This window comes from Diplotaxodon limnothrissa, linkage group LG19, assembly GCF_057381915.1.
Source record: "Diplotaxodon limnothrissa isolate DT_005_m linkage group LG19, D_limnothrissa_male_GT1.1, whole genome shotgun sequence".
Classification (NCBI taxonomy): Eukaryota; Metazoa; Chordata; class Actinopteri; order Cichliformes; family Cichlidae; genus Diplotaxodon; species Diplotaxodon limnothrissa.
Genome location: NC_140614.1, coordinates 10952821 through 11241178, shown reverse-complemented (window position 1 = coordinate 11241178; position 288358 = coordinate 10952821). Strand labels below are relative to the sequence as shown.

Sequence of the window (288358 nt, the reverse complement as noted above, 5' to 3'; positions counted from 1 at the left end):
TCCTCCTGTTTCTCCCTCCACAGCCTGTCTCCTGCTCCTCTTATTATTATTATTTTTGCCGCGCTCCTCTCCTCCCTCCTCCTTCGATCCGGTGCCCAGATGCAGAGACGGCAGCTGTGTTGTGTTTTAAAGTGTGCCCGGTTGAAACCGCTGCGCCTGGCATCTGCTGTTGGCAGAAAATAATAATAACCAACCCCCACTATAGGCATCCGTCTCTCTCTCTCTGCTCTCGCTGCCTTTTAATCCTCTGAAACGAGATGAAACACAGCGGCCGTGCTTTTGGGGATGAAAGGGTTAACCTGCTGCAGAGCTCCTCTTCCAGCAAGCTTACTAATAACCACCAATTACTGAGCTGTACACGAGAAAAGAAAAAACAAAAAGGGCCCTCTATGTTAGTCAGGGCTTGTTAGCCTCTGGGCATGTGGCTAGCTAGCTAGCTAACTAGTCTCTCTCCTGGAGTAGCCTAAATGAGCTCCCTGCAGATTTCTAATTCCAATGTTTGTTAGACATGATGCATAGGAGCCTCCTGATCAAGCTAACAAGCTAAACGTGCCGGGTGGCAGTCTGGCAGCGCTTCTCATAGCTGTCAACAAAGAGACTGACAACGTCGTCAGCTAGCTAGGGATCTCATTTAAGCCGGCTAATCAGACACAGCCGTGCTTCGCGCTAAGGTGGCGTCCTCCTGAGAGCAAAGCTTCGGAGACGAGGGGAGCGCGTCATCCAGCTCTGACACCCAAACACAGGGGCCGATGGAGAAGCGGGCGGGTGGGCTGCGTTAGCCGGCTGGGGCTGTAATTAGGTGCCCAGAGCTCAACGCCCACACGCCTCAAATGAGACGCCATCTCTCCATCCCCTCCCTCCCTCAGCCTCTGCAAACAGGCTCCCGGGCGCCTGGAAGCTGCTGCACACACACACACACACACACACACACACACACACACACACACACACACACACACACACACACACACCTATATATATTTTCCATGTGCAGCATATACATGTATCATCAAGCTACCAACAGGAGACGAGCTCGCCCACACAGATTTATGCAAAAACACATAAAGACATGAAAGCAGACAACGAGGGAACATATAAATACAAATACTCTTTTGTACACTTTTTATAGAGATCATGAAGAGTTAGAGCTCAACAAGTCCCTCAAAACTACACCTGCTTACACCTAAAGCAGCCTGTCCTCGTCTCCGGGGCATCAATTAGAGCCAAAGCCACTGATGTGGTTCGTTTACACACGAGGCGTCCTCTGGCTCCGAGCGGCCGAGGACATGTTGAGGTTTACTGCAGTGAAGACCTCACCTCAGACTCGTTTCCACCTAAACCTGACCGATGTGGCAAAAGCAGTATGCAGTGGATGGCTGAAGAACTGCAGGTTTCAGTGTTATCGTAATGTTTCAGCTCTGGAGGCTCTTATTGGTTTGAGCTTCTACCGTTTTAACACAACGATTCAGACTCAGAGTTCGTACGTATTCTGCAAACAGAAGACGATTTTCCCGTGAACGCTTTTACCGTTTATGTGATTCTGTCTAACGGTGGGACCATGTGAAGAGTGCCACATTTGAAAGTCAACTGCAGCGACATGTAGTACAGTGATATACTGACTCACACACATCGCAAAGGTAAAACATGCAGTTCAGCTGTATGTGAATCAGTAATCAGGCTCAGGTGAGCCTCTAAATGTGCTTTGCTGTTGTATCTTTAAGAAGTGCACCAAATATATTCCAATTCGGCCGAGGACAAAAATAGAAGCCAAATCAGTCCGAGGCACGGTATGGGAAAAACGCGAGCTAGCAATCTCCACTGCAGTCTGTCTCCTCATCTCCCCTGGTCCGTGAGAGCAGAACACACTGGTGCACTGGCTTTTGACCACGGCAATTTTAATCAGTCTTTTTCACACTTCATTGGGAATTCATCGCCGCCTTCCCCCTTCAAACATTGTTTGGGAGAGTTATCAGTGGCAGGCAGCATATCCGGTAATTATACATGCAAGGTATCGCTGGGAGCGGGCTGAATATTTCAGCCAAATGCATGTGCTGCTGAGAGGCACTGGAGGGTACAGCTGCTTCACAAAGCTGGGTCTGCAGCGAGCGGCCGCCATTGAAGAACGCCGTCTGAGCGTCACATCCAGAGAGCGGTCCTCAGCTCGGCTGAAAGTTTACCGCAACACAGTTTGCATCACAACGAGGCGGCGCGTCACGCGTGTTGTTCTTTAACGTAAATGATGAATTAAAGCAGATTGCGGCGCCACAGAGCCGAGGAGCAGATGGGAGTGTGAGAGCTTCGGCACGTTGCAGAGTCGCGGCACTACGAGAGACTAGATGGCGAAAAATTTTCGATGGTGATTGTTTACTGTGTGAGTAAGAGGCCAGCTGTTAATAAGCCCTAAACACACAGCCAGAGAAACACACACACACACACACACACACACAGAAACCACCAGTCAGACACTAGAGGGTCCTCTGGGGAACATAGCAGCAGAGGCACAACAGTGACTCATCCAAACGGTCACGGCACACACACACACACACACATCCTCGTGGCGGCCGGGCTGTCAGATAGCATCAGCAGCCAGCCTATGGAGCGCTGCTGACAGGTGTGGCCCGCGAGTCACGCACGCACACACGAGCCAGCCTCGTCCTCCAACCCCTCGCCTGACAGGGAACCTCATGCGATAATGTACCCCATTCTGTGACAAAGGGAGCGTGTGCGCCCTGTCGCGTGTGTGTTCGTGGCTTTATCTGCGTGCATACAGTAGGCTGAAGCACGCCAAGGCCAATCGGTGCAACGCTAACGCGCCGCCATGCTACTGCAGCTGAATTGAGAGCGGAGAGGCATGGAGACGGCTCGGATCGATCGAGTAACACACAGCCTAGCTAATTCTCTGTATCGTGTGTGTGCTTTTCACAGTGGGGATGGGCTTTCTGACAATGATCTCGCTACATGTGTGTACCAACGGTGTGAAGCACGTCCGTGCAGGAGGGAACAGATCAGCCCGAGTGCGTTTGCAGCTTAATGTGTCACGGCTACACAAATGTAGCATTATTAGGGTAAAGGCTGCAGGTTTGGAGCTCGAGCCAGAACCACGACCTGTTTCCTGAGCAGTTTGGAGCCTCGAACACCGAGGAACTAAAAACTGATTGAAAATAGAATTAAGTAGAAACATCCAAAAATAATAACAATAATAACAATAACAATGATCCCTCAGGAGACTACAACCTCCCTCTCCCAGGTACGTCCCAGTCATGCTACTGGCACCACCTCCACCTCCCAAAACAGACTCTGTGGCTTTTGTCAAAGGCTGTGCAGTAAAGGTGTCATTTTAGCCTCACTGCTGCTGCTATCCTCAGCGCGTGCAGCCACAAGTGACTGTATGAGAGCGTCACGCAGATGCACATACCTGCTAACTAGTGCTCAGTAACATCCACATCAAATCAGCAGCGATATTATTGGTCAGTAATTACATTACTTAAAATGCTCTGAAACAGCACAAACACGTCCAGAGGTCCAGCTAGCAGCCACAGCCGCCTGTGTCGTCATCCGCCTGTCGGTCACAGAGGCCACGCCCCTAACAATGCAAACTCAAACAGCTGTTATGAAGGTCAAAAAATAGTTTTTGCATCAGGCTTCAAACACGTTTATTTTAACTGGAGCCCCTGCTGGACGTCAGAGGAATTGCAGCTTCATTTTTGCGCTCTGAAGGTTGATGCTAACTTTTTCTTCTGTTTGCAAAGTAAAAAAAAAAATGCTCCACAGCCTCGCTTCAGTTACACTTTTACAGGTAACATGAGTGTTAAAGATGTGGAGGTGAGATGGTGCATTATGCAGAAAGTCTGCCGCAGGTACGAAGCAGCCTCGCACAGCCTTCAGCACATAACACAGACACCTGTGTGCAGTACTACCTGTATCACTGCTCATTGCTCACTCCTAATTAGAGGCCATATGTTTGCAGCGTGAAACAATCTTATTCTTACTCGATGAGTACGTGAACGCACTCAGAAGCACGCGCGCCGCATTCAAAAACACGGCAACAGATGGACCGCAAAACACACGCAAACAATAGCCACCCACACCCGGGCACATTAATGCACGTCAGTCACTGCACACACACACACACACACACACACACACACACACACACACACACACACACACACACACACGCAGACGTATACAGCCCACTCTGTTGCCTCTGAGCGGTCTAGGCAGATCAAATAATCATGCTTTCCATCTGTTTCCATTTCTCTACATTAGCTTTGTGAAGGCGCCCTACAGACCCTGTTAAGAAGCGCCGCAGCCATGGGTAAAATAATGATTCCTCTCTCAGCCCCCCCACTCCTCATTATCTCCATCCAAAGCCGATTCAATGACAGCGAGGAGATACGGCCCTGCTGCATGTTATACTGCTCCGTAATGCCACCGTGCTGTGATATTACGCCGGGTTTGCGGCGCAGAGAGCTTTTAATAGCGTCTGAATGGTTATTTTGATGAGACATAGCGCGGGTCACAGAATCAGCTGTGCCTGAAATATGTCCTCCCGACGCTTGTAGCACGGCGCTCCATATCCTGGACTAAACCTGCACCGCGTCTCTAAATAATGTGATGGGCCGAATCGGGCCTACAGTCAGGACATAAAGCACAAACACTGGGATGAATAAGTGAAAATGATAATATCACCATCATCCTCATGCACTGAAGTGGGAAGCTGAGATGCAGCCTGTGAGAGAGTGTGCCATCTCGCCACTGAGCCCGGAAAGGAGGGAGGGAGGGTGAGGGGATGTTTGGTCTCTGTTATGCAAGATGGAAATGAGTTTGCCACGCTTTGCTGTAGCCAAGCTATTTTGGAATGGCTCACATCGGAAAACGCTGGGCCGAGCAGGAAAATTAGGTCACTTACACGAGCGGGGCAGCGGCTTCTCGTGCGGCGGTGGCAAGGGGTTAAGACTAAAGGAGTGATGCACCTAGCGGTATTTATCCAGGGCGGGGGGACGCAGGAGCTTGACAGAGGCAAAGCGAACGGGAGCGTTTTAGCCGAGACCCGGCAACGACCCGAACGCGCCGCGGCTTCACATTCCTCCTGCGTTTGTAGCAGATCACACTACACACCGTGACTCCTGTCTGCATGCAGAGGCCGGCGCCTGCACACATGCTCTGATTTATTATGCATGGGACTGTGGGGCGCACTCGGTGAGGGAGAATGAGAAACGATGGCATTCCCCTTGTTAGCAGTAAATATGTGATCCATCCCCCTCGTTAACCACTGAACTGAGATGAAGAAATGAAGGCAAAACTCCCCCCCCCCCACACCCCTTCACAGTTATATTTGAACTAATCATCCGGCAGGACGGAGAAAATCCTGTTACAGAGACCGATAACAATGAGCAGAGATGCAGTGCAGCCAGAGGAGCGGAGAGACGGGAGAGGGAGAGATAAAGGGAATGACAGAAGGAGCAGAGGAAGGACATGAGGAGGAACTCTGTGTGTGTCTGTGTGTGTGTGTGTCTGTGTGTGTCAGGAGGAAGGCCCAGCGGTGCCTCGTCAGCGGTTTCAGGGGGTTGTGTCTGGGGAAGCCTGCAGGTGGCTGGTGGATATGCCATAGTTTAGTTTGAGCAGCACCTCGTCTGCTAACACACTGATTCACTCACAGCCTGTATATAAAAGATGGCAGACACTACCGCAAACCCCTTTGACCACCTGATTTTGGCGTGTGGTGTCTGTGGAGCCAGAAGCGAGCGGGGTCATAATGCGTGGCCAAAGATGCCACAGACTCCAACTGACGACATCGTTCACCACTACAAGTCTCGTATAGTATTTCGTAAAATTCATAAAATTACTTTTACGAAATATTATATCGTAGTGAGCGTGTGTCTCACGAACACTTTGTTTTATGGGGACATTCAGAGTTCGACTCCCGGCTTGTAGTTTGAAAGACAGACACAGGTACCTGCTAATTAGTGCTCAATAACATCCAATTAAAATCCTCAAATCTCACTCAGCAAACTGGAGCTCCGCCTTCTTGGGTGGTTTGTTAGTACAGTAACCTCACAGCAGCCGTGGTATCGGTCAGATGATGTCATTAAAAATGCTCCAGAGGTCCAGCTCAGGTGAAGCTAGCAAACAGCTAGCAGCTACAACCGCCTGTGTCTGCACCTGTCAAAGAGGCCACACCCCTAATAACGTAGACTTTAAGCCTTAATTCAGTGTAAACAGCTGTTATGAAAGGGGAAATGATATATAGCGATCATTTTCTGTATCAGGCTGTTAACGTGTTTATTGCAACACGGGGACTGACGCTCTGCTGGACATTAGAGGAACTGCAGGTTTCAGTTGAGGCTTATTCTGATCTTTTCTCTTATTCTCCTGAAACAGTGAAATTAAATATAACATATGTGAGTTTAGTTACAGCAGTAGAGGCAGACTAACTGTTCTTACCCCGATGTCTCGGTCCTGAGATTGCTCTGCGTTTCTGTGTGATTCATATATTGATAACCGAGCCTCTGTGACAACATGTCACAAAAACCAGCAACAAAAACACAATTTCAGGACTCCAAACGAGGCGATTGATTCAGCTCAAAGGCGCGCGACACAAACCCAGATTAGCCCGACGAGTTCGGAGCTCTGTTTGTTTGCCTGACACAATCCCGTCTGCGTCGGAGTTTGATTTTCGGAGCGAGGCGTGAGTGCTAAGTGGTCACAACTGAAGCCAAATCATTGTTTCCCCAAACAAAAGCTGCATGTTCATGAAACACAGCTATTGATCTGCGCCGTGTTGCCCGGACTCAACCACACCGTCAATATTTATGCACCCGTGTCTGTTTATGTTCCAACTGTTGCATATTTGCATGTGTGTGTGTGCACGCGTGCCCCTCCCCCGCCGCCGGTCTGCACATTCAGTCCTCATGCGAGCACTTGTGCGCGTCAGACGGGCCGTCAGTCCTAAAGAGGGCCGCGGCGCTGTCACGCCATGACACCTCTCATTTGCTGCTGCTCCTGTGAAGCGGAGCTGAAGGCAGAGGTCAGGCCACCCTCGCAGAGACGCGCCACTCAGAGCACATCATGTCCGCCCGCCGCGCTGCAGCACCAGGGCATCAGCACGCACGAATCAATCACAAAGACATTTGCATATACACACACACACACACACACACACACACACACACACACACTAAACATTTATCTGTGCAACAAAATAGCATCATGCTTCCTTCATGCTTCCTTCTCTCCTTCCTCTTTCATGCATCCATCCTCCCTTCCTCCTTCCTGCATATTTAATTCCTTCCTTCCCTTAATGCATACTTCTTCCTTCCTTTCCTTCTTCCTCTCTGTATACTTCACATCATTAGTTCCTTCCCTCCTTCTTTCTGTTCTTCCTTCATCTTGTATGTCTTCTGCTGTCCATCCTTCTATTCTTCCTAACATTATGCATACATGCTTCCTTTCTCCTGAATCCTTAATAATACCTTCCTTCCTTGCAGACTTTTGTTCTTCCTTCCTACAAGCTTCTCTTCTTTCTTTGATTGCTTATTTCTTTGCTCAGTGATTATTTCCTTTCTTCCAGGATCTCCTTTACTTCCTGTATATTTCCTTTCTTCTTCCACACTTCCTGTCTTGCTTCCCTCCTTCCACAATTCCTTCCTACCTGAAAGCCTTTTATATTTCCTTCTTTCCTCTCTGTATCTATCCTTCCTATGCTGTATCCTTCCATTTCCCTGTCTGTTTACTTCTTTACATCTTCTTTTGCATGCTTCCTTCCCAGTTTCTCTATACTTCCTTCCTTTCTGTAAACATCCATCATTCCTGAATGTATCCTTTCTTCCTTCTTTCCCCTGATGCTTCCCTCTTCACTTCCTTCCTTCCTTAATCAGTCACAGATGTATTTCCTTTCCTCCGCCTGCCTCCACAGATCACTTATCCTCAGTTAAGACAACATCGTGCCTCAAATGTAGAAAACAAAGTGAGGATGATGAAGACGGGCTGTCTGTGACCTGCGCTGGATGCTGATTGGTTATTGGTCTGTAGTTGCACATGTGCTGATTTACATTAACACTTAAAAAAGGAGGAAGCAGGAGCACAGCGGCGTGTGAACCCGAATTATTCCTGCAAAGCTACTCAGAGCAATCAGCTCCTCTCCCGACACCTCCTCCTCCTCGCTCCTGCAGGCCGTCCATTCGTCTCGACCGGTGTCACATGCCGTCATCAATTACCCATTAGACAGTGTAATATTCACCCAATATTGCCCGCGTGTGACTGGGAGATTTTAGAGTGATCAAAACCGACAAATCTGATTTACAGCGCTGGCATAAATAAGGAGCGCGTGCCCGCCCTGATTGCCCTGCTGAATAATGGATGCCTGTTTGGTAATCATTTTCCAATATCTCGCCACGTTCCCATGTACTGCCCTGACACTTCCTTTTTTAGCTTCTCCTCCTTCCTTTCTTCCTTTTTTCAATTCCTGCCTCCTTTTACTTCTGTATGTCCTTTCTCTGTACATCCTTCCTTCCTTATTTTCTGCCTTCCTCATTTCCTTCTTTTTTCCAGATTTTTCTCTATGTATCCTTAATTCATTCCTTCCTGTATCCATTCATTTTTTGTTTGTATACTTTAAACCTTTAATGTCCTTCAATATCCATATTTTCTTTCTTCCCTAGTTATGTATTTCCTTCCTTTGTTATTGTATCATACATCCTTCCTTCCCTTCGTTCTTTATTTATGTATGCTTTCTTCTTTCCTTTCCTTAAGCTTATCTCTCCTTCTTTGTATATGTTCTTCCTTCATAATTCCTATTTCCTTGTTTCCTTCCTATATGTCTCGTTTCCTGCCTTCATGTGCACTTCCTTCCTTCCATTCTGGTTTGTGTGCTTTTGGTCTCCTTCCTTCCTTGGTTCCTTCCACCCTCCCCTGACATGCGGCCTCCCTCGCAGCAGTGATGTAACCGCTCTGACCCGAAGACTCTGGCGTCTTGCTTGACTTTTCGGTAATGACGCAGCAGCGTCATTAGCGAGGAGGCAGGTGTTGCTGTGATTGAAACGTTTCCTTTAATGATTCATCGTTTCATTGTTTAGAGAGAAACTAAATGTCAACAGGTGCCAGCGTGGCCGCTGATTAGACTGGAAAAGATCTGCAAACTAAGCCGGAGCTGAAATAAATGCGTTTCCACGGCGAGGCGGGTAAAACGGGCAGATAGACACACAAACCGAGTGGCATCAACTTTGAACTGCAGCCGCGCACACAGAAATTCAATTACTCCCCCCGCCCTCCGTCCCGTCCTATCGCTGACGCTAAACGTGGTGCTAAAGCTAATTGTAATTGCATGACAAAGACTCCAGCAGTCTGGAGGTCAGCGCTTTGATGATATCATAGCAGCGCTCTAAACAGCTGCTCCTCACCTCTTTGTAATATTCTTCAAGGCACCGTCGTGGCTCTAATGGGAAAAGGCCAAAGCAGGTTATGAAAATCCTTATTTACAGCTCGCTGCCGGGCTGTGTGAAGTAGGTCACAGCGGCTCCTGAAATGGAACCAGCTCGGCTCACGCCGTTTAATACTTTCCTTTTGAATGCTCGCTGCCGTGCAACGGCACAAACACGGTGTTTGCGCTGGGTAAGAGCGTCCCGACCCCCCGTTAGCGTGTCTGCAGCCTGTGGGAAAGTCCGGTTCTGACCCACCGGAGCAACGAAAACACTGGAAGTGATTCCAGCTGCTCATCGTGCTCGCATCGAGCACTGGAAGGCTCACGTTATTATAACTAATACGTGAGAAATGCACGTTTAACACAAGCAGCGCGTCCTCTGATGTGTGAACACGGAAACAAGCAGCTGTAGCCGTGACGCCGCCGCGGCGGCCTGCTGATCAGGCAGGTTAACGCGGAGCTCCCGCAGCCTCATCAGGCACGCCGTCGCACGCTCGCACATCTCTTACAGCGCGTCAGCCGGTCGGGATAGGTGTGGGGCCAGCGTCGTCCCCCGAGGTGATGGATGCCTGTGGCAGGCTGTTATGCCACAAGGTGAAAATGTCCATTAATCAGCCGCACTTCCTTCACTGCCTCGGCTTTCCCATTACCAGCGCACTCCAAGCAGCCTGATTGGTTTTTAATTGGCCTGCCCGCCAGGAGATAGATCGCGTTTTCCCCGAGGAAAGGCACGAAGGTGTGTGTGTCTCTCTGGAGGGATACCCACACTGAAACTCCCTGTACTCTGTTTTCTGTGGACCTTTTTCACACGGGGGGACGGACGACCACATCCAGGTGGTAACCGCCACGTGTAATACAATTTTCTATCCACTAACAAGCGGTTTAACCTTTTGCTGTCGGACTTCAGTCCTGACACGACAGCTAACAGTTACACGAGTGCTTCTACCTGATATTCTAATTACACATCCAAAACCTCCCATTTCCTCATTTCCTCCTTTACCAAAACATGCCTTCTTCCCGTTTTCTGCACGCCTCCTTACTTCCTGTCCAGTATCCTTCCCTACCTCCCATTTTCTTTGTTTATGTGTCCTTTCTTCCTAACTTCCTGTATACTTTCCTACCTTACTTCTTATAAGCTTTCTTCCATCTTGTATGCTTTTCCTTCCCATGTTCTTCCTGTATGCCGTACCTCCTTCCTGCTCTACAGCATTCTTCCTTCTTTCCTTCCTCTTTCTCCTCCCTTTATATCATTGTTCCCTGCATGCTTCCTTTCTTCGCTTCCCTGATATATCCTTTTTTCCTCACTTTCTGTGTTACTTCCTTCTTTTTCAGTCTTCTGTAACCTTCCTGTGTACTTCCTCTTTCCCTCGGTGTTCTTCCTGTTTAGTTCTCTGTATGTCTCCTTGTTTCATTCATTCTTTCCTGTATAACTGTAGATTCTTTGGATATGCACACAGTTCGATTTGCATGTAAACAATGGGGCAGAGGAGGGAATGAAAGGATCCCAGGTGTTGGAGCAGCGACTTTGTGATCATAATAACCTTCGATATGAATTGTTGTTGGCCCGTGTCACCTCGTCCCGTCACCATCACATTGAATACAGCAGCCTGGAAATGCTGCTGATATTTTACAGTATCTGCTACAACTCGTGCTCTGACTGATGAGCAGCATAATTAATCAGCCGCCGCAGGAGTGCGTGTGCGAAGGACGCGCGAGCGGCCACATCCTACACCGAGTAGATGTCGGCATCGACGACGTGTCGGCTCGAATCGATCGATCTCCCCTCTGCCCGAGCCCGTCACGGAGACTGATTGGAAGACCGCATTGATTCCCACAAAGACACGCACAGCGAGCTCGGAATGACCCGAATGAGACCAAAAATCCACATCGTGATTAAATGTTTGAGCCGAGATCGGCCGCTGCCGAACCTGCGACTCATCCCGAGGAACGAGAGCCCCGGCGGTGCAGACCAGGGTCACCTGATTTGTCCACACGCTCTTTCATCAGTAAACTCATACACATGCACGGTCGACATCATCGTTTCCACTCCCAGATTTTTCCCAGAGTGTGGACGCAGACGTTCCATAATTTCATCGTTTGCACATAAAAATTTCAATTATGAAGAAACAAACACATCACATGAACTCTGGAGAATGTGAGGTAAGAACAAAGGACGCTGAGGACGCCGATACGCAGCTACTACAGCACCGCAAACACCTGTAACAACAATACTGATGATGATGATGATGATGATGATGATGATGATGATGAAGATGAGAGCACTCCCGATCAGCTTCAGGATGAAGTAAATCATAAATTCGACATTTGAATAAGAAATAAATCAGCTGTTTCGTTTTTCACGGTAAGCTGAATTTAAAAAACTGATTTTTTAACTGTTAACTTTACAAACAGGAGTGTGTGTGGGAGTCCACAGGTCCACAGTGAGTGGAACACTGACCGCTGTGCCGTCACAGTGATTATTTTCTTCTACAGGAATCATTTATTTATTAATCCTTTATTTATCCAGGTAAAAAATCTCATTGAGATTAAAAATCTCATTTCCAAGAGAGACCTGGCATCATTCTGTCATCTTTAGCATGTGTTGCATAATCAGGTTCATGTTAAAGGAACAGATGTGCTGCTGACGTGCGACGTGAAACTGCGTCTCCCAGAAATGATACTTTAGTTTTCCAAACTTCGCCTCGGGGAGCAAATATTTTTTCATTTTTAACTTCGGACGCCGTTTCCCGCTCTCGCTCACAGCAGCCCGTGCTGCAGTCGCCTCGTACGGAGCGCTTCACATTCCCACAGCCGTCAGCTGACCCTCGCCGCTGATCCATCTCTGCCTTTAAATACACTTTACGTCGTTTTATAATTTGAAACAATAAAAGCATCAAACACAGAAACGCTGCCTCATTGTGAGTCGTTCATCAAACTTTCACTTTGTTTATTCTGCGATTTCGTTTGAGCATAGAAACAGTGCGAGATGATAACAGAGAGATTATCTGCGTCGTTAACGTGTCACTGTTTCATTTTTTCTTGCTTCCTGTATGAGAAAAACTTTATTTATCTCAGTAGGACATGCCTGCAGAAACATGCGCGTCACAGATGAACCGACAAATTTTAAAAAACAGCTGACGTGAAACTTCAACCACAGAGTGTGTTTCGTTTGAATCCATCGATCGCGCCCGCCAATAATCGGGTTTTAACCCTCCCTTTAACGAGCGGCTCTGATTGAGGGTTTACTGTCCACAGGGGGCGCTCTGACATCAGTGAGCAGGAGTGAATACGAATGGTTTTTCACTACAATAGAAACCTGCAAGACATCTGCAAATAGAATCTTTTCTACTGTCTCGAGCTCTCCTGTCAACAATGTCCAAACAGTGAGCTCGAGAGCGCCCCCTGTGGAACAGAAAGTGAGCAGAGCTTTGATTGTACTAGAGGTTTTGTGGCTTTAATTCCCGCCTCACTCCCCTCGAAAGAGGCGCCGCCTCCTAGTGGTGAGTGGTGGTATAACATGCTGAAAGCAACAGGTTTTTAAAAATTGTTAATATTTTCCAAACGCCTAAGGAGGGCGAGTCGAGCACGTCCTCACTCGTGTCATTAAATGCACGTCAGCGTGCGACCACACGGGCAGTCCAGCCTCAGCGCACAGTCATGCTCTGTGTTACCGCACGCCGCAGTTCTGCTAAGCCTGATTCGTGTGGGATCCAGCCATTCAACATGGAAGCTAATATTAGCACGCAGCTGCCCCCACACCCCCACCCTGGCGGCTGCATGAAGGGGATCCCCGGGAGGCTTTTTCCTGCTCGTTCATTAGGCTGCCGAGCAGTAAAGACTCCCACCCGTGTCTTCGTCGATGCCGTGACTCGTTACACTGAGTCCACGTTCAGCATCAACACCTGACTTTCTCTCTGACGAGCCTCCCCGGGTTCTTTCACTTTCACACCACACAGAGGAGGAGATGGGAGAGGGGGAGGAGGAGGGGGTTCCCACAGCGTTGGTCTCAGTCAGACCAGGTAGCATGCTTTCCCTCTATAATTTAATCACATTCAGCTGTCTCGTTGTCCTCGGCTCGCTCTGCAAAGCACATCAGCCACGCGCTCTCTCTCTAACAAGCACGCCGTCTCCTTCCTGCCGCCGTTTCAGGAACATCCCGGAGAACACGGCTTCACCTCAGCTCGCCGAGCGGCTCGGCTCAGAGATGCACTTCTTACTGTAACTGTAGGAGCGTCAGTGAGAGCAGTTTCACAGGTTTGAGATGACTTCACACTAAAGTCAGGACTGAGAGACTGCTCTGGGCTTTTATTGATTTGTTATGCTTTTATTCCATTTTGTGCAGAAAACAAAGAAAGAAATCTTCACTGAACTCATTTAGAGTCTCTCAGGTTTGCATCACTTTATCTCTGAATCACAGATTTACTCAACTAAATCTCAGATTTGAGGAACACAAAGGTTAAACCTGCTGAACTACTGACACCGGCCGATAAATGAATTCATCCCAGCCTGCACACACTTTCACTTTGAAAACACCGATGTGTCAGACGACGCAGGGTCAGTCTGGACTCCTCTCCAGATGTGTCCGAGCGACGCCTCCATCCTGCGCTCACAAACACTCACTGTGGAAGCAGCAAAGCTTTGCTTGTCATGACAGAATGAAACGTGTTACAGTGCATCTGTGTGAGTGCATGCAGACACACACGCACAACATCTGCATCAGGAGGAAGAGCAGACCGAAGGGACAGCATGTGCTTGAAGTTTGAGCTGAACTTCAGATTGCCTCGCTCAGCCTCGTCCATGAAGACATCAGAGTGACAGCACATGTGCGTGCAAATCAAAGCGCTCGAGAACACAAACATGGAGGAAATCTTGCAATAATCCAGCATTCAGCAGCATAACGATGAGACACGTTTCCAGCAAACACAGCGCGAATGTGCAGAGCAGCACTCAGCACCAAACTTCCACAACAAACTTGTGAACCATGCAAGTTTCTTCACGATACCTGACGCAACAACAGCCCGCCCGACTGCAGCAACATGACAGAAACAAAGCCCGACGATACGACACCGGAGCGACCGCGAGGCTCCGATTCAGCCGAAACGCTCACTGAGCCGGGCAGCCGATCAACATCACACCGTCACGTCTACGGGCACGGCAGAAACACGAGAAGCCGTTAACGGGCAGGAGTTACCTTCCAGCTGCAGTCTTCTCAGTAAACTTTTCCTCCTGCTCTTCCGGTTTCAGCCTCTCCTTTATTTTTCTCACTGCAAAGTTGCGCTCTCCTCCTGCATGCAAATCATTTTTACGACTTGAGAGATGTGACCGGCAATGAGGGAAGGAGGTGGAGAGAGCGCGGAGAGCGAGAAAGGATGACAGAGGGGTGGAGGAGTGGAGATAATGGTTGGAAGGCAGACGACCAATGGGGCCCAGAGCCTGATGGAAAAAAGGAATCAGGACACACCAATGAGGAGAGAGAGAGAGAGAGAGAAGCAGGTATGGCAAGAGCGCGGTCGGGAGGAAACGGCGTAACCCAGACCGAGAGAGACACTGAGGGAGAGAGAGAGCGAGCAGAGCAATAAGAGAGAGAGAGGGAGGGCGGGAGAGGGAGAGGAGGTGGAGAGAGGCGAGGATCCCAGGCGAGATGGAGAGAAACGCTCAAAAAAACCATGGAAGGAAGAGGCTGACTTACCCGGGCGCTGCTAGTGGTATCCTTCACACGCCGCCTTGCAGACTCACACACACACACACACACACACACACAGAAGCGGCGATAGAGGCGCACGCTGCTCCGCCGTCGCCGAGACCAACCAACAGAAAAACAACAAAGGAGAGAGAGGACTTCCAGAGCGGCTGGTGTACCCTGAAGGAGTGTGTGTGTGTGTGCGTGTGCATGCGTGTGTGTGCGTGTGAGGAAGCTCGGAGGAGATGCAGGGACCACTGAAGGAAGCTGAAAGCTCGTCTCTCTGCATGTATGTCCTCCAACACTCTCTCTGCCCCCCCCCACATACATTTATTCAGGGCTGCAGACGGTCTGCTCCCAGAGCGAGTGCTTCCCACGGGCCCTGCACGGGCACACATGAAGGGAGGGGGAGGGGGAGGAGGAGGAGGAGGGGAGGGGGAGCACAGATACACGTTTGTGCCCTAAAATCGCTGGAATGAGCTCCACTCGTGGTTCAGTGCTCGTCTGACTGGAGACACAAACAGGAAGCAAACTTAAAGGAAGTCTCTGCCTCATCGCTGGCTTGCCGTTAATTAATCCTCCTCTTCCGCCTCCTCCTCCACCCATCACAGGCTCCGAGGCTGGCTGAGCAGCAGAATTAAGAGAGGAGAAGAAGATGAATGAGCGTGGAAGCGGGCGAGCTGCAGCCGTGTGGAGTGCACAATAACCGGGGTGACATTCATGTGTGGGAATAACAACACACTGATTTCCATATTTACACAGATATGCAAACACACACAATGTTAATTTGATCCCTGAGACATCGTCATAATTAGAGTATAAATTAGCTTCGTTTCTTACTGGATAAGAGGTGCTAATTCATTCGCTCGGCCCGCTGGGGCGGCTGAATCGGGCCTCTCGCTGCACACGAGCAATAACGTTTCCAAATACATTCGTGTTTGCACATAAATATTCAGAGCATATATGAAGCTCCAACAGTAAACACATCAGAAGCATCCAGCAGCATTTTACTCAACCAACAAGCTCTCTGCCTGCAGCAGCGCAGCAGGGCACCATAAGTACTCAGGGGGGCTGGGACCGCCGCTGCCCCCGGGGTGCTCCATATTACCTATGCTAATGCCAATCAGGCACAATTACTCCAGCAATCAGGCAGACCGACGCGCTGACCCAGCAGCCCTGCATCGCTGCGCTGTGATGTTTGAATCCTGCCGTGAATCTGCTGCTCACGGAGCCTCGGCACCGAGGATCGCTTCACTCAAACAAGAAATCCGCTGAACCGGAGAGAAGACGGCGAGTCTCACCCAGAACGTCCCTCCATAAACCAACAAACATGCGAAACAAATCCCAACAGGGACGCCATAAGAGAAGGAAAGCAGGAGACGGAAACAGGAAGCAGTGACGGGATACGTTTCCCTTTTAGGTTTTGACTGGATTGTAATTTGTTGGTAATTATTCCATAACGAGGGATAACTCAGCCACGGGGTCAGTGACAGGTTAGCAGTGAATCTTCACGGGATCTTTGAATCTTAAACATCTGCAAACCAGATGTTGGTTCAGATTCAGTGTCAGGTAATAAAGATGGAGAGCCAGCCTGACTGTGATGACATCATGAATCAGACAGGTACAGGAAGGAAGACGGGTATCCTGTTTTCCTTCTCTCACCCCAACCAATCACAGCAGATGGCCCCGCCCCTCCCTGAGTCTGGTTCTGTAGGAGGTTTCTTCCTGTTAAAAGGGAGTTTTTCCTTCCCACTGTCGCCAAAGTGCTTGCTCATAGGGGGTCACATGACTGTTGGGTGTTTCTCTGTGTGTATTATTGTAGGGTCGACCTTACAGTATAAAGCACCTTGAGGCGACTGTTGTTGTGATTTGGCGCTGTATAAATAAAATTGAATAAAGAACATTTTCAAAATCTTCAAATCAGTTTAAATTACATGTAAATATATTCTACATACATTTTTAGTGACTGTTTCATATAAAATATTTGTAATCCATGTTAAACTCATTTCAGTGCCAGTTTGTTAGTCTTATAATTCAGGTCCTGCTCTCAGGAAACATCAGCACAAACAGCTGAAACTGTTCTTACAAAAAGTTCAACTTTATTTTATTTTTTGACTCTTTTTGCATGAAAATGACTGAAACTCATAATTAACGACGTGAACACTTCAGAATGTGTCGAAGACACTTGAAGGCCATCCACGCCAGACCGACTGAGACACCAAACAACGCACACACTGAACACAAACGACTGACTTCTGTTCAACTTCATCACATTAGAGACGATCATACAAACGGCTGCCCCGAAGGCCCCGCATTAAAAACTCCTTGTGTATCCTGATGTTAACCTAAACCTGCTTTTTTTGGCCTACATGTTGCTAACTGTTTCATATGCACTGATGAAACAGACTGTATGATGTCATAAATATGGATTGAAGACAGACGCACTAAACCAGCAATCCTTCCCACAAACACCAGGGGGCGATGTCTGTGGACGCGTGTGAGGAGGACACAGTCCCGATGACTGTATGAGCTCGGCCTCTTGTTTCAGCTCATGCTGAATAAAACATGGAGTTTGGCCACGCCAAGGCTCAGATAGGACGCACTCATTGGTTCCTGACCTGTGATTGACAAGTCATTAACCAATAGGTGAGCGCTTTCTGTTTGAGTGCCTCTGACGGCCCAAACCAACCACAGCTCACATTTATTATTGGGGGTCTAATAATGAAGTGGCGTGCTTCACTGGAAGGACAGAGACGCTGCTGAAGCAAAGCAGACACAGGACAGATGTTTGTGATAGGAAAGGCTTAGTGGGATGTCCACAGTCCACTGCTAACATTTGCTCGTGCAAAGAAGCTGCAGGTACACAAACTGTAAAATCCACCAAATCAGAGCGTGTTTGTTTTCAGCTGTTTAATGAGCCGCTCTCGTCGCTCTCAAAGCTCATTCCCTCGTCACTGATTTAATTCAGACCGTAATGCCTCAGAGCAAAGGTTTATGGGAAAAATGTGCACCCTGAGTAATTCATGTTTGTGTCTTTACTTTCATAAATCTCTTTGTCACTGGACATCAGCATAACTGATGCTCACTGACTGTCACTTTAATGAGCTCTCGCGGGAACACTCTGGCTCCCAGGTTGACTTTTCTGCACCTCATCATATCTAATATTGTCACAAATGAGAGTTATTATGACAAGGTTGTGTTTAAAGACATGCGACAGCACAGTTTCAGCTCCCAGCTCGTCACACGTCCACACGCCAGACGAGCGTCATTCATCAGTGTGGAGAGCGATTTGGACTCAAACCACAACCGCTGGTGAAACCTCACCAAGTGTCTTTCAGAGCAGTAAAGCAGCCACATGCTAGTTTGTAGCAGGACCCTTAGACTGAGCCTTTCAGTGCACAAACCTAACCAAGTAAATCTAAGAACATCAACCTCACCACTTCTGCATCCCTGCATAACACTTACCGAGTGCTCCTCAGTCCTTCAGTCCAACCACATCGCCTTCATTCATGGACTGTCAGGAAGCATCGCACAATGATGCTCAATGACATCCAATCAAAATCCCAGAATTTCACTGTGCACCAAAACTGGAGGTCAGCCTTCTAGTACGATAACCTCCCGGCCAGAGCAGCAGACAGCTAACAGCTACAGCTGCCTGTGCCACCACGCACCTGCCAATCAAACAGGCCACACCCCTACAAATGCATTTAAACAGGTGAGTCCTGACTCACTGCTGGAGCTTCAGCTATGCGGCTGATTTTCTGTCAGCTGATGATGAATTTAATACGAGGCTCAACAGAAATGCCTTGAAAAGCAGAAGTGAAGGTTAATAATCACACTCATCATGTTGAAAATCATTTTTCAAGTTCAAGGTTTTCTTCTCAGACGTGGAAGAAAATGAAGAAGAGTCTACTTAACATAAATACCGTCTTAAATTCATCTCCTCACCTGAAATGAAAAGCGCTTGAACTATTTAGAGGCCATTTTTTAAAATCACTTATTCACCGACTGCAGCGCATATACATCTGTAAATTTTAAAGAAAAAAACTTCCCGAGTGAAAGAAAACGAAGGGAACCCCGGCACCGCAGCAGGGATGGAGGGAGGCTGCTGAGGTTAGAGGTGCAGCTGCTGCAGAGTGGAAGCAAGTGAGCGCCAGGCAGCCAAAGGAGGGGGAGGAAGACAATCTGTGTGTTTGGGGACTTGAGATGATAGCGTGGGAGAAGGTGAAGGCTTGTTGTTCGCTGGGACCGAGGGAGAGGAGCGGGTGGGGTTGGGGGGGAGGTGAAGAGGAGGAGGAAGAAGAAAAGAATGAGCCGAGAGAGAGAAATGTATAAGGGAGGAGAGGTTGTATTGGTGGTGTACTGGGAGTAAGAAAGAGGAGGAATAACAAGCTTCAGCCTACTTATGTACAGTACAGAGAGTGTGTGTGTGTGTGTGTGTGTGTGTGTGTGTGTGTGTGTGTGTGTGAGATACTCGGGTCTTTGGAACAGGATGACAAATGTGCCAGACATGAAAGACCAGAGCACACACAAACCCACAGGGAGCCTCTTTACCTGCGCGCGCACGCACACACACACACACACACACACACACACACACACACACACACACACAGTGTGTATTGCTGTGTTTGTAAGACTAGATTCGGCTCCTCATTGTTAAACCAGCACAGGGTTTTAAAATCACACCTCCCCTCGTTACTCCCCACAGTCATAGACAAAAATCTGCTAATCAATATTTCCTCAAACCGAAATCAGATTCATACCTGTGAGGTGACGCGTGCTGCTCACCGAGACAAATCCATGGAGATGTGTCACCTGATTCAGCAGGAAGTCCCCTCAGCTTAGGGGGGATTTTTTCATATTTACGATAAAAAGTTGTCAGTAAAATCGACACAAACACTGCACATTTACACTTTTACAATTAAATATAAAAATATGATATCCTGTAAGAATGTCTGTTGCACCTTATATTTCAGCTCAGTAAATATGCGATGGGTAATAATTTGGATACACAGTATTGTATTGCACATTTTTCATCACTAAATGTGTTACATCTTACTTTTGTGTTACTTAATTGCTAGCTGGACAAAGTCCTTCGTTACATTACTCGTTACATTACTTTCTCGGTAAAATGTCCTGAAACTTATTGTCTCTTAATCACCATTGAATGATATAAGCTGAGCCTACAGACCAGTGTTGCCAACTTAGCGACTTTATCGCTATATTTAGCGAGTTTTCAGACCCCCTTAGCGACTTTTTTTCTAAAAAGCGACTAGCGACAAATCTGGCGACTTTTTCTGGTATTATTGGAGACTTATTTACTGTATGACGACTTTTTGACGTGAAAACACGTATGGCTCTTACTCTCAACAGGCAGCGGTGCTGCCTTGGGCACCTCACCGGTGCCAAAGCACTCCTAGGCGGAGGATAGTCCTCCCCCAGCTGCTATCAGGGCATGAGACGTTCACACCAAACGGCAAATGAATCGCGCATGACTGTAACGCAGTCAGTTCTTTTGCTGTTATGCTGTTTCGTGGATCACAAGGTTTAAAACTACTTATAAACAAACACTCTCACACACAAAGTAACTCCACCAGAGTGCCAATTTCGGGTTACTTTTGCCGGTCCAGGCCCGGATAAAGGAGCAGGATTGGAATTGTGACATTAAAAAAACAATAATTGCTAAAAGAAATTTAATTTGTAGTTCTAAATAAATTCTAACTGCATTTAGGACGTTTTTTACTCACTTTATGTGTCTTCCATGATAGGTTACAATTACATTAGCATGACCAATTATGCAAATTAGACGATGACGTCATTTGGCGACTTCTAGCGACTTTTAGGACAGCCAATCCGATTATTAAGTGATGACGTGAGGAATCCTACTTCCGGGCCTAAAGTAGTCTGCGTTTAATATGGCTTTTGTGTTGTTAACATGTTTAATGCTTTGAATTTTCTTCTATTTAATCTGAAAAAGCTCCTAAAAAAAAGTCAGTGATTACCGTTGACCATTTATTTAAGCTCAGTTTTTAAAACCTTAGGATGTAGCTACAGCCCAGCCCATGCAGCAGTATATGAATGACTAACCTCGTATTGTGGATGGATTATCTCAGTTGTTCTCCTGGCTGAAGTTTGGTCCTTTTACAGCATCCTGCCATGCGATTACATTTGTTCCTGACCACCGAGAACACTCACATTAACTTTTATCGAGTGGAAAAAAAGTTAGCTTGTTTATATTATGCTAACATTGCTGTGTCGCTAGCGGTCACGTAGCACATCATTAAATACCAGCTAGCCAAACTTCAGTAACCCTACAAACGTCACTGCTGTTTAGTTTTCTGTCTTCATTTATGTTGGAAGTGATAGCAGAGCTGTACGTTTGAATTTGTTTCGAAAACCCCGCAGTCAGGACATGCTATATTGTATTTAGATAGAAGCTAGCGAGCTAACTTCTAAGTCTGTTAAATGTCATAAATTCCGTTTTCATGGATGCCTGGATGTTAAACTCAATTGTTACACCTGGTAGAGAAGAACGCTGATCATTTTATTAAAGATGAAGGACTTTAGACAGTGTTTTAACTCTCAGTAATGCCATAGTGACCGTTTGATATATGGAGCTGCAGCGGAGTTTAGGCCCAGACACGGCTAGTGACGTCAGACTGAACAATCAGATAGCGATTTTCCTTACTGAGGAGTTGGCAACACTGCTACAGACCCACACACCGCACACATCCCCACCCTAACGAGGACACAGGTGATCCTTCTCTTAGCATTTAGGTGTGAACACAAAGAAAAGATGAAACCAGCACAAAGATGCCTCAAAGGCAGAATCATGGTGATTCTGCTGTAGCAGTCTGTTACCTGTTGACGTGCATGCTCTGGCTGCGGGGCTGTAGTCTGCGTATGCTCAGCTTTGACGTCACTCTGGGCTCTTAGCTAGTTAGCTACTTAGCGTTAGCATGCTGTGCATACAATGAGCCCACATTATCTTAGCAGCTGGGCTGCAGAGAACCAACGCTAGCAAGGACATAAGGTGTACAGCCTCACTCCAAAAATGAGTCCCCGAGAAACACGAAGCAATAAGTCTGAATAATAATAAATAATGTTAATAATAAAATGTTCACTGAAATATATGAAATCAAAGGTTTATTTATAGAAAAAATTAATCATCAAGTATAACCAGACTGGATTAAATGTAATGTTTTATTACATTTACAGACCAACGCAGAAACATTTCACGGAGAATTCATTTTTTTCAGTGCATAAAATATCACATAATTATCGAAGAAACAACCAAGTAACAATATCAGCCAGGGTTTTTAGCAGATGAAGTGATATTGATAAATGCTACAAACTATAGAATCAAAACATCAGTAACATGACAATTATATGTCTTTTTACATTACACCATTGTTCCCATGTTTGACCAAACTGTAAGATAAAGCGATGCTCACAGTGGGTATATTTTAATGGAAAAAAAAACCAGATGATAATATTCAGTCTTTCCTCTACACTCATCTAGGCAGGACACTCAGGTACAGTATATTTACAGCTAAACTATATTTGGTTATTCATTTTAGCTTTTCTCTGTTTTATTTTTTATTTGTTCAACACAGTCATCCTGTACTGGACAATCCCTGACTCTTATTTTGAAAGTTTACCCACTGAGAATCCCTTCAGTGTTTTCACACAGGCACGTGGACCAGGGCCACTCTGACTCTTACTGCTCCACGAGCCTCCCTGTTGAGACAGCTTTGCATAGAGCTGTGGTGTCTGGGGAAAAGCTCCTGACTGAGTCCTGCGAGACAAACTGGTCCAAGGAGAGGGGGCCGGACTGAGAGCAATCGGACAAGTCAGAGCTGGGAAACCTCAACAAAAAGCTGGAAGTTTCTGTCGCTCCTGTAGCCGGACCTGGGTGTGGATCTCCTGGGAGCAGAGCCTGAGACAGATCCAGAACTCGCTGGAGAGAATACATCTAATCTGATCCAGGATGGCCTCAAGACTCCCCCGGAAGAGCTGGACGAGGTGTCTGAGGAGGAGGAGGTCTGGAATACCTTCCGAGTGTACTGAAACCACAACCTCAGATAGGAAAAAAAGGATGGACGCGTGGATTGCAGATCCGGTATGTTAGAACGGCAGCGATGCTGTTCCTCGTGTTCCTCTTATTCGTGCAGTGCAAACAGGCCTTTACTCTGAGATCTGAAACCCAAAATACCAACAGATCCCACAAACACACACCCACACCTACGAAAACACACACTCACACGAGCAGTTTGCAAACAAAGTGACTACACGCAGCCATGACGACGGGTACGTACACAAACATGCTCAGAGGCACGTGCTGATGGAAATTCAAAAGCATCGGCGTGAGAACAAAAGCGTGGCAAGAGGGCATACATAAACATTACATGTGCATGCATTATGCAGACACATGCACACATCCCAGCACAAACACACAGCCCATTTACCTCACTCGCAGAGGTAAGAGCACGCATCATTTCACCCCCTCACTCCCTCTCTCCAGTCCCCAAATCTGTGGCATATGACCTTCTGTGGGACAGATAAAGAATGTGCTTATCAGTCATGCAAATGAGGCTGAATTCATTTTCCACAACAGATGGCCCCATAGATAATGATGATGGAGGAGAGAAAATTAAATGTCTCTCGCTCGGTGACCATGGCAACCGTGCCTCTGCGGCGTAATATCAATAATAAGTGTGCCGCATAATAAGGTTGTCAGTCCTGTGAATCAAAACCTCCCATGATGGGATAGGCTACAGGGGGTACGGTGGGGGGGGGGGGTGAAGTGTCTTAGAAAGTTTGGCTGACTCCATAGGGCGCAGCGGGGGGCCGGGCTGAACCGCCGCCATGCTCACGTTAAAAGGAACCCCGACTATATCAGCTTGTTGGCTTTTGCTCGTATGTTAAAAATGCAAGATGCACACATCCTTAATCTCGCTGTGTGCAGTGCACTCTGGGTACATAAACTGGTTTCATACCAGTGCTACTGTTTCTAGCAGGCCTGAAACATGGCGTGCTTCCCGTGGACACGAGGAGGAGTAAGGAGCGAGACCTCCCGCAGCCTCTCCATAAGAGCCGCGGCTCTTTTGTGAGCCCTCTCCCTGATGATGGAGATGGAGCAGCATTTGTAAAGCTTTAAACACTTTAGCTCACATCCATGACCAGTTGAGAACCAGTTTGTTTAGTGTTGGGAGATGATGATGGGTTGAATTCAGACGCAGCCTTTTACAGCCGCTGCTCAACCCTGGCTCACTGCGGTCCTTCCCATAGTTTCTGTTTCCTTTGATGGTTGGTTGTCATAGTTTCATTCTGGCTGGACTCAGATTAAAGGTTCATTTATAAAGTGAACAGGCGGCTGTTTAACCATCAAGCAGCTAAGATGTTGCAGAGAGCGTGCAAACGTTAGCGCTGCTGGCATCATGATGTTTGAGTCACGTCCTGCTTGTGTCTTTGCCACACTGTCGGTGTTTCCTGTTGTTCCCGGACGTTTATGCTTTATTTGTGTGTTGACGTATTTTTGGATCATTCTCCTTACAGACACGATTGTTCCTGCAACTCCAGGCCTCGAGTGCCGGTGTCCTGGAGGTTTTAGATGTGTCCATGATCCATCACAGCTGATCTAAAGGGCTAAATGACTCCTCAGCATTTCTTGTAGTTCTCCAGAGGCCTGGTAATGAACTAATCATTTGATTCAGGTGTGTTAACCCAGGGTGCGATCTAAAACCTGCAGGACACCGGTACTCGAGGCCTGCAGTTGCCTACCCCTGTCGTAGTCTAAGGAGCTTGGAAAGAAAAGCGTCTGGACTTCTTTAAACTGCTTGGTGTCGTAAGCTTTGAACAAGGGTGGTGGCTTATGACACCAACTTTAGAGGAGTTTGCTGTCGTGTTTTTGCTCTGGAGCTGCTGTAACTCAGATCCTCTGCTGTGTTATATTTGAGCTTTATTGAACTTAAACATGACGAGTCTGAGCCACTTATAATTACTAATGATAATTCACAGGCCTGGCTGTAACTTGTGACTTTATTTTGGTGGTTTAAACCACATTGCCGTCACCGTGTGTCTGATTCTTTCATTTCTGAGCTCTCTAACATTCCAGCAACACGTGTGCAGCATCTCTGTGGTTCACACATGTAATAAGCCGTTATTATTCACTCATTTTTGGTGACGTGAGCGTCGCTTTCTTACTGAAAGCTCATGAGTTCTCGAGTCTGTGCAGCCAGCAGGTCCTCAGATTAGCGTAGCTTAGCATAATGACTTGAAACAAAGGGAAACTGCTAGCCAGGCTGTGCTTCAAATCCAAACAAAGCACCTGTTTCAGCAGGCGTTACCTTTGCTTTTAGAGCTCCTCGAGTGCTCGTAAACTTTCGCCTGACTGCACAGACGTGCCATCTTCCTGCATCACAAAGTCTATGAACACTGCCTGTGATTGGCAGAGGTGGCCGTCGGTGTGTTGTCTGTTGCGATTCGAGCGTAAACTAGCAGCTCTGCTTGTGACATACACTCAACAAAAATATAAACGCAACACCTTTGTTACTGCTCCCATTCCCCATGGGATGGACGTAGAGACCTAAAATTCATTCCAGATACACAATATAACCATCCCTCCCAAACAGTGGTCACAAATCAGTCCAAATGTGTGGTAGTGGGCACATCTGCTATATTGAGATAATCCATCCCACCTCACAGGTGTGCCACATCAGGATGCTGATCTGACATCATGAGTAGTGCACAGGTGTACCTCAGACTGCCCACAACAAAAGGCCACCCTGGAATGTGCAGTTTTTTGCGCTATTGGGGGTCTGGGGACCCAGAACCGGTCAGTATCTGGTGTGACCACCATTTGCCTCATGCAGTGCAACACATCGTCGCATGGAGTCTATCAGATTGTCAATTGTGGCCTGTGGAATGTTGGTCCACTCCACTTCAATGGCTGTGCGAGGTTGTTGGATATTCGTGGGAACTGGTACACGCTGTCGTATACGCCGGTCAAGCACATCCCGAACATGCTCAATGGGTGACATGTCCGGTGAGTATGCTGGCCATGCAAGAACTGGGACATTCTCAGCTGCCATCTGCCCTGAACAATGTGAACCATGATTCATCCGTGAAGCGCACACCTCTCCAACGTGCCAGACGCCATCGAATGTGAGCATTTGCCCACACAAGTCTGTTACGGCGACGAGCTGGAGTCAGGTCAAGACCCCGATGAGGACGACGGGCATGCAGTTGAGCGTCCCTGAGACGGTTTCTGACAGTTTGTGCAGAAATTGTTTGGTTGTGCAAACCAATTGTTCCAGCAGCTGTCTGGGTGGCTGGTCTCAGACGATCTTGGAGGTGAACCTGCTGGATGTGGAGGTCCTGGGCTGGTGTGGTTACACGAGGTCTGCGGTTGTGAGGCCGGTTGGATGTGCTGCCATATTCTCTGAAACGCCTGTGGAGACGGCTTATGGTTGAGAAATGAACATTCAATGCACGGGCGACAGATCTGGTTGACATTCCTGCTGTCAGCATGCCAGTTGCACGCTCCCTCATTGCTTGTGGCATCTGTGGCATTTTGCTGTGAGACAAAACTGCACATTCCAGGGTGGCCTTTTGTTGTGGGCAGTCTGAGGTACACCTGTGCATTACTCATGATGTCAGATCAGCATCCTGATGTGGCACACCTGTGAGGTGGGATGGATTATCTCAATATAGCAGATGTGCCCACTACCACACATTTGGACTGATTTGTGACCACTGTTTGGGAGGGATGGTTATATTGTGTATCTGGAATGAATTTTAGGTCTCTACATCCATCCCATGGGGAATGGGAGCAGTAACAAAGGTGTTGCGTTTATATTTTTGTTGAGTGTATATCAGCTGAAATTAGAACGACAGAGATTGGGCCTTGGACTTTTATAGTAAATGTCTGAAATATGAATTGATCCCAGCTCTCATTACTAAACTTAATAGCTACACACTCGTGTGAAAATTGAAAAATCTGAGCGATAAGGCTCTCAGATCAGCGTTTATCCTTTAGAGCAGATCAGATCCTCTTCTAGTATTCTGCATTTCTGTGCTCCGTGCTTCACTTTGCAGCTTTGTGCTCCACTTTTTAATTGAAACGCAGGTTTGACAGAGCCAGCGCTTATTTAACTTTAAACGTATGGAATTCAGACTAATGCTGCTGTTTCTGTGCCGTTGAGCAGGAGCAGAGATCTCGTGAAGAACGGCATTAAATCTGTGAAAAGCATCTCATTTTGCAGCACGTACGTTTGCAGAGAGACGTGGCGCTCGGCTCTCGTTTGCATCGCAGCTCGCCTAATTACAGATCTGATTTATTTGCTCCATTATTAAAACTCGAGCCTGAGCGTTCCCGATGAAAACAGAGATTATGGCTGAGTGTGGGACTGGATCTGGGATGGAAATGTCATTCCTGAGAAGTGGGAAAGACGGGAATTGTTCAAAACTGGTGCAGGGATCTTCAGAAACGATGTGATTCTGAATTTCCATGAAGTGACCTTGGGGGCTGCTTCCTACATCATCTTTCTTTATTGACCAGTTGCTCAATCACATATGGTTGAGTACTCCTGCTCCCCCTCGCTTCAGCAAACACCTGCTCGAAGCACAAATACCACACGCCTGCTCCACTGCACACGAGTGTGCCTCACACACAGCCAATGACCCACCGCTGCAGGACTGCTCCTCCTGGATGTCTCCATTCGACGTCTAACGTCTAAGACGGCGCATCAGGGAGCAAAACCCCCACAAACGCTCAAATTCACAAGAGAAAACGTCAGATTTTAAAGAAATAAACTCTGTGTTTTGTTGTTTAACAGTCTGGTTAGAAGATGATGTTCTTATAAGTTGAGCACTTCCGACCTAACTGTGAAAAGTAACATTACTCGTATTAAACTGCTGCCTTTTTGTGGTAAATGAGTTTTACTTCACAAACATCACTTCATCTGTTGCTTCACTGTTTTTCTCTCATACATTTTTTCATGTAAAGCTCTCAGTTTTTTCCTTCTGAATTTAACATTTTTATATTTATTCAAACTTTTAAATGTTAATCTGTGAAATTTAGAAATGCTTTTTCTCCCTAGAATCTCACCCCGCCTTACCCACTCCCTCGTCTCCTTTTTAACGCTCGTTGGTGAACAGCACGCTGCTGTGGGGTCAGTTTCCTGTGCTGATGTCACTCTGCAGTCTGAACTCTGAGGAATTTTTCAGTCGAAGAAAAAAAGCCTGCAGCTCTTAGAAGGGTGAAGGAGGTGGAAATGTGACTCTGTGAAGCCTGAAGGATGTTTAGATCTGCTGACCAGTGTTGGTCAAGTTACTTGAAAAAAGTAATCAGTAACTAATTACTGATTACTTCCCCCAAAAAGTAATCCCGTTACTTTACTGATTACTTATTTAATTAATTACTTATTTACTTAATTAAGTAATTAATTACTTAGCTACTTAGTTACTTTTTAAAAACATGATTTACAACCTGAAGAGGTGATAAAGTGATAGATCTTTCAGCCCAAGTCTATTTTTTCTACATAATCCATCATACACAATGTAATCAAATGGAAAATTCTCTTTTTTTTAAACTTGTTTTATCAGTTTTAATCTTTTAACTTTATGCATCAAGCAAAAATTTAATTATATGCAACATTCTCTGAGTTGAATAAATTAGTTTAACATTTAAACCTATTTTCTGCACATTCCAGCACATAAAATAAAATATTTTTTGTGTTTACACTCAGTCTTTCAAATAGATGCAAGTAAAACACAGCAGAAAATAAATAAAGTCAAAGACTCAGCGGTCCTGTTGCTCTATTTTCATCTGTAAAGCAGGACTGCTGTAGGCGGAGGTTTGCCCTGATGCAGGTGTGCCGCGGTCAGTTGAAGAATCCGCGAGTTTTTCTGTGAGTTTCCCATTACGTCGTAGCGCACTCGGTGCCTGCTTGGAAGTTTAGGGGTTTTTTCGCTGTAAAAAGAAGTTTTCTTCCCACGCACGATGGACGCTAACATTTTTGTCACTTTTTATGGAATCAAACTCAAAGTAAGGTCAGTACTTCCACGCTTTAAACGCTGCACGCTCATACTCTCTCCCACAATCGATATATGATCCACTGTTGATCTGCACACAGCTGTTGTCACTAACGGCGCACTCGCTTACGTCACTGTCGTGAGACATTCTCGCAAAAAAAAATCACAGTTTTAGTAACGCAGTAACGTAGCGTTCCTACGGGAAAGTAACGGTAATCTAATTACCGTTTTTGCAATAGTAATCCCTTACTTTACTCGTTACTTGAAAAAAGTAATCAGATTACAGATTGCAGTAACGCGTTACAAGTAACGCATTACTGCCCATCTCTGCTGCTGACCATCATGGAAGCCAGGTACAAGCTCATCACCATCACCATCATCATCCTGTAACGCTCATGTTTATCAAGCAGTGCATGAGCTCCTCTTTGTAATAAAACCACCAAACAACAAGTGTGATTCAGACCAGCATCATCTGTCTGATTAATCTGAACCCAGCCTCTGCTGTGCTGCCGGAGAAATTATTATTTAACCTTTATTTAACGAGGAAAACGACTCTTGAGATTAAAAATCTAATTTACAAGACTGTCCTGGCCGAGATATGCAGCGGTTCAATCAGCACTGGTCACAACGACACGAACATACACTGAGTAAGTGACAGAGCCACAACGACAAGAGCCGGAAAACATCTGGATTTTGATTCAAAGCTCGGGAGACTCAGAGTAGGTGAGCGCAGCCTGCAGGTCAAAGTGACGCTAGATTCATTCGGTGACAGAAACTAAAGGTTTGATGTGTTTTTCAGAGGATTCCCAGCTGATGATGGAAGGACACATCAGAGTAAAGGACCGAAAACAAAGACTGGAAAACAGAGGCAGAAGCAGAACAATTCAGTGGAGGGTAAGAGCGATAAGATTACTGATGAATGTCAGCGGTCCAGGGTGGACGGTAACAGGACAAACATCCAACATGTTCATAAAAGGTCTGTTTGTAGTTTGGTCTCAACTTTTTACCTCCTGCTGCTCAGTGTGAGGGTTTAAGAGCCCAAACATTTGAGCCTTTAGCTTTCCTGATGCAGGCGAGAGGGTCGGAGATTCTGATTGTGCACCTGCGAGCATCATCAGTTTACTTTTGTCGTTTGCAATCACACAGGTTACACAGGGGGCCGAGAGCCGGGACAGGAGCTGCACCAGCTCAGCCTCTGCTGTAGCACCACACCTGTCCTGGAGCACAGGTAATGTGCACGTCCCCCTTCTCTGGTTAAAGTACAGCTGTTGGTCTGAGACCCAGAACAACCAGCAGATATGCAGCTGTTTCATCCATGCGTTCATTGTTCGTGAATGCAGATGCATTTAAAACGGTCATCAAGGATGGATCTCCATCCCAACAGCCTGCAGTCTGACTGCAAACAGGAGCCAGACAGTCCTTCCTGCAGATTCTTTACATTCATATACAGATTTGTGTTTACACAGATTACCGAGTGAAACTGAGCTGTGTGCAGGAAGCCTTTAAACAAATGCACATTACACCATTTAGTGGCCTCACTGCTGCCCTAAACTACACCCACCGTGATCTAAAGCTTAAGCCTTGTGCTCGTGCTGAGGCCCAGCAGTGCTTTCAGACTCTTTACGACCTTATAAAGGTGATAATACAGATTTTATTGTAGAGTTTTCAAAGATGTCTAAAGGTTCTGGTCTGGTCCAGTTCCCAGTCTGAGAGTTTGGTTTTGCACGTCCTCGTTTTTTCATCTTCCAGCTGTTGTAAGAGTTTGGCTGAAGAATCCGAGAGTCCGGCTGGTGGTCCTACAACTTTTGCTGGCAGATAAACAAAGAGCGTTGGGGACATTTTGATCTGTGACTGTCGTATGAAACACTCAGTCTTCGGCTCTCTGTCGGGACTTTGGTCTCCTCTGGCTTTTGTTTGAGTTCGCAGATGTTCAGGAGAGCTCAGCAATAAGAGAAAAATGAAAGGAGAACTGGATTTGCTGCAATAGGACGAAGCCGGTTTTGTAATATGGCCTCAGTTGTATTCTGCCTGTGGCGAGGAGCGCTTGCAGTAATCAAACACAAACTTTCCAGCTAATGATTCACTTCAGCTGCTGCCATTACACACCCACCTCCATCTTTAATACATACTCGGAGCTGGAGGCTTCTTTTTGTCTTCCTCCAAATATAAACCCAAGGATGGAGGGGAAAGACGGCATGACTCATCAGATGATTGTCTTTGCTCGGGGCTGCAGGTCTTCAGCTGGTTACACATCTCAGTGGTAGGACTTCAGACAGAAGCAGGAGTCAGAAAGCTAAGGCAGGAAACTGAAAGTGATACCAGCACGCCTGCAATGATCCGGAAATTTGAGTCCTTTCAACCTGAGTTAGTGTTGCTTTCTGTTCCTCTTCACGTCGGTGTAAACTATGGCTGCGTCCTGCTTCAGCTCTGGCAGTGTAGTAGGGTGGGAACGTCACTGCAAACACGACATTTGAAACTCTGAAACTATAAAATGCATTTAAATGTGGGAACTCATCTATGAACATTTATTTATATGTAATAAAACCTCACTACAGCTTTAAGTAATTGAGCAATCTACCAATGTAATTATTATAATTTTGAAAATGTTATACAGTAAAATCATAGTAGTTACTTTGTGTCGTATCCTAACTGATGGATAATACAGTAAAGTTTGTAACAAAGAAAGAGCCAATTTTTAATAGACCACATTATTAGCATTTAATTTCTTCATTCATCTTCTGTTGCTTAGTCAGTGCTCACCCATCCATCCATTCATTAGCCTACTCCAGCTACCACATGCTGGAGAGGTCGCCATCCTGTTGCACTCACATTCACACCTATCGGCAATTTAGGATCACATCACTGAGTCTTTATGTCTTTAAGACATTCCTGCAGTTTAACTAATTGGTGTGTGTTATCTGGCTTCATGGACAGATAGAGCTGGGTGTCATCTGCATAGCAGTGTAAATGTATGCTATGTCTTCTAATGATGCTGCCTAAGGGAAGCATGTATAATGTAAACAGAATTGGTCCTAGCACTGAACCCTGTGGAACTCCATAATTAACCTCAGTGTGTGAAGAGGACTCTCCATTTACATGCACAAACTGGAGTCTATTAGATAGATATGATACAAACCACTGCAGTGCAGTACCTGTAATACCTACAGCATGTTCTAATCGCTCTAATAGGATATTATGGTCGACAGTATCGAACGCTGCACTGAGGTCTAGCAGGACAAGCACAGAGATGAGTCCACTGTCAGAGGCCATAAGAAGATCATTTGTAACCTTCACTAAAGCTGTTTCTGTGCTGTGATGAGCTCTGAAACCTGACTGAAACTCTTCAATAAGCCATTCCTCTGCAGATGATCTGTTAGCTGTTTGTTTTAAAAATGTTTGAAATGAGTCTATAATGAGGTCAAACAGCTGGATCAAGTATGAGGCCAGGAACACAGACCAAGCAGTAGATTATCAGCCACTGTGATTGGTTGAAACACTGTCACTGACTTCAACAGACCAATCAACTTGCTGATCAAGATGCGTCTCACAAACCCACACGTATACGTTTATAGCGTGCCTAATGAAACGGCCGGCTCTGTGGCGGATCAGAGAACCTTTCTGGACTATTAAAGCAAAACAAGTTAAAGATGATGAAATGTTCCTCTGAGGTGATCAGAGCTGCAGAGTCAGATACCTGATTCAGGTTAAATGTAGTCATATTAAATCAATAGCTGCGATGCTGATATGCAGATATCGATTTGCGCCACTTTGAGCAGCCATTGATTCCCCTGAGCGTTTAATTTCTCTTATGTGGTGGCATTTGGCCACATTTAGATTATTTCTCCTCTTTTCATTGTCTCGGATTGATCAGAAAACGTTTTATTGCGCCAGATGTAAAAGGCATTGATCGGTCGCATGTATGCATGTATGTTTGAGCTCCATTATCTAACCCGCTTTCTATCTTGGTCGCGCCTGCCCTCCATCCCTCTCTCCTCTGGCTTCATCGTGCACTCTCGCCCCCTCTTTTCCTCTGTGTCTACCAGCCAGACGCTCTCAATATAGCTCTGCTCATAAACACAGAGACAAAGAGAGAGAGAGAAAGGCTCCTGTGGCAGTCATAAAAATGAGTGAGGGGCAGGGGAGAGGGGGAGACTGGGGTGAATGAGTGGGAGGAGAGAAGGAGGGAGGAGAGGACATACTCATGTAGAGCAGCAGGAACAGAGTGTGTGTGATGGAGAGAGCGAGGGGCAGAAGGAGATGAATCAAGCAAAGCAGAAAGATAAGTCAATGAGCGAGACAGTGGGGGTGAGGAGAGGGGGGAGGGAGGGAGGCAAGAAATGATGCAAGATAGCAGCAGAGAGAAAACGAGAGAGGAGAAAACAGGAAGGGGGAGACAGACGAGGAGATACCAGAGCTGATCGGTCAGTTTAGGCAGTCATGTAAGCAATAAATCCACAGCCTGGGGACCACACACACACACACACACACGCTAACATCACCTGACAGCACAATTACAAACACAGAACGCACTGCGATGCAGCGGACAGGTCATAAACCGAGCTGTGATTAATCCAAGATTCATGCGCCTCCAAGACCGCCTCATCAATATTTCCCACATCAACAATGAGACGAGGCGGCTGCGATAACGAAGCCGAGGAGGTTCATTCAGGCTTCGAGTCGGAGCAGATTTCATTAAAAAAAGCTGAAACTGTTTTTACAGAGAGACCAACACAGAGATGAAAGCTGGAGGACTTTTTCGTGCAATCGGCTGAAAGCACCAGCGGCTGCAGTACCTCTAACGTCCACTGTGCGTCGTGAGAGCAGGCACGTCGAGACATGTCGTCTCTCCAGCGTGTCCCGGGTCTGTCCCAGGGCCTCCGCCTCCTCTAAGGACGTACAGGAACACCTCACCCAACAGGTACCTGGGAGGCATCCTTTCCACCTGCCCAAACCAACTCAGCTACCTCCTTTCGATGTGGAGCAGCAGCAGCTCTGCATGCTTCACCGGAGCCTATCCCACCCTGACAGGGCCGACGCAGTATGGTCACAAACCCAAAACAACATGGCAGCAGCCACAAAGCCAAAGTCTGTGACTCAAAACTTCAGGAACAAATGCAGCTACTTCCACCTTTGACATGCAGCTTTTGTTCCCTCATTGTTGCCTCATTAACTCGCTTAATTATCTCATTACTACTAATATAACAACTTATTGATCTTGAAGCGTGCATTTTTCTCACCTACGTCACCCGACGGGGGCCACTGAGATGGTTTCTCCCAAACACTGTAAGAAACATCAGGCTCTTCAGCTGTAAAAGGCAGCAGTGACGATGAATGACACCTTCATCGTGCAGTACAGGAAAGGTTACGGCCAGTCGCATTGACCAATGAATAAAAGCCAGAGTCTGAAAAAGTTGGAATACTTTTTTATTAATGCGCATTTGTTGCAGGTACCTGTAGAGTCAGATCATCGCTTTTCTCCAGGTGTTACCATAAAGTTTAACATCCGTGAAAAACAGAGTTTATGAGGCTGCGTTAGATGTAGCAGGAAGTTATCAGCTTCCATTGAAAGACTCACACCACGTTCTGACTGCAGGACCAAGAATGATGAGTGAGCTGAAGCCTCAGAGCAGAAACTTGCTTTTTTAACATGTATAACCAAAAACACAAAGAGGCATGTGACAGTCTGAAATCAAGTGTCCTGAATGTCTTTATTTAGCCTTCCCTTGCATTAACCTTGAGCACACGGGCATGTAAAGCAGGAAGGTGTGAATGGCTGCGAGCCTGAGAGCGAGAGAGGGAACACAACGTTGTAATTACCGGCTACACGCTGGCTGGCAATCATAGCCTCTCTGCTCCTCGCCTGTGCTTCCTCCCTCCATCCTCCTCTCATGCAGACCTCCGACATCTCTTCCTGCCTCTCTCTCTAACTGTCGCGCTCACAGGAGGGGTCCGAGCGGGCCGGTGCAGGTGGGGTGCAGCTCCAGCACGGCGGCCTGCTGGGCAGCTATCAAGGTAGATATTCACTTTAGCCATCAGACGTCTACTTACTGCTCTGGTGCATAAAATTGCAGACACTGAGGACGGCAGAGACTGAATAATTAGTATGCACATCTGTGCAGAGCTGCCCTCTGCAGGCCTGTGCATCATGTGAAGGTCCGTTCTGCACGTTTTATGTCTGCGACGGAGAAAAGGTGCAATATAAGAGACAAGGGGTTTTTGTATCGACCCGCAAAAAGTTTGCAGTCTATGTGAACTGACTCGCTGCTGGAGCCCCTGCTGGACGGTAGAGGAACTGCAGATTTTGGTGATAGCTTCATGTTTTAGGCCCGATTGGTCCCAAATCTCCTGTACGGGTTCAGCTGCAGAGAGACAACCTCCATCACAACAAAGGTAAGCACGCCCCTCACATTATAGAGCCACTGCATCTCCTCACTGTAAAGGTCAAGGGTTAATTTCTCCTTTGGTTTGCATGATTGGTCAACATTTTATACACAGTCTGTCATGTTGTCTATCATATTACATCCTCTACCAGAGTCCTCCTGTCAGGTAGCTCCTACAGGGGCTGCGTGGCATGGTTCAGCGAGTGTGGAGACGTATGTGTGCAGCTGCTCTGTGATGCTCACTCCGTCCTGCAGACAAAGCAGCGTGTTAGTGTGAGCAAGTCAAAGAAAGCAGTGCAGGGATGAGTCGGTGCAATCAGAATCGCACATTGGAGCTCACTACATGCTGAATGCTTCAGGTGGTGTGTTTAGTTGTAGTTGTAGCTACGCCTCACACACAGACACACCAAACCTTCAGCTCTGCAGCTCTTTACACACTCTCAAAATATTAATTACAGCCACTGCTGCGTTTAATGTCCGCACAGCAGCTCGAGTGAAGAATGAAAATACTCACAGCTGATCTGAGTTAACGTCCACGGAAACAAAATACACCGTCTATAAGGTGTCCATCATTTATATACAGTGTATGGTCATTTGGATGTTGCCTCCGTCGTCTGTTTTCTGCCCTTTGTCCAGGTCGGACTCTCGGGGGCGGGGGGACCACCTCCTGCATGCACATGAACACCAATCAGCTCAAAGAACAGATAAAGATTTAAATACAGAAACACAAACATGCTACTTCACACGCAACGGTGCGACTGCGTGGACATGGCTAGGGACAGAGGCGGGTTGCGTCCATCCTTGCCCACGCGGCGCAGGAGCTCTGACTCAACCTGAACTCTTCTTACTTTCATGAACCTGTGTGCTGAAGCTCGGGCTGCGCTCAGGTGTGAGCATGTTTGAGGTGCATTGTGAGGCCGTGCTGCAGCAAACAGAAGTGAAGGCAGACCCGCAGCTCGGCCTCATACAGGAGCTACTCAGCTATTCATTAGCAGAGCAGCCTCCTGTTCCCCCTCACCAAGAGCGTAAGCTGAGACAGAAGGCTGGCGGGAGGAGGGTCGGACGCCGCTGCGCTTTCTGCTGCAGAGTTTGAAGGAAACGAAGGGCAAGTTTCCTCTTTGCAGCTGCGACGGAGGTTAGAGACGTCAGGTCTCTGTGTGGCGTTGGACACGATGAGCAGCGGGGATTTCTCCGAGGACAGATCAGGGGATCTGCAGCCCAGCGTGGGCGCGCACAGCAAACTGAGACTGCTAATGAGTTTATTGAACGTGGCCGTGTGTGAGCTCGCGGTGCTGAGAGCTCTGTGGAAAGTTGGGGATTAAACTGTATTTTTTATGAAGCTGGGGGTCAGTGTGACCTGTGAGGGATGAGACGGGGTCCAGGTGAAGCACCTGGGCCCCGCTGATCCATTTATCGATTGAGGTTTTAATCCATTGAGTTATTGGATCGGTCCCAACTGCAAGGTCAAAGATGCTCAAGAGCACGAGTACGTACCAAACTTAAACCCAAGCATCGATATTTCACCTGGACACAATGCGCGCAGCACGTCACGTACACATCACGTACGCATTTGTGATATCACGAAAAAACCCCAAAATGCAGAGCAGGATTTCATCCACAGGCAGCGAAGAAGCAAGGAAGGGTTTCTGTCTCTGTTTGTTTACAAGCTGACTCTTTGTTCAGCCACCCAACGGCCATCTTTTATTTACAGCTGTAACGTGTGTCACCTCTCTGCGTGTGTGTGTCTGTGTGTGTTTGTGTGTGTGTGTGTCTGGGCCACAGACACGAGAGCCGATTGGCCAACTGTCCCCAGACATCTGACGAGGCATTCTGTCTGAGCGCGCTCACACACAGCGGGTCACCTCATTTCCATCGACACGTACACACAGAAATGAGAACACGCCAGCACATGTGGTCAAACACACACACACAGACACGCACACACACACGCGTGCGGTAGAACATAAATCAGTGTCAGAGCTGCAGTTTTTCAGCTGCTCTGTAAATGGAAGCTTGTTGTTATTTACATCTCTGGGCTTGTTTATCTCTGCCATCGATCTCGGCTCTGCTGACTCGCAGCACATTCGGCACTTCACTCAGCGCCGCGTCCTCCAGCACGCTAACGTACAAGTAAAGCTGTTTTTTCAAGGAGCCGAACGTTTTGGGAAACAGAGAGGATCCAGATGTTCATTTTACAGCTGCTAACGTCCTCCTGAAGCCCACAAACACACGTGCTACAGGACTGTTCCACTTTACCTTTGCATGTTGGAGTGTCAGGTGAAGGTAGGCCGAGGAGCAGATGTGGGCGGGGCATTGGCGGTCACCTCAGTGGAAACACCTCAGAGCATCTCAGGACCTCCTCTCTGCTCGTTGCAGATCATGTTGCCCTCTGGCTTCATCAGTCGGTGACCTCCAGCTGCGGGGCATTAGCACCTGCAGCTCTGAGGCCATGGTTGGAAAAGGGTGGAGCACCAACTTAGAGCTGCAGTTATCTGGATAAAGGATGGAAGTACTGGTTGGTCTGTTGAAGAGACAGAAGCTGTCGTCTTACTGGTAAAGTTGCACTTCTGCTCTGGGTGAGGAAGGAGCAGGAAGGAGCTTCCTCTGAAGGTGGAGGACACACGGGGAGGAGATCAGAGATCCGGTCATTCAGCTTCAGCTGCCCTCAACAGCATCATTTAGCTCCTCCTCCATGTCTGACTGGAGATTTGGAGTTTTTGTGCAAACCTGAAGAATTTACCTGAACGAACACAGACGCAGCTGGATGAACTGATGTGTTTGCACCAGCACCGTAACCATCGATGCTTCACTTCTTCTGGTTATTTGTTCCGTGAATTGCTTTGAATTATGGCGTGGAGTGAAATTCTTACCCGTCACAAAGTGTCTGCTCTGCTCAGAGAGGTGAGAAGGAGGCACAGGAGCACATTTCTGCAATATTTAAAGAAGCGATCGAGCTCTCACTGTGTCCAGAAACAAGAGAAGCTCTCTTCCTTTGCAGATTGGAGAAACTTGTAAACTTTATCACAGCTTCGTTACAGCTGGAAGTGCAGACGTTGTTGTTTTCTGTTCACTGTAAATCCAAATCGAAGACTTTACGGAATTTTCTCGTTTAACGACGGAATAATTAGGAATAATTTTGTGTCTGTGACGGTTTGGGGCGGGGCTTCAAACTGCAATATGTGCATGCTGGGAGATGTGGTGGGCTTGTATTAAAAAGTCAAGTGTGCGTGTGTGGGATGGCACCTCCGGCTCTGTGGTGTTGATTTTTAGGGGAAACTTTAGATTTTAGTTGCTGAGTTGTGTGTGTGTGTGGGTGGTGGACTTATTCAGCTTTTGTTTAGTTTTATGACTTTTTAGGTTTGAGGAGTGAAGCCGTGAGTAGGCAGTGGAGTCAGGGAAGGTTTCTGGTCTTCGAGCTGATTTTTGCTCGTGCGTACAGATCACACCGTCACTTCTGTCAGCTCTCTTGGCGTTCCTCAATTTGATCGTTTCAGCCCAACCAGGTACGAGCACGCACTCTCTCAGCCAATCGTCATCATGCTACTACAGGACGCCACAGGAAGTCCTGCTCCAGGTCAAATCCATCTCGCTCCACAGATGGAGATCAGTTCCAGGGAAAAATGTCTTTGCACAGTGCGACTGCAGGGTCATGTGAGGTCACTGCCAAACAATGATGAATGCTCAGCGTGGAAGCAGGAGCTCAAAGGACTCAGGGAGTTAACATTAACAATAATTATCTCACTGTTCATTCTTCTTACAGCATCTTCAGACTGAAATGGAAAAGGAAAAAAACGAGAAAGTGAGAACACAACAACACACACTGCACTGTGTGGCAGGAAAACCCAATTCACCAACAACATGCAAAAGCAACAGGGACGGCTGGGGAGGACTCAGGGACAGAGAGATGACAACCATGTGGACGTGGACACCAGGGAGAGGGGAAATAAGACACAGGTGAACCCAATACAACAGCAACAGAGAGGAAAAGGAAAGAACAGAGACACAGGTGAAAGCAACATGAGGAAATCACGGGATGGTAACACACAGGTGAACCAATCAGAACGATAACAATGGTGGTAAAGGAAGAGAGGAAAACAAGACACGTGGAAATAAAGGGTTAATAATCCCAAGTTAACACCATAAGAAGGAATAGAGGAGGAAAACGAGATGATGAAAATAAGAGTAAATAAATCAATATTAGGGTTCAGGTAGAGTCAGTCAACACCACCAGGTACAAGATACAGAAACACAAAGAGTACATAACAAGTTAAGATCACAGAAACATTGCACACTGAAGTGTGTTAAACGACATTTAAACACAATGAGACAAAGGCAGGAAATGGAAGAGAGGAAGTTAAAAAATGAAGTATTGACGTATAATGCTGTCGGTAACGGAACGATCCACAGGTAGACTCTTTGGCGTGTGTTGATGCGCTCAGCAACACTGAGGCCACGAGAAGTCAAAAATGAGGCATTGGGAGGATGCTCGTCAGGAAACTCTGGTCTGTGCACAGACAGCTTCGTGCTTTTCGCTTCACTGTGTTCAGTTTTCCCATGAAAAGCTGCCGAAGTTACTACGTGACAGGAGATCCTGAACAGCGCTGCGCTGTGACGAGCCGCGAGCGAGACTCGTTATTGTGAATCAAAGAAGAGATGCTAAACGGATGGGTGGCGCTCCGGCTCCGGTATCCGCCACCCTGTGAAAGAGAACGCGCTGGATTACAGCACACGGTCCGATGTTTACAAGAGATAAAAGGCCTGATGGGACATCTGCAGCTGCTCGTGTTACCGAGGACTGCTGTGTTCAGACTGACTGCAGAGCGGCAGCGTGAGACGCTCTGACTCAGCCGCTTCACGGGACCTTTAGGATATTATCACGCTCTGAGTGCGTGATGAATTCTCAGCTCCGATCAGCTGGTCTCCTCAGATCTGTTAAAACCGCCCGTCTCATGTTGAATACCATCCAGACAGGTCTGACAAACCGAAGCAGGCCAGTGGGAGCGCCTCCAACTCTGATCCTGAGTTTCAGCAGGTCGTGCCTGTGTGTGGGGACAAGTTCTCCTTTTTATCTTCATCATGATGATGGCATTAACATTGTGATGCACCGAGTAACAGCAACAGCCAGAGGAATCTGCCACTCCCAGCTCATTACGTCTGCACCTCACCTTTGCCCCACATGTAAATGTACTGAATGTTGTGAAAGGACAGAAAGTTTTCTTAAATATAAACAAGTAGTTAACTTACATTTTAAATAAACCTAAAATGTAAGTTAAAATGACGCTCAATAGCTTCAGCTTCCTTAAAAATACATCATACTAACAGTGAGAAATAAAAGCAAAGTAAATTTAGCCTGGATAGATAAATATATGTACATATACACACATCGGTATCAGAAGAAGGCTTCATGACTGGAGAGTGTAGAGCAGCACCATCCTGAGACCTCATTGGACAGAAAGTTCCCAGCAGGATGATTCACGTCTTTGTCAACCACTCCAGCCTCCAAGTCCATTTTCTCCCCTCACTTTCTGTCCACTGAAATCAATCAGACAATAAATCCTGTCCCACGTCCAACTGTCCCCCCGCTGTGCAGACACCTCCATACCTGGTCAGCACCTGCTGGCCGATCAGTTTATTGGTGGCGTCTCAGGTTCTGTTTTGAATAGATCTGCAGATTAGCTCCTGTAATGTTTCCAGTGTTTGCTGCGATATTATGCATGCAGCGAGTTTCACTGTGCGCAGCGAACTGCTCCCCCACAGGTCAGGTGGCATTCTGCATTTGTTTGAATTATTTATGTTCTGCTTTATCGTTCTAAACGGCAAAATGTACAATTTCTGGGGGAGGACCGCTGGACTCCAGATGTAAATGGTCCGCCCCCAGAAAGCATGAATCACGATGCACATCAGCAGCGTTTCAGCACCTTATTTGTCTGCGTAGGTGTGCACGTCTGATTGACAGCGGGTGCGTGGAGATTCATCTTTCAGCCCAACACAGAAATAGGTTGGACTGTATGTTGGTGTGGAAACAGACGTATGTATCCATGCACACACACACACACACACACACACACACACACACACACACCAGTATCTTGGCAACAGCAGTGGTCAGGTCATTGGCAGGGGTGCTAGACGGCTGCAGGGACTGACACACACACACACACACACACACACACACACACACACACACACTTGGCTGATTGTATAGCAGGGTCAGTTTTATAATGTGTGCACATGTATGTACATAGGAAGAGGGAGGGTGAGCGAGGTTGCATGAGGATAAAGTCATAAAGATTCCAGACACATACATGCAGAAGAAACAAGAAGCAGTGGAGTCAAAATAGAGTCAAATACAGTAAAACAGAGTCAAAATAGAGTAAAATGAACTCAAATAGACATTATTTAAGTCTCTAAATTCAATTAGAGTAAAAAACAAACAGTAGAGTCAAAATGGAATAAAAATACAGTAAAATTGGGTCAAAATAGAGTAAAATTCAGTAAAACAGATTCAAAATAGAATAACATTCATCAAAACAGAGTCAAATAGAGTAAGATAGAGTCGAAATAGAGTCAAATATAGTAAAACAGTAAAATAGAGTCAGATACAGTAAAATAGAATACAGTAAAGTTGGATTAAAAAAAAGAGTAAAATTCATCAAAATAGAGTCAAATACAGTAAAATAGAGTCAAATATAGTAAAACAGTAAAATAGAGTCAGATACAGTAAAATAGAATACAGTAAAGTTGGGTTAAAAAAAGAGTAAAATTCATCAAAATAGAGTCAAATTCAGTAAAACAGATTCAAATAGAATACAATCAAATCGAGTCAAATAGAGGAATATCTAGTCAACTAGAGTAAAATAGAGTCAAAATATAGTTAAAATGCAGTAAAATAGAGCAAAATAAAGTCAAATAGAATTTATTTAACTCTGTAAATTCAAATAGGGTAAAATAGAGTAAAATAGAGTCAAAATAGAGTCACATAGGGTAAAATAGAGTCAAACAGAGTCCAAACAGACTCAAATAAAGTCAAATAGAATTTATTTAAGTCTCTAAAGTCAAATAGAGTAAAATGCAGTAAAATAGAGCCCAAATAGAATACAGTAAAATAGAGTCAAATAAAGTAAAATAGAGTAAAATACACTAGAGTCAAAATAAAGTTAAAATACAGTCAAATAGAGTCAAAGTGTGACATGGACACAGTGCACAGGAGTGTCCATCTTTGCCGTGATATCACGTTGCTGTGATTGTTGGAGATTAATTGAAAGTAGTTGCAAAGACCACCTGGTCAATCGGAGGTTGGACACGCAACACCGTCAACCTCTGGAAGACGCTTTCAATCACAGGAAGATTACGCCGGTCACCTGGTGGGAGGAACACGTCTCCAAACGGTCTGACTCAGACTGCAGCTGTTTGGAGACAGGTTTCCTCCCACCAGGTGATCGGTGCAGTCACCAGGTGATGGAAAGTGACCACCCAGAGGTCAAAGATGTTACATTTGAATCTCTGGGTAACCATCTGATTGCAGCTGTTTGCAATCAGTCTGAGACAGCAAAGCGAATCAACACAATCACAGATGTTTGCCGTTTGACTCGAGCTCTGTTCCCATCATCTTAAGTTCTAACTTTGGGCTCTTAACTGCACTTTTCAGCCTAGCAGCTGGTTCTTCCAGCAAACAGGAAGCGATGTAGAAAATTTGAATGAATTCATTCAAATTCATTAACAGAAAAAATATTGGCAGTTTGTTCAAACTTGAACTTCAGCTCGTTGAACTTATTTCACAGTCTTGGTATAATCTGCTCAGCAGAAACCAGCTGACTCCGACCTCGCTCCCTCGCTCAGATGATGCTGTGAGTTCGGGATTAGGAGCCGATCCGGCGCGCACGCTTACTGTAAACATCTCAGAAGTGATCTGTCACAGCGTTTATTTCATATCCAGCTCTCAACCACCACATCCTCTCAGGCGCTCAGTGGTTTACCGGCCCTCCAGAGTGGGCTGCAAACAGAGACTCCAGCACTTCGTCTAGAGGCTTTGAGATTAGCACAATACGGCGGTGACGCTGAGAAATGGCAAACGTGTCGAGGATTAGAGGAGATTTCAGTTTCACTGCCGCTCCTCAGGAGAGACGCACAGCAACAGAAGTCAAATATGAAGTTTTGAATGGTGGAAATTTGGACAAATAACTGACATTTTCACGTGTGTGTGTGTGTGTGTGTGTGCGTGTGTGTGTGTGTGTGTGTGTGTGTTGTGCAGGGGAGAATTGTTGGTTGTGTGTGTTTGGTTGCGGCAGAAACACAGGTGCAAACATGCAAACCCCGTAATTTACAGTTTTCTTTCTGTCTCACTGTTTGCAGAGCACACACACTCACAGACTCACACACTCTCACAGACTCACAAACACACACACAGACTCACACACAAACAGCTCGACAAACACTCATTCCTAATTATGCGCACACACACTCATTTCTTGAAGGACAGCCAAACCACACAGAGAGGCTGCACAGTGGCAACTAGATCAGGGCTATACTCTGTGTGTGTGTGTGTGTGTGTGTGTGTGTGTGTGTGTGTGTGTGTGTGTGTGTGTGTGTGTGTGTGTTTTAAAGGGTGCCAGCTACCAAACCAGGGCAAAGCTATTTATATTTGGCTGATGCTGATGGCGTCTTCTCTAGCACCCCCCTCCTCTCCTCACACACACCCCGTTATCCACGCACACACTTCACACATTAACAGTGCGAGTTCCCCCCTTTAACCACGTGTCAGGGCTTCTCAGCCACAGCAGCAGCAGCGGCAGGTTTGGGCGGTGTCCAGAACGGAAAGATGTGAGTGTCTGTCGGGGGACGAGGCGGATTCTAACTGCTCGCTAATTAAGCGAGCGGCACTGTTTGCAGGGCTGATCGCAGGTGATATGTTACACTGAATATAGTTTGTAGCACCTCCGGGTGTCAGTGACAGAGCGCGAGCATCCCTGATGGGTGTAAAGGTCCACGTGTGGCTAGGAGAAAGGTTCAGAGGAAGCCTCCAGAAGCTTCCCAGCCCCTTCTGATGACGTCCCTCAGTCCACAGCAGAAGCTCACTTTAGAGGAAAACAGCATTCTTCCAAACTTTACTTGCCGTCTCTGGTATTTTAATAATGACTGCGACATGTTCCTCCACAGAATATATTTGGTCTCCAACGTTCTCTATTCAAACCAGAAGCTGGCAGGGTCTTTTATTTTGAAAATCTATCCAGACATTTTCCATTCCTTGTCATTCCCAAACGAGCTGAGAGACATAATCCCTGCAGCGTGTCCCAGGACTCGCTGTGCCTGAAACACGTCACCGAGAAGGCACCAGCTCTACTCCGAGCGAGGAGATATCCATACGTAGTCGCACAAAAGCCCCGCCCTCTTGTGGTTTACACTGTATGAGGGGCAGCCAATCAGAAGAAGGTTGGCTTAAAAGCAGGAGGAGGGGCTTGTTTCAGTGAGAGTTTGAAGTGAGGGGCTGCACCGAGGCTCAGTATGAGACAAAGGATTATTATGAACTGTGAATCATGCAAAGCTGTTCTAGAAGAGTCAAAGAATAAAAATGTAAACCACAGAAATAATGAAGTCACCATAAAACACCAGTTTTCCTTTCATTTGTCGCCCGTCTGTAGTTCGTGTCGTGTGATCGTGATGCTGAATCTACATTATGGGATGTCAGTTGTTAACATTTGCACTAATTGGTGATGACAGTTCGTCAGGGAGGCCGATCGACCGGCCGTGTCTGCTGGAGCGCGGCGTGGCGGTGATGGATGCGTGCGCGATGGGGGATGGCCATGTTGAATTTGTTTAAAAATCCATGGATTGACGCCGTCGCCCGTTTGAACAGCTGTTACTTTAGGGACGGAGAGCAGTGGAAGGCTCGATGTTTGCAGGCAGCAGGTCGAGCTGCCCTCACCTTCAGCTTCGCTGCCCCACTTGGATGGTGCTGGTGGGTAGAGGGTGGGGAGAGTAGATAAATGGCCTCTCCTCCCTCTGCTAGCTCTACCTCTTTCCAGAAGGTCAGCGAGTCGGAGGGAGGGGGGAGCACTCTCCTCTCCCACTTTGTCCTAAATAAGGTGTCCTGCTTAGTGCACTGCAGAGAGAGCACTACAGCGGAGACCTGAGCACCACCTCGCACAATAACACAACACACCGCTCGACAACCGAGTGCGCTTAAAGGATGATCAGTGTTATTTTCCAGCCTGGCTCTTTGTTTTTGTAGCTGGTGCAGATATGACATCAATGTTTCATCACTTACCTCACTGCACAGAGAGCATCACAACGAGCTCTGTCAGGACTCGTCCAGCTAATTAAACCGTCTGATGCCTTTTCTATCTACGAATCTCTACTGATAGGCAGGAGACTGTACATAAAAGATGGAAATTGAGCCAGCACCCGGGAGAATCGAGTGTTGTGTCGATTATTCCATCGATTAATCAAGTAATCAGATTACTAAAAAATATTTTTAATAATTTTTAAATTTAAAAAATGTTAAATTTAAAAAATATTTTTAATATTTTTTATTAATGAGCAAAAAAATAATCCAAAGTATGTCAAATAAAAGAGGCCACGCCCCTATAAGTACAAACACAAAGCCTTAATACAATTGAACCAGATGAGGCGTACAGCTTACTGACTCACTGCTGGCACCTCTGTTGGACATAAGAGGAACTGCAGGCTTGGATGTTAGGAAGTAAAAGTAAAGAACAATGAAACAAAAATACTGGGAAATATAGAATTTGAATCCTTTCTTGCTTTTGCTCTGAGGCGCGGGGGTAAAAATATCGACAAGTCGATGAATATCATCTACAGATATATTCGGTAAATGCAAAGGACATCCATAGAAATGTAAGTGGCCACTTGATTCGTCCATTTGGTTGACTTCTTTTGGAAAACCCGACTGTAAACAAGGAGCGAATATCACACCGTAAACAAAGCCCTACAGGAGTTTCCCCACCGGAAGTAGCACATGCTAAGGTGCCCATAGTCTATAATGAATATACACTTTTCCAAGGGTTAACATCCTGCAAATGTTTCAAAATAAAAGTCCTGTTTTAAGGAGTGAAGGGAACATCTCAAATGGCATTCTGTAGAGCTTTTAATTTGAAACATACACAGGAAATGTTGAGGTTATATTAACAACACACCTTAGCATTACTTTAAATGTTCTTATCAAACAGAAGGAATGAAAAATGTACCTTCAGTAGGAGATAAAGGTCAAAGGTCACTGATCATGGGGGTGTCATTATGGCGCACCTGGGATGGTAAGTTTCTAACGTCAGCAGGGTGATGCTGTGTTTTTCCTATCCGAAGAGGAACGAGCGCACACACACACACACACACACACACACACACACAGTCCTCAGCTTGAGTCGTGAGGCGGCGCGTGCAGCTGGCTCGCCTTCCTCCTGACAGAAGCAGAGGAAGGCTAATTTCAGCCTGTCTCCAGTCTGCAGTGCAGCCACTGAGCCACAACACCAGCACGCCGCAGACACCACCTCACAGCAGCACGCCACCCCTCTCTCTGTGCGAGCCGGTCAACTCCAGCTCCACAACCATCATTAAAGCGTTCTGGCTGATCACACGCTTTAATTGGACCGTACCAGCCGCACGGGCAAAATGGCGCCTTGTTAGCTCAGCTGCAGAGCGCAGCGATCGCACAAACAAACAGGCAAACAAATGAGGATATAAACAAACCCAGCGGAAGCTCACTTGGAACGCCGAGCATGTTAGGAAGCACGCACGAGGCTGACCTGCAAATACACGAGCTGACGAGTAGACGTGTAGTAAAACAGCGTCGGAGGATCAGGGGCTTTCCTCAACGCTGCTTTTATTTTGACGGGTTTCTCCTGGCACTGTGGAGCAATGCTCCCCGAGCAGTTTGTTTAAGAGAAGCCCCCGATATACACGATATGCTCGGCATTCAGAGGAAAATTAGCATCCAATAAGTAGCAGGCATTCATTAGCAGCACTGATGGCCCTGAGGGATTTCTAATGTGGGCAATAAAGCTGCGCTTTACCCACCGAAGGGATGTTTTCTTATTCCTAACGTTTCAGACATACAGCTTCCTCTAAGTATTCCACAGTTGTCCTCCTCCTCCTCCTCCTCGCGGCATTTAATTTGGAGGTGGAAGTGTGTGCATTGTAATATTTTCCCATTTAGCGCTGAGGGACTGGGAGAATTCGGCGGGTCGTTTCGCTTTCACGCTTCGCTGAAGAAAAAGCGAGGACCATCTGACAATAGTTGCTACGAGTCACCTTGGCGCTGCTTTTATCCCGACGTGGTGGCAGATAATTCAAGGTTGTTAATGCCACACAGGCGCCGCTAAATCAGGAGCTGGAGGGGCAGCGCGGCTCCTCTAATCACTGACGGCAGCGTGTTGCTGTTGTTGCTTCGCTGATTAAAACCATTACAGTGCTCGCAGTTTCTCCCTCGCATTACCGCACACGCCCATCTGCCCATGGGGCAAAGGTCATCGCAGAGGTATTAATGTGAAATCCTGACGGCCAACTTCCACAATTCTGCCCTTCATGAGACGCTTTTACACACGAAGGCATAGAAACAAGATCGGATCGTTTAACCCTACTGTAATCACTACTGTATGCTACAGTCACAGCGGGGAAAGCTGTGGTTGGAGGCCGCAGCACGGACAAAATTACTGCAACTGGGGGCAATAACCTGGCAATCTTGTTGCCTTTGAAATGGTTGCTCCGGGGACAGGGAGCAGCTCTGCAACCGCTCACAGTCCGCTGCTGTCTGTGAAACAGCTGTGACTGATGCCATCAGAGGTCTGACTCAGGTCAAACTGGCTCCTCCCACTAGGTGACCTGTGGCTGGTTGTGATTGAGACTGAGGCTGTTGCACGTGCAACCTCTGGAGTGCCGGTCGGTCACCTCAGCAACTCACAGTCCGCCTCACGCAGCATTCATTCATCGCAACCAGCGGCCGAGTGAGAACATCTGAGACAGAAACATCTTAGCAATGATTGCTTGTTTGTTACAATCAGACAGAAAAAAAAGAAACATTTTAAAAGTTCATTTTTATTTATGTGCAGTCCCTCCTGAATGTAAAATTCAACCTGTGTATGCAAAAGATTTATAATAATAAAATTATAAAGCTGCAGTCATTGGCTAACGACCTGTCACTCGCAAGCTGTTAGCCAATGAGCACAGATCCTCCTCTCGGAGAGGCCCGTCCTCGCTGCAGACGTTCACATCGACCACGTCATTTCACAGGATTCTTTTTTTTCAGCTCGATTTTTCTGTTTGTTCACATGCGGATAAACAGATCTGACCAATCAGACGGTTGCATTTGGCAACAAGCGCAGTGATCCTGAACGACCTGCGTCCCTCAGACTCACAGCTGTCTGCTGCTCCCTGATATGATTCCTCCGCCTCAGATGTGGAGCTCCGACCGTCCCGCTGACATCATGAAGTACGAGCGAACGCGTCGACTCTGGAATCAACCAGGAAACTTTCCTGTCTCCGTCTTTCTTCTCACAGCTCATCGTCTCTTCACGTCCACTCTGTTTTTTAACAGTGTGTTCTTACGTTAAACCACAAACTCACATCTAAACTTTGTATTGTGCTGTTCGCTGTGTGACGGCTCCATTTGTTCAACTCCAAATGAGGAGACCAGCACGGTGCTTGCAGAGGTCAGGGCCGTGGTGTCATGAGGTAAAGGAAAGAAAATGATTTGGATCCAGAAGCTTCGGTTTGTAAAAGTGTTTGTCTGAAAACATGACTGTACGAGGACTGACAATGAAATGGTTAAAAAGCACAATATTTGGGCCCACCTCGTGTACTTAGTGCAAGAACATTCACAGCATGAAGGTAACATTTTGATTTTTGGAGCGACATTTCTGAGAAAACGTCTCTTTTCACAGCGAAGGTTGCCGAGCCCTGCCGCGGGGCTTTGATACAGGTAATCGCTCCTCCTGTTTGCAGTCGTGGCAGAGCTGCCGCTGTAATCCACAGCCTCTGCTCTCTGCAAACACACATTCACAGGTTTTCCCTTCCCATCCCTCGCCAGTTTTCCAGGAAAACACAAAGCGACGTCTGCTCTGCAGAAGCCTCGTTATCTTCACATAAACCCTGAAATGTGTTTCTGCACAGATTTTGTCAACATCTCATACGGAGGAACCCACGCTGTGAAATTTGGTCAAATTACACGTAGCGACGTCCTCTGAGATGAAGCTGACTGTTAGTCTGTGACATGTGAAAAGCTGCCAGCCAATCATGTGACGGCAGAGCGATTTAAAAAGTTTAAAAGATTCAAATTCATCAGATCACGTCGCGGCTGCTCACCCACAGCATGAGCGCTGCATTATGAAATGCCCTCACATACACGTGCCATCTGAAGCTACAGTGTGTGTGTGTGTGTGTGTGTGTGTGTGTGTGTGTGTGCGTGTGTGTGTGTGGCATTCGACCCCTGGCTCTCAGCAGATGCCAGCGTCTGTTGTGGAGCCCTCTAATGGACGCCCAGCTGGAGTCAGGCACATACAAGGGCAGCCAAGGTCACAGCCACGGCCTCTCAGGACCCCTCATTTGGCAGAGCCATGCAGCCTGTGTGTGTGTGTGTGTGTGTGTGTGTGTGTGTGTGTGTCCGCTTGGGTATGACGGGTGTTCTTGTGTGTGTTTGATTCGATTTTCTCGTGTTTGAGACGACGTAACAAAAGGGGCCGTCTCAGGTCGAGAGCCGCTCGCTCATCCTCTCACCTCTGAGCACGTGTGAGTTTATCGTCGCTCAAAGAGGAAACATCCCGAACGTTCTGCAGATCGTCTTTAATCCGTGTCCACACACTCGGTTTGCCGCGAGAAGTCAGTGCTGAGAGCTTGAGGGGAAGCTGATATATGCCGACCTGGTGGGTGTAGTGGGAGCCGTGGTTTTGATCAGCCGTGCGGGCTGCAGGAGTTGAAGGGCGGAGCATCAAACATAATGCCACAGACGGGCCCAGCTCCTCAGCGAGGGTTGAGCGTGGCGCTCAGAGCAGACCTGCTGATTTCTGTAGGTCAAACTTTCAGTTGCAGGATTTTGGGTTTCAACTAAAGACTAAAAGGAAACTCGTTCTTCACGTTTAGTTTAACGTCCGACTTCAGATTGGTGGATGCTGCCACTGCTCCTCCAGCCCAGAACATCACAGTGACCATGCAGCACGGTCCTCAAAACAGCACAACCTGCTGCACGGACATCGCCTGCAGCCTGGTTCAGAAACGTGTCCTCGTTATTCTACGGAAAAGTTTACATTCACTGAATCTGCATTTCCAGGATTTACCGTCACATTTAGTCAGAGTACCGACAGCCGCGGGAGCCGTCTGTCATTATTAAAGGTCAGACAGTAATAACTGCACCAGCTGACTGGATGGCAGTGGCTGCTGCACCAAAAACCTCTCAGTGATTACTAGGGGTGCAACGATATTCGTATCGATATTGAACCGTTCGATACAGTGCTTTCGGTTCGGTACGCATATGTATCGAACAATACAACATTTGTAATTTATTTTATCAACTTTCCTTCTGACGATGCTGTCTGTGTCGACCGCTCAGTGAATCTGCGTTCGACTACTCCGCCTAGGCTGCACTGTCGAGCGCAGATCCGCTGAGCGCTCAACACAGACAGCATAGTCAGAAGGAAGAGCGCAGGGCAAGCTAGCGAGACAGAAGTTAAGCTCTCCTTGCAACATGGCAAATTGAACCTCCCCCACCCTCATTCAGATCTGGTGTTTGGAATTATTTTGGTTTTCATGTGACGTATGACCCTGAAGGTAAGCGAGTCATGGACTAAAGTAAAACAGTATGTTGGATGTGCCACGCAATGCTTAATTACATGGGTGGGAACTAGTGTGTTAGCGCAGTTAGCTCGTTAACGTGTTGGCCGTCTAGCCCCATGCACTGGGCGATCAGGGGTAGCTCGTTAACGGAGATTTGCCGTGTTGTGGCGTTAAGGTCATTTCAACGAGATTAGCCTGAAAGCACTAGTGGGAACACAACGAATATGACTGCACATTTACACCGACATCATCCTAGTGCAAAGACAAGTGGAAGCAGACAAAAACAACAAGCATGCATGCTACAAACTTTACCCGAGTCATTTAGACAGCCGTTAGCGCATGATCCTCCTTATGGGGACCTGATATGTTTAATATGCTGCTGAGAATATAGCCCAGAAGAAGCGGATAGTATAGCTTTTTATTTTGGAAAGAGACATTTCTCTGTAATAAACTCTCTTTTCCAAAGATGAGTGATTCCTCAATCAGATACAGGGCTCGCAATATCGCTAGCCCGACGTCCCGGGGCTAGCGATTTTTCCAGTCGGGCTACCAAAATCTATCTCTTCCCTGCCCGTCGGGCTATTGTAGGAAGGAAAAATATATGTCAATGCTTTTGCATTCTTTCAGAAATGTAGCTGGGTAATTATGTCATTGGCATCGGTGAGCCACTGTCAATATGTGACATATTGCAATCGCGTTTGAATTTGCGCTTGTTTTTTGCTTTCACTTTGCAATCGCGCGAACTGTGTATAGAGAGCGACAGTACTGATTGGTGAGTGATGATAATTTGCGCACCAATTCCTCTGACATCGTCTTATCAATCGTTAGCTTACTATGCAAACACGACGAGTGAAATCTCCCGCAGCAAGCTTAAACATGTAAGAGGATGCAGAGAATCGCTGAGCTTATGTGAGTGTGTGTGTAAAAGCAGCAGGATATATATTTTAGTTCTGCTGAGCCAAATAAGACAGGTCAGGGTGAAGAAGTGACAGCCAAAGAAAAGCTTACCACAAAACATAAAAGTTATGACAAATCAGACTATAAGGCAAAAAGAAAGTGCAGCTTTATGGTTTCATGGACAAAATAATTTCTGTGGCTGCAATATGATGAGCTATATAACCGGGGCTGCACATAAGTGGTCCGCATTCGCTGTCAAAATAAAAAACACGCAAAGGGTTAGGGTTAAATTTAAAAACTTTAACTTTTGAGTTAAAATATATATTTATAATTTTAATAAATGACAAATTAAAAAGACATGAACATTTTTTTTGTATCGAAAAAATATCGAACCGTGACACCAAAGTATCGAACCGAACCGAACCGTGAATTTTGTGTATCGTTGCACCCCTAGTGATTACGTTGGTTACTAGTTGCTTTTAGTTTTCCCTGTTGTCTGCAAACACTGCTAGCTACTATCCTAGCTGGGGTAAAACTCGAGAAAGAGCGACAAAAATCAGAAATGTAGAAGGTTCGCCTTCAAAGTAAAAGTTGTGAAGCAAGTAAAGCCTGAAATAATCAAACGCAATGATTCCCAAAGTGTACGCTGGGGTCCCCTTGTGGGCGATGAAGGTACTGCAGGGGTGCTGCAGTAATAACAGAAAATGTAGTTTGTGTACATGTACAGCTACAGACTTATTTAAATAAAAAGTTAATGTAAAACTAGTAACAGGAGATGTTCAGTTTGTGATATTCAACAGTCTGTGCTGTTCATGGTTTTTGCGTAAATTTGACAAAGAAATGCGTCACTCTCTTTGATTAGAGTGAAAATTTGGGAGGGATTTTCTGTTTTGAGTTTGAGTTTCTTTCATGAAAGAAATCAAGAAACGTTTTTACAAATACAGAAATTTGACAAGTACTTTCTGCAAACTCAAAGTGCTGCACAGATGTTTCTGTCATTACTGTTCTCATTTCCTCAACAGAAGATGATTTGTCTTTGAACGGACTATTAGCATAAATAAAATCAGTCTGCTGGATATCACCAGATTAGAAGAGACTCCATTTTTGAGCTAGCGTTAGCTTATCACTAAAAACCAAATGTCATACAGACTCGACCACAAACTACAAATATGTACAGGGCTCTCAAAATTTCAAAATCCCTGGTAGCCCTTCGGGCAGGGACTCTTCAGTTTTTGGTAGCCCAAAATAAATGTAAGTAGCCCGAATAAAAAAAGAGAGCAATTTTTTGATTGATGTTTTGTTTCCTTTACAATATTATACATTAAAGTATAATATTGTAAAGGAAACAAAACATTAATCAAAAAATTGTTGAAAAACAAATTACAACATTGTATAAAAATTACAATCATCAACTCAAATACTTGGTTCTAATTGAACAGAAATTTCTATGAACTTGTAAGAACTGTGTAGGACATGAATCCGTCTGTGTCAGATCCTGAATTTGAAATTTCCACCGAAGTCACGGGTAAGAGACAAGTGGAACCAAGATCTAGGCCATTTGCTTTTTGAAGTTTGCAAAGACTGCTAAATTGTGCCAGTGGTAGTTCACTCTTTGCAACATAGTACGCTGTTCTAAACAGATTTTTCAGGTTTATTTTTAGTATGTTATTTGCAATTGGTGTTTGTTCTGGGAAAGATATTGCAGACTGAGCAATAATGCATTTCTTGCATTTCTCATGGGTTCTAATGGGGGCCTTTCTTAAAATGACTGGTCCCAGTAACAAAGGCGCTTGTCGACTCAGAAATCGAGAGAAAACCAACAACACACCCGGCAGAACATTATGTTATTTACACGGGTGCACATAAGTGGTCCGCATGTGCGCATTCGCTGTCAAAATAAAAGACGCGCACCAGATAAGAAGTTGCAACGCGTGTTTGCGTCCATATAAAAAGCACTGTTTTTGTGCGCTAGAGTGGGATTTTCACGGCACATTCTGCACCACATCTCTGTGCGTTCATCATTTGTTTGAAGCCAGCTCACCTCCTGCAACCACTTTTCCGAGAATACATGCTTCTTTTGTGGTTCGGACTCCTTCTGACATTTGTTTGGAGGTGGAGGAACACCAAAGTAATTGCTTAAAGGAGCTTCTTCGACATCTTTAAGAGTTCTAAACAAATGTCTGTCCTCCTCCAGAAAATCTTATGTATGCAAACACGCGTTTCAACTTCATATCTTGTGCGCGTTTTTTTTTTTTATTTTGACAGCGAATGCGCACCTGCGGACCACTTATGTGCAGCCCCGGTTATATAGCTCGTCATATTGCAGCCACAGAAATTATTTTGTCCATGAAACCATAAAGCTGCACTTTCTTTTTGCCTTATAGTCTGATTTGTCATAACTTCTCCGTTTTGTGGTAAGCTTTTCTTTGGCTGTCACTTCTTCACCCTGACCTGTCTTATTTGGCTCAGCAGAACTAAAATATGTATCTTGCTGCTTTTACACACGCACATAACGGTCAGCGATTCTCTGCGCGATCAACCTCTCATATGTTTAAGCTTGCTGCGGGAGATTTCACTTGCCATGTTTGCGTAGTAAGCTAACGATTGATAAGACGATGTCAGAGGAATTGGTGCGCAAATTATCATCACTCACAGATCAGTGCTGTCGCTCTCTATACACAGTTCGTGCGATTGCAAAGTGAAAGCAAAAAACAAGCGCAAATTCAAACGTGATTTCAATATGTCACATATTGACAGTGACTCACCGATGCCAATGACATAATTACCCAGCTACATTTCCGAAAGAATGCAAAAGCATTGACATATATTTTTCCTTCCTACAATAGCCCGACGGGCAGGGCAGAGATAGATTTTGGTAGCCCGACTGGAAAAATCGCTAGCCCCGGGACGTCGGGCTAGCGATTTTGCAAGCCCTGATGTACCAGAAAGGAAATTTAGTAACATCCACGCTCCGGGGCGCCAGATGAAATTATAAGCTGTAGCTAACAATTCGTCCACATTAGCAGGTGAAGTAACATTAGCTAACATTAGCCAGGAGCCAAAACTCTGGTGAGCATCAGCAGAACATCCTTTGAGTCAGGGTCAGATCTCCAACTCCAAACTGTCTGTTCAGTCTGTTGCCCGTTTGCAGAACATCCTGCCAGCGTAACAACCAGCACAGCTCGCCAGCTATCAGCTGACCGGGTGGTCGGGGCTCCCGATGCTCCTGCAGCTGTTCTCAAACTTTCTCTGACCTCTGAGTGAAGGTTAAAGGCAGAGTGAATCTTTACTCCCTGATAAATAAACGTGTTATAGCTGTTTTAAGAACTGGAATTAAAGTTTAAATTTGGGAGGAAGATGCAGAAACATGTGAACCAGCATGTTGACGGATCTCCAGAAATGAACAAATGATGTGTTTTAATATTTATTCAGCTGTATTCTAAACACCAGCTGTTTGTTAAAAGAAGACTCGTAGAATAAAAAGAAAATAACTTGAACATCTGACCTGTTTGTCTTTTGTTCAGTGAGCTCTGTACGTTATAAAGTTTATTGATTCAGTAAAGCCGCACACCGCTCCGTATCACAGCCTTTCATTAATGATCAGAACATTGAGCAGATCAGTCCTGTGTTTACAGCAAGCTTTCAAACTTATTTCTCCTTAATGATCCTTTTCTAGCCGAACATCTTGTTAAAGGGCCTATAAATATTTTTTTAGATGTTTTAATGAACGCAGGTGATTAACCATCTTATTTACCATCGTCAGTGTGAATCCACACTGACATTAATCACAGTAAAAATAAAAGGAAATGATGTCACCAGCTAACCCGATCCAAGACAGTGACTTACGTAGGGCTGGACTGCTAATCTGGCATAGCGGACATTTTCCCGGTGGGCTGACACACAAGCACTGACAGCAGCTCATTAATTACTGACACCGGATTGTCCAATCAGATCTCTCAATGTCACCGGCCCCTCCCCTACCTTTGCTATGCTCTCACGCAGCTTGTAGGTTTAGTGTGGAATAGTGATGGTAAATTTGATTCTTTTTACTGAATCGAGTTTTAATGAGTCACTCACCAAAGTGAATCGGGTTTTTTGAGTCATTTGATCCACTGAGTCAGTTGACCAGAGAGTGCAAAAAATTTACATTTTCACTCAAACTTAATTTGTTTCTCTTTTCATGTAAATCCCACTGCTAAGATGAATGATTCTAAAAAAACCCAACTATTTTATAGAGCAAAAAAGAGCAAAAACATTTCTAAAATTAAGCAATTTCCTATCAAAATTGCTTAATAAACATTTATTTTGTTTATTTTTATTTTATTAGTATTTTCCTTAAATGTGTTAAATATATATTTTCTCATCTAAATGTCCACTGACCTGTGAGCTGGGGGCGGTAATGCGCCTTAACATTGTTGCCAACCAAGAAGAAGAAGCTGTGAGCCAGGAGGGAGGGGGTTAGTGAGTCCTGAGTGATTTGCTTACGCTTACGATTCAACACAGGAAGGGAGGGGGTTGTCAATACCCGATCCGTACCCTGCATGCGCAAATCTTACGTCACTTCCTCTCTTTGCCAACATTGCGACATTCAATATATTTGAATGATACGGTTAGCGCCCAGTTAGCTCCCAGCATTTCTCAACAGCTCTGCCTCCTTTTCGACTACCGGGACATTTAAACAATGGATAATCCGTATCCGCAACAAATTTTTGCTTTTCTCCTCAAGAGAGAGCGTTCCCCGATTGAACAACAGCGCCGTAAAATAAGAAGAATGGTGCCTAATGACAGAGTTAATAATACAGACTTTATAATATGTCACACGAAGATTCAGCAGCCAGATTAAGTGTTTACTGGCAATTGACAGTGACAGCGGACATTATCATCACTATTCCAACAATCCTCTCCACACAGACAAGCATAAACACACTCGACTATCACTAAATCAAATTTAACACACGTTTGTAATGACGCTAATTCAGTTTACAGTAGGGTTCATTCGCTCAGTCAGCAGGTGGCGGTATCCTCGTACACTGGGGAGTACACTGCCATTAAAATTCAGGCCAGATGAATGGCAGCGTTGAGCATGAGCCGCTGCTAACAGCTAAAGTTTAGCCTTTAATTATTCTAATCATTAATTATTTAATTATTGCTGCTACGAACCCAACAAACAACCGTAAAAACCTGATTAAAACCTGTTTCAATATCTATAATCAAACAAAATCCAATAAATACGTCACTGGGCTGGCTGGACCACAAAGGCCAGTCTCAGTGCAGCATTGGACAGTCTGCTGCAGAGACCCGCCGTCCCTCCCAGCTGCAGGTGTTGTCCTTTAGAAAACGTTATCGTGAGCACGGGATCATTTGCATGCAGAGTTTACGAGCTGTTTACAGACCAATGGACGGGAATGAGAGGTCGCGTCAGCCACAGCTGCCTCTGTGATGCAGCGCAACAGCATCAGCGCACTGACATGTAAACAGGCTGCTGCACTATATGAGTGTGTTAGCTGAAGTCCATCCATGCAGAAACGTGACCAAATACGCATGAATACGTGTGTGTGTGTGTGTGTGTGTGTGTACGGTGATCTGTGGCAGAGATAAGTGAGGTTTAGCTCACAGACCAGGACACACGTCTCTAACACGACCTCCTCATGAACGCAGCACCGTGACCACAGAAGCCCCGCCCACCTGTCTAATGTTCAAATTCGGTTTATGAAGAGCAGCCAATCAGAGGAAGGTTGCTGTGAAGGGTGTGATTAAATCACCAATGTCACATATCAAAATCCCATTTCCTCCAGTTCCTTTCACAATAAGAGTCCTTGACATATAAAGTTATAAAGTTACTGTTGTATATGAAAAGTTTAACAGACACAGCTGCAACATATCAAAGACGTGCTTTTGCATTTCTGTCTTCGTGCAAGTTTGCAGCAGTGCATCTGCACCTTTTCCACTCCGGCCCCCGATGTGTTGCTGCTAAAGGTGAGCCGACGGTCTGTGGTTAAAACTCTGAGTGGTTTAAATCACTTCCCCCTCAGATCCTGTGTACATCTTTCATGAAGCTGGTGGGCAGTTTGCTCCTAACTGCAGCAAAAACGTTCAAATGTTTTGCAGTCCTGATTCACCCTCGGCCTCCCTTCACGTCGCTACACGACGTTTTCAGGAGTTTAAAGAGGCGTGCAGGAAATCAAAGCTTTTATCAGGAACAGATTTGGTGCTGAAACACTGGATTTGATTATGAGGTCCATGGTTGACCAGTGTGTTTCATGAAAGTGTCTGCACGAGAGTTAAACCATGTTTTATGCTGAATTATTGCTGTACAGCAGGATGAAAGAGAGATCCTCAAATAACAGTGCAGAATATAAATGTAGTGAAAAGAAGCCATGATGCAGATCACAGCAGCACTTTGCAGTCAGAGCGCCGTCCTGCAGCAGCTACGTCACTGTTTTTGGTGTGATTTATCAATTTGTGTTTCATATCTGGGACTCTGACTGTAAGCAACCTTTCACTGATTTATCACAAACAGATTGCAGCTAACTCCTGACTCGCCTCCATTCAGTTGCAGACAGCAGACTGCGAGTGCTCCCCGTCTCCAGTCCAGTCCACGGTTTTCCGAGTGTGACTGAGGAGATCCTCAAGGTTGCACAAAGACATCTGGCTACAAAAGGCCCCTCCCCTTTTTCTGTGACCTCAGCCAACTCTCTCCTGATGAGTTTATGATCTCGGCCGCAGCTTTCAGGTCGTGCTGAATAAGATAAGAAGCTGTTTGTAAATTTTGGTCAGTTCTGGAGTGAGAAAGGAGGCGTGGCCGTTATGTGACCATGAACACGCTCATGCTGAGGGTTCATCACTGATTACCAGGTGATGCTACGATGTGTGTCCATGTTTGGTGCTGCTTCCAGTGACAGCAGCAGCCTGTCGGTGACCGTGGATGCTGAATCTTCTCAGAAACTCGATGGTTAAATGATCTGGAGAAAGCTCTGCTCAGCTCGAGCTCCTCGCCGCAGCTTCGTGACCTGCGCTCGTTTAGCAGACGTACCGTGCGAGCAAACAAGCACGCAGCGATGTCGATGTCTTGTTACCGGCAATGGTGACATCATTCCTCACCTCCAGCAACTTCCAGGTCTAATTCTGTACATGTGATCCCAGTAGACCCGAGCTACCGCCGGGCTGCGTTTCTGTCACCGTCAGCACTCTCTTTCATGCAGCCCGTGGGCTTTGACACGCTCCCGTGTTCATTTTTTTGGCTTTCCGCTGGAGCACAAATGCACCCGGAGCACATTTCATCGCCAGTGAGCTCTGATCAAACAACAGTTGGCACGCAGGTGAAAGGAACGCGAGTATGTGTGTGTGTGTGTGTGAGAAAAGTCAACATCGTCTTTCATGTCTGTTTGACGCCGCTCTGCGCCCGCCGTCCCTCTGATCTGCCGACTCTTCCTGTATATCTAGCACGGCTGCCGGCCGTGTGAGTAAATGCCAGGCTCGCCGCCCCCCGCCCTTTAACAAACTGCAACCACACACGTCAGCGATTCCTCAACTTCACTTCTGCGTCCCAGACCACAGGAAACAGTCTTAATTCTAATTATTCAAGATCAAATTTACAGAAATGAGGTTGTCCGTCAGCAGGCTGGCGCTCCTCACTTCCTGTCACATTTCTGCAGTTCCTGTGCCCCCAGCGTCTGCGCAGAAATCCATGCTCTAAACATGCGTTTCTTTTTTTATGTCAAGCATAGTGGAAGCCCCACCCACCCGTTTACAAGGAGCAGCCAATCAGAAAAGAATTGGTTTAATAGTGTTAAGTTTTGTATTGTTCATTGTCATTTATGCTTAGAAATATTTAACCATATATGCTTAGAGGTGTATAATCATTTGAAGATTGAAAGAATGTCTCATCCTAGGAGGTCTGTAACAACTCTGTGTAGCATGAAGAGGGGAGTGCGTTCACTCATCTACAGAGTGTTCTGGCATAGATCCGTATCTTCTCTTGTTGATATATGGCATAGCAAACACACGTATATCTGTCTAAGTATAAGAGCCTTTTGTTCAGATGGACCCGCTAGACACAGGGTCACATCTTGACCTCACACAAATCACACACACACACACACACACACACACACACACACACACACACACACACACAGTATTCTTTGTTCACATGTATACCTATGTAAGATGTTATATGTTAATGACCCTATATTCATGTAACCACAATAAAAGGAGTGCTATGGGGAACCTGGCTGAGAGTCTGACGGAGGTCAAGTGGTGGAACGACACTTGGCTCCAGGCAGGACTCCCTCATGCATGAGTAACATGAAGAACTTTGCCTACTCGTGTCTTGCTTGCTGTGTAATTATATTGCCTTCAACGTTCCAACGAATAGGTTCAAGCTACAAACCTATCAAATAGGGCGGAGCTAAGAGGGCTTGTTTCAGACAGGATGAACTGCCAAGGACAAAAGGATTATTATGAACTGTGAATCATGCAAAGCTGATCTAGTACAGGAATAAAAACAAGTCTCCTTCTAGCTTCACAGATCAACGATTGGACGCTTTGTTAGTACAGTGACCTCACAGCAGCCATGTCATTGGTCAGCTAGCTGCTGTGGCCACCTGTGACATCATCCACCTGTCAGTCAAAGAGGCCACGCTCCCAGTAATGCAAACTTTAAACTTTTATATAACAACAGTTTTCATGAAGGGGGAAATTCTCCAGAGAAACCAGAACATGTTTCTGCGCCCATGTTTGTCCTGAAAAAGTTATTGATGAATAACTTGACATTCATGTTCCCCAAGTTGCAAACTCACCTGTGCACACTGCATGCGTCTCTCACTGCACAACGAAGTGTGCAGCTACTATGAGTCAGACCACATAGATGCTCCGTACTGAAGCTGCTTCACTGCTTTTCCAGAGACACAGTCGAGAGCGACGCTTTAACCCTTTAACACTAAGAGTTTCATATCTGACACGAGGTTTGTGAGACCTCTGCGTCATCGGTGGGATTTTATTAATCTGAAGAATTTGAATAAATTTCCAAAATTATTCAAATGCCAGAAGTTTAGATGTGAATGAAGCCAAAAACTAAAGAGCAGCAATGTTTGGAGTGCTGGTGACGTCCTCGCTGATACTGTGCTGATGAAACACGATCACAGGAGGATGGGGAACTGAGGTTAAACTGCTCTTATTAAAGGTTTTTGGGGAGACAAATGTCTGAACACAGAGAATCTGAGTTGATGCGTCCGCAGCACCAGTTCAGTCACTGCTGCCGTGAGAAATCCTGATCCTCAGCTTCACGCCCGCTCGTAGATGAGCTGTGCGCTCAGCTTTCCCAGCTCGCCGTCGTCCCGTGTTTACCTCCTCCATCCCTCTCTGTGACTCACAGTTTCAGTGTCCTCGTGTCCTTCAGACAGCATCGCTGTAACCTGCTCCCCTCCCCTGGGCCCGGCCTGCTCAGGCAAAGACAGTAACAGAGCACCATGAAATGAGAGCGTTTCCACTGTGGAGCACAGCGAGACACTCGGCTCAGCAACAGCAGCACCGCCAACAAACACCAACCCACTGAACTTGGTGCTGAATCTGTTATTAAAGAAAGGTTTGATCACGTTTGTATTGAGTGGGTTCTGTTCAGGTTTCGCATGGCGGGAGGTCACAAACACACAAAAAGCCTGCACTCATTATATTAGGGCAGCTTTTCAGCCTGGAAGCTGCAAAAAGCTCAAAAAGATTCACATGAAATGTGTCTCGTACTCATTAGAGGAAGAGCAAAGGCTCATGGGAGTGCGGCGGCTCGGGTTCGGTCGGGGAAGCTGTTTAACACGCCGGGATAACTTTCACTTATCTGGATCTTCTTAACCTCCTCAGCAAGCAGTCGAGCTACAGTGCTGAGCTGTGTTTCACAGATTAACCAGGTCACCTCACCTGTTTCTGGGGATCATCGCCATGGTAACTGATGAGCAGGTTGGGTTTGAGTAAGATCGGTACTCTCAGTCTGTGCCGTACCTCACAGATGTATTAAGAAATCCCCGATCAGGCGCGTTATCTGTGCGTACAACGCCATCAGCTGTGCGCCGTGCGAGGGTTACTGCTACCCCTCCCCACTGTCCTCACCTAAACCTGGGTGTAACACAGCAGACTGGCGCCCCTCAGCATCCTGCTGTAGCGCCGGTATCTCTTTGCAGCCCGTTCTTCCACAGCCGGCACGCCAACATGCGGACACCAGCGCGCAGCTTCTCCGTGAGATAAGATCTTAGAAATGAGCTGGATGCTGTTATGAACGTCGTTCTGGAGCTTTTCTGTTGATCTCGACGAGGCGACCTGCTCAGACAGCGATTTCTGACAGCGGCTCTCATCAGGCTGATTGATGCTGCTGAGGATGTGCTGGCACACCGATGCACTCTGCAGCATGTTCCTGCAGAACATGTGTGCGCATCCTTAAGCAGCTTGTCCTTCCTCATAAATCATTTGCAAAGATGATTTTGGAGAAGAGCTGCAGAGGTGATGGGACTTCTTTTCTCCGTCACCTGCAGTGTTACTACCACCTGTAGCTCACCTGCAGAGCGCCCTCCCCCCACGCTACAGCAGCATACATGCATGAGATAAACCAAAGCGGGACCCGCCCAGACACCAGCTCCACCGTCAGAGCCTTTAAAGTCGTTTTTAGTCACCACTTTTATCCAGTTTGTTCCCTGAGCACTAAGAAGTCGGAGGAAACTACTGAGGCACAAAAGGCCAAATGTGCCAATATATGTACGCACACCTCTCCACATGCTGAGGAGAAGCAAAGGAGACCGCCAACAAATAAATGAAAAGAATATTTTGCTTCTCCACATTGTTTTGTGTCACATGACTGACTTACCTTTGAGATCACTTTGCATCAGCAGTCATTCAAAGGAAATTCCTCTGCAGTACTTTGGTCTGATGCAGAACACATTCTCAGCTCTGTGGAAGTCACCATGTCACCAAACATACAGCTGAGGTAAAGGTCGGCTGTAAACTCAAAGGCTGCTCACACAGGGTCAACATGTCTGCCTATATTTGGTCCTCAGTGTTAGCTACAATTAGCTCAGGTGAAGCTTAGCACACAGCTAGCAGCTACAGCCACCTGTGTCATTCACCTGTCAGTCAAAGAGGCCACGCCCCTAATAATGCAGATTGTAAGTCCAACTAGCGATCAGCTGCTTGTGCCTTTCTAATTTCTTTTTTACAGAAATATCGCTGACATCTGCCGAGCTTCTACTTTGTGACCTGCATGTAAAAAACCTCAGTAAAGCGGCGCTAACCTGCTTCTATTTGCTCCCCGAGGCTGCAGGAAGAACTCACTTATCCGAGCAGATTGACTGTATACTCGCCTTGAGCTGCAATTAAAAAAAGAGCATTTGGCCCCCTGATATTTTAAGAAGGATTGGGTTATGAGGAAGACTGACATTTTTTAAGCCAGCTAAGGGTTTTTTGTTTTTTTTAAAGGTGTTTTCTCAGCATACAAAGAGAGCAAACAGCATCAGGCACGATTTTCTGGTTTAAACGTGGACTTTTTAATAAAAAAATGACAATTTCTGGTTGTGATTTTGAGGTTAAACGGTAAGCAGGCAGGAAAGGACCAGATTTAAAATGAAAAAGTGACAGCTGGTGGTAAAAAAAAAAAGAGCTAACACAGTGAGGTGATGTGATCATATTTCTTGGTTGAGATATCAGGATGTAATGCTCTCGGTAAGCAGGCTCGCAGTGCTTTTTTTAAGGATACAGGACAGAAGAGAGCCATAAATAATGAGAAAAAGCAGGATGGAAATATGCCGCGGACACCAGACGGTGATGAAGAACATAGAGGAGGAGGGGAAGACAGGCATGGAAAAAGAAAAGGATGAGCGAGATGAAAGGAGGAAGAGGGAGCGAGGGAGAGGAAGCCGCTAATTCGATGGCCAGGCAGGCAGGCGTGGAGGAAGGGATTTGGAATGAGCTCTGGTCCAGATCCCTGCCTGTTAGACTGACACAGCAACAACCCTGCCACGGGCCTAATCCTCCAAATCAGCCCTCCACCACGGGAGCAGAGACGAGCAAGGATTGGAGGGGAGGACTGCGAAGGGGAGAGGAAGTAAGGAACGAGGGGAGGATGAAACATGGGAAGAAGTGGAGGGAAAAGATAAAGGATGGAGGGACGAGAGCGGGGAGAAGTGAAAGGAGGAACGGGAAAACAACAGAGGGCCAATTTGGCTGAGAAGGATGGAGCGGGGAGAGACAGGCGAGAGGAGGAGAGGCGGGCGAGAGACACCAGGGGAGAATGGAGGAGAAGGGAAGAGAGAGAGGCTGTTTGAGCTGGCGTTTCAGCTCCATCCAACAGCAGGTCTGCCCGGCACTAATGAGTGTGGCTGCTGCATGTGTGTGTTGTGAGGGTGGGGAGGAGGAGTTGGTGGAGAAGCCTGGCACTGCCAACCACCTCCACCACTTCAATCCTTGTTTCTGCCCCCCCTCGCTCATTAGTATGATTGAATGCCCCCCTCCCTCTCTCGTCTGCTATCTGCCAGGGTCAGTGTGCATGCACAGCTTCTCCAAACCCACCACCCATCTCTTGCTATCTCTCTCCCCACAAAGCAGGCACTGCCTCTGGGCGCTTCTTGCAGCTCGGCTGGCCTCGCTCCCAACATCCGAGGAGTTAGAGGTTGTGGCCTTGAGTCACTCCCGCCTCTTTCACCTCCTCCGGGGGAGAAAAGCAGCTTCTCACTTGAGATGGTTTCCTCATCAGCCTCCTCCAGTTCCCTGAAACCACGTCCATCATTGATTGGTTAAAGGTGTCAAAGGGCAACGAGGCCGCCTCGGTGAGCACGGAGACGGGGGCCAGGTCAAACTGACTTTAGATCCCGGGCCACAGATTTGATCTCACTGCTTAAAACACTTTTTTCTTCTGAACACACTCACATCCATAACACAATGACACATCTGAGATGAGCAGCTATGGGTTTATTTTTGGTGCTTTCAGAGGTGTCTGGCTTCCATGAACTCTAAAAAACAAGATCTGGATCTCGTTTCTTCTCTCGGGTTAGAAGTCAGCACCTTCCTCTCCCTTGCCGCAGGGTTTCTTCTCCCCTCTCTGGAGGCTCCGTCTCTGGTTGGTGAGGTCGTTGCAGCAGAAACAAAAGTCCTAAAGGTTCTGCAGATGAACCTGTTGAAGGATTGTGAGCAGTTGCAGCTGACTCCCTCCGGCTCTATGACGGGGTCTCACCTGTGCAGCTTTCCTGAGGATGAATGATGTGGATGCTGTAGCGGTTTGTTTCGGTAAAAAGGAAGCTGAGCCTGAAGGTCAAAGCTCCCATCCTCACTCGTGACCTTGAGCTGTGCGCAGAGGCTGAAACAGGCTGGGCTTTCCCTTAGAGATGGGGAGGAGCTGTTACTTCTCCACATGGCTGAGGTAGTTCAGCATGTGACCAGGATGAATCCTGGACGAGGTGTTTCAGGCTCGTGGAACAGGGAAAGTCCGAGCACTGCCCCTGCAGCCCACCCACAAAAGGATGGACGGATTAAATGTTCCTGTTCTGACGCTTTAAGTTTGAAGTTGGAGATTTCTGATGTGTCACATTTCACTTTTTCTGTCACAAACATGGGGGTAGATTTGGTTTGAGCATGGAGGAGGGTCTGAAAGATGCTACCAGGACACTTTGGGAGTCAGACACTTCTTTCCTGTTTTTATGAGCTGATTTATGGTATCAATGAAATGAAGCACACTGACAACAAGGACAGGTGAGTCGCCGGCTCTCTTAGCTGTCTGTGTGTTAATAAAGATTTTGTGATGTGATATTTTCCTTATTTAAACTTCAGTCCTACTGCAGTAAACGGTCTGAGAGTAAAGCTATCCTTCTCTGCAGTTCTCACTATGAGCAGAGCCATCCAGCAGGCCGGATCGGACCCTTCGGTGGCCAGCTTTTAGTCCACACGCCACATGTTTGACAGCCGTACTGTGGAGACAGGATGATGGAAATGAGGCTCAGGTGTGGGGAGCATTTCTGTTGATGGAAAGAGAAAAGCAGGAGTGCAGTGTTGTGGGATGGTGCTCAGTATGGCGTTACACAGTCACACGGAGAGGCGCGCTACCCCCCCACCGAGGGCCCTCTTTAAAAATTCATTCAGTCAATAATGACCCTTCGCCCTCCCAGCCTCTCTGAGGAGCTTGCATGGCTGCCTCCTCCCACACCGCCACCCTCTTCCTCAGCCTCACACACACACACACACTCCTCTGTGTCTCACATTAACCGAGCCGCAGCAGCGCCATTAGCTCTGCTATCACGTACGGCTAACTGCTAGCTGCGCGCTGCAGTCACATCTCTCATGATTAACTGCTTCTTCTGCGTCTGACAGATGTTGGAGTCGATTTTCCCTCAAACGACACGAGCAAAGAGACACCTTCTGATTCGCCACTGGCTCAACAAATTAGCAATGCTATGTGGCGGCGAAGCTAGGCGAGATAAGCGTCACGCCACGGTGAGGATGGGACTTTGATCCAGTCGGCCATGTTGCCGGCTCTCCTCTGAGATAATTCCCATTTATCTGATTACTCTCTGCTGGATCTTGGAGCAGGAGAAGACAGTAAATTATATGTTTCGGGGACGTTGGAGTGGCACCGGGACCTGGATGAGAAGCAACAAATTGGATGTAGTGAAAGTCTGGGCGGAGAGCCAAGCTGTTCCTCGCAGCGGTGTCACCGAGACTGAGCGCGAGCCATGTTTGAACTTCATTTGGCGGTTATGCAGAGTAGGACTTCTTCTCTTGTTTCCTCATTCACAGCCGATGAATAAAACGGACGTTTAATTGCCCGAGCGAAGCTAATACACTCTGCAGAAACAGGAAGTCCACTTCTATTTAAACTTCAAGGCCACAACCTTAAAAACAGCAGTCAATAAGAATAAAAACAGCCTACCATCACCTCAGCGAACATCCCAGAGCTGCCCACTGCGTCCTGCAGGGGGCGCTGTGGAGACGATTGTGATTTTACATCTGTCATTAAATGGATTCCTGTCAGCAACATTAAAGTAACTAATAAATTAAGAATAAATTGTGTTATGAGTAGAGATGGACCGATCCGATATTACGTATCGGTATCGGTCCGATACTGACCTAAATTACTGGATCGGATATCGGAGAAAAATAAAAAATGTAATCCGATCCATTAAATATCACGAAAGCACCTCACAAAACTTGCAACACGCCGTAACTCACCTCAGAACGTATGCATCACGTGATAGAGCAGCTGTGGCATGCGGGACCTGTCGGTGGTCTGGATAGCATGTGGAGCTTCGCTAGCAACCTGGCATTTCATCTCCGACAAAGTTATCCCCGAGAGAAGTAAAGCAAGTGTGTAAGTCCATCTCTGAATGTTTGTAAAGCATTCCCACGTTAAGCTTAACAAGCGACTGCCTCTCGCTCTCCGGCTGCTACTTCAATCGTGAAACTGCTTAAATCAGCTGATCGGCTTTTCTGTCGGGAGTCCGTCTCTCTTGTTTGTTTTTGGTCCACTTTGCGCCAGAAAGAGCAAACCAGCGGCTGAACAACAGCAGCACGTTTAAGCTTGATCAGCTGTTGTTAGAATTTATTTAATATTAATTTCTACACCAGGATCTTTTTCTACAGCTGACGGCTGGTAACTGTGCAGGGGCGGATCTAGCAAAGTTTAGCCAGGGGGGCCGATAGGGCATTAACTGGGAAAAGGGGGCACAAAGACATACTTTTCTTTCTTATTCTCATTTAAAATGTCTAGCTTTTAATAAATAATTATCTGACACCCAAAGTTTTAATTTGATGTAAAATGAATAGAAGTCAATTACTGTACATAGTGACTATTAAGTCTAATATATATACCCTATAGTACTTTTTCCTTTGGGAAGGTACCATCTGTGCAGTCTGCAATTTTGTTGAAGAAAGATGTTGAATCTATTTAATATTTCTTGAAAAATAATTGATTTCTGTGCATTTTTTTTCACACTGCATCAAATTAAGGTTGATTACGTCGATTAAGCATCATGAGGTGGAGCGTGAGGGGTGGTTCCCTATTTTTTATTTATTTATTTTTGTTGTTGCTGGGAGTTGGAACCCTATTAGTTAGGTTGCTTAATATTTACGCTAAGTACTCTTTAAAATACCAGAATAGGGAGGATGGTGTAGGTCTAAGTTTATTAGATTGATCAGTATTGCTGAACTATGAAATATTTTTTTTGTATACAGGTATAACAGAATAGCTTTAGTGTAGTTGTTGTTTTAAACTTGAGTATGAACTTGCAGACTTGCAAAATGCAGCAAGATATTTTAAAAAACAGTTTTGTTGATTAAAAAACACTATATCGGATTCATATCGGTATCGGCAGATATCCAAATTTATGATATCGGTATCGGTATCGGACATAAAAAAGTGGTATCGTGCCATCTCTAGTTATGAGCAGTGTTGGGTAAGTTACTTTAAATTAGTAACTTAGTTATATTACTAGTTACTTCCATCAAAAGTAACTCAGTTACTTCAAGTTACTCGTTACTTTCAAAGTAACTAGTTACTAGGGAAAGTAGCTTTGGTTTTACTCAGAATTATCTTGTTAATGTGTTGCTTCTGTAACTGGATACCCAGCCAGATTGCCAGTCTTCTAGCTTGCTTACTTGCCACAGTGCACTGTGCCACCTGCCAACAGAAAGGAAAAGATAATGTTCATATTTCCACGAGAGAAATCCCACGCCTGTACCGTTGCTGACCACCGCCAAGATTCTAGCCTACGTCACAGTGTCATGTGCGCTTTTTACATCCAACACAAAAACTGCAGTCGTGGTGCTTTTGATTGTACTCAGAACTCGGAAATTCTGCCTTCTGAATAGGAAGATGTAGGTAACACCAGACTGCAGATGAGCTGCATACAGGGCTGGACTGGGACAAAAAATAGTCCCGGGCGTTTTGACTAGAGACCGGCCGCCATTATAGGAAAAATCATAAAGCCTTTGAATGAACATAAACACTGTTGTGACAGTGATGTACACTGTTCTGATGGTATATATGCATCAATCTATAAATCGTTTGTTGTAAGACTCAGATAATTATTTATTAAGAGCGAGACATTTTAAATGAGAATAAGAAAGTATTTCTTTGTGCCCCCCTCTCCCTGTTAATGCCCTACATGCCCCCTGGCAACACTTTGCTAGACCCGCCCCTGCACAGTTACCAGCTGTCAGCTACATAAAAAAGGATCCTGGGGTTATTTGTCTCTCAGAAACAGTTCATAACTTCCCTTCAACTCATTCATGTCACCTAAAAGGTAAACCTGTTTCTCCATCACCTGTTCAGCTCTGATGATCCAGTAAGGACATCTCCTGGTTTCATCTTCATGTTTAACTCTCACCAGATAACCAAACCGATATCATGACCAGCAGGTTTACAGCTGTGGCTCCAGCAAACATCAGCTGATACTAGAAATTAATATTAAATAAATTCTAACAACAGCTGATCAAGCTTAAACATGCTGCTGTTGTTTAGCGTGACATCCGCTGGTTTCCTCTTTCTGGCGCAAAGTGAGCGATAAACACACAAGAGAGAAAAGCCGATCAGCTGATCATTGATCAGTTTCATGATTGAAGTAGAAACAGGAGAGGGAGGGGAGAGAATGAGAGAAGAAGAGGCAGCTGTGCAGCAAAGACACAGAATAACTCCAGCTTTGTATCTTTTTCATTGTAGCTGAAGTCCGGGACAAACTGTGTTTCTTTTCACCTCAACAGGAAACGTGTAATATTTTCTCTGAATACCAGACGATTCCGTTTTTTACAGGATGGTTGGCAACTCTACTAACGAACCTTATGAATAAAATAAAGTTCACTATCAGTAACATCATAGCACCCACCCAGCTGTATAGAAACTCCGTCATTTATTATTATTATTAACCTTTATTTAACCAGGAAGATCCCATTGAGATTAAAAACCTCTTTTTCAAGGGAGACCTGGCCAAGATAGGCAGCAGCAGATGTCTCACAGTTACAGAAATTACTGAAACACAGGCAGCAACAACACACATGCAACAATAAGTGAAAGAATACAAATAAAATAAAATTCAATAAAATTCTAATAAAATAAATAAATAAATAAAAAGGTCAGTTAAAATGACAATCTAATTGAAACAGTTGCATGTTATGGACTTGGCCTCAAGGATCCGTAGTTTAGATTTAAAAGCACTTAATGAAATGAATTCAGTCATTTTCCTTCTGCAGTTTGTTCCAAGCCGAGGGTGCTAAATGGACAAAAGCTCTTTTACCAAGTTCAGTTCGGGCAAATGGAACAGAAAGCAACAAGTAGCCATGCGGACGAAGAGAATACCGACCAGCATGTTTCATTACAAGCAGGGAACATAAATAAGAAGGCAGCAACCCAAGTATCGCCTTATATATAAAACTGTATAGATGAGAGTTCCTCCGACTTACCAAAGCAGGCCGTCCTACCTGAGAGTATAACTCACAGTGGTGAGTCTGAAATTTACAGTTAGTGATGAACCTCAGAGAAGCATGATACACAGAATCAACCATTTGAAGACATTGAGCAGAAGCATTCATATATAGAATATCACCATAATCCAGCACAGGCAAGAATGTTGCAGCAACAAGCTGCTTCTTTGTATCAACACACAACTTATTTTGAAAATAAAATCTCAGTTTTAACTTCAGGTTTTTTACAAGATTCTCTACATGTGGTTTGAAGGTAAGCGAGTCATCAATTAAGATTCCCAGATATTTATAGGTGTGAACCAACTCTATTTCATTACCTTCAAGAGTGGTTACTGATGGGATTGTTTGGGCTCGTCTGTTAGGATGCCTGGTTCGTTGACCCAGGGTTTTTGAGTTTATTATTTATTATTTCTAGTCTTTGGTTTCTTTGAATTCTGTCTTATGGTTTATGTCTCTGTCTTCTCTAGTTGCTCTGTCTCCCCTGTCAGCTGTATCCCCTTGTCTAGTTCCCGTCTCTGTGTATCCTTAGTTGCTATATCCCCGTGTCCAGTCAGTGTCTGTGTTTGCCCTGGTCCCACGTCTCTGTTCCCTCTGTTGTAGTGCGTGCATGTGAGTCTGTGTCTTTTGTTCAGTCTGTGTTATGGGTTTCCTGTTTTACTTTGAAAGTCCATGTCTGATGTTAATGTGTCTGGTTTTGCTTCCCCTTGTCTCGTTAGGCCTGATTTGCCCCAGCTGTGTTTCCCTCCTGTTACCCATTCCCTGATTGCTCCCTCTGTGTATTTGAGCCCTGTGTTTCTTTGTGGCTGTGTTGCGATCCACCGTTTACCTAGCTGTGTGTTCTGTCAGTCCTCCGGTGTAAGTTTATTTTGATTTTTTCCAGTTATGTTATATTTGAGTTTAACATTAAAGCTGTTTTGAGTTCACATCTGCAGACACACACCGGAGTATGCACCTTGGGTCCTATTCCTGTCTACACACAGCCTACACATAACATCGTCTCCTTGATTTAGAAAACAACATGAGTTTTGTTTTGTCTGCATTGAGAACAAGTTTAAGCTGAAGTAATGAGTGCTGGACAGCAAAAAAGGCTTTCTGCAAGGAGTCAATGGCTTGGACAAGAGTTGAACCACAGCTGTAAATAACTGTATCATCAGCATAGAAGTACAAGTTTGCATCTGGCACATGTAGACTAAGATTGTTTACGTACAGTGGGGCAAAAAAGTATTTAGTCAGCCACCGATTGTGCAAGTTCCCCCACCTAAAATGATGACAGAGGTCAGTAATTTGCACCAGAGGTACACTTCAACTGTGAGAGACAGAATGTGAAAAAAAAAAATCCATGAATCCACATGGTAGGATTTGTAAAGAATTTATTCGTAAATCAGGGTGGAAAATAAGTATTTGGTCAATAACAAAAATACAACTCAATACTTTGTAACATAACCTTTGTTGGCAATAACAGAGGTCAAACGTTTACTATAGGTCTTTACCAGGTTTGCACACACAGTAGCTGGTATTTTGGCCCATTCCTCCATGCAGATCTTCTCGAGAGCAGTGATGTTTTGGGGCTGTCGCCGAGCAACACGGACTTTCAACTCACGCCACAGATTTTCTATGGGGTTGAGGTCTGGAGACTGGCTAGGCCACTCCAGGACTTTCAAATGCTTCTTACGGAGCCACTCCTTTGTTGCCCGGGCGGTGTGTTTTGGATCATTGTCATGTTGGAAGACCCAGCCTCGTTTCATCTTCAAAGTTCTCACTGATGGAAGGAGGTTTTGGCTCAAAATCTCACGATACATGGCCCCATTCATTCTGTCCTTAACACGGATCAGTCGTCCTGTCCCCTTGGCAGAAAAACAGCCCCATAGCATGATGTTTCCACCCCCATGCTTCACAGTAGGTATGGTGTTCTTGGGATGCAACTCAGTATTCTTCTTCCTCCAAACACAACGAGTTGAGTTTATACCAAAAAGTTCTACTTTGGTTTCATCTGACCACATGACATTCTCCCAATCCTCTGCTGTATCATCCATGTGCTCTCTGGCAAACTTCAGACGGGCCTGGACATGCACTGGCTTCAGCAGCGGAACACGTCTGGCACTGCGGGATTTGATTCCCTGCCGTTGTAGTGTGTTACTGATGGTGACCTTTGTTACTTTGGTCCCAGCTCTCTGCAGATCATTCACCAGGTCCCCCCGTGTGGTTCTGGGATCTTTGCTCACCGTTCTCATGATCATTTTGACCCCACGGGATGAGATCTTGCGTGGAGCCCCAGATCGAGGGAGATTATCAGTGGTCTTGTATGTCTTCCATTTTCTGATGATTGCTCCCACAGTTGATTTTTTCACACCAAGCTGCTTGCCTATTGTAGATTCACTCTTCCCAGTCTGGCGCAGGTCTACAATACTTTTCCTGGTATCCTTCGAAAGCTCTTTGGTCTTGGCCATGGCGGAGTTTGGAGTCTGACTGTTTGAGGCTGTGGACAGGTGTCTTTTATACAGATGATGAGTTCAAACAGGTGCCATTCATACAGGTAACGAGTGGGGGACAGAAAAGCTTCTTACAGAAGACGTTACAGGTCTGTGAGAGCCAGAGATTTTCCTTGTTTGAGGTGACCAAATACTTATTTTCCACCCTGATTTACGAATAAATTCTTTACAAATCCTACCATGTGAATTCATGGGTTTTTTTTCCACATTCTGTCTCTCACAGTTGAAGTGTACCTCTGGTGCAAATTACTGACCTCTGTCATCATTTTAAGTGGGGGAACTTGCACAATCGGTGGCTGACTAAATACTTTTTTGCCCCACTGTAAATGACAAATAGAAGGGGACCTAATACCGAACCCTGTGGCACTCCGTTGTGCACTGTAACAAAGTCAGAACATAGACCGTCAGATTTAATGCACTGAGTCCTGTTACTGAGGTAGTTTGAGAACCATGCCACTGCTCTCTCAGAGAGTCCTGACTGGAAGAGTCTACGTTTTAAAATGCAATGATCAACAGCGTCAAATGCTTTTGACAAATCAATAAAAAGGGATGCACAGTGTTGTTTTTTTATCAAGTGCAATAGTAATATCATTTACCACTAATTGCAGCTGTGATAGTACTGTGATTCTTCCTAAAGCCTTATTGATATTCAGATAAAATGGCATTGGTGTGTAAAAACTCCTTTAACTGCTCACACACAAGAGCTTCAAGAACTTTAGCCAGCACAGATTAGATATTGGTCTGTAATTAGTTAACACTGCTGGGTCGCCCCCTTTTAATAGTGGAATAACAAAAGCTGATTTCCATACTGAGGGAATTTTATTCGTATCCAGTGTGAGGTTGAAAAGTGTTGTGAGAGGCTCTGCCACAAAATCAGCTGCCAGTTTCAAGAAGTAAGGATGTAGTAAGTCTGGCCCTGGAGATATTCTAGGATCTAACAGTTTAAGAGCTTTACAGACCTCCTGCACAGAGAAAGGAACAAAGTTAAATGGCTGACCAGTGTACACCGGAAGGTTTGTGCCAGATTTTACAGAGACTGGGTTCAGAGAGTCAAACAAAGAGCCAGAAGATATAAAGTGCTTGTTAAAGCAATTCATAATCTCCTTCCTATCATAAACAGGAACAGAATCCTTAAAAACATAGGTGGGTAGAGCGTGGGAGCCTTTACTCACTAGCTAGAACGCAGTACAAGTTATTGTAAATGACTGTAAAAAGTCAGCACAGCTAAAATAAACTCCACCTAAACTTGGTTTATATCTGACCCAGATAGACTGCAGGTCATAACTTCTTACCTGAAGTTCAGTTCACCTGACACTCGGACCGGCGGCCGCCTCGGGTCTCTGCTCCTGCCTCCCCTTTCTCTCATCCACCTGCTGGCCTCCACCACTTGCGGAAGCTCCGCCATAGCCACCACCAAACAACTGAGTTATTTTTACACATCTGCCAGCATCTGGCTAATCCACCACCTCTCAGTGTTTATACCGTTACGGGAAAAAAGAAGAAAAAGAAAACACTGGCCCATCAAAACGAAAAATCACCATCGGCCCACTGAGTCCAGCTATGGCTGCATGTGTGTTTAGTAGTAATTGTTTTTTGTAGAGAGCTAGCAAAACAACCGTTTTCGAGGGCGTCGTCATATTGGAATCCCAACTTCTCTGACGAGGCTAACCAGAACGCCGTTTACTCGAGTGTGACATCATTCCCAGGTCTGTGTTCTGATTTCCGAGGTCAGTAACGAATAACGAGCCTAAATCTAAATCCCAGTAACGAGTTCCTAGTTTTGGTATAATAACTACTTACCATGCTCGTTACCACAATAATAATGTAGTTACTGTAACGCGTTACTTAATAACGTGTTAGTCCCAACACTGGTCATGAGTACTTTAAATTCTCTACTCTAAATTCTTTCAGCGCTTTTTAAAACATTTATTTATCATGAGCCAGGTTTAAACTCTTGTGTAACCACTTTCCCTGTAAAACCATCTGTATGAGGACACGGAGCCTCCAAATCACACCAGAATTTATTTTCTACACTCAATTTATATCTAAACTCATCTTCTGCCTTGCTGTGATATGTGGGGGCTCGTCTGGGATCTTTGGGACAGTTTGTGGACACGTCATCAGAGGCTGGCTGATGGTAGCATTATGTCCAGGGGCCCGTTCTTCGTACGTCGCTTACTACATCCAAGATCAAATGACACATCCAAGACCAAATCATCGCGCTAACCGTGAGCTCGCTAATCCGGTTCTCCGAACACACCTGCTGTTGACGATTAGTACAGCTGGATGAAGTAATGTGAGATCACTGGGTGTCGTAAAAGGGGCTACGCATCCATAGTAGAAACATTGATCGGCAACCCTCTGATTGGTCGGCGAAAATGTCGAAGGAGCGCGCTCGGTATTTTTCGGCAGCAGAGCAAGAACTCTTGATTGAGGGATTTCAGGAGTTTCAGAGTTTAATTAAAACGCAAGGGAACACTGCAAAGGCTGCAAAGCAAGGAGAGAGGGCTGGCAGAAAGTTGCTGACAAATCAAACTCGTAAGTAATTTAATAATAACAATAATAATGGAGTGGATTTACATAGCGCTTTTCAAGGCACCCAAAGCGCTTTACAATGCCACTATTCAGTCACTCTCACATTCACACACTGGTGGAGGCAGCTACGGTTGTAGCCACAGCTGCCCTGGGGCAGACTGACAGAAGCCAGGCTGCCATATCGCGCCATCGGCCCCTCTGGCCAACACCAGTAGGCGGTAGGGTAAATTTATTATATTACACTATATTATCCAATATTATATTACATTATATTATATTATATTATATTACATTATATCCTCTTTCACATTAGAGCCACAACAGGACCCACTAGAACATGGGAACAAGTAAAAGTGAAATATAAGAATATTCTACAGAATGGTAATATTTATCACTTATATTGCTTTTCGTCTCTTGGAAAGAGACCCTGGAATAATCTGTTTGTTTGTTTATAACAGCAACCAAGAAAAGGGCAGAGCAAAAAAAGACAGGTGGTGGTCCTGCACCCCCTCGTCAACAAGTTGGTTAAGTAAATAATACCCTCACGGGAATATCGATATCTCTCAATGAGCACACTGTCGCGCTGAGCTAAAGGATCCTGTCTGTCCCGCAATATGCGCTGAATTCTGAAAACTCTCCTTATCAATCTTGCACCTTCCGCAATGGGTGGCTCGCGTATACGGACAGGACATGGCTGCGACAGACTTCCCAAATCCACCTTCGCTTTTATAGCCGTGGTCTCCCATCTTGATTACACGAAGTAATTTACAATTACTACTCTAAAATATGAATTACATCTGTAATAATCACATACATGTAATAGAATGTTAATAGTACATTTCCCTTTTTTAGGAAATGACTTGTATGTATCTGTGTGAAATCAATAAAAGGATCAAGTGCTGCATTATCTTTAGTTACATTGATGTTATTTATTTATGGTGAAACAGTGGTGGAATATCGCTGTTGCTTTCGTATAAATGAAGCGGACATACCTGCGTGGCCGCGATCTAATCCTGTTTACATGAAGTAAACCTGCTCCCAAGCAGGTTTACGCTTACGGCTCTGTTGCTATGACAGCAAGTCCCGGATGAGCTTCGGGGAACCGAACGATCCAAGATCACGCAAAATCGTCAACAATCAAATCCAGCTAACTTACTTAGCGAGGTACGAAGAACGGGCCCCTGGCCTTGGGTTTTCCAGCCAGTGTTTGAGTTGTGATCTCTTATTCTTAGTTTAGAATATTCTTTCTTTTGTATTCTTATTTTTGGTTTTTGTAAGTTTGAAGTTTGTTTTCTGTGTCTTCTTTGTTTCCCAGTCGTGTCTGTTTTTCTGTCTGTATGTCTCATTCTCAGTGTTAGTTTCCTGTTTTATTTTGATAGTCTCCTGTCTGCGTCACATTCAGTTTTGTTTTCCCTGTCATCAGTGACGTAGTTCACCTGTGTCTTGTTATTTTCCAGCTGTGTTCCATCTCCATAATTACCTCCTGTTTCCATCTGTTCTGTTTGGCGATGCTGCCAGCTCACGAGTTCAGCGTTTAAAGCTGACTCAAACCTGGTGCAGCAGTGTAGGCGAGGCTGGCTAGGCTCAATGCTGGTTTCTCCAACCTTATAAACAGTATGTTTACACAATGACCCAAAGAGTTTACTTCCATGACTGTTACTATGCAAAATGTGGTGACCATTGATCAGAGCTGAGGAGCGGCTGCAGGGAGCCAGACGTCTGTGATGGCTGGAGTTAGATTCCCACCCTGAGTCCTTTCTTCTGTTATACATAACAGAGCTCTCAGGGTCAAAATTACATGTTAAGATCATGTAGTTAGGGTTAAAACACAAATCGAGGGTCACAGGCAGTGTTGGGAAGGTTACTTTAAAAATGTAACCTACTACAGATTACAGATTACATGCCCCAAAATGTATTTTGTAACGTATTTGGTTACGTTACTTAATGAGAGTAACGTATTCTGAATACTTTGGATTACTTAATATATTATCATGGTTTTTACAACTACATGAATGTGATTTATTACTATTACTGAAGGTCCACGGCTCCGAACCGTAGTAAAGGGACCTCTGGCTAATACGTCGGGTTCGTGTCGGGCTCGTAGCTGAAAATTAGCTTTACTTTGTTGTCTGGGTCAACTTTGCTAGAGAGAGACAGAGAGAGGCGTTGAAAGGCTGCTGCAACGGAGCTTATTGTTTCAGAGGAAAACACGAACACGGTGTACAGTCGAGTCTTAGTAGCTTACTTATAGCTGGGCTCGTCAGGCACACTTCTTGGCTGCAGTGGTTATTATTATATTTACATGCTTCCAGCTCCCGTTTCTGCTCGGTGACAGCTCGTACTTTTCCTTTTTCTCCCTCCTCGCTCACAGACACATAACGTGTATGGCAGTCCATTCTCCCTGCAACACGGACTACACTGCCCATGAGGCTACATTCTTTAGAGCTATGCTTGTAGCATTCTGCCTGTTAGCTTAGCACAACAACAACAACAACAACAAAAAGGCGCTCTCTCACCCAGGAAACACACAGTCCCAGAGCGCGTCACCCTGTAACCATGGCAACCGTAATGCTGCCGCCTGGAACAACAGAACAAACGAAACCCAAACAGTCCTGACCCGCGACAATATGAAACAGGAAAGTACCGCCGTGTAATCCATTTATTTCAACAAAGTAACTGTATTCTAAATACCACCTTTTAAATCAGTAACTGTAACGGAATACAGTTACTCATATTTTGTATTTTAAATACGTAACGGCGGTACATGTATTTCGTTACTCCCCAACACTGGGCGCAGGTACATCATTAGGTGGGGTTAGTCCTTTTTGGGTGGAGGTGCTGCAGTCTTTGGGTGTTACCTGGGCTTACCTGTAGGAGGGGAGGCACTGCTTTCTGCCAGGCCCCATCAGGCTCCATTAGCTGTCCTTGTAGCTGAGATGATTAAATAATTTAAAATAAGACCAAAGTTCCTACAGACTCTGGTGGTACAGACAGACAGACCTCCTCTCAGCCTCTGAGACTGAAGACGTCACCTGGATGATGATGATGATGTTTCTCCCACTGACATCCAGATGATCAGCGTTTTGAGATTTCCTCACCTGGATGATTGAGCACGCATCACGACGAGTTGACTGAAACATATTCAATCATTGCCTTTTGGTCAGGCTCCCCAAACTAGAACATTAATTGGATAATCTCCCCGAGGCCACGCCTACACCTGTGCGCCGAAGGCAGAGACTGCAGATTCGTTGACCTCCTTTAAATGACACAAACCAACTGAACTCCAGTCTCAGAGCAGTTCTATATTTTAATGCACAGATATTTTTCTCTTTAAACCATATTCAGAAATAAAAGCACATTATTTAAAATCCTATGCACTGTGCCTTCTCTCATTCTTCCACTAAAAGCTTTGGGGAATGCCGACCTAAAGCAGCGGGATCACCTTTGACCCCACCTGTGTCCGCTCCCATTACATCCCATTACCACCATTCACGGCTCTGAGAGGAGGTCCCTGGTGGCAGCGTGTTCTCGCGGTGCACTCCGGGGGGGGAGGGTTCAGCTTCTCCTCTCCATCACTTCGTCCCTCCATTCATCCATCATCAGCGGGCTGCTAAATGGAGCAGAGCGCCTCGCTTCTGACCCCTTTCAATGAGCCACGGGGTCTTCCAGGGGTGCCGCGCTCCCTGTGGTCCCGGGGGGTGCAATTTGGATCAAGCCGCTCACGTCGGTAATGTCCTGTTGCTTTCAGGCTACATTAAGCCTCTGGACATAGCCTCCATCTACTCCACGCAGACCTCTGCACCTCCGTCTGTCTGCATACAGACGTCCTTTCACTCGGCAGCCTCAGGTTTGGTTCACGCGAGGAGAAAGAAAGCAGAAGGAAAAGGGAAATAAATCTGTCTTAACTTAATGCATTCGAGGAGAAAGTCGCACATTTTAATTGTGACACAAATTTTCCTTGGAGAGCTGTAAATCCCAATCTTTCCATTATTCCCGAATCTCCGTGCATCTCTGCCTACCCGTACATACTCGCTCATCTACCACCTCTCTATCCCATCAACAAGTCCTCACGCTCCCCTCTCAACACTTCTCCTGCCACTCATCCATCCACTTGTCTCCCCCCATCCATCAGTGCATTTACTCCCTCTGTGCCTTTAGCACTTCCGCGCTCCCCCGTCCATTATTTCATCCCTCCCTTCTTATTTTCCTCGGACCATTCAGTCTCTCCATCCATCTATGCCAGCCTCCGTCTATTCCTCATTTCAACCATCCATCCTTTACTGCTGTCACCTTCTTCTTCGCTCAGAGGTCATTTCTGTCCAGCGGCAGTCTGCCTGTCAGAGCCCTTCAACCCCGGCGAGTGAAGAGAAGCTCATCAAAGATATCGAGATCTGAGCCGAGCAGCCTGAGCTCACGGGGATTACTGCACCCAGACCGAGCACATTATTAGGAAATACTGCCATGTTCAACATTCACCATAGGACATATATGACAGGAAGTGAAGACAAGTAGGATATTTAGACTGTGTACCTCAGTAGGAGTCGCTGGCATGTTGAAGAGACTGATCGAGGATGTGTCAGCTGCAGGTCTGAGGAGGGAAGCCTGTGAATCCCACAGACGTTTGCAGCTGGGAGCCACTGGATTCCTCCTGAGGTCAACGTCCTGTTTCAGGACGAAACACCTGATGATCCCACGGTCTGTCAGCTGTGGACTGGCTGGCGTGGGATCATCAGAAGACAGAAGAGCTCTGAGTGTCCTTCAAGAAGCCTGGAGAACTTTTCCTGAAGATACTTAACAAGATGATAGAAAAGCTGCTCACACCAAACAATTTTAAACTCACAAATGTATTAATTTATTATAAATGAATCGAGGGCCCACTGACATAGACTGTACGTAAAAGATGGACAGAGCCACCCAGCGAGTCTCGTTTTGAAGCCTCGAGCTCGAGTCATCTGTTGTGTCACCTGTGCTTGAACGGAAAGGAAGCTGCCACCAATCACATCAGTGTGTCCATCTTTTAGATACAGTCAGTGACGGCGGCACTTTCTTTACACTTTTTATATTTGATTCTTTGGTTTATTTGATGTTTTTTTTAAAGACTCGAGGGTTCGTCCTCGCTCATGTTTCAATTAAAACAAACGAATCCTCACATAAAATTCTGTCCATTAGTTTCTGGAGCTTTTGATCCTTCCTCACAAAGAAGACATTGATCATTTTTGTGTTATTGGCCGACACTCAGCTCCAGATTATTGGATTTGTGACAATCATCCAAAAAGCATACGGAGGAAAATTAACATCCAGCCCGGGACCGCCGCGCAGTCACGGAGCCGGGTTTAGTTCAAATAATTCCCGGTGCGGAACAATCAGACCCACCTAAACACACTCATCTAACAAACACACAATCAGCCTGTTTTAGATGCAGCACCTGGATTCTCCCGCAAATCCCCTCGACGCACCGAGCAGCACAACGCAAAACAAAGAGTCGGCGTCGTCAGCCTGCGATTCAATCCTCCATTGTAATCCCCGAGTTTTTAATCAAGCCGTGTAATTACTGCCTATGATATAGCATTAGTTCTCGTAGCCTAAATTATGATTGCAGAGAAACTGTGATTATTTCTCTGGATCTAACTCTTCCTCCACTGGTGTCATTATGGCCATATTCGCTCTCAGCAATGGGATAACATCCACCCGCAGGTCAGCCCATTTTCTGCCTCGTTCCACGGGTGTCCACGCCGTTCTTAACAAATGTACCTCTGCAGCGCCTCACGGAGCGAGAATAGCTCCAGATGAATGAAGCAATCAGTGCTTGGTGGGTACCAAAGAGTCATAGAGGCTGATTGCACGGTGGGAGCCGCAGAGCGCAGCTCCTCAGACTCTCTCCATGCTCGGAATAACAAGCTCCATCGCCCACAGTGTGAAACAACAGACTGCTAATTGGAATCAGCACGCCTCTCCCCGAGTCTATTCTAATATCTGCCGGCTCCCTGCTTCATCTTATAGGTGAGGCCTGGGGGCGTGCTGACGCGTGTGGCGCAGACATCCGCCGTGGCGCATTTGGCAACGCGTCAAGCCAGAACGCCAGAAAGGGGATCCTACCGTACGCACGCACGCAGCGAGTCTGACCTCGGTTTGTCTCACACGGACCGTCGACGAAACACGCCCGCATCAGTCCCTGAGGCTAAGACAAGAGTCTGTGGACGCTTACGTTCAGCCGACCCCGTCGCCACGATCCAGTCTCACGCTACACGACCCCGACTGGCTGCACAGCTGCTCATAAACTGTGGAAACCGATGAATACACACATTTATTTACATACAGCAACATTATCAGCGGAGACGCTACATTTAAAGACTTCCTGGAGAGTTTCTGCAAACACTCGATGACTGCTCTGCAAACTGGAAACGTTCCCTTTCAAAGTAAAGGTTGTGCCTTCCTGCCAAAAACAACACGTGTCTCTGCAGCAAGCGTGTCTGCGTCAGTGTTTGAGTCGACACTGAGGATTTCATCCACAGAGATGTAGAGTCACATTCATGGTAATGAACATTTGAGCTGTAGTTTGGAATGACAGCTGAAGGACGTCGTTTGGGTGGAGCTGGACCTTGGTGGATGCGCCGCAGAACTCTCTCCTCCTGATCGCGGACGCTCGTCGTTCTCTCGTGTTTTCCAGCTGAATGCAGAGCAGCTGTTTCTGAGCCTACGCTTGATGTGCGTGTTCAACACAGCAGCTTTAAGATCAAACTGTTCCTGCAAACACAACCCACACAAACTCACAGCCGCACACGTGCAGGGCTTGTAGACGTGCTCATACACATGCAAAACATGTACGAGCTGGAAGCGGAGCGAAGCCACGACTCACTGACTGCAGGGCTGCGTTACATTACAGCTGGGAAACATGCAGGCGGCTGCATGCCCAAATCCATCATCCATCTTCTTAACAACTTACCCAAAATCAGGGTGGGAGGGGCTGCACCCTGGACAGGACCAACACAGAGAGACACTCACTGGCCCTCTCACTGCCACAACTACAGTAACATCATAACTAAGCAGAAGTTTAATAAAAGGAAAATTAAGAAGTGATATGTGAGTCTCCCACACACAGGCTGCTGAACGTGTCCCCCTCCCTCCTCGAGCCAAACCCACACCAGTGTCAGAGGTCAACTGGAACATCTGGAGAAATCCCACACAGGCGTGTTCAGGTTAAACCACGGGGAGGTGAACCAAGAAAAACTCAGAAAACACGGGAACAGAGTGAAACTGAGAAAACAAGGGTGACTCTGATTGGTTAAAGACGTCACTGGGAGGTAAACTGGTGAGCTGACAGAGAAACGCTGAACAACACGAAGCAAAGATCGAGGACAGACACAGTGAAGCTGAGCTTGAAGGCTCTGCCTCCCATTCTACTTTTAAATACTCCAGGAACAACAAGCAGGCCTGCAGTGTGAGAGCGAAGTGCTCTAATAGGGTGATATGGTACTACAAGGTCATTAAGATAAGATGGGGCCTGATTACTGTACACAAGTACTGCCATTGCAGCATTTTGGATTAACTGAAGGCTTTTCAGGGAATTTTAGGACTTCCTGATAATAATGAATTACAGTCGTCCAGCCTTTCTCAGCGTCACTCTGAGACAGGATATTTCTAACTTTAGAGATGCTGATCAGATGACAGCGAGAGCAGTCGTACATATGTGTCTGATGTCGTGTTGGGCTGCAAGGTAACGCCACTGTGGGTTTATCACATCAGTCGGTCAGCGGAGAGGGAAACATGAGCTGGAGCTCATCTTGCTCCAGGATGATGAATTACCTGGTTTGACGATGGTGGGTGGAGCCACTGTTCTCCATATCTTTACAGCTTAACATGAGTTATCATACGCAGGAGCAGCGAGAGAGCGAGAGACAATGGTGGGTGGAGCCACTGTTTGTCGTGATCCTGGGCCATGTTGGCCCAGCATTCTTAGTTTTCGTGTGTTTTGTTCTTTATTTATGCCTTCGTTTCTAGGTTGCTCTGTTAAGATGTCCCTTATTTGATTACCCCCTGTGTGCGCCTTTGTGTATCTGTAGATCCTCGTTTTTTACCTCGTGTTTTATTTCATGCTTTCCCCAGCCCGTCATGTCGTGCACTCGCTCCTCCTGTCCGAACCTCTGTACTTCATGTTTTACTTTGCCCGTCTCCCGTCAGTGTTGCGTTCACTCCTGCCGTGTCTTGTTATGATTATCTGTGTCACCTGTGTTCCCCGTGTGCTCCCACTTCCCTCGTTAACCCTCTGTGTATTTATGTCTGCGTCTCCCTCAGTTCAGTGTCGCGTTCTCCCTCATGACTGTGTGCCCCTCTGTGTGTTTCCTTGTGAGTCAGTTCCTTAGTACTTCCCAGTTTAGTTTCATGTTATTTTGTATCGCCTTTATCCTCTGTCAGGAATAAAGCTGTATTTTGAGTTCAGTCTTGTTTTCCCGTGAGTTTGCGTTTGGGTCCTCTCCTGCCTGCACACAGCCTGATCATGACACTGTTCTTCATATCTTTACAGCTTAACAAGGGTTATCATACGCAGGAGCAGCGAGAGAGCGACGGCAAGGGTGGAGGCGTGCGTGTTTCCTCATCACACACACACACACCAGTGCCACCACAGTCTGCCATGTGCTGATCACCTGATATGTGGGCGGAGCTGAACTGGTGGCAGGAAGTAACAGTTCTGCAGTATCATTATAAATATTAAATATTGGGAAAAAACAGACATCAGAAAAAGGCAGAGGTGTGTGTGTGTGGGTGACGATGTGCAGCCTGTAGCTCGAGGTGTGGAATATCTGCCACAGCTTCCACAGACTGTCACTCCAAGACGAACAGTGTGGGTTCTGTGGGTATGCTCATGGTGCACCTGTCGCTTTAAGAAGTGATCGACCCATAAAAATAAAACTGATTTTAAACTAATTTTAAATTCAAGATCAGCCTCTCGTGCTTCAGAGCTCAAACATCACAGTATAGAGTTTCACGTGGAGGATCGTCTGTGGCTCGTTACAGTTTTTAGTTTTTAGTGTCAGCCTATGAATCCTCCTGATCGTGCTGATCTTCGCCAACATCCTGTGGGATCTGAACGCCGGCCTCTGGGGCAGATTATACGCTGTGTCCACACAGTCTCCAGACAAAACTACATGTAGCAGAGCTGGATTTTACTTATTTACTTTTCTGGGTTTGCTGACCGTTCAAAGAGCTTTAGAGTTTACTAACACATTCATCCAGAGCTTTATTCTCTAAATTAGGGAACCCTGCCAAACTGCACCTTTCCAGGATCTCATCTCATTTCAGAAGTGATGGGAAAAGCTGTCAGAGACCCGTCTCGAACACTGGGTCGGCTTTAAGAGTGAAGCCGTTCAGCTGGTGTGGTACAGACGGGGATTTCTCCGTGTCTGCTGGTCAGTGTTTCTCATCCTCTGCTTCCTTTTCTAGCGGTGTTCCTCAGGGCCCAGCCTCTGGGGGATGTTAGTAGGAGGTATAACATCGGTGTTCACTTCTACGCTGATGACCTACAGGTTTATCTTCCACTAACGTCTCAGGATACGCTGTTAAAGGCTGGATGACTAATGAACGATAATCTGTGGTTCAACCACACCTGCTGCCAGCTTCGTCTCACACAAAAGACCCGTGTGTTTGCTTCAACAAAGATATTTGTCACCAGCTAAGACTGGTGACAAACACATCCACGTCCCGACTGCTTTAACTCTCGTGTCTCTTTGAACGCGTTGGCCTTACTGCTTCCTGTTGTAGAACGCACCTGTTATATCACTGATTCATTTACGTTCAGCTCCCAGGTCTCTCTCCTCAAACTCAAAGCAGAGTTTGCTGCTGCATGATTGTGGAGTCAGAGCACCTGCTCTTTGCTTTCAACTCTAAAACTGAGCTTTACTCTGAGGCCTGACCGGCGCTGTCATTACGTGTCTGCTCATTGTCTTAATCCTGCACTCGGTGTGTCCACGTTTGACCTTTTTTAAATGTAACTGCATGTCTTCGTGCGCCTTCAGCATGGGTTTGCTTTATTGCAACGATCTGACTCGTGTGTTTCTGTAAGAGAGGACCTTTACAGTTTCTGCAGCTGCACCTTGACCCTCGGCAGGTGAGATAACATCCACGTTTCACCTGTGATTGCCGAGTTACTACGATCGCATCGATTCCTCATTAAAACTAAAAATACAGACCGAGGTGGCTGCCATCCACCTGAGGAGTGCAAACTCTGAGCTGAAAACCTGCACAGCTAAAAATATGAAAACACGCACCCACCTGCAATCGTACGCCACAAACACGTTCACACAGCGTCCACCCTTTGTGTTACTGAGCGCGTGCAACCCTTCTTGTTTTTTCTTCCTTTTCCCACCCCTCCTCACCCCTTTTTAATTAAAGCATGCAGTAAGTGTGAAATTAACTCTCTCCTACACCAAGCCTGACAGCTCCAAGCGGGAGGAGGGAGAGTCAGACGCCTTTGTCTCGGCACATAATTAGTGAGATGGAGAGAAAGAGATGGGAAGAGCAAGGAAGAGAGGAGCAGTCGGTCAACCGGCAGCAAGAGATAAAGGAAAAGGAGGAGAGGAGGTGATAAAGTGGAGGGAGGAAGATAAAGTAAGATGGAGAGGGGCATCAAGAGGAGAAGAGATCTGGGGATAGGAGAGGTTAAAGAAAGAAAGAAGGTATGTGGGGGGTTTGTGAAGGGGTCATTACCACCTGCATGAAAAAAAAAGCTCACGGCGAGGATAATGTGGCGACGAGCTGCCGCGCTGCCTCGATCTGCAGAGAAGAAGGAGAAGGCAGAGGTAGCGGAGTCGTGCCCGACTTGATAGATGGCACAATTTGGAAAAGGAGAGAGGCAGGGAGTCTTATGAGTTTAAGAATTGATGAAGACAAAATGGGCCCGGGTAGCAGGGGTAATAACTTGTGGGCTGCGTGCTGCTCCTTATGGGCCGCGTCCCCGGCTCGGCCCGCCTCTGATAGACGGTTTCCCCACCTTCCTCCATCCGGCAGCGCCTCCCCTCTGCAGCTGGGATGAGAAAAGGGAGGAGTGTGATGCCGGGTTGCAGGAGGACGAGGCTGAGTGTGGTGGAAAGGTTGTGCTGCAGATCGGGCTGCGTTACCCATCTGTCTTCATGATTGGAGCTTTAGCTCAGAAGCTCCTGTGAGTCCGACTTCTCTGGTTTTAACCGAGGGCTGAAGCACGAGCGACGAGAAAATAACAACACACGACCAAGAAGTGCAGACTGGTTCAGAATACTTGATCTCACTGGTCAGTGAACTTGTGACAGCGGCTTAAAAATTAGAGACGATTTTTAGTTGCTGAGCTTCAGCTGAGCTGGAGCTTTGTAATCTCCTCATAACCGAGTGTTTGGGAACTCAAAGAGCCTGCAGAGCTCTCCCGGGATCACCGCCTCTCAGTGGTTTCCTACAGAGATGGATTTATAGACCACCTGATCGCATATTACTGTCGACGCAGTTTTTCCTGCGTCCACGCACAGCTGAGAACCAGTTACCTGTTTTATTCTGAACATGTTTAAATTGTTTAGAGTGCATGATTGTTTTCTGCTGTTCAGGCACAAACCATCAGTTTTCTCAAAGCTCCGTCATTTGGTTTTGCCCACTGAGCACAGATCAGTCAGCGCTTTGAATGCACGGGTTCCTTTCTCCTGTTTCTACAACATGTTTCTATGGCCATTCAAATCTTCACCAGGCGTCAAACCACCAACCTTCCAACTAGTAGAAGCCCTGCTCCAGCTCCTGACCACAGCCACGCGCCGCTGAGATATAAGTCTAGCACATCTGGAAGGCGCGTGCTCAGCATTCCTGAACCTGCGCGACGAATGACTGAGCAGTAAAACTGTTGTGGTGTGTGTGAAAGCGCACATGTGGCAGGATTGGTGCAACAAGTTACAAAGTAATGTGTTACTGTAATCACATTACACAGTAACTACATGTTGTTACCCTGAGGTTATCTGCACATTTACAAGAACTCAAACAAACACACACTGAACGTTTGTGTGCTGTGGAGGAAAATGGTGGAGAGGTCTCCACCTGACGAGGGGTGGAGATACAGACTTTATTTTAATTGCACAAAAGGATGAGAGTTCAACCTACATCTGGACAGAAACAGCTGCATGATGCTGCTAACACAACGTTGGCTCTTTGCTAACATCTGCACAGCATGCTAACAGTAAGCTAGCAGCTAATGTTAGAGCTGAGTGTACGCAGCCAGAGCCTGAACGCAACAGGTAACAATGGAGGATTTTCCAGGTGTGTGTGAGTGTGTGTGAGTGTGTGAGTGTGTGTGTGAGAGTGTGTGTTTGTGAGTGTGTGTGAGTGTGTGAGTGTGTGTGTGTGTGTGAGTGTGTGTGAGTGTGTGAGTGTGTGTTTGTGAGTGTGTGTGAGTGTGTGTGTGAGTGTGTGTGTGAGAGTGTGTGTTTGTGAGTGTGTGTGAGTGTGTGTGTGTGTGTGTGTGAGTGTGAGAGAGTGTGTGTGTCTGTGTGTGTGTGTGCGTGCGTGTGCGTGTGTGTGTGTGTGAGTGTGTGTGAGTGTGTGAGTGTGTGAGTGTGTGTTTGTGAGTGTGTGTGAGTGTGTGAGTGTGTGAGTGTGTGTGTGTGTGTGTGAGAGTGTGTGTGTGTGTGTGTATGCGTGCGTGTGCGTGTGTGTGTGTGTGAGTGTGTGTGAGTGTGTGAGTGTGTGAGTGTGTGTTTGTGAGTGTGTGTGAGTGTGTGAGTGTGTGAGTGTGTGTGTGTGTGTGTGAGAGTGTGTGTGTGTGTGTGTGTATGCGTGCGTGTGCGTGTGTGTGTGTGTGAGTGTGTGTGAGTGTGTGAGTGTGTGAGTGTGTGTGTGTGAGTGTGTGAGTGTGTGTGTGTGAGTGTGTGTCTGTGTGTGTGTGTGCGTGCGTGTGCGTGTGTGAGTGTGTGAGTGTGTGTGTGTGTGTGTGTGAGTGTGTGTGAGTGTGTGAGTGTGTGAGTGTGTGTGTGTGTGTGTGAGAGTGTGTGTGTGTGTGTGTATGCGTGCGTGTGTGAGTGTGTGTGTGTGAGAGTGTGTGTGTGTGAGTGTGTGTGTGAGAGTGTGTGTGTGTGTGTGTGTGCGTGCGTGCGTGCGCGTGTGTGTGTGTGTGTGTGTGTGTGTGTGAGTGTTGGGAATAATAAACTAATGTCAGTAGTTCAACATGCAGGATTTTATGAAGCTGCAGGTGTTTCACAGACTGACAGCAACAAACACAACTTCAGACGATATTCACAGGTGAGGCTGATTAATAACCTCTCACAGACAGGTGTGTGTCTGGGAGGTCTAACACGCGCACACACCCTGTAGTGCATTGTGTTTCCAGACCAGTGCTGGTGCTGAACAAGCCTCAGGATGCAAACAAGCACAGCCTGATACTCATTCAGTAATTATTGACTGGGAGACCTAATCCATTTAAAAGCACACAGGCTGTACACAGCTCTCTGTTCTGCTGTCCGCCGTGTGCGCGCCGCTTCTTTCTTTTTCTTCTCTTATTAAAGATGCTTTCACTCTGAGAGGCACAATCGTACCATCAGCACTCAGGGTTGGTCGAGGTCAGCCGAAGCTATTGTTGGATATTCAAACTCTCGCACTCGCCCCCACACACCGTTCTGATATTTGTATTTGAGATAAATGGGATCATTGAAGGTTTTATGCAGCCAGGCTGCAGGACTCTCGATTCAGGTGTTGTGACTGAATCACCGGTGTGTAAAGACGACCCAAAAGATAGAGGATAGGTCACGGAGTAACACGATTATTATAATCTAGACTGAAGAGAGGCACACCTTGCATTTGACACACAGTCACACACAGAGTGTTTTTCCAGCCGCTCTCCGGGTCGGCTGCGAGCTGAGAGCGTGAAGGATAAAAGTGGGAGGAATGGATGTCATGTGGTGGTGGGGAGAGAAACAGAGAGAGAGGCAGAGGATGTCAACAGTAATCCCGAGTGGATATCTCACCCCTGAGGGCATCCTGCCCTGCGGCGAGAGGGAGAGAGCGCGAGAGAGAGACCCTCGCGCTGCTCTGAGAGTCGAGTAACAACCAGCGAGCAGCTCAGCTGTTCGACACAATATTTTCTACCTGAAACTTGGAACAGAAACGACCTTAAGATTATCGAACCCTACAAAGACGAGACATCCCACACATAACTGCCGTTTCCACCGACACGCACACACTGAATGACAGACAGGCCACCGTTAGAGTCACATTGCTAGGCAACCCCACAAATTCTCATCTCTTCTTATAACACAACAGAAACGGATACGTGTAAACTCGCTCTGAAAAAGACGTCCCCGTAACCCTCAATCAGCCGAGCGCTTTCAGCCGCTAAACGAGTGGGCTCGTTAGATTTCACACAACAATCCTTTTTAACGTTCCCTTTATCTGTGGCACATACAGTGGGGCAAAAAAGTATTTAGTCAGCCACCGATTGTGCAAGTTCCCCCACTTAAAATGATGACAGAGGTCAGTAATTTGCACCAGAGGTACACTTCAACTGTGAGAGACAGAATGTGAAAAAAAAATCCATGAATTCACATGGTAGGATTTGTAAAGAATTTATTCGTAAATCAGGGTGGAAAATAAGTATTTGGTCACCTCAAACAAGGAAAATCTCTGGCTCTCACAGACCTGTAACGTCTTCTGTAAGAAGCTTTTCTGTCTCCCACTCGTTACCTGTATGAATGGCACCTGTTTGAACTCATCATCTGTATAAAAGACACCTGTCCACAGCCTCAAACAGTCAGACTCCAAACTCCGCCATGGCCAAGACCAAAGAGCTTTTGAAGGACACCAGGAAAAGTATTGTAGACCTGCACCAGACTGGGAAGAGTGAATCTACAATAGGCAAGCAGCTTGGTGTGAAAAAATCAAATGTGGTAGCAATCATCAGAAAATGGAAGACATACAAGACCACTGATAATCTCCCTCGATCTGGGGCTCCACGCAAGATCTCATCCCGTGGGGTCAAAATGATCATGAGAACGGTGAGCAAAGATCCCAGAACCACACGGGGGGACCTGGTGAATGACCTGCAGAGAGCTGGGACCAAAGTAACAAAGGTCACCATCAGTAACACACTACAACGGCAGGGAATCAAATCCCGCAGTGGACGTGTTCCGCTGCTGAAGCCAGTGCATGTCCAGGCCCGTCTGAAGTTTGCCAGAGAGCACATGGATGATACAGCAGAGGATTGGGAGAATGTCATGTGGTCAGATGAAACCAAAGTAGAACTTTTTGGTATAAACTCAACTCGTCGTGTTTGGAGGAAGAAGAATACTGAGTTGCATCCCAAGAACACCATACCTACTGTGAAGCATGGGGGTGGAAACATCATGCTATGGGGCTGTTTTTCTGCCAAGGGGACAGGACGACTGATCCGTGTTAAGGACAGAATGAATGGGGCCATGTATCGTGAGATTTTGAGCCAAAACCTCCTTCCATCAGTGAGAACTTTGAAGATGAAACGAGGCTGGGTCTTCCAATATGACAATGATCCACAACACACCGCCCGGGCAACAAAGGAGTGGCTCCGTAAGAAGCATTTGAAAGTCCTGGAGTGGCCTAGCCAGTCTCCAGACCTCAACCCCATAGAAAATCTGTGGCGGGAGTTGAAAGTCCGTGTTGCTCGGCGACAGCTCCAAAACATCACTGCTCTCGAGAAGATCTGCATGGAGGAATGGGCCAAAATACCAGCTACTGTGTGTGCAAACCTGGTAAAGACCTATAGTAAACGTTTGACCTCTGTTATTGCCAACAAAGGTTATGTTACAAAGTATTGAGTTGTATTTTTGTTATTGACCAAATACTTATTTTCCACCCTGATTTACAAATAAATTCTTTACAAATCCTACCATGTGAATTTATGGATTTTTTTTTCACATTCTGTCTCTCACAGTTGAAGTGTACCTCTGGTGCAAATTACTGACCTCTGTCATCATTTTAGGTGGGGGAACTTGCACAATCGGTGGCTGACTAAATACTTTTTTGCCCCACTGTATCCTAGGACATCTCACGACATCATTGATTTTCAGTCATTTTTATGCAAGAAGTTAACCTGTCTCATCTCCATCGGCTGAGCCACTTTCATCGTCACTTTGGGCTTCAAGATTACAGTCAAAAATATTTCACTCAGCTCCGCCCCTTGTGGTCCTGCGTCTTTGGACTTCATCATGAAATATCTTCGATTTGATTATCAGTTTGCTTATTTGGGAGGTTTTCACCTTCATGTAGCCCCTCAGAGTTTCCTGCCTTTTGCTTATGTGCCAATGTTTAGTTTATTTCTGCATCTGTTCACTTCCTGTTTTATTTTGGTATCACATTTAGTTTTACTTCCTGCTCTGCCTCGTTGAGGTGATTGTCTTCACTTGTGCTGGTTTGCCTCAGCTGTTTCCACTTCCTCCTCGGCCTCCCATGTTGTGCTTTGATCTTTGTTTCTTTGATTGTCAGACTCAGTTTTGGAGTTTTTAGCTCAGTGTTGTTTTTAAACTCCGTCTTTGGGTCCTGATTCCTCACAGTCCACATCACGCTTTAACCATGAAAAGTTGTAGATGTTCATTGACAAATTCCCAGAAGGAAACATTTTAATGATTGAAAATATTTTATGTGAGCGTGAAAGCTGTAGCTTTCTAAAGATGTGTTCAAAATGCTGGATTTGGAGCCACTGTGCACTTCGAGACCTCTAACTCTGAAAATAATTGTCGTATGAGCTATAAGAAATAAATAATAAAGTAATTGTACCAAAGGAAAGACTATCAGCTGATTCAGACTTCCTGGACGGTCTGTTAGTACAGTGACCTCACAGCAGCCATATTGTTGGTCACATGATGTCATTAAAAATGCTTCAGCAGTACAAACACGGTCCAGAGGTCCAGCTAGCAGACAGCTAGCTGCTATGACCACCTGTGACATCATCCAGCTGTCGGTCAAAGAGGCCACGCCCCCAACAATGCATTAATGTGAGCTATAACCCCCCCCCAAGCACACACACACACACACACAGAACCCCATATGGTTGTTATAAAGGCGGAAACAATCGATACAGACTAAAGGAGGGTTTTTGTATCGGTTACGTTTTAACATGGGACTGACTCACTGCTGCCTCTGCTGGACATCAGAGGACCTGTGGCGTTTTTGCTCCCCAGAGTTTAAGTTTTCACTTCCTGTTTTTGCCACTTTTCTCCTCTTCATTTGCTGAATTTGTCTCCTTTGTTTTCCTTTGACCCATTTTTGTTCTCAGTGGTCATTTCCCAGCATTCCTCTTGTTCTTCGTCATGCATGCCTGTCTTTAATAGCTGATTTTACATATAAGACTTGTTTTGGGACTTTTGTGTCCTACAGTTAGGTCTTCTGACTTTCTCTGAAACTGTTACGGCCTCGCAGTCTTTCCCTCGATTTGGAAGATGGCTGAGACAGCTCAGTGCAGTTTGGTCGTACGTGGTCACGGCGGCGCTGAGCTCTGACTCTTAATAAAGAATGCCTCGCCGCTCTCAAACAGCCGCTGACTGGTTTAATGTTGCATCCACAGAAAACAAGCTGCCATTCATATTCAGCAGCTTCAACACTCGGCCGTAAATATGACAACTTGTTTGTATGGAAACGACTGTGAATGTATGTAATTACAGGGCAGACGGTTTTTAGGATGCATTTACTGTCTGGGGTTCATTTATTCAGGTTCTGTCAGTGTTTCCCAGTAATGGGAGCTCTGATCAACAACGCGTGTGATGGAACAAAAGCCCCGAAACGGCCCAACGTGAAGATAACAGGAATATTGAGTTATGCACCACACAATGAATTTTGGTCAACTCTTCGATCGGCTCTCAGTCGACCACTTAAGCTGTCTGAAGTGTGAAAGGAGGGCTGTCAGAGCGCTGAGAGCAAAATCAGCTGGTGACGCGGCGCCGCTCTCCGCCATTGATCCCAGCGTCCATCTGTCCGGCCCTCACGCCACCCTCTCCTTCATGTTTACGACGTCCCAGCTCTCGGGGTCGGCATCGTCCCGGCCCGTCCAAGCCGTCTATCAAAACGCCTGCCCAGCCCCGCCCCCTTTCCCCTCCATTAGCTGCACACAAACCCCTGGCGGCTCCACGGGACCAGACAGCCCGCCTCTGGCCCTGGCTCCGCGTATCGATTGGTTCTTATGGTAATGGCCGTCTGTCTCCCTATAGTCTAATTGGCTAAGTGATGGGATTGATCCTCAAGATTGTTCACTAAGTTCATTTGCTGCGGCCACCATCGAGACCAGCGAGTGGACTGCATGCATGTTCAGAGCTGCTGCGAGGCATTCAGGGTAATGGCTCTGTAATTGATCAGCTGCGAGCGCAGGTGGGAGGGGCCGGTACATTAGTGCAGGAGGATGTTCGGAGAATGTTGATTAAGGCTCGTTATGGCCGTCATTATGTGATAATCGATTGAGGCGCGCGTGTTGTATACGGGCCGGTGCGCCCTCTTTTTGGAGCAAACCTTTTATGTGACGTCTGGTCTGCAGAGCGGCTGTAACCGAAGACGCCGTCGCGAGTCACGTCACGGCTCCTCGTTTCAAACCTGGTTATAGTCCTGTTTAAACAGCTACTTCCTCTCCGCTGTAACTCCAGAACTTTCTCACCACCTATTTACACAAATATTTAAGCGTCACGGCAGCGTGCACGTGCTCTTTTATTTTATCCGCAGCCAAAACAGCGAGTGCAGGCCGCCGTCAGCCTCCTGTCCCAGTAGTAATAACACGTACTTAATTCCATATCTGAGTCTCACCTTGCTACTCCCACACTCTTATTGTTCCTCTCTCTGCGTACACAGAGCGGGCAGCGAGCAGAAACAGACGCGTGCACGCCGCTCATTGATTATGACACCTCTGAGCACGCGCACACACTCATGCACGCCACACGTGTGCGCTCACCGGCAGCGTGCACACCAGTCCGTGTTATCTCCCGCACATATGTTTACCTCAGGGCCGTCCCCGGTCCCTGTAATGAACTCAGTCAGTCTGAGCTGTGCTGGAGGGATTGTGGGATGTGTGTGTGTGTGGGGGGGTCGCCTGTCACTCTCCTATAAAACAATTAAATCTGAAATCCTACCCCACCCCGCCTCGCTGCAGTGGCCCGCAGTGACTGCGACAGACACACACCGCAGATCTGTGTGTGTGTGAATATGCATGACGCCGCGTTCAGCTTTATCAGCCTCATTATGACTCATCGACATGATGCGAAGCTTCATTCACATTCAGGTGAATGCTGCACGTCTCCGGTACGATCCCGTCGTGTCAAGAGCACACATACGGCGCCACTTGGAGGAGAGTTCAGCGCCCCGGCCCACGTCAGCCCTCCGGTCTCCTGTGCATGTCAGTCTGCTATCAGTAATGCTTGAGCCTGAAGGGTGAAGATTTCCTCGCAGCAGGAGAAGAGGAGCAAAATAGCGAGCGTGGGATGAGGCGGCAAAGGGAAGGAGAGATAAGATAGGAGAGGGAGGGGAAAGAAGGTGACACGGTGATGCACAGCGATATGTCGTCACAGAGGGAAAAAAGGTTAATCCGTTTAATGTGCTGCATATGATCCCAAAAGCTGAACGGCTGCGATGCTATCGCGCACACAGAACACACCCTTTAAAAATAAACATGAGAACAATTACCCTCCAGAGGACGTGGGGGGACGGTGGGGCTCCCACTGTCTCCATTTGTAATGAGAACATTTTGACAACAAGCAGGTCGCCGCTGAGGTCAAGACATCCTGAGACTGGGACAATTATAACGCCGGGGCAACGTGGACACATCGACTAGTCTGAAATACAGAAATTAGAGTTTCATTTGAAAAGAAAACGAATGTGAAGAAAAACAGAAACGTTAGTTACATGAAAGAAACAGGACGATGTTATTTGCATCATGGGTGACATGAAAATGTAGGAACATTTTAGTTGTTAAGCACCAAGATAAATATCACTAGCTGCTTACAAAGATGAGTTTTTATTGGCTTTTAAAAGGGACCACGAGGCTGCAGCTCAGTCTCAGAGAGAGAGACGTGTGGAGTTCACTGATGGAGGAGCTGTGTCTCCTTTAGGTAGCAGCCTCGTGCGCTGCACAACCAGCTCTGATCGCATGACCTCAGGGTCCTCCGGGAACATAAGGGTGTAAGTTCTCGGACATAAGCTGCTGCGTGTCCATGCAGCTCAAAAACCCAAAACCAGAATCTTCAAGGGAAGACTCTGCGTTCTGCACATGTTGCAAACAAGCTTCGCTAAGACAAGTGAACACTGAATGACCACGATGATGAAATGAGTGCACGAATAACAATCTCCAGTGACGTGACTCCACATGGCAGTATTTCTCAAGTGATCCAAACAGAAGCGAAGCATTCAGAGAGAGGATTCAGGCGACCAAGACTTCCCGTCACCTTTGACACAAATCTGTCAGGGACACAAACAACAACCTGTTTTCTCTTCATCAGTTTGGAGAAAACTGTCAGCCGTCCAGCTTCAGTAGAGTCTAAGCAGCTTTGCAGCATCTCCAGCTCAGGAACATCTCGAGACATACAACAAGATGTCGTTGGCATAGAAGCGAACAGAAATGTTCTTAAAACTGCTCAAAATGTGCTGATGAGGGAGCAGGAATGACAGAAACATTAAAGGTGTCACGGTTTGCAAGCCGTGTGAATTATTTAGGACCAGGACGCGGCAGCTCTGGTGCAGGTGAGTATTTATTAACAAAGGAAATACAAACAACAAAGGCACTGGGAACATGAAACTGGAACCTAAACTGGGTAAAACTATAAAAACAAACCAGAAACAAAGGTGCAGGGAGGTCCGGGGAACTACACATGGAGCGATGCAGGGAGACCGAGGGAAACCAACACAGATGAACCAGCAACTACTATGACAGAAGACACAACTTAAATACACTCAGAGAATACAGGGAGATTACACACAGGTGGGGAACACAGCTGGGAGTGATTAACGTGACGAGACTAGGGAGGCAAACTGAAAACACTCACATAAGACGCAGACCTTCACAATAAAACAGGAACTTACACATGAAAGGACACAAACTAAGAAACGCGGACTAGATACAGGAACACACGGGCAGAACAGAGTAACACTAAACAGAGGAAGAACAGAACCAAAATCGCAAGAAGAGAAAACACAAAACGCTGGGTCAAAAGGACCCAGGATCATGACAAAAGGCACTGAAAGAGAACCTTGTGGCACACCACAGAGAAGGATATGAAGCTCCACCCGATACACCCACCCAGTATCTATTAGCTAAGCATACTGGATAAACTCATGAATGAAATTCACTGGAAGTATACTTGTTACGGAGTATAGCATGGTGGGAAAGGACGGAGAGAAACCCCCCCCCCCCTAAGTTTTGTTGGTTTTGTTTTTGAGTTTGTTTTGGATTAATTGCATGTTTTTGTGTTTATTTACGGTTGTTGCACCTGTGTGGGAGGGGAGATTTTACTCTAGCCCAGCTGCCAGTGAGGCGGAGTTGAATACAGGGAGCGGCTGATTGGAGTTCCTCTTTATAAAGGGGAGAGGAAGCAGGAAGTGTTGTTGTTGTTTTTAGTAGGACCTCGGTGAAGCAGGAGAGCCCCGGAGATCCAGGACAAAGTGTGCGCATTTTTAATAGAAAGGATTTTTTTTTAGCCTGGCCTGGTTTTTGCTTTTAACGAAACGGAGGACGTGGAAAGGAGGACGTATTCCTATGGAGCTGTGAGAGGACGTGCTGGAAAAGAGAGGACGTGCTGGAAAAAAAGGGACGTGTTGGAAAAGAGGAAAACGAGCACTAGACTGGAGACCTCCTGCGCCCCGATAAGAAGAACTGGACCAGCTCGGGGAAGTTTAACTGCCGGGAGGTAATGTGGAGACCCAGCCTCGAACAAAGTTAAAGCCTGAAAAGGTGGGTGGCAAACCTGTTTTAGGGAGCTGCAGGATTGATACGTGTTGGTTGCGTGTTCGTGCAGTGACCCTCTCTCCCCTGTTTGTAACTAGGCGAAGAACTCGGACCGCGGTAGTCTTTGGGCTTTGGATCCCTGGCCGGGGTTGTCTTCAGCCGGTAGTTTGCCTAGAGGAAGAACAAATAAATTTTGTGTAACCCATTGCAGTGTGTGCGTGGTGGTTTGTTGCTGGTCCCTACTAGAATTCCTATTCTTTTTGCACGGAGGCTCTCTTAACAGACCTCCCGTAACATTTGGCGTTTGTCGACAGGATTTGTGACCAGTATACAAACCTACCTGCCTTAGACTGATTAATATGGCGGATGAGTTATCTGAAACCAGGAATATGGCGTCACCATTTTTTATCGGTGCGCCCTGGGTACCAAAATTTTGTGGGCTTAATACGAATTATGAAGATTGGGAGAGTCAAATTAGCGCAATGCTCCGTGCTCAAAAGTGGTCGATAGAACAGCAATGTGATTTTGTATTGAGTGCATTAGGAGGAGAATCACGACGTGAAATTCTTATTCTGGAACAAGCGGAGCGGGATACGCCAGATAAAATCTTTCTTCAGCTTAAAGAACTGTATGGGGACAAAACAGCCGTGGGTACCCTGCGTGCCATGTTTTATGAATGTAGACAAAGGACAGAAGAGCCTATTAGAAAGTTCACGTTACGCTTAAGGGAGTTGGGCCATCGCCTGCAGACAAAAGAGCCACAAGGGTTTCGGCGGGCTGACCTGCACCTGCGTGATCAGTTTGTCTTGGGTCTTAGGGAGGGTGAGATACAGCGTGATCTGCGGCGTTTATTAAGGCACGATCCTGACCTCTCATTTGAACAGGTGCGTAAAGAGGCTCTGCAATTGGAAGCGGATGCGCTGTATGGCGTACATGAGGACTCCGCTTGTGCTGTAGTAAGAGGGGATTTAAAGTGGCAGGATACTCTGAATTGGAGAGATAAGTTTAAAGTGGAGATCCTTGCAGAAATGAAGGAGCAAATTATGGATCTCAAAAATACTCTTCAGGAGGAGCTGAGGGAATTTGTCCGACCAGCACCAATGCCACGGACGTTTTCAGCTCCTAGAGGTGAGCGAGAAAGGTGGAACCTTAGTTCCCCTCAATATAGGGGAGGTGTTGAAGTGTCCGAGCCACCCCCGGTGACAAAGCAAACCCCACGGTTAGTGGAGCGACCACGGCACAAGTGGGATGAGCATGGGCAGCCTATTTGTAGTAGGTGTGGAGTTAGTGGACACATGGCAAGAGAGTGTCGGGGCACTTCATCTCAGATGGCTTTAAACGAGTAAATCCAGTCGCTATGGGCCAGGTGATTGGAAAGGATGATAGTGGTCCAACTCAGTTAAACCACCCTCAATTTTTAGGGGCATGCCGTCAAGTAGAAGTATTCATTGATGGTAAAGAAGTGACATTTTTGCTGGATACTGGGTCTAATGTAACATTAATGCCACAAGCCTGTTTTAGGAGATTGTTTGGTGAACAGGAGCCGGGGAAAGAGAGTGATCTTAATTGGCTAAAGCTGAAGGCCGCGAATGGATTGGCTATTCCTTACGTGGGCTATGTGTTAGCTGAAGTACAGGTGGGAGACATTACCCTGAAAGATATGGGAATTGTGATTTCAAAGGACGACCCCAATAATTCTAATGCATTACCTATATTAGGTATGAACATCATCGTTCCATGTTGGGATGTGTTTTTTTTGAAACCTCAGACGCAGACCCAGACCTGGCCTGTTGGCTCGACTGTAGACGCTCAACAAGCGTGGGCATCTGCTTTTCAGGACTGTCAAAGAATTCAGGCAGCTGTCCCCGTACCACAAGTAGGGACCCTGCGACCCGCTTACCGCCACCCGGTGAAGATCCCTGAGCACAGTGAGCAGGTGATTTGGGCTAGGGCCCCACAGACACTGAGGAAAGGACAATGTATCTTGGTGGAGCCATTGGAAGGGCCTAGTACAGTTGCCGTTGCTCGATCGCTAGGAACTGTCTATAGAGGCCGGGTCCCCATCAAAGTAAGGAATCTCAATCCTTTTCCTATTACGTTACGACGTTATGAGGCCCTGGCTACATTCTCCACGGAAAATGTCGACATTCAGGAACCTTTTGAAGTCACGTTTGAGCAAACCAGGCCAGGCATCGTTGAAGTGGGCGTATCCCAGGTGAGCTCGGAACCATCTGGTAAAGCTCCTCACATTGAAGTTATGACACAAGGGCGGTCGAATCTATCTATGGAGGAGCAGGAAAAGTTAAATGGTCTCTTGAGGAAGTGGGGCGATGTGTTTGCTGCCGACGAAGAGGATTATGGCCACACAGATGTAATTACGCACTCTATTCCGACAGGTATGGCACCTCCTATTAGAGAGCGGTATAGGCCAATCCCCCCTAAAATGTATCAGGAAGTGCGAGAATTGCTGAATAATATGATTCGATCAGGGGTGGTGCGAGAGAGTACAAGTCCCTGGGCAGCACCCATTGTCCTGGTAAGGAAAAAGAATGGGGAATTGAGATTTTGTGTGGATTACCGCAAGTTGAATGCAGTGACACATAAAGACGCCCATCCATTACCTAGAATTGAAGAGACCTTGACGATGCTGACTAAATCAAAATACTACTCCACCCTTGATCTAGCAAGTGGGTATTGGCAAGTGAAAGTTTCTGAAGCTGACAGGGAAAAAACTGCATTTTGTACTCCTTTTGGCTTGTATGAGTTTGAAAGAATGCCTTTTGGATTGTGTAATGCTCCAGCAACATTTCAAAGGTTGATGCAGAGTTGTTTGGGAAGTCAAATCACAGAGTCCGCTTTTGTCTATCTGGATGATGTGATAGTATATTCACCGGATTTTGACAGCCACCTAGAACATCTGCAGGCAGTGTTTGCAAGATTGAAGAGCTATGGGCTGAAGTTGTGACCTGATAAATGTGTTCTTTTCCAGCAACAGGTGAAGTTCCTGGGTCACCTGGTGAACAGTGAGGGTGTGGCTCCGGACCCTGATAAGATTGCCGCTGTACAGAAGTGGCCGGCCCCGCAGACTATTCATCAGGTGCGTTCCTTCTTGGGCTTTGCCGGTTATTATCGGCGGTTCATTGCAGGGTTTGCGGGTGTTGCTAGGCCTCTTAACTCGCTGCTAGTGGGAGTACCGAAGAATAAAAAACAGAATATCCCCATAAATTGGGATGAGGATTGTCAGCAGTCCTTTGATCTTCTGAAGCAGAAATTGCTCGAGGCTCCTATTTTAGCTTTTGCTGATTTCAGATTACCCTTCCGGCTTTATACGGATGCCAGTAAAGTGGGCCTTGGTGCAGTACTGTCTCAAGTACAAGATGGGAAGGAATGTGTGATAGCCTATGCTAGCAGAAGCTTAGCACCCGCCGAAAGGGATGATGCAAACTATAGCTCCTTTAAACTGGAGCTGCTCGCTTTGAAGTGGGCGGTGACTGAGAAATTTAAAGATTATCTATGGGGGTCTCTGTTCACAGTTTATACTGATAATAATCCATTGGTCCATTTATCGACTGCAAAAGTGGGCGCAGTGGAACAACGGTGGGTAGCCCAGCTCGCAAATTATCAATTTGATATTAAGTATCGGCCTGGCCAGGAAAATGTGAATGCTGATGTTCTGTCTAGAATGCCATTGCAGGTGCAACCCCAGGATTTGGTGCCTCCACAGAGGGTGGACGAAAAAGCATGGGTTCAGGCTGTGAACATCGATTGGGATCCAGGATGCTGGCAAGGCTTACAAGAGCAGGACCCCACGCTGCATAGAGTGAGATACTACATGGCCCGAGGAAAGATGCCATCTGGGGAGGAAAGACACCAGGAGCCTACTGCAGTCTTAAACTACATGAAACAATGGTCACGGCTGGAGTTGTTGGAGGGTGTTCTGGTCCGCAGGGGGGTGGATTCCAACACCTGTGAGGCGTACTACCAAATCCTTGTTCCTTTGGAGGAACAGCAACCAACATGGAAGGCTTTCCATGAAAGGAATGGTCATTTGGGGGTGGCAAAGACACTTTCGATGCTGCGCCGTAGTTTTTATTGGCTTCAAATGGAGAAGAGAGTGCGGGACTGGACAACATCCTGTGAACGGTGTGTACGTCATAAAGGTCGTGGTGACGGTCAGGCCCCACTTAGTCCTGTTCTTACACACGCACCTCTCCAAACCGTGGCAGTTGATTTCCTGACATTAGGTAGACCGGCAGACTCATACCAGTACATTTTGGTCGCCACTGATTTGTTTACAAAGTATGCTTGGGCAATACCTACCAGGGACCAGACCGCTGCAACTACAGCGAAGATGTTGTTGAAACATATTATTCAGCCAATTGGATGCCCAGAACAACTGCACTCGGATCAAGGTGCTAATTTCGAGTCCGCCCTCATAAAGGAGCTCTGTCAGTATTATAATTGTCGGAAAAGTCGAACTACTGCCTATCATCCTCAGGGAAATGGGGCCTGTGAACGTTTCAATCAGACATTAATAAATATGCTGTCCACCCTAGAGGAAGAGAGGCGGACTCGGTGGGTACAATGTTTGCCCGAACTGCTCCAGGCTTATAATAACTCTGTCCATGCGTCTACAGGTTACACCCCCCATTACCTGATGTTTGGATGGAATGCTCGTCTGCCAGGCGAGCTGTTTATGGGGACGAAGAGACCCATGGAGTCAACCACGACGCAGGAGTGGGTGAGGAGACATCATGAGCGCTTGAGGCTGGCATACCAGATGGTGGAAAAGAGCAGCCAGAAGGCTGCAGGCCGGATGAAGGACAGGTATGATGTTGGGGCTAGGGCAGCACCATTGCTCCCGGGGGAAAGGGTTCTAGTCCATACGACAAGAAGGGACGGACAGGGTAAACTGGCAGCACACTGGGAGGAAGAGATCCAAATTGTAGTTGGCCAGCCAAACCCTATGAACCCAGTCTACAGAGTTCGGCCAGAAGGTAAAGATGGGCCTGTTAGAGTGGTCCATCGTAATCGCCTGCGCATATGTACTTTCTTGCCTTCCGTCAATGATAAAACAGGAGGTGGCGCCTTAGAACCAGGAACGGCAGCTGCGCATGATATAGCGACAGCCTCAGACCAGTGGTTACTTCTATGGAGTATGGCACAGCAGATGCCAGGGCCAGGTCACTATCCGTCCTCCAACAAGTCCGCCCCTGCAACTCAGGAGGGTTTAAGGAGATCTGCCCGTGAAAATCTCGGGAAGCCCCCACCTCGATATACTTAGTAGAGTGCCCGAGGACGGGCTAGGAAAAAGTTGGGGTGGGTGTTACGGAGTATAGCATGGTGGGAAAGGACGGAGAGAAACCCCCCCCCCTAAGTTTTGTTGGTTTTGTTTTTGAGTTTGTTTTGGATTAATTGCATGTTTTTGTGTTTATTTACGGTTGTTGCACCTGTGTGGGAGGGGAGATTTTACTCTAGCCCAGCTGCCAGTGAGGCGGAGTTGAATACAGGGAGCGGCTGATTGGAGTTCCTCTTTATAAAGGGGAGAGGAAGCAGGAAGTGTTGTTGTTGTTTTTAGTAGGACCTCGGTGAAGCAGGAGAGCCCCGGAGATCCAGTACAAAGTGTGCGCATTTTTAATAGAAAGGATTTTTTTTTAGCCTGGCCTGGTTTTTGCTTTTAACGAAACGGAGGACGTGGAAAGGAGGACGTATTCCTATGGAGCTGTGAGAGGACGTGCTGGAAAAGAGAGGACGTGCTGGAAAAAAAGGGACGTGTTGGAAAAGAGGAAAACGAGCACTAGACTGGAGACCTCCTGCGCCCCGATAAGAAGAACTGGACCAGCTCGGGGAAGTTTAACTGCCGGGAGGTAATGTGGAGACCCAGCCTCGAACAAAGTTAAAGCCTGAAAAGGTGGGTGGCAAACCTGTTTTAGGGAGCTGCAGGATTGATACGTGTTGGTTGCGTGTTCGTGCAGTGACCCTCTCTCCCCTGTTTGTAACTAGGCGAAGAACTCGGACCGCGGTGGTCTTTGGGCTTTGGATCCCTGGCCGGGGTTGTCTTCAGCCGGTAGTTTGCCTAGAGGAAGAACAAATAAATTTTGTGTAACCCATTGCAGTGTGTGCGTGGTGGTTTGTTGCTGGTCCCTACTAGAATTCCTATTCTTTTTGCACGGAGGCTCTCTTAACAGACCTCCCGTAACATACTCGGAGGTTATTAGATTAATTTAAGCTAGCTTAGATAAGGTTATAATCATTATTATGATATTAAAACTAAAGATAAACTGCGATACTTGATTAAAATTAGCGGTAAAATGATCTGAATGTACGACTGGTGGAAAGAGCTCGGACTGAATACAGCTGTTCGTGTAAGTGATAAATCAAACTAGTGACTTAGACTGATGACACAGTCACCTCATAGGCACAGAGCAGCCGAGCTGGAATCAAAGCTAATCGTTAGCTTCTGAAAAGCGACACTGCAATACCCAAACAGACTGAACTCATGGCGACCTCTGACCTTTGTCAGCAAGTTCCTGCACCTGCTGCTGCAACCAAACTCAAAGTGTTGTAATAAAACCATATGTAATGAAAGCCATTATCGAGACTACTGTTATTTAAGGGTACAAGTTGTTGAAAGTGCAAAGTCGAAGCTGTAAGTGTCCACGACGTCCTGCAGTCGTTTGTGATTCATCGCCACAAATGAAGTGACTGTTTCTGCGTCCGTGTGGATCACCCTCCTGTTAGCATGTTAGCTACATGATAGCAAGAACAACATGCCGGCGACTACCCAGAATCCACTGCAATCCCTAAGTCCCATTAAACAGTTAGCTAAACGTACGGGTGAATAAAACTTTAAATAGATTATAAATAGAGAAATGGTAAACTGCAAGCTCATAGTATGGCTAAAGGTTTAAATTATTAACACAAAGTTGGTTTTTTAACAGTTTTTGTTTGCTAAAAGTTGAAGGTTTGAGCTAATAGTGAGCCAACAGTTGTGGATAAATGGTTGAGACACTTTGCTGCCATAAACGTTACCCTGAATATCCGATCTTACCCCGAGAGGCGATGTTGGTGACGGAGCGCCGCCATCCTGATGGAAAAGGTTGGAAACAGGTGAGTTTGGCCAAAGGAACGAAGTGTGATGAACGAAATTCCCTGCGATTGTTTAGGCTGACATGTGACTAACGGTCCTGATTAAGAGCAAAGTTAGAGCACGCAGGATTCACCAAGTGTGTGTTAATGGTGTCCAGCAGTGCATCAGTGTGTGCGTGCGTGTTCGATGGCCGGCACGCCAATTACAGACGGCAACAGGAGTAGCAGCAATATCTATAGGTCATTACTGTGATACAGAGCGTGGCTGGTTCCTATGTATTTAATGGACACAGGGGTGTTTGGACCATTAGGCGGCTTCTCTGCAGCCATCTGGTCATCTGAAGAAACTCCTGTAACAACCCAACACTGCACATCATTACAGTGTGTGTGTGTCTGTGTGTGTGTGTGTGTGTGCGTGTGCGTGTGTGTGTGTGTGTGTGTGTGTGTGTGTCAGGAAACGGAGGTTAGCGCTCGGCCGATGATAGAATCAGCAAATGGACGCCACCTTTTGCAGCAGGAGGACAAGTCATTTTAGCAGCATAATGGAATTTCGCAGCACTGGAATATAGTGTGTAGAAGAAGATATCATCTGGTGCAATAGGAGGAGCTGTGTGCTGCGGGGAATTCTGATATTTCTATTTATTCACTCACAGTGGAAGATGAAACTTATTTCCAGGTGAGGTTAACACAGATGAGACTCGGCTGCGGGACTTAACCCTCGCTCTGAGAGGAAGCCGGCCTGCAGGTGGAGTGCGCGCTCGTTGGCTCAAAGGTAAATTTCAGGGGCGTTTACAGCTCGTCGAGCGCCACGTCTCGCTTTTTAATAAGCAAAGCGTGCAGCTGTAAATAACTGCCAGATTCACTCAATCATTAGCCACTAGCTGCTATGTTATCAAAGGGTTTGCAGGTGAGGTTTATGTGTGTTTATTGGCACTGTGAATTTTTAAGGAGGGCTTCGCTGAGGGCAGGAGATCAATAGCTTTTCTATATACAAGTTCTGCTCTAAATCATTTCGCACTGCGAGTCAGGTTACAGCTCTGTGACATGCTGATGATGGAAGTTATGAGCAGCAGTATTGCTGCCAGAATAAAAAGCCAAGTACCATTACCAGGAGGGGGATAAACTTCACTTTGATGCAATTAAAATGTGCGGAGCTGCATAACTGTGGACGCTAACATAGCAGAGTGGGACTAATCACACACAGCACAGCCAGAGGTGGCTGTTCAATCTCTGCTTGGTTTTTGTTCGTGAACGGACCTTCAGCAGGAGGCAGCGCTGCTGAAAATCTAAAACTCCAGTTCTTCTTTGGCCCTCTAAACAAGGCCTGCTGATTGGTCCGGTCTTCCTCAGGTCGTTTAGGTCTGCAGCATTCGTTCATGCACAGCTCTCTGAGCTCTGCAGCAGCTCCGTTCTTTCCTTTTTCAGCCGTTCTGTTGGATCTTTGTCCTGCTGATGACCCAGTTTGGTCCCAGCTTTATCTGTGGGACAGACGTCCTCACACTGACTCTGGGACAGTTCATCATCCCTCCTCCACATGCTCACAGCTGTTGTCAGGTCTTTATGCACAAACATCTGCACTTTGGTCCGTTTGCTCCTGAACTCGTTGCTCTGTTCAGATGCAGCTTTGCAAAAATAAGCCATGTTCTTGTAGACAGACGAGGCTTTTTCCTTCCTAACTTTGACCTTTAACCTGTAGAGTCTGAGGTGTGACCTCGGGGTGAATTTCCTGGCCTGCCCACTCCTGTGGGATGTGCTAACACACCTGAATGCTGCAGACCTGCAAACTGTCCAAGCTCATTCAGCTGTGCTCACAGTGGTGACGATCACGGCGCTGCTGCAGGAGCAACTGTGAAAATAAATCACTGAAACAGCTGAAGTTAACTAACTCTTAAAGTGTGTCCTGCAGTCAGAACTGTTAGCGTCCAGATAAACAGCTGCCGCACGCCACTCTGCCTCGTCTTTATTTCTTCTTCTTTGGTATTGGGGTTGGTTGGAATCCTTTGTAGGCAGCACGAGCGATGACAGTCTGCTGAGGATGGGCACTTCGCACACTTGCTGCCAGAAACACGCTTCTTTACCAAAGTCTGCTAACCACTTCAGGTCGCCAAGAGCCGATCACTACAGCACCGAGACGTCCTTATCTCCTCAGCAGCACGCCGCTTTAGCCGGCCTTCAGAGGGGAGGAGACCGGCTGTGCATACAAAATATTCAGTCACAGATAAACAGAGGAGGGGAGATTTGTCTTTCTCCTCTTTCCTCCACGTCTCCTCTTACCCACGAGGCTGTGGGAGATGCGATGTTGGAACAGAAGGCGTGTGCAGCAAACCATGAGAAACACAACCAGTGTCACCCGTCGCCTAATTGCGGTGCTGCTAGCGTGAAGGCAGCGCCGCAGGAAACAAACTGCAAACAGTCGAATGAGATTTTATTCAAATGTGGCTCCTCTGGGGCGCCGCTGAGGTTCACCTGACCTCCGTTTTGGACCGCTTTCTGATTGTTGACATGTTTCACGCTGAAACTTCCTGTTTACTCCCCAAAGAGGAGTTTTTGTGTAAACTCCCTCAGCACCTTTGCACTTCCAATTTGCAGTATTAAGTCGATTTGAGCGATCATTCTATTAAGCTGTCAGGTCCCAGAGTCCCAGCACTAGTTTGGGAGGATGAGATATTTCCAGACCTGTAAACAGAGAAAAAAACTGCTTTTTACTTTGTGAGGAAGCAAAAAAATGGCTGCTTATGGTTTCATGTTATAGTAAAATCTGGGCTGAAAGATGAAGTAACCTCCACAGTGGCAAATGTGCGTTACAGCTTCTCCTCCAACAAATGATCGGCTGTTCCTGCCCTCTGTTTTCCATCCTTTAAAGTGACTCTATTTTGTATTCAGTGTGATCTTAAACTGAAGGCTGGGCCCATAAAATCACCTCCACCAGGAGCAGCTCAGCACGAAGCTCTCGGTTTGGAGGCGCACGTCAGCGCTCGCAAACGCCTCTGTGAAGGGGTCCTCTTCTTCTGAGCAGCAGCAGTCTGTGGACGCTCTGATCCACGGCTCACGGCCCTCGGTCTGGTCGGACAAAGAGCCACAGGCCACGCCCACGCAAGTGTCCCAGAGTAAGATACAGGGCAGCAAAGTCGGTGTTAGGAGTCAGGCTGGTGACAGTGCGAAAACAGGAGTTCGAGCCATCACAGGTGAACCATTTCCTTTGATTTTTCCAGTTTCTTCCACAGATTGTTTGTCACTGTAACTGTTTCACAGGGACACAAGCGTCACCTGTGAGAACAGAGCAGCGTTAATAGGATTGTTACAGTTTTACATTAATAATCTGAATCAGTAAAAATAAAATCTGAAGCTTTAAAGCCGACGTGGTGAAGATGTGCGCCTGCACGCTGCAGTTTGCCACAAACAGACACGTGAGCTGAGCTCAGATGGTGACAAACTCAAACTTTCATTTCATGAAGGATTTTATTGTGAATGTCCTGCCCACCCACGGCTGACCCTGATGTCGAACTTTCTGATTTTGACCCCGGGCGGATGTTTGAATACGAGGACATAAGATGGCATATCGGCTGTAATCTACTGCTTTCACACCTTGTTGCAGGCGCGCTTACATGATTAAGATTTATAGATGCAGTAAATATTGCCTGCTGATGAAAATTAATTGCACATCTGTCCGTTTTTTATTATTATTATTTATTGAAACACCGACTGTAGGTTCCCGTCCCAAAGAGCCTGTGTTGTTGCTCCGTGAGTTGCTGTGAGACTCCAGGGTCTACAAGTTGTGCGGCGCTGAAACTTGTCCGACTCATCCATCATTGCCAGGGAGACTTCCCACCTCTGGTGGCACAGCTGTTTGGGCAGTGACACCGGCGTGCCCGCCGTGGCCCGTACATCTGCTGCCGGGTGGGCGCCGACAGAGTCATCGTGGTTTTTTGGAACACAACAGGCAGCGCGGCGCCGCCTGCAGCAGACGAACCGAGACACAAAAGACGGGGTCAGGGGGCTGGAAGTGATATTTTGGGTGGAATGAGTTTGAGATGGAAGCTGATCAAGAGGAAAATGGACTGAAAAGAAACGTAAAGGCTTCATTTTGGGGTTCTTTCTCCTTTCTTGGAGCTTCTTGAGGAAAATATTCACTCTGCTGATCAAAGTAATGAGGTGAACATTCAGTTACAGGAAAGTGAGCACCCGAGTGAAGCTTCACAGGTCATCTGTGCATGTTAAAGCGTGGTTTTAAACTTCAGCTGAGTCATGCTGACGTTTTCTTTTCTGTAAATTTTTATTTAATATTCATTTATTTTCACGTAATAATTGATTGAATATTTATTAAAGGCTCTGTCACTACGAGGCCTCCAGCAGAGTCGCGCTAACCTTTCACTGAGCAGGAATCCACATTTGGAGGCACAAACACGAGTGTGGCTAACGTTAGCAGCAGCCGCCTGTCCCTGCAGGTGAACACACCTGTGCTGAACGTGATGATGCGAGGGGTTCATCAGCATGGTTTCAAATCCTGTAGGTAACATGCATGTGCCTCTGTGGTGGGAAGGGCTTATAACGGCCAGCGAACAGTGATTGGTTGTTCCTTCTTCCTTCTTGTTCCTGCCTGCTGCAGCTCTCAGTCCTGTCGGTCCAGATGCTTGTGTTGTAGCTCTGCAGCAGCACTGCGCTGAAGCCCATCAAATATTCTGTCTTCCTCCAGGTCCTCTGAAACCTCGCTGACTCTCATCACGCTGTGTTAGCTTCACATCACGTTCCTCTTTTTACTCTGGGGTCACATTAGTGAGAGAAACCACCCACGCACCAACAGAACAGGTGGATTTTATAGCAATTTGAGGGCATCATTATGATTATAATCAGGTGGTATTCACCATAATACATCAAGTACTTTATAGTTTATGCAGTTATGAAAGTTTGTGTTCATGAACAAACTACACACAAACGAAGCGAAAGTTAACTCAGAGAGGACGAGACGGAAAAGTTTCCAGAAGCTAAATTCATGTCTGTGGTGGAGATTTGAAAGCATCCTAATTTATATTAGCTGTCATGAGGCTTTTATTTTGATAGTCACACCTGTCTATCAAAATAAAAGCCTCTGTCTATGCTGTGATCAACAGAAAAGTTAACTGAGGCTATTCTTTTAGAAAAATTATAGTCTTCCATCAGGAAACTGTGAGATCTACTTTGAAATGTGAGACATTTAAAACATCGATAAGTATCCCGCAGTTTTCAGCAGGGGCGCCTCTGTCTGACCGGATACAAGTAAGTAAACTTCTTCCTGGAGAGTTTATTCTTATTGAATAAAATATGATGCATGATGGGTAATATTTTCTCTGGGGGAGGGCTCTGAACACTCTGCTGGGTTACATGAGTTAAGTCAGTGTGGTTACTGCCATCTTTTATATACAGTTTATGGGCTAATTTTAGAGCAGTTTGGATATTTTTGGAGTCGTAAAAAACTTTTTAACTAAAACAAGAAATCAGCTCTGAGGCTGTCAGCGTTACCTCCGGTGCGGCGGTCGATCTTCTCACAGATGCACACAGGTGAAGCTCTCTTTTTGAGACTCTTGTAGCTCCTACTTTTTTATCCACAGACTGACGATTTCACACCAGGGATGGAAGGAGGGGGATGGTACGACTGGTATGTGGGTCCTTCATGGCAGATCATCAGAGTGTGGTCTGTTTGGCACCAGCAGGTTTGGAGCCACAAAGAACTGAAGGACGGCGACACTGCAGAGGCTCTTATCGTCAGGATGCCACAAAAAACTCGGCAGAAGGTAAAATCTCACATTTTCATGATTAAACCTGCAGTGCCACTAATGTCTCCTCTGCATCATATCGAGCATTCTCATTATCACTGTGTGGTTCCCAAAATGTATTTCTATAGTTCGCTTAATATCAGACGCAGCGAAACAAACTGCTCACCAATAAAAGATTAAAAACACAACATTCATTCCAACTAACATGTTAAAAATCAGCATTAAATATAATCGCTCATCAAACATCGATACAGCAAAGAGCACAGGTGAGACCTCAGCTGTGTGACGCCGTGGTCAGCTTCTTAAAGGGAACAAAAAACTCTCGCCAGTAACATAATCAAAAATCTGAGACCTGAAAATCTGCAAAAAAAAAGCTGAAAACCATCCATCACATGTGCTGTGACGGTGTCACCTCCCTGACTGATACCTGCATTATTCAAACAGCTGAACCCAGAGCAGGTTCATTACTTTATTGTTATTAAGCTTTTTACTTTATACATACAGTTTACACACGGACCAACCAATGATGCTGAACCAGTGACATGAGGCCTGAGGAGCTACTGAAGAGATGCAGGGCTGAAACTATAAGCTGCCATCATGCAGATGCTGAATGCGACAGTGCTGTGCAGCTCAAACTGCATTACAAATACTCCACGCCTTTCATACGTCGGCACAGAGATCAGCCTGTAAACATGTTAATTTCTGCTTTAGAGCCTCCGGTGGACATTAGAGGAACTGCACGTATTGATGGCTCACCTGCATACCTACAGGAGCCCTTTGGGGACATTTCACTACAGCCTAGCGTGTATTTTATAGTTTTCTTCAATTCTTTCTGCGACTCTCTGACTCCATAATTTCCCAAATAACTTCATGTTTTCTTCAGTCAGACTTAAGTCAGCTGACGCGTAAACTCATCATCATCACTGAGCTCACAGATCAGCTGAGCAGGACGCTCACGTTCTCAGACTTCTATCCAATCAGACTTCAGAGGAGTCGCCCCCTGCTGGACTCTAGAAGGAGTGTAGGTTTCAGGGCCCGTGATGATAAAAACAAAGTCAAGAAGACATGTTTACGTTGCAGGCGTGTTTATGGTCGTATGCATATTTTGGTTGGAACGCAGCTGTCGGGAACACGATCGCTGAAACGAGACGCTGTTTTTTCCCTTTTGTCAGACATGAATGTCTAAACTGAAAGAGGAGGAGCCTCCAGTCAGCGTGATAAAGTGGTCAAAGAGGGGAAACAGACAGAGGGATGCTGTGAACACACTTGGAGGAGGAGGAGGAAGGATGAAGTCATTTTAGAGTTCAAACCCACAAACAGCCTGAAGAGCTGAAGGGAGGCGAGCTGCTCCTCTCCTCAGCTGCTCCACCCCAGCGAGCTTCTCCTCGCACCTCCCCTGCTGAGAAGTCAGCTTTCATGTTCTTTTCAAAGTCTCAGGTAATATTACCCAGAGCAAGCCTGACAGAGCCCGGGGCAAAGGCAGCGCTCGCTCTTACCTGCAAGCACGCAGGCGCGCTCGCCACGCACGCACGCCATTACCCAGGCATCACCGCTGCGCCCTGCCTACCCACCCACACACTGCCTGCACGCACACACACGTACAATAACACACAATCACACACACTTTGATTGTCTCCACGCTGTGGCTGTCATTAAGACTCATTAAGGGGGATGGTTTTATTGAAGGCGGCCATGTTGAGGCATCCGCTGAATTATTCATTTCCACCATGCGCACACGCACACACACAGACGCACACACGGTGGAGAGGCAGGAAGCTGGAGCAGACTGAAGAGAGAGAGAGATGCAGCCTATATAGGTCACTTCCTCCTCCACCCGCATCGCTCAGAGAAGTGGAACTGGAAGGCAGGAGGGAGGGAGATGGAGAGAGAGGCTTATTATAGCAGGCGCACACACAGAAACAGGGAGGCCGTGGAGATAAAGGAGGCGCACCTCAGAGAGTCGACTGTCACAGGCATGAATGAAGCTTCAGCGCAGCACTAATTCACAGAGGGAGACGGGAAACTGTGTTTAGAAAGGTTTCAGCGTTGAATAACCGTCTCTCCCGGTTACGATAAAAAATCACGTCATCATCTGCTGCGGGTCTTTGTTGGACGTCCTAACCAAAGGAAGTTTGTGTGCACGTGAGACGCTCCTGCTCAAGAAAACAGGAAAGATAAACATCTGTGCATGCGAAACACAGACTGTATATAAAAGATGGACGTGGTCACTGTGACATCACCTGGAAGCATTTTCACCATCGCCATCTTCAAACGCGATGAAGCCAGGGTGACTCTGACTGTGGAGAGGAGAGGATTACAGCCACTGCCCCCCCGCCCCCCACACCCACCTCACAGGAGCCGCACAGGAAGTTTTTCCTTCCTGCTGTTGCCGAGTGCTCGCTCATAGAGGTTAATCTCATTGGTGGGGTTTCTCTGTGTTATTGTAGGTCCTTACCTTACAGTATAAAGCACCTTGACGCAACTGTTGTTGTGAATTAGCGCTGTATAAGTGAATTTAACTGAATTAAGTTTATTGGGGCATGGTGGTTAGCACTGTCGCCTCACAGCAGGAAGGTCCTGGGTTTGAATCCTGGGCTTTTCTGTGTTTGATAAACAGGCAGCGAGTTTGCACGTTCCTCCTGCGTCTGCGTGGGTTCACTGCGCGTACTCCAGCCCCAAGTTAGGATCGGCTGATTCGGCTGACCTTAAGCTGCACATAGGTGTGAGTGTGAGCAGGAATGAGTGGCGACCTGTCCGGGGGGTTACCCTCCCCTCTCGTGTCATGGCTGCGGGGTCGTACATGTTTGTTGTGCAGACGGAGATGAATCCAGAAGTGAGGCTGGTGTTTTGGACTTGGTGGCATAGGCTACCACAGAGGGTCCACCTGGGCAAAACGTTATGAGTCTGGGACCGAGGAGCAGAAAACATTTTTGAGAAGAAAGATGAAAACGTTCCAGACATAGAAAGGTGGAGATCTGCTGCTGATGCGACTGTTTTCACTTTTCCACCTCTGACACTGAATCTGACTTTAATGTTCGGGTCCAAATCAGAGCAGATTTCTGTCACAAGAGGAAGACGTGGAAAACTGGAGACTTTCTGCCTTTATTCCAACAGTAAGGTCGATGCTTCTTCTCTGTTTTCTGTGGATTTCCAGTTTTGCTGTTTTGCCTGGAGAAATGTTCTCCATGTTTGCTGGGTAGTGGAGGCTTAAAGGCAAAGGACAGACTCCACGGACCTGAAGGAAGTGATGATCATTTCTCCACCCCCTCCTGCACTAAACCCACAGTGTGAATGGAGCTGGGCACACGTTTACATTTAGTTTGATCAAATATTCATCACATACAATCAGGGTTAATATGACTCAGCACCACGTGGCTGCAGAAGGAGCTGAGTGTTGGGGTAAATGCACACTGGAGGCTAAAATAATTACACTGTGGTGTTGATTATGGTTCCACAGTGTGGCTCTTATTTCTGTTTTTCCACTCCTGTTTCCAACGATGTGCTCGCACGTTTCTTTCTTAGCTTTAACGATGCAGAGCGTAATCCCACAGCGAGGCTGTGGAAACCAGAAAACAGACCACGAGAAATCTTGGAGTGAGAGTGCGTCCCGGATTCAATCATCCTTGTCTGAGGTGCCTTTTGGAGTGGATAGGGAGGAGCCGTTTCCTTGGGCCCTTTGTGTGATGCCACAGGTGGAGGAATAATCCTGGTGGTCCTCACACGCCATCGAGCGTCTGCGTTTCAGTCGTGTTTCTGCTGCTTCGTCTTCAGGCTGGTTTCTGTCTTTAGCCCACTTGTGTGGCGGCGGCGCTTTGAACTCTCGGGCCGTAAATCTGTGACGTTACCTGCACGGAGGCGCCGGCAGCTGAGAGATGACAGAGATCTGTTTGAAGAAGCAAACCCATGCTGAATGACAGGTGAAAAAATAACCCTGAGCCATGCTCTCGAGAGTCTCTGAGCAACGCACGCTGCACCAAACGAGGATGAGGAGGAGCTCCCGCCTCCTCCCGAGGAAGATCTGTGGTTTGGTGGCACGCAGCAGGTTCCTCACATCGAAACTTTCAGTCCCGGAGCAGAAAAATCATCGTGAAGAAAAGAGAAAAAGTGTGTTTTTTAAATATCAGAGCAGCCTGTGCTCTCACTGAGAGCACTCTGCAGCATGTAGTAATGAATGGCTCCATAATAAGGCTCAGCAATCAAGAGAAACCACTAAAGTTTGAAAATCCATCATTAATTCACCAGAGCTGAGCGTTCATGGAGCTCTGAGCCGGGCAAATGAGTTTTAATGGATTTCACGGGGCGCCGTGTGACTGACGAACACCTACGCCTTACCTGTTGGTCGCCGGCGAGTCTGCTGCCGAGGTGTACGTCGAGCCGAAACACAACGCCTAAAGAACATAAAGCGGCAGTCCTGATGTCAAAGTTTCTGGATTTTTATAGAAAATAAACTAAAAGTGAGGAAAAGTTTACGACGCTCCATTACGAAGCACCTGATCATGGGAAGAGTCAGAAAAGGGATCATCCAGGAAATTTGTTCGCCAATAAGCATTCCCGACAGGAGTGACCAATCCCGTAAACTCAGCAGGAACGTGTTTCCAGAGGCATGCCGTGTTCCCAACACCTCCTCTAACAGCAGAAGTCTTTTTGCACCCTCCTCGGTGACGGCAGTGCGTCTGTGGTGAGAAAGGTTAACAAGTAATGTGTGAAAGACCCCGGGGCCGCTGCGCTCTGAGGGCCGCTGTAGTGCCGGAAAGTGAATTCCAGTGTTTCCGTGTCAGTTTTAGGTCTAATATCTTTGAAATGACCCATGTTACCTCTGTGTTTTTGTGTCTGCAGCGCAGTTTAAATATCGTTATGGGGCTGTGATTGCTGTTGCTGCCCTGGTGATCCGAGCTCTCTGGAATCAGACTTTTTACGCGGATAAATAAAGGATCTATATTAAAGCTGTGCCCCGTGATACGGTTGTTCTTAGGGGCTCAGAACGACTCGATGGCGTTAAGGAGAGATATCTGACTTCATCACGTTACAGCAGTTTAAATGGAGGCGAAGAGTTTTTGGCACAGCATCAGAAACTTTGAGTTCCATAAATCCAGCATCGCCTGTCAATAAGTCAAGCGGTTTAAAATCATCAACACTAACATTAATCTTACTTTTTATTCGACTCTAAATGTGCTCACCCGGCACATTCTTTACATGCATTGTTGCTTTTAAGAAAACAGGGCGTCCGTACAACCTGATCATCTGTGATCGAAGGATCAGTGACCAGAAAGAACTGGAATGAAAACCAAATCTAAAAGTAAACAAGTGTAAATGCACAAACCGGATGTAATGACAACATCCCGTCATCCACTTCCTGATTGGCTGTTCAAAGGAGGACAAATAACAAACACGCCTCTGAGTCAGGCCTCCAAAGCCACGAAAAAAAAGAGTGCCTCCATTCCTGACAGGCAAACACGGCGTGGAGACGAGCGTGAGCGTGTTCACGGGCTCACAGGGCCGATATCACAGCAAAGGTTCACTGCTTCTCTCCGTCACCTGGGCTCCTCTGTCCTCACCTGATGTCCTGTCAGAGACCCAAATGTCAAGTGTGTGTGTGTGTGTGTGTGTGTGTGTGTGTGTGTGTGTGTGGTCAACTGGGCAAAGAAGACAGATCTGGGTCAGGCGGCTCCCACGAGTGTGTCCGAGCGCTCTGCGGCAGATGACATGTCTGATATGAGCGAGTGAGCAAGGAGGAGAGAGAGAGCAGCATGACAGAGGAACAGCCGGGGGGTCAGAGGAGGACACACACACACACGCACGCACGCACGCACGCACGCACGCACGCACACAGCCCTGCTGCCTGGTAGCTCATCCACATGCATCAGTGCGTCAGCGCTATGACAGTCACGCAGCGGTGTGTGCGTGCAGCACAGACGAGGAGAAGCACTGAGAGCAGGTAACGTGCAGAATACAGTATGTTAGCTCACATGAGAAAAAGGTATCGCCAGATTTATTCACCTGAATAAACCAAAACAGGAGCCGAGGCTGAAGCGAAGGCTGGACAGGAAATGTCCGCAGTTCATTCATCAGAGCAGCGAGAAGAGTTTCAGTTTCAGGCCACGTGTGTTTAACATGAACAGGCTGCAGCTGCAGCGAGCTGAGGCTGGTGATGCTGCAACACCGTTTTCATACGGCGTTTTTGGAGGGCGCCATCCAGAAGACTCTGGGGTCATTTGTACAATATGTACATACTTGTTTGTGGGTCTGCAGTCATTCGAGCTCACGTTTTCCTGCCTGTTTGACCTCCTGCTGCGTGTCACGGGTCCAGACAGAGGTTGACCGGTGCAACACTTCAACAGTGCAGTGCAAACATCAGTGAACCCTCCTTGTGTTAGCCTTAAAAATGAAAGAAAACAGAGACTGAAGCTGGCTTTATTAGCCTCATATGTGACGGAGCAAATATGACATGTGGCTCATCAGCCTCCGGTTTCCCCTCCACTTGCCACGAGGCAGTGAAGGAGCGTGAGGGGAAAGGAGACGAGGCGGAAACTGGATCAGGAGAAAATAAAAGAGCACAAGACGTGATGCTGAGCTGCTGCTAGCTGTGGAAATGCAAACAGGAAAAAAGGAAGGAAGGTGTCTCCCATCTGGGAACACCTGGCTGTCCCCTGTGGACAGGTGGAGGTGAGGGTGTTGCTGCCCACCCCCGAGACCCTGGAGCTACAAAAACACAACAGATAGTTACAGGGCAGACATTCGGTCTCCTTTAGGACCAAACGCATCTGCAAACTCGACCTTTGCTTTAAAGTAGATCAAGTCTGCTCTAATTTGTCATTGGTGGACCAGAGCAGCTTTGTACGACTCACAGCTCACAATAATCCTTCTTTATCTGATTCTGGGCCTCAGTTCATGCTTCGTCTGAAACAAGCTCCTCCCTCCTTTAAGCCAACGTTCTGATTGCCCGGCCTTCATAATGGGTGGGGCTTCTGGGACAACCTTAATAGAGATATCCCCTCTCTGGGACGTCATACAGATCCATGAGTAGAAAAACTGTGATTCAGTGAGTGTTTGAAACCATCTGCAGCATGAACATCGAGCTCAGTGGAACAGGAAGCAGGAAATATGACAACATGTTTGTATATAATCCTGCTGTTTCTATCAAGATAGAAACGATTACACTTTCAAAGAGTCACCTGTGACATTTTTTCTTTTGTGTTCGCCCAAGTTTTGTACATTTGTTGGATTTTCTGATTTTCGACTTCCTGAGAGCCCTAACATTTCAAATCAAATCCGTATTTTTGTACCTGTCAGAGCTTTAACGATCAATAGACTGAGCTCTAAGTGAGGTGAAAGTTTTACCTTTTGGACAGGTAAATAAGTTACAGTCCAGAAGCAGCAGCACTTTATAGAAATAGTTTCTGAGTCAGAAGAATGTTACCGGGGGGGAATCAAAAGGAAGTCGGTCCATCAATCAGCCCATCCCCTCACTCGACAGAACAGCAGAATTATTTTGTAAGAGCAAAGGAAATGGAACAAAAAACACAGTTTTTAAAATCAGATCAGCCTGTATGGACTTGATGTTGAGCGATCCCTCACTGAGAGCGCTTTTCAACACATAATAATGAATGACACACCAGGTCGTGGAAATAATACTCAGCAATCAGCTCAAATCACCAAAGTTTTGAAAATCCATCATTAATTCACCATGGGCTGAGCGTTCATGGAGCTCTGAGCTGTGCAGCTCGGGCTAAATTGGTTTTAATGGATTTCATGGGGTGCCGTTCGAGGGCCGTTTGATTGACAAAGAGGTTTGAGAGTCGCCGTAGCCCCTGCTCTCGCTCTGTCCCCGAGCTATGCACCATTGATCAAACACATACAAACTGTCACTCTGTATTGCCGGGATGCCAGTGACGAACTCAGCAGTCACTTCAATCATTAGTCAATCAGCCTCACATCCAAAAGCTGAGGTCACAAAGGGAAGCACAAGGAGGATGTTGCGTGTATTTCTAGCTGGTTCAAGGCGAAAACAAAAATAATTAATTCATGTTATATGAAGAATTTTGGTTTGTTAAGATTTTTTTCTGGCATGTGATAAGAAAAAAGGGACAAAAGCATGTGGACACAGTATTTTTTAGCAATGAAGCAAACTAAGGTTCACCAAGTATGTTGGTATCAGACAGTTTTTCCATGTTAGTGGGGTTCCCTCGGGGCAAGCATGGCAGGCAGAGCATGCCCAGTGAAATCTAAAAATAGACATGAATTAAAAACTAACTGAATCTAATTTCTCTAACTGAAAATTCATTAAAGTTTCACTGAACATGGATGAAAATTCACTTTTACACACTCAATTATGATTGAAATAATACAGAAAGTGATGATCGACAGGAATCCAACAAATTAAACCTGATAGTCGCGTTTAATTGAATCAATGTTGAATTTTGAGATTTATCGTTTTTGCACCATGATTAACAGTGAAACACCACTGACATCATCACTAAGAAAATAGTATACTTTCTTATCTCCAGCCAGGATAAATGTTTTAGTGATGTTGAGTAAATATATTTAACCTATTAAACATTAGAATCTATCTAATGCAGGCGTGCCCAATCCCAGTCCACGAGGACCGGTGTCCCTGCAGGTTTTAGATGTGTCCCTGATCCATCACAGCCGATTTAAATTGATAAATGACCTCCTCAACCCTCATGGACTGGGATTGGGGACCCCTGATCTAATGTTTAAATAATAACAGACGGCTTGACATCTGTGAGGAAGTTGGGGTTCTGTCAGGGCAAGCAAGGCAGGCAGTGCTTGCCCAGTGAACTACAAAAGATTGAATCCTCCTGTCTCTGCTATTTGCCCTGACCGTCTCAGTTAATGGTACAGAATGGTACGGCTGCACCAGTCATAAAACTTGCCAGTACTTAAAATATTTGTGAAACCCTTCGGTGACAGTTGAAACATACTTTTATAAAGCATATGAACGTGTAAAGATTGTATGGTATTCATGTATTTTGTGTCAAAACAGTGTACATTCATTTAGCAGCCTCGATCACACAGTTTCTACAAACACAGTAAAGAAACACACTTTTTATTTGTAGTAAATAATTGAATCAATGACAGATGCTACAAACCAAAGCAGTTACAATCATTATGATGATTGTACCTCTTTGTCTCCAGCCAGGATAAATGTCTGGATGTGGATTAAAATATATTTAACCTTACTATTGAACATTAGGCTCAGTAGGTTCATTTATTTAATCAACATTATTAATAAGTTTAAAGCAAGGTTAGAAAAACTGACCTGTGCACGATGAGACGAATCACGGCAGATATAATGGACTCATAATGCCCCACAGGTAAGAAGGCGTCTTATGGCTGGTTTGACTTGATATCTGACAAAAAGTAATCCTTCTTTATGTTCAGTGACATTAACAATGGTATCTGTTAATGAGTGATTTTTGTGTGAGTGTGTGAAGTCGTGTTAAATGTGTTTGAAGTAACAGAGAACCTGCGTATGGACGTGAACTACAGCTGCAGAAACCTGCAGAGCTGCACGGCTCGTGGCGTGGACGTGTTTCGATCGGCAGACCGCAGATCACAAACAAATCACTTTAAAGATTAAAACCAGAAAAAAGAAGAAACAAACCAAACTTGGTGATTTCAACAGTTTACAGACCTCTGCCTGCACAGATGCACGTGCACAAGTCGAGGGAGAAAAAACAATCGTTTTATTGTAACATATGAACAAGCAGCTTCTCCTCTCCAACCTACCATCAAATAATCCAATCCAACATTCAACCTATGACCCGTGATGTCCTTCAACAGCAACCGCCTCTCAATCTCCATGGAGACACCACGAGGGCACAGGGGGGCGAGTGTCGGCACTGGACATGAGAAATGAGCGCAATTACGCCGTTTGAGAGGTAATTACATGTGCGTCGTGGTAGCGAGGCCCATAAATAACCCTGGATCTACTCTGTGTGCTTGTTCAATAATTGAAGAACAGCAAGGTGGGAGAAGGGAGGTGGGCGCACGCCGCAGTGCTATAGCTCATCATCCATTGTGGTCCCTTTCACCCTGGAAGAAAGGAGGGTCGGTCAGCCAGACAAAGCCGGACAATGACGAGCACCGAGGCTACGAGCCGGGCCGAGGGCGCTCCTGACAGCAGGCTGGAGGACAGAAGAGTCACAGAGACTGGAGAAACAGCTTCAGGCACTAATACGTGTCCCAACAAAAGGTCCATACAGTTTTAAAGTGCTGGGAAACCCACAGTGGGCCACAGTGGACTGTAAGGGCTTCCTTCTAAACCTAAATACAGACTCCTCCTGTAATTTTGATGGCTTAATAGTCTCAGTTCTAAAGCACTTTATCTCCTCCGGAAGCGATAGGATGGTAAATAAGTAGCTTACGGCACACACAGGAGCTTTTCCCCGACTACAGGGTGGTTGTCAGTGTTAAGTAGCTATCCTCGCACGCTCTGAGCTAACATCAAAAGTGATGGGACCGCGTTTCAGTGGCACTAAGAGCCTGAGAGTCCCAACAAAGAGCTCCCAGCAGCTGGGTGCAAGGAGGTTAGCGTCTAACAGATTTCTTCCCCTGTACAGAAAATCCCCGCACATTTCAAACCCTTTGTTTACTTTCAGTCGTCCAAAGGCTCATCTCTGGGTTTCGGGGGCGGGGGGCACCATCTTGAAAAATGATCATCCCCCTTCGCGTTGCTTTGCAGCGTGCGGCTCAGGATTCACAGCGAAGCGCTTTTAAAAGCACAAACGTAAAAGCGGGATCTGCACGAGTATCAGTGAGCTCGCCGTGAAGCCCCGGAGGACCACGCGTGGCCTCTCCTTCTTCTTCTGCGCACATAAATAATGGTGAACGTACGTTTGTCTGCTCCCGCGGGCGCCTTCCTCAGACCTCTGAAGTCTCTCCTGCTCTCCGTCGCTCTGTCTTCCTGCAGAGAGCGCCGTGTTTGTGCATAATTTTCATTTCGAGGGGTCACATAAATTCTCTTCCATGCAAATGAGTCGAACTCTCAGAGGTAATAATCACCTGAAAGCCCCGCTCGCGCTCACGCTCATAACACACACACAAACACCCCAGGTGGCTCCATATCGCATTGCTGACATGAATAAATAATTAAATGAAATCCCATTTTTTAAAATTTCATTTCCACAGCAGCCCAATCTAATTCCGCCTCCACCCTCGGAGGACGACGCCCGGGTGACCCTCAGGTACAATTACCTCCATTCAAGGCAAACACTTGTGTTTCAGGAGCATTTCCTGTGTAACACATGACACACGCAGCAGACGGCACGCGTGGTATTTGCAGGAGGAACAAAGACGTGCAGTCATCACGTCTCTGTGGCAGTTTCCTCCTCGGTTTGATTGCAGAAGCTTCAAAAACATACTTCTGTCATAGGTGCGGAGAAAACGGCGTCCCGTTTCCCGGCGTCGTGAATATTTCAGCGGTTATCCCCGTCTCCTGAGTGACTGCACTAGCACGCATGAGGCTCCCGGCAGCCACAGCAATGCTGTCACGTCGCATCAGGGTCAAAAGGGTCGCGACCCGAGGAGGCCCAGGTGGCCACCGCGTACAGCGCCTCGGTCACGTGACCTGCAGCACTCCATTCGTGTCGAGGAGCAGCTTCAGGATGGGAGACATCAGCTTCACACCAATAAGTGAACACAGCTGCCTTAATTCTCATTGGCTCAGATTCAACAAGCCGCTGGTCCATGATGTCATGACATCATCATGACATCATCACACATGCCGTATCCATCATGAGAATCTCAGGATCCACAGCCCAAAGGCGCTTAGATGGACAGACTGAACAGACTAATACACAGAGGTCACACAGAGGTCACACAGAGGTCACTCGGGGAGGCGGTGGAGTTGCAGTTTGGCTGTTTGAGCTTCGGTCGTCTTTGTCGTGAGGCGTGTGGATGTGGACACAGCGCAGTTAAATAACCAAGAACTAAGACGTCACTCTGCTGCAGGAGGCCGACATGGCAGAAACGCTCACAGGCAGGAAACAAAGAGCACGACGAGGAGCTGAGGCTGTGACGCACTGATATAACAGGAAACAAACACAGCTGACGCTAATCATGGTGGACGAGACACAGGAAGTAAAAGTAAATATCTAAATGTCACCATCAACTTCCCCCTCTGGGAAAAAAGCCCTCTGAGCGCCCTGAATCAGCGTCGTTCTCCGTTGGAAATCTCTGTGGACTCACCAGGATCTGCCTCCTTTCCTTCAGTGAACTCGTCCCCAGACCTGGAACGAGCTTCCATGTTCTCCTTGTGTCCTGTCTTTGCATCATCGGCTCTATAACTATTGGCTGAGCTGACCGTGACATCACCCTTCCAGTTTGAAAGACCTTCCCACTCTCGGGTAACAAGCGTGGTTTCTGGTCTTTGGTGGAGGTCTTGGCTTTGTCCCGGTGCCTTTTTGTTCTTATATGAACCAAAGGATCCAGGGACGGCCTGTGTCCACGTCACGGCATTCTCAGGATTCGGTGGTTTTCCTTTTGAAGGATGGCTCGGTGTCTCTTTGTTGGTGATGTCATACTATGATCACATCGTGAGAATCTGACAGCCCCTCAGTCAGAAGACCTTTGGTGATCCTCGCTGATGCCCTCCAAACTGGTGCGGACGATGGTGGAGCAGGTGGAGCTGGATCTTGATGCTGGCAGAACAGCCACAGACTCTGGGTGGCGTTTGACTCGGAGGAGGCTCAGAGTTTGATTCTGGAAACAGAACCGCTCTGAAGAAGAGGATTAAGTGTGAGAAAGCACGTGAGCGGTTTGATGTTGGAGGGTAATGACAGATCCCTGCTTCACCCACCAGCTGACATCACGTGTTCTTGGCCGGGAAAACGCCGCAGGCTGTAAATAGCAGCCAAATATGATGCAGGTTATTCACGCTGTCAGCACGCATCCAGATCTCCACATCGACCATCGATGCATCACAGCTAATGTAATTTGTCGCAGGCATACTAAAAAGGTGCTGTCATCGATTGGCATGCAAACACTCAGCGGTTATTAGCAGGCGGATTGACTGATGGGTCAGAAAGCTGCATTCATAATTTCATACTGTGTCACACTCGCCCTCACACGTCTGCACGCGACAGGAAGGAGGCGACGCTCACCGTCCCTCTGCATCTCCACCCTGATCCCTCTTCTTAATAATTGACTGCGGGGCAACGAGGCCTCCGAGTGTGTGTGTGAGCAGCCTCTGTGATTAGACAGATGCATACGTTGAGTATTCAGCCACAGCTCTGCTGGCGCTGACTGGCATACCTAATGAAGTGCACGGCTCCTCCTTCATTGTGTGTGTGGAGCTGTGATGGTTGGAGTCGAGCTGCAATTAAAAGGCCCGTCAGAGCCGTCTGAACTGTCGCCGCCATCGATCGGCCTCGGCACACACTGTACGAATCCACAGAGAGGGGAGGACTACGGCGTGGGCGGCAGGGGAGCGAGGACCGAAGTTAGAGGAAGCGGAAATATTTCCTGTTCTGATGCTGGTGCGCTGATGGGCCAAAACCACAGACTGTATATAAAAGATGGAGGTAGCCACAGTGACATCACTGCTTAATGACATCGCATTGTTAAGACGTGTGGTGTGTTTTGTAACTTTTACACCTTTAATTAAACTGAGTCGAGTTTAGACTAAAACTAGCTTACATGCTGAAATTATGACAAGAACTAAACAACACTTTTGTTAAAGATTTGTTGTCACGAAGAAAAGACGGCGCCGTCTCAGCCGTGTTTGGATCTGTAGCCCTGCGTACCTGTGACCCCGCCCACTGACGTCACAGCCAACGTTAAAGAAGCACACAAACACAAACTTCATCCAACGACCAGTTTTTACTTCTAAGCAACACAGATATTTTTTACAGTGGTCAGCATCAACACAGCCTGTCACACACAGACACACACACACACACACACAGGCAGCACGACCCCGCTCAGAGCAGGATGCGGTATTTGAGGGCGCGCGGGACTCTGTTGATGACGAGCCGTCCGTCATAACTGAGTGAAGCAAAGAGCCACGGGTCGGCCGATGACCACTCCGCCGCGTACACGCTGTCCTCGTGCTCCTCGTAGGTGGACACCACGCTGTCTTTCAGCGGCTCCTTACCCCTGCGGCGCACACACACACACACACACACACACACACACACACACACACACACACACACACACACACACACAGGTGAGCTGTGAAATACCAGGCAGCCTCATTTGTCTTATTTTCACTGAAAGGTTGACTTAGATAATGTTTCCAACACAATGATGGGCAGTATCCATAGAAACAAGCATCATGAGGTCAGCAGCAGCATCAGCACCACGAGTGCCGACAGAGACGCTGCTCTGAACGCTGGAGGAGCAAATCTGTCGCCATCAGTCAGAGCAAGGCACCTTTGACCTGCGAGGTTCGAACCCGCGACCGTTCTGATGTGAACCTCAGCGTTCCCGGCTTCATCGACTCAAACCTTCAGGGAACCTTAAACCTATTCAGAATTGGAGGAATCGGCATCCCGGCGTCGTTCACTCAGGTCGCCGTGTGACGTGAGCGTTCCTCCCTCCATCGCCTGTGTGTTTAATTCTTTTATCGACTCGTGTTCATGGTACGAACGCCTGTTTGTACCTAAATATAATAACACAGCAATAAAATCAATAATGCAGGAAAAATACGCACAACGCGACTTTATGGTCGTGAGCACGCAGACGTTTGGAGATTCTCCCGACTTAAAAAAAGATGAGCTGCTGAGTGTCTGTGAGGTCACTTCCTGTCTCGACCTGAGATGATGGTGGCTGAGCTGTAAAGCAGCGCTCTCTTCCTGCCGCCGCACAGACTAAATCAGACTTCAGCGTTAGCGCCGTCCCCACTTCCTCCCAAGCCCGCCGCTGTTAGCGCTCCTGAGGGGAAATCCTGACATCATATTTCACGTTAACCGTTTCACGCCGGCTCGAGCGGCTCCCTCCGGGCTGTGCCCCGAAATAAAATCACTCCTCAGCTCATCACTCGTGCGGATCCATCAGGAGGAGAAACGGGGACGAGCGCGTCTGATAAATACTCAGCCCGGCGCCAGTTAGTCTAACGGACCGGAGGGTTTAGGTCTCGTGTCATTGGATGGACACCGCCGTGACATTTGACTGTTTCAGGGGAGCAGCAGGTACGCTGATGATGTCACCAGGCACGCCTCTGCAGCCTGCACGTGCACGCTCGTCAGGGTCTTTGTGGCCTGTGTTCATGTTTTCAGTCAGGCTGTGAGCTAAACGCTGCGCAGCAGACGGAGCGCCACGGCGATGAACGTAGCAGTCACAGCAGTCTGTCAGATCGTTGCGGTTGCAGGGAGGTCGCCGTCCTCTTTTTGGTCTAGTGTGACTGAAGCTCCCCAAGCCCCGCCCACAATCAAGCCTCTGTCATTATTATTATCTTTATGGTCGAGTCTAATTCCTGCACACGCCGTGAGGTTTGCCTTCACGGTTCGACAGTAAGACTGTACACATATCCTTTTCACCAGAAACAAAATGTACAGTCTGAAAAAAATACCCACAAACCCACGGGAGGAACTGTGGAGTGGACACGCAGCGCACAGACGAGAGGGTCAGCGGCTGCAGTGGGAGGGTTCAAACTGGAGCTGAGTGCTGGTGATTAGGAAGGAGAGCTGATAATTGTGGATGAGAGTCGGTCATTGACGATGAGAGGCGGCGGCCGAGGCTGAGAGGGGGACTGGGAGCGTAATGGATGGAGGACGGTGGCAGGTTTGGAACCATTACAGACGATCTCCCTGCTGTGTGGGAATCAGCTCTAAACGCCACGGAGAAAAACTCCTGAAGTGTTTGACAGCAACGCATTTTTAATGTTTCCACTTTTATCACCGCGAGCGCCGCAGAGCCGGAGAGTTCAGCCCATCAGCTTTCATCTGAGAGGATGATTATCAAATAACGCGCTCAGAATATGCCGCGCTCGCGTCATCAGGCTCCTGATGGGCTCCTGACAGCGTGCCTTTACACAGAGCTGATGTGAAGGATAACATCGCAGCATCGGCACAGAGGTCAGAGTTCACGAGGGCCTGGGGAAAACTCAAAGATGTGAATCCAGAATAATAAAGTTGCACCTGATCATGTTTAAAGGAGGTGTGGAGAAGGAAATAACATGATAGCAGCGCCGATCAAACACCTTTAAACCCCGCCCACGCACGTACAGATCACCTGCAGCTGATGGCTGTTTGCACAGGTGTCCACCCTCCCTCCTCTCACACCAACAGAGGTCACGTGAGGAAATAATAGCGTGTTAATAAGAAGGCCGTCCAAAACCAAACGGACCCTGAAGGCGGCGGGAAGCGTGCCGTGCCCCCGACGGCTGCGTTAGGTTAGTCACAGTCACTCAGACGCCGCTGCAGGTACGGCGAGCTTTAAGCCTACGGCGGCTAACCTCTGACCCCTAACCCAAGGTTTTGCAGTGTTCCATCAAAGTCATGTGACCTGTCTGAAGTCAAAGGCAGTGTTCTCTCTTACTTGTCCTCCTGGTGAAGCTCCTCCCCCTCGCTGAGCTCCTCGTCATCCACCAGATGTCCAAATGGCTCCGAGGAGATGGACACCATGTTGGAGAGGATGAGGCGGCTGTCGCTGCTGGCCGTCAACACCAGCTGGTCGTGGCTGTGGTTGTAGCGGACGCTCCAAACCCTGATGCCACACCCACACACACACACACACACACACACCGAGGCGCTGGTTAGATTAAGAGTGGTGCTTTTTACGACCTCGCTGCACTTCCAAACAGGGTCTCCCAGAACCACCCGCCAGCAGGCCCCTCCCCTACAGCACAGGTAAGATCCAGGCGATCACCTGGATCAGTCACAGCCGCCTGCACGCACGTTTCCACTGTGACCGAGGCTCTGAGGGAGGCTGCTCTCATGTTATAATCGCTCACAGCTACACGCCCTGCAGCCGACTCACTCATGATGGAGCTTTAACAAGCCACACCCCCAGACCCACATCCATCTTTCAGACAGCTCACCGCAGACCAAATATGAAAACATGGCATCAGAGGCTCCGCCTCCGCTCCCAGTGAGTCTGGTGTGAAGTGTATTTCGGTCGCACTCACTACAGCTGCAGCCTGTAAACACTTACAGTTATTGTATATTCATAACATAACTTCATACAGCGTACACTGTAACATACCTATGATCAGTGTTGGTCAAGTTACTTGAAAAAAGTAATCAGTAACTAATTACCAATTACTTCCCCCAAAAAGTAATCCCGTTACTTTACTGATTACTTATAATCAGTAATTAATTACTTAGTTACTTCTTAAAAACACGATTTACAACCTGAATAGGTGATAAAGCGATAGATCTTTCAGCCCAATTCTACTTTTTCTGCATAATCCATCATACACAATGTAATCAAATGGAAAAGTCTCTTTTTAAAACTTGTGTTATTAGTTTTAATCTTTTAACTTTATGCATCAAGCAAAAAATTTAATTATATGCAACATTCTCTGACTGGAAGAAATTTGTTTAATACTTAAACCTATTTTCTGCACATTCCAGCACATAAAATAATTATTTTTTTGTGTGTGTTTACACTCACTCTTTCAAATAGATGCAAGTAAAACACAGCAGAAATAAAATAAAGTCAAAGACTCAGCGGTCCTTTTGCTCTATTTTCATCTGTAAAGCAGGAGTGGGTAGGCGGAGGTTTACCCTGGTGCAGGTGTGCCGCGGCGGTCAGTGGAAGAATCCGCGAGTTTCTCTGTGAATTTCCCATTACATGGTAGCTACTCGGTGCCTGCTTGGAAGTTTAGGGGTTTTTTCGCTGTAAAAAGTTTTCTTCCCACGCACAACGGACACTAATGTTTTTGTCACTTTTCAACTCAAAGTAAGGTCAGTACTTCCACGCTTTAAACGCTGCACGCTCATACTCTCTCCCGCACTCGATATATGATCCACTGTTGATCTGCACACAGCTGTTGTCACTAACGGCGCACTCGCTTACGTCACTGTCATGAGACACTCTCGCAATAAAATCACGGTTTTAGTAACGCAATAACACAGCGTTCCTACGGGAAAGTAACGGTAATCTAATTACCATTTTTGCAATAGTAATCCCTTACTTTACTCGTTACCTGAAAAAAGTAATCAGATTAATGCCCATCTCTGCCTATGATAGATCCATATTCTGTAATATATCTGTATTATTGCTAAAGCACTTAAAGTAATCTGACGCATTTATTTGACTTTAAGCCCAAAGAGTCGATAAACTGAGACGCACTGATGAAGTGACTCCTCCTTATCTTATATTATCATCTCTCACAGCTGTGTGGTTTCACTCGCCCACACACCTGAGTCTGACCTCGGCACCATGTTGGGCTTTGAACCAGCAGGAGGTCCCCTTCAGTCTGAAATGAGCTAAGTTTTCCAGCAGCACCGGGGAGCCAGGCGGGCTTTAGAGGAGCGGCGCAGAGCTTCCCAGCAGTAACTGAGCTCGCCTTAGTGGGAAGGACATCATGGTGACAAAACCTGAGGACCAATCACTGGTGAACGTCTTACATTAGCCCCTCCCATCCCTGTGTTTTTGGTGTTTTTTTGTAGAGAGGGGCTCTGTGCCTGTATTTGTAAGAGCGCTGCGTGTGAGAGCCAAACGCTCGGACCAATCGTGCGTGAGGAGACCACACGAGAAGCTCCTGCATCCATCTCGTTCACGCACTCGCGCCCACACCCATCATGCGGTAAACACGGCGACTCCACAGTGTGTCTCTGCGAGCGTTCACGTGCCAGCAATGGGGATTCTGTTCCTCGCGGCCGACGTCTGAGCTTCTCATGAGCTGATGATATCATAAATGATGCTTTCTTTCTCTCCTCCCCACCTTTCCCCTCGCTCTCTCTGATTGGTCACTCCGACTCCCGCCTTGCTCTCTCTCTGCGAGCCCGGGGATGCAGCTCAGAGTCCCAGTTCCCTCACAGGGAGGGATTGAGGGATAACCGAGGCTGTTGACAGAAAATCAGCCACGGCCACGCCGTTCCCCGCGCTCCCCTAATCCGCTTCCCTGCTAAAAAATAGTCCCTAATACCCCCAGCAGCCCTGAGGCCATATCCTGACTGCGCTCCGAAAAACGAGCACACACACACACACACACACACAGACACACACATGCACTACACAAAAGATGCGTGAACATGCAGAAACCACACACAGAGATAAAAAGAAAACATGTCCAGAAAGACAGATTAGATGCTCACGCACGCACGCACGCACGCACGCACGCGCACACACACACACACACACACACACACCTACCTATATCTCGTATCACAAGAGATCCCATCTGCAGCCATGGATATGTTTGCCAACTCTACTTTGGTTTGGAGATAACGGCTGCTCTTGAGTGTGTGTCTCTGTGTGTGTGTGTGTGTGTGTGTGTGTGTGTGTGTGTGTGTATCAGGTAAGGGTTGGTGTGCTGCAGCAGTAGCCCAGTTTGGCTCTCAGACACACTGATCATCTATTCAGCTCACACACACACACACACACACACACACACACAAACACACACACAGAGCGGACGACCCCGAGCAGGCTGGGTGGCGCTGCGCTCCGGTCCTCAGTGACAAAGCGAGTGGCTGCGTGTTTAATTAGTAATGAGGGCGTGACGAACTTTTTCTGCAGCGGGAGCGGTCAGGCCGTTTCATTAGCTGGGAGATAAAGGTGTTAATAAAAGCAGGAGCCAATGAGCAGCACGGCCATGTTTCTCCTCACTGCGGCTCAAGTGTCCTGCGACTAGGGATGGGTATCGTTTAAGTTTTATCCGATACCGGTGCCAAACCGGTACTTTTGAAACGGTGCCGGTGCTCAAACCGGTGCTTAAAGAATGGAGAACACAAAATTGGTCCAAAAACCTCTCATGTTCAGCTGGTTTTTTGTAAAAAGATAACAATGTTAGCCTTTTCTGCAGCTATGGGGCATATATGGTATCACTCTTGGCTGGAAGCAGTGCTTAAACAATGGAAAAAACACAAACTTTGTCCAAAAACCTCTCATGTTTAACTGTTTTCCACTTTTTTTTGGTCATTTTAGCCTTTTTGGCCAGGGTGAAGGGAGCATCTGCTATCAAACAAGTAGACAGCCGCATGTAACTACGACGGTGTTTGCTAGTTCACCTTACATGCATTAATGTAATAACGTGGTTAGCCTACTCAACGTAAATTACACACGAACAACATTAAGCTACTCACGCAGAGAAGAACGGCTGCTGCTGCCATCATCATCCGTCATCATTTCTGCTACACTGGCAGGGCTAGGGGCCAGGACTCTCCTCTTCGGGTTTTTGGGGGATGTTGCTAACTCCGGGTCGATAACAGGCACCACACCCGCAGTAGATGTACTCGGTGTGAGGTCTCGCAGCACGCTATCAAATACGGCGCATTTCTGGGCTTTAAAAAACCCACTATGCGTCGCCAGGTGTTTCATCGGATTTGAGGTGTTACCTCCTTTGACAGTATCACAGTATCATCTTAAAGCACTTGTTGCAGGCTGCTGAGTTTGCATCTTTTGCTGTGAAGTACAGCCAGCCTTTGACCGCTTCGCTTTGGGCATTTTTAATCTGTAGCTCTGCTCTAAAAGAACGTACGTACCTGGCCCCGCCTACTATCCTCAGAAACGTAAAATGATTGGCTAGAAGTGTATCACAGCTCAGGAAAAAAAAGCACCGAAATAAAGCACCGAAATGTGCGCTGCTTTTCGATCTGGTTACTACCGTTTATGTCAGAACCGGTGCCATCATGGCACCGGACACCGGTACCCATCCCTACCTGCGACCCTACAGTTGGTTCTGCAGATGAAGTCAGGAGAGGTTTGCACACGTGCACACAGGAAGCTTTAATGAAAGAATCACTGCTTCCTGTCAGAGCGTCTCAAATATTAAAGCTCATGTTTGCTTCCCGTCGCTGTCTGCATCTGTTTTATTTTGCCAGTGACTTTCTTTGCCTTCCACTTCCTGTCCTTGTCTGTGTTCCCACCTTTGTCATGTGCTGCCCCGCCCTCATCGTTCACCTCTGACTCTGGTTTTTCTGCTGAGCTTCATTAAAGCTCGTCTAAAGATAATGAAGCAAAGGCCAAACGTGACATTAACGCGGTGACACCACATCCTGAGCACAGGTCAGCACATCTCGCCGCTCGTTCTGGAGGCGGGTGGAAAACATCCCCCTCAGAATCAGCTGTTATATTTAATGAGGCCGTGCAGATGATCCTGCAGGTTACGAACACATGCTTCACCTGCTCTATCGTCTTCTGAGCAGACACCTCTGCCACAGGCTGAGGAGAGCCCTGAAAGTTTACCCAGAATGCACTTTGGGATCAAACATGAGGCACCAGCGCTGCTTCCTGCAGATATTAAACTGCTGCAGGTTATTCTCGGCCTTGGTGTAAATGTGATTGTTTTTTTAAAAAAGCTGAAATTAATTTTTAGCCCTGAAATGTTCACCTGGAGGTCTGCTGCAGGTGTGACGTCACGACTCCAAATGCTTAAATACTTACAGCTCCACATTTGTACTCCTGAAACTGTGAAAATAAAGACTGTTACAGCTCTGTGGCAGACTGGAGCTGGGGATGGAACCTCCTGAGCTGCAGCCACGTCGGGCTACATGAAGGTTAAAGGTCGCATGGCTACATTAAATAAACTGAAGTAACTGTATTTAAAGAAAACTACAATAACTTGGGGACTACTTTCAGATTTGAGCCCAAATTAAAGAAAAATCTGCAACACTTCACTTCATGGGCTCCAGCTGGAACTCCACCCACATATGGGCACGGTTCAGGTGTTGGACACCCGCCCTGACCTCTCTGCATCCACCCACCAGTGCGAGTGCTCCTCCAGCGTCTTCACGGGCTCCTGCACGCTGCGGACGTCCCAGAACTTGACCTTGCAGTCGTCCCCGCAGCTGGCCAGGTAGTACTGGCGGTTTGGGTTAAAGTCCAGGTCGCGCACCAGCTGACCGTGGGCGTTCTCTATACAGTAGATCTGACTGGATAGAGAGGGAGAGAGAGCGGTTAGAGGCATGAAGGCAAATGCACAAGAGCAGAAACGAGCAGGATGAGAGTGAGAGGAAGCAACGAATGCGAGGAAGAGGAGGAGGCGTAACAACAAGAGCAGATATGAGGGAGAGGAAGCTTCACCGAGGCTTCCCGGGTAAATCAAAGCCTCTCTGTGTCGCCGTCAGCGAAGGCCAGCCTCAATAAAGCGGCCAACACCGGTGGTGGTAAATTACAAAGGCGAGCCTCACAACGGCACAGCCTCGACTTCCTGCTAACAGACACGACAGCGCCTCCACCTCCTTTTATCTCCCTCAAACACACCTTTAAAAGAAAAACCGTCCCGCTCTCACACCCTTCCTCCTCTGACCTCAGAGCAGCGACTCCTCTGTGGTTACCGCTGTAAGAGGCGAATTCAGGCCGTCACCCGTGAAGCGCTGCCAACGTTCAGCTCGGTCAGCCGGAGCGCAGCGTGAGCACAATGACAGCAAACGCCGCGCTCTTAAAGATTCTCATTAGTGGAGCATCACCAGGGAAGAATCAGTGCTCCCAGAGCTCACGGGTGGAGGCTGAGGTTTTTACACCACCCTGAGAATGAATGCATTTAAAATGTTATTAAAAAGACAGCGCGCCCAACAAAAGCCTGGAGCTGCAACATTTAAAGCTGCTGTTCTTCACTGAAAAATACAACATCGATTAAATGGAACAGGTCGGGGTGGGTTCCAAAGCAGCTTGCAGAGAATAAAGCAGCTTAAACACTCTGAACTGTACATGATTTGTTACTCGCCTGCACCGGCAGGTATGAGCTGAGCCACAAGCTGATGTGGGTGGGGCCCGAGGTCAGCTGATCCATCAGGACCGCCTCTGCAGTGGCAGGTGGACTCAAAGAAGCTCATCTGAAGTGGGGAGGGGGTAGAAATCTGGTAAATGTACAGGCATCATTGTGCTTTTCTGCTCCATGTGACCCCACTGAAGCAGCCGGACATCGAACGCCCAACCTTCACGTCCAGGAAGATGACTCGTTAGATCAAAAGTTTCCTGACGGGCCCGACTCACAGAGAGACCACTGTTACACGGTTATCACTCAGTAACATGCTGCATTTGTCAAAACTCTAAGTTTAGTCCAGGAATGATCTCAGCGTTTGGTCTTTAGTGCCGGCTCCGTTCTTTCTGAGAGGCTGCAGAATTCAAAACGACGACTTAATTGAGACAAATGAAGACGACATTTATGGAACGTTTTACCTGCTGCTTGCTTTGGTTTGCTCCGGAGTCGGAGGTAATAGTTGGAGCAGACAATCACACTCTGCGTGCAGGCTACCGGCCAGCAGCCATCGCACGGCTTCTTTTGTTTCCGCCTCCAACCCAGACCTGGTCAGAGGGATCAGCCTGTGGTCTGGCTTCAGCTCTGGTCACTTCCTGTTTTATGTCTTTGTTTCTCTGAGCTTCTGTTCAGTGATTTTCCCTTTGTTTTCATTACTTTTTGCCTGTTGTGTCCACATTTCCACAAACGTGACACCCGAGCGTGCAAATTATGCACGAGTAGATGGAAACCTGCGTGAGTGAAGTGGTGGCGCCTCGGCCACAAATGCAGCGCAGTGTTGCAGAAACTGCAGGTTTTCTGCAGGCCGGCTTGGCCCGGCACGGCTCGGCTTTGTTCGTCTGCGTGGAAAGCCTCTGTGTTGTGGCGCAGCTGGATGCCAACAGCAGCTAGCCAGCTAGCTCGTCGCCCCACTGATTGCGATAGGCAATTAACATGCTAATTAAAAATCTCATTAAAATAAGGAAGGAATAAGAGAACGACCCGAGGCAGACCGCTGGGCTCCAATTAGGTCGAGACGGCTCGGGGACTGTGTGCGACTCAGGAAATGTCAAACAACGAGGAAGAAGTTGAAGCCCACAGAGAGCGAGGGGACGCACGGCCGGCGTGACCCCTCGCTCTGCTCACACCTGCAGATCTGAGTTGATGCCGGACATAGAGCCGTCACCCTGAAGGTCTGACGTGCGCCGCGTCGGTCACGGCATGCTTCAAGTTTTTTATTATTTAGCATCATCACACATGACAGACTCACTGCTCCACCCACTGAACCCACTCAAGCAGGAGAAGACGGAGGATGGACCAAACATGGCGCCTCTCATGTCTTCTCCTTGGACACTTGGCCTGGAGCCACGTGACCACGCCCACCCTTAGATGTATCTGGATGAAATGGTCGTTTCTGTTTTTTTCTACATGTCTGAATTATTTCTCCGATGGAGGCCACGAGCGTTGCTGATGTTCTGATGAGCTGACAGATGTTTTCCATCTCGCTGAAGATAAACAGGCTTCAGAGGGCCTGATGCTTTTATAAATGAGCGGCTCTCATTTCCTGTGTGATGTGATGCCGTCAGTGTTTCTGACCATGAGGACACTCCTACTCCAGCTCGGTACGATTGGTGTCAATAACATGCGTCACCATGGTTACGTCTTTACGTGTCACTCCAACATAAAGACAGCACCATCAGTGAGGATAAGTCGTACCTGCCTTCGACGACAGCGTTCCTCCTGACCTGCCTGTGACATCACTTTCCTGGATGCTGATGCATGTGCGGGTCACGGGGATGTTGGGTCGCCGGTAGGAATAAATACGCCCGAGCTCGTCAAGCAGCAGCTTCCTGATCCGAGCTGACTCGGAACTTCTGGTGAACTCCCAAAATAGCAATTTCATGAGTAATTTCGAGTCGCAGCACATGATTTATTTACAGCGCCGCCTCCCTGTCCTGCGTACGACTCTGAGGTATAAGGCGTGACCCGGGGCTGTAGGGTGGCTGGTGTTCAACCCGGCCCGCTGTGGAATGGGACGCGCCCGCCGCGTGAAAAGGAAATGGAGCAGGAAATTGGGTTAGTTTCGCTCTTTCCCTCTCTGGTGTCTCTGAGCGATCCCCCCGCCAAGCACGCAGGCACACACCGGCACACGCAACCCTGCCCCCCCCCGGCCCGGCCTAATGGAGGAGGGACCTGGGACTGTGTGTGTGTGTGTCTGTGTGTTTATGTTTGCATGAGCAGGATTAGAGCTACAGTCGACCCATCAAACACGCTCAATCTTAAGTCATCCAGCGAGTGTGTGTGATGGGGGGCTGACGAGGGGACGGGGACCTATTACACACACTGTTACACACACACGCAGATAAAAACATAAAACCGGGAAAACACACTCCCACAAATACCATTTATGTGTGTAAATACAGGCAGAGTGTGAGCAGGAAGCTACAAAGGTAGAGACGCACACACACACAGGCTTAGTCTGGGTGATAAATCTCTCTGCTGAGGGGATCGACAATCTCACACACACACACATACACACACATCCCTGTTTCCATGGCAACCACAGCAAGATGGGAGGGGGAAGAAAAGAAAAATCGAAAGAGGAGAGCAATCATTTCATCGCTGATCAAAATTAAAGCCTGGCTTTGAGATGGAGCTGGCAGAGAAAGAAAGATGGGAGCAGGAGAGGGAGGCAGGGAGGGGGGAGGAGGGGGAGGAGCCTGCAAACGAACAAAAAGTAAAGGATCGTGGCATCAAGCAGGCTAAACGATGGAGGAGAGCACAGAGGTTCGTGTGAAGCAAAGAGTCCAAACTTCCAACATAAACGAAGTTTAAACACCTGAAACCTGCGTTTGTTATACTGCCCAGCAGGGGGCGACGCCCCCGATCATAAACACAAAGGAGAAAATGAGCTCGCTGCTCACCTGATCTCTGAGCTCGCTGAACTCTTTCATGATGATTTTATGTTCTCAGGTCTTACTGAATAAAACATCTGACCGATCACGTGACTGCGGTGAGGTTACTGTCCCAACTGATAACCAATCAGTGCAGGAAACAAAGGCCAAAGAGTGCAAATATTCACCCAGTTTCCCCCTTTCTCCCTGTAACCTCCGTCCAGCGTGTGCTGCAGCAGGTGGAGCAGCTAAATAAGCACGGCGGTGGGGGTGTTAAACGTAAAGGTGTTCTCTGTAATTATTTCAAAGCCTGCATAAGGTCCCGACCCCTCCATTATGAGAGCTACAGCGGGATGTCTGGTTCGTGTCTTCCGAGGAAAAGCCCGGAGCGCGGGAAAAGGTCACGGATGATCGATCTGACAGCGGCAGGGTTCAAAAGGTCACCCTCAAATCAACAGTGGCATATGGAAGAGCACTATTTCAAAAACAGCTGACATCTTTTGCATAATGGCCCGTATTTGAATGTGAAATATGATACTTTGAACAGCCAACACTTTTTGCATAATAGAGCCAGATTTGAATATGTGAATAAAATATGCTAACCTCGGCTAACCTATCATCACGGCACGCCGAGGCGCTGATGGGTAGGTGGAATGGAAACGCTGGTTTTGGTCAGGCAGCGTTCGGGCTGATCCGGGCGAGGAGGTTTGACGATGTCCGCTCGTCGTCTTTGAACCAGCAGAGAGCCGGCGTTTAAAGAAGCAAATGGCACCGCCATCAATCATTTCGGCTTCTTTCGCTTCGCTCTACATATCTGCTCGTTCTGCACATGCTCACATACACACCACAGGGGAGATGTACAGGATCCATGCTTCACTGCAACACGGCACTGCTGTTCAGTATGCACCCTGCAGAGCATGGTATGGCTGCAGGCCTGACAGCTATTACACAGCTCAGTGTGCGTCTGTGTGTGTCTCACTGTGGACTGTGGGTCCAAAAGGGAACTCTGAGTCGATGCAGAGTAAGAACATCTCCAGTGACAGGCCTCTCTCCCTCACAGAGAGGCACAGCTACATGCCCAGTGGCGAGTACTACATGGCTGTTAGCTAGCCTAATATTATTCAAAGGCTTAAAGCCACCCGGTGGGCCCACAGTCAGATCCTCACAAACTAACAACTTGTTTTCATCTTTCCTCTTTAAAGACGTTTTTAACTTACAAACAGCAGTTACTGGTTGTCCAAAGTGGGAAGTTATTTTAAAAAAAAGTTATTTCTTTGTCTCTGGGAACAGTCCATTTACTCTCTGCAATCAGCAAGACTTCACATCCGAGTTATTCCACATGGAAGTATGGTTTGTGCCTCTGTGGGGAGACGAGTTACCCGCACAAACAGGAAGCAGCTATGAGAAAGGAGGAAATGGGGCACTTTGAACCAATCCATGATTCCTATAGTGCGCCAAAGCATCCTCGTCACCCAGGCCTGCAGACCGGGGACAGACCAGACCAAAGAAAGTCTTCTTCTGCCTTGGAAACTTGGAAACTGAGAATGTTTGCCTTCAAAATAAAAGTTGACCTTACCAGTGCCACAAACATGCTTCAAAAGGCACTTATTTTGAAGGGCACCAAAGAAATCTCAAGCTTTTTGGTGTAGCATGTTCTTCGCCACTGAATTCAACCAATGACAGAAACGTGGGGGAACCGTTCACCAACCGGTTGGGTTGAATCCATGTTTTTCCCTGGTGACTGCAGGTCGCCCAGCAGTCTGCATGGCTGCGTGCCTGAGACGTAAATCTGTTTCATCACCTAAACCAGGGGTGGGGGAACTCCAGGTCTCAAGGGCCAGTGTCCTTGGTTAAAAGACCTCCTCAACAGTTCTCCAGAGGCCTGGTGATGAACTAAACATTTGATTCAGGTGTGTTGACCCAGGGTGAGATCTAAAACCTGCAGGGCTTGGCCCTCGAGGCCCGGAGTTCCCCACCTCTTACCTAAACTAACAGAGAAGTCTCGATGCATGAACACAGCCAAATAGTTTTACAGGTTAACCCGACCAAGAAATCCTGCTGCCTCTACCAACTGAGTAGCTGTGCTGCTTAAACCTAAACACACGTGGAGGATCACGCGACCTTTACACGAGTGGAACTGTACCGAAAACAAGTAAATACCAAACATCCTGACGAAACTGGTCCCAGTTCTTGAACTGGTTGAGAACATGACTCCAGCCCAGACATCTGGCAGTAGCTCCGATGGAGCTGTTGACTGACCAAGAAACACAGCGATTGGAAGAAGAAACCAAAGTAATGCAGACTGGATCCCGAATCACATACGTCGCTACATGCTTTTAGAAATACTGACAGTGTGGAGAGAGCCGCCTTTCTCAGAACAAACTGCGTGATTGGCTTGTCCAAAGAACACAATGAGTAGGCGGTCCTTCAAGGCGGCCCAGGACGCAGTGAACCGCCTCTGAATGAAGCCTCAGGCATCAGTGCAGCGTCACCCGAGCGCCTTCGGGGCGCCTTCGGAGCACTGCGTAGAGCGATCGGCGTCCTCTCACAGGTGCTGTGAGCAGGTCTCTGTGGGGTCATACGCTTTACATTTTTATGACCGGCTGCATGTTTCGGGTTGTCGTGTCACGCTGGATAAACCTGGAGTGAGCGACTGCAGATAAGTGCATGAGACTTTTGCATAGCTCTGCTGCCTGTTCTCAGTTTTTATGTCCTTCAGCACCAGCAACCATGGTTACACTCCAGCGCTGTGAGCCCTTTAATTAGAGACAATTACACTCTGAATTCTATTGTTGTAAACCGATGACTCTGACTTTATTGACGAGCTCCACATGGCTTTAGGAATCAAAAATGTGCGAGTAAAGCTGAATTACTGACATTTTAGTTATTCTGACATTGAGCTGGATCCTTTCTGGACTGTTTGTGTACACATCACCAGCTCCAATCTGCAGGATAATTAATCTGCTGTATATAATTATGTGATATTTTTCAAGATGGCGGCGCACGTAGTTGCAGCAGCTCAGTGTTCTACCGATCGATGCTATGTTTGGATAATTTTGTACGCCTTATGTTTGTTTTTGTGTTCTACCAGCCAAGCGAATAACATCTATAGCCGACATGATCTCCTCAAGATTGGAGTAAGCTACCGCGAGAGCGTGACTAGCAAATTTGTCCGCTTACACAAGATACCGGTGGAAATAGCGAGGAGTCCGGGCTCCCCATGGATTGTTATCCCTTCGGGGTGGAGGCGCAGGCGGCGTCGAGAGAGAAGGAGACGGCGAGGCTGCAGGGCCGGCGCGCTAGCCAGGCTACGGAGGCAGCCACTCAAACCACCGCTCCCCAGCCTATTCATCACAAATGCCAGATCCCTCGCGAACAAGTTGGACGAATTGAGATTGCAAATAGCAGCGAATAACTTCATCAAAGACTCATGCATCCTTCTTATCACTGAATCCTGGCTACATCAATCCATTCCAGACTCTGCTATTGAGCTAGCAGGCTATACCACACAGCGACATGACCGAACAGTGGACTCCGGTAAGCGCAAAGGAGGGGGGCTCTGTATGTATGTGAACAACAGCTGGTGTACCAACACAGTGATAATAGACCGTCACTGTTCACCGGACATTGAATATCTGACTGTTAAATGCAGGCCCATCTACCTACCTAGGGAGTTCACCGTTGTCATAATAACAGCTGTTTACATACCACCAGATGCTAATGCTAACTCTGCGATCGCACTCCTGCATACAAACATCAATAATAAACAGAGCACTTACCCTGACGCTGTACATATCGTAGCAGGGGACTTCAATCACGCAGACTTAAAAAGAGCAATCCCCAAATTCCACCAGCACGTCAAGTGTGCCACTAGGGGTGACAAGATTCTGGACAAAGTTTATTCCAACATCAAAATGGGCTACAGGGCCAGACCTTTGCCACATCTGGGTCAGTCTGACCACTTGTCACTGTTTCTAATCCCTGCATATGCCCCCCTCAAGAAAACTGCTCTTACCATCACAAAGAATATTACCATATGGCCAGAGGGTGCCTCTCAGCAGCTGCAGGACTGTTTTGACAGGACTAACTGGGATATCTTTGAACATCAGGACTTGGAAATGTTCACAGACGGTGTCCTCTGCTATATAAAACACTGCATAGACACTGTTACAGCAGTCAAACGGATCCGGGCTTATCCCAACCAAAAGCCCTGGATGACCCGGGAGGTCAGGCAGCTGCTGAAGGAGAGGAACATTGCGTTCAGGTCTGGCAACAGGGATTACTACACCACAGCCCGATCCAACCTGAAGAGAGGCATCAGAGAGGCAAAGGGGGACTATAGGAGGAGGATCGAGGACCATTTGAAGAGTAATACCAGCCGGCAGGTGTGGCAAGGCATCCAGCACCTAACCAACTATAAGATCAATCTCGGAGCTGCGGACGGTGACCTGGAGCTGGCAGAGGAGCTGAATATCTTCTTTGCCCGCTTTGAGACCAGGGTACCGGAGGTATTGGAGCCACAGCAGCAACACACCACCCATAGCAGCACCACCCTCACCCTGGAAGAGCACGAGGTGAGGCGCATGCTGCAGGCTGTTAACCCGAGGAAGGCGGCGGGTCCTGATGGTGTGCCAGGTCGAATATTGAGGGATTGTGCAGGACAGCTGGCTGGGATCTTCACCAGGATTTTCAACAAATCCCTCGCACAGGCGACTGTCCCACTCTGCCTGAAGTCCTCCACCATAGTCCCCTTGCCTAAGAAGCCCCACATCACCGGCCTGAATGACTACAGACCGGTGGCACTCACCCCAGTGGTAATGAAATGCTTTGAGAAGCTGGTCCGCAGACACATCACAGCAGCCCTGCCCCGCAGCCTGGATCCACACCAGTTTGCCTACAGAGCAAACCGATCCACGGAAGACGCTGTAGCCACAGCACTCCATGCTGCATTAACTCACCTGGAAGAGCATGGTAGCTATGTGCGGATGCTCTTCGTGGATTACTGCTCAGCTTTTAACACCATCCTTCCACACAAACTGGTGGCCAAGCTACAAGACCTGGGGCTTCCATACAGCACCTGCATGTGGATCAATAGCTTCCTCTCGGGCCGTAGACAGAGAGTCAGAGTTGGCCATCACACATCCTCAGCCCTGAGTCTCAGCACTGGCTCACCCCAGGGCTGTGTGCTCAGTCCACTGCTCTACTCTCTCTACACACACGACTGCACTCCTCGCCACCACAGCAACATCTTTGTGAAATTTGCAGATGACACCACAGTGGTGGGGCTCATTTCCAAGGGAGACGAGTCTACGTACAGAGACGAGGTGGAGCAGCTGACGTCATGGTGTAAGGCCAATAACCTCCTCCTCAACACTTCAAAAACCAAAGAACTCATAATAGACTTCAGAAGGAAAAAGGCAGAGATCCAACCACTATTCATAAATGGGGACTGTGTAGAAAGGGTGGCAAGCTTCCGCTTCCTGGGAGTCAATATAGAGGAGAACCTTTCCTGGAGTGTGAACACCTCCGAGCTGCTGAAAAAGGCCCAACAGAGACTGTACTTCCTGAGAATTCTCAGGACGAATAACATCACACAGAGACTGCTGGTGTCCTTCTACAGAGCCACCATTGAGAGTGTTCTAACTTACTGCATATGCATCTGGTACACTAGCTGCACAGGGGCTCAGAGGAAAGCACTCCAAGGGATCATTAACACCGCCCAAAAGATCACTGGCTGCCCTCTCCCCACATTGGAAGTTCTACACAACGCCCACTGTTTTAAAAAGGCCCAAAACATCATAAAAGACACCTCACATCCTGGCCACTCCCTGTTCGAACTGTTGCCCTCAGGCAGACGGTACAGGGCAATCAGAGCAAGGACTAATAGACTCAAACACAGCTGTTATCCAACTGCAATAACACATCTGAATACTACAAAAAAATGTCCATCACGCCACTCTTGTGTTAATCTATGCACGGTCTGAAGCATGTGTGTGGGAATGTATGTGAATGTTTTACTGTTATATCTTATTAGTATTTTAAGTATTCTATCTATTTTATTTATTGAATTTTATTGTTTTATTTATATTTTGATATTGCTAGGGATGATGCAATGATCGGGGACCATTCTTAATTTCGTTGTTCTCATGACAATGACAATAAAGTTTCTGATTCTGATTCTGATTCTGATATTTGTTACAGCCCACATGCTCCACTCTGTGAGCTGATGCACATTTTGCACACATTGTTCATCTCTGCAACAATGCTGCCCAGCTCTCACTAACGACCTGTGGCACAACTGAAATAAGACCTTTTAAAAATACATTAATGAAACAGACCTGCCTAAAAATTAAAAATAAAAAAATCACAACAGCAGCTCAGTACAGCAGGGATTACTCTGTGAATAATGTAAAAGCAAAGGTGCAGTGAGAACAGCCGGCTGAGGAGGAGTGAGAGTGTGTCAGGATTTTCCATTAAACACAGTTTTCTGTCCCCGTATCAGAGCCGAGTATTCCATAATTTACATAATGCTGCATATTACATCAGTACAAAGTGGAACAGGCATCATATATGTTTTATAAGCAGCACTATCTTTGCTTTTTTTTTTTTTTTTTAAAGAAAAAAAGCTATGCATCTGGGAGGCAAGAGGGTGCTGTAGAGACCAAGCTCCTCTCCAGGGTGTTAGATAACCAGCTCGAGGCGTCTGCTGCTGGTGGAGCTGCACTCCCAGTCCTTATTTTAGAGAAGAGGAGAAAAAGAATGCTATAGTCACACCAGAGAACCACTGTTGACTGAATGCACAACCAAAATTATTGCCATCGTGCGCAATTAACTTGCAACCAGTTTAGAACTGGTCTGCATCTGGTCTGTAACTGGTCTGCATCCAGTCTGTAACCAGCCTGCATCCAGTCTGTAACCCGTCTGCATCCAGTCTGTAATCGGTCTGTAACCAGCCTGCATCCAGTCTGTAACCGGTATGCATCCGGTATGCATCCAGTCTGTAACCAGCCTGCATCCAGTCTGTAACCGGTATGCATCCAGTTTGTAACCGGTCTGTAACCAGCCTGCATCCAGTCCGTAACCGGTATGCATCCAGTCTGTAACCGGTATGCATCCAGTCAGTAACCGGTATGCATCCAGTCTGTAACCGGTATGCATCCAGTCTGTAACCAGCCTGCATCCAGTCTGTAACCCGTCTGCATCCAGTCTGTAATCGGTCTGTAACCAGCCTGCATCCAGTCTGTAACCGGTATGCATCCGGTATGCATCCAGTCTGTAACCAGCCTGCATCCAGTCTGTAACCGGTCTGTAACCAGCCTGCATCCAGTCCGTAACCGGTATGCATCCAGTTTGTAACCGGTCTGTAACCAGCCTGCATCCAGTCCGTAACCGGTATGCATCCAGTCTGTAACCGGTATGCATCCAGTCAGTAACCGGTATGCATCCAGTCTGTAACCGGTATGCATCCAGTCAGTAACCGGTATGCATCCAGTCTGTAACCGGTATGCATCCAGTCAGTAACCGGTATGCATCCAGTCTGTAACCGGTATGCATCCAGTCTGTAACCGGTCTGTAACAGGTCTGCATCCGGTATGCATCCAGTCTGTAACCAGCCTGCATCCAGTCCGTAACCGGCCTGCATCCAGTCCGTAACCGGTATGCATCCAGTCTGTAACCAGCCAGGAGAGTGTTGCACCATCATCTCAGCCTAAGAAAATACGAGCAGTCAGTCAGTGAATGGAAACAAATTCAAAGCAGTGAGAGGAAACCACCGATGGGTCGGTCTATTTTTACTCTGTGTGTCAGAGAGAAGTGGGGGGAGACACCTCAGAGGTCACCTGCAGAGGTAGTGGAGCATGATGATAGGCTGACACACACAGACACACACACGCGCACACAGACACAAAGACTGCTCTTTCACACTTGCAGCCACTTCACACATGCACAGACAGTGAAACACAAACACGACATGCTGTGACCTCGGTGTGTGTGTGTGTGTGTGTGTGTGTGTGTGTGTGTGTGTCTCTCTCTGTGTGTGTCTGTGTCTACTGAAGCATCTGAATGTTTTTTATTCTTTTACATTTTTAGATTTGTGTATCAATTTTGTGCCGTTAAAGCAGAGCTCAGAGAAAACAAACCATCACTGTTTGTGATCCAACAGGAAGAGTCACTGTTTTGACATGTCAGCATATCAGAGTGGCAGACATCGCTTCAATTTATATATACATTGTTGAAAAATTCGACCACGTGTGTCGGGGTCTCAGTTGGTCGTACAGACGTCAAACAGTAAGTAAATGATGTTTGTTTGTTTTGTTTTTTAAACACAAGCACGTTTTTCTTTTTACTGATGAATGGTTAAGGTTTGGGTTTCTGCTCGTCTCTCAATGTAAGGTGATCTAACAAACACAGCTGTGACACACGCATGCTGATCTGACATGTAACACGGGCAAAAGGCTCGATCAGGAACTGCTGCACTTTCCAGTATTCGGCCCAAACCATCGTCCAGCAAACTCCTCGGCTACAGGAGCGGCATTTGTCATTAACAAATGAGTATTTGTCTGTTTGCAAAGTTACTAAACCACAAAACCTCAGACAGCAGGCGGTCTGACGTCTTCAGAAAAGACTGAAAAATGAAATCTGTGGTTTTTTCCATGTTCATTCAGAAGTTTGGAATTTTAAGGAAACAATAAAAATAAATGACAGTTTTGGACTGTAGTCGGGTTTTCAGATGATGTACATGTTATTTATTCTCTGTGCTTGTTTGTTGCATTAGTCCTTTTTTTGTTGGCACATCAAACATGTGCAGATGAGACTCTTTTTTTGTTTCCTTTGCAGAGTTAAAATGATTTTGTCTGTGCTGAGCTGATGGAGGACTGCTCTGAGATCAGCTACTAAAATACTTAATGATTATTTTTCTGTCAGTTTAATCTAATAAATGGATCATTTACACAGGTCTGGAGGGACAAACACAGGTCATGAGCTTCCTGGATCTCTGAATATGAGGCCACTCAGGTGTCGTCCTCCGGTCAGGTGGAGGTATAAATTCAAAGAGGAGAAGATTAGGTTTGACTTTAACTGTAACTGAAATGTGGTTTGTTAGTTTGATGTTTGGTTGTCTCTTGCCTCCACCCCGACCTCCTCTGTGCATCTCTTTACCTGCTGTTGGTTCAGACACTTTGGACCAAACGAATCAAACGAGGAGACAAATACGTCCTAATCCAAGAAAAAAAACAAATGTGCTGCAAGAGCTCCTCATTTCCAAGTTTCAGCTTATTTTAAAAAAAACATGAACCGCATACTTAAAATGAAAAAATGAATCAAAGTGCAGATTTTCAGTCCTGACAGCACTTGGATATATTCCTGCACAAACATCTTACTTTATTTAAACCAACGAAAAAGTCGATCGTCCTTATCGGACCATTTTATTGTTTTTCTTTAAAACGTCTGTCATGGTGCGCCCTCTGCTGGCTGCACGTGTCCCTGCAGACTATAATGGTGTGTTTTCACAGCGATATCAGGGATGAGGCTGCTCTCTGCTAACAAGCCCCGCTCCGCCGCCCCCTCCTTCCCTTTGTGCCGATGGCTAAATCAGTACTGTTGCATCCTTCAAAACAGCACAGCGGGAGGAGAGCGGCCAAAACGGGGTGTGCAGGAACTCTTTAATTTGTTATGGGGCTGACGGGGAGCGATATCAATGATTCAACTATCTTATCTGGCCCTGTGATACGCATCGTGTAAATACATTCTCACTCTCTCCTCCTCTCTCCTTCACCCGGCACCCCTCTCAGTCTCTTCAGCACTTTGCTGTTATCATGGCGATCGATGTCGAGGTGATTATTATTCCTGCAGCACAGCCCACACGTAAACACACGCTGACCTCACTCATCAAGTGCTGCAGAAACACACACACACACACACACACACACACACAGTGAGAGGTCGGGAGGTGGGCTGCTGATAACCTGCAGTTACAAGGTTAATGTGTGGTAGTACACATGCTCCGTGTCACACAGGAACATTAGTGCTCAGCCGCCTCGCACTTCATCATCTGGCGAGCAGAAGAACGCGCTTGACTCGATTCACGGGCGTCCGCAGAGAGCCGACAGACACACCTGGATGCAAATACGAGCACAGACCGCTCAGGTTTGTGTGTTCGTCTTTGTTAGAGACACAAAGCTGACAGCTACGACAACAAGCTGCAGCCACAGCTCATAATAATCCCTCCATCCTTTGTCTGAAACAAGCTGTGTTAGCTCCGCCCCTTTCAGACAGCCTTCTTCTGATTGGCTGGCTGAACTACATGTGGGTGTGTCGTCTCCACTCAAGATGGACTACTAAAAGCTGCAAGCCACTTTACAACCCGCTCCTGAGCATACTGATTTAATCAGTGTCATCTCTGATGAATGCATAAACAGCTCCAGGCCAGGTGCTCACAGGCAGGTAACGGTTACTGTAGAGCCAACAGAGCTCCTCACTGTGGGTCAGGACTCCAGTTTTTCCTTTAATTCGAGCCAGCAGAACAACTAATCTCACTAATCGTGAATGAATTTGATTCGTGGAGCAGTTCTGGCTTTGGGTGGACAATGTAACATCTGATTCCCCTTAAGCCTCGTTTCATTGCCAGTCCTTTATTGACTTATGCATTATAAGAGTCCATGTGCTAATTAACTGCAGCCGAGTGCCGTGTTACCACTCCGCTGCCTGTAGTGTCGCAGGTTTCTAACTGCTTTATCACATCAGCAAAGCCTCTGATGTAACTGTGCAAAAAATATTATTTCATAATGTTGGAATCTGATAAAGACCCGCAGGCCACGATCGATGAGTGTTTAAACAGCAGTTGAAGGTTCGAAATATTACGGTTCTTTTTAAATAAAGGCACATTTATTTTTATGTACAATTACCTAAAAGTGATCAAAAATATTACAAAATACTCTTAATTGTTCATCATAAATCACTTTGATTTTTTATGAAACTCTATGGAGGCTTTTGTCCTGGTGGCACCTTCTTACCTGATGCAAGTTCATATGTAGTTTAATATTATATTTCAGTATATTTGTAATTAAACGCACTCATTGTCTTTGTCTTGGAAATACTTTCTTTGAAGATAAAACACAATTTCAATTTGAAAGAAAAGACAATGTGTAATAAAAAAAAAGTGAGGTCAGAGGTCAAATGTGACATACCGTAATTGTCGGGCTATAAGCCGCTACTTTTTGCACAAGCTTTGAACCCTGCGGCTTTTAGTCAGGTGCGGCTTTTCTATGGATTGTCCATGATTTTTGTCATATCGTAAGACGATTTGTTTTGTTTGTTCCGCTGTTGTACGGCACTACGTTGCCTGGCGGAAGGGCATGTGATCAGACACACAGTATCGGGGTTCAAGAGTGGTATGTTGGTCACATGTCCATCCGCCAGGCAACATAGTGCCGTACAAGTAGCGCGAAAAACAAACTTCAAATTAACGCTACGCGTTCAGCGGGAGTCGTCGATGACGAGCGGCGATAAACTTGCGAAAAGCAAGTTATGCTCAACTCCACCGGTGGATTCTGACAGCGTGGAAAAGTGTGAAAACATCCATGATCACCAACGGATTTCGAAGGGCTGGACTGCTGCATGATGGAGAGGAGGACACCGCCACGGCCCTTCAGAGGGTGTTTGACTCTGACACTGACAACGAGGATTTGTTTGGTTTTGAAAGTGACAACGAAGGAAAGAAGCTGAGAGTGGATGACGAAGCCATCCTGAGCCTGTTCGTATCCGACACTGGAGAAGAGGACTTTGGTGGTTTTAGTGCGCAGGAAGATGGTGGTGAATGACTGACTTTTCTTCTTGTTAAAGCCGTGTCACTGCACCTGAGCCTAAAAGGTAGTCTGAATCTATTTTTCTGGTGTGCTGTAGGTTATTGTTATGTACTACATTTGTTACTCATTTATGAAGCACAGTACATGTTTCGTACTTGTAATTACCAGTACTTGTACATATACCTAAAAAGTTATGCAAATATGTACCCATAACTTGTTTTTCAAAATATTAATAAAAGTGATGTCTCCAAACAGCCATCTCTTTCCTGACAATTCCCTTTGTGCATATTCTCTTACATATGATAAGTCAACATTGAAACACCTGCGGCTTTTAGTCAGGTGCGGCTAATGTATGTACAAAACAGGATTTTCCCCTGATTTTAGCTTGTGCGGCTAATATTCAGGTGCGCTTTGTAGTCCGGGAAATACGGTATATTTAATCTGTATGTTACTTTCTATATGCTATGCTAACGCTAAGCTAGCCAAGAGCTGAGTGTGTGCAGACTGCAGCCCTGCAGCCAGAGCCTGAACATCCACAGGTGACAGGCGTGTTTCTACAGCAGAATCACCATGACGACCGCTTTGAAGTGTCTGTGCTGGTTTCATCTTTGAGTAACAGCTCCAACACCAATCACAACAGAGCAGAAATATCTCCAACATGCACAAACATTTCACCTAAGCATGAATGAAGAGATGGCGGTGACTCTGACGCCAATGAGAACCCACTGAGAATCAGTGACATCGATATTGGACTCCCATCAGCACCGCTACAGAGTTCGATCAGAATTCATTCAAAACTTTTTCAGCAGTCGAGTTTTCAGACAGAATGAAAAACGGGATAAATGGTTTGCGACTATGATACGATATCCAGGCGGACACTCCGGACACTCGGCTAACCTGATGTATCGCTTCTTACGTCAGTATGACAGTTTTCAGCTTTGCTAGCATAATTAGCTCCCTACTCAAAATGATGACAAGTACATTAAAGCATATGATGGTTTGAGCAGAGCAAAAAGCCTGCACTGCAAACATCTCAAAGTCGGTTTAAAATGAAAGAAGAATCAAAATGCATACACAGAAAATAACTATTGTTTTACCGCCCGGCGAGCGAGCTGGCTCGGTGGAGGTTTGTGTTCTCGGAGGGCCTTTTATCACGATATCCAATAACGACTAACGACTCAGTCATTAATCGCATTTATGACGCTGCTCGTTTCCAACGGTTACACAAAGTTTTCATCAGAACCAGAAAAAAATCTGCTCACAGCATGAGGAGATGATGTGAACCTGCTCTGAAGCTGTAATATGAAGACACGCATGTGTTTCCTGATGCACGGAGAGGCAGTCGTGACAAAACTCCCTCAGCATGATGAGTAATATTAAACACACAGCTCTGTGTAGTGCATTCAAATGTCTGCATGTAATGACATGCAAACACCCAGTAAAACCAGTAAGCCCAGAGTTTAACGTACACGACTCATTTCGGTCAGATTTACACAGACGGCAGCTCCTTTTAATCAGGTGCAAAGAAAAAAGCAGAGCATTAACGCTGACTGGCAAATAAGAATAAAAAAAAAAAAACACCAACCGTCAGTGACACCTCAGCTCAGCGGCTGCTGTGGGACTTATTCCATCAGATTCAGCGATCAATGCCGTGAAAAAGGAGGTGAAGTCTACACGTCACCTAAATAAAACACCTAAAGGATCTCTCGGGCAGCGGCGCTCACCTCATGGTGCGGAGGTCCCAGCCTCGTATGGCCGTGTCGTTGGCTGTGGCGAGCTGGCTGCAGTTGTGGTGGGGGCTCCACTTGCCGGAGGTGAACTTCAGCTGACCTTTACCCTCGAGGGTGGCGGTGCTGGAGACCTGCGAAGGAACGGGGGCGCCTTTGTTAGCGGGGACGAGAATTCATCTGTACGTGTGTGACAGGTCGAGCGGAGCAGTTCATTAAATCAGCATAATGAGGCTTTATTAGGAGTCATTTTCTCTGCAGGCCGCTCTCAAAACTACAATCGCTCGCTAACAACTGTAGTAATATTTGGGGTATTAGTGGCACGCCAGCTGCCTGCATCACGCCGGCGTGTACACTCCTGCAAACACACCTCAACTCGTGCTGTTGGAGTTACACTGATTCACTATTCGTTTAAAGACTCTAATAATAATCATTTCACAGTATCTGCATATAAAGAAAGGCTGTGCAGTTTGATGGGGGCATGTCTGCGCACGGCTTTTTAGCCTCGTTTAGCTTCACATGGTCCCGTCATCAGTTATTAAGTCCGCTGTCCTGAGACGTGTGTCGGGAACAAGTTACAGATTTAATTTACTGGAAAAAAGAGGAAGCTGAGAGGGAGACAGACCACATGCACAGGAGGAGATCAGGGCAGAGTGGACACACGTGGGGACACAGCTGGACAGAATCTAACCAACATGATCACACACAAGAGGGACTGTCAAAATAAAACAGGAAGTGACTAACACAGAGACCAGACTAAGACATATGACCTTGACAAAACAACAGTGGAGACAGACACGGGGACATGAAGGAGAACCAACATCAAACAAGAACCGAGAACTAGAAAATAAAAGTGATAAAACTCCAGAAGTCCACAGGCGTCAATCTGGGCTTTGATATGTTGCTTTGTGATTCGAGCTTACGTTATTGCCCCCCAGCACAACAAACACACTGAAACAAAGTTCCTCACACCGCAGATCCAGATTTCTACTTTTTATGAAGAACACATTATGAGAAATATTAAAACGTTATAGATAATTACCAAAGCTTCTTTCCAAAAACAGTTGGATGTCGACCTCGTCTGTCAAATAACAAACACGTGTCTTTTCCAAAACTCTCTCCAGCTCCAGGAATTAGCATTTAAAAGCTGTTTGAAAGTATTGAAGTATTGAAAAGCCTGATTCTTTCTCCCATCGTTGTTTCGCCTCCTCTGCATCGTCCTTGGTCAAAGTGATGCTATGATACAGTTTATGACGAATCTTTTGGTCCTAACAGAATCATGCACATCAGTGACGTTCTGTCGCGTCCACATCCTTAAACCTCTTTCAGAAATATAAAAGTCCTGCTTTCCAAACACAAACGTCTGAGTTCCTTCCACCATCCTGCATATGGAGTAAGGTTGGACAAATTTATCGACCATTGATGACAGACTGAGCCGTTCGCCGAATGGTTTTGCAAGAGGGACTTATGTATTTCCCGTCAGTAAGTTAGCTTCAACCAACATTATTAGAAAAAATAATCTGTTTTAAAGCACGCTCTTGCAGCTGCGAACACATGCACCCTCCTCAGAGTGCGCTGGCTGAAAAGCTTTTCCACAGCTTGTTGAGCTGCATGCAGCTGCAGGATTGCTCCACCCATCAAAAAGTCACCTGTGTGAATACAGTGGGGCAAAAAAGTATTTAGTCAGCCACCGATTGTGCAAGTTCCCCCACTTAAAATGATGACAGAGGTCAGTAATTTGCACCAGAGGTACACTTCAACTGTGAGAGACAGAATGTGAAAAAAAAAAAAAATCCATGAATTCACATGGTAGGATTTGTAAAGAATTTATTCGTAAATTAGGGTGGAAAATAAGTATTTGGTCACCTCAAACAAGGAAAATCTCTGGCTCTCACAGACCTGTAACGTCTTCTGTAAGAAGCTTTTCTGTCTCCCACTCGTTACCTGTATGAATGGCCTGTTTGAACTCATCATCTGTATAAAAGACACCTGTCCACAGCCTCAAACAGTCAGACTCCAAACTCCGCCATGGCCAAGACCAAAGAGCTTTCGAAGGACACCAGGAAAAGTATTGTAGACCTGCACCAGACTGGGAAGAGTGAATCTACAATAGGCAAGCAGCTTGGTGCGAAAAAATCAACTGTGGGAGCAATCATCAGAAAATGGAAGACATACAAGACCACTGATAATCTCCCTCGATCTGGGGCTCCACGCAAGATCTCATCCCGTGGGGTCAAAATGATCATGAGAACGGTGAGCAAAGATCCCAGAACCACACGGGGGGACCTGGTGAACGACCTGCAGAGAGCTGGGACCAAAGTAACAAAGGTCACCATCAGTGGCGGGAGTTGAAAGTCCGTGTTGCTCGGCGACAGCCCCAAAACATCACTGCTCTCGAGAAGATCTGCATGGAGGAATGGGCCAAAATACCAGCTACTGTGTGTGCAAACCTGGTAAAGACCTATAGTAAACGTTTGACCTCTGTTATTGCCAACAAAGGTTATGTTACAAAGTATTGAGTTGTATTTTTGTTATTGACCAAATACTTATTTTCCACCCTGATTTACGAATAAATTCTTTACAAATCCTACCATGTGGATTCATGGATTTTTTTTTCACATTCTGTCTCTCACAGTTGAAGTGTACCTCTGGTGCAAATTACTGACCTCTGTCATCATTTTAAGTGGGGGAACTTGCACAATCGGTGGCTGACTAAATACTTTTTTGCCCCACTGTATATCGCCCAACCTTAATATGGAACAGGTACCAAGTCCACAGCTGTCTTATAGCGCTGGTGCAGAGCCAGGGTGATTTGAGCAGATCTGTCCAGATGTTTAAAGAAGATTAATCCATTGTCTGGATGTCTCAAGTACTTTTATTAACACAGTCGAGCAGGGATTAGAGGGTCGAGCCCGAGAGTCTCGCAGAGTTTCTGTATTTGCAAAACTTCAAGTTTGATTTGAGGATATTTTCATCATAGAAGAAAACAGCCAGAAGACGCGTTCCTCATCTTCGCACAGTGGTTTGTTCTGCTTACAACAACACTGAACACGCTTGGTTTGAATCTGAACGTCCAGAAACCGTCACCGGCATGACGAGAGCACGCCAAAGCTCGGGCAAAGCTGCGGCGATGAGCAGAGTAACGCTGATTAGCTCGAATGCTGCTCTCGATAGCGCAGCTCACCCATCAGTGTAAAATTTAAGACTGATAGCTGAAAGCCAAATCAAAGGGCTTTAAAGACTGCAATTGATTGCACCGTCTTTGGTTTTTAACACAAACACATTAAAGTGACAAAATGTCAGCGGAGAGGAGCTCAGCTGAAAGGCGGCAGGTTAAACTGCAGCCGGCGACGTATATTTATCAAACCTGCTGCACATACTTCACACGGCAACAATGAAGGTGAAATGAATCAAAGTCAAAATACTTCAAGGACTCTGAATTATAAAGCGTATCACTTCATCGGCTACTTTAAAAATGGAATCCAATTAATTCAGCGGGCCGCTTTGGAAATGATTATCTTTCCTTTAAACTGCGATGCATCCAACAATTCAAACAGCAGCTCTGCACCGCTTCATTTTTCTCTGCTCTATCTGCAGGTTTTATCCTCACCCCCTCCACCACCCCTGCCTGTTGGAGCAAGGATCATCGATCGGCCCGTCACCGCACAGCGCCGCGGTACACTCTCATTATTTCAGCTAGAGAGGACAAACAGAGGGAGGCAGAGCGAGGAAGGCCGGCTGAGCGGGGAGGTTTGAAGGAAGGAGACCAAAGTAGGCAGAAGGGGAGAAGAAAGGGAGGAAATCTAAAGACAGGAGCTGAGGAGGAGGGGAGGAAGAGAACAAAGAGGAGAGGAGCACGGCTTCCTCCGCGGCCTTGAAAAATATTTCCACGACTATTTCATGAATGTCCACTCATAAACCTCGGCTTCTCAGTCTATGAAAAATATCATTTACACATTATTTGTAACCAGAGTTTCCACGCCGCAGCCGTGTCCATGCCGCAGCCGTGTCCACGCCAAATCCTCAGCCTCAAAAAGGAAAAGCTGGACACCGCCATCGTGACATCACTCGCCTTATGTCAGAGGCACCGGAAACAGACTGCAGATAAAACAGACACGCCTACAGTGACGTCATGCTGTAGGTGCTCAACGTTAGCATTTTGACCGACAACACTGATCATCGCCTCACCTGTCAGTGGGCGGGACCCGTCACAGAGCAGGCGAACATTTTGTCCTCAGAGTTTATGTCTGAAGCAACGTGAGGTGTCGTGAGGATTTGGCTGTGTGGGCGTTCCCGGTCGGCAGGGCTCAGCATCCATCAAAGACGGTCCAAAGGTCCAAGGAAAGAACGGCGGCGAGTCACGGCCGCGGGGAGCCGAGGCTGGCGCATGTGCAGACGAGCTGAAAAGGTTCATGCTGGTTCTGATGGACAGGTGTCAGGACACACTTACCTGGAGAACACCTGTCACCAGGATGCATTATGGGAAGAAGGCGAGCGGACGGGGGCAGTGTGATGCTTTGGTTGATGTTCTCCTGGGAAACTCCTTCCGTCCATGTGGATGTTTGACATGTAGCAAATACCTAAGCGTTCCTGCAGACCATGTACGCCCGCACACGGACACGGTGCTCCCTGATGACACTCTGCCATAAAGCAGAAATGTTTCAGGAATAGTTTCAGGCGTTGACTTGGTCTCCAGTGGAGCATCTGTGGGATGTGCTGATAAAGTGATGGGTGTATATCCAGCTGTATCACACAGACACCTGCTAATCAATAAGATCCACATAAAATCACTCAAACTGGAGCACAGCCTCTGGGAGGGTCTGTTAGTACAGTGACCTCACAGCAGCCATATTACTGGTCAGATGATGTCACCACAAACGCTCCGAAAGGCTCCAGCAGCACAAACACAGCGTTCCACGTAGCTTTTTTAGCGCTTGGCTTTCACAACAACGTAGCGTCGGAGGACGTGTTGCCAGCGCTCTTTAAACAAGCATGAAATAAAGTCTCCTTCTTCCTGCGAAGCGATTCCTCTCCCAAATGTGCAGACAGACTCTGAGCTCTTCAAAGAGCAGACGCGCTCCCCAACTCAAGACTCTGGAAACCCGTCCAGCAGCACAGCCGGGGCGCCGTGCATCCCAGGTTCCCAGCTTTATTAGCACACTAACCAAATTAGGGGCCCTAACAAGGCAGCACACACAACACTGGGGGACGCATTCATTTAGGACGCAAGCGGCACTAATGCAGAGCTATCTGTCAAAGCGGTGCGCAGCCGTGCCTCCTCTGCACGCCGAGAGAGCATTAGTGTGCGTTTGTGGAGCAGATGTGCAGGACAAGGTGTGTGTGAGTCAGCCAAGATGTTTTCACTCAGTCCCACCAGCTGGGCTAATTGATGAGCGCCACACACACACACACACACACACACACACACACACACACACACACACACACACACACACACACACACACACAGAGTAATCTAGCACAGGCCCTGGAGACAGACATGGACGCTGCAGCTGGACATGCTGGAGATGAACACGCCACCATGTGACAGACAGGCACCGAAGGAATCCCTCTCTCCTCATCGGGCTTCTTTCCCGATCGCTGGTTCCATATTTGATTATTGTGTCTCTACTTCAGTTCCAGGTGACTTTAGGTGGATTAGTTTCCTTTAGTGTTCCCTTTAGTGTTCCCTTCCTCCTCCGTTTAGTTGTGTCGGGTTGTAAATGTATGTGTAGTTAACTTCCTGTTTTATTTTGATAGTCTTTGGTCTCTTGTGCTTTGAGATTACTTCCTTGTTCCTGCTCTGTATCCTCCCGTCTGCCTCTCATCATCATCATCTTATGAACACCTCAGTTGTCTCCTTGCCCTCTGCCGTGTCCTCCCTCTAGGTCGTGGTGTTCCGTGTTTTCCGACTGTTGAAACTTCCTGTCTGTGAAACACAAAGATGCAAACTCTACGCTGAACGTGTGGAATATGTGCCGCCCTTCATTTTTGATGTACAGGGAGCATCTTCCACTTATAGAGCATTAAACATTGACTTGAGCTGGTCTTGACCTCCAGACCTGGGAAACTGAGGTAGCCTGCAGATACGAACTTCCCCCCGGGACAGCATCCTGCAGGAGTCTGCAGGTCCTCCTGCGACGTGTCCTCCTGCGACGTGTCTGTGGAGGCCATCGGTAATCGGTGAGGATGATTTGAAGCATTTCTAACCTGATGGTAAATGGACTGGTTCTTATATAGCGCTTTTCTACTCTATCTGAGCACCAAACTTTATACAACTAATTCATTCACCGAATCAGGCCCTGGAGATGGACGCTGCAGCTGCAGCCAATCACACCCATTCATCCCACAAGCACTTCTTGTGTGCTTTAAGTGCTGAGTATCTAACATTCATACACATTCACACTCCGATGGATGCATCGGAGAGCAACATGGGGTTAGTATCTTGCCCAAGGATGTTTGGCATGCAGACTGGAGCAGAACCACCGACCTTCTGGTTAGTGGCTGATCTTCTCTGCCACCTGAGCTACACCACACACACACACACACACACACACACACACACACCCATGATAATGACGTGAACTGACTGTCCCGTCAAATCAAACACACTCACCTGCCACTTTATAAGGTACACCTGCTCAGCTTCTCATCAACTCAAACATCTAATCAGCCAATCACAGGGCAGAAACTCATGCTGAAGATGACGTGTTGCTCCTCTGCCCGGAGACCTGTCCCTACGTCTGATTGGTCAGGTGTTGCTGGTGAATGCAGCTCGACTGATAAACCCTGGAACGACTTCTCCAACAGTGCAGCTCGTGAATGACCACACACACACACACACACACACACACACACACACACACACACACACACACACACACACACACGTACAGGTGTGTGTGACCTGGTTGGCCTTTATGTGAATCACTAAACGAGTGCATGAATCACTAATGACTCATCTAGAATCATCGCTCCGGATGGAACAACACACTCATGAAAGCCGGGGCCGACCCACGCCGCCGCTCTATTACTTCTTCCGCGCGCGCCCGACGCACGCCATTATTTCCAGGCTTTAAACACATAATGGGCCTTTTGAGGGCAAAGCTGGCAGGTTGGAAGACTGAGAGCTTACAGTGAAGAGCCTCTTCACCCTGCATTAGGAAGGTCCACGCACGATTCAGCCACACACTTGACGCTTTATTTTTACTGCAGTGAAAGTCTCGAGTGTGAGGCGTCTGCAGCGTAACAGGGGATCCTGGTCTGAAGTGGGTTCTCCCAGTTTGCACTGGTAGAACCAGAAGAGTCCAGGACTTCTCTCCTTCACAGAGCTCTTAACTCTGCCCCTCGTGCTTCACTACATCCGTGAATCTTCTCTGAGGTCTTCCTTCATCATGTTTTCTCCAATATAGCCAGTCTGACTGTGAGCATCGGCAGCTCGTCCACCTCTGCAGGCTCTCCTCACTGTAAACGCTTCTCTGATGAGTTCACGGACTTCAGGTCAAAGTTCTAAGTGTCAGAATGACGGATTATCTGAGGCATGGAATAAATATCTGAGTAAACTGTATATGAGACCGCAGACCGGCCTGTGCAGGCCTCTAACCTCTAACTTGCACGAGCTAACGGTCACTGCAGTGCATCACAGTGCAGAGACAGACGCCATCACAGGGCAGGAAGAAGACGCCAAAAATGGATCCAGGAGAAGGTGTGAGACGATCCACCCAGAGCACGAGGCCGGTCACTAATCTGCTGCTGCCTGGTTTGGATTACTGGCTGTGGAGAAGTCCTGATCCTCAGTTTCACGTCCACGCTGAGTGGATTCTCTTATGAAGGTTTCAGAGCTGCAGGACGTTACAGGAAAACAGGCGCTTGAACCGCGACCGCGGTGGGTAAATGAATAAACGAGGGGATAAAGTTTATGCAACAATTCTGATTTCATCGTCTGTTAACACAAAACAACGACTAACTAAAGCGTCATTAACGAAAGTCGGTCTTACTGAAGCAGCAGAGCGGCGTCCGCGCGCGCTTCGAGAGACGCTGGGCTTCACGCGTGGTGTGTAATGTTCCTCACACATACATCAGGTTGTGTACTGCAGCGCCTGTAAGTGAAACTTAATGTATAACTGCAGCAGCTCTACTTCAGTGAACTGTGAAAGGAGATGGAGCGATTTCCCTCGTACGTATTAAACAAGACTATTACTGTCACAGCAGGAGCAGCTTGACCAGAATAATATTAAAGCAGCCACAGTGCACGTGTGTGTGTGTGTGTGTGTGTGTGTGTGTGGCAGGATGAATAGTGGACGCTGTGCTGTTGTCGCACACAGGGAGGATGTGTGCGTCTGATAACACCAGGACGATATGGCAGTTATCAAATAATGAGTTAGCTATTGTGCGATACGGCGTGCGTGCCTCTGGTTTACAGTTTCCTCACCGTGGCCTGTGTGGAGCTCTCCTGCAGGTCCCAGAGCAGCGCATGGTTATCAGCCAATGAAATCATGCGCTTGCCGTCCCCCATGGGCTCCCACAGCACGCTGTACATACACAAAAGACACACAAACACAGAAGCACAGGGCCACAGTCAAATCGAGCGCAAACATGCTGCAGACACACAGGGGGCGGGGTCTGTGACATCCGCAGCGATGGTCACACAGCTGTGTTCTGCATGTTTAAAGAAGATGAATGTGTTTCAAAATCATTTGTAGTAAAAAAATTTATAAGAAATCAGTTAAAATAATAAGGATTGACCTCGAAACCTGCAGTCCCTCTAGTGTCCAGCAGGGGCAGCAGGGGGTCGGTCCCCACAGACTCATGTTAAAACTTTAGAGCAGAAACAAACATGTTTACAGCCTGATGCACAAACTCTTTGGACTCTTAGATCATTTCCTCTTTCACAACAGCTGTTTAAGGCTTAAATCTTGCATTATTAGCGGCGTGGCCTCTTTGACTGACAGCTGCATGGCGACACAGGCAGCTGTCGGTTGCCATTGGATGTTGGTTGGACTTTTGTTTTATGCTGCCCTCCTTTTTACTTACAGTTAGTCATTTGTGTTTGAGTTCTTTCTTCTTTTCCCCCGACCGCCTGACTCACCTTTATTCTTCCCACCTATGTCTCGATTGCTAACTGACCCTCTGTGCACACCAGTCTGTTTACTTCCTGTGTCCATCACGTGTTTCTCTTCTTCTTATCTTTGTCACCATCTGACCATTCGGATCAATAATGCGGCTGCTGTGAGTTTACCTGTACTATCCATGAAGTGTCAGCTCATATTAGCACGTATCTCTGGCAGTGAAACCTCAAACATGCTATTGTTGGTGTGGATGACATCACAGTGGTTGCTTGTACTTCCAGCAAACAAAACCAACTTCAGGTTCTTTGAATCTGCGTTTAATGGTGTCAGGAGTTTTGAGGAGCAGAGCAGAACCATCAGCGGTGATTTTCTGTGTAGCAGAGCTGCGATACGCCTCACTCCTCCGTGCCATGGAGCCCTGTTGTTGTCTAAACTATTGAAAACCCATCAGTGAGTCATTCTGTTGCACTGGGCTACACGCTCCTTTGTTAACATAAGCTCGCTGTAGTTTATTTTGAGCCAAATCCACACACGCTGTTCTGCTGCCACCAATACTCACCGGAGCGCCAAACTGGTATTGACCTACCCATTTACAGAAAAACCAAACACACCAAACAAAAACAAAAGAAAAATAATACCTTTAAAAAATGCCAAATCCTTTAATCCGCCTGTCGGGTACAAACAACCGGAGCCGGATGCTGGAGGCAGATTTTTAAATAAAGCTGGAGCGAGGCTGTAGTCACGCTTTAACACAATTTAGGGTGAACTCATAAACCAGCTGTTCCCAGCAGGTGGCACTATGACGACTGTGGTATTCCTGCCTCTCCGGACTCTCAGGTGCTCATGAAACATGAACGCCTCCAGCACAGCTTCAGTCAGGTAAAACCTTTGGTGCACTCTGCTTCCAGCATGATTAGCCTAAATAGATCGTGACAAGGTATCACGTGCTCTCCTACAGCAGCTTTGCATGATCCACAGGTCATAATAATCCTTCTGTATCTCACACTGATCCTCAGCACAGCCCCTCTGAAACAAGCAGCCTTAGCTCCTTCTTTAAAGACAACTCTCTTCTGATTGGCTGTCCCGGTATGCCAGCCGTACCTTCACGGTGACATCACGCAGTGTGTGTTTGATTGCTGAGCATACGCTCATCTCATTATTAGAAACCCTGGCCATGTTTAAACTCGTACAGGTGAAACTCCTCCCACAATTTAAGTTTGGACGCTCTCATCGTGCCACGCCCCTCTGGCCCCTCTGAAGCACGGCTGCTACTCTGACATCACTCACACGGCACACAAAGTTTGTGTTTGCGCGTCCATAAGGCCTCCTGAGTGCTCACGGTGCTTTGAACCGCTATGAGAAGGCACGCGCTGAACTTCAGATCCATCTCCTCTGAACGTCCCTCCAGTGTCTCAGGGCGTTACCGTGGATCCCCACGCCGACAAGTGCAGGGACCATCGGGACAAGTTAAAGATGGCAGCAGTGCCGAGACCAGTCCAGAGGTGCACGAGTAGGTGATCTGATCAAATCAGCATCAGGACTTTCTGATCACACTCATAAAAAGGAGAAAAAAGCCCATTAGTGCACTTTAAACGCTGCTCTGTGAGTGCTCTTAGTCACATTAGCAGCTTTCTGCACAACAGCCACGAGAGTGACAAAAGCACATAAGCTCAGCCCGGTGAGCACAGAGGACCCAGTTCTGTCAGTCTACTCTGCAGCAGTAAAGTACAGTAGAGCGTTTACTGCACGCTTTGATTCCTCCTGCGCACGCCCGTCTGCAGAGTATCGACCTTTTGCTGCAGCTTCTTTAGGCGAGCCTCTCCTCTGCGCTCTACTTAAACTCTGTATTCTGGAGAGACCTTGCACACCACACTAACTGTTGTTCATCATTCCCTGGATACTTGTTTGCTTTTGTTCCCTCCTCTTAGTTTGGATGGTTTAGCAGCTAAATCGAGACAGAAAGCGACCGCGTGGTCAAAGAAAGACGACAGCCCGAGCGAGAAAGCTCTGCTTTTAACCCGAGTCCTGCCAGCTCTAAAAGCAATGTGTCAGTGCAGTCAGAGACCTGGCAATAAGCTAAATACAACCTTGGCCGGGAAAAGCTGCTATATGCTCGTTAGGGTTTTGATTTAGTGTGACTTTTCAGCTGCGTCTAATCTGGGTTAGAGGATGTAAAATGTCAGCAGCGCGATGCAGACGTGGTCTGGCTGAAGATCTGGATTTCTGTCACGGCTAGAGAACCGCTGCGATTAGAGCTTTACTAAATGATGCCATTTATTTAAGGAGTTCATCAATTAGACAACTTCATTTCCTTGGACTCATCTGTCAGCGGCAGCAACAATGCCAGCGTTTGAAAAGGAGAGAGAGGAGGTGAGAGTGTTCAGGGGAGATAAAAGAAATGACAGGGGAAAGGAGGGGAAGTTAAAGTTTGCTTTTGGGCTTAATCCAGGCTTCAAATACGCACAGTGCTATTAGAAAAGGTGGAGCAGCGACGGAAGGAGGGAGGGGAGTTTATAAGGGCTGTGAAATCACAGCTGCTGAGGGCGGCTTTTACTGCCCTCCTGAGGAGCAGCGAGTCATGGACGCACTCACAGCACGCAGCCTTCGTTTTGTCATTTAGGAGCACTTCACACTGACTCACAGTCAGACCCTGCAGCCTGAAAGGGAAGATGATTTTCTAAATCTCCCTTAATGCATTTCTCACACTCGGTGAAGAACCTGTGCAGCAGGCCACCTTCAAAGGCCGGACAACTAAATGTAGCCATAAACAAACTGCATCGCTAAACGGTAGGCTGAGCAGATCGCAACAAACTACAAGTGAAAACAAAGATGGGCCATAATCTGGAAACACTGCATCTTACAGGACAGCAGAGCACGAATATATCTGCATCCATCCACGGTGCAACAGCTCATCACATGATGCTCATCCTGGATTATTCTTAATCTTCACTGATAACACTTCACTGTCCGTCCACTGTTTAGAAACAGAGAATATGCACTGAGGTAGTAAATACCAGCAGCACGTATCACACCAAGTAATCTTTCCACATGAATAATCCTCCCAACCAAGTTCTTTAGTATGTTTAATCTCAATCTAAAAAAAACCAAAACGTAAAACTGAATTCACTATCCGGTCGTTAAGTCTGACGTCACTAGTAGAGATGGACCGATCCGATATTACGTATCGGTATCGGTCCGATACTGACCTAAATTACTGGATCGGATATCGGAGAAAAATAAAAAATGTAATCCGATCCATTAAATATCACGAAAGCACCTCACAAAACTTGCAACACGCCGTAACTCACCTCAGAACGTTAGCATGTCGGAGCAGTATGCATCACGTGATAGAGCGGCTGTGGCATGCGGGACCTGTCGGTGGTCTGGATAGCATTTGGAGCTTCGCTAGCAACCCGGCATTTCATCTCTGACAAAGTTATCCCGAGAGAAGTAAAGCAAGTGTGTAAGTCCATCTCTGAATGTTTGTAAAGCATTCCTGCATTAAGCTTAACAAACGATATATGGAGCGACTGCCTCTTCTTGCTGCTACTTCAATCATGAAACTGCTTAATGATCAGCTGATCGGCTTTTCTGTCGCGAGTCCGTGTCTCTTGTTTGCTTTTGGCCCACTTTGCACCAGAAAGAGGAAACCACGTTTAAGCTTGATCAGCTGTTGTTAGAATGTATTTAATATTACTTTCTACTCGAGGATCTTTTTCTACGTAGCTGACGGCTGGTAACTGTGCAGGGGCGGATCTAGCAAAGTTTAGCCAGGGGGGCCGATAGGGCATTAACAAGGAAAAGGGGGCACAAAGACATACTTTTCTTTCTTATTCTCATTTAAAATGTCGAGCTTTTAATAAATAATTATCTGACACCCAAAGTTTTAATTTGATGTAAAATGAATAGAAGTCAATTACTGTATATAGTGACTATTAAGTCTAATATATATACCCTAGTAAGCTATAGTACTTTTTCCTTTGGGAAGGTACCATCTGTGCAGTCTGCAATTTTGTTGAAGAAAGATGTTGAATCTATTTAATATTTCTTGAAAAATAATTGATTTCTGTGCATTTTTTTCCACACTGCATCAAATTAAGGTTGATTACGTCGATTAACCCTTTACAGCCGATCGGAGCGGGCACGCTCTGTTTTGCGTAACTATTTTTAAATCCCGGTAGCTCTGCAACCACGTAAGCTAGCGCAAAAATTTTTTTTGCATATGAAACCGGAGGAGTTGTACTTACATCTTATGCCATCAGCTTGTCCTAGGTCACGGTTTCCTTCCACATAAAGCTTTGCAAAAACTGCATAAAAAGCGCTTGCAGCAACAAAAACATAATATTCCAGAAACACGCTTTACCGATCCAATCAGCTGGTCATAACACTTCCTACGTTGGAATAGACGTCAGCGCGAACTTTTGCATTTCCGCCATTACCTGCCCGAAACCGGAAGTGACGTCATTTTCGCGGAAATGTAGTCTTTTTTACTATCAGGGCCTCAGGGCCTATACTCGTCTTTTTAAAAGTTATCTTTGACTTTATGACTTTCTGTGTCGTTTCTGGGATGCTTAGGACTCATATTGCACTGCTGGAAATAGTTTATTTTGATGCATATGCTGCTTTTTTGCAAATTTGCAGTATAATATTTATTTTCGTTTTTCCTGCAGTGTATAAAAATTGGTGTATTTCAAAAATAAAACTATGAAGACACTCAAAATAAATTTCCTGTGGTGGGAAACTATTTTGTGCAACTTTTTTGTATTTACATTTTTGCGGGATTAGCCTCTTAAATTTCTCTAACTACAAATATATGTTAAAAAAGCAAAAACGATTTTCAATTTTTTTGTAGTTTATTGCACTTTTTTGCAATTTATGTAATTACTATGCACTTAATGAATACATATTATTAAAATCTGGGCTATAATGGTTGTATTGATGTATAGCAACTTGAAATGCTCCCAAAAATGGCTCCACAGCATGTAAAAATATGATATAAGCTCTGGCGGACTTGGTTCTATGGTAGGTCTTAAAGGGTTAAGCATCATGAGGTGGAGCGTGAGGGGTGGTTCCCTATTTTTTATTTATTTATTTTTGTTGTTGCTGGGAGTTGGAACCCTATTAGTTAGGTTGCTTAATATTTATGCTAAGTACCCTTTAAAATACCAGAATAGGGAGGATGGTGTAGGTTTGAGTTTATTAGATTGATCAGTATTGCTGAACTATGAATTTTTTTTTTTTTTTGCATACAGGTATAACAGAATAGCTTTAGTGTAGTTGTTGTTTTAAACTTGAGTATGAACTTATACAAAATGCAGCAAGATATTTAAAAAAACAGTTTTGTTGATTAAAACACACTATATCGGATTCATATCGGTATCGGCAGATATCCAAATTTATGATATCGGAATCGGTATCGGACATAAAAAAGTGGTATCGTGCCATCTCTAGTCACTAGCCATGTCTGGGCCTAAACTCTGCTGCAGGTCCATATATCAAACGAGTTGAAAAACTGTCTAAAGTCTTTCATCTTTAATAAAATGATCAGCGTTCTGCTCTACCAGGTGTAACAATTGAGTTTAACATCCAGGCATCCATGAAAACGGAATTTATGACATTTAACGGAGTTAGAAGTTAGCAGGGAGTTAGCTCGCTAGCTTCTATCTAAATACAATATAGCATGTCCTGATTGCGGGGTTTGGGAAACAAATTCAAACGTACAGCTCTGTTATCACTTCCAACATAAATGAAGACAGAAAACTAAACAGCAGTGACGTTTGTAGGGTTACTGAAGTTTGGCTAGCTGGTATATAATGATGTGCTACGTGACCGCTAGCGGCACAGCTATGTTAGCATAATATAAACAAGCTAACTTTTTTCCACTCGATAAAAGTTAACGTGAGTGTTCTCGGTGGTCAGGAACAAATGTAATCGCATGGCAGGATGCTGTAAAAGGACCAAACTTCAGCCAGGAGAACAACTGAGATAATCCATCCACAATACGAGGTTAGTCATTCATATACTGTTGCATGGGCTGGGCTGTAGTTACATCCTAAGGTTTTAAAAACTGAGCTTAAATAAATGATTAGTGGTAATAAAAGCCGAGGGAGGTCAACAGTGATCATTGACTGTTTTAGGAGCTTTTTGAGATCAAATAGAAGAAAATACAAAACATTAAACATGTTAACAACACAAAAGCCATATTAAACGCAGACTACTTTAGGCCCAGAAGTAGGATTCGTCACGTCATCACTTAACGACCGGATAAGATTAACTCAAGGGTAGACTTAAGCAAAGCCCTACTCAAGCTAGCATAATCCAAAAACTCGTGAACCCAACTGTAACTGTTGGAAGCCAAACTAACAATCAAAGGTAACATCTGATCAATCGATTGATGCTTTGTGTCCCCAAAAGAAAGGCAAGTCCCCACAAAAGCCCTGTGAACACTCTGTCCCCTTAATGTAGCAAAACAAGTACATACACACACACACTGAGGGCTCCACATAGACCTTGTCGATAGCGACTGCAGCATGTTCGATACCACCGCTCCTTCCTTCCTAAACACACACTTCAGCACACCACAGGACCAATTAAAACACACTCCGCTTTGGGATTCACAGCCCATCGTTCCCTGTAGGATCAATTAATTCATGCAATACTGAGAGGCAGACAGTTCGCCTCCCTCCATCTCTCTCTCTTATGAAACACTCCAAGTTATGTGCGTTTGACCTTGAGCTCTGCAACAAGCTGGCACGCTGTGTACTGGAATGTATGCTGGGAGAGCTTTTACAGCCCCATATATCCACGTCGAGCCATGCACTCTCTCTCTGCTCGCCCACTCTGCTGTGCTTTGCATCCATATGAGTTTAATCCCCCGTTACAGAGAAGCCAACACAAATACTCCCTGGTCCTTCTTGGGCATGAACACAGGGACAAACAGAGCATCTGGAGCTGCAGGACGGACGGACAAATGCAGTGTTGCTACGTACAAACTCGCCACATCTGCATCTCCACCACTTCACTTCCTGACATCACCAGTGGGACGATCTAAGCTACAACCTCCACCCAAACTGAAAAGAGTCAAGAATCTGGATATTTACATGCTATTACCATGACGCAGGCTCAAACCTGTTTCCTTTGTTTAGTGTAAAGCAGTCAGAACGCCGTCAGCACAGCTCAGACTTACAGACACACGTTACCCTGGAACTTAAAAGAAGACGTTTTCAGTCCTGCTTTTCCTTCACAGTAGAATCCCGAATGAAAAAAATAAAATAAATAGAAACCTCCACAATGAAAAACCTAAACTGTTCTGTTATTTAACGTTTATTTGGCTGTATGTCAGCAACAGGTGATTTTTTTCTATTCAGGCTGTAAAACTGGTGAAAACAGCCTCAAATTTACGTCCTTTTCGCCTTTCAATCGGCTGGATTGGACCCTTTGACGGTCCCTGGGCCTTATGTTTAGACCCTCTGGGTCAGGACACCGCTTGATTTTAACATCTTCCACCTGTGGACTGTTTCCTGTGTGTCTTTGTGTCCTGGATGCTAGAAAGCTTCAGTTTTCAGCCCCAGAGGTTTCAGTCTGCTTTGCAGTGCCGACCGTGCAGGAGTCCCATAAACCACCCTGTGGAAAACAGCCAAACCCCACCTCCACCTGTAATGATACAGGTGGAGGTGGGGTCACAATAAACTGGAATTACCATTTAAGGTAACTGCGAGCTCAGCCGCAGACAGATTATTTCTTTGTGCAGCAGCTGCCGTCACAGACGGGAAAAAAGCAGCAGAGCTACAAGCTTCAGCCCAGCGCCTGCACACACACACACACACACACACACACACACACACACACGCACACACACATACACGGCTGATAGTCCACATGACAGCCCACGTCGGGGATCCAATTGATTGAGACGAGGCGACGCTCACAGTGAAAATAAGGCTCACAAAGACTCTTTGCATGACGGGGCTGGGACGCAGACAGAGAGCAGAGCCCATCGGGCCTTACAAACGACCACACAACAATAACACACATGGCTGCATCCGTGTGTGTGCGCACAAACACACACAATCACCCCATAAACACCTCCTACCCCCTCCTGTCACACCCCACTTTAGAAAATCAACCTCGCTGCCTTTTGCGCTTTACCGCTCCCTCCTAGGGCCGTGATTGGCTCAAATGGCTCCACGGGAATCGATGCACTCATCTGGCAAGGCTCCCAATCGAAACCAAGTGCAGGAAGAGGGGGGAAAAAAAACACAACATGATTTTTCCCGAGGTTTGTTTAGTCCCGTTATTTTTATTTTTTTGAGTGTGCTTTGCCGATATTTCCATTCAGAGCACGCTTCACGACGGGCAGAGGCTCGAATGTTTGCCCACCCAAACAATGAGGGGATTTGGGGAAGAAAAAAGTGTTATTGTTGCTGAGAGTGGAGGGACTTGCCGGCAACCGGAAAACGCACACATGAAGGATGCGGACACGCTACAGTGGACACACAAGCAGGTGAACAAACACACAAAACAGACAAAAGCCTCATAAGAACTCAGATCTCTTTACTCTTTGTCTTCTTACACACACAAACATGCATGGGTGGTGCAAGCTGCCAGCATTATCACTGTGTGTGTGTGTGTGTGTGTGTGTGTGTGTGTGTGTGTGTGTGTGTGTGTGTGTGTGTGTGTACTTGCGTTGCTATCTAACCGTGGACTGCTGTGTCATTACAAATCCACAGACACAGGACCGACAGTGAGGACATTCTTCCAGTCCTGTGTTGGTCCTGCTTTAAATGAGATTAAATGATTTTTAACAAATTCATTTTAGTAAATCAGGCACAGCTGTGATTGATGACTAAATATACAGTTAGAGAAAAGATTAATAATTACTGTGGGGCTGTACAGGGCGTGGCTAACAGTGACTTCCTGTATTTAAACTGCTGTAAATGACTTATCAAACATATCTCATGGATGATCCACAGAGAACAATCCTGCCACAAGCTGCAATCAGTTTTTATCTAAATCACTGTCAGAAGCTCTTTATTTGTCCAGAGGGCAGAAATTACAGCAATGTGTAATTTTCTATAGCGATATTTTAAATGGTCATAAAGATATATATTATTTACTGATGTATATCATTTATATATAGCCAATCCGTAACTGCTGTTGACTACAGTCTATGTACCAACACAAGCAGAGGCTCACCGTGGCAGAGTGGGGAGTGCGTGAGCGATGGAGGAGCAGTGGGCCATCAGATGGTTTCAGCTAATGTGATCTGACCTTTGTCGTCTGTGACAAAATGATCCACATCATTTATAAAACTAATAAAGAGCCAAAATTAATCCCACATGCTCGTTTTGTCAAAATGTCCTTAAAATGACAAAAAAGTTAAAAACAACTTGTTGAAGAAATGACGTCTTTGCAATCCCTGCTGCTGTTAGCAGGACGGGGTCAAAACGAGCACTCCTGCAGGTTCTGCTGTTACACATCGCTGATGCAATGAACAACACCACGCACATACAAGATGTCACATTGCATGGCACACTGTGGCTAACAACAGCAGTGCTAGCAGCAGCAGCAACCTTCCTTCTGTCCTTGCAGGCTAGCAGCTACATGGAGCCTGCAAGGAAGGAGAGCTTTCCACCAAGCTTTGTGACAGCTTCACATCACATGAGGACTACAGGCAGGTGGCGCTGTAACACAATCTGTGGAAGACTGATGGGTAAACATGGGCCGGGGTTGCTTTTGTTTTGGGGGTTTTTGTATTTGCAGTTATTTTGTATCTTTTTGATCTAAAATAAATTTTCCTTTTTACATTTTGTTTCTTAAAAATACTGGAAATACTGGTCCCCTCTTGACCAGTGCAGAATGACAGTCCACACTAGATAAGGTGTGTGTGTGTGTGTGTGTGTGTGTGTGTGTGTGTGTGTGTGTGTGTGTGTGTGTGTGTAGCAGAGAGATGGAGGAGGTGGGCAACAGACCAAAGCCATCCATCTAGAGAAGCCAATAGTGCACAGCATAGGCTACAGGCTTCACAGCATTGAATCCAGACTCCACAACACACACACACACAGTTTGGTGCCCTTGTGAGGGTTACAGCTCTCGGTGTGTTAAGATGGTGGAGCTCAGAGACATCAATCTCTACCCAGCAGCCTTGCTTGACCTGCCCTCTGACACACACACACACACACACACACACACACACTCACACACACAGACTCACACTCACACACAGAACTGCACAAATTCAATCTCCTCGGTCTCGTCTCCTTTCTTGAGCTACCCTCCATCTTTCTGTTTTCTTCACCTCCTCCATCTTTATCTCTCCCTCGCAGACACCTGCAGTATGCATCACACTAACTGATTGGTGCCTCTAAAAATGATCGCAATCATGAGGCGGACAATGAAGAGTGGAGTAAAGGCCGGGGGGTGGGGGGGCATTGATTTTGGCTCTCGTGGGGCTCTGAGTTATGGCGAGGAGCTCTGACAGTAAGACAAAAGGATCGGGCCGTGACTACAACCAGAGTGAAATGAAATGGACCGGGACTCATAGGGCGCCGCTCAGGCGGCCATTCGAAATTCTTTCTGCTACACACACACACACACACACACACACAGCATTTTAATCTGTAATTAAGGACTTTCTAACAGGCGGGAGGACACACACGTTAGAGGAACTGCAGCTTTTGGAGCTTCTCTGCTCAGCTGCAGAGGTTGCACCTTGGTGCTAACATACCAGTGTTAGCTTTATTGAGCCTCAACTTCATGTCAAGTATCTGCAGAAAGGCAAAAGCTACAAAATCCAAGGCTGACTCTTTGTTACAGTGTAATTATGACGACTTCCTGCCTCGCTCTCAAATATGTGATATCTAATAAAGCTTTGGGAGCATCAAATGAAGACACATAAATGATCACATTATTTATGACAGTGCAAACACCCGGAGAGACTTGAACCTGCAGCTCTACACTCACATTCCTGCTGGGTTAGGGGCCTAGTTGATCTTAGGCCTGACAGCGGCCTGCAGCCGCTCTGTTTCAAAGTCAGCCTCCTCCTTCATTAGAAAGCCTGCGTTGTGCTCCGTGCAGAGTTTTGCTCACAAGTGTGTCGTTTGATAGTAAAGTTTGCTGAAGATATTTTGAATTGAGAGAAAAGCTTTAAAGGAGTTTTGAAATCTGTTTTTTGTCGTTTATTTGACTCTCTGTGAGCTGCAGGTCGTCCTGGAGTCTATTATTAACACCCCGTCTTCTAATAAGCAGTCGAACACATTACTGCGGATCAAAGGAGCTCTTGCATCATTTGTGCCACGACTCTGAGCGGTTCCCCGGCAACACCTACCAGGCAGCGTTGCCGTGGGTGCTGTCGTCTAGGTGACAGAGCAGCTCCAGGGTTTGGGGGTTGTGGGCGGATTCGTCAGGTGACTCGTGGTTTCCTGTCTCCCAGTCAGAGGGCATCCGCCACACGGCCGCGCAGGACACCACCCTGCTGTCGCTAGCTGCACACACACACACACACACACACACACACACACACACAGTGTTAGGGAGGAGGGTGCTCTTGTTTTACTGATACTGTGGGGACAGTGGTCCGAGTCCCCGATATCTAAATCAGGATATTTTGAGACATTTTGCCAAACTTTCAACTTTGATTAAACTCTGGAAATAAAAAGTGTTGCATGAAAAACATAGTGCATAGAGTACATTCCAGGTGGATAAAGTAGTCCACCTCTAAGCGCTGCTAATGTTTGTTTTTTGAATTTCTATTTTTCCTCATTGTCACCCAGTTTCAAGCTGAATCACTGCTTAATAAATGAAACCGTTAACGATCCCCGGTGGCTTCTTAAGCAGGTTAAACCAGTGACTGGAGCATAAGGATAAGCTTTGTTAGTGTGTGCGTGAGATGTACAGGCACTAATGTGACTACACTCTCTTCCTAATCCACATAATAAACGAGTTATTTTGGCACATCCACGCCAGGGCTGGAGCTGCTAATTGGAACCAGAGGAGTAAATGTAGAGTACAGTCATACGGTAATTGGACTAAAAGTTTGCGGGTGGAGAGCACGGGGAGAGAAAGACTCATTTCTTTTTGGTGTACGTATTGGCAGCGCGTGGGCAGGCGTGTATGGAACGCCAGGACTGCCATAATGAATTAATTAAATACACCATTAAATAATTAATTAAATGTGGCAATAATTAATTAAAATTGGAATTAATTAATTAAATAAATAGTTATGACACATGTAATTAATTAATTATTGACACATTTAATTAATTATTTATGTATTTCACATTTTAATTAATTATTGACACATTTAATTAATTATTGACACATTTAATTAATTATTTAATGATATATTTATTTATTTCATTTTGGCAGTCCTGACGCCTGGCTCTCGTCATGAAATAATTTTATCTGTCAGCCTCACCCATCAAACTCAGGGGGCGGGGTTAACGCTGCCCATGCAGCTTCTCTAACATTTGATTGGTTGCCGTGCAAAGTAAGTCAAAACAGGTCGATCCTAGAAAATCGATTGCTTGTGTAGACTTGGGGCAGCCAGGTATCCCAGAATGCAGATCAAATCACAAGCAGCAATGGTGGTGGTGTAGTTTTAAAATACCCCGTTTTTCTGTCACCAGCTACACTTTTAACAGTGTTTTAGCCGCGAATGTCGCGCCGTATGTCTAGTCAGGTTGTCAACATAGAACATGTTTGCAAAAGTGCTCAGATGTTTTCAGAGATTTCACTAGCTCTGCTAACAGTTAGCATGCAGAGTGCACCGAGGGGGTTACGTTAACCGGTTTGTTTACATATTCCACTCTCCGTGTTCCACATGTTGCATTCGCAGATTCTCATTTTCACCGAACGATCGTCTCTTTCCGCCTGGTCTTGTGTCTCTCTGCTTCTGTAACATAAAGAACGAGCTGACATTTTTCTCACGAAACCAGCGATCAGCTCAACAGACCCTCAGTTTACCTGCATGCATTCTCCTCCTCATCTGTCAGCTGTTTAACACCTGCTGCTAATTCAAGAAACACGCCTAGTTACCTGGTGATAGTCACAGTTTAACTGGGCAGCCGGTGCTCGATATAACGCAATGTCAGCGCATTTTTCTGCACAAGATAAGTAAATATAGTGTTTTCCCCGAGCGCAGAGCTGCTGGAGCTCGTTTCCTTACAGAGCACTTTATAGGCGAACAGCTTCATCAGCGGCTGATGTCCAATCACCGGCACACAGCTTTCAAACCTCAGCTGAGTTTTAGCTCTCAGTGGTTAAACGCTGGACTTCATTCACTCAGGTTCTGTCTGTCGGGTCACGTTTACTTCGCTGTTTTATTTACAACTGAGCAAATCGGTTTGGCTGAGGTTAAAGTTACGTTTCATAACTGCACAGTTTCACAGACGTTTAATGGTTCACTGGCACATGTGTTAGACTGAACTATCATCTAAATATCATCTGTTTTTTAATAGTTATTCAACTGTATTCTAAGCACCAGCTGTCTGTTAGAATGTGATTTTTTTTCTCTCTCTGTTGGCAGAGGTATAAAAATGCGCAGGAAAATCTGACATGCATGGCGAACTTCACCGACGATATTTAGGGAGGAATAAACACACATCAAACATAAATGAACCATTTGCCTGTCTCCATAATTGAGAGAATTTTCTCTTCTTATGTCAACACTCTCTCTCTTTTTTTTTTCTTTTTTTTTTGCTTTTTCGGTCATGTTATGTTTACCTGTCAAAGGCTTGTTACAAACTATGAAACACATTGTGCAGACTTCTGGATGTTAGAAGAAAACGAATACTGCTCATGAATGAGACTAAAGGCAGGAAGGTGTCCTTTAAAACTAAACATGTTAATAGGACCTCCCTGTTTATATCATAGTTTATGATATAGCACGTGTATTTCAGTAATAACCTGCTGAGGCCACTATACGTGCTGGCCTCATATCAAATGTGAAGGCAGACTGAGTCTATGTTTGACGTTTTTTATATCTAATCTTCCTTTTCAAACATTTAAACAGCAGCGAGTCTGCAGCTGAGGGAATACAACTTCAAATTGTCGGAACAGGTTTGCTCGTTTCTTGGATTCATTTGGTGATTTATTAAATGTATAACTGTTATTCTAATCTGCTGCTGAGTCTCTTACACTTTTCTTTATGCTGTATATTTTCACGTCTCTGGAATAGTTGGCAGTTAGATAGTCAGCTGGGAAACTTTGTGTTAACTCATGGAGCTGAGGATATCGTGGATATGCTGACCTCGCTGCGTGGTGTACAGAGCGAGGTCAGCATGATTAATATTCACAATAAAAATATTAGCCGAACATCATGAAGTCTGTATGTGTTTCATAGTGTCGAACAACCTTTGTACAGTTAAAGCCAGCAGTTACTACATGACGGAAACACCAACGTTATCTCTTTTATGTGTTTATACACAGGTCACGCTGATTACTGAACAAAAACCCAAAGATCAGATGTTAAACAGATTTATTTGCTCTCTCTCCTCCTTAAACATGTTTTTAATGTTAGTTATAATTCAGAATTGGCGACTGAAACACGTAGGACACATAAGAACATCAGGAAATAAAACATCGATAAATATAACCTCAGTAAAAGAAGTCAGCGGGGGTTACTACAGCTGTGTACCGGGGCCTGCGCTTTGTCGGTGGGATTGCTTGCGAGGCGAGCGGGTCTATCCCACGCTTTGCCGTGAGACTGGGCAGACATCTCCGAAATCATCGAAACACTTTTGCAAAGAGGCTGTATCTTGACAAACCGACCAGACACATGAAGATTAAACCACTACATTCTAAAAAAATATTAAAACGGTATTTGGTAACACACAAACAGGGTTTTTCAAAGCTCAGTTCTGTTAGCTTCCACATGCCGGTTGTTGTGTGCTAGAAACAATGGCCACCAGGCCAAAGCAATGGTTTTGACTCGATCAGCGTTAACCCCGCCCCCTGAGTTTGATGGGTGAGGCTGACAGATAAAATTATTTCATGATGAGAGCCAGGCGTCAGGACTGCCAAAATGAAATAAATAAATATATCATTAAATAATTAATTAAATGTGTCAATAATTAATGAAATGTGTCAATAATTAATTAAAATGTGAAATACATAAATAATTAATTAAATGTGTCAATAATTAATTAATTAAATGTGTCAATAATTAATTAAAATGTGAAATACATAAATAATTAATTAAATGTGTCAATAATTAATTAATTACATGTGTCATAACTATTTATTTAATTAATTAATTCCAATTTTAATTAATTATTGCCACATTTCATTAATTATTTAATGGTGTATTTAATTAATTCATTATGGCAGTCCTGGCGTTCCATAGGCGTGGGGCCTATTTGTCAAATTAAAAGCATGGCGACACGAGTCCACAGATTTCCTGAGTGGTTTTAGACGAGCCTGCGCTCGGACTAAGTGGCCGAGCAAACGCCGGGGCTCTGTGCAAGCCCTGCATTAATGCGCTGCAGTGTGCTGCCTGTTGTGTTTCTATATATTTGGGTTGCGCCGGTGTCGGTGTGGGCAGCGGCGCGTGGTGGGCCGTCCACCGTGGCTGTCATCCTGTGAACTCGAGCGTGCAGAACTCAGCTGACAGACAGACGGAGATGGAGGGGGGAGCGTGGAGACTACACCCAGTCCCAGAGCCATCCGCCCCGAATCCCACCTGACACGGCTGTCTCCTCTCCGCCTTCTATCCTCCAGAGGAGCTCAAACTCCACCAGTCTAGCTTTATTAAAAGCCTTTATTTATCCAGGCGAACGTCTCGGGGAGACTCAAACGTTCGTTTTGAAGTGCGACCGAGACCAGAGGGCATCGGGCACCAACGAGCGAGCGACGCAACGTCTGGGTTCACGCAACAAACAAAAACCATCCTAAAAGATCGACGTAGTGTCCGGAAGTTAACGGCCACCAGGGGGCGACGGCTGTGTTACAAAAACATCTGCTGGATTCATGCACTCTTAGCTGTGGGTCACGTGATATTTATTATAGTGCTTAATATAAAGCTCACAACTCGTGTGTTAAAAATGTTTTTGATACTCACAGCGATGATGTGGTGTCTCAAATCTGACCAATTAGAGCACTGCATTTGGCAACAAGTGCGCTCACAGCTCAAAAACGCTCACTGGGACTGAAACATGCAACCTGTTTGACCTCAGACACATGGCTACGGGTCAGTCGGCTCTCTGGAGGGATTCCCGACTGCCCCGCGGACATCCTGAAGCATGCACGACTCTGGGATTGAACCAGCGACTCCTCCCTGCTGTGCCCGGTCCTGAGAAGACGAACCAGAATCTGCATTTCTTCTTTTTTGTCATTCAGGAACATCAGGATCAGCTCGTCACTGATTCTCGTCCACTCCGGTTTATTCACGGCGCATTCTCGCTTTCGGTGTGCGTACACCTCACGACGAATTTGAATCTGAAAAATTCTGAATTTCGTGTAGTTTTTTCGCTCACTGTGTAAAAAAGCCTTTTAGAGCGACGGCAGCTCACTGGGACGGTTCGCTGGTGGGAAACGCCCGTGCAACCTTTTATTGAAGGGGATCTTGGTCCTTCCAGTTTTCAGTTTAAAGCTGGGTCCGTGGGTTTTACCCGCTGTGTCGTGCTGCCTGAGGCGTCTGCTACATCTTTCCTTCTGTTTGTTGTCGGGTTTGTGGAGACATTGGTCTTCATCTTCTACTTCAGGTTTTTGTCTTTCTGAGCACAGATTTTTCTGATTCACGCCAAAGATGCTTCGTTTATCAGCTGTTTTCCTCATATAAGCTTCTACTAAATGCAAGTGAACGAGTCATTCAGTATATAGTTGATGGATAAAATACTCAAACATTATTCATCTTTATTATTGATTATTGATGAAGATTAGATGGTGCGTCCTGTGGTGACAGATTGTGATTGGGTGATCTGGGGTTTCTGCGTCGCCGTTCCTGGAGAATGCGAACAAACTGCGACCTGCTGAGCAGCTGCTACTTCGAGAAACGGGAATCTGCAGCAGTCGGTCTCCCAGACTCCTACAGATGTGCGTCATAGTGGAAACTTGCACTCATTTAAATAAAACAGCATTTCCTGTCACGAGAGCCGAGGCCCGCTCGGCTCCTTTCATTTTACCGGTTACCGGCGGGCCCGTGCGAGCAGACTCTCTGTAAATAAAGATCAACAAAACGTTTGTGTGACCTTCATCCTGCCACAGCGAGACTCACGTGGCTCCTCGTGTTCACAGATTAGTATCGATTCTATCAGAGTCTGATATATAACGCAGCTGCTGACGTTAGGCCTGTGAGGACAGCGCGGCTGCACAGGGTCATTAGACATAAGAAGTGGAAATAAAAAGAGGAGGATGTAATATATGCACACAGAAAAAAAAGAGGAACATAAAGAGGCAGCGAATGGAGCCACAGACAGAAGGAAACAGTGGGACTCACTTTTGTTATAGCAGGTGGTAAGCACAGCCTTATCTGCAGGACTGGCGCCGATGTGCCATATCTCCCCAGCTTGGTGCAGAAGGACGTTCTTATTAATGATGTTATTCTCATCATCAAAGTCAATGATGTGGATCTGAAAGAAAAGCAGAGATGTGCTGAGGATGAGGCTGAAAAACACCCGGTGCAACTCCCTCCACTCACACCGACTGCAGTTCAAAGCGCCTCTGATTCCTCCGAATGAAGAAGAAGAAAGTTCCTCTTTTATTTTAATGTGACAGTAAAAGTAATTTCAAGGCAGACGTCGCTTTGGTTCAGTTTTTTCTTTTTTTACCCCGTAAACTTCACACGGCTGAAGATCTTCATCTCGATTTGGCCTTCAAAGCAGCGATTAAGACACTGTGAGAGGAGCTGTTGGATTCACGCTGGAGACGTCGGGGAAGGAAAGCCAACCGATGAGGGCTCAGCGGCGTTGGCTCTCTTTACACAGCGCTACATGAGATGACACGTGTCATCCCTCTCATCCTTCTCCGTGGACACTGTGGACGTTTCAGGAGGCCTGTGACGCCATCTTCAGCACCTGAACTGTAAACTCTCCCATCTTCCTCAGGAAACTTCACAAAGTTTCTCCGAGCTCTGCTTACAAAAGCTTCATCTCACAGACTCTCTTTACTTAAACAGGCGGCGAGCGAACTTTATCAGACATGAAATGAAGACTTTAAAATCGTCTTAACAAATAAGAAAATATTGTTTCATTTTCCATTTATCAGCAGAAAGAATTTAAGGAAAATGATTCTGACCCAGAGCGAATCAGCGACAGCAGATTTTTATCTCTGAGGGTGGATGTTAAACTGATTTGGCTCCAACTTTAACAGACTTTATGTTTCCAGCCGCGAAGGCGTAACGTGGACGTCTCCTGTTATGGAGCTACAATGGACCAAAAATGCTGGAAAAACTATCAAAAAGCACCAAATTTGGACCCACGTGTGTAATTCTGTAACAACTGATAGTTTGAAAGTAAAATGTGCCGCGGCTAAAGTTACTATGAAACCAGCTGATTCTGGGGGTAACGTGCTGCTGACCCTGCACTTTTCACCGTGAAATGAGAAGTGAATTCTTGCGTTTAACGTCCTTCAAATGTCCGCCTCCTTTCACCAGCTTTTGTGCCAGCGTGCAGCCGGCTCGGCGTCCCAGCGAGGCTCTCCGGCACGAGTCGCAGTGCCTTCGCTGTGAGCTGGAGTAATCGTGGAGCGCACTTGAAAACACCGCTGAGTGTTTTACAGCGCACGAGTTCAACAAACAAGCCAAAGTTTTATCCAGGAGAAGTTAATGGAAACTCCTCCTCGCTGCGCTCCTTTCATTAGATGGAAATCTATTCTGAGAGGGTCCTCGATTGAATGCGGTTCAGGGCCCGCGCCGCAGTAAAAAAGTGAGGGTCTCAAGGTTTGATCAGACAATTAATGGAGGTTTCTCCCATAAGAAAGACACTTACGGCACCTCGGGGGATCGTTAATGGGGTTGCGCTGGACAATAACTCCTTCCCGGCACTTCCACTCCCCTCGCCTGCACTACTTTTACAGGCTGAACAAGAGGATGAAAGCAGGAGGTGTGAGGAGGTGGAGGAGGAGTGGCAGCATCCTTCAGCCTCCTCAAAGTCAGCTCGGCGGCTATTAACCTTGAGTTGGACTGCGACGAGCAAAAAATTATTAGGCAAAGTTATAATTTTATGGCGGTGGGGGAGCAGTACAAATAAATTCAGGCCGGCGGGACAGGGTAATTGGAGGGCCCGGTAATAGGGTCTACCCCCCCCCCTAATGAACCTAGGTGAGAGAGGAGACAGAAGTCCCGGCCCTCCTCCCCCAGGTGATTTATCCCCCGTTCTTCCTAGCCTGGAGAGTGACTCACAGCCTTCAGCCGCTCGGGCAGCCGGCCCAGCGCTTTTAATTATGTGCCAATGGAAGAGGAGGAGGAGCTGGTAAAATACAGGGGGGTGAGGGATGCACGAGCCTGGCTCGTGGACCCCGCGTCACGGGCTCCTGCAGCAAAGCTCTTTAGCCGCACTGATGACAGTAAGCAGGAGGAGCAGCGAGCGGGCGAGAGGTGCCAAGCTCGGGCGCTTTATCTCGTTACACTCAAAAAAATGAATGAGGTGGATTGTTCAGTGTATATTAATTATTTATTTTCATTTTACTTAAAATATATGTTTTTGTTAAGTTAACATATGTTTTTCTAATCAAGTCTACGTAATTGTGTCTATTATTCAACGTACATAATACTAATGTGTTACTTGATCGCATAACATTTAAGTTAAGTCAATTAGGATCGATATACCTTGTATATCCACAAGGTGGCAGTAATGCAAAAACAGTTGTAATGAAACCGCGCAGAACAAGAAGGTTTCACGGCTTGTGCCTGCTCATGCACAAGACTTCAAATTTAACTGAAAAAGGCTGTTTTGGCGCCAAGCTGCTGTTTCTTTGAGAGGTAAGACCACTTTTTTCTTTGACTATGTTGTGTAGTATCTATATGTCCAGCATGGTTATATTTTGCGTTTGTCTTACAAGACATGTTATATCGTTTGCGTGTGCTTGTTTTACATTAGTTTTACTGGGTCCTGGACATGCTTATTTTGTGGACTGTGTAAGAAACATTTTTATTGTTTTTTGTTTTATTAAGGGATTAGCTACAGGGGTTCATGGGGTTATTCTTTCAAGGGGTTATTTTTCCATTTGCTTTCTTGGGATTCCTTTTCTGTAATCCGAGAGTCGGAAATATCGAATAGGATAGCAAGGATAGCATAAAGTGACATTTAAAATCCAAAAAGTCAAGGGCGAAAGCCACTGTGACACCATTGTTCTGCTCTATCAGTAATCTGTATTATGTAAAAATGGTCTGTAAATACAGCATGTTTCCTAGCGGAGTTATACATATCAATGTAGTTATAAATTACAGTTTGTGAAAGTACACACTTACTTTTTTTAATAAAATTATTCAAGACATATGAGTGGACAGACAATGGAGGTCGACAGACCTGGTGATAATTGCTTCTATAGAAAGTTAGCACATGGCAGTGTCAATCTCTTGCTTTTCTTCTGAGTAGTATTTTATTTAGTTGTAATTCAAACAATAATTTGCTTCTTGAAATTAAGGAATTAATTTTTTTTTTCTTTATAAATCTCAGATCCTGCCTTTACCTGCTCCCTCCTATACTGATGTGGTGTATGTGGTATTGCTGAGCTTGTATGTGGTATGTGAACTGTTATACTTTTAAAAACAAAACTGTTTTATAAGTTAAGTTTTCTTTTGTGACCCATCCCATGCCCCTGTTATTTCTTCTCCACATCTGAACCATGGTTGCAGTTCAAGGGCCTGAGGCATGAAATTCTTTTCAGATCAGCTGTGATCAATATTTTTTGGAACTTGATAAATAACAATAAAAGCTGTAATGGCTCCATTAGCATTTTGTGTAAATGTTTGTGTTAAAATTATAGCTTTAATGAGGTCTTACTACATTAGTTTTAGTTTGTATATGTGTACATATAGTATGTATATTTACAGTACAGTATGTTGTGTTTGTTGACATATTTTCAGGTGGAAGCAGAATATGTGAGGATTACTACTGCTGCACATGTTCCAAGGCTTTTTACACAACTTGACCAATACACTGACCAGCTCATAAAAGTCTTCAAGAAAAAAGGAGGCGTTGCAGGGAAGAAAATTAGACAAACTTTGGCCCCAGCCACACAGGTGCGTTATTCTGTTGGTAGCAAAATATTATGGCTAATAAGATCATTTTCAAATTTAAACAGCTAGTGTATGGTAGCTGCACAGTGCACTTACATTTATATTAAGCAAGACAAAGTTTGGTACTCAAAACGTTGGAAAATTAAAATTACCTAAACATATGTAAAATCTGATCCCTTGATTTAGGTTAAACCAGAAGTGAATGTTTTTATGTTATGTTTTGAATGCAAAAAAGATGATGTATTAGTTTGTCTTTACCTCCATTATGGACATATATAATGTGGTGGAAACCCTGCCCAACAGGTTAACTATTCATGTCCATGTGATGATTAGTTGGTCTTGTGTACATGTCTATCTGTGCAGTGGATATGTCATTCATTTTGCGTATAATGTGAGTTTCTGTCATCCTAAAGTATATCTGTTTTCTCTTCCTGTATCTCTGCCACTCTCTACAGAAGGAAACCATTGAAAAGGGGAGGGAGTGTGTCCTCAGGGCACTACCTTTTTACCTGAATGAAGACCCAAGCATCCTCTTCAAAGAATAATTGGTTGGTAATTTTAGTTTAGTTTTTTATCTGTATTAACCAAATTTTGAATAACTAATGTTGTTGCATGTTGTAATGTTGTTGTTGTTGTAATTTGCATGGAACCTGTTTAAATGTTTTGGGAAATCTTCTTGTATACCCAAACTATTTATATTTATCGTTGAATCTGTAGTCTAAAATAGTGGCGCACTGGGGTGCATGTTCCTAATATTGTGTTTACGTCATTAAAGGGTAGCTTTGGCCCTTTTTCTTTCTTTTTTTAAAACTGGATGCCATTTTTCTATGTTTTTGTGTCTAAGCTACAGCTGTTCAGAGGGAGCTGGAACAAATTACCCTTGCTATCTTTACCATCGAAAGAGCTGATGCCAGCACTCCTCCAGCCGATGTGGGTATAACCATCTAGTGTGTCCTGCATGACCTGGAAGACCTGGCCTCTGCATGTGCACTCTTAATGGGTGGGATATATGCACTGAATCTCAGTTAACCTCAAGACTGAAAGCTAAGAGACAAAAGTATTGAGATTTAAAGGATTTAATTGAGAGATGATACTGCACCAGAAATGTTGAAGGGTGGTGTGTATATTAGCGTTCAAGGCATATTGTTATGAGGTAGAAATATGTTCATATTCAGTTTGTGTTACATTGTGTGCATTGTAAAGGTAATTGCAATACATACTAAAAATAAGGGTAAGTTAGGAGGTTGATCTGATATCCTCGTGTTGGTGTTGTTCCCAGATCATCATACTAAATGTTGTTCCAGGATCAACATTGCAAGTGACCAATCAGAATGTTGTGACGTCATACTTTTGCGACTTCGGGAAAAACCGGCGTAAAACAAAAAACTGTACTTAAGCTGCGTGAAACCGCCTCTGTCCGCCGATCAACTGACCCTAACCCTAACCGTAACCCTTTAATAAACAGTAAGCAGAATTGATATTGTCCTTGCAACATTGGAATTTCATAAATGCACGAATGGCTTGGAATAGAATAACGTCACAACAATGTGATTGGTCACTTGCAATGTTGAACCTGGAACAACATTTTCATGATGGTCTGGGAACAACACCAACACGAGGATATCAGATCATCCAAGTTGGGAATGCAGGATGAATGTATATTTTGTGGACTTTTAAAGACGAACAATTGTTTCCATGTTAAAATGTTTACATCTGAAGTTTTTTGCCCAAACACTGGTAAAATAAATGTTGACAGTGGCAAGTGTTAAATGGTTACTGCTGTGCTGTTGCAAAAAAACTGAACGCTGACAAGCTGTTTTATTGTTAGACCATAATGTTGGCATGTTTTGTTAAAGTTTTATTTGGGATGGTGATGTAATTTTCTTTGATTGCTAATATCAGTGGACTATTTATTATTATTATTATTATTATTATTATTATTATTATTATTATTATTGTTGTTACATTTTTTTTTTTTTAAATTGTGGCTGTTGAGGTGGACACTTCACTTTGCATTGTTAAAGGAAAGCACTTCATTGGCATTGTGTTACTGGACTGACCCTAAGCAATCATTGCAAATAGCAACTTTGCTATCCATTTTAGACACTAAAAGAAAAAAACACTCACAGACCTTACTAGCATCACATGTGCATAACTCGACTGTCATCTTATCAATGTGTCATCTTCAATGCGTTTTTTTTCTCTTCTATTTCTGGTAGATACAGACATTTAATTTAAAGTCTTGATGTTGCATCTGTCTACATACTGTTAATTACTAACCCTAATGAGCTGTTGTGTTTTATTTTGGACTGGGTTTACACAAATGCTCACTGAATGTGTTGGCAATAAAATAAATTTTAAAAAATAAGTTGGATGTACTTAATTCATTTGTGTGGAACCTGTTGACAAAATAGATTTATGTAAAACTAATTAATAAAGCACAAGGTGGCTGAAAATATAATATTTGAATTAATCTAACTTAAATTTAACATTTTACTGCCACAAATAAGAAATGTGTTGAAGTAACTAATCTAAACTATCTAACCTGAAAATATATCATCTATGTTCATACAACATAACTTGATTTAGTTAGTCTTAAATATGTCTTGTTAATCTTAAGTAGTTTTTTTTTAATTAGATGAACTAAAGATTTTTGCTTTAAACTAACATAATTCAATTTCGTGGAACCTGTTGACAAAATAATTTTAATTAAAGTCAACGTTTCATTTTTTTGAGTGTAGCGGCCTTAAATGCCACGATCTGTCACCGCAGCGACTGGTCTCTGAGGGATCTGAGAGGGGCTCGGCGTGTGGAGATACTTCCACTCCGCATTACGCTTAATGGGAGGTGGAGAGGGCAGCGGGCTTACGGGTGTAGCACGAGCTGTCGGGGCTGAAATGGCAATCGGAAAAATGGTTTTCATGGGAGTTCAAAGCAAACCGAGCGAACCGGTGCTGACGACCACCGCGCTCCTGATTCAATGGTCCCCCCGAAACCCAGGAAACAAAGACTTTAGAACAAGGCCCGCAGCCCTGCAGCGCGACACACCAGTAAAACCAGCAGGATCACAAACTGCAGCCATCACCGACTCAAGGTTACACCAGTCAGTCTTTCCACCAGAATCAGCTGATCATTCATGAAGCCATGCAAGATTTTAGTGATGATTTAGTCTGACTGTGAAAACTGATCTGGTCGCAGTTTTGTTTCATGTCACGCGGAGATCTGCTGCATGTGTGAAGTTATGATCCCCCCCCCCCCCCCCCCCCCAGTGTGTGTAGCCGGAGGTCCTGGAACATGTTCACGGTATGGAGGTAAAGCTGGCATCAGCTGACCGTCCTGTGATGTCATCGGGACTGACACGTCTCACCGTCGGCCTTTAAAGCAAACAGCCCGCTGAACAAACGAGCGGCACGACTGAAATCTGCAGCAGGTTTAGGAGGACGGCGCTCGGGCATGCAATAAGAAATCCCGCAGATCGACCGGGACGCGTTGTCACCGTTCCCGACGAGCTGCGCGTTAGCCTCGCTAAACAAGACTTGGACTGCAGCGCGTCTGCGCTCGGTGCCAGACTGTTTTCACACTGACGTCTGCCAGGAAACAGGCTCGCTTATTCAAGGCACAAATCTCTCCCTCGCTTTCACACAGCTAATTATTTCTCCCCCGTTTAGAGCCAACTGTTTCTGTCATCTGTCTCCGTAATGACCTCTGCAAGATGTGCATGCATGCTCTCATTCTTCCTGCACCACACACACGCACCACACACACACACACGTTTTCACAGAGAAAACACACAAACAGTTCAGACGTCCATGTGGAGAGGAGCTGATATTAATTCTAAATATAACCATTGAACACATAATTAATCATCAATATCTTTAAAGCTGAATATAGAGTCTATAACATGGTTACAAACTCATAAACCATGTGAATAAAAGCCTTCAGCTGCCTGTAACACAGCGTCTCTGAGGATGCTAACACAGAAAGTCCTGATTACTTTACATATCTGGCCTCTGACCCCTGGTTTGGAGGTCTGTAGAGACACTGAACTTTGATTTCCTGCGTCCTTTCCTTTGAACCTGCTGAGTGCTTTCAAACACATCAAACCAGGGATCCACCTCCAGTCCTGCAGCTTTCAATGCATCCTTGATGGCAGGACAGCAGCTCTTGAGGACTGGAGTTGGACACCCCTGCATTAAACCTCATTAAACTTCATTTGAATGAATGTTTAAATTCTCATATGTATGTACAGGCACAGTTCAGAAGCATTGTTTCCAGGTGTCCTGTGAGACCCTAACAGAGGACAAAGGCACCCTGACAACACTGGGACACACACACCCCTCTGCACGGTAAGGTGGGGCTTCACGGAGGAGAAAGAAGCCGAGCAGGAACCAAAGGAACAAGACTGTGAACACAAGCAGGCAAAAGGAGCTTCCTCTGAAGGGCGGCTGCCTCTCCCTTAGAGATCAGGTGAGGAGTTCCGGAGCTCAGAGCAGAGCCGCTGCTCCTCCACACTGAGACCAGGACGTCTCCTGGGCGGGCCGTTTCATAAACGTCCTACTGTGAGGAGCCCTGAGGCGGACCCAGACACCTCGGTGCTCCCCCAGATGAGTGGGAGGAGGTGGCTGGGGTCTGGACTTGAGATGACTCAGGGTCTAAAAGGTGTATTTCTTTGTTTTTACTAAAATAAACACACTCCTTATTTACATGGTTATGTGTGTAATCAGCTTTAAAGGCCCATTGTAAGCAGGAAACCCGTTAAAGTCGCAAAGTGGGAGGAAATTTAAATCTTAGCTGTGATTTAGTGATGAATAAAATTAATTTCTCCAAGTTTCTTTTTCCATCAGTTTGTGTCTTTGTCTGGTAGGAGTCTGGCTGCTGCTCAGTTAAGAAACTTCTATACTCAAAACATTAAAACTCAAAGAACCACTACAGCGAGGCCGTTTATCTTTATAAATGCTTATAAGTCAGAAACCAAAAAGGTGTAATCTCACAAGTATCCAAAAGTCTTCATTACTTCAACAAGCGTTCAATGAAGTCCATAAAGGAAAAAAGATGGGGGAAAGAGGGGTGCAGTGACCACAGAGGAAGAATGGCAACACATTTGTTTATTTCATTGGAAAACCAGGAATCACAGGTGTGGAAGGAAAGGTGTGCTGGAAAATTCCTGCCGTGTTTTATTACCCCAGCTCCAAAGGCGCACTATGATGATGGAGGCTCTGTGGCTCGGAGGCAGCACACCGCTACCATATATTTGGGGACTGTACGAATATTAAAAATTACTGGAGTGTTTTTGTTGTGATGTTTCCACGCCTCCCCCGGGTCCCTGTTTTTTAGTATTTACATGATTTCGCCTAATCCCGAGCTCCCCGTCACCTGTGGACAGGTGCTTCTCACCTGGTTGTCAAACTTGAGTGACTGCGTGCCCACGAGGAAGCGAACAGCGTCGGTCTCAGCTGTCTGCGCCGTCAGAGCTCGAGCCTGCGGAGTAACGAAGTACAGAGTAAGGATTACATACAAGATTCCAGCGCAGAGGCAGCTGACAGACAGCTCGACGGGAATGAATGGAGCCGCAGTGAAGCAGCAGCACCTGAAACTCGAGCCCGTAAATGACGGGAGCGTCGTCCTCCATTTGCGCTGCGTCCTCTGCGCGGTTTGATTCTTTTAATGAAAGGCTTCGCTCAGAAAGCGCCTCTGCGCTCCTTTCTGCTCCAAACACAACACAGCGCCTCACTTCCGCGATTTAAAACTGAAACGTACGGATAGCATGCGCAACGACGGCCGTGTGACGACACTTACGCTTTAAAAACAACGTAGAAGAAGATCCGGAATAGCAACCATGAAACGTGTCCTCTCTGACGCACCGTACTAGTAGCTGTACTGTGTGACGCATGCGTGTTACAGGCGCGTCTGTCAGGTTGCAGTACGGTAAGTAAACAGTCCGTCCTGCTTCTCTTCCTGGTCTTTTATGCGTTTGCGGCTGTTTGTGCGGTGATGTTAGCGGCAGCGGAGCAGCTGAAGACGCTCTGCGCTGTTTTAAAACACTGTTAGCGGCATTTGACGGTTAGCGGCTCGGCTGGCTAACCTGAGCTAGTTGGCTAAAGTAGCACTAGCATGACAGACAGACCCAATAACCGGTTTTACCGACTTGGTAATCCGAGTACCGGCTCCTGTGTAATCGTGAATAAAAGGCCGAGCAGCTCTGGTGCTGCAGCTCAGTGCTGACAGAGACGGAGATACCATACTGTGTTTACAGTTACAGGAAGCGACGAGACTACAGGAAGTGGGATTCATGCTGATTTAAGGTATCTGACATTCAAAATAAACCACACCAGAGGCTTCCTGGAGGCTGTTTAAAGAGCTGACGGGCAGAAACCAAGCTGTGCTGGCCCAGAGGTCACTGCAACCACACGTTTAACCACGGTTTAATCGAGGTAGCCTCAAACACCCTCAGAGGTTACAGATCCTACAGTCAAAATATCAGGACGCAGTAACTACTTTTAAATAAACACCTGCGGTGATCGGTCTGTGTCATCACTGTGGGCGAGCTTTGGCCCGCTCTTCTTTCAGTCGTTGAGGTTTGCAGCATTCGTTCATGCACAGCTCTTTGAGCAGCACTTTGGTCTCGTTTGTTCCAGAGGTCTTGTGTTTTGTTCAGATGCAGCTTTTTCTGGTTCCCTGAGCATCGCAGGGTCTGACCTCGGGGTGAATTTGCTGGGCCGTCCACTCCTGAGACGATTGTGTCATTGCGTGAACGCATCTTAGTGCTCCAGACCTCCAAACTTCTCGTTTCACAGAGGTGCTCACCCTGATGATGATCAGTTAATAAATGCATTTGATTAGCAATGTTTCCCTGCGTCTCATCCTCTTAATTCCTGTGGAAGCGGTGAGGGTGGAATTTTTTTCCCGCCGTTGGCACGCCTGCTTTGTAGTCCCAGCTCTCACTTTATTCTTTAAACATCTTTGAAAGTTTAAAGTTGTCCCAAAAATTTGAGTCTTAATGACTGAATCTCTTTTGTTGTCTTTTACACCGTTTTGACAGTCAAACTTTCTGAAAGTTTAGTTTTACAGTTCACGTTACACCAACAGTGAGACGATGTCACCAACCCTAAAAACATCTTTCTACTTGTTTCCAGCTTGTAGTTTTCCTCTACAGGCATAAATTACACATCATAACTGGACATTTTTGTCCTCTTTCACCTGATGTTTCTGTCCCGTGACGCAGAGACTAGTGATGGGCAGATGAAGCCCCATGAAGCACTGAAGCTTTTCATCCAATTGGTTCACCCCAACGCGAAGCTTCATGAAGCTTCATTTGCTCTAGCAGGACACCTACTGGACGTAAAAATAATAGCTGGCATGAATTTGAAGAGTGTGGCATTTTGCACACAGCCTGTAAATGTCAACAACAAAAGGAGTGTGTAAAACATGTATATTGTAGTGATGGCAGTATACTGTGTATATTTATAGTGGCAGTATGGGAAATGATTATTTGGAAATGCTTGAAATGGAAATGATCATTTACTGTGAGGTGAGGTGTGGTTGGGGTGTGGACAGTGGTTGTGCTTTTGTAACGTTGAGGTATGGACAGCTACACACTGAGGCGTCAGTCCTGCCTGTTCACATTTTATTCTGTAAAAACTAAATTTTCACTGCTTTTATGGCCTTTTTAGTGGGGAGAACATAGCTAGGATTTAATGATTTAACAAATCTTTTGAATCCTTTGTCCTCCACAATGCTAAATGGCTGGGAGTCCTCAATCACCATGCTGACCAGGTCTTCATCTATTTGAGATTGTTCTCCTGAGGAAAGACAATAAAGATAAAGCACAAATATAAATATCACATACGTAACTTATAACAGTTGTATAATATTGTTATATCATTTAGTAACATTACTGCATCCTATATTATCATTGCATTTGATGGCTCACCTGGTCTTGCTCCACAATCGGTGTTCCCCTTATTCTCATGCAAAGCTCTGTAGTGCCTAAGCGTGGATAAGGTGTTGTTGTTGTTATATCCCAGCTCCCTGGCACATAGAAAACGCTTCACCTTGTACAAAAGTCAAGACAGCTCAACATAAATTGTATTGCACCATCAGTATCATCAAAATACATCTTCTGTAGAAATTTACATACCTTGTTGGGAGGAATAAGATCAAAATGTTCCCACACAGGGGAGGACATCCTCCTCTTCTTAGCTGGCTCCATTCTCTCCTGACTTTCCTCACTCTCATAAACCTCCAAACGGTCTCCAAACTCTCACTAACCGCAACTCTCCATCAAACACCCACATTTTTGAATGAAGTCTGAGGGGTTTATATCGCTGTCATATCTCGCGGCAAAGTTCGAACCACTTCATGAACCAGTCACGTGGTACAGCCGGGCAGCGAGGCTTCGGACGTCATCATTTTCAGCTCCTCCCATAAATGAAGCAAGCCTCGATACGCGCTTCGCGGAAACGCCCCCTCCATTACTCGACACACGCTCCGAAGCCTCGATACAGAACGTCCCATCACTAGCAGAGACCTGTAATAAAATTTGAAAACAATAAAGAATGACAGGAAATGAGTGTTCCTGCTTCACAGGAACGCCACACAACAATGAGAGGAATTGTTGGTTCATGTGTTTGTGTGTTTCTGTGTGCAGAGCAGTGAGATGGACAGCGGGGAAGCTCACGCCCAGCGGCCGGTCTCCTTGGACATCGCCGTAGAGGATGTAAACCAGGAAGTCTCGGCTCCGGCCCCTCCTGAGGCGACCACAGGTCAGACTCCGCCCACAGACGGTGGTCTGCCCCAGGAGGACAGCATCGATCTAGGTCGGGACTTTGCCACACCACAGGAGGACAGCAGCGCCACGCCCTCAGAGAGCCTCATGGACAAGCTCAACGACCAGATGATGGAGAGCGTCATGATTTCTGATTCGCCCAATAACAGCGAGGAGGATGACGTGGTGCCTATCGATTCCCTCCTGGATGGAGGCGAGGAGGAGGAGGAGGAGAACGCGGTGGAGGGAAACCAAGAGGAGCAGAGCGAGATCGGACAGAATACGACTGAGATTAAAGTTTCGGTGGAGGAGCAGGAGGACGGAGGCTCGCAGGAAAAACCAGAGGAAGTGGCGACCAGCGCCGTTTCCCCGGGTGACGTGAAGAGTCTGTCTGACAGTCGCAGCAAGGAAGCGGCGCCGGAGATCACCAGAGCGACCAAACCAAAGGACGAGCCTGTCCCCGTGTGCACCATATTCAGCCAGGGCACCCAGCCCAAGTCTTTAGTGCCCGACGGCTTCCAGCCCACCCTCATCAAGTCGCCCAGCTTCAGCATGGGCGGCGGCGAAGACACCGTGACGCCCAGTAAGATGGCGGGGGCGCTTGTGTGCCAGCCCAGCCCGAGCCTCAGCAAGTTCTTCACAGATAACGGACAGACCAACCCGGCGTCCGACTTCTTCGACTCCTTTACCGCCCCCTCCTCCTTCATCTCCGTGTCCAACCCCAATGCTGAGATCCCTCCAGGCTCCGCCGAAGCACCCGAGCACAAGCTCTCATCCACCTCCTCCTCTATCTCTACCCCCGGAGGGATCCTGGACTCTGGCGCTCCCACACCGAGCTCAGCGTTCGCCCCTGCTGAACCATCCCCCAAGCTCCAGCCACCCACACCTCAAACAGCCTCGGCTCCAGGCTCCGCCCCCACCTCAGCTCCAGCTGTCCCACCACAGCCCTTCAACCAGCTGTTTTCAGGCAGCGACGACGCGTTTGCGACGGCGCTGAGCCTGAACGAGGCAGACAGGCGCCACGATGCCTGGCTGCCGTGCGAGGAGACCAGGAAGGTGCTAATCTCCGTAGCAACGCAGCAGTACGGCCCCGCCTACTTGGAGAGCAGCAGACTGACCATGCCAGGACTCAAGTTTGACAACCTGCAGGTAGGAACTCTGATCCCTCAGCAGTAAACCCGCCCATGCTCGTGTTCAGGTGACTGCGAGGACGTTTCTGTTCTGTTGCTTTTGGATGATGTTGAATTTCTGTGTTTTTAAAAACAGGGCGACGCCGTCAAGGACCTAATGCTTCGTTTTCTGGGAGAGGCGGCGGCCGCGAAGCGTCAGGTCCTCACAGCCAACTTCGTGGATCAGTCCTTCAACGGCCTCAAACAGCTGATTGTGAGTCCTTTTAGTTTGTGAGCGGAGCATCGCTCGGCGTGAAACGGGACGTTTACGTGTGGGTGGAGCTGACGTTCTCCTCCACCTGCGCGGTGTCGTCTTCAACTCTGCACTAACCTGAGAAATTGTCACAGTTAATCTGCTGATTTCGTTGCTCTGATTTGTGCTGATTCTTTTCATTGTACACAAAGTTAATAGTTTCCTGTTTGAAACGGTGAAAAAGGTCGGCACCATCAGGTTGGAGGAGTGGGTGGAGCAGCAAATCATTTTGCTTGAAGTCATACACGTGGCAGACTTTCACGTTTTTATTTTTAGCATTTTTAAACACGTTATTAACTAAAACCAAGGAGTGCGGCTGAGTTTAGGAAAAGATCCTGATGAAGTCTTTGTTGTCTTGGTTTCCACGGTGACGTGCTAAGTGATTACTCGTGTCCATGAAGAGTTTTACACTTTGGCTCCACCCAAAGAGAGTCACCCACACGGTGATCACAGACTCAGGTGGGCCACTCGTGTTTACCTGCCTGATCACATGTGTGTATCTGCACACACGGGTCCATGAACACCGCACAGCGCAGAGGCACATCATAGAAATCTCAGAGAGCAGGAAGGTGACGTCTCCTGGGTCAGGTGACACTGGAGAGGATGATTTGAGGAGCTGGAGATGGTTTTACTTTTGTTGTTGTGCATAATTTGAACAGTGTTTTAAGTTAAATTCATGGAGTTGTTTGAAAGTGTATCTGCAGCTCTGATTGTAACCAGAAGAGCTCAGGCAGCTTTTGCAGATGGTCTAGAAACAGGTCACTCTGCATTTGTAATTCTTGCACCAGGCTCCTCGGCGGCAGCTGGAAGGCTCTGAGAGCTCGTGCTGTCCTGCAGGAGCTTTCTGGAGGTAAACGAGTAAAGCGGCGCTCGGCGTCCCGCGGCGGCTGCAGCCTGTCTGACCTCCTGACAGTCGGTGTTTCTGCTGAAGCCGCTGGCTGCTTTCGGTCTCAGCTGACTGAAAACAGTGAATCATTCGCCTCCTTTCTCTTCATATCCTGTTTCTTCTCCTGCCAAGCATAAAAATGCGTGTGTGTGTCTTTGTGACCACGCAGTCTCACCTCATTCCCTCCGCTGCTGCCATCCATCTCTTGTCTACCTCTGCAGCCCTCGTGCATTCCCTCCATCATCATTTCTGACCCACAAACGACCCTGAGAGACGCTTGTTATTTAAAACATATGCACAGCAGCAGCAGTGATGGAGAGAGGTGGAGTGGAGAGATGGAGAGGTGGAGATCCACTCTGCTCACAAGTTCTCTCTCTTCCTGCTGTGCCCATGTATTATGCATAGGACTGCTGTGCATATTTCAAGGGCCTTCTGGACTTGGTGTACACACACACACACACACACACACACACACACACACACACACACACACACACTCAATATGGTGCTTTCAGCCTGCAGTCAGCTGCACTATATGGCGTAGGTGAGTGTGTGAGGATCATACGCCGTCTGCTGATTGGTGTGGGTGGCTCCCCGGAGCAGGAGAGATGGCGAGGCAGGAAGGTGACGCGGGCTCGCCGATGAATGACGAGCAGAGAGAGCGAGCATCAAAGCAGGCTTCGCCTGGACTCACAACTTTTACCCACAGAGCCCATTAAAGATGGATGCAGCCGCCCTGATGTCACAGGTGGCCTTCGTTTTCCTGGAGGTCGCTGCTCGCGCTCACCTCCTGCTGTGTTTGGACGTTAGATTATTGGAGGCGAGCTGATAACAATGTCTGTAAAACAACAACCTTGTTTATTGAACAGTTATATCATTATGTGAAAGACTGAAAGGTCCAAAGCTGCTCCTGCACGTGGAGCGCTCTGGGATCCCTGTGACTCCTCCTCCTGGCTGTTCTGATCGGACCCCATTGGCTGAGACCTGGAGCTCACCAGACCTGGGTCCAGGTCGGGGCCCTGCGGTCCCTGTTCTGGGTTGGAAGTTGTCATCCTCATACGAGGTTTTCACACACATGTAAATAACGTATATAATCCACAGAAAGAGCCTAAAAGTGTGGATGAGGCAAGCTGTACAAAGCTTGTATATGAAGCAGTCCATTTACCGTCTACATAAGACTAGAAACGTTGGTGAAAGAATGGCTTGCTCAGTGAATTCCAGCGTGGTATCGTAATAGGATGTCACCTGTGCTCAGAGGTCACCGACTTTCTGGAGAGTCAATCGCTGCAGACCTCAAAGCTCATGTGACCTTCAGATGAGCTCAAGAACAGTGCGCAGAGAGCTTCATGAAACAAGTTTCCATCTAAGACTACTGCATTTGGAAATAAGTGTAGCTCAGCGTGCACCGTTATTGAATATACAACAACAGTATTTCTGTATGACCTGTTAATGTGTGGTTTCGTGCCGTTTGCTCGGAGTAAAGGCCTTTAGAGCGACAACCTCCACCTTTCATTGGGGCGGTTCGCAGTTCAGTCGGCACCTGGAAGCTCAGAGCTGAAAGAGGGCAGAGCGCCCAGTCTGACCCGGGCTGCTCGACAGTGATGCGGACGCTGTACTGCTCTGTTGTGCAGAAGGCAAAGCTGCTGGTCGATCCGTGACCACAAGCCGTGGGCAGAGACCAAAAAACAAGCTCCGGGATAGACGCAGCAGAAATGAGCTGAACGATGTCTGAGCTCCGAGTTGACCGAGTCTGAGGAGGTGTGTCCTGTGCATGGCTGCAGAGATCTCTGTGTTTTTGCAGGAGATGCCGGTGAAGTTTTGTTGTTCTCAGAAGAGCTTGAGCAACACTGGATGTGTCAGAAGTCATGCAGTGGTGTCCTCAGTGGAGCTGCGTGACACAGAAGAGCTTCAGATCTTCTCTTTGCTGAATGTGCAGATGCTGTGACACGTCTCACTCTTATATCCTTCTCCTCCACATCAGCACGTCTCGGTGCCACAGACCTGGAAATCCCACATAACGTGATACTTGAGCGCCTCTTTTTTTCTCGGAGTTCAAAGGTCAGTGCGAGCTACAAGGCGGCTTTCTTTCCTTCTGCTGCCGCCTCAGATTCGGCGTCTTGCTTTTGTTCTGTGAGGCAGATGATTTCCAACACAGACTTGAACCCGCGGCCTCCGGCTGAAGGACGACATCTCTGCTCGCTGCATCCTGCTTAATAAGGAGCTTGTGTGGCGTTGCTGACATAATAATGGAGCACTGAGTCACTCCGGCTGATGAATGGATCCGACACCATCTGCCTCCTCCATCTACGACCATCTACTCGCATTCAGATGATTTACTTACCAATAAATTATGAAATTTTCAAACTTCCAAGATCAAACAAACTCGTAGATCAAAGCTGTCGTAGGCGATGTAGCTCGCTGAGCTGGGAGGGGAGGTTAAGATTCAGAAAACGAGAGGATGTGAACGCACGCAGGCGCACACGCACACACACGCACAGTTAAGGAAGTGCAAATGTCAGAAAGCTTTAGGCCATTAAAAGTGCAGCCTGCTGAAGAGTGATGCCTTTAAAGACAGCTGATCAGTCGCTGAGCTTTATCCTGTCGTGCGGCGTCCTGTGTGATGCAGAGGCCGCTATGAGCTGGCAGAATGAGTCATGCTGCAGATCCAGAGTGTGACTTCACCCACTGCCACTGTTCATGCACACACACATGTGCAGCGAGGACACAAACACACACTGAACACACTCACCGGAGGGCCGAGAGTCTGCACTTCCTCTCTCTCTGACTCTTGGCGTCGGCCTCTCTGCCCTCAGCTGATGAATGAGGACATCGGAGCTGCTGTCACACACCACTGTGCTGTTATTCAGTAGTCTGATTACAGTTACTACTCTTCAGTTAGCTGCACAGCGGGGAATCGAAAAGTAAAAATAATTAGACATTCTTTTTTCCCTGAACACATCTGATTTCTGTTCGTGTGGAGGAGAAACGACAGCAGGTCGCTTTGGAGAGGAGACTTTATTTAAATTTTTATAAAACATAAAAAGAGCATCGCAGTAAAGATCACGCAAAAATACTTCAGCTTCTGGTGCGAGGGGAAAAAAATTCAGGATGTGCACCACTAGCTGACTAATCGTCGCTGTTGTCGCTCGTCGGTACCAGAATAAGGAGTCATTTAATCTTATCTTAAAATCTTAAAATTTTAATGGATGACCAACGACGGTGAAGTGTTACGCAGCCTCCTGCCACCAGATGGAGCAGCGTTGTTGCGACGGCGCTTCATGTGTTTGGGAACATTATTACAATCAGATCGCAGATACGCGAGAGCAGCGGAAATGAGGTGGACGAGCTCTGCCGTGCGATACGGCGAGGAGTTAAGTTATGGAGGCGGCCAGGGAAGATCCGCTGCTCCTCCACATGGAAAGGAGACTGTCGCTACCCGATCTGTACTGGAAACCCGATCGGTACCCCGCATGCGTGAAAGGTGTCTACTTCCGGTCGAAGCGTTTTACGATACTTACGGGTCAGAGTATCTGTTAAGATGTTAAGAATAATAAGTATCTCCTAAAATGTTTCCAATAATGAAACATTTCAATATAATGTAGACAAAAACGAAAAAAAAAGATCTTTACGGATCAGGACTCCCCGATCCTTACTGCGCATGTGCAAAGTCGGACCGTACATATCGGCTGTATCCCAATTCAGGGTCTGCAGCCTTAAAGTACGCAGCCTCAACGGTCCTCAAGGGCCGCGTACTCAAAGACCGCTAAGGCCGGAAGTGCGAGGCTTGTGAAATGGGACGGTCTAGCCTCCGTTGCGCTGCCCAGGTTGCCTAGCAACCATGATACTAACAGCTGGAAACTTTTCAGCTTTGTTTGACAGAAATGAAGGAGAAAATCTTTTGTTCATTTGTTTGTTTCTACATGAGCTTTGATCATTCTCTGTAAGATTCAGCTCAGCTATTGAACGGCGTATATTTTAAAGTAAAGGCTTTAAAACCAAGTTCGTACAAACGTCACTAATGTCACATAACTTTGCCGACATGTAGCCAACCGTAATGTTTTAATGTTCTTCGTTATTAAACATTTGCACATAAATAAGTGACATAATATTCAGTACTTAAAGTTTACTCTTCGGGCGCCCCTCATCCGCCGTTTTTTTTCGGCAAAATTATCCACACCCACCGCCGCGCTATGCATTCTGGGATATGTTGGGCCACGAAGTCTACACCGCCACGTCGTTAAAATTCAGGGAAATGAAGGACGCATTTCAGGGCTGTCACTACCCGATCCGTACCGGAAACCCGATCCGTACCCCGCATGCGCAAATCTTACGTCACTTCCTCTCTTTGCCAACATTGCGACATTCAATATATTTGAATGATACGGTTAGCGCCCAGTTAGCTCCTAGCATTTCTCAGCAGCTCTGCCTCCTTTTCGACTGCCCGGGACATTTAAACAATGGATAATCCGTATACAAAGAAATTCATGCTTTTCTCCTCAACAGAGAGCGTCCCCCGATTGAACAACAGTGCCGTAAAATAAGAAGAATGGCGCCAAATTACAGACTTATTAATATTGACTTAGCAATGTGTCACGTGAAGATTCATCAGCCAGATTAAGTGTTTACTGACAATTGACAGTGACAGCGGACATCATCATCACTATTCCAACAATCCTCTCCACACAGACAAGCATAAACACACTCGACTATCGCTAAATCAAATTTAACACACGTTTGTAATGACGCTAATTCAGTTTACAATAGGGTTCATTCGCTCAGTCAGCAGGTGGCGGTATCCTCGTACACTGGGGAGTAAACTGCCATTAAACGAACAGAAGAAGAAGAAAACCCCTGCACATGCGCGGTACGGATCGGGTAGACCCGATTTGTACGGTCCGACTTTGCACATGCGCAGTAAGGATCGGGAGTCCCGATCTGTCACTATCTTTTTATTTTTTTGTTTTTGTCTACATTATATTGAAATACTTCATTATTGGAAACATTTTAAGAGATACTTATTATTCTTAACATCTTAACAGATACTCTGACCTGTAACTATCGTAAAACGCTTCGACCGGAAGTAGACACCTTTCGCGCATGCGGGGTACCGATCGGGTTTCCGGTACGGATCGGGTAGTGACAAGGGCCGCATTTCGAGCAGCCTTTGAATTGGGACAGCCTTCGTCGCGTCGCTGTGACGTAATCGGCCTTAAAATGGTAAATGGACTGATTCTTATATAGCGCTTTTCTACTCTCCCGGAGTACTCAAAGCGCTCTATATAACATGCCTCATTCACCCATTCACACCCACTCGTACAAGCACTTCTATACACAAGTGCAAACTAACCTGCATTCACACGCATTCACACTCCGATGAACAGAGAGCAATTTGGGGTTAGTATCTTGCCCAAGGATACTTGACATGCAGACTGGGGAAGCCAAGGATCGAACCACCGACCTTCCGATCAGTAGCTGATCTGCTCTACCACCTGAGCCACAGCCACCTCTTTAAGGCTGCAGACCCCGAATTGGGATACAGCCATCGGGCCTACCCGATCCGTACCGCGCATGTGCAGGGGTTTTCTTCTTCTTCTGTTCGTTTAATGGCAGTTTACTCCCCAGTGTACGAGAATACCGCCACCTGCTGACTGAGCGAATGAACCCTATTGTAAACTGAATTAGCGTCATTACAAACGTGTGTTAAATTTGATTTAGTGATAATCGAGTGTGTTTATGCTTGTCTGTGAGGAGAGGATTGTTGGAATAGTGATGATGATGTCCACTATCACTGTCAATTGTCAGTAAACACTTAATCTGGTTGATGAATCTTCACGTGACACATTACAAAGTCTGTATTCTTAACAAACTTTATAAAGACGCAGCTTTTACTTTGAAGCTGAACGTTCTTTGTTTCCAGTTTGCATTTATATTTATACAGCAGCACAACTGTAACAACTGTTACAAGAACTGTTACTGTTACAACAGTAACAGTTCTTCTAACATAAAGGCCCTACAGTAATACTGAGACACCCCAACCATCACATGACCCCTGAACTTGGCGACAGTGAGAAGAAAAAACTCCCTTTAACAGGAAGACGCCGCTGGCAGAATCGGCTATCTGATTGGTTGGGGGTGAGGCAAGGAAGCTGGGACAGAGTGGACGACTGTTCTGTGAGTAATTGGCGAGTTTTTCAGACAGGTTTGCGTCTTCCATGCAGACTACAGGTTACCATGGCAATCTGAGGTTTACCATGGCTGAGGGTTCGGTGCAGCACCCTCCCCGTGACCAACGCCAGGTGACGTCCAGACTGACCTAGACAACGTCACACGAGTGCTTTTCATGTTGCGTCCGATCAGCGGCGGTTGTAATAACCTGGTGTCGTCCTCCATGTTGGCAGCCCTGTGAGCTAGGCTGCACTTTCACAACAGGTGTGAGCGTACGGCTGCAGCTACATAAACACAGCAAGGTGAAAACAACTGGCAGGAAGGCTTAAACGTGCCCTTCAGCACCGCAGAAGCTGACGGTGCATTACTGCGAGCTCGGCGGCGCGGAGGTGTAATGACGGAGGAAATGACAGCTACGTAGAAAGGTTACGATAATGACAAGTAAAGGTTAGAGCAATGATATCAAAGCCGGCTGCAGCTGCCGGGTCGCTGCAGTGATTATAGGGGTGTGTCTGTCTGACCCGCCAAGGTAGGTTTAACACACACACACAGACACACACGGGCACACGCACGCTGGCCGTGGGCCCAGGCAGCTGTACAGTGAGGGAGGGGAGCGAGGTTAGAGTCTCCGGTGGGAAGCACGGAGGGAAGGAAGTAGGAGACAGAGATGAAGGAGATGGGGGAGGGGCGGGGGCGGCGATGCTAATGAGGGAGATGGATGAGGAGCAGCCCGGGGTGGTGCTGAGCTGGAGTCTAACTCTCTGCTGACCACAGCGGGGACGAGAGAGGAGACGGAGGTCACCGTGAAGAAGAGGAGAGCCAGCCGAGCTGAGCTCATAGATTATCCAGCCTCAGCCCTTCATCACCTCTGCAGAGGAGACAGAGCCGTGCGCTAGGCCGACTCTCACCTGTAAACCGCACTGTTTGCTCAGCTTAGTCGGTAACGTGTTGCCAAAGTTACATCAAAGTGCAGCCAGGTTTGCAGTCAATCAGAAGCATCGAAATTTGGCCGGTCACCTGTTCAGGGTCGTGTTCTCGTGCTGTTTTCAGAGCAACTCTTCTTTTTAGGTCTTTGATTTAGAGATTCAGCTGCTTCAGATACTCAGCATCCATCTTTGTGTTTAAACACTAATACAGTATTTTACTAACACTACTGGTGGGTGTACGTCCGTCTGTCGGGTAGGGCTGTCACGATTACGTCGACTATCAAAATTGTCGACGACAAATTTAATAGTCGACGCGTCATTTGAAGCTTTGTAAGATCCTGAAAGACGCAGGAATAAGTAGTAGGATTTAAGAGTGTAATAACGGACTGCAACAGAAGGTGGCAGCACTGCATGTACAAGGATGCCAGCTGCCGTTAAACCCCAAAGAAGAAGAAGCTGTATCCGGTATCATTGCTGTGTCCAAATTCAGGCCGCATCCTTCGGAGGCCGCATTTGAAGGCCGATTACGTTACAGGGACGTGAGGAAGGCTGTCCAAATTCGAAGACTTCTCTAAATGCAGCCGACAAATGCATCCTACTTTCCCCAGATTTAGCACGGCTCAGCCAATTCCAGTTTCCAACAATGGCAGCAGTTTTAATATTACTCTTATTATTCTTTCTGGGTCACAAAATAAACGTTTAACATATTTTCAGGCGAGAATGTAGCTGTGTAAACCTCAAATATCTGCTCAGTTTATCAAGACACCACATATTTTCAAAAGCGCTTTTCGGAGACGTCTGTTACCCACTAGCTTGATAGCTAGCCGGGGGAAAGGCTCACTAGAGCCGGCGAGAGCAGCGGACTCCCGGCTTCAAACCCACCGCCGTCTTTCACTACTCAGGTTAAACATATATGAGTCACTTACAGTGTTGGGACTAACGCGTTATTAAGTAACGCGTTACAGTAACTCCGTTATTATTGTGGTAACGAGCACGGTAACTAGTTATTATGCCAAAATCAGGAACGCGTTACTCGTTACTGGGATTTAGGCTCGTTATTCGTTACTTCGTGTGGTGGCTATCGCGGAGCTTCCACAGATTCAATAACATTAGCAAGTGGTGGAGGCCAGCAGGTGGATGAGAGAAAGGGGACGCAGGAGGAGGAGAGACCCGAGGCGGCCGCCGGTCCAAGTGTGAACTGAACTTCAGGTAAGAAGTTATAACCTGCAGTCCAGCTGAGTCAGATATAAACCAAGTTTAGGTGGAGTTTATTTTCGTTGTGCTGACTTTTTTGTACTGCGTGCTAGCTAGCATGACGGGGTTTCTATACAGCTGGGTGGGTGCTGTGATGTTAATGATGTTGAACTTTATTTTGTTCATACGGTTAATTATTAGAGTTGCCAACCGTTCCCTAAAAAACAGAATCGTCTGGTATTCAGAGAAAATATTACGCGTTTCGTGTTGAGGTGAAAAGGAACACAGTTTGTCCCGGACTTCAGCTACAATGAAAAAGACACAAAGCTGGAGTTATTCTGTCTTTACGCTGCACAGCTGCCTCTTCTCCTCTCATCCTCTCCCCCTCCCTCTCCTGTTGCTACTTCAATCATGAAACTGATCAATGATCAGCTGATCGGCTTTTCTCTCTTGTTTGTTTATCACTTTGCGCCAGAAAGAGGAAACCAGCGGATGTCGCGGTAAACAACAGCAGCACGTTTGATCAGCTGTTGTTAGAATTTATTTAATATTAATTTCTAGTATCAGCTGATGTTTGCTGGAGCCACAGCTGTAAACCTGCTGGTCATGATGTCGGTTTGGATATGTGGTGAGAGGGAAACATGAAGATGAAACCAGGAGACGTCTTTACTGAATCATCAGAGCTGAACAGGTGATGGAGAAACAGGTTTACCTTTTAGGTGACATGAATGAGTTGAAGTTATGAACTGTTTCTGAGAGACAAATAACCCCAGGATCCTTTTCTATGTAGCTGACAGCTGGTAACTGTGCAGGGGCGGGTCTAGCAAAGTGTTGCCAGGGGTCCATGTAGGGCATTAACAGGGAAAGGGGGGCACAAAGAAATACTTTCTTATTCTCATTTAAAATGTCTCGCTTTTAATAAATAATTATCTGAGTCTTACAACAAACGATTGATAGATTGATGCATATATACCATCAGAACAGTGTACATCACTGTCACAACAGTGTTTATGTTCATTCAAAGGCTTTATGATTTTTCCTATAATGGTGGGCCGGTCTCTAGTCAAAATGCCCGGGACGATTTTTTTTGTCCCAGTCCAGCTCTGTATGCAGCTCATCTGCAGTCTGGTGTTACCTACATCTTCCTATTCAGAAGGCAGAATTTCCGAGTTCTGAGTACAATCAAAAGCACCACGACTGCAGTTTTTGTGTTGGATGTAAAAAGCGAACATGACACATCAACGACGGTCCAGGCGTGGGATTTCTCTCGTGGAAAATATGCACATTATCTTTTCCTTTGGTAGGTGGCACAGTGCACTTGTGGCAAATAAGCAAGCTAGAAGACTGGCAATCTGGCTGGGTATCCAGTTAGCAACACATTAACAAGAGAAGTCTGAGTAAAACCAAAGTTACTTTCCCTAGTAACTAGTTACTTTGAAAGTAACGAGTAACTTGAAGTAACTGAGTTACTTTTGGTGGAAGTAACTAGTAATGTAACTAAGTTACTAATTTAAAGTAACTTACCCAACACTGGTCACTTAGATAACTTAAAAATGTTATTGTTTGGCTTTCTTTAGTATTTTATTTGTTCCTGAGTAAATCGGTTTGGCTGAGATTAAAGTTATAGTTTTTACACAGCTGAATAAACGTCAAGCAGAAAACTGATTATCAGAAGTGTGAGATGCTCGAGAATTTACTCCGGTGTCCCGTTATATTTTAGATAGCAAGGAGTTTATTAAACTTCACCGAAACAATCTGCAAATTTCATTAAAATTTAATAAACTATCATCTTGTCTTTATTTTTGGTTAGCACAGACCTTAAACACTTAAAGCTGTAAGCTAATGATAGCTATATAAGAGCAGATGCTGCTGGTGCAATAAGCTGTACGTTTTATGTCCAATGGATGATGATTTGATTAGTCGACTAGCAAAATAATCGTTTGTGGCGGCGCTACTGTCGGTCTGTGCAGCCTCTCAGGTGTCCTCATGCTCCCTGCAGCGACGCTGAGCCAGGCCAAGTGCAAAACTAGTGAAAAACAGAAAAGATGAGGAGGGAAAGTTTCCAGTGTCCTTCACCTGTGAAACATTCCTGTTTTGTGGTCGTCTCACTGTGTCCGCCTGTGGTTCATGTCATTAACACCAAAGCCCCCCTCTGCTACTGCACTGACCACATCAACACGGCAGAGGTTTAACGATGCTGGGAGTCTTTCCTGCTCAGTCAGTGCAGCTCCTGGAAGCAAAAACGATGTCAGTACCTCCCTTAGCTTTAGTAGAAGTCCTCTCGTCTCCCTTTGCTGGTTCTCCTCCAGTGTGTCAGAACAGCAGGAGACGGGTCGGTGACTCCATCCCATAATGTCTGAAATCCCAGTTCAGGTGTTTTCCTCCTGTTCTTCTCTCTGTCACGCCTCAGGATGTTCCAACACAGGTATGTCTCACCCTGTGAGGTGAAATAGATCATTAAGCTCGATAATGCAAAATACACAGAATAGAAATGTTTTATAAATGTAGTAAAGCAGTGACGTTCAGCATGGCAGGGCGGTGGGAGGGATTTAAACATGACTGGCCCGTTACATCGCGTGTCTGAGAGTTTCAATATCTGCTGCTCGCTGTGTTTAAAGCTTTGCTCCGACTTCCTCTGCCACCTCCATCAATGATTTGGGATTGGCACTACAGGGCCACCGTAGGGAGGACTGTGATGGCGCTGTGCAGTCAGTAAAGAGAAGCCGGAGGTTTCTTCCTGTTAAAAGGGAGTTTTTCCTTCCCACTGTCCCCAAAGTGCTTGTTCAGAGGGGCTCGTTTGATTGTTGGCGTTTCTGTATTAATGTAACCTTACGTTTAAAGTCGGGTCTGTGTGTTGTTTAGTTTTCTGTGCCCGGCTGTGAGACTCAGTCCATGAGCAGCTTTGCTAAAGTGTGACGTGCTCACAGCTTACACCTGCACTGCTGGCATGCACGTCGCTGCGAGCTACAGAAAGACATCAGTGTTTCCAGTATTCAGGTTGATTTTCATCTATGAAGACTGTGTGTGGAAGATTAATGATGCTTTGCCAGCCATGAGGCCTGTCAGGTCGTCAGCGGCGCTCTGGGGTGGCCGTGTGCTGTCCGTCGCTGCTTGTGCCTCAGACCTGATGCAGAGCTCTCTGATGCTCCTGCAGCATCGCCGGGGTAACAACTAAACCTTCAAACGCCGTCCGGCAGCGCGTTTGTCCATCAGTGGCTGATTTGACCCACAGGAGCGTCTCCGGGAGTGTCGGGCTGCATCCCGCCGCGTCTCTGTGAAGAGACAAAATGGCTGCTGCGTGAAGTTGAGTAACCAAACTCGACGTCCTTCAGCTCGAGGGCGGAAAGCGTCCCCTGGTTCGAGTGTCTGCAGACCAGCTACACAGGCATCAAAGCACCTTTTTCTCTTTTAGCATATCACGAATGTTTTTTTATTTCCCACCCCCTCTGTGTAATCCGACATGCAGGGGCTTAATTGAAGCAGTGCTGCAGCTGCGTTAAGCAAAGCCGGTGCGAGGAAGCCTTTTTATGTCTGCCTCGCCTGGAGGCTTCTGGGTCTTGCGAGAGAACGAGTGGGCGTTCGTTTGTTCATCAGGCTTTGTTATGCCGGATTTTTTAAAACTCACTAAAGGATGGGCGCAGTGAACTTCCGATCTTCAACGCAATTAAGGAGCCTCACCCCTTTTAAACTCGCGACGAGACTAATTATGAGTGTGTGTGAGGGGAGTGTGAGTAAGTGGGAGTTTGGGTGAGGCGTTGTAATGCTGCTGAAGTCAGAATCATTCATAATTAGAGTTAATAAAAGTGTTTTCATGTTATATTTGAAGCCACGATGTGCAGAGATGGCCTCATCAGTGCTGATGCAAACTGACACCAGAGCTCAGCCTCTTAAACGTTCTCTCCTTCATCCTCTTTCTTTGCTCTGATTTCTGCTGTAAGCACGTTTAAACGTGCCAAGCTGCAGTTCCTCTGACGTCCACTGGAGGCTCCAGAGGTGAGGCAGTCCCCACAGACGCTCGTGTCAAACCCACCGTGCAGGCGGGACGTCACACGTCACTCAGGTCAAAGAAGCTGGACCACCGTTCAGTGTGTGACTGGTCTTTCCTCCATCGGCGGGGTCAGACCGACGTTTGCCGTGACTCCACTCCGCGACCTGCTCGCTCTCATCACGGCTTCGCTCTGGCATTCGGGCCAGTGACAGTGTCTGAGCATGAAGTTATAGTTATGTAAATCCTGAGGTTTGGCTCCTTGTAATGCATGTTTCTGCATTTTTGCTCCTCCCTCTCCTTCTGGCCCAGAAAGACCTGCACAGAGCAGAAAGACAAATATCACCAGAGTTTAGCTTAAAAGAGCCACAAAAACATTTATTTATCTGTTAAACCAAACATCCAAAACAGCGCTGTCAGCCGGGATTTAACACAAACAGGAGCTCACACCTCTATTAGCACGATGAACCCCACACCAGCCATGCTATTGGTCAGATAAGTAAGACCACGCCCCTAATTATCCAAACTTAATATGATATAAACAGGTGTTACAAAGGAGTGAATTCTCTATAGAGACCAACCAGTTTGTGTATCAGGCTGTAAAGATCTAACATGGGAGTCTACGGGGCTGACTCACTGCTGGCGCCCCAGCTGGACGATAGAGGAACTGCAGGTCCAGGGTTTGGTTTTTCACGCGCCATAAAGTGAAGAAAACATTGAAAAACAAACCCCTCCAATATGTGGGGCCACACTAAAGGTCATTTACTTCCTGCGGTCTCTTCCCCTCCTCACGCAGACACCGTCTTCCTCTCGCACCCCGTGGCGGTGAGCGGCGTGCTGTAGCGTGCTGCAGGAAGTGTGTGCGTGTGTGTGACTGACTGCAGCTGCTTTTGGCCATCCAGGCTGCCTCCTCGTTTTCAGCTTCATTTCCCGCCCTAATGAAGATTCAGAGGCAGCACAGCGACTGGCACAGGAAGGAGAAGAGGAAGCGGTGACGGGAGGAGGAGGAGGGCAGGCAGGAGTGAGAGTCAGATGAAGGGGAAGGAGGCGAGGAGGAGAAGGGAAGTGGTGATGAAGGCTGTGATAAAGAGAGCAGCCCTCTCGCTGCCTCTCTCTCCTAATTAGCTCGCCGGCTGTGATGAATGGCGCAGCACTTAGGACCCAATCGGCGAGCCAACCTTGTCATGCGTGTTGATGGGGTGGGGTGACTCTGCGCCCCACCCCCTCCCAGCACATACTCTTACCTATTGTACCTCCTCCTGTGGAAGCAGATGCTGATATCTGGGCATGTGTGCACTCGTGTTCTCGGCCTTAATGACCCCCCCCCCCCCACACACACACACACACACACACACACACCTGAGCTCATATGGTCACTTTCACTCTGCAGTGTTAAAGTCACAGCAGGATCAGCTCAGGGTGACTCATGCAGTGTTTCAGTGTCTCTGCTGCAGGATGGAAAACATCCACAAGCGTCTTCTGGAGATGAGCTGATTTAACCTTTGACCTTTAAGGTCTTTGTCATGTCACATGAATTCAGAGGTGCAGTCATGAGTCGTCCTGCTGCTCAGCAACGCAGGTGGAGTCATGTTTAGGTATTTGACCTCCTGTCATCTTCACCAGGCTGACACTGAAACAATCTAAATGGCACTTTTAGAGGGAACAAGCACGTTTGGTGAACTGTGCCTTTAAAACAAAGTCTCCAACAGTCTCTGAGTACAAAAGGTCATCGAATCCTCTCGAGCCGCCCGGTCCTTCCAGAACCTTCTTGAAGTTCTTTGTTCTGAGCTGCATTATATTCTGTCTGATGTCGGTTCTCCTCCCTCAGCTTCCTCTCCCTGTTTTGTGCAACAGTTATTCTGACTTATTTCTGACGCCTCGTGTCTCGTCACCCCTGCAGAGCAGTAAGAACTGGCGCGCCGCGGTGGATCTGACGGCCCGGATGCTGACGGCTCACGGTCAGGGATACGGCAAGGCCGGCCAGCCGACCTCCCACACCACCGACTCGCTGCAGGTAAGACGCCTCACTGGTTCCCGATGGCATGAATCCCGTGTTCGCTGACATCAGTCGAGTCTGCGTCAGTCTGAGATACTTTTGTTGTTTGCTTTGTCCTCATCTCATACGTTTTACTGCCATATTTTCCCCGTGTGTTTGTGGAGCTCCATCCAGAAGATGGATGGCTGCGCGAGCTCATTAAGAGGCCACCCTCGTGCTCGGCTCTGTGAATTAATTAGCCGTGTCGCTGCCTCATGCCACATATCACAGTTAGTTTTATGTTCTTAAACATCCGGCTCACTTTAGTGCAGGAGTTGGAGTCCTCGTGTTCCAGGGGTTTCTCACATGTTGTGTTGCATGGATGTGCACATGTTAGAAACATGGCAGCAACTGTTTTTCTGTTCATAGATCTGTGTGATGTCGCAAAGAGGGAATAGTCCCGCCCACCCTTATGTTTAAACCTCCTATCTGGTTGTTCAGTGATGACGTGACGAATCCTACTTCCGGGCCTAAAGTAGTCTGCGTTTAATATGGCTTTTGTGTTGTTAACATGTTTAATGTTTTGTATTTTCTTCTATTTTATCTCAAAAAGCTCCTAAAACAGTCAGTGATCACTGTTGACCTCCCTCGGCTTTTATTACCGCTAATCATTTATTTAAGCTCAGTTTTTAAAACCTTAAGATGTAACTACAGCACAGCCCATGCAGCAGTATATGAATGACTAACCTCGTATTGTGGATGGATTATCTCAGTTGTTCTCCTGGCTGAAGTTTGGTCCTTTTACAGCATCCTGCCATGCGATTACATTTGTTCCTGACCACCGAGAACACTCACGGTAACTTCTATCGAGTGGGAAAAAAGTTAGCTTGTTTATATTATGCTAACATAGCTGTGTCGCTAGCGGTCACGTAGCACATCATTATATACCAGCTAGCCCAACTTCAGTAACCCTACAAACGTCACTGCTGTTTAGTTTTCTGTCTTCATTTATGCTGGAAGTGATAACAGAGCTGTATGTTTTAATTTGTTTCCAAAACCCCGCAGTCAGGACATGCTATATTATATTTAGATAGAAGCTAGCGAGCTAACTCCCTGCTAACTTCTAACTCCGTTAAATGTCATAAATTCCGTTTTCATGGATGCCTGGATGTTAAACTCAATTGTTACACCTGGTAGAGCAGAACGCTGATCATTTTATTAAAGATGAAAGACTTTAGACAGTTTTTCAACTCTCAGTAATGCCACAGTGATCGTTTGATATATGGACCTGCAGCGGAGTTTAGACCCAGACACGGCTAGTGACGTCAGACTGAACAACCGGATAGCCAGTCGTCTTCAAAGGGGCGGGGCTACAATGACTTCTTTGACCTGTTGGCCTGCGCTAAGGCTTATTTTGAACTGTGAATCATGCAAAGCTCCTCAAGTTGAGTGGACAGCAGTCCTGTTTAAATGTGCTGCAGGTTCTAATAAAACACACGTGACCATCAACGCTGACAAAAGGTTCAGACGCTTTTCACGCCTTTGAGGGTTTTTTCATTTCCAAAATATGTAATACAGGTCACGCTGAAATGGTCCGACACAGAATTAGAGCCACAGGGAGAGAGCACACTGTGGGAGAACTGTCTTTTTAAAACAACGTTTTTAAGACTCCCTGAATAAAAATGGCCACAAAGGTCACAGTCTTCATCCCGAGGCCGCCGGTCCTTCCCGAAGTCTTCTTGAAGTTCTGAACAGTTGACCTCGTGCCACCGTCCTAACTCCAGCACGCCGCCTCAGCCGGGTCGAGAGGGAGCAGCGTGTCTGCAGGGGTTACACATGCCGCTCGCGACCTTCTGGATCTTTCCGTGGCGAGGCGGTCCATCTTCCAGCTCGAGCGGCTCAGGGTGCAGCATGAGCCCTGGCTTCTGTCCAGCAGCTGAGAGAATCCAGTGCCCTCCAGATGTGGAACAGCAGCCTCCACTCAGACTGCAGCCTGAGGTGGAAGCACTGATGTGTTGATGAAGTAAAATGCTGCATGTATTCATACATTCAAAAGGTTCTTGGTGAGCCTTTCACAATAAAAGCCCTCAACATACACATTGTGACAGCTGTGCAGAGGAAACTGTGGATAATCATAGAGGACATTATGTCTTAGTCGTGCCTGTAGTTTAACTCAGGAGTGTGGGTTTCATCTGCACAGCAGGACAGCTGAATGTCACAGTGTGGGTCTCTGTGTAATGTAGTTTACCAACTCACACAGTGTGTGTGTGTGTGTGTGTGTGTTGCAGCTCTGGTTTGTGCGGCTTGCTCTGCTCACCAAGCTGGGCCTTTTCCAAAATGCCGAGCTGGAGTTTGAACCCTTCGGCAACCTGGATCAGCCGGACCTCTACTACGAGTACTACCCCACTGTGTACCCAGGCAGGAAAGGTATGGACACACACACACAGCGTTGTATCCCGATGTTCCTCGTGGTGTTTTCTGGGTCATACAAGAAGAATAAATCTGACTAGACTTAAATATTTATTTAAAAAAGTCTGTAATCACACCGTCATGGAGTAAATACAGCTCCAACTTTCACACGTATGAAACTGGGTCGAGAAATGACGTCCGCAGCCCATCACACAGACGTCGTTACCGCCTTTACGTGACAGCAGCCAACCAGGTGAGTCTGCGGTGACGCTCGCATTATTTCCGCTGCTGCTATTGATCATAGATCAGAGGCTCGAGCAGAGCCCGCTCCGTGTTGCGTGTTCTGTCCGTGAGCTGCTCGCTGAGGCCTCTGAAGGCTGAACGGCAGTGTTCATGACGGCGCTGAGAGGCTGCTCTGCGAGCGTTGAATGCGTTATTAGGCTGCTGGCTGCTCTACGACAGGATTTAGCATTTTACCCACATTTTTTTTTTTTTTTTTTTTTTTTGTAGGAATGCACCAGCGTATCCACCACTGTCCTATTAAATATTCAGAGGAAAGTTGGTGCCAGGAGCTTGATATCAGCCTGTATCATCGAGAAGCTCCAACAACTCCACTTGTCTCCAGCAGCTCTTTGGTTTTGTTTTTCCTCTTTTTACACTGCATGAATTGCTCTCTAATGTATTCCCATTACTTTGGATCTGCTTCGCCCCTCGGGCTACCGCAGTGTGAAGGCAGCACACATCACACAGACACACACACACCCTTACATAAAAAACACTTGAAGCTACACTGCACAGCTCTCTGAAGAGCACCGATTGACTTTCCATTGCTCAATATTAAACGCTTTGTGCCCTGCTAAGGTGCTCTCAGACAAACTGGCATGAGTTGTGTTGCCTGGCATCACAAGTCGAACAATTCTCCGCTTGCATCGACTATCTATTACCCGTGATCGTGCTCTTTGAAGGCCTTCAGAGACGCCCGGTCTGCGCAGCAGCGAGCGAGCGCTCGGGGAAGGAGCAGAGGTCCTCCGTTGGGTACGGGCGTGAAAAGCTGAGTCCAGTTTGGGCTGAGAGACATCGGAACCTGCACACAGTTACTGCAGCTGGTTCAGAAGGAGAGGTCCCACCTGACCCGCTCACAGTCAGCTGTTTGTGCTTTTTGTTATATTCATACTATGAATATTTTCAGACTAGCAGACCTCCAAGTGTGCAGGGCCCGGTTCAAATTTGGTGCTTTTTCAATTGTGTTATTTTTCCCCTCCCAGCGTTGGAGCTTTGAGAGACACAGTGAGACATTTAGCAGTCTAAAGGCGAACTCTGTGTTCTGATAATTCACTGAAGAAAAACGTCAAACTTCTGGCTTAAATTTTCATGGCTCGTATCGCCGTGCGGGACACAGAACACGTAGCAGTATTGTGCTTTTCAAAATAAAAGCATTAGGATTCCAGAGACATTGTTTCTTCTGAAGGCTTTTATTGTGATAGGATGTTTCTATCCTGTTTGTCTTCAGTTCTCGGGTCGTTGTCCTCAGCACCTTCAGCTGTCTTGCCTCGATGTTAGTTCCTACCTGCTCCTGCTCACCAGTACATGTCAACTCCACAGTGCTGGCACCTTGGCTGCTGCCATGTTGTGTTTTTGTTTCCAGAAGTGACCATATTTGGAAAGAGGTCGTATTATTGGTCAGATTAAAAAGGCTCTGACAGCACAAACACAGCCCAGAGGTTCAGCAAGCAGCTACAGACACCTTTGTTGCCATTCACCTACAAGTCAAAGAGGCCACGCCCCCTAATGATGTCTACTATCCTGACCAATCAGGCTGTTTATTTTAACATGGGCATCTCTGGGGACTGACTCACTGCTGCCTCTGCTGGATGTTAGAGGAACTGCAGGCTCTGGTTTAATCCTCATGCTCATATTTCCTTCATTATGAAGGATGCTGCTATTACTAATGAAAGTAAAAGCCATAAATTAAATCTGCTGAAAATGACTGACACCCCGGGAGACGAAGAATAATGAATCGCAGAGTCGGCGAGGTCCCGTCACCGTGACGATAAAACCCTATAACGCAGGGCGGGGGCAGAGCAGAGAGAGTGTCGAGTTGGAGCAGATAGACGAGGAGAGATGGAAGGTGAGATAGAGACGGGCAGCGATGGACCAGACTTTCACATCTGATGGCTGATATCAAAGAGGCGCTGATCAAAGCCCGGGGACTCACCTGAATATAGGCTCTTCCTCAGGGGCGCGTGTGTGTGTCTGTGTGTGTGTGTCTGTGTGTGTGATGTCGAGGCAGAGAGATGAGTGATGGAGCTGAGCAGCGCACAGAGAGAGCGAGATGAGAGGGTTTAATAAGCAGCCATACGTAGCTCGGTGCCATCTGTAGGTTCCTGCCTCCAGGGCTGTGTGCAGTCTGTGTGTGGGTGGATGGCTTTATATTCTCATCCTTCTCCCGCTCTCCTTCCTGCTCTGTCCTCATCCCACCTTGTTTCTTATTCCCTCCCTCCATCCTGTCCAGGCTCCATGGTGCCGTTTTCCATGCGGCTGCTGCACGCCGAGCTCCCACAGTACCTGGCTAAGCCCCAGGAGGCCCTGGACCGCCTGCACCACCTCAAAACCGTCTGCCTCACCGTTAGTGCTAACGCACACACACACAAACACACACACACACACACACACTGTAGTATTCACACAATAAAAGCACACACCCACGCAGAAGCACATTAGCTGTACAAATCCTGAAGCCCACCTGTGTAAACACACAGGTATGGCAGGATTTTGGAGTTCTTGAATATGCAGATTGTAACACACAGAAGTGCTGGCACTCAACCAGATCTCACACACTCACACAGACACACACTCACACAGACACAGACACACACAGGCACACACAGACGCACAGACCATCCTGAAGTTTTAGCCCCTCCCCCCTGCTTCCTGTTCCTCACAGATTCTGGAGAACCTGGAGACGGGCTCAGCCGAGGACGGCAGCATGATCACCTTAATGCAGGAGAACAGACAAGGTAAGCTCACTGTGAGCTGGCCGCAGTCCCAGAATGCATCACACTGTGGGAGGAGAGTGAGGTCACGGGCCCCCACCGGTAACACACACACACACACACACACACCTGGTGCAGGACTGCAGCATAGCTCAGCCTCTCAAACACACCGATGCGGCGCTCTGTAGGTGTTTCTGCCTGCGCTGAATACCAAACGGCTTCTTTCCCGGCCGCGTGGATCCATACCGATCACTCCCGACCAATCCGCTCACACCTGCTCCGCCACGCCAGGGAGACGGGTGGAAACCCACGCCTGACTTAATGTGCACTCTGGTGTGTGTGTGTGGCTGTTTCAGGAAGTTTTCCAGTCTGAGCATGAGCAGTGGCGTTCGCCACGGCGTGTTTTTAAAAGCAGTCGCGTCCCCTGTCTCTCCTCTCCCCGCCCACGCCAACAGTCAATAACGCCGGGCCTCGCCTTCGCACATGAGACCCCTGCTGAGTGATTAGCTCTTCTCCCCAACACACACACACACGCACGCACGCACGCACACACACACACACACACACACACACACACACACACACACACACACACACACACACCATGAATAGTAATAGGCACATGAGCTCTTCCACTCTGTGCCGCAGTGTGTTTGTCTTAAAATAAACCCCGCTGTATTGGGGGGGGGGGGGGTATAGGGATGCCAACCCCCCCCCCCCCCCCAAAAAAAAACCCTCTTCTTCTTCTTCTCTCCCTGTTTGCAGCGTCTCTAAAGCTGTGGAGGTCTCGCCTCAGCCGGGTCATGTACTCAATGGCCAACTGCCTGCTGCTGATGAAGGTAGGTGCGTGTGCGCGTGTGCGTTTGTGTCAGAGATCTCTGATGCCAGCCTGCTGGAGGATTCACAGTGAAATCCCCTCAGACTGACCACTAATTGGATTCTTGGTCAGTGAGTGAGCGAGCGTGGGTGAGAGAGGTGGGGTAGAGACACAGTGCCATCTAGTGGTCGCAGCTCAGATTACACCACCCTGTTCAGATTACATTAGCTTAAATTTAAACACGCAGAGTTCCGACTCTGAATGAATAAAGATTTTATTTTATTCACGTTTAAGCTCCAACCAGGTCATGTGACATTCAGAGCCTGACATCAGCGTCATGAAGGCTTTGTTAACGAGGGCGCGGCGTTCATCAAGTTTAAGCCTTTAATGCTTATATCTGTTTATCTGACACTATTTTTGTGTATGTTCACGTCTTTCTGTATACAGTCATCTTCTGCTGTGGGACACGCCGCGGCGAGTCATCTTCGTCACAGCTGTTCTCAGCACGCTGTCTCCGCCATGTTTGACAGTGTGATCTTGCAGACTGCTGTGTATCGATTTCAAACTTAATCCATCTCCAGTTTTAAACTTTTGGTGATTTAGAAACGTGCTCATGAGCAGCACGCCGCCTCCGCAGGTCGTTTCCAGCACACGCCCTCCCCCCTCCCCTCTCTGACCCCTCTGTTGCCCGCTCAGCGCTCCAGTCGCCACGTGAGCGAGGTGGAGGTGGACGGAGGGTCACTCCGCCTGCTATTACTCCATATGTTTGATTAATGCTCTCTCTCTCTCCACACCTAAGCTCTGCTCTTTCTTTACCCTGCTCGCCCTCCACCTGTCTCCGCCACCCACCACTCCCCTCCGTCACTCTGTGTCCTCTCTGTTCTGTCTGTCCTCAGGACTACGTTCTGGCTGTGGACACCTATCACTCCATCATCCAGTACCAACCCCAGCAGAGAGCGCAGCTGCTCAGCGGCATCGGACGCATCTTCCTACAGGTCTGCACGTCTGTACTCCACCCTGCTACACCACCCTCTGTTACTCCAACCATTTAAAGGGGACATGTCACACATAAAGGCTCATTTACATCAGTGAGCTCAACAGCTGCAACTGTGAAGCTGGAGTTAAGAAGTTTTATAAAAACACACAGACACACACACAGAGACTCACACACTCACTCACAGACACACTCACACTCACAGACACACACACACTCACAGACACACACACACACACACACTCACAGACACACTCACAGACTCACTCACTCACTCACAGACACAGACACACACACACTCACTCACAGACACACTCACAGACTCACACACTCACTCACAGACACAGACACAGAGACTCACACACACACTCACTCACAGAGACTCACACACACACTCACTCACAGACACACTCACGGACACACACACACTCACAGACACACACACACTCACAGACACACTCACAGACTCACTCACTCACTCACAGACACACACACACACACACACTCACAGACACACTCACAGACTCACACACTCACTCACAGACACAGACACAGAGACTCACACACACACTCACTCACAGAGACTCACACACACACTCACTCACAGACACACTCACGGACACACACACACTCACAGACACACACACACTCACAGACACACTCACAGACACACACACTCACAGACACACACACATTCACTCACAGACACACTCACAGACTCACACACTCACTCACAGACACACTCACAGAGACTCACACACACACTCACTCACAGAGACTCACACACACACTCACTCACAGACACACTCACGGACACACACACACTCACAGACACACTCACACACACTCACAGACACACTCACAGACACACACACTCACTCACTCACAGACACACACACATTCACTCACAGACACACACACACTCACAGACACACACTCACACACACACTCACTCACAGACACACACTCACTCACAGACACACTCACAGAGACTCACACACTCACTCACAGACACACACACACACTCACAGACACACACTCACTCACAGACACACACACACTCACAGACACACTCACAGACTCACAGACACACACACACACTCACTCACTCACAGACACACACACACACACTCTCACTCACTCACAGACACACACACACACACTCTCACTCACTCACAGACACACACACACACACTCTCACTCACTCACAGACACACACACAGGTCGGGGCTAACATGCTGTTCCTCTCGCACAGATCGGAGACGTTAAAACTGCAGAGCGATACTTCCAGGACGTGGAGAAGTGCGGCCCGGTGAAAGGCAGCCAGCAGGCTCTCGCCACATGCGTGTTAATGAACAGGTACCTGCATGCGTGTGTGTGTCTGTGTTTCATTTAGCGCCTCGTGCAGCGTGTGAACTTCATGCCTCAGCGGCGTGCGATTTCGAGGAGGTCGAACGTCTGTGCCGACCCGACTCCCTCGCACGCCGATGCTCGCCTCGCAGACCTGCAGAGCTGCTGTAAACTAGAGCGGTCTCGTACTTCCTGTGATCGTCTGCGTCCGTTTATTTATTTGGCAAATGACAAACTGAAGTCACATCACTTCCCCCGGGTTCGAGCATGCACACAGTCAGTATCTATAATTTGGCATCTTAATCAATATTAATCATATCGTGGTTCCTATTTTTCAGCTTTTTCACTTCTATCTTAGCATTGAAATATCATTTTGATCAATGGATGATTAATGAAAGGCCTTTTGTAATGTCTGTAGCGCCCCCTGGGGGTTGTTGCTGTTTAATCAGGCTGTGATGAGGCTGGTTGCTCTGAGAATAAATGTGATTGGTCCTGAACAGAGCCCCTCCCCTTTTTTATTTTCTTAATGATTTTCACTTTGGTGTCAAAACTTGTTGCAAGTTTCATTTTTTGAGGTGTTGAAAGAGTTTTGAAAAGCAGTGATTTTGTGGCAGCGGTTGGTTTAGTTGCTGCTGAGCTCGTCTGTGTTCAGGGATTCACCTGAACGCAGGTAAACCCGTTTAAACCTGTTTGAACGCTCGACGCAGGTTGGAAGGGTTTGAAATGTGTTTCCTGCTTTCAGGGCTTTCGTCCACCTCAGTCAGAACAACTACGCCGAAGCACACGCCTCCTTCATCGAAGTGCTAAAGATCGACCCAAAGAACCCCGTGGTAGGTACCGCCGCCATCCTCCAAACGGTCCCCAGAGCAGTGCACAGAGTGGGTCAGGCCGCCTCTGTGGGCTCAAACTGTGCTCGTGAATATTTTGTACTTGTAAATCAAAGTTGAGAACTGAGTTTTGTAACCTTGTAACCCAAAATATCCGAATATTTTATGTTTGTGCATCTGTAGATGAGAGTGTGTGTTTAAAAAATATTTACACGAGTTACAAATTGTTTTATGAAAGTCTGCTGACAGGAACAAAGCAAAACACTGCGTGTGAAACTCCCTGCTTCTGTGTGAGTTTCAGCTTACACTACGAATTCTTCCTTTCAGCTGATTGGTCAATGTCATGTCAATTACAGATGTAACAATCCAATCAGAGAACAGATGGGTTTGGCTGTTGGTGGGGTACTTTATTGACCAATCAGCTGAAAGGAAGAATTCGTAGTGTAAGCTGAAACTCACACAGAAGCAGGGAGTTTCACACGCAGTGTTTTGCTTTTTTCCTGTCAGCAGACTTTAATAAAACAATTTGTAACTCGTGTAAATATTTTTTTTAAACACACACTCTCATCTACAGATGCACAAACATAAAATATTCGGATATTTTGGGTTACGAGGTTACAAAATATTTATGAGCACAATTTGAGCCCATATTCCTCCACAGTGACATCATCACATACACTGACTGCAGTCATTACAGTGGTGAGGTTACTTTTGCACACAGGCAGGCCGCTGTGGATCACTTTGTTTCTACGTCATCGTTTCAAACTGCACTTTGTCTTTACTCGGGTCACCTGAGACTTTAATATGTGTAATATTGAAGTTTGATGATCAGTGTGGCAGATACGTCACGTGTCACAAACATCGTCAGTGACGATGATGATGAAGATCAGTAATAAAATCACAGTAAAATGTCATTTTTTTGAGCTGCACTCATGTCCTTGTATCATAACCATCACTCTGTATTATTAGCTTATGATAAAGTGTCACCAGCAGAGGGCGCCAAACAACCACAGCCAAGCTGGTGACTGAGCAGGTTCCTGTAGGAACTAGTTTCTTCATACTGGCTGCATCCTGCAGCCGTATCACTCCTCAGGAGGAAGTGTGTGTCTACTCTGGCTCATGTGACAGGAAGGAAACATTAAATGTGTCAGCCATTAGAAACAAAATAGTTTTGTGCTGCTCAGAGCAGCCAGTCAGAAGACTTAAAGTGGGAGGAGCTAAAGTGTCTTGTTTCAGACTGTTACACCGGTGCGTGCACAGTTAAACCCTCCTCTTCCTCCGTGTGTTCGCAGGCCAACAACAACGCGGCGGTGTGCCTGCTCTACCTGGGCCGCCTGAAGGAGTCGCTGGGCCAGCTGGAGGGCCTGGTGCAGCAGGACCCGGCGCAGTACCTGCACGAGAGCGTCCTCTTCAACCTGACCACCATGTACGAGCTGGAGTCATCCCGCAGCACGCAGAAGAAGCAGGCGCTGCTGGAGGCCGTCGCCTGCCGGGAGGGCGACAGCTTCAACACGCAGTGCCTCAAGCTGGTCTGAGAGGAGGAGCAGCTTAGTTTGACCTCCCAGACACAAAACAGCGAGTTTTATTGTCACGAAACAGATGAAGGGCACCCAATCATCATCATCCTCACAATAACCCACAGGAGCAAAGCCTGCAGCAGCGTCCTCCAGCGCAGCACAACCGCAACCCGAAAATCGTGTCCTCATGGCCTCCCTCTGACTGCTGAATCACACCAGAGCCAGTCTGCGTCTCCAGGTTCAACACACAGCTGTTCAAAAACAACAGATCTGAGCTGCAGGAAGGAAGCTCGCTGGTTTCCATTTGTAGTCCATTTAACTGGACTACAAACTGGCCAACCATGTTTGAGTCGAGGGTTAAAGAGGGAACAAATTTACTGAAGCACAGACAGCAGAGACCCGCTCTTTTATTAGTCGGGGCAGGAAGAATTTTCAAAATAAAAGCCCCAGTGCAGAGCAAAGTCCAGGATAAAAGCCCACATCGGTGTTTCCCTGGTCAGACGGCAGGACGGCTTCATGTTTCACACATTTTAACTTAAACTGGGTCCAGTTTAATTCAGCTTTATCCCAGCTCGCCTTTTAATTTGTAGTAAAGTCTCAGCCCACTTTGTGTTTTGGGAGGAACAGACGGGATGCTGGAGGCGGGATGTCAGAGACTCCGGCGGGCATTATCCTGATTATCTGCAGACCGGACAGCTTCAGTGACTCGCCCCGCTCGTGTTCAACATATCAGCAGCAGGGTTTCCTTTGAGTTCACCAGGAATTATTATATTTAAGTGATTTGTGTTTACTTTCTGTGCTGATCATATTTATGTAAATGAAATAAAATGTGGTTTTAAGTGAAAGCGCAGCTCACTGTGTGTGTTTGATGTGGGAAAAAATGACAAACAGCAGCTTCATATTTATCCTTTAATCCAGAGACAGGAAGGCACTAACGAGCTGGATCCTGAATAATCACGAGAACCTTTAAAGAAGAGTTAAAGTCCTGATGAAGGAAGCTGTGCTACAACATTCAAACCACCCAGGACCTCTGTGTGGAGGGGCGGAGCCTCCAGGCTCACCGGGCAGGAGTTTTGCACGTCTTATCCAGGCGTCGGGCAGCAGTCTAAGAGTCACCTGACCTCTGCAGTCTAAGAGTCACCTGACCTCTGCAGTCTCTCTCACGGCCAGCAGGGCGACGCTGCCCTCACGCCATGACCTGCTGATGGTCTCGTCCTGAGTCGTGAAGCACTCATGGTGATGTCATGTTCTGGTCTTAATGTTGTGGCTGATTGTTCCTCACAGTAAAAACTAAAATTTCTGTCTAAGAAGTAGAAACTGAAATTAAAATCTTCATGCTACATCGTCGTCCACATCATCGTTCTCTGCTCTGATTGGACAGCCTTTTTCTGCAGTGGGAATGGCGTCCGCGGCACTCTCAGGATCCCTGCATTGACGCCACGTATCGCTGACGGATCTCGAAGTTGTCAGCGGGGCGGTTGTAAGCCTTCCACACCGGCTCGCCCACAAACAGCCGCATGGCCTTCGTGTAGTTCTGCAGAAACAAACAGATCAGACAGTCAGGATTCAAACCAGCAACCAAATACGCACTGTACAGGCGCAAGGCGTGTTTTCGTACCATCTCGTCCAGCGTGAAGCGGTGGTAGATACCCGCCGGCAGCGTGATCAGGTCCCCTTTTCTCATGGCAATCCGGATCCACCGGTCCTCCTTGTCCCTGACATCAAAGTAGGCCTGGCCGTCCAGGATGTAGCGGATCTCGTCGTCCAGGTGGAGGTGCTCCTCGAAGAACATCTTCAGCTGCAGGAGAAACAGGAAACCTCTCACTTCAAATAGAGCTCACATTCCAGTTTCAGCACCGCCGACGCTCGAGTGACCCGGGAATCTTTAACACCAGGATTAAATCTGGAGCGTCTCTGCGATACACGAGTCTGACTTGGTGCAACGATGGAGGCGGGAGGAGCCCTCAGCCTGCCTCCATCAGAGCACAGCTGGACTCAGAGGTGCTTCAGACTCCTCTGCATGCGATCATGCGCTGCCACAGTGAAGTCTGAGATGAAGAAGCTCAGAGGACTTTTCCCTCCCTGCAGTGAAAAACCTAAAAAAGGAAGTGTGGTGCTTTTCAAATTAAAAGCTCCGCAGACACAAACACGTGCTGGTACTTGCAGCTTTCAGAGCGCGTGGGTTACCTTCTCCTCGTAGTTGGGCAGAGTGTCCTTGTGGATCGTGATGATGTCCATGTAGGAGTAACCCCGGTCCTTACGGATCTGCTGCAGCTCCGGGTCGCTTTCATAGATGTCGGCGTTCAGCTGCAGGAAACAGGAAGCAGTCAAACCCTTACCTGATGTGTTTAGTGTAGCAGAAAAAGTAAAAAGCACATCAGTGGTTCCCGTATCAGTTACCATGACGATACACCCCAGCAGTGAGTGGACGCCCTTCTTGGTCAGAGTTACATGGATAAGGTGCGTCACAGTGCAGGTATCTGGACTTCACGTGCTCAGCACGTGACCTGTAACACCTGCTCTGTGTGCAGAAAACATGGGTGCTTGAGAGCAGCTTCAGCTCAGTGACCAACACTGATACCTGCTGTGTCTCAGCTGAACCCTCAGCACATAGTTTTACCTGCTTCAAACCCGAGAACTCTGAGCTGTTCGGGTCCAGCTGGGGATCAAGGGTCTGCACAAACTCCCACCCAGGAACCGCTGACCTTTAACCCGAAAACCTGCACACGTGAGCGGCCTTCTGCGGACTCACCTGCCAGTAAAACACTCCGAGCTCCTTCAGCTGCTCCAGGCTCACCGGCTGGTGCGGCTCCAGCCTGTGCGGCCTCCTCTGGTCCTCCTCGGACCCGTCCATGTACCAGGCCTCCAGACCCATGACGAAACACTTCACAGCTGGACCCGCGCGCTGTCAGACTTTCTTACTGCTGCACGGCTGTTTCGCGTGACTCCGGCAGCACTTCCGGTGTGCTGCTTTCAAGTACCTGGAATGTAGCAGGAAAAGTGACGACTGAGAGGTCTGCAGATCTGTGACTGATCATCAACATTCCAGCAGACACCAGCTCCCGTAAAAACATGACAGATTGGAGGGAAAACAAGTTACAGACAAAGAACAGTGAAAAACATTTAATGTTTCAAAACATTATAAATATATGACACCCAGTCTCACAAAGAATGACCCCTGAATGACCAGAGATGATGAGAGAAAACAGAGGAAAGGCAGACAGGAACACTGCCTCTGACATTTCCATTCAGCTGTATTTGTTCTATCATATTGGACTTTAATATATTTTTAACGTATTTTAAAGAAATTTTTACATTTAAAAATCGAATTTGAGTGACAATTTCTTTCATCGCTCAAATTAGAATGAAACGTTTTGTTTAATAGATAATTTAACAATAATAAATTAAAATATTATCTCACACAGGCATAATTTCATAGCGTCAAATAATTTATAGACCCTTTTTTTTTTATCTGACTTAACAACAGAATTTAAAAGCTCATTTATTTTACATAAATCTGGGTCAAGTGTTTCTAGTGCGCAGGCGCAGTTGGTTTACCATAGCAACAGGAGGAGCCATCAGTTGCTGACATGGTGAATGTTTGTAGGTTCTTTTTGGGGGGCTCTTTGTGTTTTTTTAAGTTATTGTTATTTGTATTCCTTTGTTTATTAGCAAAGGAGAGAAAGATGGAGTCTCTTCTTCGACCCGCTGGAAACAGCGCTACGGCGGCTAACAGGCTAACTTTAACGAGTTCTTAGCTTGTTTGATTCGGCAACATTCGAGCGTTCGCGGGTTTAAACTTTTCCATGGTAACGGCGACCTGCACCAATCAAAGACGTCGCTTCAGTGTGTGATTGTGGGTAGAGCAGTTCTTATCCAGGAAATCGTGGGGGGAAAAGCGTTTTTGTCCAAAATAAATGAAATAACGGTTGATGAGGAGAGTTGTGGTTTCCATAGGAACAGATGGCACTGTTTCACAGGGTCGTAGTCAGGCTGCTTTCCATGGTTACAGCACTGTGGCTCAAAATCCCCTCCCTGTGGAGAATATGAGCGCCATGTGTACAGGATCAACAGCACAAACCACAAATATAAAACATACAATGAATTCATGTTGTTGTTGATTTAAAGATGGCTTTTATTCAGAGTTATTAACATGAACCAAAGCAGAGTGTAAACCCTGCCTGTCTGACTGTTTCCAGGCCAAAGCCACGACTGTGAGAGACGCGCTGGCCAAATGAGTGAGACACACACACACACACACAGTCTTTATTAAAGTCTGAGTAAGTTAACTTCAGATGCCTGCACTATGATTTGGGGAGGATTTTAATCAGGTAACCATGGTAACTGATACTATAGAACCAACCTGCTCTGGAGCAGATAATGTTCAAGATTAGAGATCCTCATGCGTGACATCCCTACGTACGGACCAATCAGGTCTTTGAAAAATAGCGTCACAGTTTGTGAAGATCCCTCAGAGCTCAGACAGTCTTTGTGTTTATGACGGAGCGTCGGGAAAACATTCGTGTAATGGAATAACGATCATAATCAAACAGAAGTTATATCCCACACAGACTCATTTATCTCCACCGGACAGACGATTGCACAGTTTATCTCAAAGTCTGTGCTCGTCTCTTTTGTTTCACACGCCATCACCACTTTCACTGCCACGGGACGGCGGTCAGACAATAACAGCGCACTTACAACAGTATGTACATGTATGTAATAATGTCTGTGTGTGTGTGTGTGTGCAGGAGAAGCAGTCAGGAGAGAAACTGAGCGAGGCAAAAGTCGTTAAACTATACGGTCAGATTCCTCCGATAGAGAAGATGGACTCGTCGCTGTCCACGCTGATGAACTGCGAGTGAGTCCTGCAGACGGACGGCGTCTCATCGACTCTCACAGACATCATTTGGGAGCCTAAGAGGGACTCAGACTCAGGAGTTTATAACACAACAGTCCATTAGAGCTGAAATAAAGCTTGCATGCACACGTCTGATTAAACATGTCAGGTGCACTTTTCTCACAGCCGATTGGTCAATTAAAGTGTTCGTGGCGTTTTCAGGCCCGTGTTGCCCGGCTCAGATTCTCAGCCCAGGTTCAGATGCTTCTGCAGGCACGACTCCGAGCAGCTCGACTCAAACGCTGAAACCTGAAGGAGACGCGTAACTACGACTCCCAGGGTGCATTTCACTCGATGAGTCTTTTTAATGGGTTTCAGTTTGAAGACGGTCCCTGAACACTCATCACGAAACACAGAAGCTCGCCGTCAGTGGCTCCACTCACCAATATACATTTAATCTCTGTTTCAAATGAATCAGTTCATTCGCCTCCGATCAGGCCTAAGTTGACAGGTTGCGTTGACGGATGAAGCGGCAGTGTGTGGAGTGTAAATGTTGACTGCGCTTTATAGATCTGCCCACTCATATTAGACAGAACAGCCTTTAATGTCATTGTACATACACAACAGAGTCAGAGCTTCAGTTATTTACAGAACAGTGTGAGGGCCACATGGGAGCAGGAGCGTCAGTGTCTTTGACCTGTTGCTTCTTCCTCCACAGGCAACTGTCTCTGTCCACGAACTGCAAAGAGAAAATAACCAACCTCAACGGCCTGAGTGAGTGACACACACACACAGTCAGTGTGTAATGTGATGTTGTGTCCTTCCAGAGAACCTGAAGATCTTGTCTTTAGGGAGGAACAACATCAGACTGCTCACCGAGCTGGTAAGCCACGAATACGGAGGCTGAGAAGGTGGCCGGTGTGTGTCTGTAAAGCTGTGTGTGTGTGTGTGTGTGTGTGTGTGTGCGTGCGTGTAGGAGGCCGTAGGTGACACGCTGGAACAGCTGTGGGTCTCATAACCAGTTGGAGAAGCTGAATGGAATCCAGTGACTGAAGAGCCTGAGAGTCCTGTACATGTCCAACAACCTGGTGAAAGACTGGAGTAAGTTCAAAAAGAACCGAGGCTTCAGGAATACTCACTCAAACCAATTTGTTTTTAAGTTTCTCCTTGTTGCTGATTGGTGGGATCTGGATGTGATGCGTGCAGGTGAGTTCATGAGGCTGGCGGAGCTGCCGCCTGTGGTTCGTCGCACCGCTGTTCGTCTTATAACGGACTTTCTCTTTTGTAACAGCAGCTCGGGACTGTGCTGCAGACGCTGGAGAATGCCTCGGCTTCTAACAGCTGTTTGCAGCTGATCCAATGTTACAGCTTTAAGTGACTCAGAGTTCGTGTTCATACGTTGTGACGGTTCCTTTATGATTTTCAGTGATTCTGATCATTTAAATAAATACTTTTGATTTTTTTAAGAATAATCACTGCTGGAAGGTTTCTCACAGTTGGCTTTAAGATCAGATGATTCAAATATATTGGACGTCTGTGACACGAGGAGCAGAAACGCTGCAGGAAACTACAACAGAGTGCATTCTGGGTAAACTTTCAGGTTTCAGCTGTGCGACTCCTTCAGGTTAGAGGAAGACTGACCAATCAGAAACGAGCTTTACTGTTTCTACTGGACTCTATCGGAGAGTTCTATCAGAGGGGGCCATGTTTGATGTTTCTGTCACAGGGCACTGTTATCAATAAAGTTTAGATAGAAACGAACACGAAAAAATAATAATGAACTTACGCCCCACCCACCGCCTCAGGATCTATCTTCTGATTGGTTACGACGAACATCAATCTGCGGCTTATTCCCTTCCTTGGTAACGGCCTCGGACCCGGAAGTAAACACGTTAGCCGCGAAATGCCAACAGACTGACGGCAGAGAGAACATCTGTCCAGCTGCTGCGATGAAGAGGAGCGCAGACGTGCACGTGAAGCAGGTGAAGCACGTGATCGCGGCTCTGTGCAGGCTGCTGGCGGCCGCGGGGCTGGACTCCGTGCCCCCCCCGGACTCCTTCCGACGGGCCAAGTTTGGAGACGCGGTCCAGGTGAGTCAGGAGCACGTCACCGGCCGCTTTATTAGGTACACCTGGTCAACCGCTCGTTTACATAAGTATCCAATTAGCCAATCACAGGATTGCACGTGATGGAGACGAGCTGCTGAAGCTCCAAGAGAAGAAGAAGAAAAGAGATTTAAGAGCTGGGTTTCTGAAATGTCAGAGGGGGGTGGACAGACGAGGAGAAGAGCATCTTTCCCCTCCAGTCAGTAAGAGCTGGTGCTGTGAACGTGGAGCGTGAACCAGCACCAGCACCAGCTCGCTTCATTCACTCATCCACAGCTTGGCTGCAGTGACATCTGCAGGTGACATAGAGGCAGCAAAGGGCTCGATAATCACGCTGAGTTCGGGTTTGTGCGGATGATGCTGGAAGGTGTGCTCAGGGAAGCAGGTGCTGGGATGGTGGGGTGTGACGGGGTCACCACTGTTTTCAATACAATAGAACGGATTTTATTGTAACTATACACACATACAATGAGATTAAAAACAAATAAATAAGGGTTTGTATTTATTGTTATTGTTGTTGCTATTGCACAGCACTGATGGTAATTTGCATAGTCTGTGTACAGAGGGGAGTCGGGGGCTGGCGAGGTCAAACTGTCAGTGTGAGTTCAGGCTGGTTCAAAATTCAGCCTTCAAGAGATCTGGAGCTGCTAAATGTGTTCCTGAGGACTGACTGCAGTCTTTAGTTTTCCACTGGTGCTTGAACTCAGCGTACACGTCATGTGACGATCCAGGTGATCTTCACCTCAGTGAAAAGAAAGCCACAAATATTAAATGTGTGTAAAGCTTGGACATTTGAACACATCCACACATGTAGTAGTTTCAGGTGTGTGTGTGTGTGTGTGTGTGTGTGTGTGTCACATCGTGCACACTTCCTCCTCTTCCTGATTGGACTAACTCAGCGTCTCGCTGGATTTTCAGGAAGATCCGTTTTGGCAGCTGCTCGCCGACATCCTTCAGACCACCAGCGTCGTTTCCTGTGACAGCTCTGAGCCGACAGCAGGTCAGCACTTCTTCATCTCGCCCTAACTTTGCTCGTGCACACTGTAAGTGACGTTTGATTGGTGCTTTTCCTCAGAGCGCAGGAAGCTCGTGGCCGCCGGCTTGTGGCAGAGCGGCTTTCACGCTGACTGGATGTATGAGGGAGAAGGAGGAGGCGCAGCCTCCAGCCGGGAACTCCTCCTGGCGCTCGGCTGGCTGCTCGCCACCGGAGCGCTGGAGAGCGTGGTGATGAAGAGAGTGCAAAAGCTGGACAGGATGCTGCTCACGTGCACACCTGTGAGTACCACGGCAGCGTGCAGGTGAGCCTCCCCCATGTGTGCTTACCTGTGTTCTCCCTCTCTGTCAGGTGCTGCCACACCTTCCTGCTGACCTCCATGTAGACTCCGCCTCCCTGAGGAGACTCCAGTGGCTCATTGGCTGCCTGAGACATCAGAGACGGATGCTGCTGTCGATGCTACGAGAGCAAACCCGAGCTCTGCACGCTGTGAGGAAACCTCACCCTTTCATTCACGTGACATTAGAATAATCAGAAACAGCAGTTCCACTTTCAAACAAACTGAGTCAGACACATTTAGCTCAATGACGTGAAACACAATGTTCTATATTATATTATGAACACAACAAGCTCGAAACAGCTTCCCAATTTAGAAATACATCCCAGCACTGACGCTCCCAGTCAGAGCCGTGCTAACCTCCAGCTCACAGGGCTGCTGCGAGCCTGGACCATAAATCCACATTACTGTTTCCACTCATGCCAGGATTTCCACTTTTGTCACGGATATTCTCCACTTCATGTTCACTAAACCAAATTAAACCAACTGTGTGTTCAGGTTCTTTCTGCGAGCGTCACCCCAACGCCGTCCTCTGAGCAGAGCTCGGCTGCACTCGAGGAGGTACGTCTGAGTGTTTCACAAACTCTGTATATGAAAGATGGAGGCAGCTTCCAGCAGTGAGGTCTGTGAGGAAGTGAGCAGATCTCTGAGCTCAGACTAGCTTATGGTCTGTGCGTATTTGGAGATGACGTTGCCTTTAGCGTTACAAGGGAGCAGGAGGAGGGAGGGTTTAGGGCGGGGCTACCAGCTGCTGATTGAACAGTACTGATAAGTTTATAACAGGAGGAGCTGACAGGCGTGTCCTTCTGCTGCAGGACTGCGTTTCTCTGCAGCAGCTGTGCAGCCTCCTGGAGGCGTACCTGAAGTGGAAGCAGGTGGAGGATGTCTTCTGGACTTGGATGGTGCGTTTGTGGTTCTCACACCATGAAAATATGATGAATTTAAAAAAGTAATCAGCTTCACAGCAGAGTGGCTGAAACAGCAATGTTAGAGGAAGTGATGCTGTGTGTGTGTGACTGTAGGACAGCGTTGTGGACCTGAAAGATCCCATCACCGGGAGGCCCAAACATCTAACCAATGAGAACCCCAGAGTGTGTTATCATGGAAACAGCAGGCTGGAGAAGCTGGAGGCGGTGCTGCTGGGACTGCCTGCAGCTCAGGTGAGCAGCACGCAGAGGTCAGCCAACACAGGTCCTTACTTTTGTCCTAAATGGGACAGATTTCTCCTCATTAGAAAGCGTTCAGTCAGATGTAGGCACTGAAAACGTCTCGGTTAGGTGGAAATTTGCCCCTTTGTCACAGTGGATCTGTCCCACCCCACATTGACTGCGTCAGTTTCAGAGTGATGCTGATGCATGGAAAACCTGCAGACCGAACCGTGATGTTCCATAGATGTTTAAACTCAAATCGATGCTGTGCGGGCTTCGAGCATTTCCCATGATTCTTTGTTGTTCTGTGCTTTACTCAGATTGCAGGCAGTCGCCTTGACGACATCCAACATAACGGAGCCTAACTCCATTTCAATTTTTAGTTTGAGTTTTATTTATGAAGCACCAAAGCACAGCTGAAGGATACGGACTCAGTATGCAGCGGCCCAACAATCACACGACCCGCTGTGAGCAGCAGTGGGGAGGAAGAATTCCTTTTTAACAGGAAGTAGCATGAACTAGTTTTTCTCTATCAGTCTTGCAAGAAAGCAGTCTTACATATGTGTTTAATATGTGCGTTGAATGACATGTCCTGGTCAACAATGACTCCAAGGTTCCTCACAGCGTTACTGGAGGCCAAGGTAATGCCATCCAGAGGAAGAATCTGCTTAGATACTATATTTCTAAGATTTTCAGGGCCGAGTACAATAACCTCAGTTTTATCTGAATTAAGAAGCAGAAAGTTAGCGGCCATCCAGGTCTTTATGTCTTTAAGACATTCCTGCAGTTTAACTCATTGGTGTGTGTTATCTGGCTTCATGGACAGATAGAGCTGGGTGTCATCTGCAGTGAAAATATGTGCAGTGTTTTCTAATCAGGCTACTTACATGGACGTTTATGGTGTTTATACTGATATTTGTGCTCCTGCAGGGAGGACAGAGGAGACAAGGAGGAGATGGTAAGGACAGAGAAGGAGGAGAGAGGTTTGGCGTCTCCTTGTCCCTCCCTCCTGTTCTCTCCTCCTTCCCATCCATGCCCTCCCTCTCACAAGTCTGCCGAGTGAGGCCTCAGCTGGAGGAGCCGAGGAGGCGCCCGGCCAGAGGCCCCGGTGGGCAGGCGGAGCCTCCAAACGAGCTCCCGGCGTCCGAGGCCGTGGCGCTGCTTCTTCATGCAGAGGCCGTGCTGATGAAGAGGAGGGACGAGCAGAGGCTGACCAACAGGACGAAGCTGCAGGAGACGATCGGCAGGCTGGAAGAGCTGGTGCTGATTCCACCGTGAGCGTCCAGTTTAAACTGGTGGAGCAGAAGCTGTGAGGACGTTATCGTCTCTGCAGAGACTGAAACAGCTGCTGCATACGAGTCACTCAGAGCATTTAATAACTGATAAACACACACCGTCATAACTGGATATGTTGGTCCGATACATGAAATGTTGTGAAGTCAAACTACAGGCGTCAAAAACATCATTTGCATATTTATTCATTCATCAAATTAAACACAAAGTTGTTTTCAGCAGAGCCAAAAGAGTCACTTTAAATTTAAACATTTTAGAAATTAAACAGATTCCAGCTTCTGATGTTTTCTGTCGTCGGGTAAATTTCTGGCGACCGTGGAGACACGTCACGAATTCACCACCAGCAGTTTCTGCATGTACGAATTGAGCCACTTCTGCCTCTCCATGGAGGTAAGCAGCTTGCTCTTCTCCCTGAAAGCCGCGTCGTCGGCCACCACCAGGTTCCTCTTCGCCATCCCGGCTCCCGGAGACGACCATTCTGCAGGCCACGCCCCCTCCACACTACAGACAGAAAACAACACAGTGCACCACTGTTTAAATGGGAGAGTCAATTTTTCCCCGTTTAAGTTTGACTGTTTGTTAATTTCATAATAATAACAACAATAATAATAATAAACCAGTCTTTATTTTTCTATCCAATCAGACTGCTTTGTACAGATAGAAGAGTCTCCCCCTGCTGGACGCTAGAAAGAATGCAGGTTTAATGTTTTTCATCATTGTCCTTCTTTCATATACAGTCTATGATGTTTCATTATGAATTTATCAGTTTTGCCCAGCTGTACCTTGTCTCCGCCCCCTCTGGAGCAAATAGCCACGCCTCCCTCATCAGTCCTGCTTTGCTGTTGGCTGCTGCTCTAAGGCCGGGCGCTGACATCATTTGGATGCTCCAATCACGGAGAGAGATGGAAGGGTAGAGGACGTCCCAGTCGACTCGTTTGTGTTCCTCCGAATCTTCCAAACTTCTGCGATTGGACGAGATCACAGTGACATCACAACGTCATGTAAACATCATTCACACGGCACCCTCAGGCCTCCGTAGGAGGTGAAATCCTCTTTCCAATGTCCGGCAGAGTGTCTGGCTCATTCATTGGTTCGGAGCGTACCCACCTGAGAGGAAGGCGAGGCTGAGGGAAGCCAGACGTCAGCAAGATCATACCCAGAATGCAAAGCAGCGGGACGCACGTGCGGGGAAAAACAGGAAGCTGAGACATCCTAAAAACAAACAGAAGAAGAATTTTCAGTTTCATGAAGCTCGTTGTGATTTCACGTTGCAGCGCCTCCTCCGGAGAATGATGGTCACTGATGTAATTCCTAAACATTTTTATTCTGCATTGAGGACCAAAGTCTGGCTTCAGGTGTGCGCGTCACGTGTTTCAATCTGAGGCTGACAGAGCGGCTGTAAACCACGGCGCCCTGACCCCGAGGTCACCGCTCGCCTCTGGCTCGTTATTTCTCAGGCGACCGTGAAACAGCGAGTTTGAGCCCTAACGAGGAGCTTTTGGTGCCTGGAAGTTAATCGGGCTGAGCTGACCTTTAACCCCGGAGACACCTGTTTGGCATGGCTGTCGTCTCTCTGCAGCGGGCTGACATGGGCACGTTCTTAACATTGATTTTTCTTTTCATTATTGTAATATTGCAGGATTCACTGGCATTGTTTTCATAACGACGACAGCTTCGTGACTTTTTCATAGACCGCAGGTGTCATTTTTTTATCACCGTGGCAACGCTTCCGCAGCTTTCATGAAATATTATTTCCTCAGTCTCTTCAGCACATATAATAATAATAATAATAATAATAATAATAATAATAATAATAATAATAATAATAATAATAATAATAATAATAGTGATTAAATCACATACAGTTAAAAGCGTTTGATTGTTCGGGCGTGATGACAGGCGTCACAGTGACAAAACAAACATTAACGATGATTCAGACGAATGTTCTTAGATGTAAACAGCGGTGATGAAGGAGGCGGCGCCGTCACGTTATACTCAAACTGGGCTCATGTAATCCATTACTCTTTTCACAGGAAGTCGAGTGATGTCACCACTGTGGTGTTTTTTAAATGTAGCTTATTTGACTTATTCGCCTGTGCAGGCGGACACGGACGCTTTTTATACTCCAATCAAGTTAGTTCAGCAATCATGAAGACGTATTCTGATTGGAGCCGATGTGTGCCGTCACGCCTCCGCCAGTTTCACCCTGATCTGATGCCGGACTGAATTTGGCGGCACTGTGAGGGACTAACCTGATCTTAAATTCAAATTTTATTTGTCACGTACACAGTCATACACAGTACGATATGCAGTGAAATGCTTGGACAACTGCTCGTGACCTAAAGAAAACAAAAAAGGAAAAGGCTATGAATAAGATAGGAAATAAATATGAAAAATTAAAAAGGGTAAATTTTACTAGGAAGGAATAAAATATAAATTAAGGTTAAAAATGAAATAACTGTACAACACAAATTAGAATGAAGGGTAAATTTAACTGGGAAAGAATAAGATAAAATATATAAATTAAAGTTGAAAATTAAATAACTGTACAACAAAATACACAATATAGAACTATATAAGAATGTATGAAGAAATATAAATAAATATATACACAATAACAGCAGCTGTACAAGTATTAACTGGAAATGAAGAATGTAGTGACCAGTGTTGTGCAATCCACATTATGTCTTATTTCAGTGCCAGTTTGGCACTTCTTACCTGCTGCTCAGGTGTCGCTGTGTCTCCTCGGAGCTGCTCGCGTCACTCGGGGAGAGAAACCAACCAGAAACTGAGCAGAGCTCCAGGCGACTCTGTCCCAGCCGCTCAGATTTCTGCTTCCTGTCAACACAATAAAGTTTGAATAGAAAGAATAGATCCTCACTCGTGCTTCTTGGTTGACGCTTCGCCCTGTGCAGATGAATGGTGGTCTTTCATACTTATATACAGCTTACTGTGGAGGGTCTGAGCCCCCCCCCCCCACACACACGCGCACACACACACACACTGAAGCATGTACACCCCTCACCAGATCAATCCAGCTGTGGTTCAGTGCCGAGGACGCCGTTAGCTTGTTAGTGTCCCGTTTCAAAGACTGTTAGTCACGGTGCTGCTGCAGAGGGCCAGCGTCCTCATTACAGAGCGTGCGTGTGTGTGTGCATACGTGCAGGACTGTTCATTCGTGCCAAACAGAGAAGCTTTATAGGACGTGAGAAATGTTCTCTCTGGAATAACAAGAAAATAAATCATCATGAAAAACAGAAAACGCGTTCATAAATAGAGACACACACACCTGTCTGAGCTTCCTCCACACTGACAGGTTAACGAGGCGTCCTTATCCACGGTGAAGGCCACTAACACAAACTGTGGGCGATGTGAGCACAGACGTTTCCTGCGTGGCGCTGAAGCACCTCAGATCGTCAAACGTGTCCCAGGGATGATTCCTGCAGGACGTCCCAGAGTTACTGAGGACCACAGCGTCCACGTGCTGCTAGAGGACGGTGGCATCAAAGGTGTTTCAGGTCATTTTACCACAGAGGACCTGCTCCGCCCACCTTCAGTCCCACCTGTCTCCTTTCCCGATCAGCTCGCTGTTGCTGAAACTTCCCGCCCTCCAGTGTGCGGCTGGTGTTTCAACAAACCTTCATATTAATAGAATCTATATTTTATATCAGCGGCCCCCAACCCCCGGGTCACCGTCTGTGAGAGTTGAGGCTCGGGTGTGAAATGTATGTTTTTCAGGGTTTTATCGGTTTTTTAACGTTAACTCTGTTTCTCTGGGTCTGTTCTCGTGTGTTATGAATAATACTGGTTTTATTTGGTTGTATTCATCCGTGAACCTTTAAAGGCCGGTCTGTGAAAATATTGTCGGACATAAACCGGTCTGTGGCGCAAAAAAGGTTTGTGAGCGCCGATTTATATTATTGATCAAACTTAGGCAGAAAATTAAATGAGTCATGATGAGGGTTCCTGATGTGCTCACACTGAGCTTACCTGAGTTATGTGTTTGTGTCTGTGTGTGTTTGGTGGGTCATGAAGCACAAAGATAAAGGTGAAAACAGATTCTGACAGGAAGCTCGTCTCCTTTTAAGGAGCTCGTTATGGGCGCTGCTGGAAATAATGACCACAGACAGGAAGCAGGTGTCTAACACCCTCACAGGATAACGAGCAGCAGACGCCGAGCGTGAGCCTCCTCGCCGTGCCTGTGCTCATCAGAAATCCCCGTCGCCGGATTCTGCTGGAAATGATATTTAGGCACTGATCAGACTGGAGAGATGTAGGTGAATCAGGGCGTAGGTGAGTCCTGTTGACTCCATCGTGGACCAAACGCTGAGTGCCTCCTCTCAAAGCTGTCACATGTCACAGACTCTCTCCACCGTCCTGCACGTTTGAACTCTAATTCACTCACTGATAGCAGTGGTTACCATAATTCTGCACGCACACATTTTTATTTGAAGTCATTTATTCTTTAATTCTCTTATTTAGAAAATGGGGAAACTTGAGCTGTGAGAGCTGCAGCTCCTGTCTGTGGATCCTGTGCTGATTCATGTGACGCTGAATCTTCCCAGATATCAGCGGCTGCGAGGTTGTTGTACCGTCAGCATTTCTGCTGCTTCATCAGTGTTGGAGTTGTTTGGATGGAGCCTTCGGTCACTGACAGGTCGCCCCCTGGTGTCAGCAGTGCGCCTACAGGACTGGAAAGTGCAACAAAAACTTCAAAATAAGAGTTGTGTTACCAAAGCGGTAAAACTCTGAGGATCTTGTGACCCAGCGAGAAACATTACAGGACACAGCATTGGTAACAGGCGCTTTATTAACAGCAGGGACAGCGTGAGATGACTTTTGGAGTGTGGTTGGGTTTTGTTTGAGGACGAGACGTCAGAGTCTACCCGACCACAGAGGGATCGAGCGGGCCTCAGACAGTCACCCCTAACTCAGCCAATCACAATATCTCATTTTTACTAAATACTATTCCAGGTCTTAGAGAAAATGATTCGCATCGTTTCCAAAAACTTGACTTTCCCTTTCGGTTAAATTCGTCGCAGAGAGTAGCATCGTGTATCCAAAGGCCATAAACAGTACAAACATGATCATATATGTGGATGCTAGCATTACATGTGAGTCCTGCCGCAGTGGGCGGGGTTCCAGACCCCTGCCCGCTGTGAGCTCAGTTTGTCTTTGTTTTCTTGTGTTTTGTCGAGCTGCTCGTGTTTCGCCATGGCTGAACTTCCTGTTGTCCTGCGTGCTCTCGTCCACGTCAGGCTTCGAATGACACCTGAGGTGGAAACGCTTCATTTTTGCTTCCCTCCTCTCAGCATCTCCGCTGCTGCTGATGGGGGAGGAGCTACAAGCTGATCAGGCTCTCCTCCTTCACCCTGGGCTCCTCGGTGTCAGCGGGCGCCATGTCTGCAGGGATGAAGCATTCTGCAGGTGGAGCCGGCGGCGGGTCAAGGGGACAGGTGCGGCGGGGCGGGGCGTCGGTGGGTTGATCGGCGGGGTGATAGACGAAGCAGTAGGCTCCTGGCTGGCAGCCACTCTTCACGCTGAGGGCGAGCTCTGTTTGGGCCACGGGGTGATGGATGCCATCGATGTACACGCTGAGGGTGTAGGAGTCTGCAGAGGAGAAACACGAGTCACTTCCTGCTCAGACAGGAACCAACATGTCCAAACTGGTCGCAGCATGGCAGTAAAAACCAAACCAGAGAGGAACACATAGTGTCCTCCATCGCCTCACAAAGCAAGAAACAGCCAGCAGATTATTGCAAGAAAGCCAACGCAAAGTCGGCGAGGGAGCTGGAATACACGGGTCAGCAGACAGAACACAAGAGAGGTGGAGTGCAGGCAGGGCGGAGCGGGTGGAGGGGGTGGAGATGAGCGTGACACAAGGACAGCAGCAGGAGGGAAAGAAGGTTTAAAGGTGGAGACGGTGGAGCTGAAGGTGTTCACTGAGAGTGAGCAACAGGGGCCGCTCAGTCAGAGGGTCTGAGCATGTGCAGATGAGGGAGGGTGGAGGATGAAGATGGAGCAGAGGAAGACCTCAGAGTAGGTTCATGGATGCAGAAGAAGGACATGCAGAGGAGGATGCTGGGATAGGAGGAGATGGATCAGGACCGGACGTCTGGAGCCTGGTTTGATTTTCTTACTCTTCTCTTGATTGATAATATTTTATTTCAAAAAGATGAACCTCCAGGTGATGCTGGAGTACATCGAGCAGGTCGGACGATGCCTCTGATTTTTATCTTAGAACTATCGTTAACCAAAACGACACAATAAGAAGAGACGATCTCAAAAACAAGGCTGCAGCCACCTGCCAGGAAAAAACTGATTGTTCAGAGGTTGCTTTGAATATTTTCACTTTTCCAACTGGAAGTAGTCGCAGTGACCTGGGGTCACCCGGAGGTTACGCATGTAGCTCCCTCTGAGTAACCCCCTGTCAATCACACGGTGACTGCACAGGTTGCCTCGTGGGTGCAAGCCTGTCTCCACTTAACTGCAGCCACCGTGACGCAGATAGGTGACCCCAGGTGGGCAGGGATAGCTCAGTAGGTAGAGTGGTGGCCCCATGATTGGAAGGTCGGGGGTTCGACTCCACTGAACGGCTACCCTGAGGTACCCCTGAGCAAGGTACCGTCCCTACACACTGCTCCCCGGGCGCTGCACTGGTGGCTGCCTACTGCTTCGCTGGGTGAATGGGTTAAATGCAGAGGAACTATTTCCCTATGGGGACTAACACGCACACTTTTACTTTTTTTAGGTGAGAGCTGGCAGTGCACCAACAGGAAAACCCAGAGAGCCAATCTGCTGTGTGTGAAGAGCTTCATCTGAGCAGATGTGTGCTGATGTTCACTGATTCTGACTGCCAGAGGAAGAAAGCTGCTTTGCGTTGTCCCCGCCGTGACGGCCGACGTGGGGTTACCTTGTTCGAAGCGTGCGGCGCACTGCTCAGAGAGCTGCTGGATGGTGGTCATGGGGAGGACGCCCAGAGTTTTGGGGTTGGCTCCGATCTCGGGGCAGCATATCGTCAGGAAGTCCTGCAGAGAAGCAGAGAGGTCTGAGCGCTCACTCGCCTGCATACGGTTTTTTGTAATGTACAGAGATTTGTTTCTGGATTCAGTTTTGGTTTTATCATTGCGTGTGTCCCTGAGTCTTCTGTTACTTTGAGTTTCCTGTTTTACTTTGACTTTTAGTTTGACTTCCTGCCATGTGGTTATCTTCACCTGTGCTTTGTCTCAAATACATCCGTTAACTAAATGAGTTTCAGGTTATTTTAAACTCTGAGTGTATTTTAGCTTCAGCATCGGATTTTCTGGTTTAAGTTTAGATTTTTTAACAGTTTGAAAACATTTTAATTTCATTTTTTAATAATAAAATTAATATTTTTTTAATTATTGTAACGTGGAGGATGTCTGCCAGAAACACAGTTTAGAAGTTCAGAGCAGATATTACAGTCCACACAAACCACAAACAGATTCACTAAAACCTCCAAACTGACCAAGACTAGAGCTACAGAACTCACGGAGTACCTCAGGGTTCCCTGCTGGGTCCCTTTCCTTTGTCTAACAGCCGTGTTTTTACCAGGCAGCGGTCGACTGTCTGAGAGATTCTGCCACAGTTGGAGATTCTTACAGTCTCGCATGCAGCTGCAACGTCTTTGCTTTGAGCGGAGAACATCTGTCTTCTTACGTAGTTTCTAAATCCTAAATTTAGTTACTTTACAAATGATTTCACCGAGATGCCGTTTGAGGTGACGTTGAATCTTATAACCTTGTTTAAGACCTTCCAGTAATAATTCTCACACTTAGACTTTTACTGTGCACACATGTGGCTCCTCCTCCTTGAATCGCTACCTTATCGTGGTGGAGGGGTTTGTGTGTCACAGGGATCCCAGGGGCTATGTTGTCTGGGGGCTTTTGCCCCCTGGTAGGGTCTCCCATGGCAAATTGGCCCTGGGTGAGGGACCAGACAAAGAGCGATTCATAAGACCCTTATGAAAAGGACACCGAGGGAACAGTTTACCCTGCCCGGGATAGGGTTACCGGGGCCTCGCCCTGGAGCCAGGCCCGGGGAGGGTGCCCGAGGGCGAGCGTCTGGTGGCCGGGCCTTAGTCCATGGGGCCCGGCCGGGCACAGCCCGAAGAGGAGACATGGGCCCATTCTCCCGCAGGCCCACCACCCGCAGGAGGCGCCATAGGGGTTGGGTGCATTGTGTGCTGGGTGGCGGCCAGGAGCGGAGGCCCTGGCGGACTGACCCCCGGCTGCCAAGACTGGCAATAGGGACATGGAATGTCACCTCTCTGGTGGGGAAGGAGCCTGAGTTAGTGCGTGAGGTTGAGAGGTACCGGCTAGATATAGTCGGGCTCACCTCTACACATGGCTTGGGCTCTGGAACCAGTCTCCTGGAGAGGGGCTGGACTCTGTCTCAGTCTGGAGTTGCCCTTGGTGAGAGGCGGCGGGCTGGGGTGGGTATCCTAATATCCCCTCGGCTTGCTGCCGGTACGTTGGGGTTTTTCCCGGTGGACGAGAGGGTTTGTTCCCTGCGCCTTAGGGTCTGGGAACAGGTCCTGACTGTCATCTGCGCTTATGCGCCGAGTGGCAGTTCAGAGTACCCAGCCTTCTTAGAGTCCCTGGGGGGGGGGGGGTGCTGGAGGGTGCTCCACCTGGAGACTCTGTTGTCCTGCTGGGAGACTTCAATGCTCACGTGGGTAACGACAGCGAGACCTGGAGGGGCGTGATTGGGAGGAACGGCCTCCCTGATCTGAACCCGAGCGGTGCTCTGTTATTGGACTTCTGTGCTAATCACAGTTTGGCCATAACGAACACCCTGTTCGAACATAAGAGTGTCCATAAGTGCACGTGGCACCAGGACGCTCTAGGCCGTAGGTCGATGATCGATTTTGTAATCGTATCAGCAGACCTGCGACAATATGTTCTGGACACTCAGGTAAAGAGAGGGGCTGAGCTGTCAACTGATCACCACCTGGTGGTGAGTTGGATCAGGTGGCGGGGGAAGACGCTGGACAGACCTGGTGCACCTAAACACGTAGTGAGGGTGTGCTGGGAACGTCTAGCAGAGGCCCCAGTCCGCGAGATCTTCAACGCACACCTCCGGCAGAGCTTCAACAGCATTCCGAGGGAGACTGGGGACATTGAGTCCGAATGGACCATGTTCAGCGTCTCCATTGCCGAAGCTGCTGCATTGAGCTGCGGCCGCAAGGTGGTTGGTGCCTGCCGTGGTGGTAATCCCCGAACCAAATGGTGGATACCAGAGGTGAAGGGAGCCACTAGGCTGAAGAAGGAGTCCTATCGGGCTTGGTTAGCCTGTGGGACTCCGGAGGCAGCCGACAGGTATCGACAGGCCAAGCGGGCAGTGGCTGAAGCAAAAACTCGGGTGTGGGAGGAGTTCGGAGAGGCCATGGAAAAAGACTTTCGGACTGCCTCGAAGAGATTCTGGCAAACCGTCAGACGTCTCAGGAGGGGAAAGCGGTGCTCTACCTGCACTGTGTATAGTGCTGGCGGAGCGCTGCTGACGTCGACTGAGAAAATTGTCAGGCGGTGGAAGGAATACTTCGAGGACCTCCTTAATCCCACTGACACGTCTTCCGAGGAGGAAGCAGAGTCTGGGGATGAGGGGAATGACCCGCCAATTTCCGGGGGCGAGGTCACTGAGGCAGTTAAACAACTCCTTGGTGGCAGAGCCCCTGGTGTTGATGAGGTCCGCCCCGAGTTCCTGAAGGCTCTGGACGTTGTAGGGCTGTCCTGGTTGACACGCCTCTGCAATGTTGCGTGGAGATCAGGGGCAGTACCTGTGGACTGGCAGACCGGGTGGTGGTCCCCATCTTTAAGAAAGGGGACCGGAGGGTGTGTTCCAACTACAGGGGGATCACACTCCTCAGCCTCCCTGGGAAAGTCTATGCCAGGGTGCTGGAACGGAGAGTTCGTCTGTTAGTCGAACCTCGGATACAGGAGGAACAATGCGGTTTCCGTCCTGGTCGCGGAACACTGGACCAGCTCTTTATCCTCTCCAGGATACTTGAGGGTGCATGGGAGTTTGCCCAACCAGTCTACATGTTTTTTGTGGACTTGGAGAAGGCATTCGACCGTGTCCCTCGGGGTGTCCTGTGGGAGGTGTTGCGGGAATATGGGGTGTCTGGCCCATTGCTACGGGCCATTCGATCCCTATATAACCGTTGCAAGAGCTTGGTTCGCATTGCCGGCAATAAGTCGGACTCGTTCCCGGTGGGTGATGGGCTCCGCCAGGGCTGCCCTTTGTCACCGGTTCTGTTCATAATTTTTATGGACAGGATTTATAGGCGCAGCCAAGTGGCGGAGGGCTTTCGCTTTGGTGGCCTCAGAATCTCATCTCTGATTTTTGTGGATGATGTGGTTCTGTTGGCTTCATCGGGTGAGGGCCTCCAGCTCGCACTGGAACGGTTCGCAGCCGAGTGTGAAGCAGCGGGAATGAGGATCAGCACCTCCAAATCTGAGGCCATGGTTCTCAGCCGGAAAAGGGTGGAGTGCCCACTCCGGGTCGGGGATGAGTTCCTGCCCCAAGTGGAGGAGTTCAAGTATCTCGGGGTCTTGTTCGCGAGTGATGGGAGAAGGGAGCCGGAGATCGACAGACGGATTGGGGCTGCAGCTGCAGTAATGCGGACGCTGCACCGGTCCGTCGTGGTGAAGAGGGAGCTGAGTGTAAAAGCAAAGCTCTCAATTTACCGGTCGGTCTACGTCCCTACCCTCACCTATGGCCACGAGCTGTGGGTAGTGACCGAAAGAACGAGATCGCGGATACAAGCGGCAGAAATGAGCTTCCTCCGAAGGGTGGCTGGCCTCTCCCTTAGAGATAGGGTGAGAAGTTCGGCCATCCGGGAGGGGCTCAGAGTAGAGCAGCTGCTGCTCCACATCGAAAGGAGCCAGCTGAGGTGGTTCGGGCATCTGACAAGGATGCCCCCTGGGCGCCTCCTGGGTGAGGTGTTCTAGGCATGTCCCACCAGGACACGCTGGAGAGATTATATCTCTCGGCTGGCCTGGGAACGCCTTGGTATTCCCCCGGATAAGCTGGAGGAAGTGGATGGGGAGAGGGAGGTCTGGGCCTCTTTGCTTAGGCTGCTGCCCCCGCGACCCGGCCCCGGACAAAGCGGATGAGGATGGATGGATGGATGGACACATGTGGCTCCTCCCACCGTCCACAGACATGCAGTCAGCAGGTCTGAATGTGATTGGCTTGCCTTGGTGGGTACCAGAGGAAGGGGGTGCCTACTGGGGTCAGCGGGGGAGCTGGCCCTAGGGAGGGGCATCCTCCCCTCCCTCCTTTTCCTCCCCATCCCCGGCTACCTCCCTCTTCCCGCTCCACCACACTCACCCACACAGGTAGGGCCTTGGGGTGCGGGTGTCTCACCAGGGTGCAGGGGAGACATTCCCCCCCCTCTGTCCCCTTCTGGCCACCTGTGCCTCAATTTTATCTCACAACTTAGACATCCACATTACTTACACTCTCATAACACACACATATATACAGTGGGGCAAAAAAGTATTTAGTCAGCCACCAATTGTGCAAGTTCCCCCACTTAAAATGATGACAGAGGTCAGTAATTTGCACCAGAGGTACACTTCAACTGTGAGAGACAGAATGTGAAAAAAAAATCCATGAATTCACATGGTAGGATTTGTAAAGAATTTATTCGTAAATCAGGGTGGAAAATAAGTATTTGGTCACCTCAAACAAGGAAAATCTCTGGCTCTCACAGACCTGTAACGTCTTCTGTAAGAAGCTTTTCTGTCCCCCACTCGTTACCTGTATGAATGGCACCTGTTTGAACTCATCATCTGTATAAAAGACACCTGTCCACAGCCTCAAACAGTCAGACTCCAAACTCCGCCATGGCCAAGACCAAAGAGCTTTCGAAGGACACCAGGAAAAGTATTGTAGACCTGCACCAGACTGGGAAGAGTGAATCTACAATAGGCAAGCAGCTTGGTGTGAAAAAATCAACTGTGGGAGCAATCATCAGAAAATGGAAGACATACAAGACCACTGATAATCTCCCTCGATCTGGGGCTCCACGCAAGATCTCATCCCGTGGGGTCAAAATGATCATGAGAACGGTGAGCAAAGATCCCAGAACCACACGGGGGGACCTGGTGAATGACCTGCAGAGAGCTGGGACCAAAGTAACAAAGGTCACCATCAGTAACACACTACAACGGCAGGGAATCAAATCCCGCAGTGCCAGACGTGTTCCGCTGCTGAAGCCAGTGCATGTCCAGGCCCGTCTGAAGTTTGCCAGAGAGCACATGGATGATACAGCAGAGGATTGGGAGAAAGTCATGTGGTCAGATGAAACCAAAGTAGAACTTTTTGGTATAAACTCAACTCGTCGTGTTTGGAGGAAGAAGAATACTGAGTTGCATCCCAAGAACACCATACCTACTGTGAAGCATGGGGGTGGAAACATCATGCTATGGGGCTGTTTTTCTGCCAAGGGGACAGGACGACTGATCCGTGTTAAGGACAGAATGAATGGGGCCATGTATCGTGAGATTTTGAGCCAAAACTCCTTCCATCAGTGAGAACTTTGAAGATGAAACGAGGCTGGGTCTTCCAACATGGCAATGATCCAAAACACACCGCCCAGGCAACAAAGGAGTGGCTCCGTAAGAAGCATTTGAAAGTCCTGGAGTGGCCTAGCCAGTCTCCCGACCTCAACCCCATAGAAAATCTGTGGCGGGAGTTGAAAGTCCGTGTTGCTCGGCGACAGCCCCAAAACATCACTGCTCTCGAGAAGATCTGCATGGAGGAATGGGCCAAAATACCAGCTACTGTGTGTGCAAACCTGGTAAAGACCTATAGTAAACGTTTGACCTCTGTTATTGCCAACAAAGGTTATGTTACAAAGTATTGAGTTGTATTTTTGTTATTGACCAAATACTTATTTTCCACCCTGATTTACGAATAAATTCTTTACAAATCCTACCATGTGAATTCATGGATTTTTTTTTCACATTCTGTCTCTCACAGTTGAAGTGTACCTCTGGTGCAAATTAATGACCTCTGTCATCATTTTAGGTGGGGGAACTTGCACAATCGGTGGCTGACTAAATACTTTTTTGCCCCACTGTATAGGGCCTTGAGGGTAGGCACGTTAACGGCGTCCAGTGGACGGTCTGTGTACTCAAACCTACCTCTGGTGCCGGTGCCCACCTCTCAATTTTAAATCCATGTAGACATTGAGGGTTCTCGGGAGGGGCCGTGCTAACACCTGCTGCTCTCTAGCAGCAGCACCATGCTCTCCCTTGTTTTAAATGCACTTTAGAGCAACACGCAGCAACACTACACCTGAGCGGGAGGAGGAAGGTATGGGGTCTTCACACACCCCCGTTCTCTACTAGCCATCGGGGCGGGGTGGCTGGGAGGAGATGTTGACTGTCCGATTGGCCTCCCTGCTGCTGCGGAGCCTGGGACGGTCTGCTTGCCTCCACCTCGGGGGGAAGGGTAACATCTCTTGGGTCTGGGTGCTGTTTCCCCCTCTGGGGGCGAGGGTACCTGGACCCGGGGTATAGAGTATGTTTGGGGAGTGTGATTGTGTGTACATGTCCATTTATGTCAATCCTTACGTTGGGTGAGTGCTGAGTGTTTGTATATGTGTGCATGAGGGTGGGAATGCATGTTTGTGTCTGTGTGTGCCTGTTTGTCTGTGTCTATATGTCAGGTCGGGTCTTAGACTCCACCTCTCTGGGAACTCCCAGGCCCTCCAAGGCCTATCTCCCCTCACCACACTCCCTGCCGGTGACTGATGCCCTCAGGGGTCGGTGCATTGGTGGTTCTTGGTGTCCGGGGCTGGGCGCTCAGGTATGTACCAGCTCACTCCCGGTGGCTACTTGGCGGGGCCTGGCGCCTGTTGCTCGGTCAGGCCTCCTCCGGGGTGCGGGGGGCCCTCAGGCCTCCGGCCTCTGGGCCTGCGGCTCGGTTCACTCTGGCACAGCTGGCTGCCGGCAGAGCCGGCGGGCACGCCGGTGCAGCCCCCTCTAGCTTCTGCTCGGTGGCTACTGGGTGACGCCTCGTCTGGGGATCCTCAGCCCTTCCCATGAAGGTGGCACGGATGCCCCTCCGGTGGTCCTCCTTGGGCTCTCGCAGTCTGGGGCCTCTGGATGTCTGGGGCCTGGATCTCCTCCATGCCTGCTTCATGCCCTGGGGCACGGGGCTATGGCTCTCTACATCCTCTTGCAGACCATTACATGTGGAAACCATTTGAATACAAGCGCTGATCCACACAGGTGTGCACACGGGTGTTCACTGCTCGTAGACTTAAATTACACCTTTCTTGGCTGCTACTTCAAAGCACATTGTGCGCTGTCTGTCCTGCGTGCTGCACAACAACATTGAATATTTAGTATTTACTGCTGTTTGCACTTAGCTAGATTAATGCGATGGTGTTGTGTTTAGTACACTCAACAAAAATATAAACGCAACACCTTTGTTACTGCTCCCATTCCCCATGGGATGGACGTAGAGACCTAAAAGTCATTCCAGATACACAATATAACCATCCCTCCCAAACAGTGGTCACAAATCAGTCCAAATGTGTGGTAGTGGGCACATCTGCTATATTGAGATAATCCATCCCACCTCACAGGTGTGCCACATCAGGATGCTGATCTGACATCATGAGTAATGCACAGGTGTACCTCAGACTGCCCACAACAAAAGGCCACCCTGGAATGTGCAGTTTTGTCTCACAGCAAAATGCCACAGATGCCACAAGCAATGAGGGAGCGTGCAATTGGCATGCTGACAGCAGGAATGTCAACCAGATCTGTCGCCCGTGCATTGAATGTTCATTTCTCAACCATAAGCCGTCTCCACAGGCGTTTCAGAGAATATGGCAGCACATCCAACCGGCCTCACAACCGCAGACCTCGTGTAACCACACCAGCCCAGGACCTCCACATCCAGCAGGTTCACCTCCAAGATCGTCTGAGACCAGCCACCCAGACAGCTGCTGGAACAATTGGTTTGCACAACCAAACAATTTCTGCACAAACTGTCAGAAACAGTCTCAGGGACGCTCAACTGCATGCCCGTCGTCCTCATCGGGGTCTTGACCTGACTCCAGCTCGTCGCCGTAACAGACTTGTGTGGGCAAATGCTCACATTCGATGGCGTCTGGCACGTTGGAGAGGTGTGCGCTTCACGGATGAATCATGGTTCACATTGTTCAGGGCAGATGGCAGCTGAGAATGTCCCAGTTCTTGCATGGCCAGCATACTCACCGGACATGTCACCCATTGAGCATGTTCGGGATGTGCTTGACCGGCGTATACGACAGCGTGTACCAGTTCCCACGAATATCCAACAACCTCGCACAGCCATTGAAGAGGAGTGGACCAACATTCCACAGGCCACAATTGACAATCTGATAGACTCCATGCGACGATGTGTTGCACTGCATGAGGCAAATGGTAGTCACACCAGATACTGACTGGTTCTGGGTCCCCAGACCCCCAATAGCGCAAAAAACTGCACATTCCAGGGTGGCCTTTTGTTGTGGGCAGTCTGAGGTACACCTGTGCACTACTCATGATGTCAGATCAGCATCCTGATGTGGCACACCTGTGAGGTGGGATGGATTATCTCAATATAGCAGATGTGCCCACTACCACACATTTGGACTGATTTGTGACCACTGTTTGGGAGGGATGGTTATATTGTGTATCTGGAATGAATTTTAGGTCTCTACGTCCATCCCATGGGGAATGGGAGCAGTAACAAATATATTTTTGTTGAGTGTATGTTGCTTTGGTTTTTTTGCTTGTTTTCTATTCTTTCTCTCTCAACGGGTGATCCAGGAGATTTTATTTTATTTTATTATTATTTTTTTCCCTTTCTCACTGTCCCTCTCCCCTTCTGTTTTTCATTTCCTTCCTCTTTCTTTCTCCTTTTCCTATCTGTCACTCATGTCTGTCCCGTCTGTAACAACTGAAAATAAAATAAAATAAAAAATAAAAACAAAGGTCGATCAAATGGACCAATATGGCAATGCCACGATGATCCATTTGGCAAAATAAATCCATTGGATATCCTTGTTGGTCCTCAGACAACAATTCTGACGGCTAAAGAACCAAATGGGACATGCCAAAAAAAAAAAAGAATGTGATTGGCTGTCTGTCTCAGTGTGTTGGCTCAGTGATAGGCTGTCACGTGCTGTGTTTTATTTGAGTATTCTGATTACACAAACACAGTCGTATTTGCTTGATTAGAGTTCTTATAGATTTTTCACTTTTGTTTTCATTCTATTTACTTTTACTTTGTTTAAGACTTTAGTTTTTTTCGTTTTAGATGATTTCAATGAATATTGTATTTGTGAGGCAAGATTTAAGATATCAGTGCAAATATTACAATATGAACTTTTAGAAAGCAGAGTCAAGTTCATAAATGTCTCATCAGGCAGGAAACTTTACTTATTCAACAACAACAAAACGAAGGATAAGCCTCTATCATTTTATTTTATTTCAGTTTTTTAAAACTGAAATTTTCAGTTTGTGTAATTGTATTTTTTTTAAAACAAATATTACTCTGTGTGTGTGTGTATACCCGTATTGATCCCTGAGACGTGCGCTCCTGGTTGAATGTGCGCCGTCTCTCCCAGCGGTGGATCGAGTCCTGGACCTCTCTGCTGAGCTGGCGCGTCGCTGACCTCTGCTGGTCAAATGTCTTAATGTGCTCCAGCGCCCCGTAGGTGGTGGTCAGGTAATAGGAACCTGCACACACACACTCAGTGATTTCAGTGACATGATCAGCACACAGATGAGTGTGTGTGAGTATTTTCGGCGTGGGTTGGCACCTTCTCCCAGCGTTAGCGACGGGTCCATCAGCTCCATCATGTACTCTACATCCAGCTGCAGGGCGCACAGGTTGGACCGGGCCAGGACGTACATCATCACAGGCAGGAAATCATCAGCGCCATGGGACCGCCCTGCAGGGACAAAGGGAAATCTAAACCTGCACTTTATTCTTACAGTCAGCAGGGGGCTACTCTGCTCTCCACAGCTGGTTCGCACTGATGCGCCTCAGTCGCATGTTTGTTACTCCACGCCTCGCTCACCAGGCTCAGTTTTGAAACAGAGCGATTGAGGCTCGATAACCGCAGGGTACATAACTATACGCTGACCTCCAGATATTTATTAATCTGCACTTTTTCCTGTACATGTAGTTTAATAATGTGGGGGCGGGGCTTAAAGCACAGCTGGCGATGCTGACCTGGACAGCTGATAGACATGGAGTCGTAGATGATCTTGCAGGCCTTCAACAGCTGCTCGATCTTCTTCTGAGGAGAATACTCCTGATGGAGGTTGTTTAGTTTGATGCTGATCTTCTCCATAGACGAGGCCTCAGGGACAGCCGTGGTAATTCCTAACGCCGTGGTGGTGCTGCCGAGGACTACAGACTGACACACAAGAACACAAACACCATCAGCATCGCAGAGGACGCTCCTGCTGCTGCGCAGGGACTGCAGCAGGCCTGCAGGTGCATGCATGAAGGATAAAAACAGGTGAAAAACTTTAAAAATTCAAAGAAAAGAGTGACGGTCGAGGTTTCATTTCATGGAGGCAGCTCGCTGCACCACCTGGTTCTGGGCCAGCTGTTTGAGGCCGCCGTTGCCCGTGTGCAGCTTCTCCAGCCTCTGATAGATGGACTCCTTCAAGGGCTTCAGGACGCTCTTACACAGAGCAGCTTCCACAATGCTCTCTGCAGGCACAAGATCAGAGTTAAAGTAGAACGGCTGACGTCACCGTTTATTTCTTCGTAACCACAGAAACGATGACGTTGTGCGATGTTCGAGGAAATGACTGAGCTCAAACTTCCCCGTGTGACCTCCACATAATGCAGTCTAAAAATAAAAAGCTGTGAGTTACCGAGTTTGTCCTGCATGTACTGGTGCTGCGGCTCCAGCATGGCCTGCAGCTCCGTGCTCTGCAGCAGGTAGCTCTTCAGCTGAGTCATCATCTGTCGGATCTCCTGCAGCATCTCAGTGGAGGACGAGTGGCTCGACATCGTCTCCAGGGTGAAGGCGCGGTGCTCTTTCACCTAAACACACAGACTGGTCACATGACGTGGCATCCAGGCGGCGCGTGGCTGAGCTGAGGGTTTGGGTGGAAGGCTTCCGCCTCTGCGCACTCACCAAGTTGCCAAAGTAGCTGAAAGGGTCCCTGGCGAGCTCCACAATGCGCTGCGTGAGGCGGCGCTCGTGACTGATGAGCCCGGTGAGGACGGTTGACAAACGGTAGCGGGCTTTGTCCAACATCACAGTGGTGGAGGTTCGTCTGACGGCTGCTTTGGGGCTGCGACTCTCTGCCAGGCGGCTGGAAAGAAAGCAAAGCCTTTAGTTTGAGCTCACCGTATCTGTGCGACACCTGACGCTTGCATGAACAAACTTTCTGCACTTTACTGCGATTTCCTTTTGACCAGCATGATGGTGCAGCAGACTACGAGCTCCAGTCCTTACTGAGACATCCTGCACAGAGGAGTGGTGTTTATAGGTTTCCACACTGACCTCAGAAGCTTTGATGATGTCAGCTTTACAGAGAGGTGTGCAGCCTGAGAACCTGAGACCATGAGTCTGTCGGGGGGGATCGGAAGTGTTTCAGAACGTGTTAAAAATGTCGCGTAAAGTCTGCTGTGGTCTGAAAGGAGCTGCACAAAATCTGAAACCACAGGATGACCAGCTGAGGAAGCCTCATCTCTCCACTCTATCACAACATTCTTGTAAATCTGTAGCTGCTGCAGCTGCATTTAAGGTGGATGTTTGTTGCTAATCTCGTTCTTCAGCCTGTTCAGAAGTATCTGCAGGTTTTTGTGCTTCGCTGATCAGATGTGGTGTGCAGCAGGGGTCTGCGCTGGGACCCTCTGCTTCCTGATGTTAGCTGTAAACATGCAGTCACCCGCCGTGCAGTCAGCAGAGGCTGCGCTGTGTGCAAAACCCAGATAGTAAATGACTGCAGTTTCATTTTGGCCTATTGAAGCTTGACTGCATGATGATAATAGTTGACCTTGGTGTTATCAGCCGAGTCCATGGACCCGGCTGGCCTAGCCTCTGGGTGTCTGGCTGTGCTGATATCAGCCACAGCCTGGTTACTGTCCGGTTTAAGACCCACTCTACATGGCAGTGGAATAAATCACAGCAGCATGTGGTTCTCATCCTGTTTGGACTTTGAACTTTAAGCTTAAACCAAACCAGCGCAATAAAAGCAAAGTTTTATTTTGACAGAGAACAGATTTATGATCCAAAACTTCCAGAACCATAAACTTGCAACATCTGGCACAGCCACCTGTCTGACCTCCTGATCTCCATGACCTGTGCATGTGCACAGGTGGATGTAGGCGGGGTCTGAGAAAGAGGCGGTAAATGATGGCCCAGAGGAACAGTTAGTGGTTAAACTCAAAATGCACGACAGAGTGAAACTGATTTGTTTTTAACGTTTGCTGTCTGCAGGGAAAATGCTTTTGTTTTTGTTGCAGTTCCATCAGTGACCAGTAGGAGGCATGCAGCCAGGCCCAGGTGATGGGCTCAGGCGTACCTGTGGTTTTGCTCCAGTTCCTGGTTCAGCTCTATGTCTTCTTCTGTGCTGCTGGTGGAGCTGGAGTCGGGCTGGGTTGCCAGAATAGCGCCCCCCTGTGGCGAGTACAGCGACACATCCGGCCGCCGTGCTGGGGATGGAAGGGGCACTTTGATTGGAGCGCTCTGATTGGCTCCTACGTGCTGGGACGCAGGTGAGTCGGGTGAGGTGGGTTTCCTCCTCGGTGGAGGTACTGGGCGGGACGGTTTCTTTCCCGGCGGGGGGCACGGTGGGCTGGCTCTCACTTTGTCCTCCTTCTCCTCCTCCTTGCCTTGTCCTTCTCCCTCCTTCTCCTCCTCCTCCGCCGCCGCTTGGTGCTGGTCCTTGCTGTCCTGCTCAAACAGCAGACCTGATTTACTTCTCCTTTTCTCCCCCTGCTCTCCTCCCTCCTCTCTGTCGGCTTTCTTTGCAGCATTTTGTCCCTTCTCTCTCTCTGTCCCTTCTCCAGCCTCTCGCTCAGAGCTTTTTCTGGAGGGAGAGGTGCGACAGAGAGGAGCAGGAGGCAGAGGGGGAGCAGCTCGGCCCTGCGGGGGGACGGGAGGCCTCGACGGGTGAGGTGATGTCAACGCTGACTTCCTCTCTTCTCTCTCCACTACTCCTCCCCTTCCTTCCTCTTTTCTCTCAGCTTCAGGAGTTGCAGAAGACAGCGGCTCAGGCGAGGGGGGAGGAGGGGAGAAGAGGAGTCCCATCCCGGCCCCTGAGCCCAGACTGGGGGGGCGGGGTGGGGCGCGCTTATATTTAAGCTCAAAACTTGTTATGGTTTGACCTTTGACCTGCGTGCTAGGCTTCTGTGAGGCTTCTCCGTTGTGCAGGGAGGAGGTGATGCTCTGATTGGTGCTGATGTTGTGTTTGGATGTGGAGGAGGAGGGGCTCAGGTCTTTGCTCGTGTCTCTGGGCCGCTCCTCCACAGGAACAGAGTTCACGTACAGATACATGTGGGTCTGATCCAACATCAGGTCCTGATTCTCAGCTCGCCGGTTCAGGTCAGACGTCCAGAAATCTGCAACGCGAAGAAGAGTTACTCCCATTTACATGATTTCATCACCATCATTATCATCACTTCCTCTTCCTGTTACAACACAGTGGTGTTTTTGTGTAGCATATCTAAAAGCTTCATTAAAAGCGTAGGAAAACTTATTTCTTGTGTAACACAATGCAAAACAATTTTTTTATACAGCACCAAATCACAGCAAGTTGCCTCAAGGTGCTGTATTATTGTAAGGTAGACCCTACAATAGTACATACAGAGAAAAACCCAACAATCATATGACCCCCTATGAGCAAGCACTTTGAAGGAAAAACTCCCTTTTAACAGGAAGAAACCTCCAGCAGAACCAGGCTCAGGGAGGGGCGGGGCCATCTGCTGTGATTGGTTGCGGTGAGAGGATTGTTTGCCGAGCGTTATCCAAAGCACACTCTCTTTTGATTCACCTGCTAATTTTATTAACAGTATTCACTCACTGTGTCTTTGGGGTCTTGCTAGCTTAGCTTAGCTCATAGCCGACTCGTTAGCACCAATGCTACTTCACCTGTCCCTCCTGCACTTTCTTGCTCATTGTGTCAGATGTTTAGTTACTCCTCGGCCTCCTTTAGCAGTAATGATACTTGTAATAAATGCAGCATATTTGCAGCTCTGGAGGCCAGGATTACTGAATTGGAGACCCGGCTTTGCACCCATCATTCACCCGTAGCTAGCCAGGCCCTTGTAGCTGGTGCAGCCGAAGATAGCGTAGGCCCTGCTAGCTGTTCCCCGGCAGACCCCAAGCAGCTGGGGAAAGGGGGCGGCTGGGTGACGGTGAGGAGGAAGCATAGTCTTAAACCATTTTTCCCCATTCTGCGACACACCCGCCGGGGGTCAAACTCTGGTAATTGGTGATTCTGTTCTCAGACATGTGAAGCTAGAGACACCAGCAACCATAGTCAATTGTCTTCCAGGGGCCAGAGCAGGCGACATTGAGGGAAATTTAAAACTGCTGGCTAAGGTTAAATATAAATTCAGTAAAATCATAATTCACGTTGGCAGTAATGACACCTGGTTACGTCAATCGGAGGTCACTAACATCAATATTGAATCCGTGTGCAACTTTGCCAAAACAATGTAGTTTTCTCTGGTCCCCTCCCCAATCAGACCAGGAGTGACATGTTTAGCCGCATGTTCTCCTTAAATTGCTGGCTGTCTGAGTGGTGTCCCAGAAACGATGTGGGCTTCATAGATAATTGGCAAACCTTCTGGAGGAAACCTGGTCTTGTTAGGAGAGACGGCATCCATCCCACTTTGGATGGAGCAGCTCTCATTTCTAGAAATATGGACAAATTTATTAAACCCCCCAAAATATGATTATCCTGAGTTAGGACTAGGAAGCAGAGTTGCAGTCTTACACGCCTCTCTGCAGCTTCTCTCCTCCTGCTACCCCCCCCCCCCCCCCAAAACCCATCTCCATAGAGACTGTGTCAGCTCCCAAACAGACAAAAAACAAACTAAAAACCAGCAACAAACAACTTAAACATAAACACAAAGAAAGAACAATACAGTATCCACATCTGAACCAAAGAGTAAAACAGTGAAATGTGGATGATTAAATATTAGGTCTCTCTCCTCCAAGTCTCTGTTAGTACATGACTTAATAATTGATCAACAAATTGATTTACTCTGCCTTACCGAAACCTGGTTGCAGCAGGATGATTATGTTAGTTTAAATGAATCAACACCCCCGAGTCATTCTAACTACCAGAAATCTCGAAGCCCAGGCCGAGGGGGCGGTGTGGCAGCAATTTTTCACACCAGCCTATTAATCAACCAAAGACCCAGACACTTTTTAATTCATTTGAAAGCTTGATGCTTCGCCTCGTCCACCCCAGCTGTAAACTCAGAAACCAGTCTTACTTGTTATCATCTATCGTCCACCTGGGCCTTACACAGAGTTTCTGTCTGATTTCTCAGACTTTTTATCTGATTTAGTTCTGAGCTCAGATAAAATAATTATTGTGGGTGATTTTAACATCCATGTAGATGCTAAAAATGACAGCCTCAACATGGCATTTAATCTGTTATTAGACTCAATTGCCTTCTCTCAAACTGTAAAAGAACCCACCCACCACTTTAATCACACTCTAGACCTTGTTTTAAGATATGGCATCGAAACTGAACATTTAACGGTGTTTCCTGAAAACCCTCTCCTGTCTGATCATTTCCTGATAACATTTACATTTACAATATTTGATTACACAGCAGTGAAGAGTAGACTTTATCACAGTAGATGTCTTTCTGAAAGTGCTGTAACTAAGTTTAAGAATATAATCCACCCACTGTTATCATCTTCAATGCCCTGTACCAACACAGAGCAGAGCAGCTATCTGAACGCTACTCCAACAGAGGTCGATCATCTTGTTAATAATTTCACCTCCTCACTACGTACGACTCTGGATACTGTAGCTCCTGTGAAAACTAAGGTCTCTAATCAGAAGTACCTGACTCCGTGGTATAATTCTCAAACACGTACCCTAAAGCAGATGACTCGTAATCTGGAGAGGAAATGGCGTGTCACAAATTTAGAGGATCATCATTTAGCCTGGAGAAATAGTTTGCTGCTTTATAAGAAAGCCCTCCGCAAAGCCAGAACATTTAAATACTATTCATCACTGATTGAAGAAAATAAGAACAACCCCAGGTTTCTCTTCAGCACTGTAGCCAGGCTGACAAAAAGTCAGAGCTCTTTTGAGCCAACAATCCCTTTAACGTTAACTAGTAATGACTTCATGAACTTCTTCACAAATAAAATTTTTATCATTAGAGAAAAAATTACCAATAATCATCCCACAGATGTAATATTATCTACAGCTACTCTTAGTACCATTGATGTTAAGTTAGACTCTCTATCTATCTCTAATAATAATACTACTACTAATAATAATAATATCTAATAATCAGCTATGTACCACAGGCCTTCAAGCTGGCTGTAGTTAAACCTTTACTTAAAAAGCATCTCTAGACCCAGCAGTCTTAGCTAATTATAGGCCAATCTCCAACCTTCCTTTCATATCAAACATCCTTGAAAGAGTAGTTGTCAAACAGCTAACAGATCATCTGCAGAGGAATGGCTTATTTGAAGAGGTCAAAGGAGCTTGCAAAGAAAAGCGTCTGGACTTCTATAAGTTGCTTGAAGACGTTTCACCTCTCATCCGAGAAGCTTCTTCAGTTCTAAGGTCAAATGGTGGAGAGTCCCAGATATAAACCTAGTGGGAGTGACCCCCCACAGAGGGACAAAAGGACCCCCTGATGATCCTCTAATCGCCTGAGCCAAGGTGTGAAACTGGGCGTGGGTCCCAATCAGCCAGAGTTTCGGGTGAGCTCATTGTGAAACCTGGCCCCACCTTATCATGCGAATTCCTGAGGTCAGATGGCCCAGGATGTGAGTGGGCGTTAAGGCGTCTGGGAAGGGATCTCAAAACTGGATTATAGATGGCAGAGAGTTGGTGTCGTAAACCCCCGCCTCTGTTCAAAGATGGTCGCTCACAGTGGACATAGATGGCTTCTTTCACTCCTCTTTCAAACCATCTGTCCTCTCTGTCCAAAATGTGAACATTGGCATCCTCGAAAGAGTGACCTTTATCCTTAAGATGCAGATGGACTGCTGAGTCTTGTCCTGTGGAGGTGGCTCTTCTATGTTGTGCCATGCGCTTGTGAAGTGGCTGTTTGGTCTCTCCAATGTAGAGGTCTGGGCATTCCTCGCTGCACTGTACAGCATACACCACATTGTTAAGTTTGTGTTTTGGCGTTTTGTCTTTCGGGTGAACCAGTTTCTGTCTGAGCGTGTTGCTGGGTCTGAAATACACTGGGATGTCATGCTTGGAGAAAACTCTCCTGAGTTTCTCTAATACACCGGCTACATAGGGGATGACAATGTTGTTGCGTCTGTCCTTCTTATCCTCCCTCGCTGGTGTCTGGTCTTCTTTTCTGTGCCTCTTTGCTGACTTTAAAGTCAGCAAAGAGGCACAGAAAAGACATTGGAGAGACCAAACAGCCACTTCACAAGCGCATGGCACAACACAGAAGAGCCACCTCCACAGGACAAGACTCAGCAGTCCATCTGCATCTTAAGGATAAAGGTCACTCTTTCGAGGATGCCAATGTTCACATTTTGGACAGAGAGGACAGATGGTTTGAAAGAGGAGTGAAAGAAGCCATCTATGTCCACTGTGAGCGACCATCTTTGAACAGAGGCGGGGGTTTACGACACCAACTCTCTGCCATCTATAATCCAGTTTTGAGATCCCTTCCCAGACGCCTTAACGCCCACTCACATCCTGGGCCATCTGACCTCAGGAATTCGCATGATAAGGTGGGGCCAGGTTTCGCAATGAGCTCACCCGAAACTCTGGCTGATTGGGACCCACACCCAGTTTCACACCTTGGCTCAGGCGATTAGAGGATCATCAGGGGGTCCTTTTGTCCCTCTGTGGGGGGTTACTCCCACTAGGTTTATATCTGGGACTCTCCACCATTTGACCTTAGAACTGAAGAAGCTTCTCAGATGAGAGGTGAAACGTCTTCAAGCAACTTATAGAAGTCCAGACGCTTTTCTTTGCAAGCTCCTTTGACTACAATGACCTGGATGACTGAGAACCTTCACAGACTTATTTGAAGAGTTTCAGTCAGGTTTCAGAGCTCATCACAGCACAGAAACAGCTTTAGTGAAGGTTACAAATGATCTTCTTATGGCCTCTGACAGTGGACTCATCTCTGTGCTTGTCCTGCTAGACCTCAGTGCAGCATTCGATACTGTCGACCATAATATCCTATTAGAGCGATTAGAACATGCTGTAGGTATTACAGGTACTGCACTGCAGTGGTTTGTATCATATCTATCTAATAGACTCCAATTTGTTCATGTAAATGGAGAGTCCTCTTCACACACTGAGGTTAATTATGGAGTTCCACAGGGTTCAGTGCTAGGACCAATTCTGTTTACATTATACATGCTTCCCTTAGGCAGCATCATCAGAAGACATAGCATACATTTACACTGTATGGTGAATGCTGATGTTTGCCTCAGTGATAATTTGACAACTTTAATAACCTGATGAGTTAATTATTTTACCTGCACCCATAGCAGCAATGCTCTCCAGCTCCTCTCTCTTAGTTGCCGTGGTAATGGCCGTGGGTGACCTCAGCGGGACGGCCAGGATGTCCCTGATTTTTGGATCGAGTTGGGAGAAGGTTGAATGAAGCAGGTATTGAAAGAGTGTGCACATGTATGTGAATGTGAGTGTGTGGATACTGCGAGCACCGCAGGCTTGTTTTTACAGTGTGTGTGTTGTGCGATGTCCTGCGTGCTGCTGCAGGTGTGTTTGTGTTACCTGCTGTGGAAGTAGAAGGAGATGAGTTTGAAGATGTCATCAAAGACCAGAGAGGAGCCCTCCAAGTGGACGACTGGGGGAGACAGAGAAGAATGAATGGCTTCCTCCTTTGTGTGAATGTGTGTACTTTCTGAAGCAGCACCTACACGTCTTGTGTTGTTGGATCTTCATGTCGCGTACGAGCGGCGCCCCCTGCTCGTCAGGCAGCCGTACCGATAGCGTCGCGACGTCGTTGTCCTCTGTGCTGCGCACCAGGAAAGCCTGCAGACACCAGCGAGTGTGGTTTTGAGTCTGAGGTCATGTGATGTACAATAAGAAGCTGCCTCCTCTTTTAGAAGCGCACAGCTGTATGACTCACAGCGCGAGCGTCAGCACAAGTCTGAGGACGCTCTCACATGTCAGCGTCTCACAAATTTAACAGGTCCCATAAAAACAAACATGCAGCTGTGATTCACCTGGATGTGAAGTCATTCCATCTCAAACCAACCACACAATCTTCTGCTCCACTGCTCAGATTTGCTATTTGATATATGCTAATTATTAAATATGTTTATAATAGATATTAGATGTTATCTCTACTGTGAAACGGTAGCTTTCAAGTGAATGAAAGATGGAAAATGGTAAATGGCCTGCATTTGTATAGCGCTTTACACTACATTCAGTCATCCACACATTCACACACTGACGCAGGTGTGGAAAATGAAGAAAGGTCCATATAACCAAATGATTTGTGAGTTATGATCAGAGCCTGGCTCCTGTAACCCGTCATATTTGCTCAATCCAGCACAAAAGCTAAATGCAAATCAGAGCTGGTCGAGCAGGAAATGAGATGGGTTGGCTGTATGTTCATGTCAGAGGGGATCTCCGAGGTTCCTCCAGCAACACCAGAAACTTCATTTCCTTCATTTGGTGAAATTTTGAACCCGTCTGCAGATTTTCTGCATCAGTCTGTGATGTAAATGTCTTTATTTATTAAAGGGAAGAGGAAAATCAGGGAGCAGTCACCACTTCAGTGTCATTATTCCCAGCTCTAACACAACAATGACTTCCTGCTGAGTCGCCACACGTGAAGACGTAAATTGCTCTTCGTAGGTTTGTTTGGTTTCCAGATGTGAGTCAGAGGTAAAGACTTTGTGATGGTGTCTGATATCAGGCCCTCGTTTCTGCGTTTTAACAGCTTTAAACCTGTTAAACATGTTTCACATTTCTGCTGTTGATTCAAACTTTCTGTGCATGCACGCGTCTACAGGTAAACGAAAAAAGGAGATGATGACGTATTTCCATCAGAGTAAAGGATATTTACCCTGTAAATAGGGCCCATTATAGAGGGGATACCTGTGTGTGTGTGTGTGTGTGTGTGTGTGTGTGTGTGTGTGTGTGTGTGTGTGTGTGTGTGTGTGTCTCTCACCCCGGCTGGCTCCTCCTCCAGTATCCTGGCAGTTTGCTCTCGGCTGAGTCCTTCGGGCCGCCACACGGAGGTGCTCCCGACCAGCCGGTCCACCGAGCTCAGCACCGGAGGAGCCGGTGAGGCTGGTGGGAACACAGGGGTGGGAGGGGGGGAGGAAGAAGAGGAGGGGGGTGGGAGTGTAGGAGATAAAGGAGCAGGAAGAGGGGGAGGAGAGAAAGTGGGCGTCAGATCAGAGGAGACAGAGGACAGCAGGGGAGGAGCAGGAGTGGGGACAGGGGAAGGTGAGAGAGGGGGAGGCAAAGATAAGGGAGGAGGTGCGTGGACCGGAGGGAGAGGGGGAGGGAGGGACGGAGGGGTGGCTGGAGGCAGAGGAGGTCGAGAGGGGAGATGGGAGTTCCTGACTGCAGAAGGTGGAGGTTTGGGCCGACATGGCCGGGGCGGCGGGTGGGAGGGCAGCGAGGGCGGAGGCAGGGGGGGGGGCGGGTCAAGTGGTCCTGTCACAGGGCTGCAAAGAGAAAAGGTCAAAGGTCAATAAACAGATTGACAGCTGGCCGGTGATGTTTCCTGTGATCAGCTGCTCGGACTTTAACCACACTGAGAGGATGGCCCACCCGCTGGGCCCAGGCCCTGCCTTTTAAAACACACCTGCTGCTGCTGCAGATTTCATAATGGCTGGCATCATCGCCGGCTTCAAAGGGGCGGAGTTAAACATCTGACTTAACACCAGTGCAGCCGACTCAGAAAGCATCCAGACGGCGGAGCGGGCCTCAAACACGAGCTGAACTATCACCGAGCGTCACGTGCTGCTGCTGGGACGACTCCTACCCTCCCAGGTCACGTGACCAGCTCCTGAGTCTGGTTTCATTTGTATTATAATTGTTTTATTTTTTCAGTGTCGTGTGCAGCACTTTGTGTCTGCCGTGGTTGATTTAAGGTGGTGATAAAGACACCTGAGGGACCCTGCAGGTATGTTGTTGAGGCCAGTTTACCCCAGGTAGGGTCTCCCTGCATGAGCGAGGGCTGGAACATGGATGGATGCTAACGCAAGCTGTGCTGGTGACCAGGTGGATGTTAGGAGGTGAAGTCTGATGTCAAGGTCGTGGTATCACTGACTCATCCTGTGCCTGTCAAGGCCCGGGGTGTGTTGTTGTCTGAGTCATGTGACCTAAGGTGTGAAGTCTTTGTGCGTCGCGTGGTGAGTTTCAGGTCCGCCTCCGAGGTGCCAACCACAGAAGGATGCTAGAGCTCATCAGGTGAGAGGTGAAGCATCCTCAGAAAGCTGAAAATGAGATCCCGTTGCTTCAGCTGAGGCGTTTAAGCCTTAGAGAGACGATAAAGACTAATTGAATCTAAGTCTTCTTCACTCGCCGCGGCTGCAGCGCTCAGAGCTCCTCGCTCGCAGCAGCCTGGAAACCACACAGATGGTTTCCAGACTGGTGCATCAGAAACCGGAGCACAGGACAACAGGAGCTGATGAGAGCGGTCTCTGGGGTTTGTCAGGGCAAGTGATTTATTTACATTACATCATCTGACATTACAGCATGGCCTCTAGGGGTCACGGGGTCACCAGTTTGGCTTTTTAAGGCTATGAAACGGTAAAAGCTGGTCCAGCAGGAGCACAGGCGTGTTTGAGACGTCTCCTCCCCCAGCCTGACACACGGGCAGCAGGGCGCCGTGTGTCTGTGTGTCAGTGAGCTGCTCCTCATCATCACCTGGTGAACACAGTGAGTTAATAGCGCAATGCTGTTAGAGGAAGTCTGTGGTCAGTTCGTCTAGTCCTGTGGTTACCAAACAGAGAACAAAATAGCAGGTTGGTGTTGAAGGTAGTCCGCCACTGATGGCTGCACATCGTTTCCATCAGTTCTTCTGATCGTGTTGTGAGGTGAATGCACGGCCCGCCTGCAGTGTTTGCATCTACCCGGCTTTACCTGCCAGGTGAGTCCGACAGGTGCCGGACAGGTGGACGTTGGGTTTCCAGGTGTGTGTGTTGCTACCTGACAGGTGACTCACTCAGCGGTCCAGATGACACCAAAAAACATGAAAAGAAACACTTTCACAACACTTGTGTTGTTCCTCTTGCAGTTCGCCACATATAAGAAGAAGATCTGTTTCCTGTCGTTGACCCCCTGAGGGGTCAGGGTCACCTGGACCCTTCCCCCCTCCCCCCATCAGTCGGGGCCTCCTGTGTTGTTCTATTAAAATCCCAGCATGCACCTGCACGCTGCAGCCTTTATTTACCTTTGCTGCAGTCTGAGTTACCTCTGCCTTATCAGTGGTCTGGTGGTTTGGCTTTAAATAGACGAGTACTTGCTAGCAGTATGCTAACTTACGTTTGTCTCTGTAGCTAAGTTTGAAGTGCTGTTTGTGGCCCGTAGATAACAAAGGCTCTCAGCTGAGAGTGGCGCCATCAGCGAGCGTTAATATGTTTGCTTTATGGCTTCCTCTGCTCACTTCTCCCTCTGCAACGCAAAGAGTGCCGGTGATTGTAAATTACAGCAGATTGCTGACAGCAGAGTGACGTAAGGTGTTGTTCTTGAGCTCCTCGTGTTTGTGTTTAAAGCAGCTGTTACACACGGGGGTGGTCTTTAATTAGACCTGTTTGGTGCCCAAGTGTCACTTGAGGACGAGCTCATGGAGGTGCAGCGTGGATGAAAGTGTCTTTAGGGTTGTGGACCCTGAACCGGTCTGTGATCGTGCACAGCATGCAGGTGATGTAGCGGCCGACCTACGTTCCTTTGGGAATCTCGGGGAAAGCCGGGACACAGTGGAGAGATTGCGTCACTTCACTGTCTCCAGGAAAAGCTGGAGGAGGTCCTGAGAGGGACGGCGTCTAAAAGGAGCTGCCGGGGCTTCGGTGCCATCCGTCTCTCAGCCAATGGCGTGTCCAGCGGGGTGGCCTGGGGGGGGCACAGGCCACCCCCCAAACCAGACTGGCCACCCCAGGTGCCACCCCAAAGGCAAAACAATAAAATTCAATCAAATATCAAATGTCCGATTATGTTTTCACGGTGACGCTCAGATATCCGAGTGTAAGTGAATGCAGCATCGCTTCTGCGCTATGCGCATCACGTTAGCAAAGGTAGGAGAGCCAAGCGCGAAAGACGGCACTGCAGGAAACAATTTTTCGGTGAAAGAAAATGAGGACAGAATAAATGTAAGTAATATTAAGTTTGTTGAGTTTAGTAAACTTTGGTGAAATTAGAATACCAAGGAAAAAAATAACACTTAAAGAATTATTGCAGCTGTGGAATATTTCAGACAGTATGCTACTGAGGGCAGCTAACATAAGAGTTATGAGTTATAAGATATAATCTAAGTCGTTAACATTGCTGTATGGAGCTGCAGATTTGGTTGCAGGTTAACATAGCTGGACTGGCCATCGGGCATACCGGGCATATCCCCGGTGACTTATTTTTTATTTTTTTTGTAATGGCATGAACAATGAGAGGTGGTGGATTGGCCAGATGCAGGTCGATGTGTAGAAATAACTCCGTTGTTTGGTGGTGGCTATGACGGGGCTTCCACAGAGGCAACAGGTGGATGAGGGAAGGGGAGGCAGGAGGAGAGACCCGAAGCAGCCGCCAGTCCGAGTGTCAGGTGAACTGAACTTCAGGTAAGAAGTTATGACCTGCAGTCTATCTGGGTCAGATATGAACTAAGTTTAGGTGGAGTTTATTTTCATGTTGCTGACTTTTTACTGTCAGTTGCAATAACTCATACTGCGTTCTAGCCAGTTTGACGGAGTTTTTATACAGCTGGGTGGGTGCTATGATGTTACTGATAGTGAACTTTATTTTATTCATAAGGTTAGTTAGTAGAGTTGCCAACGGCTCCTTAAAAAAATGGAATGGTCCCTCATTCAGAGAAAATATTACGCGTTTCGTATTGAGCTGAGAAGAGACGCAGTTTGTCCCGGACTTTAGCTAGAATGGAAAAAGACAAAGCTGGATTTATTCTGTCGTTACGCTGCACAGCTGCCTCTTCTCTCATTCTCTCCCCTCCCTCTCCTGTTGCTACTTCAATCATGAAACTGATCAATGATCAGCTGATCGGCTTTTCTCTCTTGTTTGTTTATCGCCCACTTTGCGCCAGAAAGAGGAAACCAGCAGATATTGCGCTAAACAACAGCAGCACGTTTAAGCTTGATCAGCTGTTGTTAGAATGTATTTAATATTAATTTCTAGTATCAGCTGATGTTTGCTGGAGCCACAGCTGTAAAGCTGCTGGTCATGATGTCTGTTTAGATATGTGGTGAGAGGGAAACATGAAGATGAAACCAGGAGATGTCCTTACTGAATCATCAGAGCTGAACAGGTGATGGAGAAACAGGTTTACCTTTTAGGTGACATGAATGAGTTGAAGTTATGAACTGTTTCTGAGAGATAAATAACACCAGGATCCTTTTTTATGTAGCTGACAGCTGGTAACTGTGCAGGGGCGGGTCTAGCAAAGTTTTGCCAGGGGGCCAGGTAGGGCATTAACAGGGAGAGGGGGGCACAAAGAAATACTTTTCTTTCTTATTCTCATTTAAAATACCTAGTTTTTATTAAATAATTATCTAAATCTTACAACCAAAGTTTTTATCTGACGTAAAATGTATAGAAATCATACATATACCAACAAGACTGTACATCACTGTCACAACAGCATTTGTTTTCATTCAAAGTCTTTATGGCTTTACTACCTGGTGGGTCGGTCTGTAGTAAAAATGCCCAATTTTTTTGTCCCAGTCCAGCCCTGCAGGTTAATACTGGCAGTGTCACCATGCCAGCTGACTGTATTTTATCATCAGCCAGTGTTGTTCTTTATCAATATTACCAAAGTTTACATTAGGCAGCATAGAAAGTATTTACTTGCTTTCAGGTTTTATTCAAATGTTAGTCTTTTCATTTGTTTCCCCACTTTTTTCCTGTTTCAAAATCAAACACCAGTTTGTGAGAAGATTATCTTCTTTTTTTAACAGGCAGATAAAGTTTTGCATTGGCATTGGCTAATTTGTCAATTGTTTGTTACAAATGTTCGTATTTTAATTTTCAAAAATGTTTTTGCCCAAAACATATGTGCACTATATGTCAGTAAAAATACTATGCAAATATTGCTGTCCTTGAATGCTGAGTAAGCACTGACAAAGCACTGATTGTATCTCTTGTACTTTATCAACGCAGTATCTAAAAACTTTGCACCGTAGTGGTTAAAATCTCATTCTAATAAGAGTTAAAAGTGCATTTGGTTATTAGGTTTATAGGATTATTGAATTATGGTTAAGGGTTGGTAGAATTTTTTTTTTAAACATTATCTGCCAATTAAATCTGCCACCCTTCTCCAAATCTGTGCCCCTACCTGGCCCCCCCAACAAAAATTTTCTAGACACGCCACTGCTCTCAGCTGTTCTTACAAAAAGAGCCAGTTGATTCCACTGAGACGTGTCTTCAGTGGATTTCAGGCTGATGAAATCATGTGACTAACCGATCCCAGTCCAACGGCCATAAGTGCCCGTCTGCTCACAGGAAGACAGGCGGCACAATAAATCGTTCAGTCAGCTGAATTTTCAAGCTGTGACCAGAAGCAGACATCCTGTGTTTGATTCATGTTTGCTGAGCTGCATGGAAACACCACGCACGCACATTTACTCCACCTTTGATTCCAGCGGAGGAGACGTTAGAAACGGCCTACACCCATCACGTCGCTGAGGTGCGTCTTTACCTGACACAGGTTTAAAGTCCACGCTCGGTCTGCTCTGACTCTATTAAACATGAAGCAGTGCCTTCACTCGTGCTCTGCTGTGGTTCACGTTGCAATGCAGTCTGGGTGGTGATGTCATACAAGTGGAATGGTTACGGTCCCGATCTGTGCTCAACCTGTTCAAAGGAGGAACATTTGGGGGGCGTAGCAACACGAAAGCGATCACGGGGGTGAGGGTGTCCGTGTGGCGCTCCACGCCAACATCCGGTCGTCAGATGTTGGACGATTAAACACCACCAAGCAGGACTCCATCGGCACCTGTATCGGAGTGTCTGTGCTGTCTGAGCTGGACACGCTGAACTCAGCCTGACTGCACGGGAAGGTTGTCACTTCCTGCGCAACGCTTCACAGCCAGCAGGGCGGCCTCTGATACTTCCTGTCTTTCATGGTTGTTAGGCTGGTTCACATGTGCTGCCTCAGGATCATCAGGCTGAAAAGTGTTCGACCACTAAAGTCTGTCAATGAGTAAACGGGTGGGGCGGTAGTTCGATCCCTGGCTCCTCCAGTCTGCGTGCTGAAGTATCCTTGAGCAGGGCACTGACCCCTGAGCTGCCCCCGGTGCATGAGAGTGTTGGTGTAGTTTGTATGGAGAGTAAAAAGTGCCCTGAGTGCTAATAAGGACCGGCCCGTACATAAATAATAAAAGCTTGTGAAGACGATGACAGGCATCTGTGACCTGCTCCTGCAGCCGCAGACGGATCAAATGCCAAGAAAGAAGAAACTATAACTCACTTATAAACTCACAGCTAAACGCTGTGTTGGTTATTTATGCTTGTTTAAAGATATGGACGTGCAGGTGATGGTGTAGGTCTGACAGCAGCCTGTCACTGCAGGTCAGGCCTTATAGATTGTTTCACTGACCAAAAACACGAAGACAAGAAAAGCAGCAAAAGAGGTCTGTGCCCCAGAGGGAGCCCCCTGCTGCCCCCACGACCAACGTAAGGAGAGGATGGACGGGTGGACTTAGACTTTTACAGTTACTGCATCAGTTTTTACTCCACTGCAGTTTTTGCTGAAATGAAGCAGTCACATGTGAGCTCTGCAGGTTTCAGTAACAGTCCTGTGATGTGTAAGCATCCACTTTTACATCTCATACATGAGTTATCTGGGCCTTTTATCCCCGAGGAGTTTTAAATGAAGAAGTGATACTGCAGCGTAGTAAAGCAGCACAATACTTCACCCGCCGCTGACTCTGCGGTGACTGAGCCTTCAGCACAACAACACTCGCGCTCCCTGCTGCCCTGCGGCCTCGATAACGTAGTGATTTGGACACAGGCGAGCTGAGTGAGAAACGAATGCCACAGAGCAGGACACTCATTTACAATGACTTCTTTTCACAGCCAGAGAAGTCGCCCCCTGCTGGACATTACACAGAATGCGGGTTTAAACATAGCCTGTATATAAAAGATGGACATAGCCAGCCGTTGTTTTTGGACTCCTCAGTTTGAAAAATCATCTTTAGAAACGAGGGGGGAGTGCTGGCTGCCATGATTGTAGACTGTATGAGACCATCACACAGACTGATTACTATTTAGTGCTCTACAACATCCAATCAAAACCCTAGAACTTCACTGTGCACCACACCTGGAGCTCCGCCTTTGGGGACGGTCTGTTAGTACAGTAACCTCACAGCAGCCATATTATTGGTCAGATGATGTCATTAAAAATGCTCCAACAGCACAAACACGTTGCGAGGTCTAGTTAGCAGACCGCTAGCAGCTGCAGCCACCTGTGTCACCATCCACCTGTCAGTCAAAGAGGCCACACCCCCAATAATGCAAACTTTAAGCCTTCATACAAGTCAAATAGGAAGGAAGAGATCAAAACTGTTTTTCTTTCTTTCTGCTGTAAAGTTGGACGTTTTATCTCGGGAGCCTCTGCTGGAGCCTCTAGTGGGCGTTAGAAGAACTGCAGCTTTTGGTGCTTTCGACTTCCATCGTTTACACAAAGTCTTTGATTCTTTGACAAATTAAGCAAGCCAATTTAGAATCGGGAATAGGAGCAATAATCGTTCAATAATCAAGCAATAATCGTTCCTCTCAGTAAACCTCAGAAATGCTCCATGAGGGAAGGTTTTTGTCCTTACGCTCACTACTGAAGACTTTTTCATTTAAGTTAAATCCTGAAGCATTAAGCTGACATTCAGATGTGATAACAGTCAATGCGCCTTTTTGGAGCACTTCACATCAACTCAGGCCTCTCTAACTCTCTCCTGGAAGTATGGAAACAGACTCCAATCCTGCACAGAATCAGGATTTTCCCCGCTCTGGGAGGACACTGACCTAAATATGAGCGAGTGAGTCATCACATCTGTTTTTCCTGTCTGACTTTCGACCCCCGACTCCCTCCTCCACTCTGAAACCGCAGCACCATCCCCCTTACCCCTCACTCAAAAATGCCTCTCGCTGCTTTTTCCACCCGTACATATCATCGCAGACCCCCATTAGACTCACCCTGCGTCCTGGGGAACGACGCTGGCCTCCATCATAACGGCGGCGACTGACTGTTTGACTGCTCCGTCTCTCTCAGCTCCATCGAAAACCCCGCCTCCTCTTTGCCCCCTTCTTTCCTCCTCCTGTTGATCTGAGCAGGCCTGAATAAGGAGAAACTACAAGGCAAAGGGGAAAATGTGTTCCTGTGTCGGCCCTCCCCTGTGTTTAAGCCTCGACTTCCTGAGCCGTTCGTGAGGCAGGAAGAGGCCGAGCACTTTGGTCAGACTTCCCCTGCTCTGCCTCTTCTTAGCTTGTGACACACTCTCTTTGCTTCAGCGCTCTGCAGCTGATCCTGCTCTTTCTCAACTCGGCTGCTCAATCAGACCTTTGAATTTCTGCATTTTTACATCTTTTGGAAACACAACCCTGCCTCCTCCACGTCCCTTCTCCCCTCCCCTCTCTACTTTTAAACTTTTCCAGATGCTCTCCGCTCAAACTCTGGAATGCTGGACTTCATGTTTCCTGCAGGCGTCACTGTTTTTTTTTTTTTTGGGTTGTTGACCCCGTTCTCCTCCTCCTCCTCTTCCTCCTCCTACTCCCTGCTCACATTTACAATAGAAACTCTGCTTTTGCTTCTCTACACCTACTCCTGTCTGAGCTTATCTCTTCTCTCATGTATAATCTCTCCCTCTGAAGACATTCCTGCCCAAAGAAACTATTAAGATTGGACTGATAGCTCAAATTAAAGTGTGTGTGGCAGGAAGACTTCATGTTTGCAGTTTTGGGAGACAGAGCTGCAGAGTGAGCGTTGATGTTAATCAGAAACTCTGCAGCGTGTGCAGAAGCTACAGACGCTATAGGTCTAACCCCCCACTGCTGCTCTGATGGCTGCACTTACTGTAAAACTTTAAGGGTGCATGGTGGACATGCATATGTGGTCACACGCACGCACACACACACACACACACACACACGTACATGGTGCATTCATGTGTGGTGAGTGTGCAGCTGCTTCCTGTGTGATCATTTTTCACTCCGACAGCCTCCACTACTCACATGAAAAACCAGGTGAGAAGCTGACTTCACACTACATCGTCAGCATCAGTGAGCATCCACCAGAGGGCGCTGCGGCCCACAACATTCACTTGGGATGAAACCAGGAAACCTCATTACAGAAACACCAAGAGTCACGCTCGGTCATTTTCAGCTGGCTGTTTTTATCCTCGGCTGCTCGAGCAGCAGGGAGCGGGGCTCATTAAGGCCCACTGTGACCACGGTAACGCTCGCCTTCACCACCGTTTAATCACGCTGCCGACGCCAAAACAGACCTGACCTCAGACTGAAGGCTGACCTGAACGATTTTACCGCCTCTCACTGATTTTTCTGGTGAGCTGCATGAAATGCGAACATTTAAAAAGTACAGATCAGCTCCGGAGACCAGCTATAAGCTCAGGGCCTCAAACCTTCTCTCTGTAACGCCCAGCAGGGGGCGCCTCCTCTGAAGTCTGATTGTATTGAGGTTTGTGAGAAAATGAGCGTCCTGATCAGCTGAGCTCAGACGGCTTTACGGTTGCTGGTTTCAGAACTGAACGTCCATCTTGCATTTACAGTCTGTGGAAAAATCACAGACTAAGTGAAAACTGATTAATGCTGCAGAGAAGATCCCTGATTGGAGCATCGAACGAGGCATGTGAGGGTCTTTCTGTGCATAAATTACTGCACATGCATTTCTCAGATCACCTCCTGTTCATCGAAGCTTGGACGTGCCATATATCATAATGGATGTAATGTGATATATTTTGTAAGACATTCATGCTGGCTCTTTGCTGTGCCTGGCTGTTCTCACAGTGAAAGCATGATTGTAGTATATGTGTCAGTTACAGGCCACCATATGCTGCCCCAGAGGCCTGCTGGGATGAGTCTGAATAGATTTCGAACCTCGTCTTTTATCTGTGTTCTGTTTCAGCTGAAATGGCAGCCAAGCGTTTGATTTAGGTGATTCATTTGTTTACTGGGAGCCGGCTGCAGGATTTGACGGCGTTTCAACATTTTCTACAGATGACGTGGAAGGAGTGAAAGAGTGAGAGGATCAGCTGTTTGTACAGCATGAGGTTTTTGTTCCAGACGGAGAAAGACGTGACTGACAGAGCGAATAAAGCACCGCTGGAATATGTAACATGACAAAGACTGTATCTAAAAGGTGCGTGCTGCTGTCTTTGGTTTCTGGAGCCTGATTTTTAAGATTCAGAGGTCGTGTTTTGGATGCTGCCGTGTTGTTTTTGTGTTTCAGGAAATGGCCATATTTGGATGTGAGGGTGGAGTTATCAGCTAATGCTCCCTGCTACTGCTGCCCTCACAGTTCCTCAGTTATGACTTTTGGGAGACTGACAACTTCACGTAAAGGTGTAGATCTGAATATAGAGAAGCACTAAGCTCCTCACACTTTGTGCCGGGGCTTCATGCTCTCACAGATGTTCCTCTTATGAAGCCCAGCTGTGCGGTGTGCACACAGATTTACAGGCTGCTCTCACACAGACGAATGTTTCTGTCCATCTTGTCTCAGCAGACACGCAGAGTCAACACCGCTCGAGCTCACATTGCAAGCCAGCATAATAATAAAGACGAGTGTGAGTCAGTCTGTGTGTCAATCACACGAGCGTCACAGAGACGACTGGCCCAGTTTTAATGAAATAAGTTTTTAGAAAAGATTTTCCCTCCAGAGAATAAATGAAATCATTCTAATGTATGTTAACTACTGCCTCAGTGTTCGACTGTGCAGTGAGGGCTCTTGCTGGCTTTCAGAACCATCCACTGGCTAAATACTAAGTGAGCCTAAATAGCCTTGCTGCAGTAATGGATTCGGGAAAGTACTCCATCCATCCATCCATGCAGGGATGCTCAGGCCTCCGTCTCCCCACCCACTTCCTCCAGCTCTTCTAAAGGGGCAGTGAGGAGTTTTCAGCCAATATGGACACGAGGCATCAAGGAGACACCTGAACCTCCTCAGCTGGCTCCTTTGAGGAGTAGCGGTCTACTCTGAGCCCCTCCTCACCCTCTCTCTCAAAAGTTGAGACCAGAGGAAGCTTTTTGATCTTCTGATTGGCTCCCCCCTCACACAGCCAGAGTTGTGTGCTTTGGGTCACATGATCCTAACAGGTGAAGAGTGTATATTACTCAACCAGATGGTGAGTGATTGTTGGGTAGTATCAGTGGCACCAAAAACCTCCTTTGTGATGGTTTGGTAGCCCACAGTCAGTGTGGCAGACACTGACTTATCTGAAAACATTTGCTAATAACAGCCGAGCAGTCATGAAACTGTTTTCCATGAAAAATGACAAAAACCAGCTTCAGAGTAAAAGTTCTTACCCGACTGAAACAGCAAACTTCAAAAGAAACTTTTAAAAAAAGTTTTTAACTTTTAAATATTTTGTTATGCAGCGGTCACTATAATGTGGTTCACCTTTCACTGTTTCACAGATTTTTTTTTTGCAATTTGGTAGTGGTGCAGCGGATCGCGGTTGATCCGTAATCCGAACCGATCCCACTCCACGGTTCGGTACGCACGTGATCCGAGGATTCGAAAAAGAAGAAAAAAACGTATGTTTATGGTGGCGTGGTGGGTCTGTCAAGCAATAGTTCTGGCCAGCGCTAGCGGTCCAAGTGCAGGAGCAGAGGAGTTTGCGGTATTTAAGCAGCCCTTTGCTGCCCAGTCCAACTGGCTAAAGCTATTACAGAAGCTGTTGGGGTGTTTAGCTGCAGACGGGAGGCCGTATTCTGTTGTGCAAAACAAGGGGTTTAAACTGTGATGAACGTGCTTGAGCCACGCTATGATATGTCGTTTGCGTCCACTTTAGTGGCAAGATCGTTCCAAGCATGTATGAGCGGGAAAAGTTTAAAGTTATGGCTGAACTGTCCCAGGCATCTTCTGTTGCTCTAACTACTACAAATGGGTGGAGCTGTCACGGTCAACAGAAAGCTACGTGACCGTGACAGCTCATTGTATCACAGCGGAGTGCGATATAATGACCGGTGTGTATTATTGTAGGGTCTACCTTACAATATAAAGCACCTTGAGGCGACTGCTGTTGTGATTTGGTTCTTTATAAATAAAATTGAATTGATGATGTTTGGATGCTGATCCAAAAACTGATCCGAACCGTGACGTTTTTGATCCGTTGCACCACTGCAATTTAGCATGGGTTTTTTTGTTGTTGTTTTTTTTTACAGCACATTGTGTTCTGCGTCCTGATTGGCTGTAGACCATGGTCAATCAATCTCATGCCGTGTTTCTGGACATGCTAAAGGAAGGTAGAAGTTACCGTCCATGCAAACTACAGAGACCTCTGGTTTTAGCCAATGATTTCACAGCAAACTCCAGCAACCACTCACCAACCAGTCGCCAACCAGTCAGGGAATAATAATGTTTCCCTGGTAACCGATGGTTCAAACCTCTATAGGCCTCCGTGATGACCATATTAACGACACGCCCCTTCTATGACATCATACAGATGGAAGCAATGTTCCCTCTAAGCTGAGCGCATGAGCAATCGCGCACTGCTGACACGGTCTCCCCACACATACAATCATCCAGCCTGAATTGGAATTAAAGTAAATACATGTATTTATTTTATTTTGCTGATTTTCTGTGCGGGGAGACTGTGTCAGCGGTGCTCACGTGCTCAGCTTCGAGGGAACAGTGGATGGAAGAGTCAAAACTCCCGCTTGCACTCGCAGCAATTTCATTATTTGAAATTATCCACATCTAATATGAACATCCAGCAGAGCAGCTTCCTGGGAGGAAAAGCTTTTACTAAAGTGGACTGTGGAGCCTTGGCAGTGGTTTTAAAGTGTGACTGCGGCGCGTTTCTGATCTCTTGAGCTCACTTGTCAATCAAAGCGCGTGGGTAGCATGCTGACATTTTCTTCTTTAGTGGAGGAAATTTGTGTTGCTGTGGGTGGCTCTTTTCCATTTATTAATGTGTGTTATTTAATTTTTATTTTGCCCAAACATGGTGAACATTTCCTGTTCTATTCATTCAGCATAAAATGGAACCAAACAGAGCGCGTGCAGAGCGCGTACCTGTCGTAGCACACAGGTGCAGGCGTGCATTATGTCTCCTGGTGGTAAAAAATAAACCCATCCACAGCAGTTTATGGTCAAACGCTGCCACTGATGACGATGCTTTTAAATTGCAGTGTACAGTAATGTGCGTACCCAATGTTGCTGTTTCTTTGTGTGTCGCTCTTACTCTCCCTGCCGCCTCCACACCGATGCGTGTTGTTGCATTAACGCGGAGGTGAAGAGTGGGAGGTAGAGGGCAAACTGAGAGGGCTACAAGAGGGATGGAGCGAGCCAGGGAAGAAAGAGAGTGTGGGAGTCCGAAGCATAGATACAGAACAGATAGATAGATAGATCTATTTGACTGTCCTTCTTTCTCCTTCGTTGCCTCATTTCTAAAACGTATAATGACGATGATTTCCCACGGGTAACCCACTCAGGTCAAACTAAATCTAGAAGGTAATGAGAGAAGGGGAGAGATAAAGAGTGATGATGAACGAGGGATGAGATGGAAAGGAAAGAGAGGCAGATGGAGAGGAGAAGTTGGTCTCTTTGCAGCTCCAAAGCTCGTAAAGCCCCGAAGCTGTGTGGAGTGCAAACGGGAGGGAGGGAGGCTGAGTCGAGGAGAAGAAAAGCTCGAAGGGAGAGAGAGTGAAAGGGAGAGGAGGAGGAGGAGGAGGGTTTGCGTTGGTGTGTTGGCTGGCAGAGAGAGCGCTTGTCAAAAAAACCTTCCACTGACAGAAGGCATGATTCACAGCAGAGAGAGAGAGAAACAGCAGAGATAAAGAGAGAGAGAGCGGCGACAGGGCAGAGATGCCAGTTAAGAAAAACAAACGAGGATGCTGATTTGAAGTGGGATGACAGCACGCCAGCAGGATGGGACTGAGATCGACGGAGTGGATTGACTGACTGTGACCACGCTGATAAGGTTTTGGCTTTTCTATTGATTGGTTTGAAAAATAGAGCAGGTGGCGGTGGCAGCGATGAAAGAGAGCAGGAGAGGGAGAGGATGCTTGAGAACGAAGGCTGAAAGAGCTAGAGAGACCTGGAATTATTCTCAACTATCAATAGGCTTCTTTGACGGCTGATGGAAATTAGACAGCTCCGAGTGCTCACCGCCGCGCTGGAGACGGGTATGAGTGCGAGGACTGTGAAAAGCTTTCTGAAGATGTTCAGAACACGAGTCAATCAGTTCTCTTCATGTGGAGATGACAAGTTCTCCACATTCAGTTTGTGAATCTGTAAATTGTGATTTGAACTTTTTTCGTCTGCTGTGGTTCTGAGGTTAGCACATCTCTCAGTTTGTGTGCTGGATGTCAACATTTCAACAGCCTTTTGCAGAAAATAAATTAGCTTCTTGTACATTTACTGGTACAGTTTGTCCTCGGGACTGTACCCTCTCAGGTAACCGAGTCTTAATTTAACAAGGTGCAAAATCGGGTGCAGGAGGAGCTGTTCGTTTATTTTATGTAATTTTATTTTCATTCATCATCCACTTGGATGAGGGCCCGGTGGCGCCAGTGTCCGGCAGCCTCGCCTCTGTCAGTGCGCCCCAGGGTGGCTGTGGCTACAATGTAGCTTGCCATCACCAGTGTGTGAATGTGTGTTTGAATGGGTGGGTGACTGGATGCGTAAAGCGCTTTGGGGTCCTTAGGGACTAGTAAAGCACTATACAAATACAGGCTTAAAGCAGGCACCTTATACTGCTTACTAAGACACATTTGCCCTTTTGGCCCCTTGCAGGGCAGACATAGTTACCCTGAGTTTTAATAATTAGACCTGAACTCAATACATCCTGTTTGTGAAAGTCTATGACGTGCTAAAGAATGCTATGTGATGGACCACTTTAGTGCATTAAACCTTACACCAAAAATGGAAAATCAGCTCTGAAATTAAAATGGATAATTTGCAGGAATATTGAGGCCATTTTAAACTTATTTTCATCGAGCATTAAAGCAGCTGGTGCTGCATTAACATCAGTGTCCTGAAAGGACGTCTCACCTTTTAGGCTGTAAGAACTATACCTGTGTAAAATGTCCAAAGAGTTTAGCTAAACAGCCTTTTTGTAATAGCACCAGCAAGTGGCCAGGATGATGTTAGCACCTCTGTAATTGTGGATGTTGGTGCCGGTGAGTGTGCTAATGAGCCGGGTTTAAATATGCAACTCTCAGCTGTGACGCACGAGGTCAGGACTCGAGTTCCAAGCTTGCTTTTAGGCTCGACTTTCTTTATGTTACATTTGCTTCAGGCACGAAAAGCAGTGTCCAGAATGTTTAGGTAAAAAGCACTTGCTTAGGCTGAGGCACCAAAAATATTTGACTCCGTCTAGACTGAAAGTACTCGGTTACATGTAGACTAAAAACATACTCAGCTATGTTTAGGCTCAAGACATAGCTATGGTTAGCTAAACATAACTTTCATACTAGAGCAATAGTACTCATGTGAAGACAACAAAAGTACTTCATTAGGTTCAAGCTCCAAAAGTACTTGGTCGTATTTAGGCTAAAAAAAAATACTGGCTTAGCTTTAGGCCAGAAAGTACTTGGTTAGTTTTAGGCTAATAATACTCCTGGTTTAAGTACCACGAGTATGCGGTTACCTTTAGGCTCAATTATGCTAAGTTAGCTTCAGGGCAGGAAATACTTGGTTATGTTTAAGATCAAAAAGTACTCAGTTATGTTTAGGCTGAAAAGTACCAGGTTAGCTTTAGAGTAGGAGCTTTTTGTTTAAGCCCAACAATTGAATGATTTTCTAACCTAATGAGTTGATGAGTTATCTCAGCTTTGGTTAGGATTAAACTACAAAAAGTACTTTGATATCCTCAGGAAAAAACCTAATCTACTAGAGTAAAAGTACACAAATAGGTACAGGAGCCAAAAGTACCTGGTTGTATTTAGACAGGGTACAGGGTTAGTGTTAGACCCTTGGTCAGGCTTAAGCTCCAGCAGTGACCTATATTTTCAAACTTAATTGAATCACCTCAGCTTAGTTTGAATTATCTCAGTTTTGAGGGGAGTCATTGAAATGACTGCTCACAACAGTAAAATATGGCGCTGACTGACACATGACAGGAAGTTACATAGATTTTCATCCATCTTCTTCCACCTGAGCATTTTCCATCTGTCACAGGCTGGAGGTGGAATACACCTTGGACTGGTTTCCAGTCTGTTGCCGGACTTTAGCAGGTTACCTATCCAACCAAATCCTGGAACGTCCACTGGCTGCCCCCTGTCAGCCACTAAGTGATGCAGGACGAATGAATTTCTTTATATGTGGACGGGGTTTCATTTCTGCAGCACTCTGTAGGCTGGAGGACATGGTTCACTATGTTCTGGACAGCACACTGCTCCCCTAAGTTTGTCAAATGCTCTGCAGGCACTGTCAGAGGAAGGTTTTAGAGAAACGCTCTCAGTTTACGATTAAACTTGAAATCGAATTCAGACTTTAACTTCCTGAGAGTGGTCACGCTCCAGCATCAACACAAGCTAAATGCATCTTTCTGTAGAGGTTCCCTGCAAAGTAAAGGCCATATCCAGGCTAGTCTCAAGCCCAGTTAGGGTCATTTTTCTCTCAGGACTGTGTGCAGCACCACCAATGAAGGAATTTCTATTGTCAACTAACCTGAATGAGAGTCCCTGTAATTGTGTGTTCATTGCTATTATTACCTAATATCCTGCTCACTGACTTTGATACATACGGAGAGACTTTTTCAGGCTCTTTTCCATGCAAATTATTTTTATTTGCTTTCTCTCTCCACAGCCAGACGAAGCTAATCATCGAGTACGGCCAGAATGAGACGAGAGGCTTTGACTGGATTCAGTCGTCCATCCACCGTCGCTCTGTCTGACGGACTGCCGGTCTGCTGGATGAAGATTTAATTGGCTGCGAACAAACACAGAACAATAAACAGCCAGAATAAATACAAATGCAGGCACATCGGGGGGAGAGTGGGAGAGAAGATGAGCTAAAAACAGCAACTGTGTGGACATAAAAACTGGACCCATTTCATCTTTTCTTGCTGTTTTCCGAAAGCTGTTTGGAATATTTCTCAGAGTCGGATTCCTCATGTTGTTTGCACCGTTGTTATGTCATGGATTATTTGACGGGACGGCCACTTTTTTGCAGGAGTGTCATACTTTGATCATCAGAGATGCTCCTGACTTCTCATTAAAACAGAGAGAACACACGTCAGGAACATGTTTTTGAATGTGACGTTTTATTCTGGCATGGCCGTCTCAAACCCAGTTGCCATGTGTCCTTCACTGCCTGAATTTTTCTTTTAGATTTAGTCAAATTAACGACTTCACAATTCGCTCTTCAAGCTTCACCCGTGACTCCCACCAACCCCTCCCACCCTCAGCCATCCAACCAATCATGGGCAAGCCTCTCAGCCGTCCCGGGTGTTTCAGGAAAAGCTCTTGCTGCCTGGAGAAACATGGAATTGGGGATGGTGGAGTGGGAGGGCGAGATGGGGGGATGGAGGGGGGATACGGGGATGGCTACGTACCCCAGCGATCCATTTATGACACTATGTGCATCAATCAGCAGATTGACAGCCATCACCACCACCACCCTGGAGGGTCCATACGGCGAGACGGTTGCGGCGAGGGCAGTTTTAGCTACTCTACGAGTGGCTCGCTCCGAGTCAGCAGAGCACCCCCCGACATGTTTGACTCGCAGCCACGGTCTTTAACGCCAAACCCCTCCTTTGTTCGGCGCTTGGATGAGCGAGCCATCTATGATTCGCTGAAGCTCGGCGGTCAGGACGGAGATGACGGTGTCTGTCATTCGCCGGGGCGGTTCACCCGATCGGTTTCTCCCTCTGTGTCTTCATTCTCAGCTCCGGGTGTGTCCTCCTCCTCCTCAAAGAAACACCACCATCACCACCACCATCACCATGGAGACAGCACAAAGAGCCGAGACGGTCGACATTCCTGGAAAGTCCTGACGCCTCCGAAGCACCTGGAGTGTCTGGAGCTGACTACATCTGAAATGATGGACAGAGGAGGTGGATATCTAAACCCGGGGCACTACCCTCCAGCTGGGGGGCAGTCCTCCTCCCTCACCTCCCCCCTTATTTCTCCCTTCTCTGGCTCCCCTCTCTCCTCGGGCTACCACACTCCGGTGTTCTTCTCCCCCGCCAAACCTCGACCCAGCCAGACTCAGAGTTTACGCTGTTCACCTCCCCACGTGATCCAGCCCAGGCATTACTCCCAAACCCAGAGCCTCAGGCTGTCACCCCCCCAAGAGCTGAGGAGATCCCCTTACCGCTCCCCGCTGGTCCAACTGTCTGCTCACGACCTGGAGCAGGACCTCAGGGATCGAGGAGGAGGAGGGGGAGGAGGAGGATGGGGACGCAGCGAGCGAGAAAGGGAGTGGGAGAGGGAGAGAGAGAGGGAGATGGAGCGAGGGTGGGCTCAGCGAGAATGGGAGAGAGAGAGGGAGAGGGGAAGGCTGGAGAGGGAGCGAGCACGGGAACGGGAGAGGAGGGAAACATCTTTCGCGACCTTCGGGTATGGCCGACCAGTTCCTCTGCGTTCGGACAGAGACTCTGTGTTTCTGGAGTCCGAACAGGGTCTCGACACAACGCCATTACTGCTCCCCCAGCCCTCTCCTTCACCCTCGCCCAGCGCTGCCCCCAGAATGGGCACTGGGGCGGTGGGTAGGAACAGAGCTGGGTCAAAGGTCGGCCCTGAAGGTGTGGGAGGGGTCATGGTTTCCAAATACGACAATGGAAGCGTGGGTTTGGTGTTGGTTGATAGTAAATCTGGGTGTGGGCCAAGGTTAGTGAGCGAGGTTGGGGGTAGAAATGTGATGGAGGCTGAAATGAGGGCAGGAATACAAGAACACCATCGTGCTGAGAGCTGGAGCAAGTATGACAATGGATCCAGGCCCAGCGTTAAAAACGAAACGAGGATGGGCTCCCAGGTAAAAACAAGACCAGGGGGGCGGGATTTGGAAGGAAAAGTGCAGTCTGGGGTGGGGAGGGAAAATATGGCTCCATCTGCAAACAAGGAGGTACACAGGGCAGGGTCATCAAAGAGTGGAGAAAGATCAGGAAGGGCTGTAGCGAAACCAGAACCAATCGCTGAAGCTACACCGTCAAATGTGACTGAGAGCAGGGATGAGCCTGGAGCTAGAGCAGATCCTGCAGCTGGATCTGGTCCAGGGATGAAGCCACAGGGAGGAGCAGAGGTAGAGACTAAGGCAACTTCAAAGAAGGTGGAGAGACAGAGTGAGGCAGAAGCTGAAGTAGCTAAAGTAAATAAGGAAGTTGTTGCCGCAGCGGAGTCCAGGATGGAGGAAAAACCTGAGACCGATGTTACAATTGCTCCTACATCTAAGCCTGAGGCAGCAGTAGAAGGTGGAGCTGGCAGTGAGACAGGAAATAAGACTAACAGTGAGCGCGGGGTTGACACTGAAGCCAACAGCACCAAGACCGCAGACAAGGGTCCTACCTGTGCTGCGGCCGAAGATAAAACCAAGCTTCCTGCTGCAGATCAACCTGAGAAAAAGACTTTCAACATTGATAAAACCGAATCCAGCCATGTGGAGAAAAGTTCACGATCCAAGAAGTCCAAATCCTCCAAGTCCAGCTCCAGGACTCGACCAGGCACCGCCACGGGCCTGCGGCCAGGTGTGGTCAGCCCGCGGCAGAGCAGGGCGCTCGGAGACCTCGAATCAACAGGCCCAGCTGAAGGCATCGAGTCCACGTGGCCTCGCCGAATCATCGTGAGAAAGAGGACCGTTCGTCAAGGTGGAGCACTCCACAATCTCCCCATCCTTCCCCCCCTCCCCTCCGTCCTCTCTGCGCTGGAGAAGAGACGCCCACTCGGCCACCTCCGTGCAGGCCACTTCTCAGAGAACCCTTTATCAAATATAACAAACTCCACCAGTATTGTGGGACGATGCTCGCTCAAAGAGCCCTCGCATCAGGAGCCGGGGTTGGGGTCCAGTTTGGTGGGCAGGGCTTCGCTGAAGGAGCAGAACTTGGAGCACTGGAGGATCTGCAGAGAGCAGGAGGAGCCAAAGAGATCCAAGAGCAAAGAAATACAAGGGGACAAGACTGAGGAGGAGAGGAAAGGGAATGAAGAGCGGAAAGAAGAGAAAGACAGAAAGGAGGAGAAAGTGGAGATGGACAAAGAGAAGGGTGGGGTGGGGCTGGTGGAGGAAACAAAACAAGAAAGAGCAGAGATGGCAGTCGAATTGAAAGTCCAAGACAAAGCAAACAAGTACAAGGAAGCGAAAAAAGGCAGAGATATCGAGATAACTCCTGAAAAAGTGGAGGAGAAAAGTATGAAGATAAGGGATGAAACTGCTGGGCGAGGCTTGGAGGAGGAGGAGGAGGTGGTGGTGACATTACAGAAAGAAGAAGGAGAGGCGGAGGGAGGAGAAGGAGGCACACTTGGCGAGGAAGGAGGGGTGGAGAGCTGGGACGCTGTCCTTGATATGGTCAACACTTTGTGGGATGATGGTTGGGATAAAGGAGGAGCAGGAGGAGGAGCAATAGGCGATGCAGACTCCCTCTCGGGCTCCCTGCAGCGCTGGCCTCTCCTCCGACCCCCCATCGGGTTCGGAGGGTCCCACCCTCCCTCCTCAGCAGCCTCGGAGCTCAGCCTGACGGAGCTGGAAAGGAGAGCCCGGGAGCTGGACTCTGACCTGGAGCACCTCGACCTGTCTCAGCCCCTCAATCAGGAATCGTACCCAGCGCTCCTGGAGCCTCAGAGGGAGCGAGCGGACATGTACCAAACTCACCCCGGGCCTCAGAGAGAGAAGGCTGGCCTGCACACAGGTAAACACCGCACACACCTGCAGGAACTCGCACTCGACACACGGACGTTCACGCCGCTTTAGAAATCACACCTGACAAACGTGCTGGCAGCCTGAAGCGTTAGATGATGAGTTAGACGATACAAACACAGGAGTCAGTGAAGCTTACTGACGAACACGAGGCAGGCAGGATGAAGGTGAACACCACCTCGTTAGCTGAGAGCTGATTGGGAACAAGACAGGTGGAGACAAAGGAACACGAGGTCCGAGGAGAAATGTGACTGTGACCCACGTGAGTGAATTTATAGTCCAAACACGGTGGATAAAAGTAATGAAACATCTGTCGTCGCAGTCACACACTGACTTCTTGTTCCAAATTAAAATGAATTTGGCTCCAATAAAACACAAACCAAATCGAGTCTGTCAGTCGGGGTAACATTTTCAGATTTTCTAGGCTGTATTTCTTTATTTCTGTTTTACAACAACAGGTGTTTAATCCCTTTAAACGAAGCCCGGAGAAAGATGCTTTTGTGCTCGCTGTTTGCGCTCCGCCGGTGCAATCACACTGCAGACGCTGAGCAGGTTTTGGATTTCAGTCGCTGTTCTGTATTGTTTGTGACTCAGAGTTTAGCTGTGATGCTGGCTGTGAATTATTGGACCAAAACAGGAGGTGGTGGTGAGCTGGTGCCACTGGTCCATAAAGGAAAAGTCAGGGCTTTAAAACAGGAGCGTTTCTGCTTGATTGTCATGTGAGCAGTGGCTTTCTTTGCTTAGATCCTTCCAGGAACCAAAGAAAGCCTCGGATACAAAACAGTGGGGAAGAAAAGGCAGGATGCACTGGTTATAACTGTTTCTCTGTTTAAAAAGGTAAATATGTGATGTTCTTTTCAGGGGTGGGCAGCAGGTCCCAGGTCAGCTTGGAGCTCAGTACTACAGCCTCACTGGCTACAGACGCTGACAGACCTCCCGGCTCCTGGTCAACCAAATCTGCCGGGACGTCCACCACTGGCACAAGGTAAGGAATCTAAAAGTGCAGGGCTCTAGACTAACTTTTTGCCATGTGCCAGTACGCCTAACTTTTTAAAGTTAGGTGTACTGGCACAAAAGTTAGGCGCACACAAATTTTATAATAATTTATATAATATAATGTGTTTTTCTGGATACACTGTGCTTTTTCAGCATTCAAAGATTGATGACACCGTGTCAGAGCACTGGCTATGAATTTCAGAAGGATCAGGCCTTAACTTAACAGAAAAGTTAGCAATAGTTCTTTTCCTATTACAGCTACATCCACTTCTGTCGTGCCTAGGCTGCTCACTAGGGCTGGGTATCATCACTGATTTCTATAATCCATTCGATTCTGGTTTTCAAAGTCCCGATTCGATTCAACTTAGCCAGAAGAGTCAGAAATATTATAATTCTGATCATTTATCAGTACTGACTTCATCAGAATTGTGAACATCACAGCAGATGCCTTTGTGTGAAAGTAACTGAGAATAAAACACAGAAAAACATGAAGGAGATTTTCCCTGGTCTGGCTTTTTATAGCAGATAACCTTAAAAATATTCTACAATGTTCTGTATATAAAGTTTAAATTTCTTCAGTATTGAACAACAAAAAAATAGGCTTTCTTGTCCGAGGTCATTTAAGTGAAAAAAAGAAAAAGAAAAGAAAAAGACAGCAGTCACAGCGCTGTAAACAACAGTAGACTGGTGGGTAATAAGCGAATGAATAATACAGAAAACAGAGATTGGAGACGGGAAACTGTTCTTGAAGTACAGAGAGAGCTAGCTGTGCATGAAGTGTGATTTTAATAGTCGTGGAAGCAAAACAGCAAAATTCATGACGACATTGATCAAATGTGAAGCGCAGTTTGCTGCTTCTTTTGCTGCTGGCTCGGTGAATTTTGGTTGGAGAGACAAAACCTGCAGCTCAGAATCAGCGCAAAAAGACGTAATCACAGCGCGGACCCGACACATCAGAATCGCTAAGCTCCGACAGCGTGTCCGTTTACGGGCCGTCGGGTGAGAAAGCCGAGAAAGACAAAGCTGATTCTGATGCGTCGGGTCTGTGTTTACGTCTTTGTGTGGAGTCCGTGTACCTGCTCTCATTTGCTGTATGGTTGTTGTTGAAATGGTTTTGTGAGCTTTAATCTGAGAATCTGGCGTTTCTGGCAAAACACAGTTATATTTAAAAGTTGATTCATGATTTAATGAATTGATATCGCTTTATTCAAGCTACTCACCTCCCACTTCCACCTGCACTTTCAACTGGACCACGGCCAATCAGAGAGGTCCCGCCCCTTACTATCTCTGATTGGTTTAGTCCACGATAGGGGCAAAATGTGTGTCTGTTGTTGACCACAGGGAAGGTTGCAGATTTTTTTATTTATTTATTTTTTTGCTACCGGAACAGTTGGTCGCACAGGTGCAACCAAAATTTTTTTTTTAGTCGGACCACTGAAAAGTTTGGTCGCACTCTAGAGCCCTGAAGTGTCACTGCAAGATGCCAGAATCCAGGATCAGCCATGTCTCCACCCCTCAAAGGCCTGTCCTGTGTCTCGTAAACTGAGGACAGATACAGGTGTGTTTGAATGTAATGGGATTACTGACGGGAACAGGAACCAGTGCAGAAACAGCACTGGCAGTTAATTGGGCAGAGCTGTTTCTCTAAACTGGAGACCAAAACGATGTGTCAAGGTGATCAGAAAAACTGATTTCCATGGATGAAAATACGTCATATTCTGATTTCATACTCAGAAACAGGGTGGGTTTAATTACACACCAGGCTGATTTTGAGCCAGAATCACACTACAGTCAAAATGAGCAGGGGGCGACCATGGTTCAGGGGGTTGGGAAGGTTGTCGGTTCGATCCCCAGCCCTGTCTGTCCTGGTCGTTGTGTCCTTGGGCAAGACACTTCACCTACCGCCTACTGGTGATGGCCAGAGGGGCCGATAGCGCGATATGGCAGCCTCGCTTCTGCCCCAGGGCAGCTGTAGCTACAACTGTAGCTGCCTCCACCAGTGTGTGAATGTGAGAGTGAATGAATAGTGGTATTGTAAAGCGCTTTGAGGGTCTCGAAAAGCGCTATATAAATGCAATCCATTATTAAAATAATGATGACCGAAGTTACTGCAGCTGTGCAGTGAATCCAGTGATGTCACTGCCTTTGAAATGATCACATGTGAGAAACTGAAATTGAGGAACTGCAGCACAAACAGTGATGTACAGTATATACACTGAGCAATAAAAACATCAGACTGTCTGTTTAATGGACTCGAGCTGCTGTTTTATTCGCTGTTATTAGCTTTTGTGTGAACGTCCCAGAACAGAGCGAGCTGTACCTTGATGAGCTGAATCATTTAAGCTTAAATGTCATCCAACTAAATGATCTCTAATCATATTCTTCAAACTGAGCTTTGAGGGCTGGAGCTGCTGTAACTGTGTTTGTAATCAGCATTGTTATGAAATCATTCATATGAAGCTGTTGCAGGCGTCACACGTTTTATTAGAAACTGATTAAAAACTGCACAGTTAACTTTCCTGTCTCTACCTGATCATTCCTCATGGCTTACAAATAAAGACACAAACCAAACCGTGTCACAGCCGCAGCAAAATTTAGAAAGTGAATGTATTTGTAGTGATGTGTCCATCACCCGGGATATCTGTGCCGATGGCTTGGGGCTGTGCGGCTAAAACAAATCAATGGCCTTGATCTGAAAAGTGGGTTATCACTTTAAAGGCTTCGGGGGGGCTGAGCACACATGGGGATGCTTCACCGCCTTCTGTCCTTTTCTTCTTTTCCAGCTCTGCTAAAGAGGACAGCTCTCCAGACTCCAACCTGACGCTGGAGTCCGACTCAAGCGGCGTTTTCCTCTCCTTATCCAATCAAAGCCAGGAGGAGGCTGGCTCTGACAGTGACCAGCCAATCAGTGGTTCCGACCTGGGCAGCAGCAGCACGTCACTGGAGAAAGATGGGGACGATGGAGGGTTAAAGGAGTGGGGGAGGGAGGAGAGCGCGGAGCTACAGTGGTGCTACCCGTCACTCCTCAACACGTGCTCGCAAGAAGACATCGAAGGCGAGAGGGAGGAGGCGGGGCGCGGAAACATGGAGGAGGATGAAGAGCGGGGAGAAGGCGAGGACAGAAGGAAGGATGGGAAGATGGGAATGGTTTCAGTCATCAAGAAGCCGTTAGAGCAGAGCGTTATTAAGAGCTCCATGGCTCTGAGAATTGAGGACATGCCCCCCAGGAAAAAAGTCACCCTCATGGGAATAGACTCCCCTCTTCCTCTGTCTCCTTCAAAGCAGCCAATCAAACACTTTCTAGATCCCAACCAGAAGCCAATCAGAACATCAGGGCTGGACTGTGGTGACATAGATCCCTTCGTCCAGTCGGACAGCTTTGTTTACCTTGCTGTGTCTGCAAGACCTGCCTCCAAAGGTGAAGTCACCACGGTGACAGAAGCCCACAACGTGAAAAAGGACAGTATACACCACCACACACACGGCACGAAAACGCACGTGGATCCGCCTAACCCCAACTGGGACGCCAAGCCAACACAGCTCGCCCCACAGAAGCCAGAGGAGGGAGATTTCCTGTGCACCGACAGCTTCGTCTACCTGGCAGCTCCAGCCTGCCTCCTGCTGGGCCCTCCAGGAACTACAGCCTACAGCGGCAAGTGAGTATGCACTCGTCTACACTTCACCTCTCAGCTGAAAGAGATGTATTCATTTATAAAAACCATCCATCCGATCATCCGATCATCCATCCATCCAGTCATCCGATCATCCATCTGATCATCCATCCATCCATCTGATCATCCATCCATCCATACAATCATCCGATCATCCATCTGATCATCCATCCATCCATCTGATCATCCATCCATCCATACAATCATCCGATCATCCATTCAGTTTTGGTTTCTTGTGCAATCTTTTCACTGTCAGCTAATGTCTCAGTGACACTAGAGTAAAAATAGGTTGCCGGCCTCCTTACCACCAGGAGAAACTGGTGGTTGCTCAGTGATTGCATTGAATGTTTGGTGACCAACTGGCGACATTCTAGTTGCCCGAAGGTAATATCTTCCCCTGTGAGAGGCAACCTGTCTCCCATCACAGTCTGACTCAGACTGACTGCAATCACTCTGAGACAGATTGGTAAAGGTTTGAAATAATCAGTTTGATTTATAATCACACACAGATTACCAACATTCCAATCAATCACTCGCATCAGTCTGAATGAGCCTGCGCTGATGAGCACCAGGTTAAAAGCAGAGCTTTAGTGCTTTTAAAAAGCACAAATGATGAAGATACCAGAGGGGTACATCTGGCTTTCTCTTCTGTTTTTTAGGGAGTCCGATTCGGAGAGCTCAGGTTCGGGAGCTGCTGATGTGTCTGTGCTGGGTTGCGGTTCAGTGGCAGGGGACAGCGATTGGGACTCGGACCTGTCCGACTCCGATCCGAGCCGCTCGTCAAGGACCTCCGCCACTGGGAGCAAATCTGGCCGTCCGAAGCGGCTGCCCGCTGAACCTGACTGGGATTTATTCGGAGAAACCACTGAACCCGAAGTGCTGAGCGAGCTCTTCACGGAGCAAGACAGGAACAACAACGGCATAGCAGAAAGAGTTTCCGGGGTTACCACCAGCATGGCAGCAACACCATCCGTCCCCATGGCAACTCAACCCGCCACTCCACCGTTGAAGAGGATGTCGACCGTGGAGCAGTCATTGACGAAGAAGGTGACGTGGCAGTTTAAACCTGCTCAGAGGTCGGTGTGCACGGGAAGCAAGAAGGACAAAGAGAGGGAGGCGATGTCGTCATTGGCGGGAAGGTTTACTGAACTCGGAGGTGGCGAGATGTACAGACCCACCCCTTCATCTTCATCGTCTTCATCGTCGTCACCATCGTCATCGTCATCCGGCTGATTTCTGAAAGAAAAGCTTGTTTGGAGAAGCTTTTGATGGGCTGAAGAAAGGTAGAGGCGAACTTTAGCTCCTGTAGACCTGCAGCTTTTGCCTGTCCGTTCCGAATTCTGTGTCTCGCTGCTGCCGTTGCCTTGGATGACCTTGTAAAGGCTGCGTTGCATTTTCTTCAGTTAGTCAACAAGTTATTGTTATTATCATATATCACTTTAAGTTGGGACGGTCTTCACAGAAACAGCACCGTTCCTGTACAGTTTTACTGACTGTCGGTTGTTTTTTTCACTCACACGTTACATCCACGTCTGTTAAAATAACAGATCCGAATAATTCTGTTGGAGTTTTATTCTGCTGAACGTACTCTGAGGGAGGATCCACCTTCAGACTGATTTCACATCTTATACTATTAGAGCCATGCTGGAATTAAATCACAGTGATCCGTAAAGTGATCTGAGTAGGAGAAAGTGGTTTCTGCTGCTCTCTGATTTTTACGGATGTAAGAGTGTAAACGTCTCGCCTGCTCCCCCACGTCTTTGAAGACGGACTTTTACAAACTGGCTGAGTTTGATCTCTACAGTCTATGGTGTGTTTTATAATCACAGCCAAGTTTACAGTGTATTTAACAGTGTGATAGTATATTTTGAACATGGAGATAATTATTGAGCAAAGTATTAATATATATATATGTGAGTGTGTGTGACGAGTGTGAACAACTAATTGAAGGATTTAACAATAGAGTTTAATTTAAATGGTTTATTTATCACTTAGACTGAAATTGTGAATGTTATAAATGAGCAATATGCTTACAGATACATGCTATATTCTATGTTTAACGCGCCTTCATTCAAAGGGAGTCAAATACGGCTGTTCTGTCAAACCTGCTGGTGTCTCACTGATACCTGTCAGGTGTCTTTTGGTGAGGGTCAAATTTGAAACAGCTGCCAAATTCACATGTAGAAGCAGGAGAGTTGGCAGTGATCAATAAAATTCTGCCGGCTGGTTTTATCCACCAAATACCGCGGTCATGTTTGGGTTAAAATATGTTTGCAACACGACACACTGAAAAGATGTTTCAGGATACTCGGCACGTGTGCAGTCAGTGCTTAATGTGCAGTTCCTCTAACGTGATAGACTCCCACGTTAAAACTTTACAGCAGAAATAAACACGTTTGCATTCACCCTACACCGGGGGGGGGGGTTAGGACCTCACTTGTTTAGATTATTGGGGGCGTGGCCTCTTTGACTGACAGGTGGATGGTGACACAGATTGCTCTAGCTGCTAGCTGTCTGCTAGCTTCACCTGAACTGGACATCTGGACTGTTTTTGAGCTGTTGAAGCATTTTATACGACATCATCCGATCAATAACATGGCTGCTGTGAGGTCACTCTACTAACAGACTGTCCATGAAGGCAGAGCGAGAGTTTGCTGGGATTTTATTATGTTATTTAGCGCTGATCATTAGGTATCTGTGTCTGTGCGATGCTCCCAGCCGCAGGTTGCTAACCTCGGTGGCTTCAACTGGCACAGGCTGGAGGGTGGTGCAATTAATGTAGCGCTATTAACAGCTAATGTGTGGCACAGATGGAACATGGAGTGCAGAGATCTCAGCACACAGAGGCTGCAGAGACAGGCAGGGAGCATGTAGTGCTGGGAAATCACTGAATCACGACAAAGATTTATTTATTTACACTTTCTTCTACTGTTTGAGGCTCTTTTAATAAACAGCTACTTCAGCGTGTTTGATTTGGGGGAATCTTACTGTTCCTGACACAACCTCAAAGGGATATGTCTCTCCTCCCACGACTGAACCAGAAAGCTTTGATTCGTTAGGTGAATGTGGAAACACGATGGAGCCACTGCTTTTTCAGCTACATGTGAAAAATGACAATAACATACAGTCGCTAACTCAGGTTGTAGTATAGAAAAGAGTCTCGTTTTTAGGCCCAGCTGGGGCTCCGCTAAAATGCTCAATCGGAGGCTCCACATGGGGGCTTGTTAAACCAACTGTTAGTGCAGTGGTTGGGTCCATCTTTTATATACAGTCTGTGGTTTCTCTAACACCAGCGGTTTGACAGACGCCGTTATTTGACGCCCTGCCAGCGAGAGCGGGCTGGAGTGTTTAAATGTATAATAATGGCTGAGTTTGATTTTTATTTATGCAGCCAGATTTTGATTGTAAATGCAGTCTTAGACTCATGCAGAGGTTTTATGTGTAACATTTTTAATCATCAGGTAGTTCGGTTTTAAGTGCCATAAACAGCAAGACCACGGCTGAGATGATTGGTCGTCTTTGTCTCACACTGGGTTTATTTCTGCTCAGAGTACAGACTTCTTCTTTTGTAATCCTCCCCCTGTCATCTTTGGCTTTTCTGAGGAGGATAAACATGCTGGAGACGTTTTTCTCCTCGCTCCCCGCCGCCGTTTGTCACCGCTTCAGCTCTGTTTGTGCTGAAAAGCAAAGCAATCCAGGAGATTTCCCTCTGAATCCAAAGCGAAGTGCAGCCAGCGGGGAGGCAGGTGGAGCTGCCAGTCATCCCAGCAGTGGTTCACTGAGCTAAAAAATGGGACAGGCAGCACCTTCCAAAGACATCGCAGACATGTCAGGTCACTGATGAGAGCGGCTGAAAGTCTGTTTTATGCACGATGTTGCTGATAAAGGTCTGACAGGCTAATCGTCCTCACATTTAGTCTTGTTGTTCTTAATGTAAAAGTGAAAATGAGGAATGAGGGCCAGATTTACTAACAGTTCATCACTTTTAGGCCTTTTTCTGGTTTTCATGAAGCTGCTGTTGACGAGATACTGTAATAAGGTCTTGGCCCCTCACACAGGGACCAATCAGTGACCTCCGGCAACCTGAGATTGCTAGGGACAAATGAGCATCTCCAACCAGTTTGCCAGAAACCCTTGAGTGAAATCAGCTGTAAAGAGGGCGCTGCCCCACAGATGTCTGTGATTGCTGACACGTCTGCAAACACTCACCAACCGCTGCTCAAACTCGCCTTCAGAATAAAAGTTGCATGTTTTGGTTGCCACAGTAGAGCAGAGCTTTTACGTTGGAGTCAGATTTTCTCTGGTTGGTGTTTTTCGGGTTGCACCGCCACTCTACAAACAGAGAAATGGAAAACGTTTGACTCCACATGAGATGTTTTTCTTCTTTTGTGCGGACACTCAACGACTGCGGAAATCTGCTGCTCATCCAAATAATCTCATGGAGGTTTCAGGTGCAGCACTGTAAACCTCCAGCAGCTTCCAGCAGCCAGTCAGCGACCAGGTCTCTGGGCCTGTGTGACGGAGGCCTGCTGGTGTTATTGAACTTGAATTCAGAGTGTTAAATTTAAGAGTATCAGAGAGCTCAGAGTGTGAAATGTCGTTTTAAGGAGCTCTGACCTGTGTTAGAGAAATGCCTGCAGCTTCTGGCTGCAGGGAGCAGTAACAGTAACCTCACTAACACTCGGATCGGTCAGGAAATGTTTGAGCATCCTTCAGGTCAGCTGTTCGTCAGCTGTTCGCGAGTTCAGGTTTAGATGGTAGAACTGATGTGAATCTGCAGATGCACTGCGTCACGTTTGTCATCGCTTATTTTTGACCTGCTTGGTGCTCTGTTGCTCAGTTGCCTGGTTGCGTTGCCTGTTACTGAACTAAACTGGCTGTGTCTTTGTGTAAATTTGGTGCACTGCTGGTGGATCACCTGCCGAATGCACCTGATTAGTAAATCTGGCCTCAGAGTTGCTCGTGATGTTTGAAATTCTGGATTTTTAGCCTTGCTGGGATAAGATGATGTTTTTTTTGCCATGAGCAGCTTGAAGCAAGCCGCACACAGAAAGGCTTCAGTGACGACGTTGATGATGATCTGTGTAAACCGACAGGATTTGGTCGGGCCTTAAACGCACCTGTCAGACTTCCCGGTACATCCACAGAGGATTGGAGTGTTTCATTAACATGCCTCTATTTTTAAAGCTGCAGCTTCTTGTTTGGACTGTCTGAATGTCTTTGAGGTGAATGTTAATCGGGACACAGTTAATGACTGATGAAGGCTTTTACCCCTCATGTTAGACTATTCCTGGATGGGGCTTTTTTTGCACAGCGTCACCTCAAATCCCCGTGAAAGTCATCATTTAACAGGAAAAGCAAAATGAAGCTGTGAGGAGACTCCCTGGGCCCCACTGACCTCCTCTAGCAGGAGAAATGAACACAAATACATGACTGCATCACTGCCATGATTAAGAAAAAACAAAGACTAAAGTTTGGTTTCAGCAGAAAATGAGACAAAATGGGCTGCAGGAAAACTACTCCACACTTTTATTACTTCCAGGCTGGACGACTGTAATTCATGATTATCAGGAAGTCCTAAAAACTCCTTGAAAAGCCTTCAGTTAATCCAAAATGCTGCAGCAAGAGTCCTGACAGGGTCTAGAAAGAGAGAGCAGATTTCTCCTGTTTTGGCTTCCCTTCATTGGCTTCCTGTTAAATCCAGAATTGAATTCAAAATCCTGCTCCTCACATACAAGGTCTTAAATAATCAGGCCCCATCTTATCTTAATGACCTTGTAGTACCATATCACCCTATTAGAGCACTTCGCTCTCGCTCTGCAGGCCTACTTGTTGTTCCTAGAGTATTTAAAAGTAGAATGGGAGGGAGAGCCTTCAGTTTTCAGGCCCCTCTTCTGTGGAACCAGCTTCCAGTTTGGATTCAGGAGATAGACACTATCTCTACTTTTAAGATTAGGCTTCAAACTTTCCTTTTGCTAAAGCATATAGTTAGGGCTGGACCAGGTGACCCTGGATCCTCCCTTAGTTATTCTGCTGATGGTTTGTGATGCTCTCACCGTGACTTTATGCTGCTGCATTAGCTCTGTCACAAACTTTATTCTGTCTCAGCAGATTCCCTCTCCGATCCTCATTCTGTTGGAAGTTTCTCCCTGTTAAAAGGGAGTTCTTCTTCCCCAGACTCATCGAGTCCTGCTTGTATAGTAGGGCCTTTCCTTACCATCTAAATCAGCCTGAGATAAACGTTGTGACGTGGTGTTACATGAACAAAAAGCAGCCCTGCTCAGACTGAAGTTGTCTAAAGCTCCGAGCGACAGCGGCAGAGGACGTTGTCATGGGAATGATTGCATCTCCAAACTGAGTCTGAATGTTTTTGTCTCTGACAAGCTGCAGCCTTGTTCTCCACCTTCATCCTGTCCTCGGTCTCCTCCACCATCCCCTGATACCATCTTTCACACAGTTTGATTTCAGCTTTTACTGCACAGCAGCACCGTGTCATCACGTTCCTGCACAACATTAACGTAATCTGCTCCAGCCGCCGTGACCACTTGCTCTGTAAACATTACATTTAGTCAAAGAGAGCAGAAACTTCCACTGACAGCGGTCACAGACTGTGTCGCTCGTTCTCTGTTTCACACGTCTGTGTCTCGTCCTCCTCCACGTTGCCTCGTTTCATTCTGCAGCCCCGCTCGCACTCGCCCTGCAGCTGTCGCTCAGACCTGCAAATTCTAATTACGTGATTATCTTTTCTGTTCAGACAAACGGTGCTCGCTCGGAGCTTTTTAGCTGAGACTCGCTCTTTCCTCCCAAAAAACACACGCGTGTGCACCAGCGTGCAGCTGCCAGACGATCAGAATCAGCAGTTCTCAGCTTCAGTCACCGTGAAAGTGATGGAGGTATTTGGAGAGGATTTGTCATAAATCAGTAAAGGAGTGCATGTTTTACTTGAAATCTTTAAATAATCAAAGCGTTCACATTTTGCTGCTTTAGCCTTTGCGGACACTGGGACGTCTGTAAAGTCGTGCCTGTTTCATCGATCCGAGGTCTCGTCACACAAAGTACAATCAGCGGGACTCCTTTCAGAGTCGCCTCCTTGTGCACCTCTGGACCACTTCCTGTTTCGATCATCACTGTACGTCTGGTCACTTTGCCTCTGAGCTGCACACCGCATTCTTTCCACTGACTCAAACTCTTCGCTGTAGAACCGGACATCCTGGGAAAGGTCCAGAGGTGCACACAGAGCTGAGCTTGAAGGAGAGACTGGCTGAATTTAAATAATTGCACCTTCTTTGCTCACTTTGTTTCTAACCCAGCTTCAAATCATGCAAAAGATCTGGGACACATCCCACCCACTTTTCACACCTGAGCAATATATAAACGTGGAGGGGTGGGCCGTGTGTGCTGCTGTGATCCTGGCCCTGTGATTCTATAAAAACTATGAGAAAACGGCTGCAGATCCAGTTTCCCCTGCAGCTCCACAGTCGGGCTTCGGGCAGCTTCTTGGTGATTTGCCGGCAGCTCCAGCTGAGCGGTTCTTTTGAAGCTGACTCTTTCTTCTTGCAGCGATGTGACGGGGCATGGTGAAACTATCTGTGTAGTGACCCACTCTGCATGTTTGTCCTGACCCTGTGTTCAGGCCGAAGACCGAGGCTGTTTATGTGACACTGTTCATTGATTAATTTTTTTTATTTCTGTATTAAACTATTGGCTCTTTGAAGTGTTTCAGCTGAAAACCTGCATCTCACTGGAACATTTTCTAACCTGCTGCTTCACAGTCTGATCGACGAACAAAAGCTCAATAACCGAACGGACGAGTCAGACGAACTTTATCGACCTTTGAATTTCTGTTGCATCAAACTGTGGCAAAACATCTAGTTTCACTGTGATGGATAAAAACCACATCCTCTGCTGACTTTTGTAAAATCAGGCCTGCGTGTAATACTTTGCTGTTCATATCGACGCTGCTCACTGGTAAAGCTTAGCGATTAAGACCTGAGACGGATTCTTAGCTGGAAAATGATTTATGTGAAATCTTTTCGTGTGCCATATTCCCAAGCCTTGTTGAAGCGCATTATTGTACAATAAAGACTAAAGTTGATGGTGGCTGTGACTCTGGCCTGGTTATTTGCAGAAGCAGTAGGTCAGAGATCGGACTGCGTGACAACACCGAAGGAAACGTGAACATTTTAGTGAAGTTTCACAGTTAGGAAGGGCTCATTTAGCTACTATGAAATGACAGATTTATGGCCATGAGCCCAATGTGTGTCCACCTCCTCGGGCAGATGAAATCTTCCTTTACATGATGCTGTCTCCGACCATCAGGACTGAACACAATTCAAAAATAGAACCTTTTCAAATCGTTAGGTGCTGTGGACCAGCCGTGACCTTTAACCTTTTGATTTAAGGCTGGGATGCAGAGGCAGCTGAGTCAGTGCAGAGCTATCCCGAGGTGATCTGCGGGCTTTTATTCAGACAAATGCTTCAGGAAGTCTTT

The 288358-nt window shown here is 47.1% G+C and overlaps 9 protein-coding genes and 1 long non-coding RNA gene across 12 annotated transcripts; 6 read left to right on the top strand and 4 right to left on the bottom strand.

The window, feature by feature from the left end:
- Positions 1 to 98894: 98894 nt before the first annotated feature.
- Positions 98895 to 100564, top strand: LOC146611805 (uncharacterized). Its single transcript, XM_085343369.1, has 2 exons — positions 98895 to 99933; positions 100527 to 100564. The coding sequence occupies exons 1-2, from the start codon at positions 98895 to 98897 to the stop codon at positions 100562 to 100564; spliced, it is 1077 nt and encodes a 358-aa protein (XP_085199495.1).
- Positions 100565 to 124210: 23646 nt separating this feature from the next.
- On the bottom strand, positions 124211 to 185569 carry eipr1 (EARP complex and GARP complex interacting protein 1). Its single transcript, XM_085342957.1, has 9 exons — positions 185442 to 185569; positions 185249 to 185332; positions 176114 to 176246; positions 170006 to 170162; positions 158043 to 158142; positions 149609 to 149745; positions 132216 to 132383; positions 126880 to 127047; positions 124211 to 124494 (listed from the first exon to the last, which is right to left on the bottom strand). Exons 1-9 carry the CDS (start codon positions 185481 to 185483, stop codon positions 124320 to 124322), a joined length of 1164 nt encoding a protein of 387 aa, XP_085199083.1. The 5' UTR covers positions 185484 to 185569; the 3' UTR covers positions 124211 to 124319.
- Positions 178508 to 180403, top strand: LOC146611804 (uncharacterized). The gene is made up of 4 exons (XR_014904938.1): positions 178508 to 178594; positions 179292 to 179357; positions 179702 to 179857; positions 180310 to 180403. It is a non-coding gene; the product is annotated as an uncharacterized LOC146611804 (long non-coding RNA).
- A 176-nt stretch (positions 185570 to 185745) lies between the features above and the next one.
- Positions 185746 to 216902, top strand: trappc12 (trafficking protein particle complex subunit 12). Of its 2 annotated transcripts, none has more exons than XM_085342452.1 (12): positions 185746 to 185779; positions 188502 to 189767; positions 189885 to 190001; positions 205097 to 205210; positions 207460 to 207598; positions 210093 to 210205; positions 210525 to 210597; positions 211339 to 211412; positions 212287 to 212385; positions 213640 to 213743; positions 214477 to 214564; positions 215854 to 216902. In XM_085342452.1, the coding sequence occupies exons 2-12, from the start codon at positions 188511 to 188513 to the stop codon at positions 216094 to 216096; spliced, it is 2421 nt and encodes an 806-aa protein (XP_085198578.1). In that variant the 5' UTR covers positions 185746 to 185779; positions 188502 to 188510; the 3' UTR covers positions 216097 to 216902. The 2 variants fall into 2 exon arrangements, with proteins under 2 accessions (XP_085198578.1, XP_085198579.1); XM_085342453.1 differs by lacking the exon at positions 185746 to 185779 and adding an exon at positions 185914 to 186156.
- Positions 216903 to 216989: 87 nt separating this feature from the next.
- On the bottom strand, positions 216990 to 219016 carry adi1 (acireductone dioxygenase 1). The gene is made up of 4 exons (XM_085342454.1): positions 218831 to 219016; positions 218266 to 218385; positions 217697 to 217876; positions 216990 to 217612 (listed from the first exon to the last, which is right to left on the bottom strand). The coding sequence occupies exons 1-4, from the start codon at positions 218951 to 218953 to the stop codon at positions 217496 to 217498; spliced, it is 540 nt and encodes a 179-aa protein (XP_085198580.1). The 5' UTR covers positions 218954 to 219016; the 3' UTR covers positions 216990 to 217495.
- Positions 219017 to 219668: 652 nt separating this feature from the next.
- On the top strand, positions 219669 to 222296 carry dnal1 (dynein, axonemal, light chain 1). Its single transcript, XM_085343550.1, is given in 9 exon segments — positions 219669 to 219677; positions 220278 to 220316; positions 220830 to 220939; positions 221637 to 221692; positions 221746 to 221801; positions 221895 to 221932; positions 221934 to 222019; positions 222125 to 222159; positions 222210 to 222296. Coding segments are annotated over 9 exon segments (516 nt in total).
- A 529-nt stretch (positions 222297 to 222825) lies between these two features.
- On the top strand, positions 222826 to 227022 carry tedc1 (tubulin epsilon and delta complex 1). Its single transcript, XM_085343064.1, has 8 exons — positions 222826 to 223008; positions 223942 to 224023; positions 224099 to 224298; positions 224369 to 224506; positions 224853 to 224915; positions 225170 to 225256; positions 225377 to 225514; positions 226433 to 227022. Exons 1-8 carry the CDS (start codon positions 222868 to 222870, stop codon positions 226778 to 226780), a joined length of 1197 nt encoding a protein of 398 aa, XP_085199190.1. The 5' UTR covers positions 222826 to 222867; the 3' UTR covers positions 226781 to 227022.
- Positions 227023 to 227121: 99 nt separating this feature from the next.
- On the bottom strand, positions 227122 to 228006 carry pth2 (parathyroid hormone 2). The gene is made up of 3 exons (XM_085343065.1): positions 227903 to 228006; positions 227578 to 227757; positions 227122 to 227296 (listed from the first exon to the last, which is right to left on the bottom strand). The coding sequence occupies exons 1-3, from the start codon at positions 228004 to 228006 to the stop codon at positions 227122 to 227124; spliced, it is 459 nt and encodes a 152-aa protein (XP_085199191.1).
- A 4130-nt stretch (positions 228007 to 232136) lies between these two features.
- Positions 232137 to 262397, bottom strand: rin3 (Ras and Rab interactor 3). The gene is made up of 14 exons (XM_085343039.1): positions 262363 to 262397; positions 254168 to 254672; positions 252906 to 253020; positions 252760 to 252832; positions 252501 to 252592; positions 246364 to 247402; positions 244968 to 245148; positions 244702 to 244873; positions 244413 to 244534; positions 244046 to 244232; positions 243630 to 243761; positions 243380 to 243546; positions 233709 to 233823; positions 232137 to 232405 (listed from the first exon to the last, which is right to left on the bottom strand). The coding sequence occupies exons 1-14, from the start codon at positions 262395 to 262397 to the stop codon at positions 232137 to 232139; spliced, it is 3204 nt and encodes a 1067-aa protein (XP_085199165.1).
- Positions 262398 to 271732: 9335 nt separating this feature from the next.
- On the top strand, positions 271733 to 281100 carry LOC146611796 (uncharacterized). Of its 2 annotated transcripts, XM_085343578.1 has the most exons (5): positions 271733 to 273730; positions 273794 to 275192; positions 276062 to 276185; positions 278980 to 279852; positions 280527 to 281100. In XM_085343578.1, the coding sequence occupies exons 1-5, from the start codon at positions 271775 to 271777 to the stop codon at positions 281098 to 281100; spliced, it is 4926 nt and encodes a 1641-aa protein (XP_085199704.1). In that variant the 5' UTR covers positions 271733 to 271774. The 2 variants fall into 2 exon arrangements, with proteins under 2 accessions (XP_085199704.1, XP_085199703.1); XM_085343577.1 differs by having other exon boundaries at positions 271733 to 275192.
- Positions 281101 to 288358: the final 7258 nt, after the last annotated feature.

Coding starts and splice junctions, on each gene's coding strand:
- adi1 (XM_085342454.1), bottom strand. CDS start 218,953: ATGGGTCTGGAGGCCTGGTACATGGACGGGTCCGAGGAGGACCAGAGG. Junction 218,386..218,830: donor TCGGAGTGTTTTACTGGCAG/GTGAGTCCGCAG, acceptor TGTTTCCTGCAG/CTGAACGCCGACATCTATGA. Junction 217,613..217,696: donor GCTTCACGCTGGACGAGATG/GTACGAAAACAC, acceptor TTGTTTCTGCAG/AACTACACGAAGGCCATGCG.
- LOC146611796 (XM_085343577.1), top strand. CDS start 271,775: ATGGGCAAGCCTCTCAGCCGTCCCGGGTGTTTCAGGAAAAGCTCTTGC. Junction 275,193..276,061: donor GAAGGCTGGCCTGCACACAG/GTAAACACCGCA, acceptor TGTTCTTTTCAG/GGGTGGGCAGCAGGTCCCAG. Junction 279,853..280,526: donor ACTACAGCCTACAGCGGCAA/GTGAGTATGCAC, acceptor TCTGTTTTTTAG/GGAGTCCGATTCGGAGAGCT.
- tedc1 (XM_085343064.1), top strand. CDS start 222,868: ATGAAGAGGAGCGCAGACGTGCACGTGAAGCAGGTGAAGCACGTGATC. Junction 223,009..223,941: donor AGTTTGGAGACGCGGTCCAG/GTGAGTCAGGAG, acceptor CTGGATTTTCAG/GAAGATCCGTTTTGGCAGCT. Junction 224,507..224,852: donor AAACCCGAGCTCTGCACGCT/GTGAGGAAACCT, acceptor CTGTGTGTTCAG/GTTCTTTCTGCGAGCGTCAC.
- trappc12 (XM_085342452.1), top strand. CDS start 188,511: ATGGACAGCGGGGAAGCTCACGCCCAGCGGCCGGTCTCCTTGGACATC. Junction 207,599..210,092: donor TGTGTACCCAGGCAGGAAAG/GTATGGACACAC, acceptor CATCCTGTCCAG/GCTCCATGGTGCCGTTTTCC. Junction 214,565..215,853: donor TCGACCCAAAGAACCCCGTG/GTAGGTACCGCC, acceptor GTGTGTTCGCAG/GCCAACAACAACGCGGCGGT.
- pth2 (XM_085343065.1), bottom strand. CDS start 228,006: ATGTCTCAGCTTCCTGTTTTTCCCCGCACGTGCGTCCCGCTGCTTTGC. Junction 227,758..227,902: donor CAGCCTCGCCTTCCTCTCAG/GTGGGTACGCTC, acceptor GTCCAATCGCAG/AAGTTTGGAAGATTCGGAGG. Junction 227,297..227,577: donor CCAGAGGGGGCGGAGACAAG/GTACAGCTGGGC, acceptor TTCTGTCTGTAG/TGTGGAGGGGGCGTGGCCTG.
- LOC146611805 (XM_085343369.1), top strand. CDS start 98,895: ATGGGCCAGGTGATTGGAAAGGATGATAGTGGTCCAACTCAGTTAAAC. Junction 99,934..100,526: donor TACGCACTCTATTCCGACAG/GTATGGCACCTC, acceptor GTTCTTTTCCAG/CAACAGGTGAAGTTCCTGGG.
- rin3 (XM_085343039.1), bottom strand. CDS start 262,397: ATGATGGAGGCCAGCGTCGTTCCCCAGGACGCAGG. Junction 247,403..252,500: donor CATTGCTGCTATGGGTGCAG/GTAAAATAATTA, acceptor TTCGCGTTGCAG/ATTTCTGGACGTCTGACCTG. Junction 243,762..244,045: donor CATGTCTATCAGCTGTCCAG/GTCAGCATCGCC, acceptor TTGTCCCTGCAG/GGCGGTCCCATGGCGCTGAT.
- eipr1 (XM_085342957.1), bottom strand. CDS start 185,483: ATGGAGGACGACGCTCCCGTCATTTACGGGCTCGAGTTTCAG. Junction 185,333..185,441: donor TTTACGGGCTCGAGTTTCAG/GTGCTGCTGCTT, acceptor GTTACTCCGCAG/GCTCGAGCTCTGACGGCGCA. Junction 124,495..126,879: donor GAGCTTCACCAGGAGGACAA/GTAAGAGAGAAC, acceptor TGTGCGCCGCAG/GGGTAAGGAGCCGCTGAAAG.